The sequence below is a fragment of the Seriola dumerili genome, unplaced genomic scaffold (genome assembly GCF_002260705.1).
Source record: "Seriola dumerili isolate Sdu_G_001 unplaced genomic scaffold, Sdu_1.0 BDQW01000056.1, whole genome shotgun sequence".
Taxonomy (NCBI): Eukaryota; Metazoa; Chordata; class Actinopteri; order Carangiformes; family Carangidae; genus Seriola; species Seriola dumerili.
The window spans coordinates 3,848,617-4,136,974 of NW_019174311.1; the positions used below are offsets into that span (position 1 = coordinate 3,848,617).

Sequence of the window (288,358 nt, forward strand, 5' to 3'; positions counted from 1 at the left end):
GTTGGGAGGGGGAATACAGCAACAACTGTACAATTTAATGTAAGAGTCCTGTGATAAATGTTACCTTAGATGAATTCATAACTGAGTTTTATGAAGTTATCATTTGAACCTATGGTAATTTTGAGGCTTTACTGCTGTGTTTAAAGTGTTAATATTTCCTCACGTCTTATTCAAATATTAAGAATATTATTGAATCAATATATCTCTGGCAGTATCAAGAAATTCACTATAGTAGTATCTGTTGCAGAGCCACGGTATTGTACTTTACATTATGCTGTATGTGTCTTCATGTTAGTGTGTGTGCCACTTCTATCTTCTGTCTTTCCATAACCAAAACAGTGAAAGGTTTGTTGTAGTTTTCAGTTTTCTTCTAATGGATTACTGTTGCTGTGCATTGAGAAACATGTGACAGGGTCTCAGGGCCACCTGCTGGACAGTGTAACAAGTGCAGAGCCAGTGCCCATCTCTGTGTGACCACTAGATAATTATTATTGACAAGGGGCTCATGTATACATTCCTGTTTGATGGTGAGATTTATCAAAAAATATTGTTGATAAATTTCAATTAAATTTTGTGGAAAGTTAGATCAGATTTTTTTTTTTTTTCACCATTTTCTGATGTGCCACTGTACTTACACTCAGTGTGGCCTGTGCAGCCTTAATGGAGGTATGCACTTTATAGCTTGTATTATATCTTCATATCTTAGTGTATATATCCATACCTGACATGTATTGATAGACACTGAGAGGCCAGTGGCTCAAAGTGTCTATCTTCCACCAGGCAGGTTTTTTTAAACTGTTTATATATCAGGCAACTTATGTCACTTGTTGCCACACTCCAATCCTGTTTACAGAAGCCAGAGAGTAAGGACCATACAAGCTAATTATAAAGGGATTGAAATCTTTATTTAGCCTAATACAGTACAGTGCAACGGTTCACCTTAATCCAGTGTTAACACCGTGAACCTTGGGCCCGACATGACTGGTGAACATTAGCCTGATAGCCAGCATGATATCCAGTATTAAGACAGAGTAAACACTTTGTTGCGCCCCCTCTTGTGACTGTGGTAAGAGTCACCACACACACACAAGGAGAATTTACACCACACGCAATCTATGATTCCACTTCCTGATAAATAAAACTGCAAGATCCCTTTTGAAGGAGTAAAAAGATGGATGAAGGACACTGTTGGGGTGTGGTTGTATGGTTAAAAGATGGAATGTGTAACATGTCTTCTCTCACAGCTAACTTCCCCTCATCCTCTGCGTTTCTTCTTATGTGTTTTTGAGTGAGGTGAGGATGATCCTTAAGCATTGTAGGATGAAGAGGAGACGTTTCCACCGTGGCCCGTCCAGTTGGTGTGGATGAAATGACCGGGTTTTGACAGCAGTTCATACGTGTGAGCTCCAAAGTAATCCCTCTGGGCCTGAAGAGAAAAAAACAAAAACATGTAAACATCCTCTGATACCCACAAAGAGACGAGATTTGCTTCCAAATAGCAATAAAACTGACGACTAATTTAATTAGAGTTTAATTAAATAAAATTTAATTTAAAATAAAATTTTAATTTAAAATACAATTGCTTGTTTTGTTCAACAAACAGATATTCAATGCACAATGATATAAACAACATGAAACCAGCAAATCCTCATATTTAAATCAGTTATTTAAACCAGTAATGTTTTGCATTTTCGCTTGATAAATGATCAGAATTGACTAATTCTTTCAGCTCTGTGTTTATATGCTGACAAAGATTCAAAAACTGTGTCCAAGGGCAGAGGAGTAGAGTATTACAAACAAACACAGTCCACTGTCAGGGTCTTTAAGCCCAACACAAATACACACCAGGTGCACGTGGTCTCTTTAATCTGATACACGCCCACACTCGGCCATATGTCCAGTGGACTTGAGCTTCCACTGTGGTCTTACCTGGAGGAGGTTGGCTGGAAGCTTCTCGTGCCTGTAGCCATCATAGAAGGACAGAGCGGTGGTGAAACAGGGCATGGGGATGCCATGCTGGACTCCAGTGCTGACTGTTCTGCGCCATGACACCTAAAGAAAGACATCAAAGAGGTTACCAACTTCATTATGTTTCTGAGCCAGTTTCATTTGGTGGTGGTGTGAATCTGGTCATGAGCAAGAGAACTTAACAACGCCCCTCAGTTCTTAGTAACCAAGAGCCAACTTGAGCCCTTTCCAAATCATCTTCCATCTAAACTGGGCAGAGTCCCATTCTACTGCTGCTGATCTCAGGTGTGTGTGACAGTATGTCTAATACCAGCTGGATCTGAGTGGATCTCTGATCACATGCTACATCTTACATCTTTGTGTTAATACCCCCTGTCACCCACACACACACACACACACACACACACACACACACACACACACACACACACACACAGGCGCAACAAAGACTTCAATCACAAACTGAGTCTCAGAAGACAGTTTGGATGAAAAATTTAAAATATGAATAAATCCATTGTGTCCTTTCCTCAACAATACAACATAAAAGGAAATCACTAGACTTGAAAACTGTATCTCAGACAGCTGACGATTAATTCAACAAGTGGTACTCTTGCCTCACTCCTTTCTTTTCTGAAAAGAGGAAATAACTTGTTTTGCATGTCTTTGTCAATATGGCTATTGCAGGTTGTTTTTTGGCCACTTCCTCCTTCCTCATACCTGACAGTCCTGCACGGCGTTATTGAAGAAGTTGTCAAGCAGCAAATTCTGCAGCTCAGCGTCTCTGTCAAACGCCTCTTTGATTTTAGCCAGGAAGACACTGGTGGGAAGGAGAGAGAGAGAGAAGTGTGAGCAAACAGTGGCAACAGAGAAACAACTGATTAACTCTTAGACTGCATTAAAATATATATCCCCACATAACTGTAATCGAACTTCAAATGCCCTTTGAAAATTCTTTTCCTACAGACTGGCTGGTAGCTACACACTGCAAGTTATACTCAGTGTTATATTTGATTTAGGTTTATGCAATGTCTTTGCAAGATTACACAAAACAAGAGCAAACCAGTGTCACAACTATAATTTCCTCATTTTTTACCCAGTCTGATTTTTAAGGGTCACATTTCTTTTATCTAGATCTCTTACTCCAGCATTACAACACAGGGCAGTGACAGAGTTAATTACTTCCTTTATGATTTTTCCTTTAAGAAATGAGGAAGATTTATCATTTCTCCTCAGCTATGTTTGTCCAGCAATTAATCCAAAGTGAATTACATCAACAAAAACTTTTGACTTTGAGAAGTTCTCTCTTCCCCTGCCTAACCACAGTTTTCACCACTGTGTGAAAGATCCCTGTTGACATTAAGTTGCACAAGGCAGCAGTGAGGCAAACCTGTGATCTGAAGACACAATGAGGTAAAATGTACCTTCGAATGATGCAGCCTCCTCTCCACATCAGAGCAATCCCACCGTAGTTGAGGGACCAGTTGAATTCTTTGGCAGCCTGCCGCAGCAGCATGAAGCCCTGCGCATAGGAAATGATCTTGGAAGCGTAGAGAGCCTGGAGAGAGAAACATGAATCAGTTCATCCTGATGTAATGCCATAATTTGAAATGAGTATAAGTAACAGCTAAAAAAGAAATATTTTATATTCAAGCAGCTAAGACTTGCAGGTCTGCAGAGTGTTTGCAGATGTTTGTGGGACCATCAGCAGAGATCACACAGTCCCCTCTGCACAAACTCTAGTACTTATGTCAGGATAACTACAATTTCAGTGCTGCAGCAAATGTTTAAAACACTCAAAACCTTTGTTTCATAAATGTTGACTTTCAAGACTTTCATCAAATGTGTCTACAGGCCGAAATGCTGTTTGAGTATCACTTCCAAAGGTTGTGTAGATACTAACTAATAGTTTGAAGATGCAATTTGGAAATACAGCTAAACATTTTCTTCCACTAGAAGTATTGAACCGCTTTGCACCCAACTTGGTGGAACAGATTATTATCTGGATCAGCACTGAAATTGTACAAAGTCGTAGATGTCAACACATTCATATGGCTGATCTTTTACATCAAGATCCAAACATTATTTCCTGAGAAACTGATGAAAAGGCAGAAAAATGCCCTATCTCGCAATGTTCAGGAAGGTAATAAAAAAAATTCCTGGATCCGCCCCTTTAATTGGAACAGCACCAAAATTGAATGGGTTCTTCACTGGCCTGTTCCCCATCCATCCACCAGGTTTGGTACAAAGTGGTTGAATACTTTTTGTGTAATCCTGCTGCGAACAAACAAATTCTCCCGAATGTCTAAATACGAGTTACTCAGAAAAGCCTCTCAGTGACTGTGACACTGGACGACAGTTTTCCTGAGGAGACCTGGAATTTCAGTAGTAATACATTTTACATTGCATGTCTGCCGTTGTAATGATACCAGTGTAATCATATTTCAATCCATTAGCCTTTCTCTCACCAGATTCTATGCTTTAAACTGTTCCATATACTGTGTGTCCTACCTTTCTGATGTCCTCCAGGAAGGCCACCTTGTCACCGCTGAATTTGACCCCCTGTGGCCCTGAAAGACTGCGGCTGGCCTCCACTCTCTCATCCTTTAGAGAGGACAGGCATCTGGCAAAGACAGCTTCCCCTGAGACACAAAAGGGAGGGAGGGAGGCAGGGAGGTGGGGGGGCAGAGAGGGAAGATTAGCTTTCTGCATACAAAAACAGAAAGCAATCTAAACACTAGGACTTTTTAAACACTCTTTTCAATTTTCTAAAACCTCTCACAACTAATTATTACATAGATTCTGCTACATGATGCCAGTCTCCAGCCACACTGCAGAAACTCTATGCTTAGCAGTAATAATAACAGTAATAACACTGTGGTAATAGCAAGGTTTGCCAGTTGCCACTACATTGAAAAATAAATTAGGGCCTGTCAGTTGCAACATTAAAATATGAGAATTAGCTTACCAACTGTATCAAGATGAGAGGACAGAAAACTGTTGAGTAACCATGACTTGCTAAAACTGCACAGCTAGGTGAAGCAACCCACAGGCAGAGAGAGAGAGAGTGACTGAGAGAAAATGTGCCCAGTGAACTATCCTGGTGAGGAATGTCATCCCTGCTGGGAACAGAAATCCACCGTGCAAACTGTACTGGCCTGTCAGCCTGCTCTGCACCGACTGGTTCAGCTCTCATACAATGAGGCCTTTTGTATTCTATCACAAGAGGATCTCCAGCACTAACAGGGAACGAGCAAACAGATCATTTTAAAACATCTAATCTGAACAGCAGTGGGATTTAATGACAGGATACATTATTGGACTTTTACAGAAAGTCTGTCATAAATATTCTTTCATTTACAATTTGCACTCTTAACAGGTGTCTGTTCAGAGGAACTCCGCAGAGCTGATCTGATGATTGTGAGGGATTATTGATCCTGCATCCTGACCTCCATGGCTGTTTATGAAACAGACTGTCATACAGTCAGAGCAAGGACCAAAGCCAAATCCCCTTTATGTCACCTGAGATGAAGAAGTCACTAGAAAAGCCGTCAATCTTCTTAGGGGCAGCTGCATAATGACCCCACTCACTAGCCTTGCTGTGTGTTAGCTAACTGATAAAACTAAATGTTAGCCCAACACCTCTGATGATCTTCCCTGCTGCCCTTTAATATGTTGACACCATGTTGAAACCTTAACTTAACAGTGACGTAATAGCTTTTGCCATGTCATCATGACAAACACAATTTACTGAAAGCAGCAGAAGGAAGCCAGATACTTCCTTGTCTCCCTTTTTCCCCCTCTTACCGATCAAAGTAACAGGCGTGCCGTACTCCAGGGCTGAAATGGCCGTCCACTTCCCTGTGCCTTTCTGTCCGGCACTGTCACGGATCTTGGGCAGCAGATGTGAACCATCAGATTCCCTGTATTTAAGGATGTTGGCTGTGATCTCGATCAGGAAGGAGTCTAACTCCGTCTTGTTCCAGCTGTCGAAAGCCTGAGTGTTTCAGCCACAGTGTGATAAGATGATATGATGAAATAAATTCAGACCCTTTTTTTTTTTTTTTTTTTTAAAAACAATTGATTTTACAGAACTGGAATGGCACAACAAATACATGTCAAGATTACATCATACAGGTATAACAAGCTCACCTTTGCCATCTCATCATGGTCCATACCCAGAACATCCTTCATCAGGTGATAGGCTTCACAGATCAGCTGCATGTCACCGTACTCAATGCCATTATGGACCATTTTCACAAAATGTCCTGCACCCTCATCTCCAACCTGCAGAAGCAAACCAGACAGAGTATTTGTGAGATGACGTCATGTACCAATAGCTTCTACATCCTTGCTAATCAAGTTAGTAGTAAGTATTATGTGCACTGAAAAAATCCTCCACTCACCCAGTCACAACAAGGTTCTCCTGTTCCAACCTTGGCAGCGATGCCCTGGAAGATGTCTTTTATGTGTGGCCTTAAAATGGAAGCAACAGCTAGTGTTTCAAATTTACAGACGTGGATAAATAAACCCTCTAAAGAGTCGAGTAGAGTTTGTGATGACTCACCAGGCCTCTTTATGTCCTCCGGGCATGAGTGAGGGTCCATAACGTGCCCCTTCCTCTCCACCACTGACTCCACTTCCGACAAACAGCAAGCCCTTCTCTTTCAGACTATTACACCGCCGCTGTACAGCAGAAACACACAAGAACTATGAGCATATACTCAGTTAAGTTTAAAAATTTTCTGCTAAGCAGTGATTAACATCTACTTACTGTTGTGTCTCTGTATTCAGAGTTGCCTCCGTCGATGATGATATCCCCGGCCTCAAGAAGAGGCGCCTAAAAGCAGAACAAACAATCCATTTAACTTGGCACGACTCAATTTCACAAAACTGATTTCAATGCAATCCAGCACAAACTACCGACCAGCTTGTCGATGAAGTCATCCACAGCCTGTCCAGCCTTGACCAGCAGGACGATCCTCCTGGGCTTCTTCAGCTTGGACACCATGTCCTCCAGAGACTCGGCTCCAATCACCTTGGAGCCTTTGGCCTCGTTCTTCAGGAAGTCATGCACCTTGGACACAGTTCGGTTGTAGGCGCAGACCTGTAGGAGAGGTTTGGTGAGCACTGACTGACATAAAAGTGGATAGTGGAACAAGCTTGACTGGCAACCGTTGTGGTGGAAGATCCTTTATTAAAGTAAAAGTACCAAAGCAACAATGTAAAAATACTCCATTACAAGTAAAAGTTCTGCAGCAAACTTGAAGTTATCAAAGTAAAAGTACTCGTTCTTCAGAAAAATGGTCCCTCTGACTGATTTTTATAAAATTGTTGATACTAATGTACTAATATCTAAGTACCATTTCACTGTTGTAGCTGCACAAGGTGGAGCTAGTTTTCCGTACTTTATTTACATAGTTTTATCCACTAGCTCCCAACATAAGGGTTGACCCCCTCCAAAGGGTCACCAGATGAATCTGAGGGGTTGTGAGGTTATTAATGGGCAAGGAAAGAAGAAAAAAACTGTTCTGACTCACTGATCTGTTTTCTTGGATTTTGTGCTTAAACCTTACTTTTTAGTGAACTTTTTGGACAATTTGACCTTTTTGGGCCTCAAATAGTTACTGAAATGAGAGCATGTGAAAATCTTAATCTGCAAAGTAACTGTTTACTACAAGTGTCAAATACATGCAGTAGAGTAGAGAGTACAATATTTCCTTCTGAAATGTATGGAGCATAAGTATGAAGTTGCATGGAATCGAAAAGTCCGGCAAAGTACAGGCACACAATTATTAAAAAGAACTACAAATACAATTATTACAATAAACACTTCAGTCATTATCTTACCACAAAGCCGTGATCATTCATGTTCATGATGAGGTTCTGGCCCATGACAGCCAAACCAATCAGTGCAATGTCTGCTCTGTGAAAACAAGAGTATTAATCATATTTACTGTGAGGCTCTGGTGGGCATCTGGTCCACCAACATGAAAAACAACACTCCGCACTTTATAAATCCCCTAATATCTTCTTTACAGAGCAGGTTTATGTTTAGTGTATGTTTTGCAGCGAGGAAATGAATACATGGGCTAAAAGTCACAAACACTATGTCGGCTTTCCCGTTCAAATTTCACGTTAAATGCCATGGCACACATATTTCTACTAAACATTCAAGCTGGTTGGCTAGCTAACAAGCTAACAGCTCCATTTACAAGATTACTCTCAGGAAATAAAAAAAAAGGCGACTACATAGCGCACAATTATTTAACCCCGAGTATCAGCTGCAGCCTCTCCACTTTCCCTAATCTAAAGAAGTAAAAGATCCTTACTTAGCCATTGTGCTCTGCGGTTAAAGTCACCGTGAAGTTAAAAGTGTCCAAATGACAGTCGAGCTCACACGGTGATACACTTCACTTCAGGTTTCCACTTCCTCGTTCTTATTTCAGCATGACGGGGGCGAGGAGACGGTCACATACGCCCACCGAGTATATCCGCCAATCAGAGGACGTCCGACAAACTGAAGTGATGTTTGTAGCGATTTTGATTGGTCCAGAAGACTGAGCAGAGATATCGGTTCTTCTATTGGTCCTTTCGGCTGTCACTCATTATACGTCTGCGCACACCCACAACAGAACGATTGCCATTAATTTCAGGACACGTTTTATATGTTTAATAAATTTAATAGAGGCGTTATCAGTAAAGTGACTAGACTATATTTAGCCTAGTATATTTGAGTATAATGAGTATTGAGTATGATTATTTTCATTGCCGATTAATCTGATTATTTTTGTGATTATTCCCTTTTTTTCAGGAAACAGTTTACAATGCTATATGACAGAGAGCAGCAGCAAATAATTTCATGAAAAAGGCTGGAATCAGAATATTTGGCATTGTTCACTATTTTTGCCTGAAAAAATACTGATAATATCAAATATTAAAATAGTTGCAGGTTATTTTTCCATTAATCAACAAATCAATGAATCATCTAACTATTCTGGCTCTAGTTTTAAATACATACATGTATTGCTCAATTTTAAACCATCTTTTTGCCTTTTGAGAAAACTCTCAAAAAATCAATATAAATGCACAAAAAATATTTTTTCCCAACAATGTCTTTAGAGAAACAACCCAGCACTCTTTTTTTTTAGTGTATACAAAATATATAATATAGAAAGAAATGCACTATCCATTACAATTGTCAATGCTGGATTACACAAGCTAGTCAAAGTAGGCACACTGCCCCACTGTGCTTTTGTTTATGAAATTGAAAATGTTACAATAATTAAAAGTACAATATCAGCTGGCATGATGAAAGCCTAGGGGCAGTCCTGCTTTACTTCCTGATATTAAGGTCCTGTGATGAACAGGGTTCCTAAATTTAGTTTTAAGACTTGGGTTCAATTTTGTGCTGCGTTTATTCCAGTTACCACAGGGCAGACCCGGGGCCAGTAGTGGAAGAAACAGGAGGGACTCAGCAGCTCATTTTATCCCCTCTAACAGGTGAATCCAGTCATGGCTATAAGATGTTTTATCAACTTCCAGAAGTAGTTCTTCAGTGCTTATTTCTGCCTTATAATGTATTTTTATTTCACTGAATGCATAGAAAGCACAATGCCTTGATCTCTCCTCCTCAGCAGTGATATTAAATTCCCAGACGTTTTTCCACCAGTTTGGAATTTCACAGTTAATAAACCATGTCTCATGTAGTTAATGAAAATCTGTGGCAGATCACAGGAAATATAACTCTGCACTAAACCAGTTTAGTGTGAGAACGTTTACATGCATGAAAGGCGTGGAGGAGCAGTGTCTGTCAAGGTAAAGAAAACAGATTAATAATACTGTATGAGAGTTTCAATGAAAAGTCAATGTCAACATTTTATAGGTCAGAAGATACACTTGCATATAGACTGAACCCAGTGTTTCACCGTGGAAGCCAGTTTCTGCCAGGAAAAATAGGTCAGGACTTTGTCTCTCTAAAGCAAAAGTTTGAGAATTTAAGTCATATTTATGAGATAAATAAAAACATCACTTTTTGTGACTTTCTGCAAGCAATAATAAGTTAGACTTTTAAATGAAGTAAGTTTAAGTTAAAATTACTAAGTTAAAAAAAAGTCAAAACTATGATAGTAAATCAAAATTATGACTTACTATCTTATAATTTGACTTACTTTATAGCTAAGTTTCATTAATGGTTTTATTTTTCTCATTCCTAACATCTATTTTTTTTTTTAGAAATGAGCTTTCATTACAGCACACAGATACAGGATCAGGAAGGTGTAACAGGTAAAAACAGGTGAAGATGGGAGTGAAACTGTGCACAAAGAAGAAGACAAACAGGCAGCACTTGTTCTGCTAATGCACAATTTGCACTTTTATTGTTGCCTCATTCACTAAACAGTTCAATGGTGCAAGATTACCATACACAGAATTAGGATATCTGCATGACACATCTATGCTATACAGCGAATGGATTATAATTATTACAAATACAGTAAACATATTTACATTTTAATTCAAGCTCCATACAACACAGATATTTACAAAATAAGTATGAAAATGAAACCAGTCTGACAAATAATGTACAGTGTTAATGTCATGGTTAGTCTGTCTTTTTCCTGGTGGTGAGCAAATCCAAAGGGAATGCAGTTAACTGATATTAATTGTCAGAGGGGAAGATGGAAAATATCATGGCTAGTTTTGTTTGAAAGGCATCAATGGAAAAAAAAGTGAGGTGAATAAAGACACCAGCACAAACAATAAGTATACTGTCATTTTAGATGTCACTAGCTACTTTGTATTATATTCCCTGATATTAGAAAAAATAAAATGAGTTAAAAACCACCTTCATTTTGCTAGAATTCAGATGGCTGTCTAGCGTGAGTAGTGAGTATATTCTTCAAATGAAAAGCAGACTTTCACTCAAACCACTTCCTAATAAAGAGGAAGCACTAATGTAACTCACCTCCCCTGAACAGATGCAGCAGGTTACATTTTAGTTCTCTCTTTTTTTTTGATGATGGAAAAACACACATCCTCATAGTACATTCAACTCTCTACCAGTTCAGACTGGGAGAGGCTGCCACACCATCATTTGGTTCATTCTGAGTAGAACAACTAAACCGCACAGACTTTATTTGATCAGTTAGTTGAACCTTTTATTAATATGTGCAAAGAGCTGCAAACTAATATATACATTGCAAACAATAAATACACAATCCCAAAATAATATACCTCTGCAAATTAGTCACTGAAGTGAAAATGTTTGCTCTGACATGTATTGAGTGCACTGAGGTTAACGTGAGGTACATTGCACTAGAGCCTTGATCAGTGCATAGATGGTTTTTATATGTGAGTTCCTTGACAGACAAATGATTTTCTTTGAAACAATTCACCAGGTTTTTTTTTTTTCTCTGACCAGCAGGCTGGCTGACCTGAGGGCAGCGACATTGTTCATCCATTTAAACTTCTGAGGGGACTGTTTTCTGCTTTTTTGTCATTAATAATTTCACTAAAACTTCTAACAGGCAATGGGTACCTCTGCTTCAACACATTTAACCTTAATTGTTCCTTTCATATGACACAGAAGGCATACTACTGGTTGGTTGGCCAGAGTTTATTAGTGCCCATCTGTACCTATCACTGCTCTACCATTTCCACAGACAGAGGCACCACAAATGTCAAATGTAATATACCGTGCGCTTTATGATGTACAGAGCAAATATTTTCATAAACAATATCAGAAATAAAACATTTAAGTATATTTCGTCCCTTTAACATCGCTTTCTTTCTTTCTAGTAAACCCTTTGGAGAACAGCTATCCAGTGTAACCTTGATATGTGCTCTTATCAGTGTTCCTGATACTCAGAAATAACCCTGGACTCAACATGTGTGACCTGCCCTCGTCTTGCTATAGATATGTGTTAATGTGCAAAATAAGGTAAAACACCAGTACAGTTGGTTACAAATCAAGAAATAAATGCCCTCAGTTACATTTTATATAAAACGCCACTGTGGAATGATTAAAAGCATAATAGAAAAAAACAATCAACAATGCTAATTAATAAAAAAAAAAAAAAAAAAAAAAAAAAACAGTGGAAAGTTAGATGAGTTAAGAGGTTTCAATTCAAAAACACAAATAGAAAATGAACACATGGTAAACTGTGGTGCTTCTGAAGAGTAAGTACTTCATTTTACAGAAGTTTCACCCGACACTGGAGTGACAGTGAGGGGAGTCATGGGGTAGACTGTATCAGTATCTGTCCTGCAGGCTATGTGCTAGCAGCTTCATCAATTAACTACTGGCGTCAAGGCTAAAGCGCTGCAACTTCAGTCTCCGTCTCACTTCTTCCTCCCGTTTCACTGAGTTTTGTCTTCAGTATCACACGTCTGTGATGGTTAAATAAAAATATTAGCAAATGTTGAGTCTCTCTTGAGGTCCGAGGCTCAACATTTTAAGTGTAAGAAAAACTGCGAGGAGCTCGAAGAGCTGAGAGGAATGTCTTAAATGAGAGTTAACTACCACACTGATCCCAGAACAGACTGTATGTACAAATGATATTCTCTCTTTAGAGTATCTTCCTCTGTCTCTTAATCCTCCTCATCTCTGTAACACCCTGTTTTTTTTTTTTCTTGAGATGAAATAGCAAAAGAACAGGGACAAATATCTACTCCTGCTTGAACAATCCATAGTCATGAGATATGAACTGATCATTTATTTTTGCACGTTTCTTCATTTAGCGTGTATTTTTGATGTTGACACAAATGCATGATTGTAAGTAATTACTCACTGACTGACAGCACTATCGAGGGGAGTTGGTTTTGGTGTATGTACACGGACTGAGAAGTGGGATCTAAATATCACATGGATGATGGTGGAAATCCGGTGCTGCCCTGGTGTCTCGCTGAGTCGGGAACTTGACAAATTTTTCACATTTTGATTCTAAAGGCTTTTTGGGAGGCAGCACAGGGGAGCTAGAGTCTACTTTAGGAAGAGGCCTGATGCAGATCTCATAAAGAGAAGAAAAAACCTATGAATTCATTAGCAGCAATAGTTGTTGAAGTAGCTCTGCTTTCTCTAGCAGAGCGTAAACTGATATGTCACTTGGACATATTTGTATATTTTCCCTTCATGGTTGTAAGTGTAGTTGTCTGATTAATTTTTTTTTTTTTTGAGTAAGCAAACCTGGTCTTCTCCTGAGGACTGCTGCAGTTATCATGCGGGCATATTTATAAAAAACAACAAAATAAAACTCTTCTCGGGAGACAAATAACACTGATAGAGACAATTTTTACAGATGATTGGCAAACTGAAAATTAGTGGCCAGAAAGAACAGTTTCTGAAGAATCGTGCACACACAAGTAGACTACTACAACATGCTACTAGTTAGGGAGTTAGGGAATGACAACAAAGCAGAACAAAATAAGACCCAAACATTGTCATATAAACAAAAACACAAAAAGCTGAGGAGGAGGTGGGGGCGAGATAGAGAGGACAAAAGCTAAGTTGGCAGAGGGTTGTTGGAGGGAGAGGGGAGGCAAATTTCTCTGGAACTGAAAGTTTTAGTCGCATGAAAGGAGACTTAAGCCACAAGTCTACTTACAAGAGAAAACCGTCAAGAATCACAATGATTAATAATTGTTAACACTTGGTATGTTCAAAGGCTTTGCAGAAAGAATGGAAGCCGTGGTTTCCTGTGCGCCGGTCCACTCACTCAGTTCTTCATTAGGCCACTGCGCCTCCTAGCCAGCTTCGATCTGTGGGAACGACAGGAGTTTATGTCGTGATGGGATCAGAATGTAATTCTGCGTCTGATGAAGTGCAGCCCGAGAGAAGTGTGCACTTACCTTATCGTTCCTGCTAGCAGGGGATTAAAAGCGTAGAGCCAGTCGTTCATGTCTTTCTCGTTGTTGGCCTGCAGCAGGATTCCTCGATGTTTTGTGCACACAGCAAACGTGTTGGGAGTCTGAAAAGAAACAGTAAACATTTGCCATTCTGCACGTCTTTGTGCATGAAGAAGGTTTTAGGAAAATAGCCAGTTATTGAAAGTTGTTGTTGATGTTAGTTAAACTGTTATCAAGGTTATGTGTCAGGAATACACCTGATTTCTTCAAACTGTACCTTGAGCATGGCCTGCTGGTCTTCACTGTATTCCACCTGTGCTGTTGAGAGGTTGAGGACGCCCCGCTCCACCGGGTCCTTGTCGCTGTTGTAGATGAAGACGTAGGGCCGGCGCACCACCACAAAGTGTTTCACCCACGAGTTAGAACGAGGCTCCATGAAGCTTAGGAAACCCTTCTTGGACACAACAGATCTGACAAGGAGCAAAAAAAGAGAAAGAAGAAAAGTGTTGTTTTTGTGAGGAAGAATCAGATCGGTCTGGTTCAGCAGTTCAAATCTACTCACATGCCTCGATTAGAAAACCGGATTATCTATTTTTGTTTGGGCTGCTCTTATCAACATTTTAAAATGACATCACTGCGCACAGCGGTGACAGGAGGAGAAGACCAAAGGTGGCATCACTCACCCTGGCCTCATTTCTTCAATATCAGGCACCAAGTTGAGGAACTCGTTCTTCCCGGCCCGTGCTAGGTAAGAGGTCTCCAGAGTGGGAACCATCGGGAAGTTTTCATAGTCTGAGCAGGAGGGACTGGAGGCACGGGAGCTGTTCTCTGGGGTCCTTAGGAACAAAGTGCACCAAGTTAACATCATGCTCAACCTGTCAATAACCTCAACCTATAGTCACTGTAACATTTTACACAGACACTGGTAGATGTTTAGAAAAAAAAGAAGAAAAAAAATTAAATAAAAGTTGTACTTCTGGTCCATGGAGCTACAGCGGGAGTCGGATAGAGAAGGACAGGTGGAGGAGGGGGTGAGGGTGGCGCTGCTGAAGCTGGTCACCGATGGATCCCGTCCGATGGGTGAGATGTCAGACAGCTGGAGGAAAAACAGCAAGAAATATAAGTTGAACAAACAGTTTTTAGTTTCCAAAGGCACACTGTGGAAGAGAAGAACTACTGACTATTATTTGGATAGTGCACATCTGATATTCAAGTAGCCATTAGGTACAGAACAGAAGATGTTAACGTGAGGCTCACTTGCTCATTTGCAACATCTCTAAAGAGACACTATCTAATCCACACTACTTTAAAACTGCTTTTAAAGCTACTGTGAGTCTTCCTAGTGAGACATTATAATGTAGTCACGTGTCACCAGTGTAACAGGATTGAGCTACACAAAGAAAAGGGACCGATGTAAAATGTGTTTACAGTAAGTTTATAGGATTTAAAATTTCTTTCTCACCTTGCAGTCACTGATACTGTTGACCACCTGGTTGTATTCGCTGTTGAAGGTGTGTGTCATGAGGCGCAGGCACTGCAACACGACAGAGATGAGGCAGGTCAGTTCATAGCAGTGGAGAGTTCCGTTGATCACTATGCAGCAAAGAGTAAATCATTGTATCTCACGGTACAGAATTTGTTCTTACCTTAGTGGCCAGCTCCTTCTCACGATCCACCAGGCTCTCGATGTCTGTGGAGTCGTAGCCGCTGCTTTCGCTGGGCGTGATGGCGCTTTCAAAGGTGGTGCTGGAGATCTGTGAGGAGATGGAGGTGGAGGTGGACAGGGTGCCAGAGCTCATGCTCGGGGACAGCGACTCGCTCAGGGACTTAGTGGTGGGAGCTGTTCCCACTGGTGCCGCCTCTCCCAGCTTCTCCCTCAGCAGGAGCAGGTGTCGGGTCTTCTCCACCTGAGCAAATGACAGGGGCAGGGGTTAGGTAAGTTAAAAGTCCATTGTATGAAGAATTGTTTTAAAAGAACAGTGGCTGTTTGACTTAGCATGGAGCTTGTTTACTTTTTTCTTTCAGTAGAATATTAGACCGGTTGATAGAGTAGGGAGACAAAGAAAAGATGGCTCTGGCAGGACAAATCCAGCACTAAGGTAAATTCCTTTCTTAGGGACCCACCTCATGCAGCTGCTCCATTTTCTCCAGCTCCCATTGGTGCTCCAGGATGAGACTGTCTCCTCTGGGTCTCCAGCCGGCCAGGTTCTCCTCTCCACGCACATAAGCCACTGATGTGTCCAGGACCTTCCTCCTCCTCCGTTGCATCCCTGCTCAGGACAAAAGGCCTCATGAGGATGAAGTTCTCTGAGGAATCATAATAATCCAGCAGCCTGTCTTAAAACATTTCTTTAAATGAGTATTAGTCTGCTCACCTGGGCTTCCAGTGTCAGACATCTTGCACAAGCTCAGCTCGTAGATGCCAGTGACTCGGTTGCTGTGATGAAGCAGAGGAGGTTCTGGATGAAACATGGCAGAACTGTTTATATTTTGGGTAGAAATGGCCACAGTATGGCTGCGTGCAGTCTTACCAGTCAGGAGTTTTGGAGTAACCACTCCCAAAGAGGTTCCTGAGGGAACGGGGAGGGGAGATCTTTGCATCTCGGGAGTAGAAGACCATGCAGATGTCTTTGGTAATAATAGCAGGCTGAATGCAGTGGTCAAGCTGTGTAGAAGAGACACAGTGAGTATGTTTGCTATGCTGACATCCAGAGTGGTCAACTATAGAGCTCAAAGCAAAGAGATACAATACAGTAGGAGCAGTGACTGACCTCCAGATACGCAGACAGGGTCATGTAGATCTTCTCTCCATAAGGAGTGACTCGGTTGAGCAGGAGGGAGTTGTGCAGGGAGCTGTCCCACACTGCCTCGAAGCGGTAGAAAGTCCTGATGAAAAACCAAAAAACTATTCAGTTATCAGCAAAATTACAGAGAAATGAATTTACATAGTGTTTATCTTCTGTGACTTCAGTGTCAGTGCTTTTACACAGTTTGTAGGATCTGTGTGGATATAGCAGCAGCCATTAAACTACAAGGAGACAAAAAGCCGAGCCTTATTTTGCCAATAACCAGGAAGTGAGTCAGATATTCTGCTATTGATGACGTGAGTGCAACCCTGACAGATTAAGGCAGTGAACACTGTGCAGTGACTGAAGTGTCCCTCACACTTATCCTTCGTCATGACAAGACGAGAGGAAACACACTGAGGTGAGACCTCGACAACAGACACAACGTGAGCACGAGTGCCAGTAGTTAACAGAGTGTCGGGAATGTGCCAAGAGAGCAGCAACAGAATGGCTGCATGCAGGAGATAAGTCATGTTTAAGTTATGATACGAGTAATACACTTTATAGCATCAATGTGAAGACTATCAGAAGTCTTTTACAGAAATATAAGTGAAAAAAAATACAACAGTTTATGGCAAACGGCACATTTTTTTAAAAGATATTTTAACATAATAATATTTAGTAGATGACTGCTTGTGAGGCTGTTTCACGGGGGTACACTGTTCCTGTCTGTGGCAGTAGGGGGCACTCTAACCCACAGACTGAGAGCCAGAACTGCCCTGTTGGTGCCTCATTGGCCTTTTTGTTGTTGTTATTGAGTTAAGACTCATGCAGTGAATAACAGCTGAGAGAAAAACATTCATTTAGAGTCTGGGTGCCACAGAAGATCAACATACCACTGTGGTTTCAACTGAAGTGAGAGTCACGACATCACAGTACAGAATAGGGGTTGCAGTTGCATTTAGGACTGCCTTTATTCATCCATGAAACATTTGGGATGGGATTTATTTTTTCAGACACTAAATATTGATGGAAATAAAGACAGACTTAATGCAACGTGCCAACAAAAAACACAAACTGTGGAGAACTTATTTCTATCAATCTAAAGGACTAAAGAGAAGCATAAAGTTCTTTCAGAGAAAGAGCCCTATGTTCTCCGCTCACTGGTACCTATCAATATCCTTATCAATAGAAAGCCTGAGCACAATCATGAGTCCAGCCGCAGCAAGAGGAAAAAGAGAGTGCATAGAAAAAAAAAAGAAAGAGAGAAGCACAAACAGTCAGGCAACAGACAATGGAGAAAATTAACAAGAAAATTAACAGCAGTGAAAATGGAAATGGTCATGCAATGATCCCAATGCGCCTTCAGCAAATATAAAGACAAGGACACATACACAAGTCTAGAAGGATATTCACAAATACTGTTTCTAAACTGCAGCTGTTTTGAAGAATATATCAGCCACAGCATGTGGCTACATAACTACATCACAGGAATGTGTCACTTTCTAGTTGCCACATTGCTTTAAAAAATTGTTTTTCCTCAATCATCGCGGAAGACCGGTGCTGAGAATCAAGCAGCAGCCAACCTTCACTGAGTACCAATACATCCACAGACTTGCACCATGAATATATGCTATTTATTCAGTACAGTTGACCTTCGATAAGAAATGTGTGAGTGTGTTCAGCTACCTGTTGGAGTTGTGGGATGACTTGATGTTCTTGGCAGAAATGATGTTGAGGGACAGGACAGCATCAGCAGCACTGTCGTCCACTTCAGCTTTGTTCCTGATACGACCTGGTGGGACACAGAGCAGCAAAGCACGTCAACAACTCGTCATCACGAGAGCTCAGACGACTTCGGCGGAGAACTTTAAAAGCCACTTTGTCCATTAACAGCCATACTGTCACAGTGTCCAACAGCGAGACTCCGAACACATGGCTTGAGCCTCTCTAGATAAGAATGTCAGCAGCTGAAAGTCGAAAATGTGAAATGTAATTATTTGGTCCATCAGCTACAGCTCCAGTATAAACTGTTTAAAGGCAGAGGAGGCTTCAGGCGAAACAGATGCAACTCCTCTCACTGAAATCATGAGGAAACTGTGCAAAGTATTTTCAGTGCTGCACTCATGAAGTGATATTCCAATTAATAAAAGTGTTGTATTATACTGTCGGAGTTTCAAGTTTTTTTTACAATTCAAAAATACACAGAAAATGACAAAGAATACAAATAGCATACAGTGCAGGGAGAGGCAAAAAACCCAATGGGCTTATTTAAAGCCTCCACCTTAGTATGTTGAAATATCACAGAATGATAAAAAATACAAAATAAACAAGAAAATAATGTGACTACATAAAAATATTGAGAAAGTAAACGACTCAAAAATATATATATAATAAAATTAACAGCAATACTAACAATAATATCAAAGTATGAGCAGAAAATGTGAGAATGTGATGTGTGTGCAATATGAAAAAAACAAATAAGACATTAATGCATGGGTAGTGTATTGGAAGTAAAAATAGTGATAAAAGCATAGTTTGTAACATTTTATAGAGGAATAGTTCTTTGCCAAATAGAGAAAGCCATTCCATAATTTGATGGAATATAATTGAAAATTGAACTTTGCAAGTGAGAAATGTGTGAGGATGAAGATCAGAAGATTGACGAGTTGAATAAGAATGGCCCTATGAGTTTGTTTTAAAGTAAGTTTAGAAATGCTCAGGAATATTCCCTTCGATTGAATATATCTTCTAAATAAATTTTATGCCTTTATTTGATAGTGCAACTGGAGAGAGAGAGAGGGAATGTGGGGAAAGAGAGTAGAGGAATGACATGCAGCAATGGTCCGGCCGGCTGGGAATCGAACTGGGGACTTGCTGCTCAGGGCATTCTTTTGTGTCTCTGGTGAAAGGTAGAACTAGTAATCCCTGTGGGAAGACTGCTCACCCACGACCAGCTCGCGGACGTCCTTCCAGTGGAGCTCGCTACCCTTCTCATGGATGAGAGTCACCGTGATCCTTCGCTGGATTCCCTGCAGCGAAGATGACAGGAGCTTGGGATTAGAGTAGACACAGCTAGAAAAAATGTAAGCTTCTAAATATGTCTTATAAAGAAGAAATATCATTCACTGGTATAGAAGAAAGACACATGAAGTTCCCTTTGATTTTGTAAGTTCACAGGAGAATGATCAAATCAGAATCTGTGCACAATTCTGTGTACAATGCAAAACTGACTTTATAGAATTAGAGACCAGTGGGTTATGGTGTTGGTCTCCTGTACCTGGTGCAGTAGGTAGGTGCCATGGCAGGGCAGTCCTCCACTGTGATCCACTACAGCTGGAATGTACCTGTGGAGGGAGGAAGGTCACACTGAGCCTGGACACTTCAACCAACACATCTCATAGGATTCTTTATGATCTTTTGATTTTTATTTTATCATTTTATCTTTATGACTCTGTTGTTATCTTTGCTTTTCTTCACTGTTTCCTCAGTGCAAATGTATGAGATTCATAATAGTGTTTCCTCAGTTCCTGTTATTACTGTCTCATTTCTATTGTTTTTATTTATTATTTGGTCATTGAGTTGCATTTTCTGTATGAAAAGTGCTATACAAATAAAGTCTGACTGATTGATTGATTGATTGATTGATTGATTGATTGATTGTGAGGATTTGATAAATTGCATCCACAGTTCTTCTACACTGACTGTCTCTGTACTGCTAAAATATGTCTCAGGTAGAAACCTCATGTCTGTTTTCTACTCAGCCTTACAAAACCCACAACAACTTCCTTTTTTATTAACCTGTTAGGTTTCTACTGTGTTCACACCATGTTTGCAGCAGCTAAGTACTAAAAGACATCTGGGGACATATTTTACAGAGGTGTTATTTCAGTAGATATGACTCTCGTGACACATGGAGGTTCTGCGTACATCTTTGATGTCTTGATCAATATATATTTCTTCATCTTTTTATTCTCCTTTCATTTTTTCATATTTTGCTTACATATTGTAATGTATTATATACTTTTTTGAAGCACATCAGTTTCCTTTGCTGAAACAGTACTTCTTTCTTCTTTGTATTAGTAAGAGTACTCTTAAATTAATATGAGGTCTCACATTGTGTATCTTTTCAAAATGACATATAAAGAACATGACGCATTTAACTCTTATATTTATTACTAAATGTGGATATAACATGCGTGTGTAGACACTCACTCTCCAGTGGGCTCAAGCTCGCTGATCTCAAACCACACGAGCAGGTCGTACTTGCTGACGCACTGACCCAGGTTGGACTTGGTGATGGTGTTCAACTTGGTGGCTGGAACTGACACACAGACACACATAAGCTCAACATGACAAACCGGAATTTGCCTACATTTCAGAGGGGATGGATCAAAATAATATAGTTAAAAATGTATTAATAAATAATGCTAAATGGAGGCTGGATGTGTGGAGTGAACACACTGTTGACCCTGGATACTGAGCCATTAGTATACACACACGCAATGCCAATATTCATTTATCAAAGGAGATGTTACTTATAAAATGCATTATTACTGAAATAAACTGAACAAAGAAAACAGGAACAATACTACATTATATTCAACACCAACAGTTGAACATACCAAAATGGTACGAGGAGCTAAATCACAGATTACACCACCACTGACAGAAGCCTGCTGTCTAGCACATCAGGATTACGTTCCTGTTACAACAGGCTAATCTCTGAGGCACACAGCTACATTCATTTATGTTCAATATGGCTGAAATGAACATTATTCCACATGAAAACTACCGTAATTGGACTATAGCTGAACTTATAAAGGCTTAAGCCCCTGGAGTCTGATTTATGCTGTGAAGGCTATGTCAGTGATCTCCTATGATTATGATAAATACTCACTTTGCTATTTGGCTTAAGATTCAGCACATGCAGCAGATTTACCTCAAGGTGTCAGCTCAGGCCAGTGTGTAAGCGGCAGGGGAGGGTTGGACTGAGCTGACTGGACCTAAATAGACCTGCAGCAAGGTGCAGCACACATAACCACTGCAGAGCTTTATCGTGCTACTGCCTGCAGACACAGAGCACCACAAGGGCAAAGCACAGCACTAGTCTAATCACTACAACCCGGGTGCATCTAATGCCTGGTCAATAAGCTACTACACTGTCTGCTGTACCAACCATGGTGCCTAGGCACAATTAGCACAGGGTCGTTGGGTACTGGGAGGAAGGGGAAGTGAGAGAGCTGTTCAGCCTCATCCTCCAGGCTGGCCACAGCAGAGGAGGCTAGGGCGTTGGCGTGCTCGGACAGCGTGTCCAGCACCTTGCCGTTCACATAGCCGCTCATCAAGTATCGGACCAACTCTATCTTACGGGTATGGTCTGGGTTTGCAATGTATGACATCGTACGAATGGTGAGAAAGATTGGAAGGGATGTGTGAAAAAGGATATGTGGAAGAGGGAGGACAGAGTTGGGTAAGAGGATTATGAATGGTGGGAGAATGATCAAATATGAGACAAAAAAAAAATCCAAAGGAAGCGAGAAATGAAAGAAAAGTGGAAGCAAATATGAGGCATGCTTATATAACCATAACAAACACAAGAAATATGCTGAAATGATGGAGACAGGTGCAGAAGATATTGCTGTTTGCGCATATGGTGTGATGACATTAAAAGTCTTACCTGGTTTAGATAGAGGCATGGGAATAGGATAGTACTTCCTTGACGGTGTTGGAGGACTGGTAAAACAAAAAACAAAATATTTCTTACCAATAGAATCTCTTATAGTAAAAAGAATATTTCATGAAATAGAATAGTTCATGAAACATTCCTCAAAGCAATACAGCATCTCCATACAAGAACTGCTTCTTTTTTTTTTTTTTTAACTCCACCCACCTGATCAGATCCTGACCATGAAGATGCAGCGGGTGCTGCTGGTAATGGCCAAACACTTCGAACACAATGGGCTTGGTCTTGATGTATTCAATAAAGGACTCTGTGACCTCAACTGAAATCTGCTCCGACAAAAACAAAAACAGGGTGTTGTCAAAATGAATTCACATAAAGTTGTTAAGGTATATCTTGTGCGTGTATGTGTGTGCTTGTGTGTGTGTGTGTGTACTCACATTCTGGACATGGTAAAAGCCCAGAGGAGCTCCTTTGCCGGTGTTCTTCAGAGGCTCAGTGGAAAAAGCCTCATCATGACGATGCAGGAAACTGAGGAGATAAACATAAATGTGTGTCAGCATGGGACATTAATTTGTCAACAAGATAATGGTGTTAATCAGGAAATTCATTTACAAGGCAAAACAATGCAAAACATTTCATGCAAATCTCTTCTGATGTACTAATGTTATTGCTATATACTGATATCTTGAATTTGTCCCTTGGTTTATAGCAGTTTGTTGTTGGCACTGTTTGATAACTTTTTTCACAGCTAGATTAACTGTTTTAATCCTAATAAATGCAAAAATGACTATATTTACAATATTACTACTCCAGATAAAAGATACCACATACAAATGTAAAGAATTGATATTAAGATTCATGTGGCCACAAACTTTATTTTGAGGATTGTGAACTCACTTGAATTGGCAGAAGATGTCGGCGTACTCAGGCAGGATGCCGCTGGCCTGGAGCACGGTAACACGGAAGGTAAAGATGCTGCCCACCTCCAGCTGGTCTGCCAGACCGTCACCAAGACTCAGCTTGGTCTCCGCGATGTTACCCAGCTTGAGGTCTGAGAAAAAGCCACAGGGGAAGGTGAGGAGGAGTTGTGCTGTGATTTATTGAAAATGACCTGCATCTGCACCTGGGGACTGTGCTTTTTAATCTGCATATGAATTCTAGGCTCTGCACAGTACAATCAGACTGGATTCTACACACGATCAAGCTTGTGATTTGTAGAGATGATTCTGCTCAAACAGCCTTTGTACACATTCCTTCACAAAGCAAGAAAAACTGCATCAGTCTCATTTCCATAACTAAACATTCAACAGGACCATCTGCCAAGTGTGTTTCCCCTTTGGGGCTGAGAAGTTGAAATTTATGAGCAGAGAGGTGAGGGTCTGGCAGCCATACCCATGTCATTGATTCTGTTGAGCTCCTCTGAGGGTGTGATGACCTCTGAACTCTGACCCTGACCCTCCACAATGCGCAGCTCTTCCAGGGACAAGCCGGAGCGGGTCATAACCGTGGAGGGAAAGTCGTTCTGATTGGACGAAAAAGGAGTAAAAGGAGGAAGATTTTTAGCATATAGCTGGTAGAGAGAAACTTCCACCTGCATTTCTGTATTATTTGTGCAATACTCACTCCATCCAAAACTATATTCACTATTCCTTAAATTTGCTTTTAGAAAATGAATAAGAAATTAAGAAAACACAACTTCCTCTGCTGACTTCATGTTTTAACCCAAATATTATACACCCACTGTCTCACACACACACACACACACACACACAGCAATGGTGTTCTCTTAAGTTTGAAACTCCTTTCATCTGACTCAGGGCTTACCTTTTTGAAGTACTCATCATCAAAGGAAATCTTGGCGGTTCCTGACTGTCTAACTCCTGACCCGTAGTCTGGAGCCTCCTCGTCAGCTACAAAGAGACAAACCATCCTCTTATCAGCATCTATCACAGACACAGCTGATGAAAACCATCAAAGCACATCAAAGGGAATACACCAAGAATCTGAAGGAATTCTCTCTTTGCCACCAGATCGGTTGCTTGAAGGGCCCTTCAAAATGTTTTCACACTGATATCAATTTAGAAGTTAGGGCCATATATTTATCTCATTATTTGGTTTGAGTAGAACATATTTTGGTATCAAAATTTCAAAAAGACTGATAGAAATGAAATGTGATTTTATATGGCACAAATACATGGAACTGATACACAGTAAGTGGCAATAAGTACGCTTTTTAACTGCTCCACTACACATAAGAACCATAATATTTCCCTGAGAGTTTGACAAATCACAAAGATAAACGGTCTCCTTCACAAGAATTTTCCATCTAAAACTCAATAACACACTCTGCAAATATCATCCAAGCATAATAACACATGAGTCAGTGATTGGCAGGATAATGTGCATTAAAGATCCTGACGCTTTTGCTCATTAGAGAATCTCATTAGTTACTCACCAGCTATAGCCTGGACCCCCACGCGCAGGAAACCACGCACCGCGCCCTTCTCTGTTACTATAGCAACACGGTGAACCAGTGGTACAGGGTACAGCAGGTTGCTCAGGTACACGAAAGCTCTGAGAGGAAAAACGAGGACAGAAACGTGAAAACCTGATTCTGGTGCAGTGTGGATCAACGGCTGCAGTCAAACATTAACTTTGTATTTATGACAGTTCAGGTTTTTTGTTATATAACTGCCATGTTATCTGTTGCATTTAATTAATTAAAAGCAAATGAGATATCCACTTATTAAAAAACAACTGTGGCCACACAGAGACAGTTTCCTGAAAAATACGCATTCCCGATACACATCTTATAAAGTGCACAAACATTTCCACAGTTTAGCATATATTAATGACTACAATAGCATAGAGTAAAATATTAGTGACAATTATGTTAAAGGACAAGCAAAAACAAAATGAAGACAGAAAATTGAACATAAAACCATATATGCTTCAGGGCAATGAAATCAGCAGCAGCTTAAACCATCCACTTTATTTTTGAACTGTGTGTCAGGGGTGATGACAGATCGCCTGGGATGCAGCAGTAAAGGCAGTAAAAGAGTGTTTTATTGTGTCGTGTTATGGTGATGTTAGTCTCTCACTCACACACTCGCTGACATTTTGTTTTGTGGGACTTGATTTGTCTTGCTGCACCCCTGGTGACCTACTCATTCTCTGCCACCCCTCCCTCCCCCTCTCTCTCCCTCCCTCCCTGTGCTGGGAGACTCAAGGCCAAGGCGGGGGAGAGATATCAATCTGTAAAATCTCTGAAGTCATGGTGACGCAGGTTTCTGAGCTACGACTGTTGCAGAGTCTGGCTGGCTTGAAGCCTGCATTGATCTGTCGTCTTATTTTGAGATTAGCACACTGTGTTTATTTCTAAGCTATGATTTTTACAACACTGAGGCTCTAGCCTCGATACAGCATATGCTGTGATTTCAAATGCTGCTGCAGCACATTATTTCATCCTGACATCAATTTAAAACGAATACATGTAAGTGTGATTATGCTAACTACTGCTGAGTTAATGTTATCTACAATATATTCCAAGAGCAATGTTAAAACAAACAAGGTTATAAAACAAATGTTTTAACCACAATGTAATAATGAAACAAAAAACAAACAAAAAGAATCAAACAAAAGGATAAAAAAAAACATAAAATGACAGACGGCTAATCAACTTAGACACAGCAAATACATGTAACTTCACACACAGATGGGAGTTAATACAGTCAGCGCTGTGATGGTGGCGGGGGATGAGACATCACGCTGGGAGGAGGTGGAGAAATGGATGGTGGCTTTTCATTTTTTTTGGGGGGGGGGGGGACTGAGTCTAAATGAAAAGTAACTCATAAAAAGCAGGCGGAGAAGTTTGACTAATCACATTAAATTCAAAACTGGTCCAGTTTATCTCTGCAAAGCTGCTATGAATAAATGATCTGATTCTGAAATCATCCCTTCTCCAGGGATGGCTTTACTGATAACTATAAGACATATACGCAGAGTATATTTAGGATTCTGATTTACCAGCTGCTAAAATAATATGTAAAATAATTGTCTTGTATCCTATATACTGCTACTTTAACATCTCCTTACTGATCACTGTTGTTGGGTGAAGCATCAGTCTGTCTATCCATCTATTTGTCTATCCATCTAGTTTTATACAATATTAAATATCCTTTGTTTGCAGGATATGTTTTAACGCCTAAACTCATTAATATTTACTTCTTTGACCTTTTTTTCCTGTTGCTCTACACCTGAGTATTAAAATAAACTACACTAAACCAATCCAACATCCACCCAGACTCCTGTCCCAGCTTGTGTATGGAGGATGTGGGAATGCCACTGCCAGTCACCAACCTTCCCACCAGGATGAACCAGGGGGAGCGGTCGTAGAAGGGGTCCTGGCCATCGCTGAAGATGTCTGAGCCCTCCTCGGTGCCGGCATCCGAGCTGGTGTCGTCCACAAATGCCTCATCATCAATTAAGTCAGACATCTCGCTCTGGCGCTCATCGGCCAGCTCGGTGATCTCCGAGTCAGTGGTGGAGAAGGTGGGCGAGGGCGTGCGGTCGGCCAGGCGCTCATTAACGCAACCATGGAAGATGGGGGAGCTGAGAAGATTGGTAGTTTGGGAGCAGTGGCAAGAACCAAGGAGAGGTAACAATGCAGTAACAGAAGAGTTAAACAGGCCACCGCAGCTCGTGCAGTACAGCTTAGACATGATATTTCACTTCAGCATAAAAATCATTGTTTTCTTACAAACGGCATTATGTCTCATGTGTTCTTACCACAAATTATGTAAAATCATGTATGAATATAAAAAAGACGTGTCATTTGAATTGCAAAGTAATCAACCACCAACAGCAGAGGTACATGCTTACTTTGTTATACTTATGCTAATATGATTATTAGCTAAACCAAGTCAATTAAGTTTTTTCTTTTCTTTCTTATAATACTTTATATTATAAGAGTAACAGAAGGATTCATTTCAGAGCAGGTATTACTAGAAGCTGCTAGGTGTCACAGCAGTTTATAGAGACATGACTATTTTATACCCAAATGAAATGTCACTTTAAAAGGATTAACGTATAAGTCTTCTAATGTATGCTTGCTGGAAGAGGAGTGAATACAAAATGCTACAAATTTCCACATTATCCAAATACACTATGTTGTTAACAAGCTTTTGTGTGAACCGAAGGGTATCAACATGAGAATGGCAACAGAGACAGCAAAAATTATATAAAAGGATGAATGAAATCATCATTTATGATTAAAACAAAAAAAAAAAAGACAACTTAAAATGTGATGTCAAATAAAATGAATGAATACAATATAAGTGATATGAAAACAAAAACCACCAAAATAAAATCACAAATGTAATATCAAATTATAAACATGATAAAAAAAAAAAATACATGAGCAATAACACACATATATGATAAAACATGATATATGACCCTAATGAATCCTTGGAACAGAATTTGACCATGAAAATGAAAAATGAAATGAAAGTAAATGTGTGGATCCATTTTAATTAAATGGATCCCAAAAGCTGCGCGAGTAAAGCCATATCAAATCAGTTAGCCACAAAACAGCATTCAAACAGGATATTTAGTGATCAAGTAAACTGTAACATGTGTAGTCACCACTGAATATGTACGTCCTTTTGTTGCGTTACGTACCTCCCAACAAGTTTAAACCAGTGGAAACGGTCATAGAAGGGGTCGCTTCCTGTCAGAGTGCCCTCGCCGTCCTCTTGATGAGTGGAGGCCATTTCACCAGCGCGATCATACATCTCTCTCATCTGGTCCAGCCTCTGCCTGTAAATGATGACAGTGTGTGTTCGGTATTAATGAGAAGTGGAGAGAGAATCTAACGGCTACTGCTTGATGTACAGATTACAATCTCATAATTCTTTGTATTTTTTCTAGTATATTTCTGGGACTGAAGTCGTGAGAAATGATTGGACAACAGGCAGATTGAGCAAAGGACTGTGGTGACTGATGATTTCTAAAATATGAAATGATGCACTTGTATAAATAAGTATACAGAACAAATCTAGCTAAATTCAAGACTAGTTTAATGTAGGATAAGATGTTTACTTGAGTTTATCAAGGGACCAGTAGTGCGTGGCTCCATTCTTTAGGTCCTGAACCTCTACAGCCACCACAGTGCGGGGGAAAGGCCTGGAGTCACGCTCCTTCTCTGGCTCTGGGGGCAGGAGCTCAGGGGGCAGCGGAGAGTACAGCGTGTCTGTCAGCAAGACAAACTGGAACTGGACCTGAAGAATGCAGAAGGGAACAGGAAAAGGGCATTTTGAAAAACATTATGTCAAATCAAAGCAAGAACAAAAAAACAAGCATGAGGATCTATCCCGACTTAAAGGATCCTGGCTTAAACCCCAGACACAGCGCACCTTCTAAAAAAGCCTTATTCATAACTGTGATCAAGATGTATGGTATTGTACTATTTTACTGCAGATATATCAAGGTTGAAAGGTCAAACAAATCCATTTTACCCCTCATGTCGTGGCCTCTCTGCCCAGCACCCTCTGGGGGCAAAATGCTAAACCACTTGACAACATTGGACATAAATTACAGATACATGAAACATAAAGATAAATAAAAATAGTCTGAAAATGTCTCTGACAGATGACCCATCTCCAGCATCAATCATGTAGCTCCTCGAAATAAACAAGGATATAAATCACACTGGTCTCCTGATGGGGAAGACGGACCTCAGTAGAAGAGCTTCTGATTTGTAACAAATTCAGTTTCAGTATGTGACAATGAGTCTACATCCTGCTGTCAATGACATAAGGATTGACTTGTGCGTGTGCAACATACATCATGTTTTAAATTGAGTTATTTAAATCGCTCGCATCACATTGGACTGAATAGTGAGTGTGGAATGGTGCAACTGAACTGTGGTGTCTCTCATAACATCACCGTGTGGGTTTGTAATTAGGAATGTAGTCAGCAGATCACTTATCAGCGTCATCTCGCGTCATAGTCCGACATCCCAGAACCTGACGTACAATGGCTATGAGGCTGATTCACATCAGCAGACTGTAGATGGCTGCCAGGCAAGTACATTATTGAAAGACAGTGTGGCTTTTTACTACATTCAGGGTTGAAAACTCCCCTGCTTCCTGCTAAAAAAACATTAAGTGTTTTTTTTCTTTACTCTCAAAGCTGGTGATCCTTACTCTAACCAATGAGAAACAATGACATGTCACAAAGAAAACTGACCAGCCATTTTACTTACTTTCTTCTTTAGCTCTACACTAATGGCATTAGCCTCCTTTAGGTAGACAGCGTTTCCCCACAGCTGGTCACGGAGGGAGGTGAACTGATGGTACCTCCACTTCCTGAAGGCCCACTGTGCCAGCTCAAACTCATGCTGAGTCCACGGCACTGCAGGGAGACAGGAGAGTTTACATTAACATGATGCATATACACATAAAACACACACAATGTAAATGCACCTAAAGCCAAAAAGGACCATACCAGTGGTTTTGCTTGTTTTAGCCCAACCACAAAAACACTGTACTCTACAATACTGCCTGCAATTCTAATGAATCCACCGATGTAGAACATTTTATCATCTTTATTTTAAGTGCATATTTCTTGAAAGCAGTGCCCTTGTGGAAAAGCATTCCTTTGTGATGTGTTCACAGACCTCTAACATCAGAGTTTACAGTCAGCTGCAGAAAAGCATCTCATTTGCAAACAGTGACAAAATGCAGATACTATGCTGTTTCCTCTTAAAAGCCTCTGTCCGTCATCCAAATACAAAGATAAATTTAGGTCCATTACACAAATTCAAAACATAGGACTAGAGGCTGCTATTACTCGACAACTACTGTATATTGCAGGGAATAGTTTTATTTCGACTAAACATTGTGCTACCTGGATGGGACCGGGTGATTATGAGTATACTTTCAATCAGGTCTGAAAGAAAAAAAGTTAATTTGACCTCCTTTAACAACAAGTAATCACAAAAGGAGACCAAATGTTCACTGTGGTGGAAATTGGTGAATTAGCTTTCAAACTGCTACTCAACACAATGGAAATCAGTGGCAGCTCTGAAAGTAAGGAAATACATTTATTTTGGAAAAACTGCTTGCTCTGAAACATAGCTGCCAATACTTTATAGGCAATTTGTAAGTGATGAGCTAAAACATGGAAAACTAAAGTATGGTCCCTTAGACTTCAAGTAGAGAAGTAGAATGGTTTAAATTACATTAGTGGCATGTTTTCTTTCAAAGGGATTAGAGCACGTGTTACTTATGATCTAGTTTGACTGAATACCTTGAATGGGTAATTAGTATGGCAATATTAACACATTTTCATTAATCTGAATGAGGTTGATATTACATTCTTTTGATTATGAAACAGAAAGTACTATACGCACATCCCAGTAGTTTAGGCTCTGGACAGAAAATGTGGAGGAAAACAGAGTGCATTTTTATATATGTCTGGGGCTTATATACAGTATATAGAAGAAATATATACAGGACTGCAGATTTACAGTACACACCTTCTTCTTCCTCCTCTTCCTCCAGCTCTTCTTCATCGGGTGTCTCAGCTACCAGTGAACGAGTCTCCACCTGTTTCTGAAGTTCTTGCAATTTGCTCTCGTAAACCTGGACACCAACACACAGGGAAGAGGAAAGAGAACATGGACAACTGTCCATCAACCGCAACAACAGGAGAGCTCATCTGGCCATCACAGTAACAGTTCAGCCCAAAATACACATTGTGCCTTATTCTCCATTTTGAAAACCTACAATAATATCAGACTTTCATGTCTAGCACTTAAGTGCTAATGACTGTTAGTGGTCCGAATGACACATGGACACATGCAGCTAAATTATGCAATATGACATGAAAGTGGCCGTTTTCCCCTTACTGTACAGTTTCAGACCTGTACTGAAAGCCTGCATGTTGGGGGCCTTGTTATATCAGAATATATATTATTGGGCTAGGCAATATTCAAAATTTAATATCTCCATACAGTCCAGTCCAAATTTCACGATACACAATGTTATTGTGGGGTGAGGTTTTTTTTTGTTTTTGTTTTTACAAATATAATGATATTGTTGTATTTCATGTTTCAAATGTTCAATTCATAATGTATGATTATTATTGTATTTTGTTTAAAGTGTGTTAATAATACATTATTGTATCATAATTATTTTATGTTTCATGCTGCCACTAAACAGCAGTTCAAGGTTTTATTTGTCACATGCCAATGTACAATGTACAGTAAGAAAAGGCAGGGAGATGAGGGTCAGACTGGGCAGCAGGGCAGACTGTGCAAAACTGTTAAAAATAAATAAATAAATAAAATAAACAAATAAATTCTCAATGTTATGAAAAATATTGTATATTCGATATTATTGAATATCAGCCCAAGCCCAATTGTTATCTTGTTACATGTGTCAACCTAAAACAATCTGTGAGGATAAAATATTTTACACAATCAAGAATCACATGTCTACCGTTCATAATAAGCCGTGTTCAAAAAAAAAAAAAAAAGCAAAAAAGTAAGAGAAATTATTATTACCTCTACTTTCTATATACCAAAGAATAGAGGGTAACTCAAGTCCTATGCTGGTGCAATGAATGAAAAACTTTCACCCTTTGCCATTTTTTTTCTGCAGTGAGTAAAAAATGTACTGGAAATTAAACTTCATGATACAGTGAAACAATATCTTATATTCTGAGAGAAATGGCTAGAGTGGAAAAAGAGAGGTGCTGCTAGAAGCTTAGTCAACTGTAATCCAATGAGGGGCGCCATCCTCATCAGAGCAGGACAGGCTGTGGTCCCGATGACCTCATCCTATTTGTTCAGTGTCTTCTGGGAAGACAATGCAGCCTTTTCATCCGTCATTACCCTCCTCTCTGCTGAAATCCTACCAACCAACTAAAAGCTGAAATCTCTCAATTCAAACAACCTTTGGAAATCCACCAAGTAAGTTTCACTGACTGTATTCATCTGCTTGAAGCTGCTATTGTAAAACAGTGTGTACCATAATGAAGCATGTGAGGATAGTTTTTTCAAAAAATTTACATCTAAATTCTAAATTTAGTTTAATGATGGCAAGGCCAAAATTTAATGCCTTAAACCATATTCGTGGAATGGGGTAAATGTCAACAAATCTAGCTTTCATACCCACCCATGTTGCTAGTATATGTGCGACATTGCCATAATGTAGTATTAAATGATTACAGTGATGATAAATGGCTAATAATAAGGCTTTTATAACTTCTTGGGATGGAATTGTTATGTATATAGTTAATAGTATATATGTTTTATCAAAATAATTAAACTGTATTAATTTAAATATTTCCAGTACCTTTAACCTGACCTAAGGTGTTGTACAGTGTCTCAAATGGTCACTGCTGTGTAGTACACACATTTAGCGATCTGTTTCTGTGAAAACCAAATACCACCCATACATAACCAATAACTGCACTTGGAGCATGTCATTTTTATTTCAGTCATACTTTGAAAATAAATCTCCAGAAACACGGGGATTCAGTATATCCTTTTTTAAACCAGTGAACAATACTGTTCCAATGTATACTGTATGTTTGCACAAAGTGCTCGATTAAGGAAGCAACACAACTTGGTACACAGCCACAATGAGGCACTTGATATTGCAGATTCAAAACACAGACATACAACACTCACTCTTTGAACTGAGACCTAACACAGACATGTATGTATATTTCAAAAGAACAGTATAAGGTACATTGTCCATTTAATGTTGTATCCTTTCCAGCTTACCTGGTCATTGTCAGCACCAGTGCATACGTTAAATAACATTCTTTAATGGAGCATTTATTAGAGCTGAAGAAATGTAAGCTACTGCATGCAAAGATAGTCAAAAAGACATGAGGCGTAGGGTGAAGAGACTAGACTTGCATATGCCATGATATCATTTGGTTTTTGTTACAGCATAGTAAGGCAGAATATATACTGTCAAAACTTAAAATATAAAACAGAAAATAATTTCATCATTCTGAACCCAAGTTTAAAATTTTGATAGTCCATCAAAATTCTCTCCCATGCTGCTGAGTGTGACTGTTTCTCTAAAATGATTTGAAGGCCATCTGATATTGAAATGTGATAATAAATGGGTTCTTTTAAAGCTACAAATGCAGAAAGGAATCGACAGATTGACAGGCAGACTTGCTGCTAATTCAAATAAGCATCAGCTAAAGTACAGAGACAAAAAACTGACGTGGACACTGGTTTCATACACCATCACAATGATAGATCCACCTAGGCAGCGTGAATATGTAGCATTTGATGCAGTTAAAACAAGGCAATCCTCAAAATTTCATTTGACATAGATATTTGTCCTTAATAACATTATGCAAGCACTTCAAGTCTTTGTCCTCCCTCCAACATTTTTAAGGCGAGTCTTTGGGAACCATGACAACACTCAGGACATCCATTCAAAACAGTGAACTCTGTGCTTATTCAGTGAACCACAAACCCAAATTGTAATATTTAGACTTGAAAGATAAATCGGCACTCAGTTTAGGATGTGTGGTTTATACTGGAGAAGGGAAATTATTCTGAACATTCTGGACCAGATACAGTGAAATTGTGTGTTCCTTGTCTTACAGTTAGGTCCATCTCCAGCATTTCAGCATAGTGGGTCTTACATTTGATCGGGTCTTTAGTAAACTCCAGGATCTAAGAGAATTATTAATGAAAACATCCTGGAGAGAAATATAGAATTATATAAAATGTGGGTACTTTGTCAGGATTGTTTAAATTTTTTGTTAGAATACAGTACTACTTATTGCTTAACATTAAAATTAGTGTATTCACTAACTAATTATACAGCTTATCCATGACTTGAGGAAGTGCAAAGTACTGTAATACAAGTAAGTGGCAGTTACATATTTGAAGTAAATCTAAAAAGAAAAAAGAAAAAAGTCAAGCAACCAAGGGGCTTACTTAGAATTTGAACAAACCAGTATGTTATTACTAAAAAGTTAGTTTTTCATAGGTAAGTTGTAAGGGGTAAGTTTCCTTTACCAAATTTCGCTGAAGCCTTGTGCATGAGCACTGAAATAAAACAAAGGGAAAGAAAATACTAAATTGCAGATGCACAGCAGATTAATTTAGTTAGTGCATAAAAAGGCACTTTCTGAAAACCACTTTCTTTGACCACTACTTCACTCTGTTTAAAAGGCAGTCACGCAATTGATTAATGCATCAAGTTATTCAGTAATCAATTTTAAAATGTCCAACATACTGGTCTTTTGATTCCAGATCAAGGCCAATGAAGATTTATGACAGTAACTGTTTTATGAGGTACAAAACAAAAGTTAAAACTAGGAAAACAACCAGTTTGTCCATCCTAACATTCAATTACATGGTACACAGAAACAAATAAATATAGGGTGCTTTTTGATTCCTAATTTGCGCTGTCTTGATGAAAATTAAACACTTCAATGTGTTCATACTGTAGTGGCTAAAAACATTCTTGATAAATCAATACTAAAATGGCAAAAATGTAAACTCAGAAATTCAACCATGAAGATAATTTTGGCAAATCAAAGCGTGATTGCTGAACTGTCACATGTTGAAAAATGAAAAGAGTAGGCATGGCATGGCAAAAACAGTCCCCTTCTCATTTGTTGGCTTCAATTCCTTATGACAGCTCTCCTAACGCTAATGATGATAGCGCACACAATGCAGCAAAAACTGATAAAACAGCATATATTATGATGATGATAAAATGTCTTTTTATAATACATACAATACTTTTGGATCAACCAATAACACGCTGATCAAGTGCAAAGGTCACAGTCAGTTTTAGCTGTTTGATTCACACAATTCTGAGCTGTTGTGATCTGTAATGTGTTTGCCTACTAAAAGTATTTGAAACTAGTCCACGAGTCCCACTCAGACTGTCGTCTCTCTGCTGGCTTTTAGATTAGGGGCAGACATTTGCCTGCGCATTCGCGGAGGTGCCTGAAAGTTGATTGGATGGTTAGCGTGGTCAGTGTGATGGTACTGCTGGTAGCCACTGCAGCTGCCATCTGTATACATCATGCTATTATAGTGGCATGGCTGTTGTTGGTGGTGCAACTGGGGATGTGCTGGCTGGTTCTGATGGTGGCGGGGCTGGTAGAAAGCCTGGCTATGCCTCCTGTTGCTTTCAGGCTGCTGCAGTGACTCCATGGAGCCAGAGGGCCGCTGGCGGTGATTAAAAGAGTTGCTGCGGCCTCGTTCATGGGGCTGCTGATGTTGGTTGTTCCTATAGTTATGTCTGTGACCCTGGCTCAAACCTTGCTCCAAGTCTTTGCTTCTTTGCTGGACTGATGAGCTTGGCAATGGTGGAGTGACTTGGATAACTGAAGCAGCCATCTTTTCTCTAGACTGTACTCCTTCTCCACCCTGGCTTTCTACCTCTTCTTCCTCTACAGCTTCTTTGGGCACCTTTAGCTCAATGACCTGCTCATCTGTAATTATGATATGAGTACCGGGGCTCCATGAGTTGCGGTGCTTAGGGTTACTTTTGAAGGGGAAGCGTAGCTTGCGGTCCTCTGGGGGTATAAAGCGATGTGGTCCGGTATGCCGGCGAAGCTGCTTGGAGATCTCTTGTTGCTGAAGGTTCTTGAGGCGCAACTGCTCTTGACGCATCCAGCGCATGTGGCCTCGCTTTAGGGTTGAATCATCTCCTGCACTTTGGCCTGTTTGTGATTCTACTTCCTCTACCTCAGGCTTTTCTGGCACAGGAGGTTTTCCATCTCGAGGACTTGGAGTTCTGGCTGCGGAAGTAGAAGTGCCTCCGCTGGGTGGCTTTTCTTGGCCCTCTGGGGTGATGAGTGGAAGGACCTTTTCCATCTTGACCATCTTGTTTCTGAGAGCACGGATCTCCTCATCCTTCATGTTATTCTGTTTCTTCACCTCCTGCAAGATGTCCTCAAGTTTGTCAATGTGCACTTTTAGTTCATCCATAACAACCCCTCCTGCTCGAGACCCATTGGTGATGACGTCCTCAATGCGCTCATCGCCAACTCCTACAGTGTCCCAAACATCCCGAGCCACTGCCCTCCACGAGTCCCGCTCGTTGGGGTCCTTCTTGCTGTAGCTAGCACAAAGCTCCTTCATCTTTACAATAGCTAGTGCCTCAATTTCCTGCCGTGTGTGGCGAAAATCATTGAGCGCTACTTCATAACAGATTTCTTTGACAGCCTGGATCTTCAGGTCTGAGATGGTCACCCACTTGGAGTCCTTGGTGATGCGGCGCCGCTGAGGGATCTGGTACATTTTGACCGGCTCTCTTCTCTTCCCGCTGCTGGGTAATCCACACTTTTTCACTATAGTTTGTAGCTTGCTGGGAGGCAGCTTTTCCCTCAAGGAAGTGATCAGTCTCCAGCTCTCTTCACAAGACCTCTTATCTGAGTCATCCCCACTATCAGAGTCTCCATCCTTGAGAAAACAACACAGGACAAAAACCAAATGGTTCCCAAAAAAAAAGCAGAAATTACAATGGGAAATCAAAGATAGGATGAAAGGATGTTTTTTTTTTTTTAAAGAATGATTAAAAGGTATAAATATGCAACATGGGAACTTCAACCATGAGTTAAGTCCAAGTTAAATAAGAATATAATGCTTGGGCTTAGACAGATGTTCAGAATTTTGAGGTTTAGGATTTTTACCAAAGAGGACTATTACACTGTAATAATATTATCTTAATATTTTGCATACATCATTGCTATACAAGATGTATGGCAGCATGCAGTGTAATGTCCAGGGCTATGTTCAAAATAAAGATAGCAAAACAAATGTACATACAAACAGTGGCTTCCATTGACTTTCTTGTCAGTTTGCCTTTCTCATATTGTCTTCAGTGAAATGGTAATATGGATATAAATGAATGAAGACTTTTCACATCTCAGAAATGGGGATGTCACCTTTAACAATTTTGTTCCCAATGTTGCATATTGATATTAAAAGTAAAGGTAAAGCATGTCTATCATGATTAGAAAGGAAATATCAATAGAGGATAGTAGCTGATTGGAGCACTTCTGTATTGTTTTGTGATATTCCTCTTCTTAATTGAAAATTTTGAGATTTGAAAGCTGGATCCCAAACATGCTACAGTGGCATGCATGTAGATGGATTTTGGAGCTTTCCCCCTTTAGTCCAGAAGGTTTGAGTGGCTTTAGTATTAGCGGTGAGTTAGAAGACAGAGTGTTCTTGCAGTTGATCAGAAAGCCAGTAGAGAGAGGAGAGGCAGAAGTGAGGGTAAGTGTTAATCCACTACAAGAAAGATGTTAGTTGGAAAAAAATGCAGTTTCTCATTTTTTGTAGACAAAGTACATTACAGATCACAACCAGTAGGTACAGATAATTCAGGTCTTGTGTATGATATTGTATCTATGGCTTGAATTGAGTGTTGCTGGGAGTCTGAACCCTATGCCTGTAGCTCTGCACATAAAACCACCAGAGTATGGAAGAGGTCTGTGATTCACTGATTCAACTGTGAGCAGTTGATAATTCTGTTGTTGAGCCATGCCTTCGGTGTGCTACGAGATGCCAGGTAAGGCTAGCAAAGAGAGGTAGCCAAAGAAGTCAATGAGAAACCACATTGTCACTATCCGTCAAAAAACTACAGCAGGAATTTTTTTGTTATCACAATGCATTGTACATGTCAGCAACTGCATTGAAGAGATGAAACTCAGGACAAAACAAGAGCAAGAAAACTAGAGTAGAAATCTAATCCAAGCAAATCAACAGCCACTTCAGATTTGACCAGCTCAACAGCAAACACTGCAACTTAGTCCAGAACCAGTACTGAGTGAGTTAAGAAAACATGCTATTAACATGAACCATGCAAAATCAGCATCACTTAATAAAAACAATGGTATGTGTTTCAATACTGTCCAATATTCAATCAGTTATAAATTAATTTTGATCTTAATATCAAATCAACTTTAGCTGTAAATTGCTGTTTTGCAAGATTCAGATCCACTATAGAAGACGCAGGAAAAGGGAAAACAGGGATTTGGAAAGGGGAAAGCTTTACAATCTAATCCTCGCTCAATCAAATTGCTACAGAAAAATCAGTTCAACTCAAGAAGAAGGCAAGTAAAAGCTCATCTGTCTCAAACCAGAAAAACTTCCATGCAAGAAGAACAGACATGCGCTAAGAGTAGAGGTGATTCATACACACGCACACACACATACACACACACACACACACACACACACATCTCAAAAGTGTCAGAGCTCAGAGTGAGAATTAGTACTAGTCGGATTTAAATGGACCAAGTGAAACTGTCTTACAAAAACCAAAAACTAGCTTTCCAATTTTAATTGACCAAAGCAAACCATGCTTTAACTTTAAATTCCACAGATATCCTGCAGTACATTTCACTCAAAATAACACACAAAATATCACAAGCTAGCTGGATCCTTCAAGAATCTGCCTGCTTGATTGTGATATAATCATCATCTAAGTGATGGCCTGACATCTACTTAACCCACTGTGTAGTTACAACTAACTTGTCTGCAATCTCTAACATGAAGATTACAGGGAAGAGAATGAATCCATAAGTGGGTTTGGCTAAATACCAGCTTATTTGAACTCACCAGTCGCTGTTGCTCCAGAAGTTGGTCTGCCTCTTCCTTCTCTTTTTTGTACAAGATTTCCATCTCAGTGAGCCTACATAAACAAGTAAAATGTATTGTCAAATTCATCACAAAACTCATGATATACTTTATCTATATCTTTATTTGAAACCACATAAATCATATTACTGGCCCCATTAGAAATGAACTGAAATAAAGCACGTAGGATAGATTTTATACCTTTTCTCCATTTCCTGCTTCATGTCGATGCCCTGCTTCTCTAGAAGCTCTCTCTGAGCAAAGGTCCAATCCACCGGCTCCACCGGGGTTTCGGCAGATGGCGTTTTCTCCCTTTCTGCTCTGGCCTGTTCTGGGTGGTTGAACCGGAACACATGGTTCTTTCCCATAATGATACGGTTACCTGAAAGAAGGTGGGGCACATGTATGGCAGGAATAAACACGGAGAGCATAAAATTAAAAAAGACATGGCTCCATCAGTGCTGTAAAAAAAAAAGTAAATGCAACCAACAGCTCCAACCTTTGTTTTGATCATGTTTTTTTAGATTTAAAGTAAAACATGCGTGTTATGAACTGTGCTTCATAACTATGATTTGTGAAGAAAAAAACCCCACTCTATGAGTCATCTATGGTATGGAAACCAGTCAGCTCATTTACCCCAGTCCGCAGAGATAATACAAGTATCACATTTACAGATTATTTACAACTTTGTTTTCAAAAATGAGGTATGTACCTGAACGAAGCTGGATCGCATCTTCAACACGCTTGCCATTGACGTAGGTTTCTGATCCCTCACAGGGCACCAGCATGACGATAACTTCAGCAGAAACACACCAATCAATTAACAGTGACTCATTCTGTGTGACTCATGCATTGTTCACTTTCAAATGGTAAAGGGCAAATACTGTATGTTATTTATTGTGTGTAGTGATTACTGTCATTTAGGCTATAAAGTTTCCTTTAGCAACAGAAAATGCACAAATTTTATCCACTGACTGCATAGGTTGTTTTTGCAGGTATTTATCGACTATAGATATCTGTCATGAAATTAAACCAGAAAAATTATCTCTTTTTTTGTTATCAACTCAGATATTCAATCCATACACGTGCCAAAGAAAACACATGTAAGCAAATTCATAATAAAGAGCCTCACCATCTCCATTGGCATTCCTCTCGCTGCGGAAGATACAGTGCTCTTCCTTGATATGAGCACCACTCAGAACAATGTCTTGTCGCCGTTCAGCGTCAGCTTGACCCACCCTGAAACAATCATAGAGGCCATTTTGAGAGAGTGAACTCTGCTCTCTCATTCTGTTGGCAGCCATTTCGGCAAAAAGTCAGTACCAGAAGTTAAATGGAACCTTTAAACCATTACTTATGAGAAGGCAGTACTCCTAAACTATAGGCTCACTACAGGCACTTCATCCGTGATTCTGCCATCTATTATTGTCCCCCTGGAGTGAGATTGTAACAAAATACTCAACAGGAATAGTCTACAGAGGGGGCCAAACGGACAAAGAGGGGAGGAAAGTAACTTTAGACCATAAAAAAAATTGTATCAGTGGCAGGTTTTAAGCCAGTTCTCTCTGGCTCTGAGTGTTCCTCTTATTTAACATCAAAAGAGGGAAAATGAAATACAGAGTCGTTTTTTTTTAGAAACCCTGCCTGAGAGAAATTCAAAACTTTTCCACATCCTCTGCAGCATTTCAGTGTCATCATTCAAGTTGGTTACCTTGTAATTCCATCTTTGATGTAGTAGAGTAGACACTCTGACATGAGAGGATCCTCATTCAGGTTCACCAGATGTGGAGTCTACAGATGAAATGTAAGAGGTAGAAAGTTCACTACAAATACAATTCCAGGATTTCACTATTTATCAATATTCAACATGACAGATATTATAACAGTATTAGAAATGCTAATCAAGTGAAAATAATTTCATAACAAGCGCAGCTGATGGCCTGTGAGTGATACACCATCTCCTACATGAACGTGGACAGAAATGGTCACTTTGACACCGTGCTGACAGCTCTAGAGTCTGATACTTCACAGAACTAACAAACGATGCTAGGAGCTACTCCTCCAAACAACCAACCTTTTTAGGGGAAAACACCCCATTAAAGTCTGCATAGAGATCGCAAGGCTTCTCAGCGAAATGCTAACCCATGGAGCAGCAATGAGTGAAAGGAGAGGAGAAAAAATGAATGGATGACAAATGGATGTGAACTAAAAAAAAACAAAAAACCTAACACACAACAATTAGCAGTGGGGGGTTGGGTGGTCAAAACATGCCTAAAGAAGGATTATTTCAAAGAGGGGAACCTAAAGCTGATCTAGTGACATCTGGCGCTGAACAGTCACTGATTAAAAGATAACAGATATCAAGCACAATCTAACATGTCTACTGGTCTTTATGTTGCTGCCACACAGTGCTGCGTCTACTGGACATAAGGAGAGTGAGGAGAATATACTACTGACTGTAATTTAAGCAGCATCATGGCGGCAATAATAGATCTAAGCAGTCAAAGGAAAAGTCTGACTAATTTACTCAGATTCAAGTATTATATTCAAGGATAAACAGTAGTTGTCAATGTAAAATTTAACTTCAAATGAGCTTAAATGAAAAATCGCTTATCAAATCTTAATGTGACTCCATCATGTCAAAGCTGATCAGGAAAAGGGAACTGTAGATGTCCCACACACTAATTAAACATAATAAACAGAGACCAGAAGTAAAAAAGAAAGTGAAGATCTGGGAAATGGAAATAAACACACTTTTGATTTTAAATCACTGGTAAAGACTCACTAAAGTCTGTGATCTATGGGGCTACGTCTAATGCAGGAAAGGCGCTTCATCTGCTGATTCAATTAAACAAACCTTCTTGGTGGGAAAACAATCAAACTGCTCATCAAATGGCCTTTCATCACTAAGCTGAGTGTGTGAAGGAAGCAAATGACAAAGAGTGGAAAGACAGACGGACAATGATAAAGTGAACAGATGAGAAAAACCAGCGACTGCAGAGGGAGGGTTCTCATGGAAAAAGATAACATGAAAAACAGAAGTCAGGAAGTGATGGTGGAAGGGTGTGCATGACCACTCATGGGAAATTTGACATAATCCCCCGACATCAATGTCTGTGTCTCATGTCTGTTCTACCTTTTTAGGAGAGAATACGCCCAAAGTGCCCCCATCTTCACGGATTGCCACACCCATCTCTGCAAGCAAGGCCTCCCTGTAGTGAAGGCAAAACATCTGTTATCCCAAGAATATCAGTTCAAATTGACCTACGTTGGAAAACATTGCCAGTTCATTCACACAGCATGTTGCATACATTCTCTTTCAAAGATTTCTGCAGCAGTGAAATATATACTGTAATTCTGTCCATTTATTTCCAGCAAAGACCTTTGTGTTGATAAGAGAAAGAGGATGAGAAGTGATGGTGTGTAACATTACAGCAAGTGATTTGTGGTATGACAACAGGCAGAGAATGGCACCAGTGAGACTCAGTGGATGGACAGTAACATGGTTGATGTCTGCAGCTACAGATGAGTGGATAAAGGGGGAGAAAGGATGTGAGAGGGGTGATTGTGCAGCAGAGTGTGACGACAGAGAAATGAAAGGAAATGGACAGAATGAGTGCAGAGGAAATGAGACAGATAGGTGAAGAAAGTGAGACAGACAGCACCGTGGGGTGAAAAGACAGAGACAGAGCTATTGGGGGTTGTCTAACACTGACAGAATATATTGAGGGAGGGGTGGAGGCACACGTAGAACACACGTCACCCCCCTTGAGAGATGGAGATGAATATGGACAGACATTGTCGGTCAACACTGACCTCTCCATGCGGATCGCCTCAGTCTTTCGCAGTTTCTCTTCCCAGGTTTCATTGAGCTCGGCAATGATCTTTTCTGATTCCTGAACACAAGAGGCAAAGTGTGAGGAAACACAACAAAGGTTAGGTAATCAGACCTGGAGGTAATATGTTTAACTCAGTAACAACAGGCCCACCCAGTCTGGATTCATCAGGTTCATATTTTTCACAGTAGAAGGTGAAGAAAACAAACAGAGTTCAAATCTAAAGAAAGAGGAGCAGCATAACATACTGATGTATATTATGGAAATTATACAATAAAAAAGTGTTACCCCACTGATAATGTTGATTAAAGCTCTATTAATCATACAGTACAGCCACTACACCTGTTCTTCATCTTTTAAAGGCAGTGAGGAATTTAATCATCTGTTGCTCTGCATATTGATATATTCTGTGACATTTTTATTGTAAATGTTTAATATTGCAGTATATACTTATCTTGGCTTAACATTGCATTGAATTGTTATGAAGTTAACCTTCACTGTAATCTTTGTATCTAGATCACTAAAATAGCTGCAGCGCCTTTAGAATGTGGATATTATGCGCCTCACTATTAAAGCCAATAAGACTGGATCTATTTTAGTCCAGTTTCCTCCGTATCTGCGTTGGTGCTTGACGTCATTGGATGACGGACAGACTGGGCACCATGGTTGCCATGGAAACTGCAGCTCCTCATGGTTGGTTGTTACAATCCTATGTGCTCCCTTATCAGAAGAGTGAGAGGTCTACTGCGAGCCTTAGAGACATGAAGTTGAGAGGCCACATGAGGACTGACAGGCAAAATGTGTTTTGATTAAAGGCTATGTGTGGGCTAAAACTAAATCACAGCCATGTACTTCTAATTTACTGAACAAATACTACAGTGCACGTACTGGTAAGGCTTTTATTGTAAGTTGGTATGAATTTCTTGACTTTTAATCAGCCATAAATCTATTCACTGATATTTTATGTTGTTTTATTATTATTTCTATTTTATGTTTATTATTTATCATTAACTATTATCATCACTACTAATGAGCTACTGGATACCTGAATTTCTCCTAGAGGATAAATAAAGTATACATACATAAACACACACACACATAAATATATATATATATATACTTACTGTATGTGTGAGTGTGAGTGTGAGTGTGAGTGTGTGTGTGTGTGTGTGTGTGTGTGTGTGTGTGTGTTGTGTGTGTGTGTGTGTGTGTGTGTGGTGGTGTGTATTGTAAAGATCCACCTGCTTTAGTTACAGCCCTTATCTACTGAGAAATCTTCCAAAGGCACATTTTTTTTTAACACTGTTCAAATTGAACATTGGACATTGATAGAAGTATTTTGATTAACAATAATAGAATGCCAATATTATATTATTGCAATATTGAACAACAAGCACTGAGGGAGATCTCTTCTATGTCACACACTTGTAAATATACATTTCTCCCAGCAGAAGGTGGAGAAAACACACCGTTACAGAAGAGGACCCAGTTGAAGAAATTAAATATCAATAAATAATTAAGAATTTGATTTCAAGCAAAAAAGATGTTCTTGGTCATTTAAGTATGTTTCCATAGTGTTTGAGGATTATCTCTTTTGATTGATGTATGTATTATGAAAATTTTCATTTAAGCAAATGCTTCGCATGAACATTTATAAGCCAGCCTATTACACAAGTCAGCTATACTGAGGGTACGGTTGAATGAACTGGCTGAATGAAAACTAAGAGCTTTAGTTCTTTTCAAATCTATAGTAAGAAACAGAAGAACTTAAAAGTTTTGCTAGTGGCAGATAATTTAACTAGAGACAGGAGTGTGATTTGGAGAGTGCTGAAACCTACACAGGCCTAGTTTACCTTGAGTCTTTCAATGGCCTCCTCTCCTCCAGGTGTGGACATGATGCGCTCCTGGATGCTGGTGACCGACTGCAGGCCCCCCTGGCTGCACAGTGAGCCAGAGGATGGAGAGGCTGTCAGGGAACCAATAGGGGCTGTGGAGAAATGGCCAGGGCGTTGGTTCTCTGAGGCTACCAAGTATCTATTCTTATTGTTCTGAATGTCTTTGAGGTCTGAGCCAACAGCAAGAGAGAGAGAGAGAGAGAGAGGGAGAGAGGAGAACAACACAAAAAGAGGTGGGGTAGGCCAGGACAAGGATAGAGGGAATAAACCACATAAAATGGAGGAACCAAATACCAAATAGGAAGAGAGAGAGAGAGAGAGGAAAGAAGGAGATGGGAAAATAGAAAAAGACAAAGGGGAGGGAAGACCAATGTAAGGCACACATTGTATGTCAAAAGGTTAAGACAAACTCCCAGCATAATGGTCAGCTACAGACAGCAGCAGTTTTCACTCCAGGTAGTTTTCAAGTCTGCTTACCCCAACTCTTCAACTTCCAGAAAAAATGCATTACATTTCAGCTTGCACTCTATTAGAGAGTTTTCAGAGCGCTGTTTTTATGTGGGTCAAAATTACTGTGCAGAACAATTAACTCTGAGCAATACATTTCTAGTGTGTGCAATTCTAAGGAATTAGGATGATGTCATTTTGTTGCTTTTGCTTTGAACTCTAACGTGGATGAAAACACACTGTGTGAAAACCGCTATCAGTGTACCAACTACAGGATGGGAGGGAGATGGAAACTGCAAGAGTATCCAGAGGGAGGACAGATGAGAGTCGTTGACACATGCTGCCAAAGTTCAGCCCGCAGTCGAGCAGTTTGCTTCACCGCACACACACATGTATGTGTGCTCTCACACACACGCACTAAAACAGAGCCATGGCAGCCTCACTAAAGGTCATGCACCTCATATCAATATAAGCCCCTCAAGGACCTCAGAGGTAACACAGACCATCCCCGCTAACAACCAAATTTTTAAAAAAGACCAATAAATGCAGAGTTTAGTTGATTTGGAAGGTGCAGCCATTTTGGAGAGGAAAATGTATACAGTTGACACTTTTTATATTCCAGAACTAGAATTACCGACTTGCAGTTGTATTGCTTCTGTCAAGTTGCAAGAAATATGGTCACAATCTCCCCTTCGGTTCCTGAGTTGTAGCACTGAATATGATGTAACATTATGATGTCACAGTGAATCGTCACTTCATCATTTTATCTTGTTGGACATATAATTAGCATATGAATTAAAAGTGTGTTTTCTGTGGTCACACTGACCTTGAACTTTGATCACCAAATGATCTAATCAGTTCATCCAGTTCATCAGTCCAAGTGGACTTGTGTGCCAGATATAATGAAATTCCCTCTGGGCGATCCTGATATATCACGTTCACAAGAACTTAAGGTTACCATGACCTTGACTTTTGACCAAACCTAATCAGTTCATCAATGTTTGCACCAAATCTTAAGAAATTCCCTCAAGACATTACTGAGATACAGAGTTCACAAGAATGGGACGACAACCTGACAACATAATGCTCCCAGTCTTGGCTGTCACTGTAGGTGAGGCATGAAAACAGAGAACTCATCAAGACCCAAGTACTGAGCTTTTCAACTTAACTAGTACACAGTGGGATACCAGCAGAATAATGTGTGCTCTTGCCGTGCAGATTAAGTAGAGCAGGTGAACACTGACTTTTGGGTAGGTAAAGAGCATTTTCAAAGATTAGAGCTAAGGGGCAAGAGGGAGGATGCGTCAGGGATATTTGAGAATATAGCAGAGGGTACACTAGCAAACTAACTATTCAATACAAACTATTATAACACATCAAGTTAGTCAACTCTGTATACATACACCTCTGGTGTAGCTACTTAGAAATTCAAAATCATGCACCTTTCTGTCTGTAGCTTTGAGCCTCAGTTTGAGAACTGAGAAGTGGCATTCTAAAGCTTTGAGCACTGTCACCTGCAGCAAACGATTAGTAAAAGAAAACAAAATAAAAAGCAGAAAGACAACTGGCAAGAGAAGAAGCTTGAGAAAGTGAGTCAAAGGCCGGCATGGTGAGAAAATGATGCGGGTATATTGGGGGTGGGGAAGACAGACAAGCTAGTCTAGAGTAATGTTTCTAAAAAGGTATATTCCAAAAGTAACTTGTGATACAGTTGGATCTGAGCCTGCAAATAGCTGCCTCACCCCCATCATTCTGAAAAGTAACAGAAACACAAGCGCAAAGCATGCTAACCTACTGGCATGCTAACCCTCGCCAGATCAACACACCTACGGAAGCCTTGCATTTCTGAGATTCCTTCTATTGAGCTTTTGCTTTTTAGGCATTTACATGCAAAGCTGGTAGCAGATTAATATACAGGTAATGGGGGGGGGGGGTCGTAAGCAATGTTAGCTATTATTAATAGGGCAAATAGTGATAGACAATGCATGACTACCACACATATACACACATTTGATTCCACTTCCTGGGCAATCATCCCCCATAGGATCAACTGAGGGGAAGCAGGAAAAGATGAGAAGGGTCAGAGGTCAGCACCAGTAGAATGGGAGGAAAAGGTTACAGACATTTCTTAGAGAGCTGGATGAGAACAATAACGAGGATGATAAGAAATGACATGGAATGACTTGTTGAGTGCCATGTCATTAGGCATGATCTAAGCAGGCATTAGCTAATAGGCAGGTTATTAATCACTTCAGATATTAGAAGTTATTAATGGGCATATTATGTCTCTAATTGACTAGGCTATGAGCCATTACTCTTGTGTACAGCAAATGAAGTGTGATATTTTAATGTAGCTTTAAACTACCATTTGTGTTGTCAGTCATGATAAGCCAAATGTGACTTAATCAATTTTCATTAAATGACTTTGGAGTGCTTTTGTACAGTTTACAGCCTTTAATATTCTATAAATTAGTGTTCTATAGTAATTATCCTATATAGTGCATTGTCATATAGTCTGTAAGGAAGCATAATAAACCAGTATGGTGGTGAATAAGTTTCTAAAAGCTGTATAAGTCGTTTTAGTTTTGTACTAGGCACAGCTACAAGCACTGCAATGGAAACAAAGCTGAATGACTGAAAGCAATGAGACAGTGATGAAGACAGAAAATGTTGCCAACTAGTGGGAGGCCCTGAGAGAGAAGGCAGATGCCGAGTGGCTGCAGATATGACTGGCTGTGACAGCAGATAACTCACTGTCCAGGATGTCTCCCAAGCCCTGGGCGCGGAGCAGTTCCTTCAGTCGAGCCACTTCATCCTTCAGGTCACGCACCAGCTTATTGTTGGGATCTTCATTGATAACAGCATTGCATTTGATGTTCTTGGCTCGGTCGGCATAGCTAAAATTCATAATAAACTTTATTTGGAAAGGCTTGAAAATCGAAATAAATTGGAATGTGAACAATTATCTTATTTGATTATTTTGTATGTTATCATCTATATCCTGAATGGAAACTTTACCGGAGAGTGCTGAGAGTTTCATCATAGTTGATATCTGCAGGACTGAGGGCAGCTACCATAGCTGTTCTGGAGTTTCCACCTGATAACAAAAGATCAGTAGAGATTTCAATTATGTGTCAATGTGTGTGCAAGGCCATTTTTCTGACATACTGTATGCAGACCTGAAGAAGATTAGTATTAGATTTGTTTTGCATAATACAAGAGGATTTCCATAGCAATGTAAAGTAAAAAAATGCTGAGCTCGGAATAAAACACTACTAAAGCTAAAATCAATGCTGATTACTAATTCCACTAATGTAAGACTTCACTCTCATTAAACATTAGACTGCTATGTGCCAGCTAAGATTGAAGATACCCTGTACACCTCTCCTATGCAGGTCTGAACCAATGACATGGGTGTGCTTGTCTAGTTTGGTTGAAATACAGTCTGCTGACAGTGTTCTTCTTAAATTGGCAGAGAGTAATGTACACTAGCTGCAGCCATCTTTTTTTACCCCTACTTCACATTACAGGATACAGATGGTTCCATTTTTCTTGCCACCCAGAAATAAGGATTTCGCTTAATCGTTCACATACATAAATGTCCCGACTTTCCATTAGTAAAGCATGTTTATCAGGTTATATTAATGTTCATACCGAGGTTCTCCCTCAGCAGCCATGTCAGAACAGAGTCTCTGTATGGGATGAAGTCAGTCTTCTTCTTCTTCTTGCTCTGCAGTAAACAAATCATTCAATTGGCTGGCAGAAAAGAAAACTGACAACTACTGTAAGTCTTTTGTTTTTAATATTGAGTATTAGGAATGGCGGTAAAGAGTGAACAATATTAGGATGCAGCATGACAAATCCCTATGTAATGGACAAGTGGTGAAGTAAAATGAGTACAGGCCTGATCTGATGCACTTTTGCTACTGTGCAAGGATTTTAATGTGCATGGTGAATAAAAGCACAGCATTTGGGTGATAAAATGGTAGTGGCAGAACTTTGTGAAGCAACTTCAACGTTGCACATGGCAAAAGTTTGTCAAATCTGCCTTGTGGGAGGAATCAAAGGTTAGTGGTTGAGCTGTCAAAGGGTTTACCTTGCTGGTACAGTTATCCTGTGTAAGCAAGCATTACAAGGACAAGAGGAGAGAAAATAGAGAGGCAGACATTACAGCATGCCAGGCTACAAACATTAATTCCTTGAGAAGACAGGGTAAAGTTGTATAGGGTAAGAGAGGGGCTGAAAGGGAGGAGGAGGAGGAGGAGGAGGAGGAGGAAAGGAAAGAAAAGAAATAGAAACAAACATACAACGCTCACCACTTCAGCCAAGGCGGAGATAACCTTTCCTAACGTGGTGAGAGATTTGTTGATGTTCGCTCCCTCCTGTAATCACAGATAAAAATTTTTTGTTCAAGATCAATCAAGTTGATACTAGTGAACTGATTGTTAATGCAGCTGCTGGGTGATATAAGAAACTTACCTTTAGCCTGGTGCCTTTAGCTCCAGTGGAATCTGCTCGTTCACTCCCTGCCAAGTCTACCAGACTAATTTTACTGACCTGAAAGGAGGGAGTAAATGTATTTTAGTTGCATCAAGCTTATAAATAATGTACATTTGAAAGATAACAAACTGAGAGAGGATGAGGATATTACTGAAACAAATGACAGGGACAAAGTACCAAAAACAAAGTTAATGAAATAGTTAACAAACCAAACCGTCAAAAATATCTGAAAGGAAGTGTAAACCATCCTAAACATTTGAACGTTATTGTCAAGTGAGATGCAGCTAGGCACTAAAATCTGATAGAGTGGCTAAACACAATAGGCATTGTGCTTACAATAACACTGTGGTCTTTGTCTCTCTGTAGTAAGAGGAAATGCTAAAAGTCAAATCTAAATAGGCTCTCTTTATTTTTCCTTCCCCAATCACCACCAACTTAGAGGACCATGGGAGAAATCTTAGACAAAATCAAAGATGCAAACTTAAAAAATGAGCCATGAGAAAAAACAGCATTAAGGTATTAACATGATTAAGTGTGAATCGTTCACAATATAATTTAAGAAACAGAAGGTGACTGTTTTTCTTGTCTCCTCTGACCTTTTCTGTGGAGAGGTCTGTCTCGCTGTCGTGTTTCCTCTGTGTGAAGACGATGGTGAAAACAGCATGGGACCTGCTGCTGGTCTCGTTCATGTTGGTGGCGGCCACAGTTCTGCAGGTGAGCACATACCGCCATAGTTAGGGAAATACAGAACTGTATGGATATAACACATTTTTCTGAGCACTTTAATCGTTTTTTCCTTTTAAATTATTCAGTATTATTAACGCTAAATTCTTGGTCTTGGCTATTACTGGAGTTATCATCACTGGGCTTTACGGCTATTAGAGTGAATTGAGTCAAAAGGATTACTTTCTGTGGCGGAGGTGGATAATACTGTGAGGACACCAAACACAAATACACAAGGCGCACTCAGGGGGATAGTCACAGGGGAGATACGGGCTTTACACGCCATGTTCTAGAAATAAGCCTTCTGAGTCAGCACAGGAAGATTAAGGCAGAGTTCACTCCTCCCACAGGAGCTCCCATGACACAGACACACACACACCACACAGTAAAACATACACACACATATAACATGACATTAACTTGAGTATATATAGATATTTCATTGAGAAATACTCACTACCTGCAATAAAGAATCTCAGTTATCCAGAACAAGCTTGACATCCGTGTTTTATTAAAATTTAGGGAAGGTTCTGGTGTCCTGAATAAAACCAGCCATTCCTCGATCAACACCAAATCATTCTTATCTTGTCATCATTTTTCAGTCTAAATAATCTCATTCTTCTTAGGATGTGGGTTATCACATCATCACAGCTACCTCTGCTGCTACTACTCCCCTTCTTTCCCATGATCTCATCGTGATCCCAGGGCTCAGCTTACCTGGCCTTGTTGCCTGCATCCATTAGGTCAGCGATGTCTGTATAGGAGGTGACAGCTAGCTTGGACAGGTCCTCCACGTAGGGACCTAGAAGCGGGTGTTCTCGCACTCTAAGGTTCCCTTTGTTCTTAGGATTGAGCAAATCTCGCACCCGCTCACAGTAGATCTCCATGTAACTGACCTAGAAACATTTGCAAAAGTAACATAATATCTGTTCAGGTGCCTAAGGGCAACATAACAGAAACTTGAGGCTGAATGATATAAAATAATATAATGCAGGTCTGAAAAATGTAGGTATTTTACTATATAGCAGGATATTTGGCCTTTTCACTATATGTTCTTTTTTATACAGCATGTCTACAACAGAATCACTCGGTCATTTATTTTCCAGTTTCAGAAAAAGTGTATACTTGAACAAAATAATCAGAAGGAATGTGTCGAGGAAACCCAGCATCTTTGAAACTTCAGCCAAAATGTGATTGATTGACATTAGTCACACAATGGTGATAGATACAGAGAGACATGGGTTAACAACAGGGGACTGCAGATGCCAAAGCAGTCTGAGACTCACCTCTACTGAGTAGGAGAGCTCCTCTTTGTTGCAGTCCTCATTGATTTTCTCAAATAGATCTTCACAGAGCTGAGAGGCAGAAAAAGAAGACATTTTAGTGCAAATTAAGAGCACGTGGAGAGGTGAATAGCAGGGTGGTCTATGGATAATAAACAAAAACGGGATACAGAGTTTTGTACAAATGATCAACACATTTCTGCAGGGGACGTGTCGCTTGAACTGTGAGCCAGAATAGGGACATTACATTTGGATGCATTCAAGCCCTAAACATTGTACAACTTTAAAGCTGATGTTGAGTATGTTTTCATCCAAAATGTAATTTCCAGAAGTCAAATGGTAAGGGCAGAATGAGTGGCTGAATTGGTGTTAGTGTTTGGTGTCATAAGAATAGAGGTTAAGGCAAAGATATTGAAATATAAGAATAAGAATTATATTAGATGATCTGATCAAAACAAAACATGTAAGGGATGAAAGGGAGGTGGTCAACTACCAAACCTTGGGATGACATGTTTAGAACCAAGTCACGGTCACACCCTGCTTAATAATGCCATTATAATGTCTATCAGACCAATAAGGCCTAAATTAGAGTTGGGTCACAAAAAATTCAATAGTCATTGTTACAGAAAATCATTGTTTTTATCATATTTTTTGCAGGGCCCGGAGTCTAAGGCATGTACCATGTTAATACCGGATCCTGAGTTTTAATCTGGCCCATGTCCCTGTCTCTATCCCAGTTTTCCTCAATCAAGCAGTGGCTAGAACAATAAGCAAGCCAGGCTACAAAACAGCTGAACTGAGAAAAATGAGTATAAAGATATTATGCAGGAAACAATGTGTAAAGACTAAGAGCTAAAAAAATAAATAAATAAATCTCTCCGGTGAAGATGAAATCTCAACATTTCAGAGGTGGGTCAATTTTGTTTAGAATTATGACAGGAGGGTATGACTAAAGGACTAGTGGACTGACACCCATGTATTACTGAAAGTGACCCAAGACTATGACTCAGGGTATGTATTGTGAACATTCAATGATCTAAGTGAACAGGACAAGTAAACATTACAGACCACAAGACAAGAGGCTGCATTATATAGTACTTAAAATACAGTGGGAAAAGTCAGTGTCTTAATCTCTGCTATGCAATTCAGTAAACTGAGAATATGTTGTAAAACAAACCATGGGAATGATTCCCTCCTGCCCCTCCTCCTGCTTGCCCATCATGGTGTAGGATTTGCCAGCTCCTGTCTGGCCATAAGCGAAGATGCAGACATTGTAGCCCTCAAAAGCGTGCTGCAACATTTCTTTGCCGATGTCATTGTACACAAGGTTCTGTGATGCAAAAGAGGGGTCTTCCGGCTGTGGGAAAGACAGAGAAATGACTTAAAATGTATAGAGTTTCGATGAACACATGGTATTTAAAGCTGACAACATAATTCAAAATTACACCGGACACTGAAAAAGAGAAAATCTTCAAACTCACCGTAGTGTGCGACCAGTAGGAGTAATCAAAACTGAAAGTCTTTGCTGGTTCCTTTGGGGCTTTCGGGTTGAGAATAGCTGTGGGGGAGGAACAAAATTAGTAATGTAGTTGATAACATCTGGTTTTAATGTGAATATGAACAACTACACTGACATTCTTGTAGCTTGGTTTAAATGTTTCCTCAAGTAATTTCATTTATGATATTTCATCTATTGAATTTAATGTATTAAATTTTGTGTTGTCGCTTGAAAATTTTGTATATGTCCCTTCTACCACAATTAAGCATTTACCAAAACAAGCTTCTGTGCAGTCAGTTCAGATTATGGCAGGGAATCTTCAACAAACTAGTCACTGACACAGACATTTCTATCCTGGCCTTGTTGTTTCTTTGCAAGCCTACCGCTGTCTTTTTTGCACATTCACTTTCTCTTGCTTGCCAATTTGCTTTATCTCAATCTTAGATAACTTAGTCCTTTAAAAGTAAGTAACAAATAACAAAACTCCCATTCATGCATTTCTTCTAGTCCTTAAAATAACAAAGTATTGTATCTTAGTTTCACAAACAACACTTTGAATGGAGTGTCTAAATGCACCCAATTAATAATCATTTTTATCGCAGTTGGCAAATAGTGAGTGTTTTAAGATCCTGTTCCTCAATCAGAGCACTAACAGTGATATATTTGGAACAGAAAGTCACATGAACCAGCAGCAGATCATGAGCCATTGGCTTTTTTTGAGAACTGCAACTGTAGTGTCAACTTTTCCCAACACGCCATCTTTTAATTCATGCAGCACTGATAACACAGCTGAATGACAAACAATACAGAGTTTGAGTAATAACACATGTAGCCTACTCCTATTGCCCCACCTTCCCCAGTTTTATCTGCAAAAGGCATGAGGACATAATATTTCCGCAGTACGCAGTCATTCTCTGTGGCTGCACAGACATTTCTTAATGAACAAGAATCTGCAGCCATGCCTGGCATGTCACCCCTCTCAATCATGCTTACTGGCACCCCTGGGACTAGTGTTCAAGCTTTCCACACTGTGCACTGCATATGTGAAGGAGAGACAGGAAGAGACTAAGAATTTATTGTACGATATTTGTAGATATCCGTACCCCAGTTGTTCTTCAGATCCCCATCTTAAGCAAACTTTCATTGTCTAAAGCTGCCTTATGTCAGGGCAAATGCAGTTCACTCAGGCTAGATGATCAAATGCATACCTCCACCTTTAGAACTGGGGGGGGAGGTGGAGAGGAAGGACTGAGAATGAGGCTAGTGAAAAAAAACAGTTTGAGGGACTAAAAGTAACGGGTGCGCTCAAGGGCCTAGCAACAATCCAAACAGTGCAACAATAGTAACAGTGCAACAATAGAGACCAAATACAGGGTGAGAGGAAAACTGTGCAATCTGCATCTTAGCAAGAACAATATAATCTGTATTTAGAGCATTTACACTCTTTCCAAGCAAATCTCCAGTGAGCTACAAAGCAGTAATTAGTTTTGTTTCATGCAAATTCTGTCTGCTAATGGGCAAATTAAAGCCAGGTCTGCCTCCTCGACATGAGAGTGCTTGAGAGGCTTTTGCATCAATATGTCCCAGGCAGAGTGGAGAGCCTTCTGTGTTCAGACGATTTCAACACACTTATCAATAATGCAGGAGGTGTGGAGAGACAGGGATTGCATATCGCCCTCCACGGGTCACATGCTGACAGAAAAGCACAGCGTGTCCTCAGACACTAGAACGCCAACTGCTTAATGCTAAATATGTGATGATTACAGCAACTGTCATTGTACTGGAACGCAGGTAGCTACAACCTAGCACAGGTAAAACCAATGTATTTCTTTGGACCCCCTACTACCTTCAAACAGGTTAAGGTGCACAGGCAGAGAAGTAGCTTCCATACTGGGCACTGGAAGAGGATACAGCAGAACAGGTGGCTAAATAAAGCCCAATTTCACCTTTGACCTGCCTCCAAAGGGAAATTGGAGCCAGGGCATTTAGAAACGAAGGGGGATTTAGGTTACCAATGCCCCTATTCCCCTTTCCTGGAACAATCTACAGTGGCTATTAATGAAGGGGCAGCCTAAGCAATAAAAACAGAAAGATGATGAGACAGTGCCACGTGTGAGGCATTTGGACAGTGGGATGCTCATGACAGGCCACCAGACTGACTGTGACAAACTGGCCTTACTGGGAATCACAGCTGTGTTCGAGCAAGAAAAGACATGATGTGTGCTTTCTAATTTCTGAGTGTGTTCATTTCCTGTTTGGTCCTGGGCTCTCGTCAAAGACAGGGGTGGATGTTACAGTGTAAAAATGTATCTAGGCACAGCACAACTACATGGTGGCAGTTAGTGGGAGACTGTTCAACTCCTAAAGGTGAATCATGCTCACGACGTGGCATGATTGTCTCATTCAACTGCCCACTCCGTTGCTTTCAGAGCAGATAGCTGATTCACCCATGACATCCTTTCAATGCATAATAAGAGAATAAAAGTGAACTGAAAGCAAAGATCCTGAAACTACGATACAAAGTTGGAACCATTGTTACATCTCCTCCCAGTAAGGGTGTGAAGCCTAATTTATTATTACTTGTACTTTGTATGAAAGAATGACACATGGCCTCTCAAGGTGTATCCAACTCGTGTGTCATCACACACAGACATCTGCCTAAATGTTGCTGCTTCTACATATTAACGGCTGAGGCAGAATGAGGTGAATTTGACCCCTGCTTTCTGAGATTATGTCAATCAGACAGGACTGCCACATATATTCCAGCATGACTCACCTACTTTAACTCACTGAGTTCACCTTCTACACCTGTAGATGACACATACAAACTGAATCTATGTGAACACTGATGCACACAGAGTAATAGTCACAAGGCCAGATGTTAATGAGGAATTCCTCTGCTTTTCATTTATAGTAAATATTCCCACCAGAGGCACATCTTTGACTTAAAATGGCAGACACATTCTGCAGCCTAATAAACAACGTCATCACTCTGTCTTTCTCAACCATGGCAACAGGTACAGGACCAGATTCTGGTTGCCATAACAACCTCAACTTGGCACGGGAGGGGAGGATGCGGCACACTGCGTTCTGTTTTCTCTCGCCTCAAGCATTCCCTATCACTGCTCTGTAGAAATTGTATATATACATACATACGTGTGTATGTGTGTGTGTGTGTGTGTGTGTGTGTGTGTGTGCGTGATATTTATTAAACAGTGATTTCAGAATTTTAATCCTTTAAAAACCCTGAAACATACAAAAAGGCACAGTGTGAAAAGCTTTAGGATTTGTAACTAAGACATTAAGCTACTTATCATGTCAGACTCCATAAGCAATACCAGAAACTTTTACTGCACAAAAACCTTTTAAATGCGTTGTAAATGGAAAATGTAATAATTAGGATGTTGTGATGAAGCAAAAAAGACAAATAGTTTATCATTTCAGGAACCTTTTGAGAATGAAGGTAGTGTTACACATTGACTGGCTGCATATCAGGAAACACTAAGCTGAAGTTTGACAGGATATTTAACATTGTAAGCAGGGGTACCCTGAAAGCGGAATGGTTACAACCAATGCCAAATAACCACAATGTCTACAATTTGATTCTGGCCGAGGACCTTTGTTGTAAATTATAACCACTCTCTCTAACGTTGTTTCCCTTTCTGTATCTTCTCCAAGAACTGTCCAATAAAGTGCCAAAAAATCAATTTAAAAAAACATTATGAGTAACAGAACAACATTAAGGAGTATTTTATCATTACTGTGTTGCCATCTGGGTATCAAACACTGAACTTCCCTTATTAGAAAAACGGAAGACATGCAAAAGATGACATGTGGGGGACTACGTAGGGGAAACAATTCTCTCAAGACAGAGATATTTAGTCAGAACCCCATGCTCAGTGAAAAGATACAAACTACTGAGTGACATATGAGGGCAAGTCAAATGTTTATTTTTCCAAAATGCCACAGTTCTGCATTTTCAGTTCCTGCTTGTAAGAATATAGGGCTGATAGGATGTTGGCACTCCACAGGAGCTTTCCATTTCAAGGCAGAGTGAATACCAGTTAACTAACCACATCCTTCTATCTAAAGAACATCACTCAGCTGGTTGTAGCCGGCAGACATTTTGTACTCCAGTGTTCACCATGGGGCCTATAATCTGGCCAGGAAAGCAAAGACACCCCTCAGTAATTAGGTTGTTAGGAGGTCTCTGAGCACCAGATGGGAACTGAAAGCTAGCCCCCATTCACCTGAGACTAGAAGATAAGCAGGGTCTAAAATGGCTGAACATATCAGCGTGTCTCTTCCAGTAACCTACAAGCTGTTAGTTCAAACTGATCGATGCCTGCCAGGCATCACAGGAAGAGGATAAGGCCATAAAATAGATGCATATGTAAAATATAAAAGAAAACATGTGCATGAACTGCTGAGGGAACCCAGGCATTCGGAGAAATAATATCTGGGCAGAATTGTAATTACCATGTGTGCTTCTTTCAGCGAGACTGAGGAATTTTAATAGCTTCCCCGGGGTCTGTATATATACGGGCAGCAGTGTGATGTAACAGCTGACTTCTGAAGAATACTATTTCAATTAATTCACTCACAGGACTGCCATTTTCTACTAAATGTTGCTTCCACCAGCAACAAACAGCCCCAACCATGTGCACTCATTGCATATGTAATAATGGAAACATATGACAATTTAGCCACAACTTAACTGTAGAGAGATGATATAAAAAAGTAATATAAAGTCATTGCCAAATTCCATTTCTAGAGGCAGTTGACAGAGACAGGCAAGTAGTTTCAAAAAAAGTTGTGCACAATTTAAATGTGACTCAGCTTCTTTATATTCTGCTATTAATAGATGCTGTTTGATATAGTAATATGAAATGAACAGATTATAATTTACCTCATTATTAAAAAAACAATTATATTTTAAAAAAGTGTGTTGTATCATACAGGTATGGGAGTATATACAGGATTTAAATGTCCTGTCCTATCACAATGTCAGGTAGAAACTGATGCTATTACAGCGCTAATGCTGTGTACCACAATGCAAAATTGCAACTGCACACCTGTGTCACAGTTTGTGCATGAGTGGTGAGGCAAAGTAGCTGCTGACATTGGTTTTGGTTTCAGCATTGCCACATTAATGCTAATATAATTGCTCTTGAATAGGGAGCATAAAGAGTGGATGGGGCGGATGCTGAGGTGGCCACAGAAATGCTCTGAATGCTGTATCCAGTGTCTTTAGAAGAGAGTCTGTGATGGCTTGGTTGCCAGGGTTGCGGCACAGGTGACAGAGTTGTCACTGGATGCAGCTCAAAGCTGCAGGCTAAAAGTAGTGTCTGAGCACTGCTGTGCACATTTGACAAACAGCTGAGCTTGTCGCAGCCACAACACAGGACATACAACATATCCAAACAGAAACTAACATGTGGTATCTTGATTACACTCTTGGATACAGTGCACTTTCCCATCTGGTCAGGGAGATGCCTTGTGGCCTTTAATTAAAAAAAAATATCCACACAGCAATTCAATACTCCTCTGCTGAGTACTCCTGTCAGAAAACCCTGGTTTATCTTAGATTATGTTAGAGGAGTTTGTGTAGCCAGGACACATAACCCTTCAAACCACAGTCCATATCACCGTCATCGACTCAGACAAACTACACCCAACTTTCTGTAAATGACAACAGCACACATTTTCATTTCATCAGATGAGCCTCTACATCAGAGTAATAACTCTTATCTAAAAGGAATGCATTAAGCTCGTACCAACAAATCCTCAGTTTCTACTCAGAAGGCTGATCACGTAATTTTTCTCTTCCTACTGGGAAAGAGGAGAGGAGAAAAAAGCAGGAAGACACCAGAACAATGCACTGAATACAGGGTATTGCAGTTGACAACGGAGCCTGCAAAACGCATTAGGTAATCTGTTATGACAAGGCTTTATGTCCCCAGTCCCCTCTATCACAATGACCCTTTTCACACTGCCTCACCCCCCTCTCTTTTTAGAAAAAGTGGCTGCCACATTTATGAAAAAAGAAACTTTAAATGTTTGTGTTAGAAAGTGACTGGAGTCAGATAAATGTAAAGTGTGCATTAAAAACAATTAGACTACATTAAAAAATATGTTAATTTTACTATTGTTGTGAAAAGAAAATGTGGTACCTTAGATTTATTTGAAATTAATACAGTGACTGTCTTTACCTGCACCCATGAAACCAGGTTATTTGAAGAAATCTGGTTTGGGCAGGAAGTCACGATATATGTTACATGCACTGCAATGAAAAGCATGTTTACTTGCAGAAATCTGATTTAATTCCTAGTTCGTAGAGTGTGGGGAGAAATAGTACGGTGAAAAGACAAACATGCTCTTTTTCCTTATTATTCATATACATTTGGTAACAGGATTTCTCTTATTTCCTTGTCTCAGTTATGGAAACTGGGTTTCTTGTTAACATGACATTTAAGAAATAAAAATCATCAGGAAGCTGAAATTAATTGTGCACATAAACACACAAATTGTTAAAAGCTTTGTCTTATAACCAGAAAATCAAATCACATGTTTGTTCATAATTTCTCTATGAAGTGTTTTTTACTTTTTACCAACTTCGTGCCAAAAAATAAAATAAAAGAAGTCATACATTAAAAAGACTATTGGTTTCATTGCCTGTCTCGCCAGAAAGTAGTGGGAAAGGGCGCAGTCCTGGCCTATGTGCCAGCTGTTCCAGCTCTGACTACTGTCTATTTATACAGCAGCAGATGGTGGCTAGTGCTTCACATGCCGACAGACTGTCAGTGACAGGAAGGAATGGACAGATTTCAACCACCCAACCTTTCTGCCAAACTCATAGCTAAACCATACATTGCTCCCAGCCCACAGACACTGATAGCTAGTGTGGGCTGCAAGTGCCTTTTGATATTAGCAGCTCACGCAGACTCACTGAGTCCATTATAACAGAGAGGCTTCTAGAAGCCACCAGACACCGAAAACATGCTAAGCCAGCAGGACTCCATTCAGAAGCTAAACAAACACAGAACTGCAACAAAGAGAGAGGGATATTAGGCAGCCTCTCAGGTGATGGCATGGGGGGTTAAACCCACAAGGCACATAGAACTGGCATGAAGTCAGAGCTGAGATAACAATAAATATCCAAATTACATGCCAATGGTATGCAAGTGTAATGCCCCATGTGTCTAATCAAATTCAGAACACACCAACTTGTCAAACAATGTTAACATTAACAAAATGATCCTTAGAGTTTTCAGCTGTTTTCACAGCTTGAAGAGACGATTTGCTTCTCATGCACCAGTTCCAAGGAGGTTCTCCTCTTTGCAGGTGCTGCCTCAAAAGGTCAGAGGCCTGTCCCAACACATCCTGTGCCATGGAAAGCTATAGTAATACCTCCACCGTTTTAGACCAGTGTTTTCCAGTTAAAAATAGCACTCAATGTATTAACAATTCAAATTTGCCTGTGTCAACCTTTTCACAATGAACTTTGGGGAAGTGCGTCTGCATGTGATTCAGAACAAAAACTGAAAAGGATTGAAGATCAGGTGCTTCCTTCACAGTTTATATCTTGGAGATGTCTAAACATTTGGTACCACAACATGGTATTAATTTTTCTTCTCAGCTCAACTTCGGTAATCAACATCATGGGTAACAGTAATAATACATTAATAGTATTCACACGAATAAGATGCCATGTATCAATATCCGCAAACTGAGCAGTAGTAACAGTTCTGTCAACTCGAACAATCTACGACTTTTCTATAGTCTATGACAAAAACTTTCCAAATATTAGTCATTGCTGGCTATCATTAAATCTATAGAGAAGTGAAAGTCATGATGAGAACTATAACACTGCATTTGCATTATGATATTAATCTGTTCTTTCAAAACAGTTCCAAATTTGTTTTAAACCTTGAATTAAAATAAAACACTGTCTCAGATTTGTCTCAAAAACAGCATACAGATCATCACATGATCCAGGCAGAATGGCTGAGTGTTGACAACAGTGTAGACCAAGCTGCACAGACAAGGGAAATACAGAGCCCCTTACATTCACTGCTCACAAAAGGCACCCATTTTACAGAGCAGTGACCTGGATTTCCTCAACTAGCCTCTGCTCAGAGACTGAAGTCTCATTTTAAATGCTTTCCTGTTTTATGTAAGCATTGTGACATCATGAGCTCAACTCTGGCACACAGATCTGTGAAAACTCACATCTTTTTGTTCAACCCCAAAAAAAAAAAAAAAAAAGGTAGCAACAAGCTGCATCACTTGTTTGACACAGCCAGAAAACATTAATGATAAGCAATGATTGATGCTTCAAGCTAATGTCAGATGACTAACACCTTTTATCCAGCGTTTTCTCTGGAGGACATGAATGACGCGTGACACTGTGTATGTGTATGTGTGTTGTATACTTCTGATCTCAGTTTGCAGCACAGTGTTCAAACAACAGCATGACACAACTCCATTTTGGAGAGGCAGAGGACTCCAGTTGCCAACCAGATCAAGAGTCAGCTCAGCCGTCTTATTAATCAAGGTTTCAAAAATAATATACTGCCAACCCCCCCCTCACTTCTTACTCATGAATAATACAAAGTGAGCATCATGCCTACCACCAAGCTACCCGTGCCTGGACTGCAAAGCTCTCCAGTTTGCCTCTGAATTCAGCCCTCAGACTGTGAGAGGAAACCAAACAATACAGTCTGGAAAGAGAGCTGTGTCAGTGAGGGCACAAAAACTGAAGAAAGAAAAAACCCAAAACACATTCACTCTCTTGAATGTGGGAAAGTCCAGCCATTTCACCCAACTCAGGCAATGAACCAAAGAGAAGGTAAGAGGAGCAAGCCAGGAGCGCCATAACTTTAAAACAAAACACACCATTAGCTTTTTAGTCCGTGCTTTCATCATCAAGTCAGAGATGAATGGTGATGGATGTGAGCAGAGTCAAGTGAAAAATCCACTGGTTGTGTGGAGAGGATGGTGCACTGGTAATGCACTGACAGTAAAAGAGCATTAGGTTCTACTGTAAATTTATTAGTACACAAATCTATATTCAGCCACTCAAGTGAAGCAGACTCAAGAATCAGCCATTATACTACTCCCACCCTGTATGTGCCATATCAATAACACTTTTCAATTGGGTTTACTTTGATAACATTTGTTAGCATTTTCTTATTACCCTGTCTGCATACACCGAAGTGAATGCATGGTCACACACAGACACACACACTTCTTCATTCTATGACTCTCCTGTAAAGCTAGGAAACATTTCAGCATTCGTCCGAACTGCATTTCACCAGACTCATTTAGCATTGTGTTGTTCCACCTTGTTATGCGTGGGAGGGCGGGGGGTTGGCCTTTTATCTCTGGTTATATTATGGACATTAATGGATTTGTTTGGTCCGCAGACAATCGAAGCAGAGGCCTCTAGGAAAAGCTCCCTAAGAGCATCAATATCTTGTTGTTTTTTCTGAAGGGATCCATGCTGCAAAAAAGAAAATCACCTGAACAAGATATTTAATCTAGGATTAAGTCCTGAATTATTTTACCAATAACTCATTTGCCCTATTCTCGTGACTTTTACCTCTAGAAAATTCCTAAAACAAGAGAAACTGCATTCAAATTAACAAAATTATCTCATGCCATTGGTGGGTGTTTTTATGTTTTGCTGTTTTTTTTTAATGAGAAGAAAAGACCAGTGGAGGCACAAAATCTGAGAGATAATGACTACCGATTAAAAGATACAGATCTTACAGCTTTTCCTTTTCTTTTAGCTTAACTGAATATACCACATTTATCAGCCTCCAACATTATGACTGGAATCCCATCATCCCTAGCAGAAGCGAGTGTGTGTGGTGCCACCTCACGCTGTCCTACACGTGAATAGTGCTCGTGCACGACTTTCACTGTCTCTGCTGCTGTGGCTGCGTTTACATGCCCCCTCCCCCTCTCGAGTCAGCTCCGCTCCCATCCTCTCCTCTAATATCCCATATTTTCTGCAAAGGGCTCAAACAGTTTCCACTCAGCCCCATCACAAGCTGGAACAAAAAGTGAGCCAAAAAGAATGAGGTGAACGAAATTTAACAAAGCTGATGTATGGAAAAAATTCAATGACATAAGGTGAGTACTGAAAGACTACTGCATGCTCATCACTGAGGCTAGTATGCTATGTAAGATCCTTTGCAAAGAAACCGATTGGGCCACAGGTTTCCTGGAAGGTCATTTTATTCTACATGAATGATGATGTATATAATGTGACTAATGTAATCTCATGAGATTCACTTGTTTTATGCTTTTCATCACTGATTACACCAGACATCTGCAGCTGATCCTCAGGCCCTCTGATGTTGATAGGAGCCAATAAATTCACCAGATATACAACCTGATGCTGATATCATCACTGTTAACTGTTAACTTTTATTAAATGTTTGATGTTTGATAACTTCAAAATGTGGGTTTCTATAGACTTTAAGTCCCAAACCACATGCTAAAAGAAAAGTGTTTGCAGTTTAACAAGTTATTGCTCAAGTGAATTGACAAAGCACTAAACCAAAGAGGCATCAAGACGAAGGTTTAAATGTGGGAACACCCTGAAAAAAGTAAGTGGTGAATGACGAAGAGTCAACATAAGTTGTGAAGTGAAAGTGGAAGCCATGAGTGGCTTGATCAGCTTCAAAGCTGAAACCTCAGTTTAGTAAGAGAAGGCATTTATTGCTTTCCTCTTCTGACCTCTACCACTTCTAGTACATTCCAGCCTTCAGCCCATCCCTGATGTGCAATGCCATGTTGTGGTTTCTTATTCATTGCAAAACATTTATTAATGACAAAGGATTCAGCGCTAACAGGAAAGGCCCCATGGCTTTGTGTCCCTTTTTAGTTTGCAATGTAAACTTGGAATTTAACGCTGATTGCATGAACAGAATTTCACCTAAACAGATTTTATGCCCGTCTCATTCAGAGAAGATTTCAATAATCAAGAATCTAGCCATCATAAAAACCTGATATTGAGACTCATGATTCAAATTAAATATTGGTTCAATTGGGTCAACATCCATCCAGACATACACCTTAACCCAATCTGCATTAACAATCCCGAAACTAACCACTGTGTTATTATTCAGTTTAATAACTACCTCAGCATCACACAACAACTTGCATCATTGAGATCAAAACTTTATAAAGAGGATATAAGGGCAAAAATGCAACATCATGAGCCAAAGAAAACTAGAGAACATGATATGAAAAGGAAAAGATGTGAGAAGCTTTTATTCATTCATTCAAGATGTTTTTGCAGCAGCAGAAAACTGATTTTGTTGATTTGAATACTCAGTATAGAAGATGACCACATATAGATTTATGACAGCGATAGGTGCATGATTACATTTCCTCTCACCCGGACTCACATGATTATTGTCTCTTCCTGGTTATTATTATGAAAAGTTTTTTTTAATTTTATTTCAATATAGCACAATAATTCAAACTTTCCGTCACTTCCTCTTATACAGCTGTTACAGGTGGGTGTATTGAAAACTGGCTGAGCTGCATGACATGATTTTGTGCCTCTGGCCTTTAAGTCTCATGACACAGCACGAGCTGATAACAGACACAGACATCTGCCTGTCCTCCCTCTTCATTAGGAGGTCAGTCTGGAATGTGTGAGTCTGCTCTGTAAGTAGCGCGTGTGGGCAAATGTGTGTCGCTCCAAAACAATCCCAGCATGAGGCGATGAGGAATGTAACACCCTCTGCGGTTGTATGTGGCTATGCGTACACCTACAAGGGTCACAGAGATTACGGCAGCAGGGCGTGGCGACCTGAGGAAAGACAGCGGATTACTGGTCCTAATCAGGTCAATCAGCCCTGTCTGCATAGGGTTCAGCAGTACGATGACCATCCCTCATCCAAACCCAAGTTTCCCATCTTACTTCCCCACTTGTCTCCCCCTCTTATGTGTAACCGACACTGGAGCTCAGCTAATTCCTCCCTGTAGCTTTTTTGTAAGGTCACCATCCACTTAGCCTGTACGGAGAGAAGACTCAGCAGAATTGTATCTGAAAGGTAAAGGTTTGATTGATATGGTGACCTTCTGTTTGTTCTAGCAATTTGTCAATTAGTTTACTCTTTGCATAGGGGGTGATATTGTGTAATAGCCAGCACTTGTAAACGTGGATAGTGACCGTGCATTACAAATGCCATTTCTAGCACTGGACATCTCCACTAATGGAAAAAATTGATCATGTGGGAAATAATCTGTCTGCATGCAGGTTTGTTCCACCAAAGTTAGCGTAATGCTCTAAGATAACAGAGGATATGCTTCTCTTTATCCACAGTGCGAGATCTATCAACCATCTTTGGCCATACATACATGACCGGCTGCTCACTGGCTGAGCGGGGAACATAACACATGGGTTACATAACTAGAGACCGATGTGGAGAACACATCAGGGCTCTAATGAAGGCAGGGTTTGGGTGTTCTGGAGTTATTCAACATTTGGAGCACCAACACTAACTAATGTAACAGCCCATCGCACACCCCTTTATAATTACATTAGCTCTGGTATGTTTAAGAGCTTCCATTGAAAGAGGCCTTTACTTGTCTCCAGCCTGCCTGCAGAGGCCTTGGACACATTTCCTGCACACTGGATAATCAATTTGCTGCCCCTTCTGCCTGTGCCCTATCCTTGACAACCCTCCATGCATGGTGAAAAGGAGCAAGAGAGAAAGGGAGACAGCATATCCTGCCCTTGCCCCCAAGCCCTCTCTTGCTCTGTGTTGTTGACACATGCACACAGACAGACACATACGCCCTTGAGCGAGTCACAACAATAAGGGGAGTGCCACGGCTTCATCCACACATCTGCCAAACACCTACAAGCTGACCAAGCAATTCCATAAAACAGCCCATTTCTGTCAGGCAGCTTTCAGTGCCATTTAAATGTTAGCCATCACTAAAGATCTCCTAATACATGGCAAAAGTATGACATGTTGATCACAGAGATCCTAAAAAATTTTGCTGCAGTGGTGGTTTGAGAAGTTCGTATGGATGTCGCAATACTTTTTTCTGTTGTGAAAAATTGTAACATTTGGAATTCTTTGTTACAAATATGAATTTGAGCGACTATAAGGAAGAGGATTTAACCAAAAAAATATCATAATCAAAATTTAGAACCTCTCACCGATTTCATCTTGCTCATGTTGGTTAATTCAGTTAATACTTTCCCCAATGCGTGCGTTCGTGAACTGTGTTTAGGCACATGCCTCCGCCCTGTCCAACGAATGTAAGTGCACGATCACTCAAAGAGGAGGTCGGCGATATGGATGACATGAGTGCAAACACTGAGCCTTAGGCTACGTCTACACTAATACGTTTCAAATTTAAAACGCATCACTTTTGCTATGTTTACACTTGGAGTCCACAATACTCCAGAGTTTTCTCAGACACTTGCAAACGTGCCTCGCCTTCTGATTTGGTCTTACCAGTCAAGACTACCAGACAGCGGTGAATGCAACATGGATAACGATCAGAGGTAACATCAGCAATTTGTTTAATCACTTTGAACACAATCACATTGCCAAATATGAAGAGTACATAGCTCAAAAAAAGAGAGAGACCGATAAGCGCCAAAGTAATCATTCATTAATTATAATCAAGGTAAAAGTTTGAAATAATCATGATATTGATTTTCAAGTCATATCGATCAGCCCTAATTTGAGATGAATAAACACCAAGCAAGTTACATATATCTCATAACCACTTCACATATCACGTGATTGAGATGGGTTATAAATAACAGAATTAGGGAATTATATGTATATGTTAGTCATGAAAAACAATCCTACAGTATCGCTGTGTGAAATCCATTAAAACATTGTGCACACTACCACTGGGCCTCCCAAACAAACCACTGTTGAATTGTTTAGACTAAAAAATTATACAAAAATGCATATGTAATAAGTTCTATGTGACTTTGGTAAACAGTGATGGACACAAAGTGTGAGGAAATCCAGTGAACACAACTACAGAAATGTTAGATTTTCACACAGCATGCCAGATAACCTCAACTGCATGTCATGTATGAACCTGTGTACGTTTGAGACACTACCTACCATTCAACCTCTCAGCATCCTAATAAGATAGCATTCTCAGCATACCATCTGCAATGAAGTCCTGATGAAGGGAGAGAGTATGGCTGCCTGCCAGCCTCCCTTTCTGCTCTGCAATCTGCCCATGTGATAGGAGGTAGAGTAGGCAGTACTGCAGCCTCCTCCTCTCCCTCGCTCACACACTCACTTACTAACCCCCCAAAAACACTGCATATTCCACTGCAGTTCTTCTACAAACCACGAGTCACCCTCCAGCACCTCCGGGTGACATTGGCATAATGAAAACCCAGGGATATGGAGTAAAAGTACTGGGGATTTGACACAAAGCTTCTCTTTGGTAGAGTATGAGAGATAAAGGACAAGTGAGCCATAACTGGAAGGGACACTTGATCTTATGGAAGATTCATATAGGCTTAGTCTAACGAGCCTAAGACTGACAGACAAAAGGCAAATAAGAGAATCTGCTGGCAGAACAGGTTTCTGTGGTCACATGCTGTCATGTTACTGGGCCATTAAATGTTTCCATGCTAATATCATGGAGAGTGTTCATCTGCCAGCTGAAATGGGACATACAGCACAGGCATGAGCAAGAGGAGGTAGCTAGCACTTCACAGTATCTGATGACTCACAGTCACAAGTAAGCAGGTTGAATCACAAGACTACAAACCACATTCAGGTTTTCTTCTCTTTCTCCGCTGTTGTCCATCCTTTCACAGACTCCCCAAGAACAGCACCGAAGCAGGGTATCATCACAGATTTACACCATCAAGTTTAATATATTCGTGGAAACCTATCTAACCTACCTACCTTTGCTAGTGCACATCAGATTTTATTATCTAGTTTATTTGAATACATCCGTCTTTCCATTATCAATTTTAATTTCCACGAATATTGCAGCCATGTTTTCATACACCCTGCACATGTGTAAAAACCAAGAGCGACTTAAGCATGAGGATGAATCATATTAACTACATGTATACAACATCATCCTAATAATATGTTATTAAAGGCGATACGTATCTGATGACGCTGCAACATCTGAGAAATTGCGTTCATTTTTATCCAATGTCAGTGGGCCTTTGTAAATTTAACCCAATCACTTTTTTTTTCTTTGTGAAATTGCAGCAAAATAAAAATCTGTACATTTGGTAAAAGATTAACTTCTGACCATAACACTTTATATGCCTCTACAAGCTCTTCACAAACTGTTTGTGTAGACTAAAAGATAACATAGTCATAAACTACAAAGCAACATTCATATCCATTCTTAAAAACACCAACTGTGTGATAAAGCCTTGATGAATTGGGGGTGTTTGCAGGCCAGGCTTTGTAGCGACCCCTGGGTCTCCCAGTATGAACCAACTCAGCGTTTCTCACACAGAGAGACTCCTCAGGCATGCAGGCCCCTTCAGAGGAGGAGGAATTTCACTCTGTAAGCCTTTTATTCTCTTTTGAGCTGTTTGTCCCCAACCGTCCACTATTCAGTTTGCTCATTCTACTGTTCTCTGCTAAGACCCCTGAAGGAAGACCACGCGGGTGCATGTGTGGTATACTGAACTTCCCTGAGCAGAAAGCCCTGTATAAATTTGATAAATCATGTTGTGTGAATGCCAATGGACTACTTACTTGTAGTGTTGCCTTGCATCTGAATTATACATTTTGAATCCTTGCTCATCTCCCTGGAGTTGAAGGGCCGAACTCGAACGGCGACTTTAACAGACGCCCCAGACATGTTTGTGGTTTAGGACTGTCTCCAAGTAAGATTCTTTGTATATCCCTCCTAAAGGAAACACAGAAATAGAGATATTTGCATCTGCTTTGTAAAAAAATAAAAAAATAAAAAACTATGTGGTGTTAAGTAAATGAGGCAAGACTGTGTTTGTTTCCTCGTTTAAAATATATAAACTGCCAGAATACAATTCTGACAAAATGTAAATCAAACACAATGACAATCCATTGCCTCCCAGTTTCCAGTAATAACAGCCTACAACAAATATGGCCGACCAAAGCCACTGAAGCGCTTTAATATTTTGTAAACAGCAGCCGATCAAAGATTTAACAGTCAAATAAAGGCTGCAAAGGGATGCATTTAATTTATAAATAAACAGTAAGTGTGAAATACTCGTTTGGCAAATAAAAATATTAATATCACATATAACAACTGAGCTGCATAAAGAGTATAATTTATTGTTTTATAATAACACAACTTTGCGATATGTTTACCGTGAATTTAAGCTATACCTCACGCGCCCCGTGACTACATAGGCCAAATATCTCATGTTTTTCCATGTCCTTGCAGTCAGCCATACTTGCTAAAGCATACGCCCATGAAATTCTATCTGCCCTATTTGGTTTGGGCTACAGTGGGACAGTGAGCTCGGCCTGTCTGCTGCATCCAGCGGTGCTCATTCTGTGCAGACAAAGAGCTTAAATCTTCGTTTTAAAAAATTAAATTCGCCGATGTTAGGAAGTAGGCTAATCCTCCGATGCTGTATGTTGTGGAACAGTGCAGGGAGGAGTTGCATGCTTATTTTAGCAGCACAGACTCGACATTGTTCCTGGTGTAACCTGCATGGGAGGGTATGAGAAATTTAACATTAAATGCTAATGGGTGCAATGTTTCATACAGTATCTGCTATATTTTTCACTATGAGCTAGCGTTAAGCTATGAAACACTGACTGCAGTTACTTCAGTATCTAGCGTTACGAGACGGAACTAACTAACCTCCGGTGTCTGACGGATTTGACGATGCACCCAAAGACAGACACTTTGCTCGTAAACGAATAATATTATACAGTTTGTAAATTAAATTTAATGAATTCAATAAACTGTCACCGTAACCGGGTCCAAACACATTGCCAGACACTTTAACGTTGCTAACAGATAGTCGTTCATCAGCCACTAACAACTACCTTAAATGAATCTGTAATAACAACCTCGTGCGCTACATACATTAAAGACGTAAATAAAGAAATTAATTCAACATTTTTTACTCACGTTTTAAGACTCTCACCAGGATAACACCAACACCACCGGACAGTGGCGAGAACTAACGTTAGCTAGCGGGCGTCAAAATGTGTTGTTTTTATCAGAATCTGCGAGCACGAAAACTGTTACAAAGTCCAATTTCGTAAAAAACACCCATTATAGCGGTATCCTCCGCCGGATGGAGCTGTGTTGCAACCGGTGAATTTCTGACGAGTTTATTTTCCCGTGGAGATAAAAGGCGGACGTCTATCTGCACACAAGCGAAAAGAAGAATTGATAGATTGCCTTGATTTACCGAAGAGATTACGTCAACTCCTTCTCGGCCACGCTGACTGGCAGCCTTACGGGCCAATCAACGAAGAGATATTGGTGACAAATGCGTCGCAGAGCCTATAATAATCCTCGGTATCGGAAGGGAGAGAGAGAGTGGGCGGGGTTTATTTCCCTTTTTTTCACGACCGTGACGCCACACTGCAGGATTTCTAACCACCGCTCCCCGCACCGCTATCACCGCAACACCCAGGGTCACCGCAAAGAGCGCCCCCTAGCGAGTAATGGAGCACGTCACATCTCAGTGCTTAAAAAACGCTGAAGTACATTTCATTAACTTCACAATGTTTACAATCCTTTTCTACATTTAAAACCACATACGTACCATAAGGCCTATTTTATATTTATTTTGAACAGTATAAATTAAAACCTCATCAGAAACGACATTTTCTGCTCAATTTTTGTGTTTGACAAAATTAAATTCCATTTAGCTAATGTTCGTTTTTTGAACGTAGGCTTGTCATGGTTTGTAACAAAGGTGATCACCTTCAAGAGTGACTAAGGGGTAATTTCTGGTTTTTCGAGATAAACCGCTCAGGTTTAACCTTTATTATACACGGTTTAAATCTTGCCAATAAAATTGGGACAGTTGCCCAAGTCAATCCATTAGTTAATAACAGTTACAGTAGAAGAATGACTAAGCTTGTGCATTTGGGAAACCACATTCCAAAAAAAAAAAAGATTGTGTTGTCAGGAACTGGAATAAGTTACCCTTAAAAAAAAAAAAAAAAACGCCACTAATTTTTGCCAAAGTTTTAATTTGTATGAAATTTTTATGTTTGACTTTTGAGTGATTTTATTGATAATTTTGGTATTTTATTGTGTTATTTAATCTCACCTAGTCACCTGGGTAGCTCAATGTTTACTCTCTTTACATCAGTATCTATTAGTGATATAAATTTTAGATTTTGTATAACCTGACATTTTGTTTTATGCAGCATCTGTCTTTTCATGTCAAATACACTTTAAAAAATGGGGCCAAACCAAACCACTAAGGCATCCATCTGAGGAAAAACCAGTGACGAGTTGTGAAATAATGTGCATCATCATTTATTTCAGTTCAAAATCCTAGCTTCCAAAACAGGTATGTGGTTAAAGGAAATCATTTCCTGTACAGTTAAGGTCAGCAAGGTCAAGTTAGGTACAGTGCCATTTGAAAGAGACCATGTTGAGGTGAGATGTCAGTGGCTCTGACGAACAGACTTTAATGGTGTGCTCCTACTATGGTGTTTCTGGTGGTCATGCTACATTCTCTCATTGTCCTTTCACTTCGCCTAAAAGAGGGTTATTTGTCCATGAGGCGCTTAGGAGGTTCTGAACTTGAGGCCATGCACACACAAGAAGTAAATTCAGTTTATCGAAGTGAGCAGGAAGAATGTGACTAAAAGGAACAACTGAATATACTGTATTTTGGTAAACCACTGCTTATCTTCCTACTGTACTCGAAAGGAAGCTAACTTTAGGATTAGTTTACGTTAAGCTACATCCTTAATGATTATTCCCAGTTCTGAACTTCGTCTACAAGCACAAACTGTGCATGTGTTAGGACACCAGCATACATTATGTGGACTCAAGTTCATCATTGTCACAGTCTTCATAATGAAAACTCAGGGCTAGCAATTTTATCAGCACCCACCCAGACTCCCCCAAATGTATTGCCCTCCCACCTGCCTCAAATAATTATAAGTCTTCAATGAAGCCAACATACACAGTATTACAAAACAAAATGAGAACAGTAAAGGAAGATGATCAGTGAAGTGAGTGTTTGCACCTCGCTGGTAAACCTGTTGGTGGAAACTTAATCTTGCAGCATTATAATGCATTAACTAACTCTTGTTAAATATATGTATATATTTTGATATATATATACACAAACTCATGAGAAAAAACTTAAAAGTTTTAACTTTATTATGTTTTGTTTTTAGAACCATGATAATGGTTTGAGACAAAAAGGGTAAATGCGAATAAAAAAAAAAAAAAAAAGAAAAAAAAAATCAAATCAGGTCTCCTTTTTTTTCCATTTAAAATGTTTTTTGTTGTCATTGGTAGTTGTGACACTGAATTCAGGCGATTTGGACAGATCCCTTAATGATGGTTAGCAGGCCGGACGTTGGTGACATGTGGTCCTTAGACAGGCCGCCCACCCTGTTTCTCTCTCATCCAGGCATGGATCCTCTCCTTCAGTTCAGGGACTGTAGAATTAACAAGAGATTATGAGGAACATCTGAGAAAATGACGCTCACAATCTAATACTTGCTTTGCTTTCTAATAAGACAGACTTTTGCACTTTGCCCTCGCACACCTTGAACAGAATTGTTTTACATGTAATTACTGGTGAAAAGGCAACGTGGTGGGGTTACCTGACTCCAGCATGCTCTCTGTGAGTGGCTGCCTATTGAAGGGATCAGTGGGGGAGTTGAGCAGGTGGCGTAGGATGATAGATCGGTCCATGATGTTCCCCGAAGGCAGCATCACTGGGTCAGTCATCAGTGTGTCCATCAGAGGGTCTGTTACAACACAGTTACATGTACATTTTACAGAAGACTGAGATGCAAAAATTCCCAAAACAAAAACCAACAACCTGTAACTGCCTATCCTGGTTTTATGCTTCTGTGCAGAAATTGTGTTTCATCAACAGCAGAACTGGCATCTTCCTTTCATCACAGTGAATGCTATTGTCATTATATCCTGTTATCCTTTTTCTTTCTTTAAAGAGAAAAATCAAACATCAGACCCTGCTCAACAGGCTGCTCCTTGTGTTTGGAGAAGGATCAGTATTCAAATGTTGTGCATGGATCTGAAAAGAGGTATTCTACTATCTTATCTATCCTCTGGTTTTAGAGTTATTGAATAAAACAAAAAATAAACAAACAAACAAAAAAGACTAAATTAAAATACTTTTGAAGGAAAAATGAAAAACAACTAAATTCAATGAATAACATGTAAGATATGTCTTCATCAGACCCATAATTCAATGGGTCAGTGAAATGCACAACCCCAACTGCTGAAAAAATGATGCGTTTTATATGACAGCAATATTATTGCACCTGTAAAAACACCAGTAAAGAAAATATCCAATAAATATTCAATAAGAGCGTTCAATAAAGTGTGCCCTATATTGAAATGTCACAAGGTTGTTACAGTAAGACTGTGCGATACAAAAATAAAACCCGGCATGGGAGATTTTAACCACATAGAAAACTGATACTGAAGCCTCCTGTATGGCACACTTCCATCAACTGTGGTGGGTTGGCTGGCATATGTGGGAATCAAAGGAGGTATGTGGGCCACGTTCTCTTACTAGATTATATTAAGTCTGTGGATACATGATAGCCCTGCTCTAAGCTGTCTATATGACCTCTATGAGCTACAAAATCCCCTGCAAATGTCTGGAATTTAACAGCAACAGAGGCACTTGAAGATTCTGTCCATCTGCACCGACTGACCTGAGTTCACATCAGATTTCTAAGCAAATTACTTGATCTACTTTTCTTTTCTTTTTTTAACAGAGATTCAGTGACTTGCTAGATGTGGCTAGTCACCACAAAAATCTTTTTTTTTTAACATTTGTAAGTTCATTTAAAAACTGTATTTAAAGATGTTAATACGATGCTGGTGGAAACAGAGCAATAAGACAGATAGGCCCTCGCAGTTTCTTCATTGTGGATATTCAACTAATACATCATGAGAAATGATTGTGAATATCAACAAGACATCACTATGATTATTTTGTCTTTTTATAATTCAGAGACGATCAAACTAATTTTCCAAATAGGTTTGGGACTCTGTAATATTGGGGACTGTACAGAAATATGAGAAAATGAGATATGTAAACACAGTATGTATGGTCAGGCTTATGGCTTCTTCAGCCAATTTACCTTTACCTCTCTTTTGGATAAACAGATTTAAACACTGCAGGTGTAATGCTTAAAAACATGGTGGACAAACACACATACAGACCTTTGAACTCATCAGGTGCATCACTGTAGTCCATTTCAGACTGGGAGTTCTTGGCGACTATTTCTTCCACCTTCTCCGACAGCAGCTTGAATTTTTCAATGGCAATGGAGGACTTAATTCCAGCCTTCCTCATCTTTGAGATCACCTCCTCAAAGAGCTCACGGCTGTACGACCGCTGCATAGCAACAAATAACAGGAAGAGAATCATTAGGGAGCTGCGAGAGAAGAGCACCTTTGAAATGATCAGTACCTTAACTGTGTGTTACTATCACATTTAAGTTGTAAAACACAGTTATGTCTGCACACATTTTTATGGTTGTCACACTGTGCAACAAGCAAGAGGGGCAAATTAGAAAACTGAATGTTACGACACTGGAACTGTTTCAAATTAAAGGATTCCCAAGGAACAAATCACTCATTGTCAACTGCGAAAAATCAATATTTAAATGTTACTTTGCTCTTTCAAGTTCAAACCGAAATATCCAATCACGTGGATGTCTGTGGTGCTTTAACAAGACACAGTACCACATAAACACATCATGTGAATGTAGCAAACTGTTCACTTAACACATAAAAACTAGTCGACAGTATTTGGTACCTCGCTTCCTCCGGCTTGCATTATTTGGGGAGAAGTGGGTGAAACACTATTATGTTCACTGAGTACAAGAGAGCTTTCATAGTGATGTCTTAAAGGCAATACGACCGTAACTGTGCTAACCTCAATTGCCTACAGCCTTATCTCATGACCAGTATTCATCATAACAACCTCCCAAGTACTCTAAATGCTGCATTTGTGATAAAGTGTACACTTCAACTCCTTTTGCGCCTACCTGGTCGTCTGCAATTGCTTTAGCAAAGCGGGCACAGTCTAGTTGCAGGTAGATGTCAGTCAGCTGGTCTAAGAGCTTCTTGGGCTCAAAGCCATACTTCTCGGGGTTCTCCACCTTAAGGTCCCGACACTTAGGCCCACAGAGCTGCTGGAGGTTAAAGTTCAGCATGGCAGCTAAACGAGGCCCCAGCTCCTGTGTGAAGAAGAAGTCACTGTTTAGAATTAGCTCGTCTGAGCCTAGAATTCATCAAGCACGAGTGCCCATTTTACAAAATGTCCAGTGGGGGCAGCGACACTCACAGGCCTGAGGAAAGGCTTCTGGACCTGCTTGGTTAGGATGTGGAACATTTCAACCGTCTCTGTGGCCAGGGCCAGATAGGAGCGGGACACCCGCTCATCCTGAGTCAGCTGGGACTGGCGGCTCTGCTGCTGCTCCTGAAAAGTTGGCAGGATAACACTTAGTAAACACCATTTCTTCAACAGCTGTCCACTAGCCTCATATCTCAGCAGAAATATCAATGTGGTGAGTTTAGGTGACAATATGCTCCAGCTCAAAATATCCCCTGTAACCTTTGTCATCGTTTAGTTTTTACTGTTTTAATTTTTATCTTGTCCTTTTAGAGGTTAATAATGCAATCAGGTCATATCAGACTTATCCTGATTACAAGTTTCCGACTTGTTAACAGTGGTCACGTCAATATCCAAGTTGTAATTACGATTGGGGAACTCAGAATTTTTTTTAACTTGGCACTTAATAATACTGAGGTGCCAGAAAACCAAACAAATATGAATGCTTCTCACGAGCCAAAGTCTGTCATTCAATGTAATTAAAGCCAGTTTTAATGGATATGGTTTTATACTGTCAATGCACAATGTTTTAATCCTCACATGACCAACTCTAATCATAAGGCTGAGCACCGACCCTAGGGAGCTGCTCCCACTGCTCCTTATTCTTCATCTCTTCCTGAACTTCGTGAATACGCTTCAGGGACTCAAGGCTCTCGTCTAACAAGAAGGTGGTGTCGTTAATCAGCATGTTGATGTAGCGCACAAACTGCTTGCCAGAGCTAGAGAGGAGTAAAAACAGAGGAAGATGAAAGAGACGGTGAGGATGGATTTCAATTCACATGAGACAGGCACTTGCCCGAAACTAAATTGCGTAATTTTTGCAAAAGCACACTCACTTGAACTCCTCCATGAAGGTGCCATGGTGGGCAATGTTCTGCCAGAGACTCTTGAAGATAGTGCTGATATGGTACCGTATAGTGAACTTATCATAGAACTCGCTGGTGGCGCCAGTATGCTCAACATCTGACCAGAGGAGACAGTCGAGAAAAAGAAATATGTATATGTCAGCTACATAAGGACTAAAAACTACTTCATTATTCTTTCTTGCAGATAGGATTACAGTATACATGGTACACACCAGTGTAGAACTTCATGAGTGCAGGGACCAGCTGTTTGACAGACAACGGGTGGTTCTCCATCATTTCAGAAAATCGCTGAGTACGAGGCTGTACAGCGGGGTTGGTGACAAACAGCACCTCCACTAACTTGGCGATAAGGTAGGGGTTCCTGATGTAATTCTGGCTGCAGATGAACACCACCAAGAAGGTGACAATGTCCTGGACACATGGCTCATATAAAACCTGGGGAGAATACCTGGAACAAAGGAGGAAGACAAGGTGGGGGAAGTGATTAAAGCCTATTAATCACTCCTGTCTTTGGCTTCTGTATGGATGCAGATACTATTTTTGTAACCAATACATCACATACTGTGGATTGACAAATCTATCACTTTTATTACTGCGATCCACAATTCACTGTTAACACACAGTTAACCAATGTGTGAAAGACTGAACTATGAACTTACTGCACAACAAAAAGCAGAAACTCGGCCACATCTTCAATGTAGAACTCGGGGAGAGCAGCAAAGCTTTTGGGAATCTCAGGATTCAGTGGCAGAGTAATGCTGCAAAAGGGATGAAGAAATAAATGTTACGGTTACATACTGATTTAAAGTTTACTCTGAATTGAAACACAGAATGACAGTCAGCATAGAACGAGAAAAAAAAAAAAAAAAAAAAAAAAAACCCTTTGGGTGTTTCCATATCTGGTCCTTTTACATCAGTATCACAACAATGGCAAACATGGCCTGTCAGTGGCAGGGAAACTCACTTGGGGTAGGCAGGGTCCACTATGCGGAGAATGAGCTGAATTACTGTGCTGTAGAACTGCAGACATCGGCGGAGCAGGTTCTCATCCAGAAGGCCCACGTCAGCACAAGCTTTGGCTCGCACCAGTTTCTGACAGGACGAAGTCACACATGATAAAGATCAAATCTCTGTAAATATGCTCTGTTGCAGAATCCTGCATGTTTCAGCATTTAATGATAGTGAACTGAGAAATGAGTGTTTGCAGGTCTCTACCTTTAAATCTGTGTTTAATCAGTAAATGAAGGGAAGACAGCAGGTGCATCTCAAGGATGTTAAACTGACCTTGAGCTGGGTTTTGCATCGCTTGAGCATCTCTCTGTGTCGACTGGCCAGAGGAGAATCTTTCCATTGGCTTTCACTGTTCTTCAGCTCCTCTACAGTCCTAACAGGGTAAGCACAGCAATAGGGTTAGGGTTAACCCACATAGACTAAGCATGCTTTGAATACCTGTGTGTGTGTGTGTGTGTGTGTGTGTGTGTGTGTGTATACCTGTTCAGTTCACGGATGGCTCGCAACCTGCGGATGTAGCGCCTGCAGCCAGGCAGGATGGACAAATGGTGGGTGTGCAGCGTCAAGAAGAAGCACTCGGTGGGGAACTTGGGTTCTGAGAACTTGGTGGGGTCTTCGTCTGTCCGTGTGAACAAATAAAATTCATAATTCCCATTATAAAATAATAATTATAATAATATTTCAATCATAACATACAATATGTACTGTATATGGTACAGCATGTGTAGGTGCTGTTGTTTTGTAGATGACTCAAAATAAAGCAGAGTCAAAAGGAAGACAGAGACAGTAAGACAAGGATGATTCATCCGAGATTAATTGGATTACTTAGGGGGGAAAAAAGAAAATCATAAATCTGGCATGTTGATGAATCACTGAGAACTGATAAATATGCAAAATGGCTTCTCTACAAGCAATTAACAGATTTCTAAAAATGGCAGCAGTTTATGAACCATGTAGCCGAAGTGCATTATTGAAATACCAAAGCATAATACCACCTAATTACTTTAAACTTCAAGAACAAAACATTCTTAAAAACATTACCTAGAATCCTCACAATCATGTATCTATGTATTTTCATAATATAATAATAAACTTTATTTATATAGCAATTTTCTTAAAGTGCTTTGCAGAAGGAAAATGGGGAAAAAAAAACAGCAATTAAAAACAGGAAAAAAAAAAACATCATAAAACAAAGGTAAGTTACATAAAAATATTAATTGTCTGTGTAGTGGGAAAATAAAACACAACAAAATATCAAACATTCAGACATTCATAAAAGCTTTCTGATTCATTAATGTCAACTTACGCAGTTCAGTCAGCCAGCTCTTCAGCTCCTCCATGGTGGCCTTTAGACGCGTTTCCTCTAGGCTGACAGCAAGGCGACAGCGTGGATGGAAAATGTAATAAGGGTCCACTGTCTCCAGCTTGATCTTCATGCTCAGCTGTTGCAGCACCCATAAAAAGTTGAGCATGAAGCCGTCTGTAGACACCAGCTTGTCATCGGTCTGGGAGAAAGGAGAAATTAATGTTCAAAAGCTGTGTATACAACCTGAATGAGAACAGGTCAGCAAAAAAGTGAAATTTGCCTCCTACATTTTTCACTAACACAAGTCCAGATGACACAATGTGTGTAGATATGTATGTATGCATCCTAATGTGTCAAGAACTGTACAAATCTGCATGTACAGTATTTTAGATTTTTAAATCATAATAAGAACATAGGTTAGGTTAACAGTGCCAAACCTTTGCATAGCACTGTGTATCACAGAGCAGGGGTACACATTTCTTAAACCTTGAATTCAGGAATGTCAAAGCTTCAGGTTGCTGAAATGTATTGGAAAAACCCTCTAGTCTTCCGTTTCTTTATGGGAAATTTTTAACATTTTTATAATAAGGGGCATGGTATAAAAGTGAATCTATGTTTAACACTACTGTTTCTCTTAATGTGGAAGTTTGGTAACCGTAAACAACTTTGGTTTTACTGAATAACTTCTGCGACTCACCTGCATCTGGGCTTTCTTCACATTGTAGTTGACTAAAGCTGCCATGTAATTAAGAGCTAACTCGCGTGTCTCTCCATTTAGTAGGATGTTGTGGAGAACTTTGAACAGGTCACCCTGGAAAAGATGACATGCAACTTTAACAAATTACTCTACACTGATACAAACAGCTATTAAATAAAAACCTTAAAGTGGAAACTCACCCTTGCTGACTCCAGGTAGTGCTGCAATGATTGGCTGACAACTCGCGTGTTCTCCATGGTGATAGCAGGGCCCGAGAAATACTTGTCTCCCACTTTGGTCTAAAGGAAAAAGATCAACGATGACACATTAAAAACATGCACATCAAACAAACTTTGTTTTCTGAAGTATTAAGTCTACTCTCCATTCTCAGAGCAGACTTCTGCAGCTGGCAGGAACTTAAAAGAATTAGTATAAATTCAATAGCACCAGATTGTAGCCAATTGGCATTTACTTGTTTAACTGAATCATCAACTCACATCGTCCTCAGCAAACACAGAGAGGCTGAAGAAGGCTCCCAGGTAGGACAGTCTCTGGATCTCTCTGCCACAACCAGGGCTCAGTGGTTTGGGACACCACAGAGGCAGCGATGTTGCCTGTACAGAGGAGCCATGACGGAGACACATATTACACACAGGGGTGCACAGGTTTTCTGTGGTTTCAAGTCACAAACAATTGACACCTTTTATTGAACTAGGGGTGCTAGAATCGGAACTGAACCATTTATTCCTACCTGCTTATGCAGTTTAGCTCATTAAGAGAAGCTAAATGTCATGAATAAAACAAGCAGGACAAATTTAATTTGATGATGTCAGCTGGGCATCTTGGTATGAGGAAAGTATAAACAACAAAGACAACCGCAAAACTCAAGGAAATATTTGGAAAGGAACTGTTTGGTGACAAAATTAGAGAAGTACATGGCCTGAATAATTTGAGCCTCGGGGACATAATGATGAACACTTAATCAGATAATTTAGATTTAGGTATCGAACTGTACACTCACCAAACTGCACACTGGGTGAGTCTTTCCAAACTTGATTTCACAAAGTTCAGCTAATGCCTGTAAAAACAAAACACAACTGATGCAAATCTTCCATGACCACAATACAATATATATGGTTTTTGCACAACTTTGAGATTAGTTGATGATTCAAGATATTACTTACCATTTTTAATTTAATAAGAAAAATTACAACCGCAACACTTTTCATACAATGTTCAAATGACAACAATGTTTTAGAAAATGTATTATTTATATGCACCAAAATTACAGTTGTCCCAAATCAGATTATAGTACTTTATTATTGTGTATGCTAGCATGAATGGTGAATATAAGATGCAGCTTCACTCTGAATTTCTAGGTAAGAACGTCAAGAACATCACTGTACTATCTATCCAAGAGGAGAAGCAGCACAGTGGGAACAGCATTATATGTATATTTAAGGATGTTGGCACACATCCAGTTCATATACTATACATCTTGAGCTGTCTATCAGGCTGCCAGAACCTCATTAAGCCCTGCTGTACTGTACATCCCCTGTAACTGTAACTACAGTCTCATCTCCTGTCTGGTACTAGAGTATAGATCAGGCAGGGACGACATCTGCTTACCATGAGGGGGAATTTAAAGTTGTCACTGTCAAAAGAACATTCTTTCACTGCAAGAGCCAGCCCATGAAGGATGGGAATGAAGATCTGAAAAATAAAAAGATACAGGAGCGATAGTAAACAAGTCATGCATCAGTGCTACGTCAACTTATGGAAATTAATTTCCAGCAAACTATCAAGTTGTGGATAACTGCACGTTTGCCTCAATTATTGCAAATTCTCCATCACTGTGTGAAGGTGCTTTAGAGTGACCGACCAAAACAAGGTATCACCCCAATTACATTCATGTAAGTAGTCACAGTGAACGGTGATCTCATATTTGGTTTATTCTTGCCTCTTGAGACAGGTTTTGCTTTTTAATCAGAATGTATGTGTCATTTCCTTGGTCTATAGCACTAAATACGAGTGTGTTTGGGGTGTGTATGCTGCGATGGGTTTCAGCTTACAAAAGTGACCCTGATTTAGTATAAACGCATCAGAAATGGATGGGCGTGCATCCCACCTGTCTGAACACTTCCTCCTCCTGGTGGGTAATGCGCGCCAGCTCCTGAATAAAGCCGTATGGAAGGTTCCGACACAGCATATAAGGTACCAGCAGAGACTGCTGGAGAGGGTTTCTACATGTAGAAAACAGACAGAAGCACCGTGGTGAAAATAAATAAATAAATAAATAAATGAATGAATGAATATGTTTGAAGGCAAGGTGAAAGAGTGGTTGCTATGGAGACTGAGGAAGGAAAAGGCACAGAATGTACAAAAATATAATGATATAAGAAAATAGTCCAAAGATTGTCACAGTGTGCTGCTGGCTTGCTTACCGAGGCTGTGTCAAGGTGCCTTGGAGGACCAGGGCAACGTGAGAAATACACTGAGAGCGAATGTTGCTGAGAAGCTGGCTGACATTTGGTTGGCTGCACATCTGAGTGAGAAACAAGGAAGAGAGGAGAAGAGAGAAAACGGTCAGAGCAGACCTGTGAAAAAAAATGTATGCTGACAATTCCACAGAAACTCTCTGCAGACTCTGCTGAATCAGTTTTTTTTGATGAGAAAAACCTCCACTCATTTCCAGACCAACTGGGCTGCAGCTAGTCTCTGAAGTACAGACTGTTCTCCTGTCCTCGGGACATTTTGTAACCAATTTAGACATGGTGAATAAGCTTAAAAGAACATGAAATATCAGTCATTGTTATCACAAGGGTTACTCAGCTAAAAGTGATCTCAAAATCTTAATGTTTCCACAGAATCGCTTAATATTTTTTTTAGCATAATTTTTCTAAACAAAACCTGGTTGAGACATTTCTTTATCTTGCAGACAGCGAGCTACCTTGGGAGCTTTCCTCTCCTCCATGCCAACACTGTCAAAACGCTCAATGAGGTAGTTCAGCATCTCTGTCTCTTTGCATGCCTCAATGGTGAAGCGGTCGCTGGCTGAATCGCAGGACATCCCCCCTCCACATGCACCAAGACTATAAACAGGAATGTAAACACAGAAACAAGGACAGAGGGTCGCTCTTTAAGTAAAAGAACCACCACAGCACAGAGAGATGTACAGTTAGCATTAAACATTTTCATGTCTGCATGGTTAACAAGCACAAACCCATTCTCAAGGGTCCTGAAAGAAACAAACTATAAGGCATTAGTGACAGCGTTTCAGAATCTCAGCGCTGGGCTCTTGAAAAAGGAAAAAAAGAGTTTATATAGAATCAAATTAAGACTTCAAAGCCAATATTATGATTCAGCTTGTCGCATTTAACTGACAAATGTTGTGGCATAAGTTGAAATTGCTGTTAGTGGTCAGCTGTAACCGCAAAACCTGTATGTGAGCTGCTTCAAAGCACGATAAACCTTAGGAGGTAATAAAATGAACCTTGTTATTTGTCCGTTGGACGCAGGCAACGCAAGAATAATTGCTGCTGCCCAGGGTTACAATTGTTCCTGAAGCTAAAACTCAAATCAACACAACAGGTTATACTGACAAGTAACTTCAATAACAATGTAACTGTACGCATGCCAGTGTTTCCTGAAGAGAAATGAGATGCTACTTAAACTAAAACTCATTTGGCCAATGAGCATTTGTTTTGGGAAGACAATATGACTTCACCTAAACACTTTACTAAGTAGCAGTAGAAATGCCCAAAGAGCAAGAAATAAGACTACCTGTTGTAACTTAATGATATGCCATGCAGAAAATTTATAAACACAAGTCTCATGCTGTACTAAATGGGGAAATCTTCTCTTTAAATTGACATGCTCTCTCAAGGTTGGGGATCATTTTATCTGGGTTGAGGACCATTAGAGTGTACTGCAGATATTCATGTAGATTAAAAATGAAATTCAATTGACTTTACCCAATAAATATGAAATAAATAGGCAGAGAAATGTATTATGAAATACAGGATAATTTCTCAGACAATTTCTCTATCCTGCAGCTCTTTATGGAACATTGATTACTTTAATCGTCTTCTACTGAGACGGTATTTATTACTTACCATCACATGATGCACCAAAAGTTATAGTTAGTGGATCTCATGTCTAAACCTCTGATGACCAAAACAAATGAAGCTCCCTCTAAGATGGCTATGTCAGTTCTTTCACCACTTCTCCCTGGTGTGTTTGTGCACTGTTAGTCGAAAGCCTCCTGGGCCCATTGGAACATGCAGCGGGTCCATCATTGAGCAAGCATACACACATTAACACACACCGTGCAGCGGTGTACCTGGACCCAAACTGAACCCGTGCAAAATCCTCCTCCTCCTCAGAATCTTCATCACTGCTGTCCTGTGACATGTCAGACAGGGCAAAGAACAGGAAGGACAAGGGGCTAACATGACGAGGAAAAGACAGGAGGAGTGAGGGAAAGAATGGAAGAAAAGACGGTGTTGTGAAAGCATGAAGAGACAGAAAGGAAGTGAAAAAACATGAAGACAAATGTGGAATGGTAACAAGTCACAAGAAAAGAGGACAGAGGAGGGGAGCACTACGGAGAGGATGCTGGAGGGTTGCATGCTTGCGTGAAAACTGCTTCCTGTGCTGTTTTTTTTAAAATATTCATTAATGCCATTTTGTCTGCAGCTTTAATATACTGTCAGAACATTTTTTCAGCTCATAACTGAACTGAGTGTCACTGTCTCTCGTACAACTTGTGTTGAGCAAGCCGTTGCAAAGAGGCATGAAGCCCATATCATTTGCTTGAGAGTCTTGTAGCAATGCAGGATGTTTTAAACATGCTTGTCAAACTATATCTAAGATTAGTTATATGCAAACGGGTTAGATGTTTTCATATTATACATGTTAGCAATAAGCAGTCTTAGTGCTGCAAAATAAAGAAACCAGAATGCCTGTTAAGTGTCTGAACACCCCATATATTAGCATTTTTGTTAAATTTCAAGTAATGTAAAGTAATGTTTGATTAAATATATTTTTAATTCCCCAGATTTGAATCACCATTTGGGCATTTGTAACAGACAACATACTTTATTTATTTATTTATTTTTACGATTGCTGCTTGAATTATCCATTTTTCTTAACTTATAATTTTATACATGGAAATGCTAAAATATCAGGTTGTTCAGGCTGACTTTTAGATGAGCAGTCTAAATCTTATGCAGCTGAGATTATTATGAGCTTGTGTTGATGACATCTGACTACATGAAACATAATATCAGAAGCAATATATACAACAAAGGGGATCTGGGCAAAGACTTAGTTGAAAGACTCTCCGGTGCGTCACAAAAAGTTAAGGTTTTAGTACGTTTACTTGCATGTGCACCACACACTGACACGCAAATGGCAGATAAGATACCTAGACGGTGGGATCCTGGAACCAAAGGCGGTCTGCTGGGTATTTGATCTGGGAGAAGGGGGCACCATGGCTGGGGGTGTGGAGGAGGGTAGGTTGCGAGCCCAAGGTGAGCTCAAGGAGAGGGACTGGGGGCTGGGTGGTGGCACAGGGACTGGGGTGTTGGGAGGAACAGAGGGCCCTGCAGGGTTAGGAGAGGGTCCAATGAAACTAAATCCTCTTTGACCAGAGCTAGATGGGGAAGGAACCCCCCAGGGAGAGTTGACAGAGTAAGGCCGATAGCGTTGGGAGATGGGCATGGGGGCAGATGGAGGGTTGAGGGAGTGTCTTGGCGTGGTAGTAACGGATGGGCTGGGTGGAACAATGAATTGTGGGGTAGAGGGTGTGGAAGGTACAGAGGATGTAGTAGGAGTGGGAAGAGATGGAGAAGTCCTCTTGGCTGCATCCAAAGCCATTGGGTGAGGACTACCACACCCATACAGACTGTGGACAACATTGATAAGACGATCATTGGCAAGATTAATCAGGCAACAATGTCTTAAACAAAAATGATCAAATCAAAATCAGAGAGACAAGGAAAACACACATGGCAGCTTCCAACTTATAGACACTTTCGAGGACAAGTGTAGATGACAACCAATCCAGAGCCCTGACACTTCTCTGGGAAACTTCAGAGCTCATAATACTGAGTCAGTGTACTTGCCTGGACAGAGAGCTGGCTCCAAAGGACCCTGCACTGGGGCCCATGGGACTGCCACCTAGGCTGGAGGGCTGCACCAGCGTCAGACGGTGGTCGGGAGATTTGGCTGCTGCAATTGGCTGAGAGGTGGCGGTCAAACTGGCGAAGGGGTTGTGGACACGTGACTGGGTGGACATCATTAAAACTTCCATCAGGATCTGGCCGATCAGGTCTTTGAAGTCGGAGTATGCTACCAGGAAAAAAAGATCATTAAGTCAAGTTACCAAATGGAGGAATCTGTCAAGTTTTACACAAAACTTGACCTTTTCACTGAGGGCACGGTCATTCGGGTTGCTATGGGGACAGTGATTCAGTCACATACCATCTTTAGAGTTCTGGTGGAACTCTGCAGCCAGTGAAGGGAGAAAGATGACATCTCTATCCTGCTCCTTCCACGATACGCGGAGGATCTTACAAATGAGCTGCAAAGCCTGTTCTTCAGAGACGTCTGAGTTTGCAGAGGTTTCCTGGGGTGCAGAAACAACAGCGAAGGTTTGATCACACTCTGCAGACATTCACAGCGTCAATGTCAAAAGGACTTGCATTACTGTGGTTCTCATGATACTCATTATCTCATGATCTCTGTGGTCTATAAAGAGACAGGTATGCATCAATGAACTGAAATAAAAGAAAATGAAACGAACAGCATCTATGGAAAGTCCCCAGTTAAGTTCCTGTAAATACCCAACATACTTTTTATGTTTACTCATTTAAAAACTCACTTGATCTCAAGATGGACATGATCAAAGTCAAGTGGGCCAAGTAATTAAAGATAAAAGACTGTCGTTTCGGTAACATTCTCTGTGCTGTTTACCTTTTCAGTTAAGTTCCTCTTCTCCCTGCGATCGCTGTCCTCCACCTCCATGTTCTCTATCCCTGAGTCCACATCCACCTGGGACATGCTGGAATAAAACAGGGGCACAGTGCTTATTAAGTCTCTTCATCCCTAAGAAGACCATGCCAACACTGAAACCTCAGTGGTCCATGTGAAGTGTCATATTATCTCTTTTACAACAAACTTAATTACGGTACTATATTTCGTAAAACGTGGCGCCTTGAATTTAAATAATTTTTATTCATTTTTGTCACAAATAATCAGAAGAACAATAAAACTGAAGCAACTTCAAAAAAGGAACAAGTCTATATTGTTACAGCTTTATAATTGAAAACAACCTGTGATACTCATTGCATTTCTGTGGTCATTTTGTGAATAAGTGTTCCATTTTTTGGTGTGAAACGTGAAAATCTGTTTCTATTGGAATCTGTTGTAACTGATATAATTAAAGAACAGATTTTCTGTTCTTCATTATAGAGATGACATTCTTACAGCAACCTTCAAAGCCCAAACTGTCATTTCATGGAGCTAAAAGCCTTTGAATTGGGCCATACAATATGCCATTAGAAAAACTCTTACCTCTTTTCACAGGAGGCAGTGTCAATGTCCATGCTCTGTGATCGGGACAAACTCTGGGACTGAGTCTCAAGGCTGTTGGAGGGGGAGCTGGAGAGGGAGCTGACACCCTCACTGCTCTGACTACCATATGCCACCCCTGCAAAAGTAAAACACCACAACTGAGCACCTTTGAAGCACAAAAATAAAATGACACGATTGTATAATATTTTGAATTAAGTTTAAACAATAAGTTTCCTTGTTTCTGGAATAGGAGTTATATTGTGGCCCTGGCTTCAAGTTAGATTTCAAGTTTAAATTTGTAGTTTACTTGTTTTCCTGGGTTTTTCTAGTCTAAACCTAAGCTGCTCGAAAAGGAGAGAAGGTTCCGTAAAGACAGTGTCATATTTTAGATCTCCTCTAAAAATGTAATGGTTCATATATATTTTTGTGTTTTCTTATGCTGTGTTGGTTTTTAGTCTGCCATATCTCTCCTGGTTCTTACTTTATGTTCATCGTACTGAGATGCCTCTGATTTAGTGTTTGTCAAATATACATGTAGTTTAGCATTTTTTAATAAAATTTCTTAACTGTAATTTTAATTATTGTTTTTGATACAGCAAACTCACTCCTTACTAGAACTTAGATATAGATCAGACACGAATAAGCAGCTAATTAAAGTTTTATATTTTATGTCAGAGTTGATGTTTATGGAAGACACTGGGCAACTAGCGGCTTTTAAAACCAGCAGAGTGTGCCACAACATTATAAGCCCTGATTAGTGAAAACACTGGGAGAGAAAGCTGATTAACACCAAGGATTGTACTGTGGATGAAGAGCTGGAATTAACAGCCCTCTCCTGGATCCACAACAATCATTATCATTAACAACTGCTAAGTCAAATAAAAACAGTGTACCACTGTTGTGTCAATTAAAATATTCATAACAAACACACTGACATGCAGTGAAGACTTATGTAACAGCAAAGAAGAAAATCACACATTTTAACCAGTTATGAAAAAGTAGCAGTGGCCCTGAAAAGATTCTTTTGTATAACACCACCACCACCACCACATCTACGCATACCAACAAACAATGCCAGGAAAATGTCACTGCATCCATACATGGCTAGTGCAGTTTCTAGAGCAATGCACGGGTGAAAAGATCAATTCTCACTTTGTACAGCAGGGCCTATACCTAGTATCAGACAGGGACACTGTATTCACAACAATCTGCTGCTGTTCGTATTGATGTCATTCAGGATGTACCAACTGGTTCCTGCTGTTAAAATATCAACATCAAAAATATAAAAAGGTCCCTTTCAATGTTGTGCTCAAACAACCATGGTTGTTTATCTTCCAAGTTTCAGAGACAACATGTTACAGGATAATTTGAGTAGGATGATAGGGTTAGACTTAAGACCACACAAGAGGTTAACAACAATAAGTCTGTGGTAACAGCCAGGCAAAGCTAACTGAATCCTGATACGCTGTTAATTGCTTATGTTTTGTCTACAATAACAATAAGATAGACAGATACATGGAAACTGTAACAGATACAACTGAAACTGGACAGCCACATCCCAAAACCTGTATATCTTATTCAGTTCTTACCAGAGTTGCCCATAGGGGATGTGGCAGGGGTACCACTGTGGACAATGAGCCCCAATGATTGGGAGGCAGCTGGTGGCAGGGGCTGGGGTGTGGCACCTGAGTGTCCATGGAGGGGTCCAGGTGGAGTCTCTCTCTGTGGGGATGTCAGGGGTGTGCTGAGAGGGGTGCTGGGCTGTGATGTCTGTCCCCCTGCCAGTCGAACCAATCGCCTTCTGCGAATCTTGAATGAAGAAACCAGCAGATGAACATATTCACTCAAAGTACTATGTACAGACTGACATATATCAAGACTGCATACATATATATACTTTAATGACTGGCCTTTCTTAAGTTCCAGGACAAATTATTGACAGGGGTTAACCAAAAAAAGAAATGCAAGGTGATAAGTTCATTTTCATTATTTGATCATTAGTCCCACACAAAAGACACATTATTATAACACTGATCGGTTTTCATTCATTCCTTTAGGGGTAGTATGGTCTTAAATTTAAGACATGTCTAATCGAACAACTACAACACAACCTACAAAAAAGAAAAAAGTCCGATGTGAGCACTGATCGTCACAACTCAGCTGACGAGCCTAACAACTACTGTAAATCAATTGAAAACTCGGTTGCGAGTTGATCGAGTAGCAGTAGTAGTAAATACGCCTACAAGGTTGCAAAGAGAGTATACCCACACAAAATATTGTGCGTGGTTCAAGGGGAACAGCTCAGTGACCGCACAGTCGGCCCACAGTTCATTGCACAATGGTGGCCCGGTGTGTGTTTTTTTTTTATGCTGAGTCGTCTCACAGGCTAATTTTTGACTGTTAGCAAAACAACGTTAGCAACTGTCAGCTAGCTTACCGCAAGAAAATATGCCCAATCAACCCGACATGCAAAATGTAACCTAATCTGTCAAAACATAACACGAAGAAAACATCTACCAGAACAAAACTATTCAATCTAATAATCATTATGTTATTGTTTTTAATGAAAACAATGTTATTCACGGGTCAGCTTGTGCACAGCGTCTAGTATCACGTTAGCTAGTTAGCATTGAGCTCCGCCGGCTAAATTATATTAGCGTACTAGCAACGATGACACAAACATCCACATCCAGCTTCGAGTTCGCTCACTCCGTTATATGAGCTGTCTTTCGTAAATAAACACCTTGCGGATTGCCTTGGCTGACACGCACTTGTGAGTGCTGGTATTGAGATAAATGTGGCATTTTTGTCGCGGATGCATTTCTTCAATTTAGAATGTGCTAGCCTCTGAGCTAGCTCTTATAGCATGTGAGCTAGCAGCAACTCCATTTGACTTTAAGTCCGAAGGAGAGACTTTGTAAACCTAAATGTAAATTGTTACGCAAGTAAAATAGAGCTACGCTTCTAACTTAGACCCATTTTCATTGTCACCTTACCTCATCTGCGCTCAATTCCTCCATCGCAGCCAAGTTAGCCAGCTATTTCACTTTCAACTGCTTTACTGTGTGCCAGCCAGAGCCAGCTAGCTAGCCTGTATTAGAACTAAATATGCATAGTCTAACTCGTTCAACGAATATGTGTCAGTGTTGATTGTCTTCAAGATAAAAACTATGACACCAGTATACGGAGGGTGACAAGATACAGTTCCTCCGAAAAGTCACTCGTTTGCTGGTTTTCTACCAAGAATGAAACAAAAAGAAAAGTAGCTAGCTATTATACGTCAAAATACAACAGCGGCCATTTTGGTTCTAGATAACGTCACGTGACTTATGAGCCCACAAGAGGAGGTGTAAGGCTCCACTATTGTTGCACATATACATTTAATATTTCACCTGTTATATATGCATATTTTTATTGAGCCAGTCTAATAGTTTACAGTGCTAATGGCCTGACTACCAGCTAGCTAGTTTAACAGTTTTAAGCTGGTGCTTCTTATTCTCCTTTAAAACAATAAACAACACATCCTGCAATTATTTATTAAACTTAGTGTGCATGAACAGTCAGTGGGGAACAAGGTCAGAACAAGAGGTTTTATTGGACTCCGTTAGGTTAGTACCAGGTAAGGTACAAGCAGCAATATGGCAGATTAGCTACTGTACAATTTTTATATTTATTATACTGCAAAATTATTCATTACAATCCCTACCTCATCATCATCACATGTAGAATAAATGGTGACACAGGGCAGATCTTTGAGTCAGAGAACCCAATAGCATACAATCAGAAAAAATAACTTTTATTTTTCTAAAGATAGGATGACAAAAAAGAATGACAGAATAAGAAAAAGATGCTGCTTCAGACTTCTTTCAAAACCCATTTTATTATACAGTCACATAAAATCAAATTGCATTCCGAACATCTTGCACCTCACTTTTTGTTGTACATTGGGTGTAGATGCATCTACATGAATGTGAGATTTTAATTTTACAAATAGCTCAACCAAATGCCAGGTGGATAGCACAAGCCAGTGAAAAGAAACATTTCCTCAAATTTGTGTTATCAGACAAAAGAGATTTTATGGAAACAAAAACTTATCACTTAACAGAGCCTGAATGGACAAGCTTTTTTCAGCCCATTGAAACAAGCAATAAAGATGCATGATGCTGAAGCCAACACCAGCAAACTACACAACAGTGTAGACCAGTATCTGACAAAAGTAATGCAGTGATGCCATCTACTGGTGTAAATCCATACCCTGAAAGGACGGATATTTTCTCCTGAACTGAGTACAGAGAAAACACCACAGACTGAACTTTTACTGTGGTTTTGTTGTTCAGGGCTTAGAGCGGTGGATTTAACACGATGCTGTTCATCACAGAGTAACATCTCCTGGAATACAACTTTCATTCTTCTTCACTCAGCCACATTTTTCTTAAAGACCTGCTTGCATATTTCTCCTTCGCAGTGCAACTCCTGAGGGTAATGGGTCACAGAAATATAAAATAAATACAATGTCATTAAATAGCACAAGAAATACAAACGTTCTGTGCATTATGTGGAACAAATATGATTAAATTAGCCGTTCATGTTCTTACCAGATGTAGCTTGTCGTCTTCAACCCAGTGAGTCCAACCCCGGTTCTTCTTCTCTCCAATCTGTTCACACACCAGTTTATTCCCCTCCCATGTCACCAGTGACTGCACAGAAGGTAGAGGAGACAAAACTATTTTAGCAGCCCAAATAAAAAGGAAAAACACATCACATGATCTACAAAACACTTGTTATCATTATATTTATTACCATCCTCACCTTGACATGTCTGTTGTCCAGTCCCTGGGTATATTCCACAAACTCCTGGCCCACTCTGAAGGAGATGGTGTAGTTTCGGAAGGCGCTGACCGTTTTGATGATGTACTGGTCGCCGCGCTGCTCAATCACCTTCCTCAGCTTCAGCCTCAGAGCAATCTTTCGTAAGTAAGGACTGATACCTGGAATGGCAGAAAAGTGTTTTACGTGAATGTACAGAGAGAATACAGATCTGGGGGACACATTCTCTTTCTCACATAGTCCCATGCATACCATAAACAGCACTGATGCGACAGCGCAGGCGAATGATGGTTCCCACAGTGGCTTTGTTCAATGTTGTACACTGTCATGTCTGCATGCATTTTACTGTACAATTAAAAGTTTGACAAATAGAAAAGCAAACATCTGGAGTCTTTCACTACAGATGTAACATCAGAAGAGAATTGTTTGACTAAAACAAAATGCTTTAAGGACTTACCCAGTGCAATCATGTAGCCCTCAAAGTTGACATTGCTGATCATGTCCCATGTTCCACAGAGGCTGACAGGCATTTTGAGGAATACTTTTTTTCCTCCTTCTGAGATGTGTGTGTGAATGAAATGTGATCCTCAAACTGCTGAGCTGATGAGGAGCTCTGAAGAGAGGCTGAGACAATGCTGCTTTGTAAAGTAAAGGGTTAGGTGTGCTCTTAATCTCCTTCACTATCGCCTGAGGACCTTGTGAGGATGAGGGCGGGACTCGTGTCAGTGCCAGAGCGTAGAGGGGGAAGCCCAACATGTCAGACTGGTCCGATCATGCACTGCACTGAAAACAAAATTGTGACACAATTGTGTCACAGATTTATTGCACGTGCATGCACACAAATGGAAAGAAAAAAATGTTGACCTTAATGTTTGGAAGAAGTATTTTCTGCAATGGTTAATTATAATCCATTCCTGTTTAGCATTTTCATTCCTTATCCCATGACATTACAAAAAACAGTTGATAGATTTGCATACACAATGTAAATATAGTAGTAACTGAAAGACTTTCTGCATATGAAAATGAATTCTTAAATATGTTTTTATGTTGGGGCTAGTCCTCACTATTTTCAATTGTGCAAATTGTAACTGTGGAATAAATATCTTCTAGCTTTAACGCAAACCAGGGTCAAACACCTGTTGTTTTTATGAAGAGGACCTGTGTGAAAGTGGTGCACCTTTCCCTACAATGTGAAAACTAATGTTGACATTGGTCGTTTCTCTGGCATGCAGCTTGGAAGGCATTGACCCAAGTCCAATTTAAAAGAAAAGAAAACACATGGAGCTTGTCCAAACATTATGGTAGTTTTTCTTCCTCATGACTTTAAGCAGGAAGCAGGAAGCAGGTCAAGGTCTGGGTTGTCGGTCTAGATGTTTATCTGTCATGAGCACCTGACACATTAATTAACTGTTTAATAGGATAAACATGACTTCTGTTATGTCCTGAGAATCAACCAATCTTAACCCAGTTACTTTGCATTGGACCCTTTAAATGTGAATGACATATTCAGGTTTTTGATGTAATCTAACAATAAAAGTAAATTAAATAGGCACCAACTATGATTCTAATGTGATGTAATCAGTTATGCTTTCATGTCAACACACTGCGATTACAGTGATGCTTTAGTTGGTTGAAATTTGTAATTTCAGTTGTTATCTTCTGTTAATGATGATTACCTGAAAGGTAAGTTAACCCCCTCCCTGACAAGCAGCATTTTAATCAAATAGCCAAGGTGTCAATTTGGCACTTCCCTAACTGAAGATGTTAGGAATTTCTTATCTGTGTGACAATAGCATTGTAACAGGAATGAAAAGCTTGCAAGCTGGAAACCAAAGAGGGGTGTTTATTTCATTTCAAATCTGCAGCACAAGATACAATTTTAAAGCCCATAGCCTACTCTTCATTTTTAAAATATCCTGCTCTAGGTACAAAACACGTGATGAGTCGAGAGGAGTGTACTGAAGCACCTGGGGGCAAACGTGGTACAGCAAGTAAAAAGATTAAAATGTATTTGTTCCTGATCTTATTTCATGTAACTCCAAATATAATGAATGTAAAATGTTTCATTCAAAATTGTCAATCCCTGGTTCATTAACCACACACCAGATTTATATGACATTAAGATGACTTCCAAGCCAGTTAAACTGCTACTAAATTATTTAGTTCTTAACTTTTGTATTTTTCCACACACACAAGCTACTTTATTGCAGTAACTAAATCACTTCACTCAGGAAAATGAATGAACGCTTCTCCTCACACACACCATTAGAAGAGACTTCTGTGTAGAGTAGGCACTGGTGGAAGCATAAATAAACTGTCACATTTGTTTTAAACTCACAGTAAACGTCCAGCACTTAGTGTAGACAGCTCACACTTCTGTTTTGCAGCTGCAGCAGTAAAGCCCTTAGCTCGAGGAGGCATCAGTGTATCTCTGAAGGGGTGCTAGAACCACATCAGCATTTTTCTGCTCGCTCTCAGCACTGTAGAGGTCGCACTCTTGAATGTAGTGAACCACAGGGTCTGGCAGGAGATACCTGACGCTCTGACCTCGGCGAAGCGCCCGGCGCACGTGAGTGGCTGAGACATCATTGGCCACCCACTCATGGACCATGTGGATGTTTTTGCGATACTTCCACAGCATGTCTGATTGGTGGATGAACTTGTTGGGCTCACTGCCACTGCGGGTGATGCAAACCAAACCGTAGCGGCCCACAATCTCAGCGATATCCTCCTGCTTCCACATATTGGGTTTCCCGAAAGACTCAAGGACATCAGCCCCACACAGTAACATCAGCTGAGGGCCGTCTGAGCGTAGACAAAACAGCTTATCAAGAAACCCTATTTGTGTGTAACTTTTCTTAACAAAGGGAAAAGGGAAAAGAAAGGGGGAAATCGAGTTTAAAGGGAAAAGACAGTAGAAAATGATAAAAACAGACAGGGAGATCATCAAACATTAGGAGATTTACAATTGAAATTAGGAGATGAAAATATAAAATCATAAGAAACATTAAGTATTTATAAAAGCTTCTTTTTCTTTCTTATAAAAGAATTATTTAAAAGGAGTCTTTACAGATGTAGCCTGTCTGATCTCAATGTGTAACTAAGTTAAGAAGTCAGTGCTCTCTGTCAGCGGGCGCTTCAGTAGATTCAAGTCGTTTACAGTTATGTAAAAAATCAGTGCTATGCAGACTCTGAAAAAACCTATTGTAATAAAGTGTCAATAACAGTTATGACATATTGATCTTATTTCCTCATGAGTCTTTGTCTAATGTCACATGAATAGCACACACATGCGCTATTCCCATGCAGTGCAGCTACTGTACATGCTGGAGATTCACAGTCACAGACAATTCTTGTCACCGGTGTGAAGAATGTCGGAAAACAAACAGGTAAACTTGGACGTCACATTGAGTTTGTGTCACTGATGCGTGCATTGTTTTTTTTTTTTCTTTCACCCCTGGAGGTTCATCTCTCACCGTCTGTACTGGCTGCCATCTGACTGTCTTTACTGTAAATGGTGTGATTGGGTGTCACCCACCACACAACAACACACCCCGAGTATCCACACCTTTAAACCATTGTCTCCTGTTATTATGCTGAATACAGTGAACCATGAATACAGTGGAAGCAGGATGAGACTTGTGGGAGGGAGGAGAATAAAAGAGAACAGAGAGAACAATATTTAAGTTACATAACACTGCACATCGCCACACATGACCTACCTCTCCTTTTCTGATGAGATGAAACTCCAAGATAATTCTCATCTATGCGTCTCTTTTTGGTGTGCTTGACTGTGTCCACATCATCATTGTTCCGTGCTGCTGAAAGCAGTTCCTCATGGTGATGCCTACATGAATACAGACAAAATTTATGTAGCATCAAAATATCAGATTTTTTATCCATCAAAAATTAAAGGGGCAGGGTGGGGGTGAGGACTAACTGCACTGCAATATATCAGTCATTACCCAGCCAGCACACTATTGTATTAGGCTTTAAGCAAATAAATCTCCTTTAACCCTGGAATAAAAGGTCATTTTTGTGATTGTGCTTTGAACGAAATATCCATTATTTATCAACTTAAATTGATTTTATAATTTGTGCAAAGTCCATTTTTAATCAAAATTCAACTTTAAGTTTTTCTTAATGTTTGTTTAACTTATGGTGAATTTATAAAATAGCAATGTGTCACTCAAGGGACCATTTTTAAATTAACAGCATAATTAATATTTAAAAACAAGCTCTGTCTTTGCCAGCGATGCTTTAAGTCTGTTAGTCTGGCTTCAATATTTTATTATTACTTTAACTAAGCCTAAATGTCTTGTTTGGATTGCAAGGTTCTGGGCAGTATTCAATGATTCATACTCATAATCATCTTGCCCAGCCCCTGACAGCCATGTCATCCAGTTGTGTGTCAGATGTCAGATGAATGTTTATTCTTTCTGGCAGCAAGTCAAAACCTGTGATGAAATGCAACTGGAAGCACGGGTTTGGGTTTGAAACGTATTTATGCAATCATGTTTTCACCAACTGCAAATTGTCCAATTCTTTTACTGCATGTAGTGCATCCCTTTTTAAACCTGAAGCTCTCTTGCCACATTGTGGTAGAAAACTGTCAAGGGCCCCCTTTTCTTCACCGCAGGCATATCAATTATATATACTTACATTATTTCTCATTAATAAATAAATGATACATTATATATATGAGATTCTCATTTATTTATAAATGAGTATCTCATGATCAATAATGTAACATCAGGTCATTTGATTTAATGCCTTGACATGCCTAAAATGTTTGATAATGGATTTAGGGCCAGATTATTCCTTTTCTGTTCCTTCAGAATACAAAGGTTTTCTCTGTTAAAATGTTTGAAAGCTGTGTGCTGTAACTGCAAGGATTTTGCACTGTATGTATGAACAGCACAGATGACATGATACAAGATCAGGTAATATAACTAGGACATTATAGTTTGTTTACATTTGTGCCAACATAATGGCATCATTAGTCCTTTGCACTTAAGAATCACATCAGATCTTAAACTTGAGGATCTGCTTGTAAGGGTCTGCTTGTAAATCATTTGTTTAGCTGTCATTACTATCTACGCATGTTGTGTTAAGAGTGAATGTGTTGTTGTTGAATGTGTGGTTCAAGGTGTCTTCACTGACAAAGAAGAATTACAGGAAAGAAGGAATTCTGAAAGGTCTGACAGAAAGTGCCTTATGTGGCATGTCTCTACAAAAACACCAAAAACAGGGAAAAAAGCCTAATTTGCAGGAAGCACAGGTACTGTCAGTGACAAGACATAACAATTAGCAACTCGTGGGTGCCCAGTGGCTCACCTGGTACCGTGCAAACTATTTAGGCTGTGGCCCTTTGCTGCATGTCATTGTCAAGTTCTCTCTCTCTCTCTCTCTCTCTCTCTCTCATTCCTGTCTCTCTCTCACTGTGACTATAACAAAGGCAAAAACCCCAAAAAATAATAACTAAAAGAATTAGCAACTTACCGAACAACTTTAGCTGTCTCCACCCACTCAGGCTGCAAGCACTCCCAGGAATCTACTGTGATCCAGTCTGAGTTCTCTGTTGCCAATCTGGCCATCTCCAGACGGTGGCTGGCCTCAATCAAACCCTTCTTTTTATAGCCATCACTCACTGGAGAGATGATGCCTTTCACCACCCTGTACTGACCTTAGACACAAGGGAAGGAGTGTGATTAAACAGGTGATTAAAAGCAACAGCACAGTAGATGGGACTGGGAATTTTACCCACACAGTATGCACATTATTCCTTTTACGTCAGTAGATGGGTTCATTTGATGAATTAAAGGAACCAAAGGGTTGGTTCATTCATATGTGTAATTTAACAGACTTTCTCTGGTGGAAGCTAGCAGAGGTGGAATATAACTATGTATACTCAAGGAAGTACTATATTGAAATACTTCATCTAAATTTTCTATTACCTTATACCTCTACTGCACAAGTTTCAAGGGAATTATTGTATGTTTTACTCCATTTTATTTCCTTGACAGCTTTAGTTACAAGTAACTTTTCAGATTAAATCTTTGTACAGCTTTTATTCATCAGTAATAATAATCTACTAAAATAAAATACTGTATATAATAAATGACTGACAAAGTCCATTCTGTACTTTTGCTTAGGTAAAATAACGAATGCAGAACTTTTATTTTGAAGTATTTGGTATTTAGACTGCATTTATATAGCGCTTTTATCCAAAACACATTTGCCTCTCCTTCACCCATTTACACATACACTCACAGACCCATGGCAGCAAGCCAAGCAAAGTACCCAAGGACACTTTGGCTCAGGTATCGAACAACCAACAACTTGCTCTACCTCTTGAGCCACAGCTGCTATTTTAACTCTTACACTTGTATTGCTACTGAATCTGATCTGAATATCTGAATGTTTCTTAAACCTTTGTTACCTAAACATGCTGGTAGTTTTGCCTCAGCTTAGAAATATTAGCCTCTGTAATTTCTCCCTCCTGTCCAAGACTATGGAAGTGAACTGAATTTCATTTGTGGTGCGCACAGCATTGATAAATGGTTGTTGATTTTCTTTCAGTGCTATGAGCACCACAAACACAATTCAGTTCAGAATATCTGCAAACCTGGGCAATTAAAATGCACACTACCTGCACAGCTAGATATCCTTAGAGGTGAGTGAGAGAGTGTTTTTTTGTGTAATTTGGTTGAACCCAAGACAAGATCAAATTTTCATTTCACTCAACCTGTGTCTTCCAGATGATCTCGAGCCAGTTCAAACATCCTCAGGTGCATGTTGGTGATGGGGTTGAATGAGCCGCAAGCCAGCAGGACCAATGAGGTTATATTGTGAGCTTCCATGCCTCCCAGTGGAGCTGGGAATACACTACAACAGATGTGGTGAGGAAAGCAAACACTGTAGTTAGTTAACCGTCTTCGATGGGTCACATGTCAATAGCCCCCTGGTTCCCTGACCTTTGAGAGGGAAAGGGGGCTCTGTAACGTCTACACCAGAGTGAATTACAAAAAGTTAAGAAAAGAAATAATATATATATCATTGCGTGTTAGCTTCATTTATCTTTAGGACTGTCATTTAATTAGAAACCGCAGCGAACGTTAGCTTCGTCTGTAATTAGGCAACGCGAGTTTAACGGTTGCCACCAAGATGAACGTACAGGACGCTCCAACGATCGAAAGGTGAACAGAGCTAAGTCTGGACAACGAAGAAAGCGTCAGAATAATGCAAATAACTCACTGGACTACCGTAAGAATTAGCGGCGGTCAGCTGCTCTGTAATGTGTCTTTTGCTTCCCGTAGTATGGACGGTAAGGACTACGTTAAAACTGATTGGTCGGGATCGAGCAGGAAGCCGACAGCCGCACCCACGCTCCTGAGCTACGTTCACAATCACAAACGCCTCGATAAACATCTTATTAGCGCATTTAAAATAAGCTGTTGTTTGCGGAGATCCAGTTGAATGATTTAGTTAGCTTTGTGGTACACTCGCCAAGCTGATGCAAACATTTAAATTATCGCAAGGCTGATTTACAACTGTTCTCAAAGAGAGTACGGTGAGATGTTTTCTTTTAGCATGCTAGCTAGCCATTCAGCTAACTAAACAACTTTCCTTGTTAAGACAGCAGGGTCTGAGCTTCTGGGAAATACATTCACCAACAGTTTGTCAATAAAGTTAATGTCTAGCTAAATTTTAAACAGTTTTTTTGTAATGCTAGCTCCAAGGTTAGTCATTGCTTTTGAAGACAGTCTACAGATAGCATGCTAGGTTGACGTTAAAGTTGCCTGGTGGCACATTGGAGCGATAATTCCCATCACAACCGGAGTATGGTTCCTGTCTCATTCTCTGTTTGCGTTCTCTTTAGGTCGGGACACAGTTTAACCAAGAAGGATGGCTTCTCGGGGGAAATCAGAAACTGGAAAACTGAGGCAAAATATGGAAGAGCAGCTTGATAGATTGATGCAGCAGCTTCAGGATCTGGAAGAATGCAGGTGTTTTAAAGCAAGATTCATTAAATTCATAGAGGCGTTGAGTCTCTTTACTGAATGAAAACATTTGACATTTTATAGCTGGCAAGTGATGATCTACTCTTTGCCAGAAAACACCATACAGGCATGTTAATATTTTCTCGTGTGCCTTTAGGTTTCTCATCCTTTCTTTGTTTGTTCCAGAGAAGAACTGGATGAGGAAGAGTATGAGGAGACAAAGAAGGAAACCTTGGAACAGCTGAGTGAATTCAATGACTCTCTGAAGAAGATCATGACAGGAGACATGACACTTGTGGATGAACTCAGTGGGATGCAGTTGGTATGGACCATCAATGGAGAGAGTGCAATTACTGTGTATTAAGGATGACTTTAAGAGGTTATAGAAGAAGTAACTTCATATAATGTGGTATAAACAATGATTTTTTTTTTCTGATATCTCCATCTTCATCAGGCAATCCAGGCTGCTATCAGTCAAGCATTCAAAACTCCAGAGGTGATCCGACTTTTTGCAAAGAAGCAGCCAGGGCAGCTGAGAACCAGACTAGCAGAGGTTTGCACGACAATATCTAGAATATGATTTTTATTTCCATTTAATGCACAGCTGTAGAATTAGCTCAACTGCTCAATCATCCCTCAGTGTTTATCTGTGCATTGCTTGGTCTGAAAATTGTCTAACTGCTTTGTGACATTCTGTGCAGATGGACCGAGATGTCATGGTGGGGAAACTGTCGCGGGACGTGTACACACAGCAGAAGATGGAAATCCTCACAGCCTTGAGAAAACTGGGAGAGAAGGTGTGGAACACTTGTGATGTTTTTTTCCATGGGTTGATGGGTGATTCACTGGCTTGTGCTCCTCAGTCCACTTGAACTCTTAAAGCTGCACTGACTCATTTTAGTCATTTAGGTGACACTAGGCTGACAGACCGGCTGATCAGAAGAAGTTGCAGTTTAAGCAGCAGTTTTAGCAGTTTAAACACGTTATTGTCAAATGATTGAGGCTTGGATTAACGACATATATTTTTTGTTTCTGTCTGGTCTGACAGCTTACTGCAGAGGATGAGACTTTTCTCATTGAAAATGCCACAGCTACCCTGAGCCAGTTTGAAAAAGTGACTGCAAACCTAGGTGAGAATAAATGTGATTTCACACAAATGTCTATTCCACAAATTCTTGGATGAATGTTCACATTTATCTTGTTTTGCTTTCTTTTTCAGGGTCTGAAGACAAAATTATGGCTTTAGCTAGCTCTGGCGTGAAAACCAAAGCATAGTAACTCTACAAAATATTAATTTTAACTCCGTCTTTGGTATTACCAAGAAACAAATGTGCCAATTGATTGTTGATTTTGTAAATAATCAGTGCACTTCTAGGTGTTGCTGTGGATGCTAACACTTTTTAATAGTATTATTTTATACCCCACAACTTTTGTAAATGTCTTTTATTTGTCCAAATAAGTGTAAAATTGTATTATAGGTACGAGTATATGATTTGTTTAATATGAAGACATGTACATGAATGTAGAGGATCGTCCAGGCAGTTCATGAGAACTACTTTGTTGTGATTTGTGCTGTGTTTCTTGTTGGGTTTCTGTGTCTGTCTTAAAACCTGAAAATTCAAGTTCAAATTTTGAAGATGTTGATTTGCTGTGTGAGTGCTGCATTGTTGCTTTTACTAAACTGTGGTGTGTGCAGGGCTTTGGACAAAATAACAGAAATACCGCATGAAACAAAAGTTTTAAATACAGGAATGAAGTTAAATGCTGTATACATATAGTTCAACTTGACAGTATTCAGCTGTTTGTAAACTTGGATATTCTCATAATCACATCTTTCACTATATTTTCATAACAATCGAGCAGTAAACTCATCCAAGTAATGGGAACCTAAAATCACAGGCACGTGTCACAATAGGTTTCAAATTGTTGAAAGTACATGCAAAATACGATATTGACAAAATGGGACAGTGGTAGTAACAAGTCACGGCTCTGACAGTAATAAATGGGAGCATGGCAAAGTAGTTAGTAAAAAAAATTATGGCCTCTACTCCAGATTTTCTGATCAGTCTGTCTCAACAAAATATTGACTTTATAAGCCTCCTAAATTGGCTTGCCATTTGAAAATGCATTTTCAAATTTAGTATTAAGATGCATAAAAATATGATCAGATGAGCTTATAATCAGCCTGGCTGCAATGTGACAAAAAATCCACTTGACGGATTTGTTGCCATCTGTTCAACATTGTGCAGGTCTTGTGATGGTTTCAGCAGCCAACTCATGAGAGCCATTCAGTCTGATGAATAGAGCTTGTGGTTGTTTAAAAGGCTCGGAACGAGGTCACTTTAAAGTGTGTTCATGGTGTCCTCGCACTGCAAGATGTTGATGGTGCCTGGGTTACAAAAGTAAAATAAAAACCCTTCCACCATGTCTTCAATCACCAGTTATAAGCACGATTGAGCCGTTTTAAAGAAGTCTCTGGAGGAAAGAGTAAGACGTAGATTTTCACCTTCTTTGTCTCGAGGAAAATGCGAAATTAGAGAACAGAATATGTCATTACACAGAATTCAACACATTTAGGAATACATTGATACATTATCAGGTGTTACTGTTATTTTGTCCATCTTCTGTATATTCATTGATTATCAGGCATTTCAAACTGTGCTTCATTTGACAGCTGTAGCATTAAATGGACAGTAATCACATACAGTGCTTCATTATATTTCATCTGGTTGAAACTATGTACAACTTAATATCATAATGTTTAAAGCATCAGTCTTAATTGATATTCAGCTTTGAAACCATGTAACTTTGAATGTAAGTAAAAACAATATCACTTGCACCTTTTATTTTTGGGCTACAAAGAATTTCATTTTCACCAGCAGAGGGTGCTAATGTTCAAGATTTAAAACACTCAGAAGCACCACTCAGGGCGTGTACCACCAGCATTACGTTTACACTCATGATATGAGCAATGATTGAGGGAAAACAAGAACAGACGAAAGTTATACCCCATCTTATCATCCTTTATTTTGTTTGCGAGCAAGCATCAACTTCACTACAATTTGCCATTTAATTGGTAGAAAAGTGAGAGCAGCTCCAACAAGCACAAAGGACGCATCCAAACGTTCAAAAAACACTGTCACCTTCCATTTTGAGCAAATTTTTAAAAGAAAAAGAAACAAAAAAATATATATCTGGAGTGTTGTGGACGTGTGAAACAGACGGTATGAGAATCAGTAGTGTATCACGTCTCCTTTCTCACTCCAGTCTCACAACCCCACATGGAACGTACACAAACTTGTGGTTCATGCAAAGTAAATTCCCCTTACATCTTAGTGTTATTACAGTATGGCTGCATTTCAGTTTGTTAGGCAGTGACATTCAATTCAACCAACTGACACTTAGCTCAGGGGCTGACCAGAAAGAATATAACCCAGAAAACTGGAGATGGTGGAGTCACTGCGGAGACTTGACTTCAGAGTCGGTGTGCACATTATCAGTGACCCATGGTATTGTACTTTGAACTGTAGATGAAACGTGGACATTTAGTGTTTGACATAATGAAACTGAGAATTTCGGAGTCGACAGGCTTAAACTCTTGTGAATTTCATGCTGCCCTCAAAATCATTTCTCGACAATTCAGGCGATAGGACACTGTTCAAAATTACCTTCCACTATACACAAATAGCTCAATTAACAGTATACCCATGTATGCTGCCAAAGCAATTTCATTATGTACTGTGCATCTTTTTAAAGGTGGATTCCGTCAATATGATTTAGTACAATATGATTTAGAACAATATCTATAGAAGATACAATATGGATCTACTTCCTCTACACATCAACATGGACACATGACATCTATGTGAAAATGTTTGTCACTTTTAATAAAACTAGCGGTGGACTATTGTTACAACAAACTGAAAGAAAAATGTAATCCCCAGCTCTGTAAGAAATCTAGCATTAAACAAATACAAATAAAAAAAAAAAACCCACAAATATAAGAGCATGGATTTTTGTTAGACCTGCTAATTTCGCTATGATCGAAAAAGGCAAAAGGCACTCCCATCTCAGCCGGCTCAGACCTGGCCTCCTTTTCACAAGTCCGAGTCATCATGGAGGGGAGACTGTTCACTACATTTCCACCACAGACCTCTAAAAATCATAAATTAATTGGACTTAAAAGTAAAATACAACTGTGCGACAAAAATCCCCATCAGTAGCCTGGAAACCGTCTCCAAGGAGAGCCTGTTATGTGTTTCTGAACTGAAGTTTGGCCTCTGAAAATATATTTGCATGCAAAATATAAGACTTGCAACGCCAACATTTCTAATCTTGATAATGCCACATTCTGCTCACTGCAATGCCCCAAATCTGATCTGATTTAATTAATGCAGGTTTGGGAAATTTAGACATTTTGCTTGGTACCCAAAAAACATGAGACAAACACTAGTTACAACAATGTCTGAGAGGAGATAGAGGTTGGACACATTTTCCCAATCAATTGTATAAGCTTTATACTAATACCAGAAGGAAAATAAGTTTACCAAATGTAAACAAATATCTTAGAACAACTCTACAGTACAGTTCCATGTACAATAAAATCTAGTGGTCTACTGCAAAAAAATATCTCATTTTAGATTCAAACGAGAAGAAGATGGTTCATTTTTAATGCATTTTCCTATTGTAAACTATGCAGTCATGCCCTCAATTGTAATCCCATAAACTACAATAAAGACAATGCTTATTTTGCAATAAGAAACCATTTTAAAAATGCATCTAATATATGTATTATTATTATTATTATTATTATTTCAGGTTAAATAGCCGTGCCATAGAAAATAAAGTTGCAACAGAGCAATCCTGAAAAGTACTTTCATTTAATTTTTCTCCCCAAAAACAATGCCAGCTACTTCATTATTGAACCAGACTCCACTAAAGCTCTGTCATAAATCTGCTCCTTCAGTAGTTTGAAAGGTTTTATTCCCTCGCCTTACCTCCTCTTGTCAGCACAGAGGACTGGGATACGAGGGCCGAAAGACTTTCTTTTTTTTTTTCTTTTTTTTTTTTTAAAGCTGCTGAGGAAATCTCTCTACTTGTCCAAATACACTGGCAGAAATGTTACTACTCATATTTCAAGATTAACAGCACTACAGAACCTGCTGGTCTGGTGTTTGTACCGCTCCACACAAAATGAAATGTCGATTTGTACATTAGCATTTCTCTGAGCATGATTACTCTGAACAAAAAGAAAATCCCATCTGTACAACAGTGAGATCTACTGGGAATGAAATACACGTGACGCCTGGAGCAGAGCATTGCCACCTGTGCAAGCAAAGCAAAGCATGTATGAAGCTGAAACTGTCAACCAGTCCTGCCTACGAGAAAGAAAAAGACATGATTTTTCTCTGCAAAAAAAAAAAAAAAAAAAAGACAAAACAGACACCACTTTGTCATGGAAACCTCCGCTGAACAGTCCTGGGTTTCTCATCGTGAAGCAGACATTTTTGTACAAGCATGATGGAACAGCTTTTTGCGGAAATTTTGCAACATGCTACAGCCTCTGTGACACAAATATTCTACATTACGTACTGCGTCGTTTTAGATTGAGTAGGCCTTCACTAACACATAGACTAATTACATGGTTTCTTTATATTTACAAAATCTTTAAAAAGCAATTTATTTCTCTACACATAGGACTTGTTAAATATCCTCATGCACTAAAAGAAAAAAAAATGCAGTCTACTTGTTAAAAGCATCATTTTGTTTCACTGTGGACTACAAGTCAAGAAAACTCAAGTCAAAGCTATATGTGAGTTTAGCGGCAAACAAATCTAAAAGCATTAAGCAAGAATATACATCAGGGAAAAAAAAATTATTCTCCATTTGAACTTCTTACGTCTGAGAGGAAACAAAAAGTGCAGGGTTGGCTTCCTCACACAGTTCAAAACAAATGTAGGCCAAGTTTTCCTGGGAATTAAAATATAATAAATAAAAAAATAAACAGTAAAAATCAGCAATCCGGTGATGACTACACTACACTGAGTACCACCACTAAGGTAACAACAGGAAAACCTTGACCATATATATGCTGAAGGGAATTCTTGTTTTTATTTTTTGTAGTTTTTTTTTTCTTTTCTTTTTTTTAACATCATGGCTCCTTAGACATGAACCTGTGGGAGGAGGGGGTGTGAAAAGTGACTATGAGGATCTGAGTAAGCGTGAGTTGGTGGTGTGTGCGTGTGTGTGTGTTTGTGTGTGTGAGAGAGCTTGTGTTGAGTGTAATGTGGGTTTCTGATGTGTGTCTGTGTGTGTGTGTTGTTTTAGTAGGTGAGGGTGGAGTCGTCCCACTCCAGCTGCTGCTGTCTGCTGGCCCCCTGCTGGTCCTCCGGCTCCCCGCCCTCCTCGTCTTCGCTGCTCTCTGACTCAGCGCTCGTGATGTCATCTTCCTCCTCTCCATCCTCGCTCTCCTCCTCCTCTTCCTCCTCCTCCTCACTGCTGTGCTGGTCCTCGTATGTCTGCATTAGAGACGGAGGGGGAGACGAGTTGTTTGTGGAGAGTCACTTTCAGAGACAAGTATTTATATTTGTAGTGATTTAAACTGCTCTTGTTTGAGTGTCTTGGCTTTTTCTCCATGTCATGATGGTATGATCTTGTCATGTTAATTATTCTACAAATGTCTGCTAAGTTAACGTGTCTGAACGAGTTGTAACTTGTGCCAAACATCGGGCCCAACCCATATTTTACAAAACATACGTCTTGTGGAAACACATTTACAAAACAAAAGAACAAAAAAACCATCAGTTACAACATTACTGCTTCAATAGGCTTTAAGTACTTGTTTAAGCTTTAAAATAACATCAACATAAATCCAGATGGACTATATAAAAGAACTGCTACAAGCCTGCAGTTTATCCTGATGAAATGTTTTTTCACTGGCCAATCTAATCTAAATGTGCCGTATGGGAACAGCCAACACATTTTTCTGCATTATCCATATTTACAAAATAAATAAATACATTTTTAATCTTACTAAACAAAGGATTGTGCAGTTCCCAGTAAAAATAGAATAGAATACAAAGCAGAATTCACTTCCTCCATCATCCAGACAGCACAATGAACAAATCTGATTTTCTTCTTTCAGCCTGACACATGATCCAGTTTCAACAGTAACTGGTAAAGTACTGGATCTCAGCTGGGCACATAAAGACCTTTGCTCTAGATAAATTATATATGAAATAATCCTCAGTACTATAATCCTCCCAATTTATCATCCCAATAAAGCGCGACTGTTTACAAAATTCAGCTTCAATACCTGGACATCATGTACCAACATGTCAGTCAACGGCACAGAACACACTCACCAAACTGGTTCGGATGATCGCAAAAGGACAAGAGAAACAAAAGATCTAACTCTGAATACAGCTTCAATGGATGCTCACGGATGTTCAAGAAAAAAAATATTGTATTTCACTACCGTTCATCATTTAATGTGGTTGAACAAACAAATCTACTCCTCACTCAGGGATGTGATGCGCTTTTCAAACTTGATTTGTGGTATGCCAGACATTAGCAGTTGTAAATACTGCAACAGTGTGACTCAAAGTAGTTCTTGTAATTTAAAAGATGTTAGTTAAGTAAAGAAGCTAGGTGCTGGGTCACTGTGATTCAAATTATAAATATTTATTTAATTATAAATCAGTTTCAAATGCACACAATTCAAAAAAAATAATTTCCATGAGACTAACTGGCTAAACAAAAATAATCCAAATATGATTCTTTTACTTCAATTGGCGAGGTGAAACTCCACAAATATCCACAACAATATCCCTCGCCCCATCCCCACAGAGCTGTCAATCACGGGAGCTCAGATAGAACTAGGGCACAGTCGCAACATCACCCAGAGAGCATTAGCAGGTGAAAAGCTGTCTGAGCTGCAACACCACCACATTTTGATGAGCAGTGAAATTCCGTCAGACAGCTTTCCACTGGTTAAAACACGCAGGTGTGTTTTTACCTCCATGGGGTTGACGGTGATGGTGAGAGCCGAGTCGTCCCAGTCCATTTCGTTCTCCTTGCCGTTCTCCTGGTCTCTCATGGTCCGCTGGTGTGCAGCTCGGATGCGGAACACGCCCAGGATGATCATGAACACCAGGAAGCTAACACACACCACAATGACAATGGTGGCAGCGCTGGGAACCACTGTGAGGAAAACAAACACAAAAGGACAGGTTAGATGTAAACTGGGCAAACATTCACACATAAAAACACTGTTACATCTTTATGTGGGGAGATGCAGCTTCCATGTCTGTCTGAGGGCATTTCCAGGGCTTCAGTGTCATGATGTGCCAGCGCCGATGTTATTGAGCTCTTAGTAAACTGAAGATAAATGCTTTCTGCAACTCTAGGTGTGTATGTCTTTCTTTAGATAGCTTTGCTCGTCTCCTGCCAACCTGCTCCACTTTGCCCCATATTAGCAGGAAAGAGCCGCTCCTGTGCGGCGGCAGGCTTACTGAGTCTGACAACCTAGAAGATTACTGAAGCCAGGAAATAAAAGGTCGTGCTCAGAGCACCACCCATACAGATGTCACACGCAGCACTAAAGTGTGGTCCCTAAACTTGTGTGAAAGAGCCAGTGTTTAATACGTGCCCTACTTCTGATTAATAGACTGTAATCCTTCTGCAGTAATGCTTGCCATATCAGAGGCCAAATATTTTTTCTACAGCACAATTAAGCAGATTACTGGTTTGATTATGTTTGGTATTACCTTTAACAGATACAGAAAATACTGCAAGTGGGGGAAGTTTTAAGTGGGCTGCTGTGAATTTAAACAGGATCAAACGATTCATGAAGTGATTGTTAAATATATTTCATGGTGCCAGAAATTGTAGTTTTTTTCGAACAATCTCTTCATGTGTAAGAACCAGTGTTACACCAGTTTGGTGGAACTGAAAGTCTTTGTTTTTGAGTCATTTCACATGATGACCAGATTAACAAAATTACCAGTTGTTGCTATTTTATCGTCTTGGTTTTTTTGATAAAAGAGACACAGAAAAAGAAACATTCTGTATTGTATTCGAAGCCTGACATTTCACGCCAGGCTTCTATTCTGCAGTACCTGAGGCCTGATGAGCGTTGACCAGGTTGTGACCGGACAGGTCCACAGAGGCATGATGGACGGGGTTAATGAAATTGGGCTGCACCATGGCATTGTTAGCATGCTCCACAGGACTGGCTGTGTGGATTACATTCACCTAAAGAGAATAAGAAACAAACACACATGTAAACTGTTTCAAACAAAGTTGAAGCTGAAGTCCTGTGAGGACGCTTTAGTAACATGAGGACGCGACTCGTAACGTCACTCACAAATGGTCGGTCATACCTCGACCTTGAAGTCATTGCTGATGTAGCGACCGTTGAGCTCAGAGCAGACCAACTTGAACTTCCTGTCAAAGAGAGCCTCGGTGTGCCAGTTCTTGTAACGGATCAGGTGCAGGACCTGCTCATAGTTGGCCATGGTGTTCACACCTAGAGCACAGAGAGAGGGGCTCGTGTCAATAAGATATTTCATCTGCAATCACCAGAAAATGTCTCCATGTGAGAGGAAAGCATAGTAATGTTGTGGAATACAACTGTGGGATTTTAGAAATGCATCCGTAAAATGGACTTCTACACTGACAGACAGACGTTTTGATTTGAGTGACCAACCTAAAATCACTGTGATTGACAGTTTGAATGCCCAAAATTTAAATGCCTAAATACACACATGCAGTATAGATGACTCATTTTTTTTGTGTGTGTGTCAGCATTCTTGAGATTACAAAGGATGTCCTTTCTATGTAAAGCTGCTCTGTGCTCTGTACCGGTGATGACGAGGCCCAGGTTAGAGGAGCTCATTTCCAGGCCACGCTGCTGCAGCTGGGACATGTCCACCTCCAGGCTCTCATGCTCGCCGTCCAGCTCGTCTCCCACCACGGTCACTTCACATGTGTCCAGGTTGTGCATGATCTCCTCTGACACCACTGTCTCTTGGACTGGATAAACAATTGAGAAAAATAATTACGATGATGATGATGAGTTGTAGGGCTCTACACGAATGTATGACTGTCCACTGTCGTGTGCAAGTTTGCGGTTAGCGTTCATGTAGCTCATGTTGTAAGTGTTAACAAACCAACCCAGAAAATTTATAAAAAGATGACAAAGTTCACACAGTTCTGTCTCAAGACTCAAAACTTTTCCTGTTCTTGTGAAATCACCAGTTGGCTGCACTTTACAAGTTACCAAGTTGTTCAATTATTAGTTAGAGCAGAGGGGGGGGGGGTAAGTCCTCTTATTTTAGAGATCAGTCAAGGAACACACTCTAAAAAAAAGGTTTGAGGGTTAGCAGTGGAGGATGAGGAATGGAAAAGAGACAGCATGAGTGAGCATGAGTGAGCATCCTGATCATGATCATTAGAGGCGCAGGACAAATGTTACAATCCAATCTGAGCTGCTCTAACTTCCATTCTCCATACTTCAAATACAAACAGGCTAAAAAACAAACAGCATAATAGTAGAGTGGCTCATTAACTGGACAAATTTAATTATTATTATTATCATTATCCCTAATGAGATGCTTGACACCTGAATTTTCCCTAGGGGATAAAAAAGTATATATCTATCTATATCTATCTAATACCTCATACACACTGACATATCTGTCCTTCATCATGAAATCCTTCAAGTTGACCACAGTGCTGTTAACAGCAAATATGTTCCATGTTTAGTGTTAAAAAGCAGCATCGTGTTACTGTGTCATCAGAAGTTTATCTTCTGTAAATCATCTCTTACTTTTAAGAACAGAGGTGTAAGACATCAGAAATACATAAACAAATGAAAGGTATTTTAATACTTCATTTTAATTTGACTATATTTTAATAGCCCAGCTGAGGCAGCCCGTCTTCTTCACTTTGCTTACGAAACAAATGAATATTTCATGCACATACACTTTGCACCTTTTGACTTCTATTAAGTGATTCTTAATCTACTGTGACATCTCATTTGCTGGTTGCATAAGTTGGAGCAGGTAATAGCAACAGATCTCTGTAAGCCCTTTTGTCCCATATGGCCTGCTGTTCACCACAGGACATCGTATCTCCCTGTATCTGTGTCAACCTCAGTGCACGTTTATTGTCTCTGCCTCTTCATATACAGGCCTAACAGATGGCGCGGCTGGTCAACTGACCCCTCCCATAAAGTAGTAAACAACTTATCTCTTTTCTCGCTCCCTCCCATTTGCTCTGTCTGTCCAATCCCTTCGTCCTCCAGACATAATCCCCTGCAGCTACTCTATGACCCACAGCTATCAACTCTACATTCACTGTGTTCAAAAGTAAGATCAAATATATGGCAGTGTTAAAGTGGAAAGTCAGCATGTATAATTCAGGGGATGAGCAGGTTATCAAGTGAACAATACAAACAATCCGCATTGCCTTTAACATTGCCAAGGGTTACTCAGGCATCCAGTGTGCCTTTCGCCTACCCGTGGGATCATCATCAGCTCCCTCTGCAGCTTCAGACTCGGCGTCAGCCTCCACTTCGCGGGTGATGGTGCTCACGATGCGGAGCTCGGGGAAGAGCGTCACGCCTTCCTGGCTCTCAAATTCGGCAGCGCTGCGGGCAAAGTGGTCGATGCCGCTCAGGCTGATCTTGGGTTCTTCAGGCTGCAGCACCATCACATAACCCTCAGCATCTGGCACCGTTACGCAGGACTCCTCATTGAAGCATCTGGGGGAAGATTTAAGTTTGAATACCTGGGCACCTCACTCTTTTATCCTTTTTCTTTTTTTCGATGAAGTTGCTGGTTCCTGCTTCCATAATCTCGTTACACATGTCCTGTTCAGGCAGGGCGATCAGCACCACCATCAGGAAAAGTTGACCTCACAGGTAGAAATTGTAGGTTGGAGAAAAGTTAGTCATTTGGTCTAGTTGCTCAGTCCACCCACTAACACTCAGTGATGATTCAGAACAAATATTAAACTGCAACACTCACTGGAGCTGATATTGGATTAGGCTCAACAAAAACCAGAGAGTCAGAATACAATTACATACATGTCATCTGTAAATGTGCTACTGTTTTGTTACTCACACCCACACTCTCTGAATACATCCAAGAGATTAAGAAAACAAAATACAGAATCATACAGCTCTTCTGTCTGTCATTCTTCAAAACCAAAACATCTCGTTTACTCTCTTTGTTATGGAAATCAGATAAAACTCTTGACCTCTATTTTACTTCAACAAACCATCCTTGGATTTGAAGGAAAAAGACGAACCCTCTCTGAATGTCTATTAGGCAGAAAGAAGCTGCCTCATGAAGGTTGGGCTGCTGCTGACTGACAGGTGAGGTGACACGACAGAGAAGATCATAACACGTGGTGAAGTATTTTCGGCTTCTGCTGCTTACTTGACGGTGGTGGAGATGCGAAGATGCCTGATGCCGGGAGTAGGGAATTGGCGGGAGTTCAAGTAGGAGATGTGCTGCATGACCTTGTCAAAGGCATCGATGTCGTCACCCTCCACAGTCAGAGAGGACTGGTTCGGGTTGAACTCCACCTGAGAGAAGGAAACAAGGTGACGGACTGTGTCATTTGAGGCAATATTGTCTCCTTAAGCTGGCAGGCTTTCATTTACACCCAAAAATGTATTAGTGTGTCGTCACGGTGATAGTAAATCATCAAGTCATGAATCCGAAGTGTGAAAACTTAATGTAAAAATACTATTTCGCTCAGAGCAGTGGATATGAACTCTGGGGTCAGGGTCCTCCAAATGATTCATTATTTTTGATTTTCTATTTGTGAAAGGAGTTGAGAGTAAACTTTGCTTCCCCTTGAAGGTCACGAGCCTAAAAGTTAGACCGTCTTCTTGAAAATACACTCAGACCCAGAGTGTTTCTAAAGCTATTTGCCTTTCTTACCTTGACAGCTGAGGCCACCTCCTCAGGCAGCTGCACGTCCAGGCCCTCCTTGCAGGTGTACAGACAGTCGATCACCTTCTTGTTCTCCAGTTTGCCGGAGCGGATCATCAGCCCCGCCAGGTTCCCCCGGAAAAACTGAGCCATTCGAGCGTTTCCTCCTGGATACGTCAGGATCGAGATGCGGAGAAGAAAACAGTAACAACACACATAAAAAGCAGTTACTGAAGTGTACATTCCACAGACGTCACCTTTTCTGGGCTGGCGATTCAAGCATGCCCTCTCAATGTGCAAAGCTGGTGTGAATGGCGTTCATGCAAGTTAGTATGTGTGCCCTTACATGGCCCGGGGCCAAGAGAGCGAGACAGAAGAATCATGGATGAGCTCATACAAGCCGTAGACACATGCAACATCTGCATTAACAGGGTGAGCTGCTGCCTTACTGTGGAAAAAATGGTATCAACAGAAAAAAAAGGAAACTCAAAGAAGGGATTATCTTAGATAGTGATGGAATTAATCCTCTTTAGTCACCTTGTGTTATAGTGGAACCATTCCTGAGGTATGCAAAATACACAAAAATGATCTGAAATTTGGAGCCTTGAAATTTCATTATAACCGAGTGTTTGAATATTCTTGTGAGGTGCATGCCCTGTTGAATCAGAGGTGAAACAATTGCATCGTGTCTTCCTGCTAAACCATAATGAGCATAAATCTGCACCACTGCAGAGTCAGAAACAAACCTGGTCTTCCACATCTCAAGGTCACACAGAGTGTGTGTGTGTGTGTGTGTGTGTGTGTGTGTGTGTGCGTGCGTATATATATATATATATATATATATATGTGTGTGTGTGTGTGTGTGTGTGTGTGTGTGTGTGTGTGTGTGTGCTGCTGTAGCTGTGTTATCTGATACAGAGAAGCTACTGCTTCTGACCCCAAGGTCATGCTCTGAAAGAAGAGCCTTTACATCCAAAATGCTGCAGCCAGGTCAGAGTTTTGTGTTCATTATATTATCTATTTCTGTTCTGCTTCTGTATCAGGTTGTTGTGAAAAACAGCTTCCTGGCCGCTGCAGTGAGCAGAGCGTATAAATGGAGGATGAAGAAAATGCAAAAAAACAAATAAACAAAAAATAAAAACATGATCAGGCAGCATAAAAATCACACCTGTGTCATTCATTCTGTATCATGCCGCAGTTATGAAAAAAGAAATCTTTCTGCATCTAGAATGTATAAGAATCATTCTAGTCTTAATGGTATGAGGATGCAGTTAGCGTGGTGGGACATTGTGGACACATGGACATATCTGAGGAGTAAGGGAAAGACTTGAGCAACCTGAGGTGGGCTCAGAGACTGTCTCAGTGTCATTGTCATGTCCTGAGTTGTCTGTAAAGGACAGAAACAAGAGAGCAGGGAGAGACAGGGAGGAAGATTGAGGATCTGCAGGAGAGATTCAAATGCTACATACAAGGTCATGGTGCATTATTTGAGAATCTAAGAGAGTTAATACTGTCTGACAATAAAATAACATGCACGCTATATTTTACACAAGCTCTGATCAAAGGGAATAATAGATCACCAGGCAGCATTACAGTACCTTTTACTAGTTAACAAAAAAGTCAAATGTTACAGAGGGGTTCACGTTTTTCCTTACGATGTATCGCGCTTCTGACTTATTCGGAAATTAATACTTTCTGTCAAACAAGAGAATTATGACTCATTTCATTTCGCAGCATTCCCCAGAAAACATTTCTTTAAGAGTTTACCTTGCCAGCAAGCACCAATAGTGAGCTGAGCTTCAATCTTGGAGGGGTGGAGTGGGTAGTCCTCTGTAACCAGGAAGGGCTCAAAGGTCGTCCCGTCCACAAACAAAGACACGGTGGGGAACTCCACATTCAGCACATAGTGATGCCATTCTTTGTCGCACACCTAAGGACGACACAACAGAGGGAATGAAAAGCTGAAATCCAGACTGTGAAAGTTACACAGTACACTGTAACTCGCTGTTATCTTAAATATCATGTTGTTAGTTTGGTAGCAGAAGAGGCTGACCTGGTCGAGTTTCCAATGAAACTCGGCTGGTTTGTAGTTCTCGGCCTCTGACGGATCCTGACGGAGGAGAAGGATCAGTCTGCAGTTGTGGACGTAGAGCGAGTAGTGGTGTCTGTTCATCTCTGCAGAGGAGAGGATGAGAGAGGAGATCAGGATGTGAAAAATTATTTGGTGGATAGGTTGGGAAAATGTATAATCAAGGGCGCCAACACAAGAATGAAAAGAAACTTATTAGCATTTTTAACAGTCAGCTGCTGAATTTTTAGAGTCTGTAAGAAGCAAAAAAAGAAACTACCACACAGTAAGATAACAGGGAAAATTCTTAAATCTTATTTGAGCTATGGTATTCATTTTTTCATATTTACTACTAATCTCTTCCCAAAAGAGCTCAGTAAATTACATGTAAGCTCTGTAAGTTGCAATTTCATCACTATGTATTTGATGATTAAAAAACAATAATCCCATTTTAAATGTGTAACTACTGGGATTTGTCAACAGCTAATGACAATTATGCCAATTCTTGCTCTTATGATTTACAGCATGCCTTAACAGGCTCTCAAAGGCAGAGAAGATGAAACCAGTTCCACAACCAACTCCTTTTACCATATGTATTGCTCTCTAACCTGGAAATGCAACTGTAACTTGTTTTCTTGGAGGAAGTCATCAAAAACAACACCGTTCAAAATATAAACTTTGTACCAAACAGGACTAGTCTATTACAAACATTTTCTGACAAAAACTGTCATCAACATCAGGTTGTAGGTCTAGATAATTTAAATTGACTGTGAAGCTCATTCCTTATCAGACCTCAGAGGCTGCGTCTTAAAAAACATCTACGCACTGAGTGAAAGTAAAAACATTGCTAAAGCATAATTAACCAAGTCTAGTATGAGACGTTTAATCAATTACTGAACTAACATGTCAATACAATTTATCATTTTGAAAAATGTATTAATAGTTTTCATTCATTTTCATTAAAAACAAACCACTTGCTGCTTCACAAATATTAAGATTTGTCTGTTTGCTTTTTTCATAACGGCGGTCTCATAGTTGGATAGTGGCGGTCAGACTAATTAAGAAGCATCCTGGTGAATTGTGATGTGCATTTCACTGAACTAACAGATTCATTTGAGTGAAGATGATTTTTTCTCCCCAAAATGTTGAGCCAAGCTTCACAGTTTTAGTGTTTAAAATGTATTTTCATTATTAAGAACCAAATACTAAAATGTAGAAGAAATGAACAGAACGTGACACGTTCATGGTTCTGTGAAGCATACGCTGTGTTGAATGGAGGTCATGAATGGTGCTGAGATCATGGGTATGGGAGCTTCCTGTCCTGGACGCAGCCATTCTGATGTAATCCTTCTTATATAAGCAGGCGGACAGAAGCTGATGAACTGCGCCTCCCCCCTCACTGGCCACGGCACCGACTTTACAGTCAATAAGATGAAGGAGCTTGTGACCACACGCAAAATTTACAACGAGTGACAAAAAAGGAAAGGTCAACCAGCGCTCGGCAGAGGTGATATATTAAAAGTGTGTTTGAAGCGTGTTAGCCAGCCAGCTGAGCACTAACACTGATTATAGCCTGGAGTTACAATGTTTTTTTATTAGATATAGAGAGAGCATATTTTCAGACACCATATGTGCAGCGATCATGAGAATTAAATAAACCCCTCACTAGACACTAGAAACCAGATGCATAAAACTCAGTGTAGATTCATGACTAAAACTACAATACATATGTATTGTTTTCATCAGAATTATAAAGCCGTTCCACTTTATAAATCTCACTTACTGAGAAATTGGACACATGTGCACGAGCCTCATTTCCCCTCCCACAATTATCCATAAATTGATGAAGCCACTCCCTTAAGCAATCAGTTTGCATGAGAAAAAAAACCAAGTCTGCACCGCAAGTGATCAGAAATGGTACAGAAAGAAAGCCCAGAAAGAAGCGCAATTTCGCCAATTGTGAAACCGAGGCTCTTACAACGGGAGTCAAAGTTTACTTTAGTACAATCACGCTAATGTAAAGTCCTGTTTTTGTCTGAACTTCATTTATTGAGATGAGAGAATCTTAATGTGTGTGTGCACACATCATTAATGCATACTGCTGAAATCTTCAGATAATAGATTGCCTGTCTGGTCCATACAATACTTGGTATTGCATGGTAGGTGTTTTATGTATTTTTTCGGAAGTCTGACTGTTGAAACAAAATGTAGATTCACAAAGACGTGAACTGTCCATCCCTTTTATTTAGTAGTCTTTACAAATATTACTGATGTAAACAAACTTTATTCGCAATAGTCTTAGTATTAGAATGGAGTTAGTTAGTTACAGTTGACTACCTGTAAACTAAACTGAACTTAGACGACAATCAAACAAAGTCAAACTGGACCTCTGACACAGTCCAGTTGTTGCTTAAATGTTACCTGTTTTGTCAGAGTTGCAGAGGATGGTCTCCTTCTCATGGGCCCCAGGGCCATGTCTCATCCAGACAGAGATGGTGAAGGGCTCCTTCAGGCTGGTGCTCACCATGCCGTCAGGGACTTTGATGGCCTGGGTGCCATTGAACTCAAACACCTGGTCACTGTCGTGTCCGTTGTCAGTGGGCAGCCCGACCGTCCAGTTGGCGGAGCTGCTGGGTGCAGGAAGGAGCTCCACAGTGCCGGAACTGGCTCCTAAAAAAAAAATAAAATCCAAGAAGACAGAGCAGACAGGACTTAGAAGAATTCTGATTCTACTGCTGACAATAACTATGTCCAGTGGAGCAGTTCCTTACCGCAAAGCTTGTGCAGCGACTTCTCAGAGTAAGTATCACGGTCACAGCCCTTCCCAATATGGTTGGTCTCCAATTCAATACTGGCTCGGATGGAGGTGATTGGCTCATCACAGGTCTCCAAGTGCATGCTGGGGAAAAGGGCCAGGCTACCTGTGCCAGGCTCGTATTCAATCCTCTTACTGAAGCCTGAAGGAGGAAGAGAGAAGGGAGAGAGTGAAAAGATGTCCTTCAGCCCAGACAACAGATGAGCAGTCAGTACAGGGGCTGTTAATGGTAATTACTCATTAAGAAGTACTTCAGTTCTTTCAAACCATAGAAAAGGCCCTCTGGCTTAAAGGAGTTAAATAACCTTTGTGACAATGGCAGCCTGTGTGGACTCTTCGTCGGTGGATTTCTTTTGTTCAAAACAGAGACACACCTCACCAGTGATGGTTGGGGAGCTACAGTGAGTGGAGGAGGGCTTTGATACCTTGCCAGCTGGGTTTGCAGGTGGGTTTAACGCTGATCTTGACCAGCACGTCCTCAGAGGCACGGTTCTTTCCACAGTCGTAGGCGGTCACAGTCAGCTTATACATGCGTTCTTTGCCATAGCTCAGTTTCTCTGTGTTCTTGATGAAGCCTGAGCGAGGCAGGAACAAAATGAGAGTTTAAGTGACTGGGCCGCTCGTTGTATTACTTCAAAGCTGCAGATGTGCAAGAAACTTTAGTGAAACAAAAACGAGTCAGACAACTGGTAGAAAAACCAAAAGAGACTGTGTTTTACATGAAACAGCCAAATAGAAATCTTCACACAAAAAGCCCAAAAGTGATTCACCATCACTGAACTAAAAGCATAATATTCTGACTTGCATCTCTTTCATTGACATGCTATACTGAGAGTTCATTACCAAGCGAACGCGTTTACAGAATCTGATTAGTATTCAAGTTATTAAAAGAAAATTATCTGCAGAATCTGCTTCACTAAGATCAGATACCGTCTCAGGTTTTTTTTTTTTTTATTTCCACCTCAAACACTTATTATCTGTCACAGTTGAACACTGTCACCAACATTATGTATCTTCACACTGATTGTTCTCCTCACATTATCACATGTTCCTATTTCCTTTTTGTAAGAGCCAGCGTCATATCAGCTCAGCCTGGATATCTAATGTCTTTCTTCACTGGATCTTTAATTTTGTTGACTGACAAACCTGGGTGACATTTGAAGGAGACTGTCGCTGTCTCACAAGCCAACAAGCTGCAGTGAATTTTAAATGACAGTCTGGTGGCATCATTGTTTACACAGATCAATAGACAATCTGATGTGTGTCAATAAAATCATGGTTCTTAAAGACACGCGCTGCAGCTTTTTCCAACAAGGCTGCTGCGCGAACGTCCTTACCATCTTTGTCGATGGTGAAGGGCACATCAGGGGTGACGATCTCATAGTTGCAGATTTGGCTAAACTGGAACGAGCAGTCGGCGTCCACGGCCTCGACCTTCAGGATGCTGTCGTACTTCTTTCCCTCAATGACGGTGGCTTTGTAGGACTTCTCCTTGAACACTGGTGAATACTCGTTGATGTCGTTCACTTGGATGTGGACAGTGGCCCTGAGAGGGACAAATTCAAGTTAGGACACAGTCAACTGGGGATGTTCAAAGACATACAACCAAAGCAAAATATTCTATTGTCACACTCCATGATGATTTAGAGATGATACAGTGGGGAAAAAAAAATCGATTAACAAGATCGTTTCTATGATGATCCCTGTTGGATGGATGAGTACAGCGGCTTTCATACCTGTAGACTGTTTCAGTTGGTCCATTTCATGTTCAACGTAAGAGTAAAATCATATGGACTGACGGGAAACTTACTGATCTGGTTGCAAGTCATGCTGCTCACAAAGAAATAATTGATTTCGAGCATTCATAGTGCAGACCACAACTGGACCTTATATGTCATAAATAATGATAGACACGTAGAAACAGGATGAAAAAGAAGTGCGTCGTACTGTGAAATCAAGGGGAATAGCTGTTTGATGTCGGTCTTTAATTGTAATGTCTTTTGTTGTTATTGTATTTATCTGATATTAGCAACAGATACAAAGGGAATTTCCAAAAAGATAATAAATAAAACTAGCTCCTTTCATTCATGTTACCATGGTTACCAATTGATTTTGGATAATTATACGGTTCGCTCTGAACAGTTCCCACAATCAGCAGATCAATTTAATAGTAATAGAGGCTGAGTTTATAGTAAAAAAAAAGAAAAGAAATCACATCACACATCTGCATATATTCACACAATTTGGTTTCACATCACAAACCAAACAGGCAAATGCACCAGATTTCATATGAACCGTACCAAATGAATTAGGTGTGAAAGTTCCTTGAATTATTGAAAAGGCAAGTTTTTGTTTTATGTTTCCAATCAATATTTATTCCATTGTCATTTGCTTTGAAGCAAGACTTTTTAAAGATTGTTTCAACTACAGTGAACTAAAAGAATCTGGTTAAGACAGAGGGAAACTCAGGGTTCAGATCAGGTACAGGGACTTAGTATACAGACCCAAATTTTTTCATATCGTATGGTAAAATTAAAAACATTTAAAATTTTCCTGCTCAATCTACACTCAACACAGAATTTTAGAAATGGAAAGGAAAAACTGAAATATCACATTGACATAAGTGTTCAGACACTTTGCTATGGCACTTGAAATTTAGCTCAGGTGCCTCCCATTTCTCTTGATCATCTTTGAGATGTTTCTACACCTTGTTTGGAGTCCACCTGTGGTAAAGTCATTGATTGGACACCATTTGGAAAATAAATTTTGGGAAAAAAACCAAGCAATAACGTGATGCTAAGAATTGGCTGTCATTTTCAAACTTTCTCCCAGCTCCAGGTAGAGTCCTGGTTGTTCCAAACTTCTTTATGGAGGCCACTGTGCTCTTGGGAACCTTCAGTGCAGCAAAAATGTTTTTTGCGGCCTTCCTCAGACCTGTGCCTTGACACAAACCTGTCTCTGAGCTCTGCAGGCAGTTCCTTCACCTTGTGGCTTGGTTATTGCTCTGATATGCATTATCATCTGTGAGACCTTATACAGACAGGAGTGTCCCTTTCCAAATGATGTCAAATCAATGACTTTACAACAGGTGGACTCAAATCAAGGTGAAGAAACATCTCAAAGATGATCAACAGAAATGGGACGAACCTGAGCTAAATATCAACTGACAAGCAAAGTGTCTGAATACTTATGTCAATGTGATATTTCAGTTTTTCTTTTTTAATAAATTAGCAACTCATACACAAATGTAATATATGACAATATATGTCCCGATATCAAGAGTCATGTTGCCATATATGTCACTTTTTATCGCATATGTAAATCCTCTGGATAGATGAAGATATGCATTAATGATATTTATTTCATTTATTAAAACATCCATTATCTATACTGCTTATCCTTATAGGGTCGGGGGGCTGGAGCCGATGCCAGCTGACATTGGGCAAGGGCGGGGTACACACAGGTCTATCACAGGGCCGACATACAGAGACGCACAACCACTCACACTCACACCTATGGGCACTTTAGAGTCGCCAATTAACCTAATGTGCATGTCTTTGGACTACTGAAGGAAGCCGAAGTACCCGGAGAGAACACACGCAGACACAGGGACACCATGCAAACTCCACATTGAAAGGGGCATGTGCTAAACACTGAAACACCATGCCGCCCCTTATTAAAACATACATAAAAAAAAAAAAATATATATATATATGTGTGTGTGTGTGTATGTTTTTCTAATTAAATTTAAACATGTCTATCTTCACATTCTCAGACTTTTGGACCCTTCCGTTTAGAATATCAAAATATATTGACAGGCTTTAGGATAAATGTGTTTATGTAACATATGTGTACAATATAGTGATATATAAACATACACATTTGTATGGGCAAGATATATGTCAATATATGACAACTGTCCCAACTTCTAGCAGGTTTCATATATAATTATGTGCTTTTATTTTATATGTACATATATGTCATATACAGAAATGTAATATATGTATATATATTACATTTGTGTATGGGAACAGAGGTTGACTCACTTGTGGGATTTCTTCATGTTGGCGCCATCAGGACCCTCGCCACAGTCATAAGCTTGGATGGTGAAGGTGTGCTCCTTCTGTAACTCACAGTCCAGCTTGTCCTTGGCCCGGATGACCCCCTCGCCAGTGGACTTGTCCAGGACCACTGCCTCGAAGGGGACATTCTGCCCATGGATCCTGAAGCCGCAAATCTCACCTGAACACGTCAAGAGTCAATAGAGAGTTTGCTCAGAATAACTGAGGACAGGTGTGAAACTTTATTGTTCAAAAGGAACAATTATGTACAAGCAAAGAAACCATGAATTCACGCAAAAGAAAGAAAAAAAAAAGATCAGCCACAGTTTTTGGGAGCCAGGGAGTTGTAGATTGGGGTGGGTGGTGTCTGTGGAGGAAGCCCAAAAGCACTGTCATATGGGTGAGTAGTTTGGGGGAGGGGGGTTGGGAGAGGGTGTGGGACATTTAATATCAGTAGACGAGTGTCTTTTCCAAGCCACTTGAAAACATTGCATCCAGTCATGCAGGCAGAAACCGAAAAGATGTGGACAGGCATTTCACAGGAGTACTTAAGATACTATAAATCAAAGTCATGAAACCAAGACCAAAACATAAGTACACAGAGAACAATATCTGAAGTGAAGATCATTTATCTCTGTAATGAATAATACAACTTATCTTACGAGAGAAAAAAATGATCAAATAAAAGAAATAAAAGCAAAATTTAAATTCTTTGCAATAGAGAGCACTGTGATAACGGGATCCAGCACCAATACAGCAAAACCCCAAAAGGTCTGTGAAAGAAAAAAAAATCTCAGACAACACCTAAAATATGATAAGTATATTTTTTTTTCATAATTAAAGGAAGTCTTCCTGTGTAATTTTGCCTCTCACCCAAAGCTACTGCAAAATGAATCCAAATAAAATCATAAAATCATAGAAAACTAAACTGGTACAATAACAGTATTCAAACAAAAAGTACTGGATGAGAACTGGGGTTAGAAATATCAACTTGCTTGACATCCACATCAAATGACAACTGCAGCCATGCTAATGGTAGAGATTAGTGGTGGAGAATTAACTCAAGAGATCCACTGAGGCAAAGATGCAACAACAGAAACTTTGCAGCAGAGAGAGTTTGCATTAGTTAACAATCTCAGCAGCTTTCATTTGAAGATTTAAATGTCAGAAAAATCCACAGGAGTCACTCTACCTGCACAGATCCGATGGGTCACAGAGAGGCACAACGAACATGGTTGGTGCCTTTGAGAAGATCACAGTTTCAGAACTAATAATTTCATTGTCAATTTCTGCTCCAATTGCCAAGAGTGTTGAGAGGTTATGCAATCGTCTTATGCGTCCTTTTAGATTTTACATTTTTATGAAATTATCTTAAATTTGGATTTTCCTTCCATCGTCTTTAACTGAAAGGATTGGATGGACAAAATGGCGACAAAGTGACTGAGAGCTCCTGTTTTAAGCAGCTTTCTGTCTCCTGGTGACAGCTGAAAAACTGTTAGGGTCTGCAAACTGCAATGGATGTCTCATGCACAGATATTTCTAAGTACAGTCAGCCCCACATCACACTTTTCATCCAGCTGTTGGAACTCCAAAAATATTCAGGGTGAGAAAAACGTAAAGTTGAGAAAACCAAATGGGGAGATTACAGAGCATGGCGGGAGTTTCTGTGTAAACGTGTGGATGCTGTTTTTTGCGTTAGTGGGTTAATAGTAACAACTAAGCACAAGGCAGAAGAAAGAGCCCAAGATCACCTTCTTCAGTGAGGGTCACCTCAAAACTCTCTACAAGGAAGGGAGAGAAGATAAATCCAGATCAGTTAAAAGAAGAGTTAGAAGATCAGAGAAAACACAGGGAGGACAGGAAGGAAACATACTCTTGCTATAAGCTTACAGAACCTTTCACCTTCTGCCATTTGAAAGAAAGGAAGGATTAAAACATGTATGAAAAGATGGCTGTCTCAGAGTCTTTGAAGTTTTATTAACCAAATCCTTTTAGAGGAAATGACTAGTGAAAAAGTCAAAGAACATCCAATTACAACAAATAGAAATTTCCCTTTTTAATACCTTTAACAAGTTCATCTTACATCTGAAAATATCACACTTCTGCTTTCTGGAAACTACTTGATATGTGGATAAAATCACTCTGTTTGATAAGAATTTAAAATACATACTTCAAGATGAGAAAAAGAAATCTTGGGAGCACAAGTGAATAAAATGGTGAATGAAATCCTTTTCTGCTTGGTTGTTTGTTTTAAAGCCCTGTCAGGGCCTCCAGTGGGACGGACCTGGTCATTTTGTTTTCACCTACTAAACAATTAGAAATGGATTTCACATTAGGGGCTGCTCTCGAGGGCCAGTAATGCTGTGGGAGTTGTGGGCCTCCGAGTTCACTATGACCAGCTCTAATGACCAGCTCACACCAGGGCTTTAGGAATTCCTCAGCTTTTCACTGGTCACACAGGCGTCTCAGCTCAGGCTATGTCCACACTACTACTACATTTCCGTTTAAAAACGCATCTGTTTTGCTTTGTTTTCGCCTCTTGGAAACCATGACGTAGACACCCACGGTCACTCCGTGATTGGGTCTCATCAGCCTCGACCAACAGTGATGAATTCTACATGATAATGAAATACAGGTGTTACTGACCTTGTTAAATTCTGCATTTTAACACTGCAGCTGTCTTTGCTGTTCCTCGTTCTTAGTATTTTTTGCAACTAATCAACAATCTACTTCCTGTTTACTCTGTCAACCATGTACGTGATTGCTAAGGTATGTATGTGTTTTCAGGTGTGGTAGTCTGGAGGGAGATCGTTTCTGATACAGAGCTCGTCTGGACAGCGATCCTTTTCAAATGATAACACAGTAGTGTGGACGTACCCTCAGATCGAGTCGGCCAACACCGTACATATTGGTTTTACAGTCTTGACCTGTAGTGGACCTGCAGAATATTCACACCCAATGCTGCACATTCAGTGGCATCTTATGCTATTTGCAGGAAAGGTGTTCCAGGAACAAGGGTATCTCTTTCTCTCACCTGGTCTATTATTCATCTATGAATCAAATAACCCAGATCTGCTGTGTAAATCCTTCTGCTTTGTGCTCGTCTCCTGGTTTAGAGCAGTCATCTATGAACACTGAGCTCATTTTCAAGTTTGCAAGGGCTTTGGGTTTCAACTATTTTAGCTCCAATTACCCTGACTGAACTCACATGCACAAAACACACAGAAAGACACACTTAAAGCCACTCTCACAGTATATCACCCTTATATTCACAGGCAAATACAGTGGCTCCTAGTTTATGCTAAGCATTCACCTACTCACACTGATCTGACTTAAGAGCTCATGATTGGGCTTTTGGATGGCCTGTGGGTCAGCTTTACAGTGAACCCTGCTTGTTAGCACAGATGGACCAACTAGAAGGAGGCTGGCACGGCAGGACTGGTCACCCCTGCTGCCACGTGAGGCCAGATTGCTTGCTCTGTCTCCTGAGAGCTAGTTCGCAGGGACACATAGTCCATTCGCTCATCAAAAAGGGAGCCCCCATTGAAAGAAGAGGGAGAACCAAGCTCTGCATTCAATGCTAATTTACTATGAAAGGACACAAACATCATGCAGAGAATGGGGATCTTATTGAAGTCCCTGCCCTTCAGAAACGATGGGCCTCTTGCTGAAGTTGTCCAGCTTAAAAGACTGTGTGCTGCTCAGGCTGAACTACCACATTTCGCACAACTTTGTGAAGAATATTACATTTGGCATCCCCTCTCACAGGCACGTGGATGTTTAAAGCCTCATTTGCTAAATCAGGAGAAGTAATCTGAGATAAAAATGGTCATATCAAGTGGAGTGAGTGTGAAGAGAGTTGCAGACAACAGATCACACTACTCGTGTGACATGAAATGGAGGGAAATCATTTCCAATTCTGTGGTGCTTTGAATCCTGGCCAAAGTCAATCCTGATGTGATTAGAAAGCCCCAGAGCTAATACTGCCTTGGTACATAAGCACACTAATTGTGCCTCTCCACTGAGAGCAAAAGAACATGAAAGAGTATTTTGATCTGAATATCAAAAGGGCCAGTCTGGTGGATATGGAAGCCAGCTGTATGTCAGTGTGACGGGCCTGTCATAAAGAATGAAATGTGCAGAATGCCATTGAGTCACACATGTCAGCTACCAAATAATGTATTAAATATTGAGCAAAGTGATTTCCTCCAGAACTACTGAGCCAGTGATGATTTAATCACACATATAATGTCAAATATAACCTATATCACAGAAATAATGAGAGTTATAGATAATAAAACACCCTGAAGAGGGACCTATCAACATACTCATGATTTCAAAGCATTACGCTGAGACTAGATATACAGTTGTATTCCATGTTAAGAAAAGCTTTTTCAAGAATATTTAGTTCAGTTTATAAATAATCCACCAGCAAACAGCTTGCATGTCTTTAAATGTACACATCAATGACCTCGAAATGTCTGTGAAACTCACATTATTTATACATGAGCAGATTTTCTCTATGCATCACGTTACATGATCTCAAAGCTTTAATGGTACCGAGGAATTAGGGTGTTTTCTCTTTATTTAGTGTGAAAGGAGAGAAGAGTAATTGCGAGTTAAGTGAAGCTGAGGTACTAAAAGAACGGCAGCAGCAGCGTTAAACTTCCTCTCTCACCTGCATAGCGTAGAGGAGCATCCTTGTCCAGTGCAATTAGAGGGGGGTCCAGAAGTACTTTGTCATCGTTTTCCGTTACAATCCCGTGGTACGTCGTCTCAATCCATGGTTTGTGCTTATTGACTGTGAGACACAGAGAGAGAAAGGGTGAGTCTCTACTATAGAGAAAAAAAAATATATATAAATATAGTCAATACTAATCATTTCTGTCCTGAGACAGTTCTGTCCTGTCTTGTTTTTCTCTCACTAGCGCTAATTAGCAATTTATATCTTTTTTTCCTGTGCTTTTAATAATCAGATTTCATCTGTGTTTTCTCAAATTGCTAGTTTGGCTTTTATCTTTCCTCCCAATGCAGCTTAAATAAATTTTTAATGAGGATTTGGATGCTTTTAATATCACTTCTAGAGGCGCCACACATAATGAAGGAACCCTAAATGCTGTAAAAGCATCACTTGCATCCATGAACCATGGATGACCAAGAATGTCCAGGGTTAGAGGGAGCTAAATCTGCTGAAAAGCCTGTATTACACTGTACATCATTCTCCATTATAAATCTCAATGTTCTGATATCATATTGTTCAGGTTATCCAAAATGAAAACAAATTCTCTCAAGATGATTTTTGAAAATGCTGCATTCATTTAACAGGAGCCAGAATCCATATCAGTTAATGAGTTCTGACAGCGGTATCACAGGGATGATAAAGGCCCTGGCTATGACTTTCAGGATGGTTTGTGGTGCAAGAGTTGGGCCGTTTACAGCTTTGTGTGCTAGCCGGCCTGGGAGGCGTCCCAGCTGCAGACAGCACTCGGTTGTAGCTGGCGGCTGCAGAAAAAGCTGCAGTGAGTGACATATTTGGGCTGGCTTAGAAAACAGCATTGACGCAGGGGAGATGCAGCTCTCTTACAGCCAATATGTGCTCACTCCAGAGCGAGAGGAGAGGATGGCATTCCTGTGCTACTGATCTGCAAAGGTGATGCTAACTCTGGCTGACAGCACAGTGTGAGGGACAGACACTGAGGGAGAGGTAACCAGATAGCACATATCCTGAGGACAAGACAGTTACACAAAAACCAAGTATGTCCAAATAATTTATACATTTCTTTGCCCATATTTGGGAATAATGTTTTATTTCACTTCAATTAGGGCTGCAGACTGCAACCATTACGTTTTTGTTCTTTTTTGTGCAAGACCTATTTACAAGCAGCGCTACATTTTTTTACTGTTTGATCACACTGACTGAGTCAAGTCTTTGAAATGTTATCACTGTTTTTTAAGGGAAATAGGCAATATTTTCTGCTGTTTGAAGTTACTTAACAATGCAGGAAATCCAGGTGCTGAAATCATCTGCTTTGTTCAGACATGCTGCCTCTCTGCCCTCACCTCAACCCCACTGTCCTTATTCAGAAGGCCAATTTCACTGGAAACAGTCTGATAAATTCAATGTAGCCAGGTCTTGAATTCAAGCTAATCCATGCTAACTATGAACTGCTGCCTAAGCCTAAACAATCACCAGCGGGGAATCATCGACCACAGCACAATAAGCATGTGGCCCAAATGTAATGTAGCAAACTGTTCTCGTTATATAATAATCCAATCGGGGGTTAACAATAATGTCTTCACGCATCATAATTGGCCAATGGTTATATGGGAGCTTTCTTTTGGATTTGTGGAGGAATATTTCTTGATATGAACCCTACACATAAGTAATGAGAAGAATCAAAGCACACATGAATTGACCTCAGGCAGCAGGAATTAAAAGCTGTTAGTGGGCTTTTTCTATGACGCCGAGGTTCTGAGAGATGAGATTTATAAAAGCAATAAAGTCGTAAGAGTAAGTGGTCGCTAAAGTCTTGATGAATGTTGGAACTCTGTGTGAATCAGTCAGAAACAAATATATGACTTTTAGCTAATTAGTTAAACATCAATTAAGCACCTAATGAGCATTTCCTCCTCTTATTTATGCCACAGCAGGACGAGGTTGCACTGTGGAGCTTCGTAAATAAAAGACTTGTTGGTTTGGAGTGATGGAGCCCATTTTCTCTGATCATCTGACCAAAAGCACTCATGAGCAAAACCAACTAATGCTACATGTATTTCAGTAGGAACTTACACAGAGCACTTGAGTAAATACACAAAGATACTGACATGGTTTATATGATACAAAAATTAAACTGTAATCATTGTCAAATTTTAGTTTTGTCAGACAGGGCACTGAGTTCATCAGTAATGGCAACCAGGCAGTCACTGAAATATGTACTTGCTTTCAATTATCATTAGTAGCACTATGTAATTATCATTTAATGTGGTGAACTCTCATTCCATTGTCTGACATAGAAACTACAGTTAAAATTAAACAAGACAGATTTTTTTGGACATTTTTCATTACTCATTTCATTACACACTGAAGCACATCCTCCAGCCCACGTTTATCCAATTAATGGTGCACAATGACATATTCTGAGCACAACATTCATCTCAACAGGCAACATTATTTCAATAAACAGTGGACTAATTACTGTGTCTCTGTTGCAAAATGCTGGTGCCATTCAAGTATCTGCTGAGGCTGCCAAACAAACACTTTTGGAACCTGTGGGCTTGAAATACTTCCACAAGTGTGTATGTGACCTGCAATTTTGTGCATTTTTTAAGTCTGGAAATTAAAGTAATATGCTTACCATTTAATACTTGAAAGAAAAAAAACTTACTCACACAGCACATCCAGAATTAATGTCAGTAAAACTATTTATCCTCCATCTTTACTATTAATTCTTAATATATTTTATATTATAGTGAAATTAAATCCACAGTTGTGACATGCTGTAAAAAGCCTCAACATCACACATACATCATCTGACTAATAGGAAGATGCCTGATGTTCAGTAATACAATCTGTTCTACAGTTATATCAAACAGTAACCAGATATAAAGAAAATCTACAAAAGTATAAATCAATGATGGTGAGGTTTTCAGACAGCATTAAACGTCAATCTGCTAAATCCAATTTTAGCGAAGCAAATGAGTTGCGTTGTGTGTCATTACATAATTTAGTGTAATTCTCAGTGATTACACAATCAATGACAATTAATTAAAAGCTACTTGCACAGGATTGGTTTGATTTGGGGCATCACAACGAATGAGAATTACCCATGAAACCATTTTTTTGCTTCGAGAAAAGTTTCTTCAGACTGAAGTTGACATGCTTTTAAAATTTGTCAATGCACAAAGTCATAACAACATCAAACATGGCTGAAATATATTTGCTTGTCTTAGCACTAAATTAGTACATTATTACCTATGTTTTCACCCATGTCTGTTTATTTTTCAGCAGGATTACGCCAAAAGTACGGAACCAATTTGCACCAAACTTGGTGGAGTGATGGGACATGGACCAGGGAAGAACCAGAAGCAAGTCATGATCATTTATTATGAATAAGATTTTTTTTCTTTGAAGTCTGGTGTATGTTGTTTGACATTGGCCTTGGCAGAGGTCTGTTTTCTCTGAGTACTACTCCGGTTACATTAAATACTTTTGGAGCATTTTCATGCCTTTCTTATAGATTAGACAGTAGAGAGATGACAGGTGCAACAAAGGTTCCCAGCCAGACCCGAACTAGGGACTTTGTGATTTTTGGTTGGGGCCTTAAATCACCAAAAAGGTGTGTTGTTATGGTAAATGACACATATACTGTATGGATAGAGTACAGTATGTGCAAATCAAGTTGATGTTGATGTTGTCATTCAGCACTACAAAAGAACATGACAGCAATATTGACTCAAACTTTGTTTTAAGAGGGGGCTTTGCCAAAATAAAGACCTTTTCACTTATAGACTGAATATAGATTTCATATGACTTTACATCTGTAGTTAAAGCTTGTCCTCCACATGCAGTGCTTAATGGGAGCAAGATGCTGTGTATGCCAGTAATTTGGAATTGATCAAGCCCAATAAATCTTCTTTGCTGAGCATCTCGTGACCTGAAGTGAAGTGGATGTCTTTAGACAGATTGCCAGGCCAGACTACTACAATAATCTGCTTTAGCTTCCACAGAGTCACAGTTATTGTTAGCCAGGTCACATGTGGGCTTCACATTTGTCCATGAGTCGTTGAAGGCTCTAAGCACTGACGTGCTCTGTACCAAGACCAGCACTGAATGGTACAACATCAAGCAGCCTTTTTAAAGCTCCTGGAGGTTAACGCAAAAACATTTTAGTCCAATCCTGACCAATACAAACAGATCAATTAACAAAGACGGCTGTCTGCTTGTGCCCTTTTTGGCTATTCTAATGTCATTTCCAATAATCTAGCATGTCCACCACTTTTGACCAATAGACAAGTTTTAAAAAGAAATCTGAAAACTTAACTTTGAAGAGTGCATTTCATCCACTTTAACAAAAAAAAAAAAAAGAAGAAAAAAGCACACTAACGAAAAGTCTGATGACACCAATAACACTAAATGTGTTATTTTGGTAGTCAGACATGTTGAACAGAAGAGACCGATTTCAAACATTGGTCTGAGATTCACACATATCAGATGAAACGAGATAACACAGATATGCTCACAGATTTAACTGTGGAGCAGAAAAATGTGACACAGGTCAAGTCTAAGTATGAGGGCATAAGATGCAGATGTGGGAGGCCTTTGACACATTCAAAAGCAAACTGCACTACTGCTGTGCATCAGCATTCAAATCAAATCCCTTTTCACTCACACACACCTCACATGAAAAGAAATCTAAAGCACGACTTTAGTTAAAGCGTGAAATTCTCACGTACATTGTGTGAAATTGCCAACAAGGCCCTTTTGACAAGATAGCTTCATCATCCCCCTGCAAGCCCGCAGTGAATGGGAAGAACATTTGTTGTTCTGTGACTTGTTTGTTTGGCAGAAAACATTTGACACGGAGCAACAAAAAACATGACTTGCACAAATGCAGACACCATTATTCCTGGAAAATGGATGATTGATTATATTCTATATGTACTACCTATAAGATGATTTCTACATTTATACAACAAAAGACTTTGTATTGTAAGGGAGGGACTAGTTTGTTTCTTTCAGGGGGGGTGGGGGGTGGCTTTAGGATTTAGGATGGAATGGGATTAGAAAGGGGCTTTGAAATGATGCAGTCTGAGAAGGACCTGCTGCTGCAGCACTGAGGATGTTTCGCATGCAAGACTGACATTTTCTTAATTCAACTAAATAAGGAAACCAGTTCACCTAATGCAATACATACTCACTACTGCCCCAATTATAACCTGCAGACTCAATTCAAGAGGAAGCTGTGATTCAAATGAATAACCAACATTAAACTGACCAAGACGCCTCTGACATACAGCAGAAGATGCTTGAGAAACAGGTGTGTTTGTGTGTTGTATCAACTGTAAATTGACATAACCTTCTAATAATAATATCGTAAAATAGTAAGCCTGAAACAGATGTGTGACATGTTGCTTAATCCCAGGAAAAAAATCATAGTCCTCAATCCTGATATGTTAAGCTAAGGGGATCACAACAATGTGCGTAAACTTTACCAACCAAGTAAAAAATGCAAGTTCATTGTCTAGAAAACACTACATTCTCAGCATACTTTAAATGTAATGGTAGGATGAGAAAAATAATTATGTAAGAATCCACCTCTGTTACAGTTACAACTGCCATTGAATATGTCTGTATATTAAATATAACCACCAAAAGAGAAAAGAAACAGCTGAGACTCTTTTAAGTCACTCTGCCATTACTGGATGCCTTTAGGTGTAAACAGTGAGGATGGTGGCTCATTAATCTCATTTAATGAGTCTTTTTGGGGTTGGGTGCAGACAGATTGGAGAAAGGTGAACAAAAAGATGTAGAAAAGTAAAAGAAAATCATTGCACACACACACGCACGCACACACGCACGCACGCACACATTGTGGGGTGACCCTCAATTGTATTTCTGGCCACAGAAATCACTGGCCTCAATATAAATATTAAATGGGAAGTTAGGATATAAATACACAGATATACTGGGCTGATATTGGCCGCTTGCTAAATAATAGATATTAACCCTGCACTGTCATCCTCTGCTGACATTAAAGATAAAAAAAAAAAGAGGAGAAAAAGGAGTTTAAAAATACAACAGCAAATGAACCCTACTATAAATACTGTATCCAGTGCCAAACAAATTAAGCCCTAATCTGGCAGACACAGGCAAATTAAAAATCCCTTAAGAGGCCTTTGAGAAATGAATGATGTGTCTTACAGCCAGACAACACAGTGCCTTGTATGCAATTCTGTTATGCAGCAAATAAAGCCCATAACATTTAATGTTATTATGAGATGCATCTATTTCATTCACTGACAAGGTCAAGTGATGTGCAAGACATCAAGCAAAGCAACAAAGACTAAAAACAAATCACTGCCAAGTTTTAATTGTGTGCATCTAACAATGACTATGATACCATGAAGACATGAGTAATGATGTTCGGCCGACATCTGGAATCTACTTTTAAGGTTTCAAATGATACACAGAGGGGGAAGCAGGAACAGTTTGGAGAGAGGGAGGGGGGTTGAAACACAGCTGACTTCAGGATACAGGTGGACAAGGATAAAATACGTGGTGTGGCTGTATGAGCCAAGCTGTGCTGTGCCAAGCCATCACTGATCAGCTCTGTCTCTGCCACCTGTACTGTCCACTCTTTGAACTACAGAGGGTATTTCAAGACAAATAAACTGGTTCTTAAACAATGTAGGCTTCGTCACGTATAGAATTTTCCTGTTGCCGTTTTTTCATTGCTTTCCTTTGTTCCGTTTTTTCTTTTTTGAATAGGCACCTTGTTTGTACCTGTCAAGTATAGAGAGAAATATATATATATATATATAAATCAATATGTTGATAAATGATAAATGTACGTAAGTATACTCAGGTTAATCAGGTTAATACAACCTGCAATAACTGCTTCCTTCATGAAGGCTATATTGTTCAGTTTAATCATAGAGTTGATTCATCTTTATTATAATTTTGGAGAATGTAGTTTGTGGCGATATTGGATTATACAATACAATTTAGCTAGGTGTACCCAAGAGTGTATGTGGATTTATTTTTGGTATTTTCATTTCGCTTGGAGAGGTCTATGTATATTGTACGTTAATCGTTTAGATATGGGATGAAAAAAATCATGCAGGATTTGAATTACAGAAGCAAATCAATTGTTTAGTTGATCGACCACAGAAATCTACAACTAAATAATCTTTTGGTCTTTTTTTTTTTATGTAAAAGTGTCAATCATTTGCTGGTTTGATCCTCTAAATATGAGAATTTGATGCCCCACAACAATAAACAGTCTCTCAGGCTTCTGAACCCCTGGTCGGACAAAACAAGACCTGTACAGACAAGTCAACTTGGGTTCTGAGAAATTATAGCAGCCATTTTCACCATTTTTGACATTTTATAAAAGAGTAATCAAGAAGTCAAGGTCATTATTGCATTAATAACATTGTAATATTAATGGTGAGACAATACACACAGCAGCTATTCCCACTTGAATTAATCAGAGACATGTGCCTGGTTTTTAAGGTGTGTAGGACTATTTTTGCTATATTTTTTCAGGCACCATTTTTAACAAGAAGACGAGTGCTCTGTGATATAAAGCCATTTGTTGTTTGTTGTGATACCACTGCAACTTTTGTGTTTCCCTTACAAATGATTAACCCACAGGACAATGAATGTTCTTGTAGAGTAAAGGCTTAAGCTCAAACAGTCTTTGCATAGCATCGCTGGTTTTGATTTCAAATGGAACAATGGTGCATCAACAACACCAACAATCAACCATATAAAACTTTAAGGGAATCTTTGGGAATTCACATATAGTGTGATGCCATGACTGACTTCTTTCATGACTCCCAAAGAACGAGGGTAACATATTGACCATTCTCTTGAACACAAAGACAAAGCCCCTTTATGGTTGCCTAGCTCTTTTATTGGAGCCTAACCTATAAAGTTTGACCTATTAACTGTGATGAAATGCTTCCTGTGAGAAAGTTGGACTACAATAGGCCGTGGTAATCCTGAGATTGAATAGGACACCTGTACACGCTCTCTCCCTCCATGCAACTGCTGTGACGTGGGGGAATAAAAACATTCTACCTCCCGAACACTTCTCGAAAGCTTTCAACATGTCCAGCTAACCCATGCAACTGCTACAGGAGAAACCAAACATGATGATACCCAAGTGTTAACAGGCTTCTGGTCTCCAGGGATGGGAATTGGTAAGATTTTATTGATACCAATGCCATTATCAATTCTGCTTATCGATGCGATTCTTTATCGATTCCTGTGGATTTTCTGTGTGGAAAAAAGTAGGCCTATACAGGTTTTCAGTGTCAACAACGCAAATTTTATGAGTCTGAACACTGAACAAGATAGATAATTGCTCTGTAGTTGTTCAATCCCTCGAGGAGGGGGTGCTGTCTGCCTCTTTAGGTCTGCCTTGTATTAATTTACAAAAAAAGAAAAAGAAAAAAAAAAAAAAAAAAAAAAAAAAACGGCTCTTGGACGGGAGACGTTCGCGACCGACACGTCACTTGTACGTGCCTTCCCCGCTCTGCTGAGACTGGGAAGCACTTGTTGACCGGTGGCGTAGAGCGTCAAACACATGACACTCCTGATATTTAACGCCCTGCCGCGTCTACAGATGTTTCATGTTTGTTTTGAAATAAAGCCACACTTCCTAAACTCCTTCGTTGTCGTTCGCACTGACTGCCTCTTGTGAAAGCGTGACGTCATTGTTTTGCAAGGCACGCGGGACTAAGTGGAAGGCATCTACAAGGGAATCGTTAAGCATAAAGGCAAATGATGTCGATGGATGGAACCAGATGGAACCGGTTCTCAACTGGAATCGGTTCTCGATTCCCATCCTTACTGGTCTCCCTGAGAGAAACGGCGAAACATACCACAGCTGTCCAGGTTGTAGCAGCATCACTGCAGCAGATGATCAGTCTGTACAGTCTGTAATCATCAGATGAAGCCTGATAATGCCTGGGAACCTCTGTGGACTTGTTGTGTAATGGTGATGTTGCAGCCAAGTCTCAGGCCCGTGATGCGATGTGAAGCTTCTGCTTCATCGATTTAACTCATATTTTACATATGATGGCCTGCAAGCCTTCATCTTCTTTGATTATATGCAAATGTGAAGCTCTACTACGCAGCATTATAAGGCTGGTTCACCACTGAGCAAAACTCAACTCTTCTGCGCAATGATCATTCAAGTATCCTTTTGTACCCATTACCCAGTGACTGAAATCCTTATTTATCCAGAGATTTCAGATTACATAGCAAAAAAACGTAACAACTACTAAACTACCATAGTGACTGCAAGCACAGTGAACTGCATGTCTGCAAAAGCCAGGTATAAAATGTAGACATGTTTAGATATTTCAAATTATATACTACACTGCGAGTCAATGTGGTTGGATTCTGATTAAAAATACAAAATAACTAGGCTTTGTTCTGGTGAAAATGTTTGATTAATTTACCAGCCAAATATGCCAAGGACAGGCAACATAAGTGGCAGCATGGTCTACAAGCACAGTGTGCAGGCTGTCTTATTATTGTTCAAGACTAAATAAAGCCTCTCTGTGGCATGGTTGTTATTCATATTTGTCCCATTAGCTGCTGCAGTACACTGAAGAAAAGAGAAGGGAGTGAGTGAGCTCTGGTGATAGTCAGACCTTGAGGTTTCCAGGGAAACGGCAAAAAAAAAAAAGTTAGGAAAATTTGAACACCTAAAATGTGATAACCATAAATACAGAAGAATATGTAAAATGTAATACTTGTACAAACTAACTCAGAGTATGAGAGCAGTAGGCAAATCTGTACTTCCCAGAAACAGTGTTTTCCAGGCAGACAGGTATGCTTTCAACAACATACGCAAGGTGCATTCATGTTTAGACGGCAGATTCAGGATTTGTTGAAGTTAGACAGAAATACTTCAGCAGTGACAAACAGAAACTGCAGGTGAAGGTATTTAATGCATGCAGATCTGAGACTTAAATTAAGCTGGTGACTCTCTCTGAATTTCATGGATCAGGAAAAACCAATGGACAATCTGCTCATAGTCTGAAACAGTGGGCACACTTCTCTGTTTGTCTTGCCTTACAAGCTCCTGAACTTGTTTACGCAAGCCACCCCCATCACAGACTGGGGACTGTTCTAGGAAGCCTTGAAGACGCTAAAAGGAAGCCCAGACCTCAAGGGCCCCTCACTCCCCAAACACCCCGCTCACACAGGAGAGCCTCTCAGTTTCCCTGCCAGGCAACAACATTTGTTTGTCTTCTACGCAATCACAACCGCCTGACAGAACGAACACACCCTGGATGACCGTAGTGCTGCCATGTAGAGGAGGTTGGAGTTGCAGAGCCTTGAATGCAACTCAATCACCACTCTGTGCGAGCGACACAAAAGGGCCAGTGAGACTGAAGTGAGAGTGAAAACAGCTGGAGTGCTGCACAGGCACTCGGGTGTAGCTGACCTGCGGCAGGTAATGTGCTCTCTGGTTACCTGTTTCCCATGGAGCCTGAATCTTAATGTGAACACGCCCAAATGTGAATAGCTCTGCAGTGCCATTTTTTCTCCTGGAGGCAATGGGACTCAAGGGAGGAGTTAACACATAAGCTGCAGAAATGGGCTGAATTAAAACCTGTATGCTCTAGTTTTTATTACCTTATTCTTTTAGTAAAAAAACAACAGGTTACTGCACCATTGGCTATTACTTTCAGAGGTAAGGCATTCAATTTCAATACTGACATTATAATGAAGTAAAAAGTTGTTGTTTTTTTTGTTTGTTTTTTTTAATATTAGCCTTGGATAGTTTATTGCAATATTATCTTCATAAAATGCTGCTTTTGTAAAATCATGTAATTAACAGCTTTTTACCATTTTTTTTAACTAATTCATATAATTCTACAATATGAGATAAGTTGATTAAAAACATGGATATTTACTTTCTCATGTTGGTGTTTTGTTGTCTGAATATTACTTTTTGCTCTGCACTGGCAATGTAAAGCATCAAGACCAGGGGCTCATGTGAATGTAAACCCCCTTCTTGGTGGCCAACACAACTTCCCAGTCATCTGGCACAATTTAATATTCACAACTGAATGACCCATTCTTGACAGTTCACTGACTCCATTCAGCCTGTGAAGTCACCAATGAGAGGGAAGTCACCAGCGAACCAAATTAAGTCCAGAATTCTCATGGCCTGTCTTTCCAGCACTAAGTGGCAAATTACCAAATTGAAATACTTCAACAATTTAGCACTTTCTGAGGATTATCTCACACACACATTCTTGAGGGGCCTGAGACGCGATCCTTCAACAGTGACCACATTGTGACATACTTAGTCAAGATCCCAACCCTGAAGTCTGGGTCTAAAAGCCCTTTGTTCCTCTGCAGAATCTCTGAATAAATACTGAAAAATATAAGAGCTAACTTGTAGGAACAGGGCCTCTGTCTGGGGCAAGTAAACTGTTGTTCTTTGCAATACAGGGTAAAATGTTTCATAATGGTTCTTATACTCCACAGAAGCAGTAATCAATTTTAAATCCCACTTTAATAACAATGAAAAGTTCCTTCATTACCTCAGTCCACATCGTGTGTTTGTTAGCAGGATCTCTCAACAAATATAAATCAGATTTTAGTGAAATTTTGGTGTAAATTTAGGCCACGACACACACAAGCAAGTAATTAGATTTGACTGTGTAGAGCTGTAGAGGCATATTCTTTCCCCAATTTCCCTGCATTCAGACAAATCTGAGTATTGGTCTCACCCATTTTGTGCCTTGTGCTTGACATATTTTCCACCATTTTACAATTTTCTGTAAAATCTTTTTAACCATTCTTCCTACAAATTTCATCCAATCATCTAAAAATATACTGCATATTATGTAGAGGCTGATAAAATTGTATTAATTTGTTCTTTGTTATTCCATTCTGTTTTCCTATAATTGACTACCAATATCTTGTTGGCATGGCCTATTTGACACTGACTGCCATAACTACTGAACTCTCAACATTCCTGCAAAATCTCATGACGTTTGCCAATAGTTTGTACTTTAGTAACATAATAAATGTTCATGACTCAGTGGCTCAGTCAGTGCGACCAATTAGAAATTTTGTAAAATTCATCCTCACACAAAGCCCTAATATTCTCATGCAGGATTTAGGTATTCTTGGTTGCCGTCAACCAATCAGAATTAAAATGGCATATTTTTTGGACGATGAAGTTTCAGCAAAGGCTTGTGTTCAATGACTTGATGGAGTTAGACACTGTGGAATACGAGGAACATCTCACTAACTTCAAATGAAATGGATTGTATCAATCAAAACCACCTACAGTGACGCACTGACAACAGCTGACATTTTATTTTGTGTTTTACCAGCTGATAAAGACCTGACATGCTCAAAATGAAACTGAACTGATTCACTTCTTTCCCAGTATTATCACATTGTTGGCCATTAGCCATCCCCCTGTTGACAGTTAATGATGTAATTTCTGAGTAAAAACAAGTCTGTAAACTGACTGAATGATGGCATACACCAGTGTTACTAGAGCTGCATGGGAGAGGAGAACAATGTAGTCATTGTCAGCTGTGTGCATCCACATAGTTTCTGTTTGCCATGACATAGCAGGATGACATATGTCACACAGATTGTTGGTAGTCTGAGGGCTTAAAATGGGCTTAAATCAACAGAAAAAACAAACTGTGAGCATATATATTTCCCCAGAGTGGACCAGGTCAATGATGGCAGTCATCCTATATTTTAGTTTCTTGGATCCTTTAATCAATAGATCTATTTGGGATGAATTTCTTAAGTCAGGCAAAAGGTTTCAACCAATATTGGTTTTTGAAGGACAATATCAATATTGTTTTTAAAGTGAAGTTGCTGATGACCACTTGTAAGGGCGTGAAAGCCGGTGAAGACTATGGCTGAAATTATTAGTCAATTAATGAATTAGTTAATACAAAAAATATCACCTGATGCTATTTTGAAACTTCATGATTTAAATCCTTTTTTTCCCAGTAAAGACATAAGAAAATTATATAGAACATTTGTATGAACAAAGAAAATGTGTAAATACTTTCCTGGATATCTTAACTCAGGCTATAAAAACATCAAATAAACAGAATATAAACAGAATAATATGATTTAATGTAGTTGAAATCGAGGAGGAACCTCAGGGGTGCACCGCATGACAGGCCAATAAATTATGTTCTAAAAAGAAAAATATTGATCTGATATATTAACTGACGTGCAATTTTCAGTGATCAATTGCAGGCATCGCCAATGAATGCAGGAAGGAGGCCTGGGAGGAAACACTTTCACCTGATCTGTAACACGTACTTTATCCCAGCCATGTGAGGAGGGCGCATATGTTAACTCAGCAGCACACAAAGCAGGGCATCCAATTTGTTCAACTAGAATTACTTAATTCCATGATGAATGAGCCAAGAAACTTCCCATCAGCCAGCTTCTCCTTTGTCTGGCTGTGTGTGCACAGGAGAGGCTCATGCGTCTCGGCAGACCGAACGTTTGAGTCTAGAACATGGGGACACGCAGCAGCTGCTCATGGTAACAGAATAAGAAACAGATCACATGGGGCGAGACTTTGAAAACAAGTGACAAACACCATGATGTGAAACTCCAGAAGTGTCTATTAAAAACAGCATTTACAGCAGTGGGCAGCAACACCAAAGAGTTAAAAGCCTAAAATGTGTTGAAGCTTCAACAGGCCTGCCACGGACGATCCATGTTTGCCCCAGTTTCACACGCACTGACATTTCCTTGCTGGCAGTGTAATGAATCATATAGTGTAGGTAATGTGTTGATACACCTCAAACCTCTATTTTTATCAGATTGTTCAAGGCTTGTTGTAGCCATGTCATCAGTCATGACAATGTTTGTGTAGGCAAATGGGTGAGGACCACAACATCCCTTCCTCATGCTCAATCTGTTTCTGTAGTGATAACATCTAATCATCTGCAGACATCTAAACCAGAGGATTCAGGAAAAACCTGAGGAGTATTTGCTTCCTCGTGCACTGCAAGGTGGCTGTTATTGAAGAAGAATCAACAACAGGCAAATCTGGACTGCAGGTGACAGGAGGTGGCTCAAATAAGCAAGTGACCTTTGGTTAATAAAAGATAAGCCCTCATGGTGATTTCACAGCCTTGCTTTGCTGATAAGAGCAGGAAAGTCAGCAGGTGCACTTTACAAACACACACTTGGCTACGACACAAAAAGCCACATTCACACACTACCCAGGACTATCTGCTACGGGCCTTTTCCTTTTGATTGATGTAAAAAGAAATTAAGTTACTGCTTTACAAATGGTAGTCCTCTGGTGCTGTGCATTCTCAGCTGTTTGACATGGCAACAGGAAAAAATATGGCTGTATTAGAAGCTGGTGTGCAGACTTTTATGGGACCCAGTGTCCCTTTCATATTCTTTGTTTTGTTCATGGAGCATAAAATGGGTGTAACATTAAGAGAAAAACAACACACACTGGTCTCCAGCGGTGGAGACATGCTGATATGGCTACTGACTAATATGCACCTGCCCTTACACACCCTGAAACAGGAAGCTCACACTGCGGAGTCAGTAGATTGAATTTAACGTTAAAACACAGTGTGTAAATTCATGCAATGAGGGAGTCCATGTCTGATCAGTGAGCTGCTGTAAGGAGGGAGGTGGACCGCCCTGCAGCAAATAAAGACATGTTTCTCCTCAGTGTCCATCCGTGACATTGTAAATGAAGAGCCAGTTGCACTTTCAGTTCTTATATATAGTCTCTGGTCTTAAGTAGGTCCAGACCTACCGAAGGGCTTTTTACTTCAGCCTGTGATCACAGCACATGAATTTTTAAATCCACCGACAAAACAGGAGCATGTGAAGAGGATCTGCAATGCGTAGCCAACCAAGCTCCATCCTGGTGCGACCACAACGTTGCCAAACCAAGCATTAGGCCTACTAATGGGGGAATAAACCTGCGAGGTTTAATAACACTGGATCTTTAAAAAAAAAAAAAAAAAGGGGGTAAATAAACATATCATCAGTCGCCTTATTTCAAATATACTCAAGTATATTTAAAAATTGAGATGAGTACAGAGAGTACCGAACATAGGCAAGTTAAATAAAAATAAAAAAATCTCAAAAACTCTGCATAGGGTGAAAAATATTTTTCATCTTTAAAAAACGAGTTAAGAAGCGACAAGAAGAGACCAGCACCTAAAAATAGACTGAATGCAGATGACAGAAGGGGGTCGTTTCGTGGCCTTGATATTATCTCCAAAGTCTCTACTCTACAGCAGGTATTAGAATAACATCTTACACATAGGCAATTACGGTAGTATATAATATAATGTGTGGTTTGGGGTTGTGTGAGGTTAAAATGGACACACTAATCGTAGGATGCACTTGCTGCCGGCGGGATACTTCGCGTCATCCCTCCGCTGCGGCTCCAGAGCTGACCATCCCTGAACAGGTTACTGAACACGCATCCCTCTGGACCGCACAGCCTGGTTAACGTTTGTTTGAACCTTCAACGTCTGGAAACAACCTGAAAGCTCCGAGGAACCGTTAACTTTCAGCAGCAATGTTTCCAAGCCACGAAGAAACCTGTCTGACACGCACAGACAGACAAAACACAACGGGATATAAATCCCAGCTTAGTTACCTTTAGCTGCCTCCACCGCACATAATAGTCCGAGGACCAGTCCGACAGCGGATGCAAATCGTTTATTCCCTCGGAACCGCATCCCGACTTCGAGTTCAACCGCGACGAAGTAAAAGACAACCTTCTTCTTCCCTCGTCAGTCAGGTGGAGTGTTGCTCTAACAAGAAAAATAAAATCCAGAAGATGAGTGTCGGTTACCACGGTAGCTCTAAGATGGCCGTCGTCGCCGCCGCCGCTCTACTCTCCCCTTCAATCACCGCTCCTCTCGCAGTTTTGCAGCTTGCTGCGTTCAAGCGCTGTCGGACCGTTTTAAAACACGTTCCAAACGCACTGAAACATAGAGGTCCTTTCTCAGCATGCAGTCTTGCGTCCCATATGACAGGTGTTTATGCAATATCTAACCACCAAATCACAACATAAACACAAAAGAAGGCGACCGTAAATGTTTACTTAGCTAGCAACTAGAATGTGTCAGATGCTGATTAAACCTACAAAGCTCTAATGAAAGAGTCAGAACTCGAGATTTTTGTTATTTCAAACCAACAAATGATTCTCAACACAATCGCATTATAAGTAAAAGTTCCTGCATGGGAGCAAAACTGTGAAAACTGGACAAACCTGGCAACTGCCCTGGGGCACCAGAATACTAAAAAGCTACTGGTTCTAATGTTAATTTTGAGGGAAATGTGCACACTAAAATAACTGATATGATAAAAGCAGCTTTGCTACCAGTCTGTGTCCAATGTCAAAATGTGAGTTCAGAGACCTTCATTATTTTCAGTCTAATTACCACACATCTCACACACACCTGTGGCTATGTGGTACAACAGCAAAGAAAAACTGTAGCGTACATATTACACAAAGACAAGGAGACATGGTTGGCTAATCAGGGCTCAGCAGCTCATTTTTCCCCCTTGTATGTTAATCTGACTGAATGGGAGGTTAGATTTGTTTGCTCCAATTCTTGTTCCCAGTGTGATTTCAAATGAACACTGCTGCTGCAAGCAAGCAAAATATCACTATTACAAGATTTTAAAACACTAGCACGTGAACATATAATACGCATACTGATAAATTAGTCAATTGAGCAATCAAACAAGACTTGTGTTCCATTTCTCTCCTCAGACTATAAACAAATCCGGGTTAGACAACATGTCTGACATTTTCTGTCTGCAGTATTGTGTTTTAAAGGCTTGCTCCACTGACATGAAACAACTGGGGAAGAAAAGTCTACCTACTCTGACACATATTACACTACAATGCCTGCTGAATTTTGTATATGACAGGTGCATACAATGAAAAAGCATTCACATTTACAAAAATATAATTCAATATCCTTTTTACTCTTCCAATTGGTGGATTGTGAAAACACCAGGGACAATTATGTAAATAAGTCCAGGACATAACCATTACAAATCCCTGACAAAGTCTGATAATTAACCCAAACCAAAAACTCTGTATTTATTAAGAACCCGGTTTTCCGGGGCATTTAAAGTGTTGAAGTTACTTTTGTTCTCTAAAGCTTCTCTTTTTCATTCTACTGAAAAAAAGGTCCATCTCTCCTGATCTCTATAACTCTCAACCAAAAATATCTACTCTGTTTCTGTCCTGTTTCTTTCCAGTCATAGGCAGTTCCAGTCGGATAAACGACGTAAAGTGCTCAGAAATCAGATCTTAGGAGGAGAACCTGAAGGCAGCGTGTGTCCAATGATGGCCAGTGACGTCACTACTGTTATTGTGGGAGCATGCAGCTAGTTTAGCACAGAGGGCTAAAACTAAGACTGAGGGCGGGGGCCAAATGCCTTCTGGTGCTACGAGGGGGGTTTGTGATGATGGTAGTGATCACCATAATGTGAAGTGCAATTAAACACAACACTGAAGCTTAGGGGCTGACAAGGACCCTCAAAGATTTCTGTGTGCATGCAATTTAATTGTAAATTTGTTTTTCCCCTGGTCATGTTGGCTGTCATCAATATTTGTAGGCCAGAAATGAGATGTTTAGGTGCCAGTCCCCTCAGTTATTTCAAATGTCTGTACAGAGGCTCACAGTGGAGGGTATCGCTGCAGAGACGGGACCCATAGAGCGTGCTGCCCCGAGGTCCTGGCTACATAATCCAGGCATGGTAAAAATGGATATTTCAAAAACATGACTCAACCAGAATGTGACAAACTAAAATGTGTGAAACTGCTTATGTTGCTCTGAAGCCAAAAAGTTGTTTAATCCTTTAGCCCAGACAGCTGAGGTGGGAATTTTAAATCTGAAGTACAGCTATGCTTTAATTGTGCCCCGAGTGTATTCCACAGTGCGACTTTCAGAAATATCTCTCACACTGAACAAGTTGTACAACATTCAATGAAAATGAGCATCATGTTGATCATTTATTAGTTAACCACTATCCTCACCCAGCAGAACAACCAGACAACAAGTGCCTGGCAATGTGAGAATAGTAAGGCCTTGAATTGCAAAAGGGGGGGGGGGGGGCGCTGTCTAATCAACACCCTCAGATATAGATAGCACCCCTGACGAGAAGAGGATGCAATGCAATCAGAAAAGTACTTATGAGCATCTACATCGCTGAGGAACCTTTATATGGCTGCTGCTCATGCAAATTCAGACACATGTGATTTTAATCTGTTTTCTTACAAATCAGAGAGGCTTTCATGAAAAGGTTAACAGTCCATAATGGGAAGTCTTGTTGTGAGTTTGTTGATAGAAACTGAACATGAGGCCTTACACAAGCTTTATTTTGCGTGCCATGCTAGAACAACAGCAGTGTTGTGAATTTGACAATTTGCTTTCTCCCAAACAAATAAATAAATAAAAAGTGTAAATGAGAAAAAACATATAAAAAAAAAAAAACTTTAAAACCTTCTAAATATTTCAAGAATAAAACCCTCAGTGCTGTCTCAATAGCTGCAATTATCAGGGAGAAACAGCAGAGAAAGGACATAGTTGTGTGAGGCCACAATTAAGTGATGGGTCTATAAACAGGGACAGTCTATGGGCATCAGGGCAGCAGCAGATCTGAAGCACAGTGCCTGTTTGTTTCCAGTTTGGCAACACATGAAGTGGCCCTAGAGAAAGTGGAAGCTCCCCCTCCCTCCCTCCCTCCCTCCCTCCCTCCATCCCTCTGTCCCTCCTTCCCTCACAGATGTCCAGCGCTCTGAGGAAGAGACATAATGACCATTATCATTCCTCTGGGGGACAATGGCAGGCAATAGGAGGGCTCAGTGGATAGGTGTGAAACATCAACGAATGATCAGAAAGGTGTTACTTCCTCCAGGACATTTCACCCACTGCTGTGAGTGACTGCTACTCTTTAGGGATTTCCATGGTTTAGTGTCAGTTGTGAACGCAGGTTTATTGGCGTTCACTTCATAGGTACTTTATAGTTTGTAAACTGTAGTGAGGTTTTTCTAAACAGCCGCAGAAGTTCATGAGAGCTATACATTGTTACAACACTCTGAATAGCACATAATAAAGAGTTGGTCCACCCCAAAAATACAAAGATATATTCTTTGACTTATCCCCCCGAGTATTTAGCAATGGAATAACTTTCCTTTTTTTTGTCCCCCTGATTCTGAATCATCTGTCTCTGAGATCTTTGCCTCCACCTCTATACAACAGAACAGAATCATAATTCATTCATAGATAGAAAGACAGAAGCAGAGTTAGGTTAACAGGCAATGGATTATCTATATTAACAGCACTGTTGTCCTCCGTTTCATGGCTGCTCAGCATGAAAAAGAACCTGCCATCCATCTCAGAGAGTGAGCTCGAGCCCCCCCAGACATGGATTTGGGGATTAGATACACCACATTATTAGGATGGTCAAAGGTCACGAATGCCTCATGGCTGCTCACATTATTCAAAATCCTTCCACCTCAGTTTCCATCCTTCTGCCTCAGTTATAACACTCTGCCAGTGTGGACAGAGGGCGGATACTCTGGGGGTTGAACATATTCAGTCACGTTGTTGGAGACATTACTGCAGGCTGCAGTCATGGTGGGTGGTTGGCAGTAGACGGTGCAAGAAAAAGACTTTGCTATCATGGGAATCAAAGTGGTTGTGACCATTAAACGCCACTGCTTCTCAGTATTCTCTTTCCTGTCTCATGTCTAGACTGCAGCTTGTGTCATTAGCCCCTGCAGGGTTTTGGTTTTCCTTTTCCAAAAGAGGGAAAAAGTGGGAATTCCATTATCTATTCCTCTTTTCTATGATCGGCACAGATTTTACTAGAGATAATTGTGCAGAAGGTGATTGTTTGGAGAACCCAAAGCTTTTCATAATGACTTTCTTACATGTAATTTTACATTAATGATGTGTACAGACCAAATAATTTGTTTATTGATATCTTTTTCACAAAGGAGCTGCATATGTTTGAGGAAGGGTCCCAGTATTTAATTAGCCTAAGGGATGAGCACAGAAAAGTTATTTCAGTGGATTATAACTCTGCATGCCGATTTGCCTTCATTTTTTATTCACACTCTTTCTTTATCTGATGATCAAAAATATATCCTTTGAAACCTGAATATGTGTGTCGCTTCATAAATTTATAAGCCTCAATTTTCAGTGAGCATTTCTCTTGAAAGATTAATTTTATATATGGCGAGACTTCAATCTTTTTTCTGCTTCAGTACGGGTGTCTCCTTGACTTTGCTCATGAATACATTTTTTTTTTTTTTAAATCCGTGGCTGGGGGAAATTAAATCTCACATTAGAAGTTCTGGATGTTATCAAGTTCTTTCACGGGAATATCTTAAAGCCAATGGGTCTGTATGTGCAGCAGTCTGGCCAACATATCACACAGGGAACTGACGCTACGCACCTTTAAAAGCTGCCTTTGCTTTCTAATTCATACATTCTCCACAGGAAACATTTACAACTTATCCTATGTTGCTCTCATTTATCTTACAACCTTTCGTTTGTCCTCCATTTGCACACACTCTAACTATGAATGTCCAGAAATCACCCTGTCTGTTGTCTTTTCTTAAACTAATCCCACTCTCATTCATCAGATCCTATATTATAATTCCTGTTGGTGTAATAGGCAAGTTTTTGCAGCTCACCTCAGGAGACAAGAAATCTATTTATTTTCCCTGTTTGTTTCATTTTTATATTGATGCTATGTAGAATTCTTGGTTGTCTATTTTGGTTTATGAACAAAGAAGCTGTTGGAAGAAATGTTTTCTGATGTAGACAGCTGTGATCTATATCTCATACCTCCTCCATGCACTCTAAATCACAAACTCCTCATCAAACCCCCCTTCTAAGAAAGAAATATACATTTTCACCCAAAGCTTTACTTTTATGTTGTGGCACTCAATGGCTTGTGAAGTAGCCTGAGGGTATTCTACGGCCCCTTGGTTGTCAACAGCCATGCAGCAATTTCAGCTGTCTCTCAAGCCCCATTGTTACTGATGTAAGGCCAGGATACTAAAAACACATGGCAAGAGTGGGAATCTGACAGATGGAGGCTTGATAACCTCACAGAATACTTCGGTCCTCTCTATAGGGCTCAACAGCCCTGCAGATTAAGCTTTCAGGCAGCACCTTCATCAGCATCCATATTCATCACAGTCATATTTTAATTTTATCACTGATATTTGATGTCAGACATGTTTGATTTCATTTGCATTCATTATGTGCGTCTGAAACAGAATATGAAATCAGAATTCATGAATCAAAACATCTGTATTTGCCACTCATGTGTGGTGGATTCCTCCAGATGGGCATCAGGAGTGTGGGTGCCATGATTTTGATGTTCTTGTTTTAAGACCTTGACCCCTGACCCCCACAGAAGGTCACCTCTGACATGCTGTGCGGAGGGTTCATACTGTGGGTCAAACTGGTGTCAAACTCTCACCTCCTCAGCTTTATTGCCTCAGAAAGCTTAGGGAGGGGACACTGACATGGCTGTCGCAGCGAGTCCCATCATTCATCTGTGATAGGGTCTCTTGGCTCCTTGGACACTCCCAATTTGAAAACTAAAAATTAGGGCCTTGGGAATAGCAGCTGATGATATAGACATGTTGGATATTGTAAAGTTGTTGCGTTCAAATGTAAATGAAATAGTAGCAACAAAATTATACAAACATCAGTGATTGCCAAGTAGGTAGGCTACTTATATCCCAGGGGGATACTTCAGCTCGCTATTTGATAAAAAAAAATAGAATAAAAAAATGTACCCATTTATTGAGATAAATTGTTAAGTCAACTAAAAGGATAAAATGGATAAAAGTTAGTAAGCTAAAAGTGATATATAGGGAAAAGTATGGTTAGCTAAATGTAATGGATATGGTTAGTTAGCTTAAAGTATGAATAAATGGTAGCTAATTGAATGGATATGGTTAGTTAGCTATAGGTAATGGATAAATGTTAGTTGGCTGAAAAGAATGGATAAATGGTTGAATTAGCTAAAAAATAGTGGGTGGGCAAAAAAATAAAGAATGGCCCACATCTCTCTGCAAATCTCTGTCTTGTTTTCATTGAACAAACTTGACACACCAAAAAAGTTGTGAACACCCACACACCGGATAAAGCTAATAACACAGACACAGACCCAAGACACATTGCCCACCCATTGTAACAACCCCCAAGTCGATGTCTGTGATTAAAATCATGTTTGTGTATGGGAAAACCTGCTGTCCAGACTGCGGATGTGAGCAGTCTGCTCCCTCATTATCCTTGAAGGAGGCTCATATGGTGAGTGGGTGATATTAAAGTGGAGGAGGTTAAAAATGGCCTTGAGCCGGTGTGTGGCTCCGTCGTCTCTGACTGAGTGTGCGGTGCATCTGGGAGCACGCTGACCCAGACCCACACTGAACCGGCCTAGACAACAAAAATCTGGTAAATTATGTGATAACAAAATGAATATCTGAGCTAAATCAAATACAGGTCAAACCAGTTCAGAAATATCCCCTTTCTGTCTTTCAAATGTCTTTCAAATGTTTAAGTAAGAGTTAAATACACTTTTGCCCAGATTTCCTACTTTCCTCAAATGCCCTCACAATGGGCAGAGGGATCTTGTGATGGTTATTTGTTCTCTTCCTCCTCGAAATAGCAGCAGATCCCCTCCTGTGATATTAAGCTGGAGGTTAGTGCAAACTGACCTCTGGCCTGTTGGAGAGTTCAGACTCATAAACACACTTGAACCTGGTGTTGAGACATTAAAGGAGTAAATCACACAGACATATCAGAGTCTCTGCAGTCAGCTTGTTGTGGCTCAGGTCCCATTATAGCGTTAGTATCGTGCTCCCTAGCTGCTCATAATTATGTTGTTAGCCTGCTTTTAACCGAGATCAGTGATTATTAACAGGTCCAGGTCAGCGCTGCAGACGGGGGAACAATTGTAATACCCCTGGTCACACTTGGTATCTGTTTATGATCTCCCTCACCCACTTTAAGCTAGAGAAACCGGAAATGATTTTGATCTTTGGTAAAAACACGACACATGATCTTCTGGCTTGTCATGTGGGATTATTTTTAGAGGTCTTTTAGCCCCTTTATAAAAAAAGACTCTGGCTCAGCTTATCAGAATCAACACATCAGCGCTGTGTGATGCTCAGGAAGGTGAAAAGCTGCTCCTAATGCATCCATTTGAGTAATTACGTTCATTCATTAGAGATTTTGTTGAGCTGTGTTTTCCTTACAAAAGTCTGACTCTTGTCCAAGTTAGACAGCTGGTGATGCACTTACTGATTACACTGGGAGATTCAATGCTCCATGGGATATTTGATAGGCTGATTGAATTTATCCTTTGATTAAAAAAGTGCAGAATGTACATACACCAAACAACAGAGACAGTAACACTAGACAGAGACATAGACATCCAAGCTCTTGTCATGATATAAATCAGGCTACGTATGACTGAGGAACCATCTTTTCAAGGCCAATTTGAAGATGTGATGTGAAGGCTAATCATTCTTACGACTATCTTCATTTTGCTGAATAAAGAAATGTGTTTTACATTTCGTTAGACTCTTAAAAACAAAACAGACAAAACACAAAAACTATTCCAACTCAAAGTCTTTTAGGACTCTTAATCTGTGTTCACTGACAGTAAAGCATAACATTTCCTCTGATGAAAACTGTGTCAATCTACTATTTCCAAGGCAAAGAAAAATTCAACACTTTTTCTTGTGGAACTGCTGTGATTGGCGTATAAGTCTGATGTTATTTAATATTTTTCTCATTGTCAACAAATCCTCTGGAAAGACCAAAACCAACAGTGTAAACTTTCCCTGTTAATGCACCAGATGTGTATTAATCTGTGGCTGAAAATAGTCCCCATCAAACTCACTATTTAATCCTGCTTTAGTATTGTTTACTAAAAAAGACCCACAATTCCCTGCTGTTTTAGAAAAATTACTGAAGTCCCAAAAGTACATATTTGCGACCTGTTTTTAAATGTATGTCTTTAGTGGAACAAATGTGCTTGGGGCTGAGAACCACAGACAGGCTGAGGGAGTCTGAAAGAACTGAGGACAGATTCATTGTTAGTTTTCATGGGGTTTACATCCTGTATGTCCTTTAATCAGTAAAAAAGTAGTTCCATAAATACACTGGAAGACATGATCAAGTTCAGCATGGATGAAACATGTTGAATGACACAAATCCTGCTTTACAGATACCTATAATTAAATACACATATCAACTGACAGAGGCACACTCCAGTATGTATTACACAGCAGTTATAGTACATTACTGGCACAGGTCAACTCAGAACTAATTCAGCATATACAGTATGTGTGTATTCATGGAGCAGGATAGAAGTTTTGCCTGAATAAATCCCATGGTGCATTAGTGCCGGCATCTCCTGTGACCTCACGTGATGAGGAAGCAGGAGATTTTGGCTGCTGCATGTTAATGGAGGATTAAGGTATTATTTAGTTGAAACACCCTCTCCCTCTCCTTCTCCCTCTCCCTCTCTCTCTCCCCCACTCACTCACTCTCTCTCTCTCTCTTTCCACATGACCTTTTAATTATTGATTTTTAACTCGCTCGGCCTGATCTCTCCTCTCCTCTCTCTCCTTCTTCCCCTTTATCACACTTATCTTCTTCCTCCAACACAAAAGCCCTCACAACAGCAGCATGCGTGCACAAACAGACACATTTATGATCACGTACACACACACTTACTCTCATCTTTCCTCTCCCACTCGTTTCTCCCTCCTCTGTTTCTCCCTGACTTGTCTCCATATTAAAATGCGTGGCTGCTGGCCGCTAGCTGCAGTGTCAGCAGGGGGGGAACGGGGAAGGTAATTCATACCCGGCTGTCACCCAGGCTGGAGGTGAGTGAGCGCGCCTCTTCCCCAAGGAGACAGCCAGAAATGAGCCCAGCAGAGGAGCTCAGAGGCATCAATAATCCAGCACCTCTCCCTACACTAACGACAGCCTCATGCAGTCTCATTAAACACTGCGTGGTCCTCGTGCTGCCATATTTGTACAGTTGGAACTCAGATTGAGATGAATGAGATATCTCTTTTCCCCTTAAGAGCACACCCCTGCAGTTATAGGTGTGAATGAAGAATGTAATTTGGTCAAAAACACATATTTCACTGTGGAGACAATGCAAAAGCCCTCTTGATTAGATGCGATTCCTGCTCAGGGATGTCAGTTTGTGGAAAGCCCTCTGTGTGTTTTCACCCACGACAGGTTTGGGTATATTTTCCATGAAGCACCAGCCCAGCCCTGTGGGACGCTACTGTAAATAGGCTGTCACAGCTCTCATTGGAGCTTTGTTAAGAAACCTAGGAGGACACACACACACAGAAAAATACAGCTACACTCCCAGTGGCATGAATACGAATGCACAGATTATGCAGGGACGAAGAAAAACAGACTTGATTTTGGGTTGCTGATTAAAATTTCATTACACAGTGCTCACATGTTGACACACAAAAGGAAATACATAACCACGCACACCTTTACTGACAACATCCATTCCCTAACCTTTAACCTCTGACCCAGATTTGACCCTAATTCTAACCTCGGGGGTACACTGCCCCCAGTTTGGCAGATCCATACAGGAAACTAACAAGCGTTCATGCCTGTCCACTGCCAGGATACTGGCGCAGTTCAAAATAGGCATTTACAAACACCCACCCCCAAAAATGGCTCCCAGCTCCATTCCTCCTGTCTGTATCACCCTCAGGATAATTCTGTCCTGGGTATTCTAGGAATCTGTCTCAGGATAAGATAATCCAGGGACAGCTGCTCTCTAATTTTAAGTGGAGGGCCGGAGGATACGGTTGTCACAGAGCGAACCGAGAGCCTGTAGATGTTAAAAAGCTGCATGGTGCATGTGCAGGGCAGAATCTCATTCCCTTGACACATTATTCTCGAGGCCCCCATGGAGGTCAGGACCTGATCTCAGGGCAGAGAGTGAGCTGAGAGTCAACTCATGATTCACTCATTTCACTCACAATTTCATCTATTGTTGCCATGGCAACAGCACCTGCAGACAGATGAAAGCATACGCAGTGACACCTCAGACCCACCTCCTCTGTGTCGTGATCGAAGGGCGTGTGTATCGTCAAATCGTGAAGATACACAGTTTATACAGCACCTCAGTAAAGAAATGACAGTTTTTGTGTGTTTGCTTTTGGGTGTGGGGGTTTACGCTGACCCTGCAGATAATCAGCTGGGAAAATATTCATCAGTCACTAAAGTCTGCATCAACGTCTGGCGATAACAGGTGCTGCTGGTTGGAGCTGCTGCTGTGTCAGTCATCAATTACACCTCTTGCATAAGATCCAGTTGGTTCATTATTGTGCATCAGCATCAGCCTATTGATGCACTGAAATGCTTTGGCAGTGTCGGTTCTCTTCCATTCATGCCAATAAAGCTTTCGGGAATTAGTATTGACAAATGCATTTGCAAATTCTTACGTGGAGGTCATACAGGGCGTCGTTATGAGCAGCTCGAGAGGCTGTCCTTTAACCAGAGGGCTGGTGTGCAGGTTGTGTGTCTGCAAACAGCCATCATGCTTCAGGGGCTTCAAACAAGAAACTGTAGGGCGCTGCTCTGTAGATGACCCTGAACTGTGGGGCAAACAGAGGGATAATGATATCTGCAAGAGCTCAAAAGGAATACTGTGTATATGTGGAGAGTGGAGGCAGAGATAACAGTGTGTTTTTTAAATCAGTGATATCATGTAACACACCAACAGGAGGTTGATACAACATCTGTAAAACACAATTACATGTGTCCAATTAATACAAGCTTTGTGATGCAGTAATATCGGAGGCTGTAGTTTGTATGTGGTCATTTTTATTGCTGTTATTGTTTTGTACATGTGCTTCTGTTATTTTTGTCCATCGTCTGCATGTGTAGTTGGATAGAAAGAACGCAGTAGCCATAGCTACAGTCAGTGGCAGTGAAGGTAGAGTTTTTAATTTGAAGCTATTGTCAGTGGAGTGTAAAATGATGAGTCTGGAAATGCTTGTTTGTGGTTTTATGATGACTTTTTTTTAAACAATTGAACAAACAAACAAACGACAGCAACAACCACAACAAAGAAAGAAAACTGACATTGTGCAGCTGCAACATCTTAAAGCAATTAATGTAATATATGTATTTGCTCCGTTTTGTTTTGTTTTGTTTTGTTTTGTTTTGTTTTGTTTTGTTTTGTTTTGTTTTGTTTTGTTTTGTTTTGTTTTGTTTTGTTTTGTTTTGTTTTGTTTTGTTTTGTTTTGTTTTGTTTTGTTTTGTTTTGTTTTGTTTTGTTTTGTTTTGTTTTGTTTTGTTTTGTTTTGTTTTGTTTTGGATGGATTTTTCCTTGTTGTGCTAACATGATGTTCACAACATGCTCACAATTCCACAACCCAACTGTTATGATGCTGGATTACAATGTGTGAAATGAGTGTAACTCCCCCGGGAACACACAGACACCAGGATCACTGTCTGGCTTTTAGTTTGTGACAATTTGAGTATTTGCAAATGTGTTTGGAGATAAGAACCACTAAAGCACGACTAAAATTATTCAGCTCCTGATTTGAGTCAAAAACAACTGTTAAAGGATAGGCTCACATTTTATAAAGTCTGCTTTAAAACAACACTGACATACCCACATGTATGTTGAAAATGTTATTGGTGTCTGTAATTGCTCCTGTTGTCCTTACTGGCCACAAAGAGATCATTTCCTAAACTGATTTTAATTTAAGTGTTGGAGGACAAAATCCAGAGTCCTTTTTTTGTGTAGAAATGTATTGTTCAGTTCAGCCAAGGCTTCAGACGTTTTAATTGTCAAATCAAGTGGATTCTCTCTTTGTGCTTCCACAGACAGTGTTTCCTTATGAGCCACAGCCAAGGGATAGTAACACAAAGCAGGAATTTGGTTCTAAAAAGACTGAATCTTTTGAAGATATCTGCTTGATTTGTCTAACTCAGTGTGCTGAAGCCTCATAATTAGCATTTAGCATAGCACAAGTCATTTAACACAGAACGAACTCTGAGGACTTTGTCCCACATCTCTTACACTGAAAGGAAGGCATTATGGACAGGAGGAACAACGACAGCGAGCAGTAACCCCTCAGTGTACGTGGGCATGTCAGGATTATTATAAGTCTAATTTAAAAAATAATATGAACCTATGCTTTAATACCTTTATTATTTTAGTTAGCATTGTGCTTAGAGCTTGCATATTTCTAAATATATCTTTGTTTAAGCAGATTATCCCAAAACAGCTGACACAGCAAACCTGGGGCAAGGAAGTATTCAAGCACAGGTGGAGTGGTTAGCCTCTTCTTTTTTTTCTTTTGGGGTGGGGATGGGGGGTGGGGGGGTGTTTCGGTTCAAGGGTTCAAGCAGAGTGGGATCTGTACAGATTGTGATTCAAGATATTGATCAAAATGTAATGCAGCTCGCCACGCAGCTCATTTTTGCTGTTGGTAGCAGGTGAATCGGGATCAGGTTATGAGGCTGGAGTAAGTTTTTTTTCCAATTCCACTAATTACTTCTGCCCCCTCAGCTCACCTCAGCTTGGTTTGACCCGTGGGCAGGAAAAGGTCAGTGATATTCCCTTGGCAGTCAGCGGTGTCTGCTCTGCCTGCACAGCCAGCCAACAGTTAACAATGTAAGAGCAGGCGTCAGGTTCCTATAGGCTACCGACACACTGTTGTAGTGGTGTGATGGATGTCCGCACTGCCAACTCCTGCTGAGTCATTCTACGCATTCCCAGCATTCAGCAGGACACTGCACCAGCTTCACTGCTCCAATTATTTATCTGGGGTCAAAGTCCACGCATAGCTCGGCCCCTCTGCGGGTCACAATATTCTTCACCCTGCTTTTTTAATGGTCAGGTTTGGTGAAGCACTTGACCCAACAGTTCATCCCTTCCATAACCACGAGTCACACAAATACACTAAGATTAGTCTGTCTCATATTGAAATTGAAATATTCAAACATATCGAAGGGTTTATGTTTTTGGTTTACAAACAGAGGAATAGTAATAGATACAGCTCAGAGTCTGTTTCATTAATCAATGCCAGAGCTGCTGCTGGCTGTGCATCTTTCGTTTCCCCCCACAACCCCCTCAGGGAGGAACTTTATCACTTTTAGGTTTCAGCTTTTTGAAGTCCTCCAGCATTGGGTGAATTAAATTGAGGAAGTTTTTTCTCTCTAGAAGAAAAAAAAGAACCTTTCATTGTCAAAAAGGACAAAACTTTACCATAATGACATCAGACAAAGAAATACATTTGTATTATGAACTCCTATTCCTATTGAGCTTTCATGTCTGAGACACCATGGCAGTTGGCTGCAGCACTTGTGTTATGGCTGTAGTTGGAGCTTCTCTAAACAGTGTCTAACTATATGCTGTTCCTGCAGCAACAGCAGTCACTCATGCTTATTTCAGTCCACATGATGCATACTTGAGGCCTGATGGCACAGCCAGAATCTGTTTATTATGACAGCCAGCAACAGGCCTTGCTTGATATTTTGAGGATGGAGCGGAAACTCGTGCGAATGATTCATGAATAGTAATTACATTTCTAACATTTGGTCTGTTTATATTTGCACACAGCATAGATTTAAGACATTTCCAGAGCACCCGGATTTGTCTCTTCAGCACCTGTCAAATTTTACTGTATCACAACAAATTGTTACACAGACTTTAAGATGGGAAACATCATAAATATTAACTTGATTTTATTTTTCAATAATAATCAGTTTTCTGGGTGAATGTGCATCATTACCATAACTATTAGACTATTTTTCAAATGTCAGTGTAAGTTTTAGATTTACTGTGTAGCAGGAGTCAAAAGTTGGACACAATGATATACAGGATGTTTCTGAAATTCTTCCCACAGTATCCATATAATTTGCCTACGTACTGTATCATATATAAGAAATAAATCTCACTCTGCGGGAACACTGGAGTGGGAATCCTGGAGGTGGACAGTTATGTTGATCCTGAGTGTATTGTGGAAATAAGCTTCTGTCAAAGTGATATCACAGCTAGAAAGAGCTCGAGCAGATGGCTGGAGTCAACACGCCCTCAGAGGAGCAGTGTGCCATGACACTCAGGTGGGAAACAGGGTGGAAGCTGCAGATCTTTGTTTCAACAAACACAGTATCTTATGGCCCTTGGCTGATGGCTTTAAAAAGGGATGTGTGTTTTTTTAATCACAAAATGAGATGAGTGTAACACAGGTGGTCCAAACTCATGACCTCACAGCAGCTAAACCAACATATCGCCCAGATTCAGAGCCACCAGGTGCAGCATTGGAAAAGCGTTCACTTCAATGAAATGTGGACCAAAACTTGGTTGGCAAATTAAAATGCATAAAATACTTAAAATACTTAAAATATTCTGCCTTGTCAGGGAAAAAAAACAAACATACTTTGGCTAAATCCCATTCTGCCATTGAACAGAATAGAATAGGAAACAGGTAAGTGCAACAGGTGTGTGTGTGTTTAAGACAGATATAAATATAAGCTACTGTCACCTTTGAGCAGAGGGTCACCTGCGCTCGAAACCCTCTAAAAATACAGTGAGAATGTCATTTCTTCTTGTTGACCTCTTAAACTCCACTGACCTGCTAGGTCCAATCATTTCAAACTCATGCTCTGCAGTGAAACATTGTTCACAATCACAGAACCTTATTCTGAATCCTAGTGGGAATCCCAAAATCTCTAAAGACACGGAGTATGTCAGGAAAAAAGACTGCAGCTACACTAGCTGTTCTGTGACTATATCTGCCCATACAGAAATGTAATATATGACATATATGTCCCTATGTCAAGAGTGATGTTACCACAATAAACCTATAAAACATAGGCTATGTCTAAAATATAAACATACATACATACATAAACATACATATTTGTTATGGGCTAGACATATCTGCCAATATGTGGAATTGTTCCAGTTTTTAATAGGTTTCATATATAAAATATAAAATATGTGTTTGTACATATATTTCATATATGGAAATTCAGTATATGTTCATATATTACATTTGTGTATGGGTCAGGCTGATTGGAATCTCATTAGTTTTGATATTTGGTCATAAACCAAAGTATAGACCATATTCACACGGTGGTCATTTTCCTCTGATCTCACACTGAGGGTGGGAAGCCTCGGACACTTTAATGTCTCTGAATAAATCCTGCGTGAGAAAGCCGAGATGGTTGAAAAACCTGACTTGTTTACCTTCACCTTCCTTTGACTACATTGATAAATGGGCAGATGAATTTGCCAGATGTTGAAGGTAAGACCGGCCCACGTGGGAAACATTGTAAGCTAATGCTAGGCTAGCAAATGAAGTTTGCAATTGACATAAATGTCAATTTTAGCTCTACTAAAGCTGTCACATGTAAAATTAATCCACTGGCTTGTGCAAACGTTAAACATTAACTAATGTTATATAGTTTCATTATCAACCTACATCAATGATACAATAATATGACAGTGGAGCACTGCTAATTTAACCAGGTAGAAAGATAGCAGGGCAGCTAATGCTACATTGCAAGCTTGATTACATCCAGTGTGTTTTACTTCCAGGCTTAATAACCATGTCTGATATATGCGATGATATTTCAGAATTAATTTATTTTTTTCCTAATGTATCAGGAAACACTATCAAACAGTAACGTTTGCTAAGAAGTGGTTTAATGCTAACGTTAGCTGTTTTCTAACAGTAACTAATGGGTTATCAAATATATTGTTTTACTTTGAAACATGGGTCGATGTCTCTTCGGATTTTCAATACCCATTGTCTTTTCTGTTACTCATCGATTGGGAAACGGTCAAATAGAAACGATTTGTCAGAATCTCTATGTTTATGTGACTTGCAACCTGGAACACAGCAGTACAACATTATTCTTTCAGTGACAGTATTTGAGCTTCCCACCCTCAGCGTGACATCAGAGGAAAATGGCCACTGTGTGAATATGGTCTATTGGACAAAATAAAAGTCTGACCTAATAGTACAGCTAGATTAGAGTTAAGGCATCATCAAGTGTTTCATGGCAACTCATCTAATAGTTGGACATTTTAAATGTCAATTTCACGCTGGTGCTAAACGAAAAGCTTCATCCTCTGTACAAAATTTCATGGCAGTTCATTTAATTGATGTTAAGCTAATTCATTTTGGACCAAACTAAGTGATGGATGACTGTTCATCCCTAGAGCAATCCTGTTAGCATGGCAGGTACTCTAAAATTATATATTCACATTTGAAGTGCTAACAGCCAAGCTCTATCCTTTATTGATGTGAGGTATGGATAATGAAAAGTGCTGCCATGAGGAGGTCTAGGACATTATCCCTCATCTGTCAGTAGACTGCTGTATTTTCTTTATAAAGACAGAAATTCCTGTATATGAGAGTCAGGAGCAAAACACTGATCAAAGTTGTTTCAGTGAGATTCCAGATGCAGTTAAGAGCTTTGTGAGGGAACTCAGAGCAAATCTCATCTATTAGTAATGAGGTTTAGGGTGGACCAGAGTGTATCTGCAGAGCTTTGTGCAGGGCTCCGAGTGACTGTGCACTGCTGCATTACTCCACAGCATGCACGCCACTCCCTCCTCCTCTCTGGATTCCTTCTGGCTTTGCTTAATAATGTTGAGTTATAAGGTGGGAGGGAGAGACACCTCCCTTGCTCCTGGAGCTCTTGGCGCTCACGCTTACAGCTCGTTTTTTTTTTTTTTTTTGCTTTGAAGATGAAAGGTGGAGCTGATCACATCCACTCGGGCTGTAAAGTTATATCCTTCCTCTCAAATTTATGGGGTGGAGTTATTTTAGTGCCGGGTCAGCAGAGGCATGTAGTTTGAAACTTTCTTATAAAATAAGGCCTCTCATCCAATTATGTTGATTTTAAACTCTGACAATTATAAATACTGACATCAGGCATATTCTGCTCAGATTATGACTGTTTGATAAATACTGAGCATAGGAGTTGATAGAGAAGTACAATTTGTAGTTTTAAAGTTTCTGTGGATATTTTGACTTTTATTTTCTGCCATGAAAACTTTTGTCAGACTCCACTGTTACTGAGATGAATTCAGTCTAACCCCAGGCGCTGTCCTCTGTGAAGGAGCTGAGTTTGGGTGGAGAACCACTTTGTCATGTTCACAGACACTAATTAGAAGTATGTAACATCCAGTTTCACCTTCTTCTTCCCTAAACAGCTGTCCTCAGTGTGTGGACAGAGCGCACACACACACACACACACACACACACACACACACACAAACACACTCATGGTTGCATAACGTGATGTGTGATAGTGCTGGTGGCAGTTATCGGCTGGCTGGTGCTGCTGTGCGCGGAGCTCTGGGTCTGATCTGTCTGACATCAGATAAACACGACGTCAAGGCTCACGTGTACAGTGGGAGAGGGAGCTCATGTTGTTGGAAGCAGAGATGTGCTGCTCTCACATGCTGCACTTAGTCTACATTTCTGCCAGCGGCAGACACCGGCTTGGCACCATTGTTCCTCTGTTTATCTGAGAGCCTGTGTTTAAATAATATCATAATGGATGTCACCAAACTCTGCGTCTTTTTAAAAAAATAGAGTTTTGTATTAAGGAAGGACATTTTAACTTGAATCCACACAACTGTAGTGTAAATAAATGATCTTTCCACACCTACTCTGGTGGTTTTAAAGAGTCAGCAGCAACCACAACAAGTGTTCGACTTGTTCCAGTGAGAAACATAAGTTTTAATGTCAGTAAATGATAGCTACCGTCCAAAGAAAAAACTGTCCAGCAGCTGGTGTGTTATTCCCAGGGCTCGCTGCCTCTGAATTGCAGGATTCTTATGCATCTGTGAACGAAGGCATGGGAACAGTGAACAGATGTTCATCATTAGCACAGGGAGAACATGAAGCCTCTGTCCCCTCATTTCTGGTGACTAGATAGCAGCAAATTCAAACATCTACCTCAATTAAGGCCTGACAGGAAAATGTACGAGGCTGTGGCTGGTTATCGTGGGTAACAAGGTAAGTGGTTGTGTTTTTAAACGACAACATTTTACAGTGGATGTCATTAACCCTGCGACAAAGACAGATGCTGAGCGTTAACTGCTGGAAAGCACGAGAACATGTAAGTGACAGTAAAATGCCAACACCTCTTTTACTGCAAAATACTGACAAAAAAATCTCCCATCAAGGCCCACTTACTCACTTGTTCTGGAGCTTTTAACCAGATCATGTTGTCTTCATCAGCAGATGAAATTTGCTCAGTTGTCATTGAAAAATTCAAAAAACATTTTTCAGACCTCTGGAGAAACTGTCAGTCCTCGTAAAAACTGAGCAGCTTCATCTGCTGATGAAGACCCTGTCATGAATCGCGACACTTCAGAAGAAGCGAGTAAGTGGACCTTGAGTAAAGTTGCTTGGATGTTTTCACTTAATTTTTATTTGGAACAAAAGATACAGTTGTACACATTATACAGCATAATTAGTTTTTTACTATGTTCCTCTTTTTAACATTCAAAGCCAAGAAAATGAAAATAATAATAAAAAACATATTCTTGCATACAAGTCACACATACAGTAGATGTGTTTACATTTACACTCACTAAAACCCATCTACATGTGTAAATAAATACATTTAAGGCTAAAGGAACTAAGGAGAGGCATAAGTAAAATAAATAAATAAAAAGGTGGAGGGATCTTGCTGCAGACATTTAATTGTGCCACTTTTTACCTCATTTATGGAGAAAAAAAATCTGAATAACAGATGATAGCTTAAGGACCAAAAGGGAATTCATATAGTCTTATTAGTTTAGTTAAAATCAGAAACAGTGATACATTCTCAACCCAGGATTCACAGCAGCATTGAAATGTATTGACTTCAGAGAATTTTACAAATTCCATCTACTGATGAAAACCATAGAATACATAATGTCTGGGAGCTCCTGAACAAGCAAGTAAGTGGACCTTGAGTGAAGTTGCTCATGATGTTATGAAGACTAAGAATTTCTCTAGATGTCCAAACAAGTTGTTAATATAATGGAAGTTTAATAACAACTGAGCAAATGAGAGACATGCTGCATGTTAAAAGCCCCAGAATAAGAAAGTAAGTGTACTTTGAGAAGATTTTTTTTTGTTGCTGTGTTGAAGGTCAAGAATGAACTATTGAGAGCTCAAATTCATAATTATTTAGCTGTACAGTAGCCCTGCAGTTTTCAGACCAATCTGGAAGTTTAGCACGTCTTTGTACACAAGCTGCATTTTTCACTTATCAGACTGAACACGACTCATTTTCTTCCGTCTATGCAGACGATAAGAGGAACAAAGAAAGCGTGATTTTACCATTATTATGACTTTGCTGAACACTTTTCTCCTGGACGCCGAGCATGAGGCCTTATCTGAAGACAAGCAGCCATTATGGGCTTTAAGAACAAGTTTCTAATCTCTGGGCTGCATGTTTGAAGACACTAAACTTTATCATGGAGAAAAGAAGAAAAAGCAACTTTTCACTGTTTAAAATTTCTTTAATGGTTCAGTTGGTATAGGATTTGGAAGCATTAAGTCAAGACATGGTCAGCAGCCATACAAAACAAAACCAACTAATCAATGAGAGGAAAATAAAGTACAAAGGAAAAAAAAAAAAAAACCCTAAAAGAAAAAAGAAAAAAAAGAAAAAGAAAAGGACAATTAGGCAACGTCAGGTCATCACAGTAAAAAGATACATCAACCCTAGTCAAACTCAACAGCATGCTGACAATCAAAACTGGTAGCAAGTTCAGTGATGGTCACACACACTTCAACACACACACATTCTCTCACACACACATTCTCTCTCTCTCTCTCACACACACACACACACACACGCACACACACGCACACACACGCACACACACACACACACAACTTGAATGAAGGCTGTAGAACAACCCTGATAGGTAAAATGTACAGTAAGACACCTTTTAGAGAAAAACAAAACAAACAAAAAAAACAAAACAATGCATAGACAAATAAAGAATGCTTTAAAATAAAAGTAAACATAAAAAGACAAATTTCTTTGTCATAGGCGGACAGCATGACGGGTCTGTTGGCCGTTTACATTGCGATGATTGTTGAGGACATTCAAATAAAAATTATTGCCAACAAGACATAATGGATAACACCCATACAAAAAATGATTTTTTTTTTTCTGAAACATTTTAAAAGAGCTAGTAGCTTCCACAAATGTCAAGAATGTACAAACAATGGTCATTGTGGCAAGGCTTCAAAGATCCTCAGCTCCACTTGAATGAACATTATAAACCACGAGGCAGACATGCTTGGCTTTTAAACGTTTAAACAATTATTTTAAGTTATACAAGTTAACAAACTGTATTTAAAACACATTAAATATTGAGCATGTCACTAGAAAAACATGTTGGCTGTTAACAAATATCCATTTGAGTTATTCCAGTTGAGTCAATAAACACAGAAGATATTTTTTTTGAAATCACCAAAGGAATAAAAACATGGTGACAAAGTTGTCTTTTCTCCATTGAACCAAACATAGAATCTCTGCGCTAAATATCAAAAGGATTTTTTTGCAAATATCCAATTGATAATAGTGCAAGAGATACAGTACAGTCAGAGATAGCACACAGCTCTTATGTTTGGCTTCACATGTTTAGTTCCAGGTAGTTAGAAATTAGAGTTTGTATGATTTTAGTGTGAACAAAGAGCCACTGCTGAGCTGATGATACTGAAGAGTGACTCATGTTAGGCTTTAACTATCTACTGGTTCTCCATCTTTAATGATGCGTTGGAGGAACAGGGAGTCAATTCAGTAAACAATAAATTACAACTACAACTTGTCTCTTATCAATTTTCTTAATCAATATGTTAATTTTATCTTACAGATAAAAAAAAAACAACAAAAATACAATTGACACAATCAAATCATTATTGTATTTTCCCCAACTATCTGTACAATAAAAAAAAAAAAAAAAAAAGGTTTTACATGTCACAATAACCCAAAACAAAAGTGGTATTTGTTTGGGGAGAATGTGTACACCTGTGTTTCATGTGAGTATGTCTGCTAGTGTCTTTAATTCTTAACACTTTCCTCATGGGGAAAGCATTGCTGCACTCTCAACAGCCTATGGTTCAAAATAAAGCAGCAGAGGAAACGAGTGGGGCCTCATTTGTAACAATTGAGTACGCTCAAAAAAATACCCTCACCTTAACGCAGAAATCCCATCGAGCATGTCACAAGCCTCATTATCCTGCCCTGTTAACTCCCATAATTAAACATGAATGATTAATGACAGGCCTGTTGTGAGTGCTAATACACACATCAGTCAGTTTGTCATTCAAGTCAGACTACAAATTTCAACGAGAAATATTACACCGTGTAAAATGTTGCAGATCTTGAGCCGCATCGCCTAAGTGTTTTGTTTTTGTCACAGCTGCAGTGAGCCGTGCAGGATCTGAAAGCCAAATTATTCTGAAAGGAAGATATCAGTTGGTTAAGCAAAAACAGGCAGAGGTGAGAGGTCGGAGTTCACCGGAGCTCACTTCACTTCACCTCATAAGTGTGTCTGGGTTGTACAACTGATGCAAGTGGAAAAACAGGCTTTAATTAGATGTTAAGTGAAATGCATCGTCTGGGAGGATTTTATTGTACATTTTACTTTGACGTTCCCCTATTAGAGATTTATCGGTAGAAAACATTTAACATGATTTATAAAACACTATAATGGAGTTGTAGGCCGCTATAAGGACATTTTTAAGTTTTTATTAATGTACAGTGTTTGTTAACAATTACAACCTCCTATAAGGTCAGCTGCGGTTTACTATATTGTCATTCATTATCTGTTTATACGGAAGCCAATTATCATCCATTTATCCATCCATCAGGAGGAGTTAAAGTGGTGACAAACGCATTAACAAACCTCAGCGCTGCTTACAAATACATTATAGTGTGTTATAAACCATTTATTAAATGTTTGTTAATTCTAAATCAAGGGACATAAAGTAAAGTGTTTATGAATTTATTTTACAGACTTGCCTTCAGCATGCAGGTTTCCAGCAAACGTGTGGCCACTCTCCAGAAACACCTGTATCTCTAAATCCCAACATCTGCGTGGGAGATGGTGAACGCATCTTTCACACTTGTTCTTTATGCACACAAACTGTTTAGAAATGAGGCCCCTGGTGTGACAGAATACAGAAGCCTTTATAACACGACAGCTAAATCAAAAACAATTTCAGCCCCGTTAGGGGAAGCAGAAATAATTAAAATCTCTCCCCTAACACGATCAGTCATCACACTCACTGCTTGACCACAACTATATTTCTCTTTGCTTCAATCAGCTGCTGACTGGTCGATTCCTCCAGTGACCACAGCAGATAAAACACGTAACACTGCCTAAAGTCTCAACACAGACAAGATAATACAAAACAAAACCAACCCTCCCCCATCAAAAAAACAAAAACAAAACTACATTTGATATTCATCCACACAATCTGTGAGTGTTTTCACTGACTGCCTTGTTGCCAAGGCTTCAACCCACAGTGACCCACTTGAGTGCATCTCAGGTAATGGTGTGCCAGCTTGTGTGAGGAGGAGTCGGGGTGGAAAAGGCTGGGGGAGAGTGAGGCGGCCACCTCCTGGTGTCTCTTCCCCACCTCTTCTGTCCCATCCTGGTGCCCCCTCCTCTCCTGAGCTCATCAGTGTCGTGTTTGTGGAGTTTGGGATGCTGTGGATCACGTGCAGGGCGGTATGGGGGTGGGGTGGGATGCAGTGGGGTGGGATGGGGCCCAGGGTCACTGTCGCCGATCCTCCGTCTCTGACCGTGAGAACGCCATCACCACGTCCTCAGCACCTGAGAACCCACAGCAGATTGTCAGATAAACCTCCTGAATCAATTACAATTAAAAACGCAGATCACGACTACACTGATGTTTGTATGACATGCTCTTCTGCCGCAGCTGAAAACATCATAAATTATTGAACACCGAGGAGAATCTGTAATTCACTGTATCTGTTGCAGCTGTTGGGAATGAAGGTTTTTTAAGGACAAGTAAAAGTTACTTTCAGGTTCTTCTAAAGGACAAACTGTTTCAAAACATAAACCAACATCCAGTAAATGTATCACCTCTTACTGACAGACTATTTAAAGTGTCAAAAAGGAAAAAAAATCCAGACATAAAGTAGAAATCAACTGACAACTTGACTTAAATTCCAGTTGATTTACTGGATCTGGAAGTATGACGTGTAAATGTCGAGCTCAGAGAAGTGATTTTTACTTTTCTGACTAAGTGGAAATGTGTCATCTGTTTGCTTCATGTCGATACTGGGTGTGAGCTGCAGTGGGCAGTTTTGTGTCCACACTGATTAAAGTCTAAATGTAAGAGCACCTGCTGACCAATACACTTACAGAAACACGCAAAAGACATTATATACATCAAGATATATCCACGTGTACAATTCCCTCCTGTACTGAAATGTAGGAGCAATCAACTGCGATCGGACACACACACACACACACACATTTGGTCTCGATCGTGTGGCTTCAGAAGAGGACTCTGTCTTGACGCATTGTGTGAGTGGAGTCATGTTTTCTACAGGTCCTTGGATCCTGTCGGTATCCTGTAAATCCTGTCAGCCGTGACTGTAAAGCTGAGAGGGAATATGCAGCCATGAAAATCCTTTTGGTGCATGCAGGTAATTTCAAATATTGCCATGTTCACCTGCTGCAAAGCCACTGCCTAACATCCCCGCACCCTGACAGCAGATACTGTGGCACATTGAGCGGCCCCGGTGACAGCAGCATCTACTCTGCCATGACAACAACACCCATTCGATCTCCTCTGCTGCTGCAGCTCTGGCCGTCTGTGAGTAAACCATACTGGATTTCAGCTTTTCATATTGACCTCACTAAAATGTGGGAAAGAATCAATAGGCACAAAGAAGAGAGGCTGAAATGATTTAAAGTACACACAGTCTGATTTCTTTCCATTCTTTTTATGCCTCTTTCTCTTTTACCCAGTTAACAAGGACCAAATGATAATTACAGCCTCATCTCGGTTGAGTCAACTAAATGATCCTGCCAGCTACACAATAGGACTTAGTCAGCTGGCTTTTGTTTAATAAGCAATCATTCATTAGTCTGTTGCCAACTGTGTTTAATCAGATCGTTTGGGCCTGCCCACACCTGCTGGGACAGTCTCTCTCTGATAAATGAATATACACTTTCAACTTCTATTAGAGTAAGGGCAAATAAAATTACACAATGTTCTTTCAGCGACTCATATATCCAACTGTTCTTTCACATAGGCCTAATGTTTTTGGCAAGAACTCGTTTTAATTTGAGCAATTCACCCTCCATAAGAGAGAGAGAGAGAGAGAGGGGGAGGGATAAAACGTCTTCAGCCAGATGAAGTAGGAAAGTATTAAAATCCCTCTTGCACTGTCATGCTCGGCAGCCTGGTGAAATGCATTTGCTGCTTGGTAATGGAAGCAAATTGACTGTGAAATATATAAGAACATAAAGTACATACAGCAACATTTCTAGTCTCCTCTAACCCTTAATTAAAAAAAAAAGCGTCTCTTAAAGTTGAGCAGGCCAAATGAAAAGTGGGTGCTGACACCAACAGTGAGCTTGATCACATAGTGAGATAAAAACATCTGACAAGCTACAATCACATAAATATCATTAACACCAAGTTCCACACCTTTGCAGACGGTCGAGAAGAATTCCTGTCGGCACCTCGTGCCTGTCTGCTATAAAAAGACTTTTTTTCTGTGCAGCCCCAAGTGCTTGTTAGATTTAATTATTGTGGAGATATGAAAGTAGGCCAGGGACTGTGAGCTTCCACATGTATTTGGCACAAGGGGCGGACCCTCCTCATCAGACAGCACAGACCCTCGAAACTGAATTTTTTTTGTCTTTATCTCTAGTGTGAAGATAATTAGCATGTTTCTATGCTGCATTCAGGTCATCGTGAGTTTGGTAAAATCAAGACTTTTGGGGGAGGTCTCTTTTAAAATGAACTTTCAAGTTCCCCTTCCCGTGGGAGCTCGCTGGCCGACCAAATAAGGTTTTGGCAAAGACAAAGCCAGTCGGCAAAAGCAGCACCAGGAGAGGAAACTACAGACAGAGTGATGAAGGAAAATATTGTCAGACACATGCTGTTAGGCTTCAGTTCATAACATAAACCTCATCTGCATGGTGACAGTATGTTGGGATAATCATGCTTGAACAAGAGACAATTACGTAATAGCACACAATAGGAAACTTGACCTGATTTACACTACTGCTGAATAGCACTGCTGTTCGAGAAGATGTTTTGGCACAAGACCTTGTAAAAACAGCCATTTGTCTGTATAAATGTCAGTCTGAATGATTTTGTGGCTGTGTGAAGGAGTTCACCCTTGTGTAACGGGCAGTTCAGAGGACGGACATGTCAGACATTGCGCAACTTGAGCCCAATGACCAGCAGAATCACTCTCAAAATACACCCACAGAGCCGAGAGAATGGCTGGGCTATATCTGTTTTACTTGAGTGTGTTGCCTGAGAGTCATGTTCGGACCTCGCCCTGCCACAAACACACACATGGTTATACAATACACACACACACAAATACACACATACACACATGTAAGATCTAGCCAACACGATGGAAACATGAGGTCCCTCAAAGCTGTTGCCTAGCGACAGATAAAAATCAGACTGCATCAGTGGATGGCAGGCTGCTGCTCCTGCTGCTGCCTATGAGCAAACAGCTTCTGGTTTGTTTCAATGCAGCTCAGCGTCTGGCTGCTCCCTGGCCCCTCCCTCCACTGTGCACTGATCCCTCACCTCACCCTGCACGGTGGAGCTAAACAGAGCAGCTCCGGACGGTGGATTACATAAATAACAGCAACAACAGCTATGTCATCCAATTTGTCCTCCATAAATACTTTGAACGAAAGAAAAGCCCCCTCATTCATAACAGAAATAGTCTTTCCAGAAAAAGAACATGGAGGAAAGAGGGTAAGTATTTCAACACAGAGTAAAAGTCAAGAAATCAGGGAGAAACATGACAGTCTCAGACTGAAATACTAGAACTATTTGAACTATTTGAGTGACAGACAATCTTGGTCATTGAAAAATTCATGAAAAAGTCATTTATCAAGCAAAAATTCCTGGTTCCTGCTTCTCAAATGTGAGAATTTGCTGCTTTTATCTGTTTTATTTAATTGTAAATTGAATATTGTTGGTTGTGTTCTCTTAGTCAGAAAAGCTTTACCTTGGGATCTGGTACTTTACCTGATGCTTTTCTGACATTTTATGTACAAAGCAATGAATCAATTAACCAAAAAACCAATCAAAAGCAGACAGAAGTCTCTCTTCACACACTGAGAGACTATAGATCAATATGTGGTTGAGAAAAGGTAGAAAAAAAACCCACACATAGTTCCACTGAAACCTCTCAGGATGTGAAAGCTGTGAAATGAACCCAAAGGCAGCTTGTTTGAAGTTAAAGTCCCTCCGCACTGAATGAGCAGAAAAGCAGCCATGATGACTCCAGTGTTGCAGTGATCAAGCTCTGAGTTATTAGTCAGAGCAGCAACAGCATGTGAGGTCACAATCTGTCCAGGGTCAGCTGAGAGGATAAAGACATAGGACCACCCCCCAAACAATCTCTCTCTCTCTCTCTCTATCACTCACACACACACACACACACACACACACGCACACACACACACACACACACACGCACACACACACACACACACACACGCACACACACACACACACACACACGCACACACACACACACACACACACGCACACACACACACACACACACACGCACACACACACACACACACACACGCACACACACACACACACACACACGCACACACACACACACACACACACGCACACACACACACACACACACACGCACACACACACACACACACACACGCACACACACACACACACACACACGCACACACACACACACACACACACGCACACACAGAGAGAAAACGACAGCAGGGGCGGGTTTAAGAAGCCCGATACACAACAGGGGTGTGTGTGGTCCAGCTCAATATGTTGACATCAACAAACACAGCGGGTCTACTTTAACACAGCAAGTGCCATTAATGAATGATTGGCTATTTCAGGGTAACATAACTGCACTCTACGAGCAAATTATTCAAGTATAAAGTCCTTTCTCTTATCTTATTCTTCAGTTAAGTCAGTTAAAAGAAAATGAAATGAATTAAATTTATGGTTACTATTACTTCTTTTCCTTCTTTCTTTCCAATTATCCTGGGCTCACATGAATATTATACAGGGATTTAAGTTCAGACTTGTGCACCGCTTACTAATGCTTGATTATTGTTGTGATGACATTTTACATTACACTACCATTAGAACCAGGCTCATTAAAAGTTTAGAAAATAGAGACTGAGAATTGGAGTGTGTTTGTCTTTTCCACTGGATGCAGAAAGGCAGTCAGCCACATGTCTATCATAGCATTACAAAATATGAGAAAAGTTGATAAAAACAAAACAAATTGTAATGAACTATACAGGATATGAGATGCAAATTAGGTAATAATGCAGCAGATTTTTAGGGAGCAGGTTCAGAATGCAAAATGAGTTTGGTTAAACTTTTAGTTTCTGTTTCCAATTGAGCAGAGAATAGCAGAAAGAGAAAATGGCTGATCCAGCAAATCTGAGTTGGAAGCAATTGTTGTACAACTACCGTATAACATCTGTCTACACAACCTCAAACCTACTGACACATTTGAAACAGAGAGGAGAAAATCAGACCTCTGTCTTTCAGCAAGTTGAGTCAGGTAGACGTGGTGGTTCATAAATCTGAGTGTCTGGCTCTGATTCATGCTGCAGTGAAGAGCAGGATAAAGTAAGAATCAATACCACTCTGCCCCAGCTGAGCCGCCAAACAAAGGCGGGTCCGTGCGCTGTGTCACTGTGCTTTCCCTTGAAAAGGCAGGTTTAAGGATTGCATGATACCGGGACCGTATCACAGACAAGAAACAAGATTGTATATTGATTGCTCAGGGCTGTTGTAATATCTGAAATGAGAAAGGCCATATTTTTGTAAGCATGGATGGGACTGACAGAGAGAGATTGGAATATCACACTCTGACTGTGTAATTAGCACTCCAGCTTGCCTCCAGGCCCCCTAATGACACCTGCTCCGATCTACCGAAGCAGCACGTCGCAACAACACCAAAGCCCACAGGGAAGCTCCGCTTTCCTGGGACAACTGGGGTTGCTATGGCAACCCTTCCTCGTCTCTCCTCTTTTGTTGAGGCCTCAGACGTCCTTCTGGGAGGAGTAAACTTTCTCCGTCAAATCAGACAAGATAACAAGTTCTGAGGCGATTGGCTTTATGCGAAGCTCTGACAAACTCTATTGTTTTAAGTGACATGATGTCAGTTAGAGAAAGCCGTGAATGGAAGAGTTAAAGGAAGGAGAATAACAGCCTGCTTGTTAAGACAAAACCAATATATTCCCCATAGTATGCTGTAACTACTGTGCTGCAGAAAACTCTCTGCACCAGAGTGACACAGTTATTATTCAGTATACCCCAAAAAGGAGCAATTTACACTGAAACAAAGCCATCCAAAAACCCAGGCCTCACTTAATGAGTTCACACTTCATTTCCAATCATAATAACAGCGTTTAAACATAGCATGTTTAGTCCTGCTCGCCCACAAACCTCTGCTTCTCTGTGCCGCCAAAATTCAGCTACATGAAGGTATTCACAAAGCTGAGTGGAGGAAAAGAAAAGAAAAAGAAAAACATTCACAGCTCCACCGCCTTTGGCAGAGAATTCCTCTTTGGCCTGATTAAAATTGCAAAACTAAATTCTGTATTTGCATGTATGGTAATCAGCCAATTAAAACTATCTGAAATGCAAATTCAGTGACCCATAGACTTAAAAGAAATATGAGTGGCAACCCCCGAGTTGGTTTTCACTTGTTCCTTACAAGGAAGAAAACAAGAGAACATTTGACAGCTAAGGAGAGTTTGAGAGAAAGATTCAAGGTCTGATCAGATGTGAGGATGGATGACAATGTTTCTGGACAGATTAGACTGCAACACCTACAAATTTGTTTTCTTATCAGAATATGTTAAGCTGCAACAACAGCAATGATGTAATCCATTTGTAACATCAGCTTCTCGCACCTACACTCCTATTTAACATTTCCTGAATGCAGTCTGGCCTTGACTGAGAATAATCAATATCTGAGTGTGTCTCCACTACGCCATTGTGCCCTCAACGCCCTCTAAGTAGCCACCATTCGATCGATGACGCCATGTCTGACACACGATACTATCGCTCCACGCAGAGACCCCTTGAGGACACTGGTATCAAGGCATCCTGCATCAGCATGTTCAAACTATGTTCAGCTTCACATCGCAGGGGGTGGATATTGTGGCTGAATCGGTTTAGTTTCTTACTCCCAGCCGGAGAGATAACTCTCTCTAAGACAATGATAGGAACTTTTATGCTGTTGCTGGCTGGACCACATCATATACTTGTTTGCTATCTCAGTCTGAATGTGTGCTGAAGGTTACATCCGTGGCAAAAACTGGAGCATCAAAATGTGCTTTGCAGCTTTGGAAAAAAAAAAGCTTCAAAAAAAGTATATAAGTCAGCTGTGCAGCCATGTCTGCTGCAGATACTGACCCAATCGGTATGAGTTCTGAAGGTAGAGCTGCTGGGAACAGGTATACCAATGATACAAGATCAGACACAGACAAACAACTCTGCCTGGAAAACTGCTGACCAGTCACAGAAGGTGTCCGCGTGGCTACTGGGACAGGCCGTGGTCCTACTGCATATAGCAGGATGCGGGAAAAGGTCTGCTGTCATTGTAATGAAGTGAGCACAGGGTGAAGCACAGAGAGTGCAACCTGATTTATCTCCACACCCGTCTGGCACAGACATGCAAGATTTAACCAGTACAATTAACAGATTGAACTTCAATTCAATTGTGTGAATGTCCCCCCCCCCCATCTTCATGAATAGATTTCCCACAGTATCATTTATTCTATTCTATTCTTTTATATTCGATTCGTAAAACAAAATTACCTTGTATTATGTCACACTGGTAATTTGTTGTTTGAAGTCTGTGCCTCTGTAAAATGACACTTTTAAGAGGCACAATGACTATGCACGTTGCCAGGCAATAAAACGTTTCCTTTCATCTATCTTTTTTACCATATTACCAAGTCTAAATGAGATCAAATAGTGGGCTTCCCTCCTCATGTAACTGAACCTCTTCACACCACCTCAAAGGATCCCAAATGTGCTGATACTTACAAACTGCTGTCCTTCAGTGCAGTGTTGAATATTTAAAAGTGATTAACTCTCAGCTATCTCCACAATGCCTAATCACAGTACTTTAGACAAGATGCAGACCACAAATAATTTATTGCCACACCGAAGAGGTGGCAGGCTGCCGGATGACACTAAATGTGTCTGTTTCTGTGATGTATAATGTATACTCGGAGCACCTTTAACTAGTCATATTCCTCCATAATTAATGAGGCTCTTCGTAGCTGTATTGACGCAGCAAAGACGTGGAGTACTGTATCTACTAAAGGGCATGAAGAAAAAGAACGAGGCCAGGCAGCACAAACTGACAGCCAGTCTGCAGTCGTTCAGAAAATATCCTTCCTAAATTAATGATTTAAGAAAATCAGTACTGATCTCACATTTGGGCACAGTATTTTTTAAGATGTGACGCTGTCCGTCCTGTCCGATGCAATGCTTTATATTCTGCCTCTCTCTGAAGAAACACATTTTAATAATGAAATCTGTCTCTGATGCAATGATCCACATTCAAATTTTGATGATGCACCCCATACTGCAGAATGGGCCTGAATTTAACAAAATACAACAATGTAGTTTAATAGCCTGCAGGCTAAAAAAGAAAACACCAGAGAAGGACAAAAAGACAAAGTCACTGCGCCTGTTACTTGCCTCCTTAATACCTTATATAATCATGAACCTAATCCTTCTTCATCACAGAAAATCACATATTTATCTTTTTTTCAAACACTGATTGTTTTCTTGTAGCGAAAGGACACAGATATGGAGACATAACACTTCACTAAAGGTAAAGTGTCGCAGCCAATCTTCCAGACTTAAAGCTCCCTTGAGGGGCCAATATCATATAGGACAAAGCAAAACCTGAGCCCCAGCAGGTTTTACCACAGTAGGACAGCAGGGCTCCTACATGACCGCTGTGTTTGGACTGCAACTGGAAAGCAGCTGCTAGTCTACTTACAAAAAGAAATAAACAAAATAATTACAATTTGCTGCTACTCCATCAGGTAACTGCAGTGCCTCTCCACATGTACTACTTTTTAAAAAAAAATCTAGCACCCTCTTGTGGTTTAAACGTACGGAAACTGTTCAGGAGCTAAACAAAGCTCAACAGCGCTCTCCAGTGCCCTGAAAAAGCACGAGCAGCATATGCAAGGTCATATTATTAAGCAAACCCCAAGTCTCACAACAACACGCACGGGTTAAAGTTACGGTTAGTGATATGCTTTCACAAATAAACACCACAATTTTTAAACGTGGTTCTCTATTTAGGCCACTTGTGAGAAGCAGTAGTGAAACCAGCAATGCACTCATGCTGGAGATGAGTCACTTGGTTCCAGTCAGCCACACTGTTTGCTGTGTGAGTAATCTCACAGTGCTGGTGGGCCGCTGAGTCGGCCTCAGAGCTCAGTCAGGGAATCTGTTAGGCCGGCTGGGGTACAGACTCTAGAGGAGCGATGTGTGCGGAGGGATTTTCCCTTGTTTTCAGTCTTGGCACAGTAGCACCTCTGCAACGTGTGAGCACGGTGTTTGTTTTAAACGTGTTTCGTGTCAACCGCCTGTCATAAACAGCGACTGTTCATACTTGTTAAAACCAAAACATAAAAATTAGAACTACAGATATATTGAAACTAATAGTGCAACTATTGACCTGCATTGAAAATGTAACTTCATCACATTTGACAGTGAAACAAAATTCAGAAAATTCCAAACTAATGAATAATTAGAAATAATTAAAGCTATAACAACACTAGCTGGATGACTGAATGTGTGTGTGTGTGTGTGTGTGTGTGACTGGCCTTTGAATGTGTCAGTGAGTGTGTGTCACAGCCTTACCCTGGTCTATGTTGTGCTGTGGTAGCTGGCTCATCTGACTGTGGACCACACCTGCGTAATTTCGGAGAAAAGCCTCTTCACTCGGCGTAAGCTGAAGGGGAGTACACAAAATGAAATTCCAAATTATAACACAAGCTCATCTAAAAGGAGAAGTCAAGCATGCTTTTCTAATGCCAATAATTCTAATAAAACTATAATCATTCTCCAGGAAGCAGGGATGTAACATTGTGGAGTTTTTACATGAATTCATTTGAAGAAATCATGTATTTCTTTTTCATCGGTAGTGTTAACAACCCCAAATCCAAATTATACATACTGACTGTGCCCTAGAGTGTCCATATAATGATAGTTATCATTTACAAATATAAATCGAAGCACGCTGTACATAGATATGTACACATGGATACAACCACTGTATATACACTGTATATAACCACCCAATTCATGTATATAAAGTAACCACTTCCATTATTCATTCATTATTCCCCTAACTAATTGCACCCTGCACCCTTGCACTATTGTATTCTTGTTTACAATGTACACTAAACTTTAATTTCATATAGACATTGAATGTTGTTGTTCATTGTTGAATATATTTATAGAGGAATCTCTTTTTTCCACCTACTTGGACGTACACAATAGTTAAATGTTAAATGTTTTCCTGTTTTTATCCGGCTCTGCTGTTCTTGTTTTTGGCTGTATACTTGGCCAGTAAAGCTGATTCTGATCACAAAGTTGGTCTTTCACTCGCTGAAAATCTTTTAATGTTGTCTCTTGGTGACTAGTGTTTCAATTCTGTGGTTAATAACTCTGTGAAGCACTTGTTTGTTGTTGATAGGAAACTCTACAAAAATGCAATTTAGAGCAACAAACCTAAGAGAATAACACTTGGGGTTATGAGTTGATAGTTGATAATGATGTCAGCTTTCAGCCATGTAATGGGAATTTGTAATCATGGTATCAGAAGATATATTAATTAAGAGATTTGGCCTATAATTTATCATATAACTAAATTAATGCACACCCTCGAGCTTATGTCCACACAGACTGAGCATTTACAGTATCAAAGTTAAACATATGATCCGTGAATGACGGCTCCATTTCAGGGTTTTCATTTCAGCCAGCGACGGAGGATTTTTCTGCCTGAAATGAGTTAGCCATGGTCATTAAACTATTCCTGAGAGTTGCCCAAGTCACAAAATCAAGCTCTTATCTGTTTGTCTGGTTAGTGTGCTGTCATACCACTCCCACAGGCTGAGCGTAAAGGGGAGGGGACTGTTTGAAAGATGAAGACCTTGCATGAACAAGTCTTTGCCTTTAAATCTGCTTGATACTGTATCTTCTGCAGCCTCATGATAACCATTCAGAATGCCGTCAGGTTTTTGTCCTCCAGAGTGCTGCCTCTGGAGACTTCCTCCAATTTGTCAAAAGTGGCATCTAGACAAGAATCACTACCTGAATTCCTGTCACTACCTGAGCTGAGCAGAAAACATATCTGTGGATCTGCTCTATGTGCTGCCTGATGTAGACGCACTGAATCTGATGGAAATACTTGCTGAGTGATGATAGTTTTGATAAGTGTTTATCCTCTCCAGAAATTATGAAAACATCAGTTTTCACACCACCAGGAGACAAAGTTTGATTTTTGGCATAGCTTCAGTTTGTCCTCTGTCATCATCTCTTCAACAGAAGAGATGTGCTACTCATAATTTACTGTGAATCTATGCTGAAGTTCTTGACATGAAATAATTTGCTTTAAGACCCATAATTTGCACATTTTTCATGACCAGTCTATAAAGTTTCTTTCTCAGCTACTGCAAGCACCTATCTTAACGATGACACATTTTGACATGGTGATGATGGTTTCTGGTGTCGATGGCCAAGGTGGAAAGGCTGATTAGGGGCAGATTTAATAAGATGAAGATGACGACTTGTGACTTTGCTCATCAAACAAAACACATTGTGTGCAGTAGCTGGACAATAAGAGTTTTTTTGAATTTTGAATTTTATTTTTGATCTGTAAAATGTGAATACCCAACTACAAAATGCCACACGACACTGTACTTACATTTGATCCCATTTTCTTAAGCATGAGCAGGACCCGCACTTTCTGTTGGATGTACATGTCTTCAGGAGACTTCCCCGGGGCCTCCTCGCGGTTCATCCCCCCTGCTCCTGTGGCTCTGAACACACAAACAAATCCAGATTACACAAGACCTGTGAAAAATCACAGCTACGCAAACACTCACTCACAGAGTTATTAGAGGTTAAAAATACTCAGTCACACAATCTGACTAGTCATAAGATGACGGAATGAAATTTTTCTATTGTGAACACTAACCCCTGCAGCCTTGAACATTGGTAGTTAAGACTGTTTCAACCAGGTAGCTACAACGTGACTTATCTTGTTTTGTTTTTTTTTCCTTTTTATTTTCTGTGTTTTGTATTACATGACTTCTGTACTGAATACAGCGCCGACAGAACCTTACATATTGTTCTCGGCAGTGCTCTTTAGCAGATATGAGGTTTAGGCTCTTACAGTCAGCAGCATTGAGCTGACACCCCCTGGAGTATTACTATTACAACAACATAAAAGACAGACTGCATTTCAATTATCAAATGTTTTCTAATCTGACTTCTCAGACGTAGAGCACCAGGCTGGATGTTTTACCATTAGGGTAAATAATACAGATGGTCTGTGTGTGATAAGCACTTCATTCATATAATCCAAACAGTGATGATATTGGAAGTCAGTGGCCTTGTCTCAGTGCAGTCACAGTGCAGTTTTGGCACTTCGCAGCGTGAATGGCTGTCATTAATATTGCATGGCAGTTTTCACACAGATCTCGCCACTGCCTGCTCCTTCCATCTCTTATTCTCCGTCTAACTAATGACCTATTTTCACTGTCAGTCTGCAGAGATGCGAAATATAGGCAAAGGGGGAGAAAAAGGGGGAGGGAAAAGAAGGCGATAAAAGGAGCTGCCAAAGCTAATGCGGATGACGGAAAAGGGATAGGTTCCGCTGTGATAGCACACACACATCAAGGTCGGCTGCTGTCGCATTAGATCTCTGTTATAACACACCAACAAGATGAGGCGTACAGCACAGCTTGCTATATACAGCCTAAATTTTCTAATTGAAAAAGCTAAAACAAACAGCAAAACAAAAACTTAAAGGATAAATCTGGTTTATAGAGAGAATATCAGTATGCAAGTCAGGATTTGTTCTGCCCTAAGAATCTTTCATAAAAAGCCTACGGGAGCCACAGTGACTATGATAGTTCTGGCAATTTATTTTGGCCTCTTATCTATACAAAGGACCACTAATGCATGTTGACAGGCGGTTTGATGTGGGGTTATATTTAATTGAGAAGCTGGCTCGCTGTCCCCCCCTTCACCAGAGCCCAGGGGTGGAGGATGAATGGGGCACCATTGGCCATTGGCTGGCGTTTGGGTGCCACTGTGAGCGTGTGGATTCATCCAGATCAGAGCAGCTGGAGAGCATGCTTCTGGCTACAGGCCTTATAATTATAGCAACCTTTGGTGGCCGTTTACTGTAAGCAACTAACACTTGACTTTGTCTTCTTGTCTGTTTTCAGTCACACACAGTGATAGCGGGACACCGAATAAAGGGCAGATGAATACATTAGTTATTCACTTCAACCTCCCGAGCGTCAGACATAGTTTAATTGGAGAGCCGCTGAAGACTCAAAGCAAGACAGACATGAAAAGATTGAGAGCGCTTGCTGGTGTCAGTTCAGTAGCTCAGTGCACCTTCAGGGTAGTGGTGGCGGTGTGTGAATGCGTTTGGGTGGGGGGTTGTGAAAGGGTGATGGTGAAGGGGGTTCAGGGTGGGTGGGTGGGGGGTGGGGGTGGGGGCAGTAGCTTCAGAACAGCAGCAGTGACACGTTTGATCAAGTATCCGAGCTCCTCGCCAGAGAGCTGCGACTCCAGGCACAGAGACCTACCAGCGAGACGACACACAGTATGAAGAATGACAGAAACTCAGGAGCGCAAATCTGCCAGTCTCAGAAACACGCTGGGAATAAAACGGTCACTGTGTACGAGTGGATAAAGAGTAGAGGATGAAAAGGAGAACTGAAAAACATGATTCTCTAATTGCCAAAAGGTGTCGTCTCGTCTTTGGATTTGTAAAGCCACAAATGATTATAGAACAAACATCCATTAATATTCAGGAATATTTTGAGACTTGACAACTTAAACATTTTCATGTCTGCTACTGCCCATTAATCATCTGTATAAATAGGCCTACTGCTTTCACGACTGATGCATTTCTGATCCTCTGATGTTTTGCTTTTGAAGTTTGAAAAATGGCCATATTTAGTACCATCTATGCTCAGGCTCCTGACTGTTTTGAGGGTTGCAATTGGTATTTTTACCAGCCTGAAAGTTTTATTTTATCTTATCCCACTTTCACAGTGATATCTGCTAAAAGAACAACAAACGCAGTACATGAAATCCCATAGGGAGAGTCTCTGTAGGAAGAAGAAACAATGTGGAATTGTAAATGAGGGTGATCAGGGATGTTCTTTTGTTGTTGTGACATGTTTGTGAAGCCACTAAAAAAAGAGTAAAGGGGAAGCAGTCAGATCCCATCTTTTTGTGGAGTTCACCTAGTCTTCTTCAGGCTAGAGGGGGCAGAAACACTAATTTGTAGATGACTATTTTGGGCTGCACATTAGCTACAGAACTGGAATCATTACAGTTCTCGTACTCAGTGAACTGGATGACAACATGTATACAACAGTGATTAACACTGTGCATATTATTATGTAATGGGTAGTTTCATCCATGCACTCCTACTGAACCAACTAGGTTTCCAGCCATGTTTATAATTCCAGCAATGCTCCAGATGGTGCCTGCCTCACTGCCACAGACTTAACCTCTAAATAATGCCTTTCAGGGTATCAGTGGTACAACATTTGAAACACACTGGCTGGGTCCAGCTCAAGATGAATTTAAAACCAAGAATCACACGTTTTCAGAGTCAGACGCACTATTATGGGCCTGCATTTGAAAATGATTAAAAATATGACTGCTGCAACTAATTATTTTCTCTATCTTTTTTTTATTTCATTTTTTTTTTATGAATTTGCTTCTTGAAGAGTTAAACAATAGTGAAAAAAATCTAAAATTTCCCCGGCTGTTGAGTGAGGCTCAGTTTTCTTGTTTTATCTTAGACATAGACAAAACCTGAATATTTCCTTTGCCATCTTAAACAAACTCTATAAAGTCTAAAACTCAAAAGTTTAAAATGATGCATTACATTTGAGAAGCAGAAACCAGCTCGGGATTTCTGCTTAATAAAATGACAGATGATTAATCAAATCATAATTAATTTTCTATTATCCCCATACTTAATTAACTGACAAATCGTTTGCACCATAGCTGCAATGATTTGTCCATAAATCAATTAGTGCAATGCAAATTAATTTCATTTCTTCAAACTCTGTTCTGATTTAACCCTTAGAAACCCTTAAGACATAAAACATAAACTAGGGCTGCCGATTAATCGACGTATAATAGAGATGGCAATATGGCCAAGTGCAATATCCAAATTGCAGGAGCTGCAATGTTTTGATAAAGGTAAAATGTGTCACAACATTGTTGGGCATTGTTAGCACCATAAGCCTTGTGGTGCTACATAGACGCCTCGGCCTATAAATCATATTCTCTAGACGTACAGGGACATGTTGGTTTGGTACAAGACCCGACAAAAATCATATCATTATCGTTTTAAATTATTACGCAATACGATTTCTTCTTTAAACCTTGCAGTCTTAACACAAACTCCTCTATTTATTTGAGGCCAGTGTCTGAATTACATGTTTGCCACTTCAGCAATGAGCCAAGTCCATCTAGACCACTCACTGAACTACCTTCTGTCCAATAAAATTAAGGCAGACATGAAAGACTTGTCAAGAAGCAGTGTCAAACAAGAAAATTACAAATGACAAAACTGCTAAAAAATTTTTTTAAAAAAATCTGTAAATAGCATCTTAGGAAGAAACTTTGCTATGTGTAGCTTACTAGGGTCATTCTGGCATTATTTTGATGTACATGGTCTTCTGTGTAACATTTCTTAAATAATTTCAAGGACAAGAAACAAGGATCCCGTTAGACTCCTTTGTGTGTGCCTGATGTTTGGTTCTAGAGGTGGGCTGGCTCAACACTAATCCCCCGAGGGATGCTCAGCCTCAGACACATGCGGCTAATGTTCCAGACGTAATCAAAGGCTTTCTTTAATGCTGATCTAGGCCTAATTCCCCCCCACCCCCCTCTGCCTATGTTGCGCTCTTGTCAATGTTGTGATGTTGGGCTGAGCTGAGGCCCTCTAGGCAGCCCAGTGAAATCACAACATCACTGACACTGAACTGAGAAAACTTAAAGGAATGACAACAACATGGGGGAAAGATTCAAATTTCCAATCTGCTCACATGGCAGTGGTGTGAGAAATAAGAGATATATTGCATTAGGACTGCAACCTCATTATCTATCAATCAATCAATCAATCAATCAATCAATCAATCAATCAATCAATCATTTTTTTTAGATTAATCATGAGTAAAATGGCAATTACAAATTCCCGGAGCCCAAGATGGCATCTTAAAATGTCTTATTTTCTTATAGATATTCAATTTACAATGATATACAACAAAGAACAGCAGCAAATCATCTCATTTAAGACGTTGGAATAAGAGAATGTTTGGCTCCTTTTCGCCATTTTTTCTTAAGAAATTATTGAAACACTTAATCAAATGCAAAAATTGTCGGTCGACTAATCTATCAAAGGTGGTTCATCTTTTATGGTATTTTCATATTTAAATCATGGTCATCAAAAATGTCAGTTGCTCTGTGTAAGTGCTAACAAAAATCTTAAAAATGTGTATATAGGCATATATGAATATGTAATATATGTACTTTAATATATGAATTTAGATTTCAGTTTCTCTGTTGTGTAAAAATCCCAGGATATATATAATTCTTAACAGACAAAACATTTATTTCGAACTTTTGTACAGTTATTTTGTGTTTTGTTTGTCATTACATCATTAAACTACACCAACATGAAAACAAAACATGGAGGAGTTGCTGCTACATTATTTCTTTCACTTAAAAAGGTTTCAACACAAATAAAGAGACAGGTCTCTCTTTGATAACTTCTGTGCTGATGAATAAAATATAACCATCAAAATATGCCCTGTTTCAAAAGGAGAGAAGGTGTAAAATCATATTGTGATTTAGAATCACTGTTGTGATTATTTTCAGCGTTTACAACAAGTACTGCAAAATGTCACACAGCTCCTGCGTATGGGATTAGGTTCACATTTGCTGCATGACAGAGGCTCTGTGCAACATTTCTACAGGACATGTACACGTTCAGTAATGCCACTTTACAACAGAGAGAAGCCCATTCATTGCATGGCCACTGCATTCCAGATCTCTAATGTACATTTGTCTGTATGTGTCTGTTAGTGCCTCTGAAAAACAAAAACACGGCCTCTAAAGACGGTTTCAACACTGTGACCAGGCCACACAGTGCAGTGAGGGTCTGCTGCCAGGGATTACAGTATGCAATGTGATAGGCCCTCACATTTGCTGAGGGTCATGAAGAGCAGAGGCTGCCACAGTGCACCACCGGCCCAGTCCCACATGGCCCAGTCCACTTGTTGAGCTTGTTACTGGCTCTGGCTGCTCACATGATGCAGGACGTCTGATTGTTTTACAAATCAGATTCCTCCAGCAAGCAGAAACAGAGGAAACAGGCCTCTTGAGTTGACTGACTGTCTTTGAGTGGGCTTTAGCTTTATACAAATGCTGCTAAAAGCCTAAACTTCAGTGGACCTAAGAGGTCGACAGCTTCCACAGAGAGGAAAAACTGAGAAGGAAAAATAGCTTGAATTCAGTCATGAGCTGCTCTAGCATCCCGAGCAAATGTGTGAGAAACTTAAGTAGGGCTACAACCCTGGTGTGGCTGCCAGCCGAGCTGCCAACAACCTGGCCTGGTTCTGTGGAGCAGCTGTGTCACTGCAGGTACACGTGTACGTGTACACACACACACACACACACACACACACACACACACACACACACACACACACACAACACACACTCTCTTCTACTGATGGATAACCATGTCAAGAAACCTGTTAAAGCAACTAGAGATCATACTGAAATTAGGACAAACATTATTGTCATTTATTGTCATATTGCAGTAAAGATTCTGTTCTCTGATTTTATCAAAAATACAGATATCAACTAAATGAGTTAAGAGACTTTAATTGACAATTGTTTCTTTTTGGCAGCACACCCAACACTGCAGTTCAGCAAAATAAACAGCAGTTTCATTGGTTATTTTTAGAGCTGCAATGATTAGCCCATCGAGAAAAAATTTACTGGCAACTATTTTAACCATTTTTTAATGTAAAAATGTCACATATTCTCTGGTTCCAGCTTCTAAAATGTCAGGATCCAATTCTTTCATTTGTCACATATGATAACTAAGTTTGGGTTTTGGACATCATTGATTGTTTCACTTCATAACATGTTTAAAAGTGTGAACAACCCCTTGCAGATTCTCAGAGGAGAAGGTGAGGTCCTCTAACTATATTTTGCAATTTTTGCTTGTTTTTCTGACAATTAACCCATCGCCTTCAACCCTTACCATAATTTTGACAGTGATTTCAGAACTGCTGCCAACACAACATAACTTACACACATTCAAATGAAAACTATTTGACCAGCCATGACCAGACTGACTCTCTCAGGGTCGAGCCAGCGTGGGGTCTTGAAACAGCATGAGCCAGACGAGCAGACACTGCAGGGCAGAAAGGCTCTGGCTTGGACTTACTGGATGTCTGCATGCTGCCTTTGTGTGGAGCCATCTCCTCACATGTACAGTGCCCACAACAATGGCTACAGTATTTGGGGACAATGGTGATGAACTGGATTGTGAAAACATGATTGATAAGTAGGTCATGTCTTGTTGTCACCACGTGAGGCATGAACTCAAACAATCCTGCTCAACTGTACAGGCTTAGTTCATAGCTGGGTTTCTGGGTGTGCTTAACTGTTCTTTGACTATTTCTGTTTCCACAATAAATTGATGCTAGGACCTAGAGATACTGAATTACAACAGGCTGGACATGACATTTCCAAAATATATAGCTAACGCCATTGGGAAATTTTTCATCAACAGTTTAAAAAAAAAAAGATTTCCCCATTATTTAAGCTTCTAAATTGGCCTGCAAGAAATATATTGTACATCTGCAATACTGCTACAGTTCAATTAAGAACTGGTATGAAAATAAACAGTTTTTCAGCAAAAACACTTAACAGTAAGATTTAGACAACCTGATTTTCTAAATGGTTCCACAACATGCAATTTGATACAACCGAGTTTTTCACAGACCATGCTATGTAACATAATTAAATATGGTCTATGATCTCAGAACATCTTTTCTCGCTCCTCTGGGTCTCTCAATGGAATTGAAACAGAAGCTGCTGCCTTAAGCTGGTCCCTTGGGGGTGCGGCTGTAAGATTTCAAAAGCGCCAACGTCAAGGCAGGGCATAAAATTCTGATTTGCGAACAGTTATATGATCTCTCTGCTTGGAATGATACAATGCTATGCAAATGCACAGGGTACCATGCACAACAGACAAAGAACTGCACACAGAAAAGATGGCTATGATTTCAAGTTTGATTCTAAAGTTGGAGGCCTCTGTCATTTTGACTAAGGGTGTAAACGACGAATAGATGCAAGCAGCTCTTGTATCATAGTGTCAGGCCACGAGAGGCTACTACATGGCCTGGTTAATGCTGACAAGCTGAAAGGTGCTTGTGCCAAACGCAGAGCAAGAGGTTATGAGATGAACCAGCCCTTCCTCCCAAACACTGCTCACAGGCAGCTGATGAGGTCCCCCCAGGGCTCGAGGGAGTTGAGCAGCCGCTGAAGAGCACCTGCCCTGAATGTGAGGAGGCGAGGAGGGGAGAGAGGCGAGGCCAGCGGTCTTAATCTCTCTCCAAAATCCAGCCAGCTAGGGGAATGTGCAAACTAAGGCAGGCTTGACATACTGTGGGTCCATGACCAACTCTGCTATTTGCCAGGAGGATTCAGTGTGCTCGCCTGTGGCCAAGCCCTGACACCCACTGGCTGCAGCACTCATCAATGCCCTGCTGCCGGCAGGATGCCAGCTTCACCACTCAAAGGGCTGTCAGCTATCTGACATGTGGGGGAAAGCAGACACTGTAAAAGGCAGGGTGGCACAATGCATCTATGGGTGGCATGATCCAAAAATAGAGATTCAATGATGGAGTTATGGGAAAAGCAAACGTGAACATGAAAACTAATTTGAAAGAAAGTGATCAGATGTACACCAGCTTGTGTGGTTGGAGCAGCATTGTAAATGTTCTCTTAGCATTGCCTTGGCTGACTGGTGGGTGTTTGGTGAGTGGGACAAATAGGTCTGTAATTAGTATTTTCATGCAGGCTTGAATCAAGTACGTGTGGTCTGCTGGATCTCTTGTCAGCAGGAAACAGAAAACTGTTCTGAGGTCGTTATTTCAGACACGTTACGTACAGTAACATCATGATGGTGGGTACAAGTAAAACAAACTGTTAAGGTTAACGCTGGCGACAATCTGCCTAACGCTCACTAACGTTAGCTGAGTAAGTGATCGATTTTATTAGTTTTCTTCAAAGACAAACTCTGAATGAAAAATACATATAACACAGCAAACAAAAAACCCGAACCCTAAACACAGCAGACTGAAAGTAGAAAAAGCAGATGGACACACATGACTGTGAATGGTTCTTGTTATCATGTTGCGGGACGCAGACTGTTCAAACTGTAGCAGCGCTCTTGCTAGCAAGCAACGAGCCTTCAGCGCAATCTCGATATGGATCTGAAATAATATCCGCCATGGAAAAATGCGTAGACACTACTCTTAATGACTAACAAATCGTCTTCATTTTAACCTGGACAAACATTTCATTTAGTGTGTACTAAACCCACGCGACCCTTGGCAAAGCGGTCAGTGCTAAATAGCCAAGCTAGCTCGCTAGCATGCCCGAGACAAAAGCCTGAATGAAGTTCCTATGGGTGCAAACACCATCCAGGTACCGCCGCTGTGCCAGAAGTGTAAACGCTGGGATTCAAACACACCTATCGTTTCTAAAAAACCCTGACAATATGCACCACGTCAAGAAAACGAGACGTGTGAGCTTACCCCTCCTGGTCCAGCTTTTCTTTCTTCTGTGCTCTGTTTGAATGGTGTGTTGTTGTAGGAGGGCGTCCTGTTCCGGGGTCACATCCCTCCAGTCGGCACAGCTACGGCGGACTGACTCAACGCAGCGAGGGTCCTGCTGGTTGATCAGTACTGCTGCCGGCCACCGGGGGCGCCATCGGCACAGCCAACGCTGCACATATCAGGGATCAAGGGTCAGCAACTAGGCTTAACCAGGGGCCTGTTTTTCCAGCCTGGGTCGATGTCAATGTACAGGAAATGTATGATTTCTTGTTTTATTTGTTAAAGTATTTTATTTTATTCATGAATAGAACAGATTTATACAACTTGCTGTTCTAATGGAAGAGCAGTATGACAGAATGGAACTTCAAGGAGCCCCAGGGCAGAAAATGGCTGTTGGGCTCCTATTAACCACCAGTGTACATGGTTGTTTCATTATTTCTCTAGGGAACCACTTGGCCATCAGTTGTAGAGGTGGTTTTTTTGAATAGATGATTCACAGAAAATTGACTGGCAACAATTTTTTTTAATTTGATCAGTCATTTTATAAGCAGAAAAGGCTAAAATAAATTAATTGGCACCAGCTTCTCAAATGTGAATATTTGCACGTTTTCCCTGTTTTCTATTATAGTAAATTCAACATATATGGGTTTTAGGCTATTGGTCAAACAAAAGTTAATATGTTGTTTTCATAATTGTCTAACATTTTATACAATGAACAATCAATTGATTAATAAAAAAAAGAGATACTGATGAAGAAAATAATTGTTGGTTTCACTACCTTGCTTATTTACCTTGTTTTCTGTGTGTCAATTACTTGACACACAGAAAATATGGAAGCAATTTGATAAAACACAATGTTACAACAAATGAGTAAAATATAAACTAGATTTTGACACAGCCCCCCCCCCACACACACACACACCAACAGAGTACAAGATAGAGGATGATCTGTCAGAGTTGATACTGTACCTCAGGGGTACGAATTTCTAACAAAATTATTTAGACCCAAATAATATAGAGCAAACCTGGGGTTTTTGGGCCCCTGAAGGTTTGGGCCCCCTGGGTATGTGTTTGCTTTGGTTATCCAGCCTTGAAGTGAAGATGTCATTGTGTGAGGACTGACAGAGTTACAACAGCTTATGTTTCCACCTGTTGACCAAAAATGACTCATATATGTATGCTTTGTGTTGCTTGAAATGTAATTGATAAGTAATCAATACTTGATACTGCCTACTTGATTTGTGGTTGAATTTACATAGTGTTGTTGTTGTTGACGCCATTTTGAATATGTACAGAATCACTTTTTTCATAGTTTTTGAACCTTCTTAACATAAAAAACAAAAAACAGCAGTCACAGCTTTGTAAACCAAACACAACAAAAACCACAAACAAAACAAGCATACACACACACACACGCACGCGCACGCACACGCACACGCACACACACACACACACACACACACACACACACAGACACACACACACACACACACACACACACACACACACACACACACACCGCCACCAGGCTGACATAATTACTTTCAAATTACTAGGGTATGCTGTAGTCAGTTCCAATGCTGTTAATTAGGTAGAATGAAGTCCAGTCCAGATGGGTCCACTGTGTCCAAGACTGGCATATCTTAATGAATACTTCGACATTGTCATAAAGGGTGTGGGTCAGTTTTTCCAGAGGGATTATTTTCTGCACCTCCTCACACCAATTGTTCAGTGCAGGGATGTCCTTGGAAATCCTGAATTTGAGAATAGTCTTTCTTACCCACCTCATCGATCACGTGTATCTTTGCACATTTCCTAATGAATTGCATTTAATACACTTAGAGTCTTACTTCTCAATAATGGTGTACTATGAAGCCTGTGTCATATTTCAAATTGTGTCTCTTTATCAGTATTATAGCTCAGAATAGAAAGTGTATTTGATATTACTGATGCCCAGATATTTTCTTCTATCTGACATTCTATATCATTTTGCCATTGCTTTCAGATGTGATGAGAAATAAATCTTTTTGGCATGGGTTGTTTAAGAATGTCTTCCAAGAAATACACATTTGGAGCATGTATTTTATTTTTGGTATATAATGTCTTAAATGTAAATAGCACACCATTTCTGTTCTGTTGTTCTGTGTCACCTATTTGTACTTGAAAGATTATATTTATTGGCATTGCATTTACAGTGCTATCTAGGCTACAGCAGATTTATGAAGAATTATGAAAAAGTTTTGATGTAACTATAAAATTTAAAAGACCAGCTTCTGTTGTGGGGCCAAATATTTTGTTCTGCCTTTTCAAGGTCTCTAGGATCTATCGTAAAACTGTAAGTATCGAAACACAAATCTCAGATAATACAATACAAAATGACTGATGTTTTCAGGGGGGGACATATTACTTGTTGGGGTATTAATGTTATAATGTATAGTACACACTGTTGCTATTTCTTGTCCCCATATAAGGAAAAGCCATAAGAAATCTACATAACATAGAGTTCTGGATGTAAATAATGTGGTTTATGTTGTCAATAAAGACATTTCTCGCATTGAAGTATATCTTTGAATTTTGTTCCATCATTGCCTAAACAACAAACCACTGTGGACCCACTAGATGGACTTAATCACATTTGCCAGAACAATTCCGCCTAATCAGAAATCAATCAATTGCTCCAGCCCCAAATAATGGAAGCTTGTTTGAGTATATTCATTAAAAATAAGAGATTCATAAAAAGAAACATTTATTTACCTTTTCTCTGTTCAGTTGTATAGAAATTGCACAAAAATGGAAAAGAGTGGTGACTTTAGTGGCTCTGGCCTTCATTCATGATCAGCCTTTTATAAGCAAAAAAAAAAAAAAAAAGGAGAAAACGAAAGCTAACATGACTTATAGCTTAGAAAGACTCAGTGAGATCTGCTGTTGCAAACTGTTTATTGAGTGTATGTTTCCCTCCCATCAGCAAGTGAAGTAAAGGTGAAAACAGGATGCAGACAGATAAAGGACAGGTCTACATGAGACCTTTGCTAACAGGACAATTTGTCTGCTTTAGCTGCACATATGTAAATAAGGCCTGAGCCTTAAAGGATTTGTGCCATTTGACACAATTCATAAATTACAATCAGTTCAAAAGGCAACAGCAGTATATTTTATAATCTGCAAAAAATAGCCCATAAACTGAGTAGACTCACTTCTCCTGGCTTAAAGCAGCAGTGATTAGCTGAGCCCATTCTGAGGGACACTGATGACTCATGTTTAAGGTCTATTCCACAGTGAATATTTAACATTTCAGTAGTTTAAGGTATTTATGCTGTATAATCTACAGCTACACTTGCTCTTCTGTAAAAGTCGTCATTGTACAGAGACTCATACAAACGGTAGAGATCATTTACGCAAAACAAAAAGGCTATGAAAAGCACATCATCTTCTTTCACTGACTCTTCCTTACAGGACTGACAGCAGGATATACAGCATGTAAAGTAATATGAACATACCATAAAATTAAACCCTCACACAGCCAACACACCATTCTGCGCAGCATTCGATATGCCAAAATATAGAGGTGTTTGACACTGTAAGCATGAAATCTCTTTCATGGAACCTCGCACATCAGTTCAAAAAAATGCAATGGAAATCACAAAGCATAACTTAAATATCAGAAAACAACACATACTCGTAAACACACGCACACACACACACTCACAGACACGCGTACTGCATCATCTGAGATAGGACACATATTTCAGATTTACACTTTCAAAAGGGCGTGTGAACAGTAGCACATTTTCAGAAACTCAACTGTGTCTATGGCTTACACCAGTCCATAGATTGTCTTATTTGCATCGTACTGAAGCTTGTATTCAATATTTTGGTATTTTCACCAAACATCAATAACATCTTTGCCTCGCGCCTGAGATCATTTCTTTGTCCTTTTGCTACTGGCAGTCATGTCATTTTAGTTAGATATTTTGGGAATAACTCTCTAGACAACAGTTTGATGAGAAAATCTATACTCATCTCATATCCTTCTGTTAAAGGGATAGTTCGGTTTATTTGATGAAGGGTTGTGTGAGGTAGTCAAGCATAGTCAGTGTGTTACCTGCAGTAGATTAAGATCCGCACGCTGCCAGTTATGAGAGGCAGCAGGGAACACGGTACACCAGCAGAGCGATGTGCTGCTGGGCCAGAAAATCGTGTTTTAGACACTTTTAAAAGACGCCCACCGAAACAATCAAATATAAATTTAAATGTACGCTTCATGCAGAATATTTGAACGGATATCGGATTGTTTCGGCGGGCATTTTTTACAAGTGTCTAAAACACATTTTTTCTGCTGGCCCCATGCACAGTAACACATCCCTCTGCTATTGAGCCGGTGCTTTCAGGCTCCTCTCGTAACTGGCAGGGCTCTGATCCAAATGTACTGCAGGTAACACACTGGCTATGCATGACTACCTCACACAACCCCACATCAAATAACCTGAACTATCCCTTTAAATATGAAGCTGGGGCCAGGAGACAGTAAGCTTAGCTTAGCATAAATACTGAAAACAGGGGGTAACAGCTAGCCTGGCTCTGCACAAAGGTAAAACCAAATCTGCCTGGCAGCACCACTAAAGCTTACAAATGAACAATGTGTCATTTTTAGAAGCGCTGCTGGGCAGATTCTGTTGCCTTCGGACAGAATCTAGTTGTTTCCATCTGTTTCTATCTGGCTCCAGCTTCACATATAACAGACAGACATGAGAGTGGTATTGAACCTCTCATCTAACTCTCGGCAAGAAAGCAAACCAGAATATTAACCAACATGTCAAACTATTCCTTAAATGTGTAGTTGCTGTTTAGTGAGGGTCTGCTGGGTATCACAGTCTGGTACACTGGGACGTTTCAAAATAAAGATCCCATTCAAAGTTATTTTCTCATTTTACAATAAACTGTAAATGTTACAACATTTCCTGTCTAGTGGCACGCCAAAGGCAACATACTGTACTTCAAGGCAATATTACACATCAGTAAGTGATACAGCAGTAAAACACATATTTAACATATTTTTTTTTAAAATATCCTTCATGGCTTTGTACAAGTACTTCAGTTACCACATTAAATAAAATACAATAACATAAAAAAAATAAGACACAATTGCAAAGAGGCAGTTGAAATGAGAGGAAACGATACAGCCATTAAACTGTATTGAAAGACTTGAGGTGAAACTGCCACCCTGTTATTTTACTGTGACTGGAAGATATCATCTAAAGTCATCATAAATCATCATCACTGTCTGCCGTTTGCTCCCTGCTGAGTAATGCAGTCGGTGAGATGATCTTTCAGTCAGTGATTCACACCTTCGCATGAGCAGGTTTTCAAGTAGCGATTTCAACAAATCAAAAACACATGTGTATTGTCTGTCTTGATATGTCTCCAAGGCAAAGGCATCCCATTGTTTGACGGGGTAAAGATGACTGTGATGGATTTCTCTCATTGTGAAAATATCTGTGTGCTGAAATGACGCTCATTGTCTTTGGATGCCTCCACTTAGTCGTACTTTTCCACAGACAAGCCAGTCGTATGTAAACATTTGCTGAGTGTCTTTGAATGCCGTCAAATAAAGTAAAAACAGTTTATTGTATTTTCTTCCCTTTTATCTCCATAAGTTAAAATCCATCATTTTCTGGCTGGTCCTCAGGTGTTCAGCGTTCTTCAGGGTCTGTTATCTTTGGCCAAGGAGTGCATCATCCAGTTGACCTTGGTCTTCCAGCTCTCTCGCAGGGCTTCGTTAAACTTGACTTTGAAATTCTTCAGCGCCTCCTCCTCTGATTTGCCCAAAGCCAGAGAATCCTTTTGGAAACAAGAAAAACCAAAACATTGTCAGCATCATTATCAGCCTCATTACCAGCAGCAGCATCAACAATAGAACTGTTGCTACCTTTAGGTACTGGATGTCTTTGAAGGAGGTGAGCTCTGGCAGTCCTGCTGCCTTCATCATGGCAAAGAGGTTGACGAACAGCATCCCGTTCCGACACAGGATCTTATAGGCCCGCTCACAGTACTCCCTGAACCTGACAACATGGATGCAACAATCAGTTATCAAGTATAAAACATGTAAAAAAAAACAGAATCCCAGATCAATACACAAACTAATACAAAAATATTGTACCTCTTTTTTTTTAACTGGTGGAAAAAACAGAATGACATGAAAGTCACAAAACATAGACAAAAGTAAAAAGGGGTTCCCAGCCCAACCACCCAGCGCCACAACTGGGGGCCCACGCAGCAGACAGCCGGGGCAGCCTGGCAAGGGCCCATCTCCCACTTTCCCCCTCCTCCTTCCTCCAATCGAGGGTTTTTTAAATTGGGCACATAGGTTCAAATTTAGGACAGTTTATTATATAGTTTAAAAATATTGTACCTCTCAAACTTCTCACTGTTGTTTGTCCTTCCTTGCTGGATCACATGGACAAAGTCATAAGTCAAGATGAAAGGCACACGCTCCCTGTTGATCCCTAGTTTCCGCTTGAAGTTGCCCAGGAAATGCCCAAAGTCAATGTGGAACAGCTGAGGGACAAAGGTTAAAATGATGTTAAGTAGGTTCTGAGTCACTGACCACACTCACATTTCTTAAAGACTCACTAACTGTTGAGTGACTTCAGTGATTTCACTCCAAAATGACACTTTAATCTAAGACTAAATAATCACTGGAATCAAATGAGAAGTTATAATCAAGTAGCCTACTATTAAAGCTGTTGGCTAATTGGAAACTCTATCGCAAACCTTGACATACCAGTCAGTATTTTTTTAGTGACAATTTCTATACTATTGATTTTGGCAGCTGTAGTATGTGTTCTGCCACATACTACATTATGAAGCAGAGCACAAGTAATGTCAGGTTGAGTATTATGTTAAAAGTACAATCTATTTCCCTCTTTGCAGCCTCTTGTAGACTTAGTGTCATAATTATTTCTTGTGATGTAAAACATCAGAGGTAAAAGCTCACCTGTCCAGTTTCCCTGATCATGATATTGTCATTGTGACGATCTCCAATGCCCAAGACGTAAGTAGCTACACAGTAGCCAGCACAGGACAGCGTGAACTCTTCTATTGCTTGATCAAGTTTTTCCCTGGTGACAAAAACAAAAACAAGGATATCGTACATCACTACTACATAAACACACATGTATCGTCCAGTCATGAGGCAGGGTTTTTTTTATTTATTGCAGCCATATAAAATATTCACAAATTCCTGTGGCCGATTAATGATTGACTGACACGTCCTTCCACGGTCTAGACGTGCATGGGGTTCACTGTGTTAAGCTTTAACTAATTCTCTCCGCTCCATCTCAGGCGCTGCAGCATTTCAGCCTAATAACCGCTCTGTTCTGTCGCGCAGTCAGCTGGGCCTGTGTCGCCAACGTGACGTACGTAAGGCTTATTCATTACATCGAACGGTTCTCCTTCTTCAAGGAGCTTTTAGAGGACACGAGACCTTCAGACTTTCTGGCACCGAATGAACATCTACTCTCATTTAATGTGGCTAAAGCTGCAGTTGCCTACGCACTTTGTCTTGGTCTGTCACAGTCTCACAGTGCTGCACACAGTTAATATTTTGATGCGAACAATTCAGACCACACACACACACACACACACACACACACACACACACACACACACACACACACACACACACACACACACACACACACACACACACACACCCACACCCACACACACACACAACTGCTGCAAGTTTCAGTTACTGCATTCAGTTACATGAAAAAAATTGTACCATGGGGTCTTGACATGAAGTGAATGCCACTTCCTATAATTTTTATTAACTCAAATATCATAAACATATCTGGAAACAATTTGTTTTTAACCCCTCCATTTAGCATTCATAACAGCTGTATAAATTAATAGTTCATAACAGACTATAATGTAGTAGTAAATAAATATAAGGACCTTTAAGTGTTAAATAATGTTCAGTATATGTTATAACTTCTCAGATCTGGATCTTTGACCTTCAACAGATCCAGTCTATCTCTCTCTCTCTCTCTCTCTCTCTGCATGTTGTCCTAGTCTCTCTCTCCCTCTGTGCGTTTGTCCTCCTTTCTCCTATATGTGTGCGGTGTGCTTCAGTTTGTGTATTCTGTCCTCTCTTCATGGAGGAGAGGGGGTCGTATGGCTTGGATCCAATCTGTTTGGCGGTACCTGGATGTTGCTCCTCCTGGATAAGTTTTTTCCTATACGTTTACAATCTATAACTTTGTCATCCTGGTCGTCTATACTGTAAATCTACTTTGTGGTTAAGTCTCTATTCTGCACACGCGACATCTATTGCATGTCTGTCTGTCCTGGAGGAGGCAGCCCTCCTGCGGTGGTCTCCCTGAGGTTTCTTCCATTTTTTTTCTTGTTTCTTTTTAAAATTCTGACTTGAGGGTCTCCGAACAGAGGGTGTCGTATGCTGTTCAGATTGTTAAGCCCTTGAGGCAAATTTGTGAAATGTGATATTGGGCTATATTAATACAATTTGACCTGACATGACTATGAAGAACTGTGTTTTGCGATAATATTGTTCATTAACTGTCATACATCAGCCTCACATATGGTCATAGTGCTTAACAAATACATAAATAAACAATTAAAATGTCCTTTTATCGGCTTATGACTACACTATAGTGTGTTATATAAGATTCATCAACTGTTTATGTCAAACTGTTATGTTACCACATATCATACACACGTGTATCTTCTCTGTACTGATCAGGTTGTCGAGTCATTCCTATCTTAGTCGACACAACAGAGCTAGTGCAATGACGCGTTTAACACCTCCACTGTGTTTCAGTTCCCAAAGATATCGAAATAGTTGTAGTGCTAGTGATAGCGCACATCTTGTCACATATCTTGCAATGTACTCGGACATGTTATCTGCGATGTCGAGAAGAAATCAATACAATGTACCATTTCGTACTAACAGTAAATGACACTGTTTGAGCACAGAGGGAAGTCAAGTTTGACTTTGGAGCGAAACCCCTTCACATAGAGCAAGCACACATTTTTTTCCACAAATTTAAAGTTATAATATGTAACTTTTCCGCATTAAAATGTCTAAAAATGACCTGACCTATGTTATACCTTTTTTTGAGTTGTGTTCTTACACTATCCCAAATGTTTCCAGAAATTCTCAAACCGGAGAAAAACACGATTCTAATATGGTAACGCTCCGTGTCATGTGGTCACCTGTTAATGACATCATATTCCCTATGCGCATGGGTCGCATTGCAGTTTCCTGCCAGAAGCTCAAAATGGACTTTTATCTATTTCTAAGCCACATACACTTTTTTACACCTTGGTGGTTTCAAACTATATTTTTAAACCAGATGAAGGATTTTAGTCGTCAGACGTCTGCATCTGAAGTTATCAGAGAAACAAGCTGAGGAAATGTTAGACAGCTCAGTTCCCAGCTGCTGCAGACGTCCTGTCCTGTGTCACTGAACTGTGTTGGTGAATCACTGATTCTTAAAGTGAAACTGCTTTATTCAGTGTTTTTTAATGGTTACAATCTGTTACAAATAATGGTGGTGAAGACAACATCTCCCATGATCCCTCCCTATTTCATGATGTCACCCAACATCGTCTTTTATTATTGTTTTGACTGAGAGACTCCTAGCAGCAGAAGTTACATACCGTGCGTTTAATACTTTTCTTTTGTTTTTCGGGGATCTCGACACACACCACCAATTTGTTTTTATACGTTTTTTCACATTTTGACTATCAAAAGCAGGTAGTAGGGGTGCTGCAGGAGATGTAAAGTGTCAGAGAGGAGGAATGGCATGGAATAAGGTCTGTCTGGACCCTTAGGCCGTCAGGGTGCGATCTAGCTCCGCCATTTCTGTTGTACATTACATTGTGTCCCTTAAAACTCAATAACATTGTGCATGGTGGCCTTCTTAAACAGAGCTGGGGTAAATCACTCATCACTTCTACAGAGATCAGTACAGTATCTGAACAGTAGGAGATGACACTGTGAGGCTTAGTAACTGTGTCAGAGTAGTTCATCACACTCACTCAGGATTCTTAGATTTGAGCCAGTTGAGCAGAGCGTCCTTGTTGAAGGCAGCAGTGGCAGCACTGTTACTGTTGTTGCGCTGGATGTTGGCGATGGTGTCAGAGTTCTTCACTACCTCGATGAGCCCCATCTTGTTCCCAGTGGACAGGCAGCCATATGGGATCATCCTGTGGATGTGGGGTGAAATTGACAGTATGAGGTTGGTGCAGAAGATCTCTTTGTGCGAGAAACATCAACAGCTGCTGCAAACAACTGCTCCCACTGTACCTGAGATCAAGGCCTTCTTTCTTCCATAAGGTCTCCATGAGCTGGATCATCTGCAGGGTCAGCATGTCTTGTCGAAGATCTTTAAAAAAGAGAAAATCTTAATTTCATTGTGACAAGTGATGTATCAAATTTAAATTTCCTGCTAACTTTCACCCTTACGCTGCTTGACTTCTAACGTCCGACATCCCTTTCCCAAACCCACTGGGTATGTTTATCTTTCCGGTGCACTGTAATGTACAACCAGGTATTTCAACCCTTCACTGTACCTTCACCCTTTTGTGCTAAACTAAAGCAAACTACGGCTTCAAACCTGACACTGTGTGGTCATGAATTCAGATGTTCTTGTATCTCACCATCTCCATTCTTGAAGATGATGCCCACCATGTCTCCTTGAGTCCAGTGGTTCTTATACATCAGCCAGAGCGGCTTCATCTTGGAGTCCATAAATCTGCACTTATCTGCACTGCAGGAGTAAACACACTCATTATGAATACGTGATCATCTTAATAAAGTTACTAATGTTAATAACAGTGTTTCAGGTTACTAGACTGAGGACAAAATTACTTAATACAATGCTGTTTTTTGTTTGTTTGTTTGTTTGTTTTTTTTTACAAAATATGGTGCCACTTTTAGTTTGTTGGAGACATTTCAAACACCAAGAACAAGGCAATTTTGTTCACAGCAAACAAGCTAAAGCCTTTATTAAAATAAAAATCAAAAAATGGCACCATCCTCACCTGTAAAGTTTCCAACAGTCAGAAATGAGTGTAAAATTGTGTATACTTTGATTTAAAATAAAAATGTAGCGGTACTGTCCCAATTAAATATCAATTTGCCAATATGGTCCCTAAATTTATTATTTTGTAATTCAGCAATATAATCCCCATAAAGGGATCAGAAATGCCCCATATAATTAAATTATGGTGGAAAAATTTGCAACTGGCAAAAACGATTATCCTGCGGCTTTTGCGTGTGTGTCTACTGTGTGTCTGGCACTAACCAGATCTCAGAGAGGATGATGCTGGGGTTGAGTGGTGACATCAGGTCTGACAGGGCCTCCACATACGAGTCCTGTTTGATACATATTTTCAGGTCCTCTGCTGTCATCCTCTGGGAGCCCGACTTAACAAAGTCACTCAGGGCCTTCATTTTGCCCAGAGCCTCGTTCTGTGCGGCAGAGGCTGAGATTTAGTACAAAACAAATACACACATCTGAGACCACTGACTTGATCAGTGTGTATGAGTGAGTGCGATTACCTGTTTGGATAAGAGCTTGATGTGGTGGATGTTTCCCCTGCAGTATGCTTCCAGAATCAGGCCAAAACGCAAACTCACAGACGCCACGTGAATCTCTGACCTGCGATGAACACACATTCTCCCATAAAACAAAAGGCTGCAAAATGCAAGTGAGCTTGTGTTTTCTGTTGGGCTGCGTCTCACCTGAGATGCCAAAACAGAAAGTGTCCTATCCTCCTGTTGGACAGGGCCCTCTCTAGCAGGAAAGTGGTGAGGTCACAGTCTAGGTAGGACTCGTACTTTAGGACCTGGACCAGCTGGATTAAATACTGTAGCAGTTCATCATCACTGTGTGCAGGGAAAATGGTCCATTAATGATTGTGCTATTAAAACTTCAAATACAAAATGTCTTATCGACATAAAAACAAATATCCTTCTACCTGAGCTTCCTGAGGCATCTGATAGTGAAAGAACGGACAGTCGGGTCGGGAAAACTGTAGTCTAACAGCTCCAAGGCATGGATGGCAGGGAGGTCCGGCCAGTTCTTCAGTAGACTCACCATCTGAGGAAAATCAGTGATCCTTTTTTTTAACCTTGATGAGAACAGTTAAATCTCTGATGTGTGAGATGACAGATTATTTTTAATGTACTGGATTTTTACTTTTAAGCATTTCACTGGTTGGTAGTGCTGAAATGATTAACAAGCAGCTACTTTGATTATCGATTTGTCACACTGTTGAAGTCACTTATCAAGCAAAAATGTATTGCTGGTTTCTCCAGGGTGATGAGATGCTGCTTTTCTCTGCTATACATCATTCTTGATTAAATATCTGAATTAAATATCTTTGGACAAAATAAGCAATTTGAAAATCACCATTGTGAATTCTAAGAAATGTGATGATTATTTTTTGTTTTTAGCCATGCTAGCAAAGTCACCCTGGTGCTGGTCCAGACTGAAATATCGAAACACTTTGTTTTGTGACCAAACACCAGAAAACAAATGAGATTCCCATCAGAATTAGCTGAATTTTGTGTTTAGTGCTAATTAGCAAATGTTGTAGCATGCTAACATGCTAAACAAAGACAGTGAACATAATAAACATTACAGTGTATACTAAACATTAAGCATGTTAGCATTGTCACAGTGAGTATGCTAATGTTAGTATGCTAATGTCTTGTTCTAACATTTTAAAAACTAAATTAATCGATTAATCAGCTCATTAATTGTATCATTAATTGTAACAATAAATAAATATATATTGTTAGCTAAAGTCCTGCTGGTTGGATTGTTAAACATGACATTGATATTGGCAAGTCAGTAAAATAATTAAAAAGTAAAAGTTTTATGAAATATGTGAAATTACTGAGCAAACGAACAGGTCGTATTTAGCAACAAAATCTTAAATCTATTTTGGACATTTTCTAGGTGTTCTGTGTTTTGATCACAGTGGGGAAATTCTTTTCTCCATTCATACCTGAACTACGTCCTCTCGCTTATTCCACTTGGTGATGAGGAGCAGCTTGGACAGACTTTCAGGATAATGGTCGCGGACATCGGTGCGGAGCTTCCATAGGAGTTCCTTCTCATCCTCAAAAAACTCAGTGTAGTTTTTGTTGTCCATGATTTCTTTTAGTTTCAAGTACTAAAGAGAATGACCCGACAACAAATTCATATAAAAGCAACAAACAGCTGCTGTATTTTTTTTCTGTAAAATGAGAGATGTAGAAAGTCTTACCTCTTCTTTAGTGCCACTAAAGAAACTGATAGATGCATCGCCATTCTTCTCTGTGTCGCTGATCTGAAAACAAGACGATTTTTTTTTGACTGACAGAATTCCAAATCCAAAATTTTAGGATGTACTCAATATAGTCTTTTGGGCAGAAGTACCTTGTCAAGCGGAGGATAATAAAGAGGATGTGGTCGGATGTTGGGGAAACGGATCAGAAGCCCCGCAGCACTGTCCACATTGGGGTTCTTCTCGACTGTTCCCATCGGGTTCAACAGGTCACTTTTGTCATCTGTGATAAAAATGTCACATATGAATCCTGTCATCATTTTATCCACTTAGTGTACTGTACTCCCTCTACATTTTCACAGTCAAACCACTTTCTAAAAGTGAGTGTGCATGTTAAACTATACTGCTCTTTCAAACCGCATAGACAGATAAAATCATTTTACACTGCAGTGGATAAACATGCTCTATTTGACAGCCCAGCCTCTGACGCCAACAAACAACAGCCATTTCCACATCTTAAAATCGCTATCTTGTGCATCAGCAAACACATAATGTCTGAATATGTGGGGTTTTGATGGCGCCACATGTCACTTTGGGTATTTCAGCCCTCACTGTGTGTTCTCAGACACTGTGTGGGAGGCTGTGAGCATGCAAGGTGTTTTTGAAGAGGAGGAAATGTAAGAGGAGGCAAGGCTGAGAGTACCAGGAACAGATGGCCATGTGGACAAGAGGAACTCCCCGGTCTTTAGCTGGTCCTTGTAGTCGAACACCATGGTGTTCACCCAGGCTATGGGACAATCCTGAAAGGAAAGAGATAGCGGGACGGGGAAGATTAGGTTTGTTGATCCACTTTATCTGCAAGCAGTACAATCAGGGAAATGTCGGTGTCTTTGAGACTGAATTTAAAAAAGAAAAAGAAAGAAAAAGAGGGACAGAGGGAGAGTACTCCAAGTCTCTTAACTAACCTCCACTGTTTTCAGTCAAAGTTAAATTAAGGTTTACTCAGTTACAACAAAATCAGGTCAATTAGTGGAATCTATCTCTATCAAACTACATATAGTAGTTGAGATATAAAATCATATTAATCATCTCTAGTGTCATTCTGCTCTTTTCAAGCTCTTTTCGTTTCTAAAAGTAAAAATATAACCAACTCCTATTCCAAACATCAACATCCAAAAGACACACTGAAGAGTCTTTAAAGATAAAGCATTTTCATCAATCAATCAAAAACAATTTGAATAATTAACTGTCTCTTGTACAACATATGCTTTATTTTGGAGGTTTTTTAAAATATTTTAATGACATACTGTATAAAAGTTTAAAGCGTGTCCGTGGCTTCTTTTATTTGATCATTTATCACATCAAATAATAAACTGTAAAGCAAAGAACTTCTGCTGCTTCTGGTAAAAGATTTACATGAGTAGGATTCTGTATTTAGTCTTATTTCAGTCTTGTGTGTCGTGGCTAAAGCCAGCACGTAAAGCAGCAAAAAATAGAAACAAGTTCCAGGCAATGATCTGAACAAAAATAGCTTTACTGTTCAATGTGTTGAAAATGAAAAAAAAAAAACACACATACACAAAAAGCGGAGATACACATAAACAAGACTTGGCTTAAATAGCTCAACTTCCGTCTATCTCTCTGCTGTCTGGCTGCAGGGACTTCTCTTCCGGACAGAAGAAGAGAGAAGTGGCTCGGAAAGCAGAAGCAGCCTCGATACCAATAGAACACACCTGGCTGCCATGTTTGGGCAGAAGTCCCACAGCCGCTGCAGCGCATCAAAACAAAAGATGCCCAGACCACAGCCGCGCAAAAAAAAGGGAAATTAGTTGCTGCTCACTGTACCTACAGCCAGTGGGTGTGTGGAGGCTCCTTCCAGTGTAGCCTCACAGTGTCGTACTACAGATGTAAAGGATTAAAAAAAAAAAAAAAAACTCCCTACTGACTTTTAATTAATGTGACATCAATGTTGTAATAGGGAAGTGAAAGAACATATTAATTTTTTTCATGTTACATGTAATCAGGGCTACATCTTAATATATTTTGTATTATTCATTAATCTTCCAATTATTTTCTCAATTAATAAATGAAATGTCAAAGGAACTGTTGAAAAAATGGCCACCATAATTTCCCACATGTTCAAATTGCTTCTTTTGTCAAACGAACAGACCAAAAAGAAAAGACAGTCAATTTACAATGATATGAAACTGAGAAAAGAAGCAATTCCTCACATTTGAGAATCTGGAACCATCCAATTAATTCAATTTTCTGTCAATCTACTTATCAGTTCTGTATTGGTTCTAAATGTAGGCAGTTGTTATATTGTTGTAATGTATTACTGTCACATTAGACATCATTAACGTTAGCGTCCACAGCTGGCTCTCCACGGCCTTGAACAAAGCAGTTCACAGCAGGTCCAGTTTCATGGTCTCATGCATATTTGTCTTTTAAATCTCATTTACCTTCTTTTTGTTCTATGCTTTGCCAGTCATGTATAATAATATGTAAATGATGTACAGCTGCACAACGACTCGCTGTCCAGAACATCCAATATGTTTGTGTCATGGATGTCAGGGCGCCCGGCGATGACGTTTGCTGTTCTCCTGTCGTACTGTCTCTGACATGTGTCAGATGGTGACTAGTGTCAAAAAAGTTTTTTATAAATAGTAATTTAAAAAAGTTCTGCAGCTGTGTCACAGCTGGACAGATGTTATTGGTTAAGAAAAATAACTACACACACTTTGATAACTAAATTTGAGGTCTCCTTGCAAAGGATTGTACTTGTTATATGTTGTTACTCTGCAATAACCAGTACTTGCCACAAAAAGTAAAATATAGTAGTGCTCCCCTGTGTCCCCTTGAGAAAAGTAACAGTAGTAGAAAATTGCTTTGCAGTGTTTTGGGCGCCCACTTTAAGTTGAGGTAAAATGCTTTGTGGGCTGGAGTAGAGTGTTATAACTACGAATGAGTGTGAAGATTAATTTAGAATTCCTTGAAAATGTTTGCCAATTCCTTCCTTCCTTGGAGTGATGTATAGATAAAAGGGCTGAAGCGGATGAAAAGTTAACCACAGCCTTGCCACTGAACACACTTGCACAACCAGACGCAGCAGCAAAACACACCCACACAGCACCCAACGTCTACACACACTCCATACTAGAGAGGAAACAGATCTGTTTGTGCTTGCTAACAAGTTCACACTCACTGGCCCAAAACGGTCGCCTACTCAATCACAAGTTGTGCACTAAGGCCCAAGTACGTTTCTGCCCGACTCACCGCTTTCTTATTCTTCTTTTTGGTGCCACGGGGTTTCTTGGTTTTCTCAATGACAGCATAGAGAGCAAAGCACAGGCGGCTCATGCGAGGCAGGTCGGCCACGTTTATGTCAAACTCCAGCCTTTGATCCCACAGCGGCTCAGAGCACACTGTCACCTCGGAGCTTGTCACCACCTTACAGAGCAGTTCGCTGCCATGGAACAGACCAGCCTGCACCACGAGCTGGAGGGGAAACACACAACACGACAGCGATTAGATGGAGGCATGACGTGTGGTTTGGAAGCTGAAGAGTTTAGCACATCTGTGAGGGAGATTGTTTGTGGAAGATGTAGAGACTTCACTAGATGATTCAGTTTCCTGTGTCACTCAGACTATGAGTCAAAGGGTCTACACATTCATAACGTGAGCAGGTTACGATGCCTTTCAATGCTATGCAGAGTCAAAAATGATAAACAACCAGGACAGTCAAAATTCAATACTATACGACCATTAAGCTCCTGGCTTTTGCCAAATCAAGATAGTCTGAATCTATATTTACAAAATATATGAGTGGCTATTCTCCCCCAGGGTGTGTTTTCAAAGCAGTGCCTGCCAACTGCAGAAATGACTGATAATTATGTGACAGGACAAATTTGTCATGAGTCATGATGTGCTCCAAGGCAGCAGACGGAAGTGCACTTACACTTAATAACCCAACTAAAGAATAACATAGTTAGTTATGAAACCGAATCACAAACACAGACACACATTAACAGGGTTCCCTACTTGTCCTCTCACTCTTTTTCTTTTTTGTCAAATTGGGTTGTAAAAAGAAAAGAAAAGTGACATAGCAAAAAAAAAAAAAAAAAAAAAAAAAAAAGAAAAGGAAAAAAAGGAGAATGAGTATGTAGTGTGACTGGATATTTCTTTGTGTTCCAAGTTATTTACAGGGGGACACTTATCAAATTTGAACATAGGTCAGAACCTATCTGCAACAGTAACAGAACGCATGTATCGCCTTCAAAAAAAGAAGTGCGTTGACAGTGAGAGAGGGAGAGACAGCACAATGTCTCTCTTTTTTCTTAGAATCTAGGCCTCAGAATGAGACGTAAAAACCAGATAGGCCCTCCCCACTTCCTGTTTTGAAGTTTTAACCAACCGCCTTGATGAATTATGGGAAACGTGTGGTCTGGACCATGTGACCCACCCCCCTATCATTTACATGTGAAGCCTGCTGTTCCTACAACTGAAATTAAGATATTGGTAAACAAGTGAATGCCACATTTCATTGAGCAGCAAAGTCAGAGAAACCCACGCAAAACCACACCAACCTTCATTCCTTCGTCTGCATTGACACGGTTGCCCTGCAGCAGGTGAATGTAGAAAGGCTCATTGATGGACCACAGAGAAGAGGTGTTCTGCTACAGATGGGAGAGGAAAATTAGTTTTTCCCTGTAATTCTTTACAGTAAACTTTCATTAATAGCATTCACTCTAAACTCATAAAACTGCTGCTACAATTTCCTGTTTGGCAACATGTCAAAATATACAAGCAAGACAAGGCAATAATCAACACTTTCAAAATAAAGTAAAAAAAAGGGAACAAGCTTTGAAACTGGAAAAAAACTGACAGAAAGTTCTCCAAGGTTCAAATATGTGTTCTTATCACATTTCTTTGTGTGAATCGCTTTTCGATAAAAGCTTAAAAACATACAATAGCTTTAATTTTGCCACTGCAGTTATAAAGTAGGGTCCAAAAGCCTGACACCACTTTCCCATACACTTATAGGAAAATAAGTACATATATATATATATATATATATATAGTATATTATATATATATGTATATATATATCTATACATATATATATATATGTTCAACTACAGATAATGCAAGCAAAGGTGTCATGTGTAAATCATCTACATTATGTTGCACAGCATGTTTCCAGTGTGACAAAGTCCACGTAGGGACAACTGTGGTTAGGACTGAGAAAAGGAGAGCGAGGGAGAAAGAGAGAGAGAGAGCACCGCTCTGTTAATGAAAGCCACCAGCCGTCTGCTGCCCTCTTACCTTCTTCAGGGGCAGTGGAGGAGGTCTGGACAAGGAGCGACTCTTGTACACCTGGCTACACATTCTGCCCTGGTCCTCCTGATACTTGCTGACGGTGGAGTGGTGCACCATGGTCAGATGAGGGTTTTGGCCATTCCTCAAACATGAGAAAATGTACTGATGGAGAGAGACAACAGGAGGGGACAGAAGCAGATATTTTTTTGTTTACTGGTACAGCCATCAGTCAGTTCACCCACAGATATTTCCCAGTGTTCTGATAGCACTGGTTAACTCCTGGAGGCTGTTCATTTGCTGTAGGTTAATGCAGTTGAAATCTCATTATGTGTGGATGGATGCAGTTCCTCTCTGCAGGGCTGCTAGACAGATATGAGTCACCCCTGCAGGTAGCTGGAGTTTCAAAATCAGCAGTGGAGTCTCCTGCCACCAAAACCTTGACTCACCCCGCTCCTCAAAGAAACTCAAAGATAAACAGCATCAAATAGAAAATCATCCGCATCCACTAAGAAAATATCTGCTCTAGTGCCGACAAAAAGTGTTCAGGATTGTTGGGTTTTTTTCATCTTTTATCATTTTACAACACTGAGACACAAATAGAAAGAAAAAGACTTTTTAATGTCAGTTATTTATCCTAATAAAAGTAATTGATTGTATAAGTTTTAACAGTTTGATTTCAGAATAGACTGAAGTATTGAGTGTTTGCCCGGCTTACAATGATGCATGAGTTACGAGTGGTTAAAAAATGTCACAGTTATAAATATCCTCCAAACCCGAGCGTCCACATCAGAAGACCAAAAGTGAGGGAGGCCCCCCATCGCATCTTCTCCGCAAAAGAAGGAGCCTAAAGGGTAAAAAAATTACATGACACTAATGGAGGCACGTGGGAGCCTCTGAAACAAAGTGGAGGAATGATTTTAGCTTTATGCTAATCGCTGTTTGGCACAATCAAAACACCACGCATCAGCAAAAAAAAAAAAAAACACCAGCACAGCCATGAAGCATTGTAGTGGTGGCATCAGACTCTGGGGATGTTTCTCTGCAGCAGATCCTGCGAGGCTCGTGTGGGTAGAGAGTAAAATGAACGCAGGAAAACATGAAAATATCATGGAGGGAAAACTGGCTTCAGTCTGAAAGAGAGCTGAGACACAGGAATCGCTTCCAAACAATGTCTAAAAGTCCAAATCCAGAATTTCCGGTAGCTCTTGAACATACCTCCTCTATCAACTCTCTCACGTAACTAGACTGTGCCTGAGCAGTTTGGCAAAGATGATCAATGCCAAAAGTGTCAGAATGTGCAAAGCTTCAAATCCTTATAGACTCAGGGTGCCTCTCTAGTTCATGCTAAGGGGGGTGAACACTTACACAACCAGCATGCTTGTGTTTTATATGTGTTGTAAAGTCGGATTCTTTTGTAAAGGTTGGACACTGAATTTTCTGGGCGTTTTTGCGGTCACTCACTTTGAACTGGCACAAGGGATGATTCCCATAGATGAACTCCCAACTCCCATTGACCTGTAAGGTGTAGTCCTCCGGCTCCTGTCGCAATGAGCGAAAGACGGTGGCCTTCTTCTTCAGGGCGCTCCTCATCAGAGCCCCTGGGTGGTCCTGAGGATCCTGCTGCAGCATGAAGCTTTCCTGTAAGAGCAACAAACAATACGATTCAAGTAAAGTGGCCAGCTTTACAGAAAACCCTACAAAATGTAGCTTTCATGTCTGTGGATCTTGTTCCTGAGAGACGTTTTTGAAGGTGGTGTTTGTGGTGTGGGAGGGGGATTTCCACAGGTGCTCACATTTACTTAACATCATCCTCCACAAGCTGGAACCAGTTTTTCCAATCCAAGCTGTTGTGCTCTTTGTGGGGTTCCCTTCTGCTGCCCCATCATACCATTACATTTGATTTGATTTTTCTCAGCGCACAAATATGACTCATAAAAACTACAACAGCAGGTCAACTCACATCACAAGCCTCAAACTTGACGTTAATGAAAATCTTCTTGGTGTTTTTTGACTTTGCGCTCCCACACGGGGAGCAGCATGGCTCCAGGTCACATGGGAAGCTGTACTCCATCCACTGCTGCCATGGCAACAGCTGCCGCTCCTGAGCCTTCTCTTCGCAAAACGTGCGCATCTTAGTCCGAAACTCATTCACCTCGTGGTTCTTCTGGGCCTCAAACTCATGCAGACCTGAAAAATCATTATCAGCGCATCAAAAAGGAAGGAAGACTTCACTTGATGTGGAAGATTTTGTTGATACAAACATTCACTCAGAGGTGGATCTACAAGAGAGCCGGCCATGATTTTATTAACTGAAACTGACTGAAGTGAATCCTAGTGAAAAAGGCAAAAGGGGATATGTGATGACGACTTTGGCAACTTAATGTCATGATTGAAAACAAAGAAAGAAGAAACAGCTTCTTTTTTTTTTCTTTTTTTTTTTTTTATCAAAGTTGATTCATGTGTTAGTTTACTAACTGTGCCAATGGCTCAGAAAAACGGCTGTAATTTGATTCCCGCCACAGGCTTTAACTTTGCCAACCTCTGAGTCACTGTCTCTTTTCTCTTTTTCTTTCTTTGCTTGTTGTTGTGGCTCTTTTCCTGATTGGAACCCCCCCCCCCCCCCCCCAACCAAAAATGATGATGGTTGTTATTAGTCGACTTAAAACAACCTCCTCCTTCAATCTACGTGAAAGCAGCTCCTAGCCACAGCTTCTTTGTTACCTAAAACTGATGATGGATATTTCAGTAACTACTGGCTGGACCACGACATCAGACTGAATCATGAAAAGAAAGGAAATGGCGACTAAGTGACAGAACTCTCATCTGACTGAAGGCTGCTTCTTATCTTATACTTAGTAACTGCACAGCAATACCACCAACTGCCAAAACCAGTGTCACTCTACCAGCAGATGAGCTCCACCAGAGAAGTGTGCTGCTTACCTTTGCCAATCAGCAGGCTGATTTGGGTGTTGGTGAGTTTTTCCACTCGGTCGCCTTCCCTCGCCACCAGCCTCAGAACACACATGAAAGGCCGCACGTCGCTTATACGCCTCGATTCTTCCTCCAGTTCCTCCCTCTCTGCTGTCTGGTTGATGCAGGTGAAGACGTATGCGTCGGGATCACCCAGTGCACTGAAAAGAGCCTCGCTTCTGGCATTTTTCCAAACCATCTGAAACAAGAGACGACAGCCGAGCGTGAGGTCGAGAGCAGAGTGTTTATGGCCTGGAGTGTGCGGTGTGTTGTCTGTGCAGGTAAAATTGATGCCTGAGGGGTCGTGTAAACATTCAGAACACCTCAACCAGTGTTACTATTACTGTTTTCAATAGCAAGACTAAAAATAAGAATAGCACATTTGCCACCACGCTGATTTCCTTAATTAACGTTATGAGCTAGGACGATAACCGACTGTACAAGAAATGACCCTGGCTGTTTTTGAACATTTTATAAAATTCCTTGTGAATTACCCAGACTGGAGAGACATTTCATCTCTTAATCATCTTAACAGCTTCCAAGAGTATCATTACTTAACACAGCTAAATCAAACAGCCTGAAGTGGCAGAACTGTTGGCATAGAAACTGGCACATTCACATTTAACAGCAGATCTGCTTCAGCAGAGAGCTGGCCGTGTATACCAAGGAGGAGAGCTGCAGCTCCTTCTCTAAAGGATGGATCAAAAATGGATCAAAAGCACAAGTGAGCATTGTTCAGACTGTGCGGTGTTTTAATTAGTTTAATGCTCAAAGGAAATATTAAGTCAAGCAATTTGTTTAAAAGCATATTGAGTAAATATTGTAAATAACAACTGCATTTTGAAAGTGTGGTCATCGGAGCTGCAGTGCTGGGCTGCAGTCAATCAATTACAATCTGTTAGAAATACAGTGCTGGATTATAATAAAAGTGTCTGAGTGGGAAATCAAAGTTACACTATGAATACATGGGGATGTGAGCGGACATACTTTTTTGATATTTTTGATGGTGTCATTTGGAGACACAGGGAATTTGAGGAAGATCCCAGTAGGCAGCAGGAAGTCCATCATGATCTCCCGGACACCCTCCTTCGCCCATTCCTCCTGCATCCCATACTTCCCCGGGGGCATGGTGACTGCCTCTCATTTACCGTCAGCTCCTCTGCTGCTCACCGGAACACAAACAAGAGGAAACACAGCTGGGGTTAATATGTCCTCTATTAACATGTGTTACCGTGGATGCACGTGTGCAGTAGGTTAGGCGGTGTGATACTGTGTTTCTTGTTTGTTCCTTAAATCCTGAATGATATATCTTAGTGTGAATGGCATGAATGAAAAACACATGAAGGCTGATCCCTTCTCCATCTCCTCAGTTCTCTCCCCGAGGTGGCCTCTTCAATGCATATATAAGAATATGTCATAAATAAGATATTGAATTGTAAACTGAGACAATAGTCTTGGGAGTTTGTGTGTTTTTGTAGTTTAGTGCTGCTATCAGTTTATTATAATGTGCAGGTTAGTACACAGACTTAGTTCATTCAGCTCCACCTTCAGAGACTGAATGTTCTGTCAGAAGGAAGAAACCATTTCTCAGGGGTCAAATAAGGTGAAGGTACACTGCAAGAAACAATTAAACGCCACAAAAAATATATCTCAAAAATATATCTCATATAAATATATTTCATATCGACAGTTTAATTTCCTGCTCTTCAAGTGAGTGTGCAGACAGACAACAGTAAGTTTCGCGTGTTATTCTCAGTATTTGTCTTAAAGTAATTCTAGACTATTGATTTTGGTAAGAGGAAACTTGTGCTGTGTGAGCTGCATTGTGTGTAGCGTCAGTGTGGACTGACTTACACCTCTATATAATCATATAATAATCACATATAATCTTTTAACACGTTAAAAAAAATAAAAAATAAACACCTTTGAAATCAGCCCCGCGAAATGAAAACAGAAGGTACAGACGCAACAACAGTCCGATATAAAACGTGAGGTGGTTCTGTGTGAGGAAAAACTTGTTCAAATGTCGTGGCGAAAGCCTTGCCAACCTGTTAGCGCAGACACTTGCCTGTCAGCTCTACAAGGCGGTCATCTCCTCATGGTTTTATCACAGCGACGATGGAGGCTGTAACATCACGGGGACCTGTGAGGTTCCGGCGGCTGCAGGCTGCGGATCGATCCGTCAAGAGAAGAGAGGTGAGGGGAGGTGAGGTGATGTAAATCCAGCTCGAGCGGACGAAGTCTTTCCCTGCGTCGGTCAAGTGCGCTGTCATTCATACGGTGATGTTGTTGCACTGACTGACCCAGAGTAAGCGGCTGCGCTGTGCCTCTCCAGCCCCCAGTGGGCCAAGGGACCGTCCAACAAAAGTTTACTTCGCGGGAAGTGAAAGTAAATTTCTCTCTCTTTAACCCCCGCCCTCCATCCCTCCTTAATACTTGTGCTTTATGATCATTTTTAAATGTACTATCATTATCTTTATTGTTATTATTATTATCATACCTAAAATATAATTATCTCGTGTAGAGTTGAAATCCTTAGTGGTAAGTCTTTACTTGAATTTGTTCCACTATTTATTTTTTCATTTATATGCATATAGTTGTGGTTGTAATTCAATCTAGTTGTAAACAGAAATAAATATATTCTAAGGGTTTAATCATGTGCAGGATGTTCTTCAACAGTTCTAGCTTCTCCGTTGAAAACACGGTTCACATTATTACAACTGTGTTTTACACTGTTATCATTATCTGTTTTATCTGTTTATACACCAGCCATCTTATGAGTGCCCACAGAAATTAATCAACACTTACATCTGATTGCAACTACTTATTACTTTATTATTACTTACTTAACACAACTAATGTGTTTTCAACCATTTAATAAAAGTTAATATCCCTCTTGTAAGGGTTGAAGTATCAGTGTTAGTCGACTATCTGATAAGCTGATGGAGAGAGAATTAAGCGTTAAATATATTTATAACTGATGAGTCATTTTTCATCAAGAAATGTCAAGAATTTAGTTCCAGGATTGGCTGCTTTACTAAATAGGCCCATCATTGCGTTTTGGATGGTGGTGGAGGAAATATTCAGATCCTGTAAGTAAAAGTAGCAACACCTTAATGTAAAAGTAAACATAAGTAAGAGAAGTATAATGTGAAAAAATTAGCCTGAAGTATCAAAAGTAAAAGAATTCAATGCACAAAATGGCCCCTGTGATGATATTACATTCTTGACTATTGTTACTGGAGCTTTCATTATTATTGCTAGTGGGATCAGCATTATACTGTTGTATTTAGTCAGATGAAGCTAATTCGTAACCATTTTATAGCAAACAAATCTGAAATAATTCTCGATGTTTTAGAAACTCGTCAGATGTTTTGAATATAAACTTTATATGTAAGTAAAAAATAGCTGACGAATGAATGTAGTGCAGTAAAAAGTGCAATAATTCCCTCTGAAATGTAGCCTAGTGAAATGGAAGTGTAAAGTGCCATCAAACAGAAAAGTACAAGCACTTCATATTTTAAGAACAGTGGCCTGCTTCATTAAAATGGTCACATAAAACAAACAATTGAAATATGTCACCTTGGGCTCGGGGAAATTAGAATGGGTTAGAATTTTACAGACAAGTTGATTAATCAATTCAGCAAGAAAAAATCAGCTGATTATCAATAATAAAAATAATTGTTTGCCACTTTAATCTCTGCTTAAGGGCATCATGTATCTTAAATCAAGAAAGCTTAATCAGTTTGTCTGTCAATGACAGTAAGAAAATATTGAAAATTAAAATAATCACTAACAATATATGATATATGCAAACATAACAGTACAGTAACTACTTTCTCCTTCTGTTTTCCTTCCACCTGACTGCAGAGTTTCACAAGTCTAATGCGCTGTGACCCAAAATAGACCAGAAGTGTCAACTTGTTTGTGAAATTCTTGTAATTCAGACGGAGGTGCGGTACTATAGTGTCATGTAAGAAAGTCGAGACCCCTGTAATGTGACTTTGTGTTTTTATATATATATTATATATTCAATAAAAGGAAATTGAACTTTACAAATGAAGCTCTTGTTTATGTGCATGCAAGAATATGCAACCAGTCATAAAACACAGAAAAGAGCATTTAGAAAAGAAAAAGTTCCAGAATGTACATATAAATGTAAATAAATAAACATGCCAAAAACAAATAAATGCACAAACTGAGATTGTTTCCTAAATATTAGCCAATTAGACATTCTAAACTCTCCAGACGACTCCTAACGTTTGTTAACCACAGCGAACTTGACTTGATTTATTTGACAGTTTTCAAGAAGTGGTTGTCTTTAATCACACTCTTAGGGATGGGAAACTTTCCTTCCTTCTTCATATTTCCATATAGTAACCAGAGGATCATTGACAATTTTAGTATTGCAGCAACTAGTGAACAATGACACCACTCTCATGGAAGTGGAGCTCAAACCGCAGTAGTAGAAAGGGGAAATGATGGGGCCACCATCAACAGCATGACATTACAGCTATTCACTCTTGGCTCCACTGTGTGTTTTTGTGCATCAATATACAAACTACAGGTAAATATATAATATAAATACATGTGAAATATTTGTTGTCTCAGTTGTATTTATGTGTTTGGTTTGCAGGTGTTAATCCTTCACGGTGGTCTAGTACCTCTGAAAACTCTGGTTTCCTGTTTGTATAATGTAGGATACTGCAGTGAGCGCATAAGATCAGGCAGACTCAGTTCTTGTATTCTGAAAAACACAACATGTGTTTGTGAGTGCACTTCAGACCAGCTGGTGAAAACAGGAAGTGATTGTGCAGAAGAGAAACTTTTGGCCAGAGCTGCAGACTGAAAGTATGAACCTGCTTCCCACCCGCCACCCCTGATCAGTTACTGAACTATTTTCATGTGTGAGCCAAAAAAAAAAAAAAAAAGCCCCGCGTGTCAACAAGGTACAAAGTTGTGTCTGACAAAACACAGTGAAACTGTTTTTGACAGGAACTCAAACTTGAACCCCAATACTGCACTTCATACATAAGGGTTACAGTTTCGATTATTTCTGCTGGGATTTGAATGAAACTGCTGCAGTAATGAAGTCCCCTTTAGTTCAAAACTTGAACTTGAACTGCAAAGTGCTGTGTTGATAAAAATCACAAAAAGTTGTTTCTGTGGTGTGGGGGTGGGTGGGTCTTGCTTTACTGGATGATGACTGGATATTTTTTCTGGCCCTAGCAGGGTTTTGACAAAAATTCTCAAGAAGAAGAGATATTGATCTCAAGAGACCATCTGGAATGAAAAGGTCAAGTTAAAAATAATAATAAACAACAGCAAAAGAAATGCTGGGAAATGAAGAATGCAACAACGACAGCAAAACACTCACAAAGATAAATGATAAAACTGCAAATTATAATTTTAACGTGGATTAAACAAACCAGATACAATGTGTTACTTAGTGAATGTTAGAGGCTAGCTGTTCCCTCCTGTTTCCAGTCTTTATGCTAAGATAAGCTAACTGATTTCAGCTTCATATTGAAGAGACTGATATGTGACTGGAATTGATCTTCTCATCCGTCTCTTCACAAGAAACTATTTTCCAAAATGTCCTTTAAACTGTTAATGATTTTCTTCAGATCATGATATAAAAGACTGAGAAACTGAGTTTGGTTTTAGAGGGAGATGTACCGGAGTGAAAGCAGCGTTAACAGTCCAAAGAAATTCATGCAGTAATGAATAATTTGAAAAAGAGAAAGTGTCCTGTAAAGAGAGGGAAGGAGGGGACCTGAGTTGGATCCTTGAATGACTCACCATCACCATGGATCACCATCCATCATGTCAAAGAGAGAAGTGAGGTCTGAGAGGAGAAAGCATAGCAGTATGAAGGGTTAAAATCAGATCATTTGAGATTCTCACACAGGCTGATTCACATGTCTTCACTGAAGTGCTCCAAAAAATTACTGTGACTTAAATAGGGGAACAACTGCGATTGAACAGTCTTCTAAAGGACTTTCTCCTAAAATGAGACGCGGGACATTGGATAAAAATGTATTTAAAGGTCCCACATTTTACAATTTTTGGTGTTTCATTTGAAATTTAGATATCCACAAGAATCTGTAGTTTTAAATACCAAAAACTATCTCAATGTAGTTTTGCATCCCCGCTCTCATACTTCTCTCACCAGCTCTAGCACAAACAGGGTGATTTGTGTAGGTCTCAGAGCCTCTCCTCTAATTGGCTGACTGTTTTCTGAGTGACGTGCGGCCAGTCCAACCAGAGCGTGCGGACCGTAGCTTACTCTGTAGCTTAGTTAAACTCACTGGTAAATGGTCGGCGCTGAAATGAGCTGAACAGACGGTCAAAGTCGGACTAAAATGCTCTAGAACTTTATCTACTGGTTTCTAATCTTTCTGTCCTTGGGAGGCCTGTGCAATGATATATAATGATATATATTGGCTTCCTCAACATTTCTCTGTCTTGAAGCTGCTAGCTCAGTGACATTTTATTTAGTGCCATGATCAAAATGAGCGAATTCCTGCAAAACGAATGAGGCCTCAGCCTCAGCTGAACTTTGTGTTTAGTGCCAGTTAGCAAGCGCTAACATGCTAACATGCTAACAAATTATCAGCCAATCAGACCATGTCAAATTTGACCATCTGTCAAATGAATTTTACTGTGAAGCCCCTTGTGGAGAATAAGTCCTTCATTCCTTCTGCTATCAGGCTGCTAAATGCAGACAGTTCTCATTTTAAATGATATGTTTACATTTAAATTTTTTAAATTCAGTCATTTATGTATTTATATTATTTGTTTACTATTGAAACCATAACATAATGTGTTTATTTAAATCTATCTTACTTGTTTTATTCTTATTTATTTTACTTATCACTGCTTGTTGTTCCTTGTATTGATCAACATATGCTGATCTGTAAGCATGTCAGCATTTAGGTCCAACCACCTCCGTGCCAGAGCACAGTCTCACAGAGCCACCTTGTTTAAGGATCGGTGACGCCGTCATGTTTTAAACTGAGTAAGAGTAGAGTAAGACAACACCTGTTGACAAGACAGAGAATACTGGAGGCTACAGCGTCCAAAGACTCAATAATGTTCAGGGCAAAATATTCAGAAAGCAGGTTTTCCATTTCACAGAGACCGGTTGTACAGAAGGAGACACTGGTTTAAAATGTTAGCTTTACAAAAAGTGTTTTTTCCCTCTCAGCTTTCAGACATGAGTCAAGGACAGAGCTGTTAGAAAAACAACCAAAATGATTATGCCAAAAAGGGATTGTTGGTGTATGGCAGTTATATGAGACAACATAAAAGAGAAATTATTTAGTCTTACATTTTTCCAATATATATCAAGTTTTATCATAAAAAATTTGTAATTTATTCTTTTTTTTACAGATTCACTCAGCTTTCCCACGTTCTCTTTAGAGTGGTAGCATTCAGCCAATGTTGGGTGTGAGGTTTCGTTGTCCTTTTGAGAGGAGCAGTGTGGTAAAGACTGGTGACACAAGTCGTGGACAGAGAAAAGGTGGTGGCAGAGAAGTGGGAGGTCAAAATCGAACAAACAAAAGGGGAAGCAGCAAAAGCAACCGACAAACGACTCAAGTAAACAAAATGAGTTTGTAAAGACCAGAGGGGTTAAGAAAAGGAAACAGTGAAACACAACTGACCTGTAATGATATGAAGGCGACGGCTTGAAGTTCAGAATTTGACCTTTTTCATGTATGGGACCATAACTGTGATTGATTTGGCAGAAGATATGAAAGTTAAAATTAAAATTCAGTCAGATCTAGATATAACAACACAAGAAAAAACAGGAAGCTCTTAATCTTTTAGTTCGATCAGAAGGAAACCATGGTATTTAGTTGACCGTTTGGGATTATTTTGTGTTAATTCACACACGGCACATCCTACTGCGGGGATGTAAAATAACTCGACTTCAGGATTCACTTCTGATAAGTGAAACATTTTACAAAATTGAGAAACAGGTTAAATGGCTGACCACTTTCAGAACCTGTACAAGGAAATGTGTTAATCAGTAAGAAAGAAATCAAATTTATATACATTTATATAGTGCATTCAGAAAGTATTCAGACCTGTTCTGTTTTATTCACATTGTCCTGCTAAAATCATTTAAATTGACACATTTAATCTACATTCAACATTTGTGGATGCAAATCTATGAGCAGCTCTTTCCTTTTCTTTTAAAAGAGAATAATTGTTTTATTTATCTAGATCCATAGAAGCGTCTTTTCTTTGTCCTTGGTAAGTAATGCACTTAGTTCTTCCCTCATCAACTGAGTCAAATGCAGCCTGTCATTGCTATGGCAACATTTTAGATATCTGACTCGCCCTCAAGGCTTCTGCATAAATTCAGTGATGAAAACTTTCCATTTTTTAAAAAGAAAACCATCATCAGATTAAATACAAATGTGAAGAGGGAAAGATGCTGCAGATTGAAGGTTAGTCCCTTAGTACTGCTATCAACCAAACTACTGAACAGTAAGAGATAAAGAGTGTGTGTGTGTGTGTGTGATGGCTTTTACAGAGGGGGATAAGCAGCATCTGTGTTACTGAATGTTGCATGTGAACTGTAGCTTGATCATGCTGCTGTACCTGTGTTGTTCTTGAATGCCTGAGCCAAATTTCTCAATAAAGTCTAATCCTAATCCTACAATGTGCTGTTAGTGCCAGAAGGGGGCGAGTTAAGCAAAGCTTGCAGAGCACCCATCCATCTCACACGTCACCTAGAAATAGATTTTTGTAGCTGGACAGGAAGTAGATGCATTACACTAAAATAATTAGAAAAAAAACACTTTATTCAAAAGTATTGGTCCAGATGAAACAAGCCAATGTTGTTCCTTACAATCACACAGACCAAACAGCTCTGCACACAAACATTTGCGTTGCTGAACATAACAACCACCCTTCAAACCATTAGTGAAAATAGTGATAGAGAACATAAATTCATACTTCTACTTTCATTTGAACATAATGGTGATGTCAAATAAAAACACAATACTTTAATTACACTTTAAATACAAATTCAAAAATACATTTATTTTATCTTGAACTGAACAGTGATGAGGTTTGTCTCATTCGGGAAAGTTCAGCATGGCTGAAAGAACATTTACATTTCAACATGTACATGATCTTTCAATTAATGAGCCTTCTTCAGAGAAGAAATAAACATACGCCAGGTTACACATCACGTACAAATGCACAATTTTGTATCCAGTATGTTGAAAGGTTATGATAGCTTTCAATAACTATTATTCATTGTTCTAGACGATTCCCACAGATGTCTTTCAGTAGCAAGTTTTAGTTTTCTCAGAAGTTTTACATTTAAGTAATTATTACTTTTACTCTAATATCGGGTGCATGTGAAAATAAACAGCCAAAAGCCTAACAACATGTTTTACAGTAGAAACAAGCCAACTGCAACCTGTTCACACACATCTCACAGATGTCCAAATGCACAACTTTTTGTAAATCATATGTTCAACATTGACAAACAATAAATCAAACATCTGTGCTCTAAATCTCTAATAGAACAATTTCAAATAATATAAATGGTTATCACATATTCAAACACAACACAGCCAAGCACAAAAAAAATTGGAAAAACATTTCAGAAAAACAAGTGCAAAAATCTTTCCAAGTTAACATGTAGAGTTTGAAGTTATAAGAAAAGCCTGTATATATTTTACAGCTCAGTTAACTTCTTTCTCTCTCTCTCTCACACACAATCGCTGCCATTTTTTATGCAAACGTCATTTTTAAAGATTAGAAATAACATTTTTTATTGCACTTGACCTTAGGAGTTTAGCCCCTTTGAAAGCCTGTAACAGGATATCGATAAGAGACATCAGAAAATCAAATGGTTTGGTGAAGAACTTTTTCTGTAGTAATTGTGACATGTCACTTTGGTATGAGATATATAAACAAATGGCCATCATAATAAACGTGTATAACAAAACGCACCACTCTTTCCCAGCTGAATATACAGATGGGTGAAAATTTAAAAGGAAAAACCTGAATAAATGAGTGTAGAAACGCACTGAGTGTCGATGCTTCCACACAAGTACACTGCATGGTACAGTGAAACATGCTCTGTGGCACTGTACTAAACACTTTGTTGGTTTTTCCTTTGATTTGTCACCCGTCTTTAGAAAGACATTGGCAAACACCAGTGCTGTGAAATTATGACATTATATAGAGTGAAAATCTGTAGAAATTTCAAAAATGCAAAACCAATTACACACCATAAATATTACGTGCTGCTTAATGCTTTCTGATTTTGGCTACCGTAGAGTGGAAATATAACACTCATCACAATCAGTATACCATAAATTCTCAAAATAGTGGCCAAGGCCTTCATTTACCCATTTCTGGGACAGGCTCACATGAGAGACAGACCGTTATTCTGATTTCCCCATATTCCCAAATTAATGCAAGCTAAACTTTTGCAACATTTACCTGTTGTCTTGATTAAAATCAGTACAAGGTCTGTCTATTTCCACATCACTTATTCCATCATTACAGCAGGACTCAAGTCAGGCGTTCCACTTTGGCTTTTAATGTGAAAAAACATCAAGAAGTGTTGAGTTTTGTTGACAATGATCAGGAGTACGCCAAAGAAGAAATGGCTGGAATTAGTATGGTATTAGGAGTATGAAAACATTATTTTTTTTCAAAAGAAAAAAAAGAAAAAAGAAAAAAAAAAAAAGAAATGACATGACATGACTCTTGTACTGAAATTATGCTGCTCTTAACATTTCAGCTGTTTGTAGCAGGCTACAGACAATTCACCCAATTAATTTTTTCTATCCAGCGTATTTGTGACTTGGCCATTATTTGAATATCAGATTTTATATATGAGAATTTACAGTAAGTAGCTAAGACATGACCCTCTGTGTCTGAGCAGCATCAATTGAACAGTACAGGTTTATTGCACATTTCACAGCATGGTTTTTAAAAAGCTATCAAGCATCAGTGCAAGAAATGAGCCTTTTAAAATGAATTACACATGCATCTGTGTTCATTTAAGAGGAGCGGTGACAAACCAAAAGACGAAGCAAGGCCAGATCAGAAAAGCCAAAATATTCTTGAGCAGTCATGAACCAAAGTCAAAAGTGTAATATTTGATTTCACCTTACATTTTTCTTCTAATCAAAAGGGAGGTATTGCTGTTGAAAATCCATCAGCTGACATCTGTATTTTTACTAAGCACCAACATACAATAACTGCCAGATGTTTTCTGGCATTGCTGAATGACCTCAAGGTCTACGGACATGACAGGGTTGTCAAGGGCCAGAGGCCGATTCACTCTGTGCAGGTCACAAAAAAGAGCAGCAGACCTTATTAACAGTTCATCTCCAGTAGTGGTACATACAGAGACAGGCGAAGAACAGGTTGGCAGTCAGGCTCCCTATTAAAAGTCCTGGGAAGAGAAGACGCTTCACAAAACCTGGAGATGTCACAGAGAAAGCAAATTCATTTCATGAGAATCATCATGATTATGCATCAATGTGGCATGAAGGTTTTTCCATTTTCTGCACATGTTTTACAGTTATGTTACTGTCAGCCAATATATTTTTCCTAGTTATAGTTTAGGTACAGGAGCGGACCATGATGAGTATTTTGAGACCAGTGTATTTTCTGAATATACAGATTGCATAAAACCCTGCCTTCACAAACAGGGAAGCATCGATCTGATACCAACCTAAATAAGTCAGATCGGGTATCAACCAAATGTCACAGGTCCAGATCAAATACACTCACCATGCATTTATAACACCTATACTTCTGTGGCAGCAGTGCTATGCAAATACAGGACAGGAGCTTTAGTTACTGTTCACATCAAACATCAGAACGGGGAAAAACTGTGATCTCAATGACTCAGTGGCATGATTGTTGGTGCCAGACGGGCTGGTTTGAGTGTTTCTGCAACTGCTCATCCCCTGGGATTTTCACACACAAGAGACTCTAGAGTTTACTCAGAGTGGTGTGAAAAATAAAACAACCAAAGAGTGTCAGTCCTGCGAACAGACATGCCTTTTCACGCGGGGCTGGAAGAAGGACTCTGAATTTAGAAATGCTCACTGAGCCTTTCAGATTAAGGGAGTCTTTGTTAATAAATATATATATACTGTATATTTGCCAGAGTGAAAAAAAACGTATACTCTTGGATACTGTATTTTCATATACGCTCCTTTGACCCTACCAACAAATCCAAATGCTCATTTCTATTTTTATGATTGTTGTAGTACTCTCCTTATAGTTTCATGTAAAAACATGCATAAATTAACTGTCTATAAACCTCTTTTTCATATAGTCTCTGGTTGTATGTAGAACATTACCTGCATTTGTTTAAGGACAACAATAATGTTACTTTTGTGCCTCATTCCTGAGCACGCAGTGGGACATTTCTGAGCACAGACAAATAATTTTTACAAATTATATTTTGAAGAGAAAACATTTTTGAGTAAATAACTTAACCTGAGCAAAAAAATCTATTCTGTGCTCAATAAATGTATTTCTCTGTTTGCTATTATCCACATAGTCGCACAACACTAATGTCTGTCATTCAGTTTTAGTCAGTTGTTCTCTCACAGATCTCTTCTGTTTGCACCTGCAAGCTTGCTCAGTCTCTGCCTTGCGCTCTCAACATGTCTTCTCTGGCTGCGCTCAACTCTGCCTCCACCCTTGCTCAATATTACACAGCGTTACAATGTGCCACAATCAGACTTGGAGAAAGTACCGCTGATTGGCTGTTTCATCACCAATTAGGTCACTAGTGCAGTATTCCGGAAGCACTGTTAAAAACCCAGTAGAGAGCGAACCCTGGATGTATGGCCAAGTGGCAACCTCTGAGGCTGAAAAAAATGAAGCCAACACAGAAGCACCAAAAACTGTTCTTCAAATGTCCACTTGAGTCTGGCTCCAACAGTGAGTCAGTCTCCATGGACTCCATAGTTAAAATGTCCAACACACAGCAGAAATAAACATGTTTACAGCCTGGTACAAAAAAAAAAAAGAAAAAGAAAAAAAGAAAGATTTGTTCTCTACGGTTAATTTCCTCCTTCATGACAACTGTACAGGGGGTGAATTTTTATATACTGTAATTCACCTGTTTAAATTATATTAATGCTTAAAGTTCTGCATAATTGAGGGCGTGGCTGCTTTAAGTGACAGGTGGGTGAGCGTATCCTTGCGAGATGGGGACGATGGAGCAGCTCACTCTGAGCTTCAAGACCGCTCTTCAAAAACTGGAGGCTACGTCCATCTTCATTTGCAGTCTATGTGTATGGCACGTACCACAAAGGCTTAGTCTGAACTGCAGCAGCCACAGGTTTGAGTCCGACCCGTGGCCCTTTGCATGTCTCCCCTCTCTCACTAACTTTCCTGTCTCTCTCACTGTAGCCACCTGAATAAAGGCAAAAAATGCCCCAAAAATAACAACAATAAGGAAATAAAAAGGAAACTAAATCAAGTGGAGCTGACAGATTTGAATTGGATTACAACACATATTTGGTGAGTATTTTTATTATTGATTTATGTGATAGAAATGCCTGTTTTATTTAGTGTATTATAGTGCAGATTGGCTTCATACTTCATATTTTGTCCATACATCCAGGGTATGTGCTCTACCGGGTTTTAAACAGTGCTTCTGAAATATGATAGTAGCGAACTGATTGGTGACGAAACCGCCAATCAGGGTTAATGTCTTAAAGTGTGATTGACAGGTTTCGTGGCACATTGTAACGCTGCGAAATGTTGAGCGATCGTGGAGGCAGAGTTGAGTACAGCCAGAGAAGACATGTTGAGAACTAAAACTGAGTGACAGACATTAGTATTGTGCGACTATGTGGATAATAGCAATTGGAGAAATACATATATTGAGCACAGAATCGATTTTTCTTGCTCATGTTAAGTTATTCTTTGCTCAAAAATGTTTCCTCTTCAAAATATAATTTATGTGTTTGCAAAAATTATTTGTCTGCGCTGCGTCCCACTGTGTGCTCAGGAATGAGGCACAAAAATAACGCCATACACAACAGAGTAATCATTGGACAGAGCACTGAAGGCCTCTCTTCTCCGTTTAGAAAAATGTTATACTTTTATCTTTTTTGTCTACCACCTCGTCCACTTAACTAATAGAAAGACTGTAAATACGAGTTCCTAGGTTTAGCAGGGATAAAATAAGATTTTCTTTTTAAAGTATTCTGTTGCAAGTTGCTCTAATCAGGTCAATTTATTTGGATATTACAGTCCACAAGGCTGTACAGTAGATATGAGCAAGCCTATCCTTTAAATGCTCTATATCAGACCAGGATTACAATTTTGTTTAAGAAGGACTGGGACCAAGATGTGGTTATGACAACCAGTTAGACAACATGAAATCAAAACTGAATGATTTCTGACAGTTCATGGACATAAATTCCATCTCCCTGCCATGTTTAAAATCAGTCTGCTTACCTTTAGGAGGAGGCGCGGTGCTTTCCAACCCCTGTGTGGTTGTGCCAACCAGGCATGCGGAGGACCCAGAGGAGCTGCCTGTGTCGCTCTTCTCTTCCTTATCAATCACACTGCCGTCTCTCATACTCAAATCTGCAACCAGATAAATCATGAAGTCATGGAATCAGGTAAATGATGAAGCCATATATAAAACCATCCAAACATGAAGTTAAGGAATATATTTCATGGTTGCGAAATCTTTTCTCTCTTTAAAGCCACTATATGTAGGATTTGGGATGGTTTATTTTCCCATCTGGTGTCAGTATCATGAATGACACTCACTGCAGGGAGACAGCAGTGCACAGTGCCACAACCCACTACAACAAACATTTTACTATAAACAGTTTAACCTCAGGTGTACTTACCATGTTGGCTTTGAAAGGGTGATATGTCAGGTGAAAAGCAGCCATTGTAAATGGGAGAGGCCGGCCTTCCAGTGGAATATAATGGCGACACAGGTGGGGGTGAGAGCTTGGGTTCTGGCTCTGTTGAGAAAAGCCACAGTTTCTGGCTACAAATGTTGAGGCGAGCAGGGCTGATGAGCGGGCGGCGTTGTCTGGCAGAACCTGAACTGGATGTACATGACCCAGCTATTGAAGGAGGTGGAGAGGGGCTTGGTGATGATGGGCGGCTCCCAGACTTCAGTGAAAAGTAGTCTGTGCCAGAGAAGCAATGAAGAATGTAAATCAAGCGCTCTAAAAGGCTTAGGAATTGTTTAAAATACAGGGCTCAGTAGAGATAACAAAATTACCAGGCGTTTTAATACCTGACGGCGGGGAGTCTTTGTATTGTGAGGCTGGTCTGCTTCCGCTAAACAGGTAACCAGAATCTGAAAATAAATAAAAAATATACATATCGCATCATTCACTACAACCATGTACCAGGGCTTTCCTTAAACCTACATTCACCAGTCAGTGTCAGTTGGTCAGAAAAACACAACCCCAAATTAAAAGTTTCTGTGTCTGATAAACCTAAAAATAGGCAACTTTATGACAACATATTAGGCCATAACAATATTACAACTGAATGGTATTTAATAGTGGTTTATCAGTTAGGGTATTAAGATGATTTTCTGCCCCCTGGTGCCAAAACAATTATTATTAATTTGTCTGCCAATGATTTCATTGGCTAATCATTTGATCTAAACAATCTAAGAATAAAAATATGATGAAAAATGCTGATTGCAATTTCTTCAATTGTAAGGTGAAGTCTTCCAATAGCTGGTTTGGTCCAAAATTGTTGCATAAGAAACAAAGCCTGGCAAATCCTCAAAACTGAGAAGATGGAACTCAGTAATATTAAGAAACGATAATACAGCAACAGGACCCTTTATTGTTCTTCCATAATATACGTTAAATGCAAAGTCTTTTGCAATTTCATCATGAAATATACAAAATAAAATTTAAGTAATTAATTAGCCAAGCCGAATTATTGGCCAATATTAGCTGTATGTGGCATTATGCTGGCCAACAGGTAAAGAAGTTACAGTACAGAAATGCCAAAGACATGTGGCACCACCTTCACTACAAAGTTTATCCTCCAGATGTCAGATAAGTTTGTTTTATTTAAACTGTAAAATGATATGATTAAGATATATATATATATATATACACACACACACACACACACACATATACATAGAAAGCAAAGCGTCTTTCCCACATTTGCAAACAGTGGCATGACCCAATTAAATGCCAAGTAGCAGAAACTGAAAGTACAGCTGATGAATTTTATCAATTATAGATCTTGTCTGTATGCAAGGCAGCACAATGCAAGAAGCAACTCAAGATCAAACATGTCTGAGCAGCTATGGGAAGCTAATGCAACAAAAACTGTAGACAGAAGTGGGCTGAATATTCCTATTTACCCTGACATTTACCAGCTACTTGAAAAAGAATTTGCACTACTGTGTCAATTATCTGTAGTTTTTTAATCTGCCAGTATTAGATTAATGTTTTTGTCTGTCAACTAAGAAAGATAATTTTGATGTTACCTGTCCTTTTGAAGGAGGGTATGGTGCCAAGGGAGAGGGCTCTACTAAGGCGCCCAGGCAGAGAGGAGGGGGAATCGTTGCACTTGTGACGACTCTGTTGGCAGCTGATGAGCTTGGAGAGGTTCGGGGGTGGGGTGGGGATGAAGGACTCTGCCAGGTCAGGAGAGAGCAAAGGAGGCTGGCTGCTGAAGGGGGGGACTGCAGAGCTGCCTGCAAGGTATCTGCAACACAAGAGCAACGCAACGGTCTACTACCAGAAATCAAAATTGTATAACAAAACTGTCCAATGGTTTCTATATCACAGAATTAGCTAAACAAAATACTTTTGTGCTAAAACAGTGCAGTTACATTAGATGACTCCACCAAGAGCATTACAAATAGTGCTGTAAGTGCACTGAATTTTCAGTTTGGGGTTGTATGTGTAAAGAAAAGTCCTCAAATGTGATTTAGGTTCCACACCAATGTCAATATACAACATTCTTGACATTAATATATATTCTGGAATATATAACAGGTACAAGAAGTGTCTGAAATCAAATCAATGCTCAATCTTTGTTCCACTAGAGCACTTTATTGATGGCAGCAGTCTATGGCACGGCTGTCACTAAAATGTTGCTGCAGCTGTTGGACAACACAAAACAGCTGAAAGTGCCTAGAGAACCAAGCTGCATGAGAAATGCTGCCCAGCAGTACTGCTCAACACACTCACATTTTCACAACACACAATCTGTGGCCTGAAGATTTTATGTGTCAATCTAGTTTCTTTTTCGGTTGCAATCAAGTTTAGGCTTAGAAAAACCAGAACTACATCTGGCAGTTGTATGTCTCAGCCATTGCAGAACATTATGATGCGACAGTGAGGGTGACCTTCAATCGTTTGGATATAAATAGTGAAACCTTTCAATTTAATCCATTTAGACATTTGCGTTAAATTGTGTCAATAAGCGTATGAATTCATGAATTATGGTCAAAATTGTCTTTCTTGAGATCAGTGACCTTTGACCACCAAATTGTAATCAGTTTACAGTTTTGGACTCGAGTCCAAGTGAATGTTTGTCCCAAATTTAAATTCCCTCAAAGTGTTACTGAGAAACCGCGCTCACGAGAATGGGACAGACGGACGTACGGATGTACAAACCGAAAAACACCATGTTTCTGGCCCTGACTGTTGACAGCGCATAACAGTCACAGCAGTCAGGGCTAACATGAAGCTGACATTTTCCTTAAACATCAATGCTGTGTAATAAAGTTACTATTTCAAACCAGACAAACATACAAGGAGACAAGACAGTGTGTTTGTATTGACGAAAAACAAACAGAAGGCATATCCTTTCACCAGTTGTTTATTACATTGAATGTACAGCAAGCATTCCTACAAAGTCTTCAAACTGGAGCCTGACATTAAAAGCAAGACACCCAACTTCAGCAATTCAGCACCCAAAAGACAATACGTTTCATTGGGTATGTTGCAGGAAGCATTTCAGCATTGGTTGAGCTCCATTTCTGAGGCTGCTACATAATGTATAAATATCATGATCTGATCAAATTGAGATTTGATTTCATTAGCTTATTTGTACTATTGACTGGAACTGAAAATTATTGCTTAACTGTGTTAAAAAGTAACCTCTCTCTTTTAGTATTGGGTCTTTTAGTGTTTCTGCAACACACACACACACACACACACACACATACACACACATACATACATACACTAAAACATTTAGGTATAACATTATCACATTTCAGCTACATATTGGATCCGTAGAATAACACAGTGCATTAAAAATATTAACATTCCCGGTTCCATTAGTAAAAAGGTAGTTCTATAGCTATCACTGTTAAAACACTACAAAATATGTTTGTGGCAATGGTATAATGTTGAAGTTGCATATGGCAACTTAAACTTGTGATTAAAATACAAGTGTAGTACTTCAAGAGCTAAATGCTTGACACAAATGAAGGTTAACAGTCATAGTTCAAGTAGATAAAGGAACTCTCTAAAAAACACAAATATAGCCATATACTTGACTATATATCATGAATATATCATAGCATAAACATGCACACTACAGATTTATAGTGAACACAAACAATTTAGCAGAGCATGTAAAACATTGGCAAAGATGATACATTTTAAGTTGTATCTTACATACACAAACAAAAAAAGGTAAATAATATTATTATGTTGTACTAGCGTTAGAATATCTTACTTTGAGAACGCTGCCAGGTGCAGACCATTGAGCTTCCACTGTCAATGTAAATCCATCAAAATTAAAACACATCACATTGCTTTATTAAAACATATGTGGCTCTCTTGCCTCCTTCAGGGTGGATATACATGTGTTTTAATTTTGATCATTTTGATTCGTCTTAGTCAAGAGTTTAAGATGCAGTCATTCACGTGATGTATTTTATGAAAGGTAGGGAGCTACTCTAGGTCATTACTGATAGACGCTATATTACAGAGACTATATAGCATTGCAAACTTTGCATTTGATGATTTTTTTCCAAAGGCAAAAGTCAAATTAAGCTTCAAAACTTGAAAATTATTCTATATGAATAGTAAAAATTATACAGAGTCAATACCTTGCTCATAACCTACAAGTGCATCTGTAGTGTCTTAGATTTGGCAGCAAAAATTCACAATTTAAAGCTTTGAGATTACTGCACCGGAGGTGCTGGTTTGAAAACATAAATCCATCTACATGACAGCACAACATGCAATTTAAACTGTACTCTACCCACCAAATACAATTTATAAGTACTCTCTACAGCTATTAGTTTGCAATACCTAATGACATTGCTGTCAAATAAATAGGCCCATTCACTCAATACATTCCAACAAGTAAAAGAAAAATGGGTTAATGGCAATACATTGGCCAGGTGAATGTTAGTGCATACAACTCAGTCAGTTTCGTCCATCGGTTTTGAATACATCAACATGTTAGACTGTTGGTAAAGGAAAGTCCAGTGTTACTGGAAGTGTTCAAGTGAAGCAATAAGTGATAGAAAAATCCAATATATTTTGCTGCATGTGATAATGCAGCGTTTTCAGATTTATATTCTATTTAAATAAAAATTTGCAAGAGATGACAGTCCAACATCTCACTGAAGAAAGGTAACCCTTTCTGGACAAGCATTAACCGTGTACGTCAAATATTTCTAATACTGCTGAGTTTTTTAGTGGCTTATCTTGCATGAGCACGACATGTGAGGCAAAACCTTACGTCACGCATCAAGCTTCATAACTAACATTTTTACAAGACACAAGATACAAGAGTTCCTCTCAATGACCACAAACAGTTGAGCACTTTGTAACATTTACAAGTTCAAGCACTGATACAACAAGGCCGCCTGAAACTACTACTCTGGCATGATTACCCCAAGAAATGCCAAGACAAAGCAAGTACCTGCCAGGAAGTCATCTAGAGGCATTATTTTACGCAACAGCTTTTGGCACAGCAAAATACAAAAATAACCACATATCATGCATGGGAAAATGTTCCAGCTCTGCCTTGAGAACTGATAAGTTGCTTCAGCACTGATGTTGTATTCCAAGGAAATTCCTTGCAGATGTCAGTCATGAATAGCGACGGTCAAAGGCGTCACGGTGAATACGTTTTAGAAATGTCCAAGGCCATTCTTTGTTCAGAAATTGTAGATGTGAAACAATACAGGAGGGGACGTGATTACTCAAAAATCATATCTTGAGTATGGCCTGCAGTGAGTATTTCGTGCAATGAGCTGTAGGCTACATCCACACCAATACGTTTGAGTTTTAAAATGCATAACTTTTGCTATATTTACACCTGGTGTCCACACTACTATGAGTTTGAGCCCCTAAAACGGAGACTTTTGAAAATGCTGCTGGCCCCGTTTAGTTTGTAAACTCCGGAGTTGCCTTTTCGTCTGGAAAAACTGAGATGTTTCGAAATGAAGACGCAGGTGACCCTTTTTCGGAGGAAAACAAATAGCATCAGCCTCAACTCATAGTGGTCAAGGTATGTCTTTGCTAGGAGCTGTTATGCAGTTAAATTCTGCATTTTATAGTGCTAAGAAAGAAGTCTCTTTTCACCATCTTTGTTTTTTGTTTGTAGTAGTAGACAATCTGGGCATGCACATATCAGTGTAAATATGAAGCAGTCTATGTCAATGGTCATGTGATATGCATTTTCAGGTATGTTCGTATGGGCGGAGATGATTTCTGATACTGAGCTCAAAACACTTGTCTGGACGGAGATCATTTTTGTTTTATAACAGTGTTTTAAACTAGAAACCTTTTAGTGTGGATATAGCTGTAGTTAGTGAACAATTTTCTACACAGTCACATCGGATTGTTAACAAGTAGGGACATTCAAAATGCTTTTCCACATTACAGTACAGTTTAGAATATATAGGATTAGTGCTAGTTGGGTACTTGAATTCTTCGTAAGGAATTTGCAAAGCAAATAATCACAGCTTCAAAAACAGGATGAACCAGAAAGAAAACTGTGGGACAATTTCCCACAGAGTGTACTTTTTAAGTCTTGAGAGATGGTTACTAATAATATTTCATTAGTGTTTGCATGTATCAAAACGGCAAAATTATTTTAACCTCCACAGATCAAGCACACATGTACTTGGTGTCAAATTGCTTAGTTTCGTTAGGGTTGATGAAGCAAGTAGCACTAGACTCTTGTTCTTGTCATAAGCCACACACACAATCCTACGCCTGACGTTTGTCATTCACATGTCATAACTTCAGTCATTCACACACAGCAGTAAAACAGGGGAGTTATGGGTAAAAAGTGAATTTAAACCGGTGTGACCTTTGTTCTGTTAAGAAACAAAAAATGAAATAAAATAAAGGGAAATTGAAAAGCTTAAGCTTAATGTATTCTGATCTGGCTCTAATGAACACAGACCTCTCATGGAAAGAGGAAACTTTACACAATCCCATGTTTCAAATACAATTTGAATATTACTGCTCAGATTCTGACCTTCGATATTTGCCTCTTCGTAGATCCAGTGGTTTGCGAGTTGCCACAGCAGCAGCAAAGCTGACTAGGCAACAGAGAGAGATGCTGCTATGCTTGGCTGTGTCCATCCAACCCGAGGCACCAGCCAAGTAGCTCTCAGCCAGGTACAGGCACAGGATGAAGAACCACAGGACAGAGGCCACAGCATCAATTCTCCTCAGCCTAAAAATGCAGACACACATTAACTTGCAGAGTTGTTGTGAAGACTGTGATAAACTTGTCTGACGCCAAGAGATGCCGACTGCTTACCTTGCAGGCCCTGCTAAGAAGATAGCAGTGAGGCAAGTCAACAGGCCAACCGAGACTACAGCCAACTGGTTGTCCCTTCCATGTTGATACACCAGCTTGGCATTTTCTATGGCCTTGTTTGGGATCAGCTCCAGCAGACCCTGCCATACAGGCACATCTCCACTGCTTTCATTTTTAGGGGTGGATTCATTGAAGAGTTTAGGAGGAGTGACCCCACCACTTAATGTCTGTGGGCCACTAGGTGAAAGACTCTGGGCCGGCAATTCACAGAAAGATGTAACAACCAGGAAAGCAGATAGCAGGAAGGCAAGTGCCCATAACAGTGTGACCCCGATGGGAGAAGACAGAGAATAGGAGCTCTGTAGGGGAGAAAACATGTTTTCATTTTAAATCCTGACAGCTGTACAACAAATGGAAAAATTAAATTAATTACTACTGTTACTAATTGTACATGTTATAAGAACAAGCCAACGATATACAATGGAGGAGCTGATTCATGGTTTTCACTTCTACCAAATATTACAGCCAATTAAGACTGTTAAGCCAATTAAATAAAACTAACTGAAAAGGCACCGCCTTTTGCACTACAACTCAGACATACTGATGACTTGAATTGTCTAAATGTATCAAAAATACTGGACTGTTACTGTTTGTGTGGGGGAAGAAAATCACAGCCTTCTACAATCCATACACAACTTAATTCTTGAATCAAGGCATGCACTAACCTCCCCTTAAGAAATAAAATCCCATCTGAATGGAGTTTAAGTTCTTTATAAGTTAGAGTTTCGTTAAGCTTGTGGTTGTGTGTAACTGTGTGTTTCCCTTATATGGCTGTTGCTGAATTACAGTCAGTGATCTTGAAATTTCACATAGTTAATTTGCTAAAAGCAACCACCACAACTTGCGCTTTCTACACCGCATATAGCTGACTGCAGGTTATACAAAACTAAGGGGACCCTACCATACACCCACAAACAAACACACGCACGCAGTGACGTCACCATTTAGGCTATTCATTAATGTTTGTGCAGCAGCTGGCCAATTCACTCCGGACAAGCGGCATACATCTGTAAAGAATGTATGCTGTAAATTGTTTTGATTGCACAAATAATGTGCAAATATACGACTCCCTACTTTGGAGTTATGTGGAAGTTAATGGGCTGCTAAGGTCTATGATTAAGAATGAATTGTTTAATTTCTCAAAAATGGTGGAAGCAGAAGTTTTTATTTTGCTTGCATGAACAAATATCCTGATCATTTGGTGTGCCAACTTCAAAGAGGACCACTCTTAGACTAAACTGGTGTCACTTTTTTCTGTACACTTCTGTACACTATTGATCAAATTTTATTTGAATTTTCAAATGAGTCTGGAAGACTGGCCCATTTAAGTTTATATCATTTCTATTAATGTTGTATAAAAATAATTTAAGTAATTTCTGGTGTTGAGGCAATTAATTTGTCGACATTTATTACTACAGCTACACGACCGGTCAGAATGTTTTAGAACACCATAATTTTTTCTGCTGATTAAATTTACATAATTCAATGTCTCAGCAGCAGAACAGAGAACAAAAACAATTGGGAGATTTAAAAGAAAAATCTAACATTTAGTACAAATCTGTGATGCATCCAGCAGCTGAACACACTTATGACATTCTTTCTACAATGGAAATTAAACATTGTATGGAAAGTATGTACTAACATTGTTGCAGAAGTTCCCACAAATGTGTTGCACTTTTAGGTTTCTTTACTTTCACCTTCTGTCCTGTTCATCCTAAACCACCCCCATGGGGATTAAGTCTAGAGGCTGTGCTGCTCTTCCTTCATGTTGAGTCTCTGCCTAGCTCTTTTATTCTCATGTATTGGGTCATTAGTTTGCTGTAGAATAAATCCCTGCGCAGTCAGTCTATCTTCCTTTGCTAGCTGCCTTTTTCTCACCATTCTGATAGAAATATACAGTACAGTGTTGTCCTAATCATACATCAAAGGGTGTAGTAACACGGTTCGTTCCAACACTGCCTTTGTAAAGACAGGGGGTTTTGTAAGTCATCAACTTAAGTTGGGGCACCTGTAGGAATTGTTTGCATTAACTTGCAAGAACTTATTAACTTCCATTGATGCAGGAAAGCTGCAAGTTAACCAGTTTCCAAGTCCCTGAAAAAGGCCCGTTTTCCATGAATTTTACACGGTTTTTGGTGAAATTACATTAGTTTTTGGTGAACTTAACTCTCCTTTTACCTCGGGGCAATTAACCACTTGTCTTTGTACAATTTAAGGTTATTCACTGGAAAAATGGATGTGTTATAAACATTTTTTCCGATAGCGTCTCTAGACCTCAAGAGCCCTTCAAGGCAAACATGAATAACCCCATCTATAACAATTCTAAAGGATTCTATAGTTGTTTCAAGCCATTTCTCCACTAACACATGTAAATACATGGACAGCGTTGCACACTCGTCAGCATGTGCACATAAAAGAGGTGAATAATTACAAACCTAATAATGCACCATAATAATAATAATTATTATTATTATTATTATAATTATTGTGGTAGCATAAAGATTCAGTAAGGTAATACCATACAGTATAGACACAAAGCTAAATTAGTACGAGAATAAAATCTTATAATGACCAAATACTGACAAGACTAGGTCAAAACCTAGTATGTAGCTGGACTGTGTATGGTGAATGTGTGAAATTGGGGACATAGTTGAAAACTATAGTGGAACAGCTATAAAAAAAACTGACCTCAATGTGTCGAATTTGCATTCTGCCTAGTGTCAGCTGGTTTCAGCCCTTTATCCATTTGCTTCTCTCCTACTGTCTATGCTCACATATACATCATTTTAATACATCCAAATTCCCAATGAAGCTGTCCTCAAAATTGTGACTGAAACACGGCCCATTTAGACGACATGTTAGCTTCCACGACTGTTAAAAACTTTATTTAATAACCGCTAAGTCATCTGACAAAATCACCAAACGCATAGATTAAAAACAAAGACTGTGCTTTCAGCTATATTTACGTGTAAAATGATCACTCAGAGAGAAAGTTAGGTGACAAAATATTCTTATTTTGCACACAGCCTCCCTCTGGGAACCACAACACTTTTCAAATGCTGCATTTGATTGGTCCCTTTATTTACCTCAAATGCAGTAGGTACTAGGCCTTCATTTAAGGCAGTCTTGTATTAGAAGAATTATTTCTAATTCCCTCTGATATGTATAATTGGTCATACCAGTATTTTAGTACAAAGCCTAATTTATAGTAGCTCCTATTTGTCATGTTAAAGTTACTGCATTATGTCTTAATACAAACTGAACACTTTCTGTAAGCGTATCAAATTAGGAGCCCTCTAATGTTTCAGTGGAGAGAAACCCTTTATTTCTTAACAGGGCTTTTATTACTATGCTGACATGCTACAGTAAGCATATTGTAAGTAAGCAATTTCCAGTTGCTGATGTGTCTGTTGTTTACATGCTATTCAGATCTTCTCTCTAAATCTTGCTAGAAACTGTTTAACGCCAATTTATTTCGAGAGAGCAACAGCCAATGGGGAAACACCAGCTCAGTCACGTGGCATTCGGCTGACCAATGGTGGAATTATGTTGACTAAATCAGTCAGTCAGACATTGACATTTGCGATTATAGGGCTGGCCCCACTGTTGTGGTCCAGCCAAGACTAACTGCTTGTGAAGTTGTGGTTTTGGATTTGGGTTGTGCTGACCTTAACAAAGCCCTGGATTGAGTCTCGGGTACGTCGAAGTTGGTGGCTGAAGAGCACTGTACGTAGCTGGCGGTTTTGATATTTGATGTAGTATTCCACGGCTGTCTGACACGGCCTGCATAACTTATAAGTCTGCTCCAGGTGGTGCTTGTAGGCTTCAATTTCCTCATCATAGTTTTCCTACAATAGAAACAAACAATAATAAATTAGGCATTAATCATTGTAACTGTATATGATGGGTTACAGTGAATGGAAAAAGTAAAGTACACATACATCATCCCTAGGGATAAATGAGGCCAACTTCTTGATCTTTGTAGACTGATTGTTATTGCACTTCTTGCACAGCAGCATCTGACAGTTCACCCACTGCTGTGTCTTGGGTGTCTCAGATGCGGGAAGACTTCCAGATACTCCATGGTTGAGATGTGCCTTATGCTGAGCTGGGATGGTTTTGTTGTAATCCCCATTCTGACACAGGACAGATCAACACAATGAAGAACATAAAAAAACACACATCTCACAATATTGGTAAAAATTAAAAACAAATTCACTGCAGTTTACCAAGATGCCAAGAAAATAATTCACATGTGTCATACTTTTCTAACTCACCTCCTGGAAGCCATTGTATTGGTCACAGTTAGGACAGTCCCAGCAGTTCCTGTTCCCATAAGGCACCACTGTGTTCTCATTACAGAACCAGCAGTTGACATTTATATGGGTAGGCTTTTTTCTGAAAGGAAAAAGTGGAGTTCTTACATGATGCGACGTGACACAAATGACAACCTGTCTGAGTTTCAAATGTATCCCATAGTGTAATCCAGAGACCACATGGGTCCTTGAAGTGCTCCCAGAGGCTCACGAGAGTACCACTACTATATAAATGATGAATATGTATGAGTAATTGGAGTACACAGTCAAAAATCACGTCAATCCGTATGGAGGACCTTGGCGTGCAAAAGTTTGCTAAGTTGATAATACAGAGTCAGGGCGAATACATATTTTATAAAGTTTTGCAGTCAATAGTTTTCAAACACCAAAAACTAGTATATCCGCGCATTCAAATAGTGAAAATTTACCTTTATGTTAGTGTCACAAAACTAGGTTAAGTTAGTTAGCACCACGGCTAGCTAAGTTAGCCCATGGGCTAGCATAGATAAATAAACCTCTCTCGGGAAACGGTTGTATCGTATACAGCACAATTTTGAACATCCAATGCACATTTTAGGCACGTTTGGTGACTCGATCTAACGTTAACGTGAACCTAGCTAAAAACAAACGCGGTGGTGCAAAATCTTGAAGTTAACTTACCTGGTGGCAATTTTGTATATCAGCGCTCCGCCGGCAACAAACGCCGTAACTCCTACTCCTCCGTACATCAATTCAGGGTATTCCAGTAGAAGCTGGTTAAAGGCTTCCATTTTCCACGGAAATGAGCAGTAAACAAGCAAAGAAAAACATAGGAATTTAGTGTTTAATGGTTTGGCAAAACACGGCGCCTCGGCGCACGCGGCAAACGATCCCCTTTTGTACACACCCCTATAACGGAAACGGAACGTGCGTAACCGCCGGGACGCGTCCAAATATTTTTATTCAATCTTTCCTTATTGACTGTACCATTCATTAAATCCACCCGATTAAATTATCACGTAAAAATAAATGTTTTAAGCCATAATTTTGTATTTTGGAATGGTATTATTTATTAAAAGAGAGATCAATCACACCTTTGTTTGACTCTAAGCGGTGCGTAGTGTTGTAGACAGGGAGTATGATAGTGTTGGAATGAGGGAGGGAGCTCTGTCTTCCTGAAGATCCTGGTCTTCATTTCCCTCGCTGGATCCCTGCTGCATTCAGGAGATGTCGATAGAATGGGAAAATATATGCGTTAATATTCCAACTTGGGAGTGTTCACGCATTATCCCAAGATGTTAGTTCTAGTGCTAACCTTGTAGTACAACCAGATAAACAGTTTAAATTAGCTACTTTTGTTGTGTAACGTATCAAGTAAAACCAGATGCAAACAAACACTGTATAGCACACTGAATGAGTTATATAAATTGAATAGATTCTATTAAGAGATAATATTGGATTTTATTTTGATGTAACTAACATTTCAGCCATTCTGACAACAGTTTGTTGACATGAGTGTAGGTTTTTCACCAAGTGGAGGACATCGTCATTGTCAGAATCTGGCAAAAATGAAAAGCGGCTGGCGTCATCAGGTTTTCGTCCTCTGCTCTGTATTACGTGAACGCGCCAAACCCTGCTATGGCACTGTACGGTTATTTTAGGATAATTACATTGATCGAGGAGAAACAATGGTTTCTTTTGAAATATTGCATTTATAAGCCTTCACACTCGTATACTGTCAAGAAAAAATAATGTCTAAACCATCAGCTACTGATTTAGGCTAGCTGCATTCTATAAAATACATAAGTAGTATCATCAAAATTGTTAAAGTACCAAAAGTAAAAGAGGATATGCTGGATTCTTGGTTTATAATCAAGCTACTAATGCATTAATGTGCAAGCATCACTAATAATACAGCTGATATGGTGGAGCTAATTTTACTTATTCTGTATATTTATATATACAGCAGCTTAATCTTTATGTAAAGTATACAATACAGATGAGTATAGCCTACCCCCAGCCTCTAAAATGTTAAATTATTCAAAATTGTACCAGTTTATAATGATTGTATTATTTTAATATTTTATTTTTTATTTGAAGTGTAGGGTATTGGATCTTGTCTATAATTAAAAACAAAAAGGTTATATATATATATATATATATTACATTGAAAGGCCCCAAAGTAAAACCTCAATGCAAGAAAAATGAGTACACTTGTGACCACTGCAACAATGTCAACAAAGAAAGCTCCTCCAGCAAGGAGCAGCTGAAAATAATTATCTGTGAAGAATGGCAGAACATCTCTCCACAGATTATATTATTATATTATCTTATTATTAATTGTATTCATTCTTCTTCTTTTTTGCCTAAAACAAATAGGCTAAAATTGCATCACATGGACAGGATATGTTATTACCTAATAATTTAGTGATATTGACCAGGGGTCTACTCATATTTGTTGTATATTTTATTAGTTTATTATCCTTAATATTATTAATATGAATATGTAAAGTATAGCAACTAAGGCTATCAAATAGGCTAAATGTGGGGTGATAAGTAGGCTCCAATGCCTCTGAAATGCAGCTATTAGACTAGAGTAGAAGAATAAAGTGGCAGAAAATAGAAATATTAAAGTAAAAGTACAGGTACCTCAAATTGTTAGTACAGTAGCCTACTTGAACAAATGTATTTTTCATTTCACTTTACATTTCACCACTGCACCTATGCTCTTGTTTAATGCTGCCAATATTGCAATTAGTAGTAGTAGTGGTAATAATAATGATAATGTCAATGATAATAATAAAAATGACAATAAAACGAGACAATAAAGACAATAAAATGCAAAAATAACGTTTTATTATAACAAACATGACGTAGTATTTAACATCAAGTGAACATTCTTCAATCGAATAAGAAAACTGATCAGTGCTTCAGTGTCACCAACAGCTGTATAGCAGCTCTGACAATTGATAACAGCAGAGAAAAGAAATAAATAACAGTTAGGCCTACACATGAATATGCCTATTCAAAATGATAAAAAAAAAATAAAAATAAAAATGGAGGTACAAAAAAGTTGGTTTGTCTGGTTGTTTATTTGGTTACAAAATAAGACATAAACTGAGCCTCAGACTTAAATCAACTGTCAAATCAACTGCAGCAGTTCACACTTGACCGGTGCCAATTTTTGACAGAGCTTTGACAGTGGGCTAATACCGGAAAGTGTAGCCTGCCAAAAAAAAAATTAACCAAAAACGTAGGCTATTAAGCAGTTTCACATAGTCAATACATTTACACCTCGTCAAACAATTAAGCCTACCTGAACCTGACAAACGAACTGACAGCCAAACTGAAATGGTGAAGCATGAACTTTTAGTCTGTGAACCAGCTGCCAGTGGTTAGAATAACTCAAAATTCTACTGGTCAAATGAATAAGCAAGCTGCGCCTGCGACTCCCTCGCATAAGAGGTAAACTGCTGGTAGTTGCATGCCACAGAAACTGTGCCTCCGTCGGGGCTCATCGGCTGGGTCACTCCGCCGTAGGGACACCCGTTGTGAGGGACCAGGACGGACAGGTGGCGGTGGTAAGCGCCGTAGGAAGGGTGGTGGAAGTGGGCGGGTGGGCAGTATGAGTTCATCGGGCCGCTGGGGGACAAGCTGCGGGTGTGTCCAGTGATGACCTGGGGTGATGGGTATCCAGTCTGCTGGGACGAGCTGGGCTGAGACTGGCACAGACCCCAGGAGCTGCTCACGTAAGGCTGCAGGTAGAGCGGCTCGGGATACTCAGGGTTACCGCTCAGGTAAGGCACGCTCGGTGGTCTGTAGGGTCTCCTCACCCTCCTCCGCCGCCGGTAGTTCCCCCGCTCAAACATGTCCTCAAAAGCGGGGTCCAGCATCCAATAGTTGCCCTTCCTGTCCCCTCCGCTCTCCCTGCGCACCTTGACGAAACACTCATTGAGAGAAAGATTGTGTCTTATACTATTTTGCCATCCTTTCTTATTCTTCTCATAGTAGGGGAAGTTGGAGATTATGTAGTCATAAATCCCACTCAGCGTCTGTCTCTTGTCATGGCTGTCCTTAATGGCCATGGCGATAAGAGCCACGTAGGAATACGGCGGCTTCTCCAGCTGCCCGGGCTCTTCCGTACCTTTGGGTTCAGGTGGGGGCAAGTTGGAGCTGATGTCGAGGAGCTGCGCTCCCTGGTCGGCGGGGGATTTCTCCTCTGCATCCATGGCTCAGGTATCCGCTTGTGCGTCCAGTTGGGGCAAAAAGCTGCAATCGCAATGATTGTGTCTGCAGGTGCACACACTCCTCCCACAGGTACAGCTGTTATCGCCTTCTTTCATCTCGCCGAGTTTCTCACACGGTTTATGCTTGTGTGGGACAAGTGTGCAGCTGCTGAGGTTGAAACAGGGGTCACACCACTGTGTTTTCAGAGTAATCAAAAATTTAGACTTCGCAGCGAGACGATCAAAGACCTTACATGCCCCCTGTCCTTACATAAACCGACATGATGGTTACTACGTATCATTTTTATAAATTGTCACATATACACACCGCGGTCTTTTGACCAATTTAAATCATTTTTACACGATGTTTAATTCAATATATATTTTTTGATAGTTTTTTAATCCTCTCTTGCATTGACAACACTGAAATTAAAAATCAGGAAATTTATAAACCCTGTCTATGTTAGGTTATGTATGCATGCAGATGTAAGATATTGTTTGATCACTTTTTAATGAGATGTTTTTCCTGAACTGTGAAAGAAACAACATGAATGCGCCCTCACATACATACACCAAAACCTCATGCATTGATTGGTAACCTACACACAGGTGCTTTTTTTTGTTGTTGTTTTTTACAGCTTCATACACTGTATCAACTCAGAGGCACATGATAGTTGGGTATTTCCAGCACTTGCAGGCATCAGAGCTCAGCATACCTCCCACATACAGTGGGGCATGAACAGCAGGCCTGTCTGTCCGCTGAGGATGGCAGATAATGATCACCTGCTCTCACCAGACAGTCTGTCTCCCCTGAACTGATAGGGAAACACAGATCTCAGAAAGTGAGCAACCAAAGCAACTACATGTTTGGCAAGGACTAGAGGGCATTTTGGATTGGCCATTGTTACCAGTGGAAGGGTATCTTATTAATTGAAGTTAGCGCAGGCAGTTATTCAGATCCGAGGGGAATGTCTTTATCATTACTTGCCTGAATAAAGTTTAGTACAATACAGAATTCAGGAGACCACTACTCTGTCTCCAAGTAGTTCATCAACTACATTTTTATGAAGAACCATTTCTCACACCCTGAGATACATATTTAAACTCAATGATCACATAATCCAGTAACATGAAACTTATCTTGCAAACCATCATATGGTTCTGTGTTTACTGCAACAACATGCGTCATGCTGTCAAACAGGGTGGAAACAAATCTCCTAATTTCGATGGAAAATATATTGATACTTAATTGTTGGACATGAAGGATCAGGTGGTGAATATCTTATCAACCGATTAAAGTCAATATAAAAACTAAAGGGAAGGAATATTTCAGGCCACCCTGTGAATACAGTCATTTGGCAGTGGAGAGTTTGTCTCATGCATGTGATCAAGCAATCGATCAATAACAGGATGTTCTTCTTTGTGTAAAGAACGTTGTTTTTAGAAAAATCCAGGCTGACTCTGGAGAAAATAATGTTCACACAGTGGACAGAAATGACTCCTGATAGACTCATATGTCTCATCAAACTTCCCTCTCTGATTTCTCAGTTTTTAAATAACTAATAAAATGAGGAAAGCTAGATTTACCTCCTGATGCCATGTGAGTGAAGTGAGGCGCCAGGCTACACAATCTGTGTAGTTTAAGATATCTGAGACGAAAGAAGAATGCAGCAAAACTGCCAAAAACAAAGCGCATGAATGCTGGATTTAGACAGTTAAATTAAGAGTTACAGCTCTCCAATTTCCTCAAATGGCCCTTGAGATAGGATATAACATTCAATATTCCTGTTAATCTGTTATTAATCTGCTATTGTTATTATTACAATAACTGGGAAGTTGAGAGGTTTTTGGAGATGTCTAACTATGATCATAAGATTGGTAACAATATGTGTTGAGAATTGAGAATTAGCTGAATATGTCTGAAGATCTTGTTCAGCATAAACCACTTTGTTAATGCCCTGAAACCCAATGACATAAAAATGAGAATCTAACAGGGATAATGTTAATATGAAGATAATCTGTAATTTTTTTAATTAAATGAATGGAGAATGTACTTCATCTTTATTATTACACAGTTAAATGCCTATTGTTACTGAAATAGTTTATCAAGATAATGGGAGGTACACAGTAACACTTTCTGCCCCATTAACTTTCATAAAGAAATACTTTACTTCTCTCTCTACATTTATCTGACAGCTTGACTTGGAAAACACATGGTATGTGTAAATGTTGTGCATAAAGCATCTAACAGCACCACAAACCAGAATTGTCATTGTAATATCACTTATACATTAATGCAGCACTAATTTAACAATCTAACAGGGGCCATTTTTTTAGCAACTACTTTCAAGGTGTATTGTACGGCGTATGGAGTATGGAGTATTTTTCCACTTTAGTATCACTACTTTTCAGAATACTTCTGCCTGCACAGGCTCTTGGCACGTTAGCAGCAGTCAGTATTTGCACTTGGAAGAAAAAACAACTTTTCAACTTGCTACAAGGAACTGCCCTGCAGTCATACCGTGAATACCTTTTATGCACAGATGGTGACTACAGAGCTGAACTAGTCCAGAACACCAACTCCTGTCAACAGATCAGGTGACTCAACACCTTCACTTCTCTTCTTCCTGCGTGCTGACATGAGTGGAAAGGTTGAAGGGTGCGTGTGCAGTACGAGGCTGAAAATGGTCCGATCCTGTTGAAGCAAGGATACTCTGATGTTTGGAAGTGTGATGAGTGATGCCCAGCTGCATTTAAAAAGAATCTACACAGATCACATGGATTGATTACTGTCCTCAATGCTTAACAATTAAGTTGTTTGTTACTTGTGGTGACTGCTTCAACTCTACAAATCAATTTTCTGTCAGCACAATATCTCTTGAGAGAGTTAGTTTGCTTTTGACCAATATTACATATTATTTCCTGTGTAGATCTTTTGCACAGCACACACTTCAACTCATCAAAACAGGAAAAGTATTTACAACACCTGCAACATCAGGTGGCTTTGCTGTATTCAGTTGTCCCTGACAGTAAGCCAGCATGCACAATACCACACATTAAAAAAATCTGTAATTTACTGTTTATTTTGCAGATTTTTTGCTCTATTTTTTAAAATACATGAAAATATCCATACAATTTCAATTTTTAAAAGAAAATTCATTTTTTTTCACATAAAAATACTGCTAAAAATGCATTGTAATTTCACAAGTATTTCTTTGAGATAAAAGTACTGACAACGGTAAAAGAAGTATTTGTTCTGTAATTTTACTGAGATTTGTTTGTTCATTTACAAATATCTTGTGTAATTATGAAAGTTTTCACAACAAAAATGTTGAATAAATGTGTTTTTGTCAAAGTATAACATGTATAAGCACTCGTCAAAATACAGTTTTTATCATTGAAAACAGCCATAATTACTGTAATTTCACAGATGGTGACTTGAAGCAACTAAACTGAATTCAGTCTTTTATTATTTACATATGAAATTTTTCTACTGTGATATTGTGTCAAAATCTCTCCAATAACCCTCAATCTCTCAGAAAAGACACAGAATACAGATACAATTAGATCAATTATATGGAGGGTTATTTGCGATGAGTGATTTCATTGTGATGATATCATGTTTAATTGTGAGGAAAGCAAATAGGAGTATGAAGTAATTTTCATCAGTGACTGTAATATCACAGTTTGCAATATGTGCAGGAAATAAACATGTTGTTCGACTGCAGCGGTGTGAGCGTGTATGAAATTTGAGTCTCCACTAGGACACCTGCAAAGCTGTGATCAGTGATAAAAGGAAATGACAGTATGTGTTGTGGCTTCTGTCTGAACACAAGCGCATGTAGCAGACCACAGCCGACTCCTCCACTTACAGTAGTCATTTCAGGCACCACTCCTAGACCTGCCTAATCCATGGATTACAATAAACCTGGCTTCCTTCTCTTAGTCACAGACCAGACAACATGCTTTATCTGGGCACTCACACAGACAAGAAATCAAAACAAGAAAGGCTGAGTAAAGAATTTTGAGGCACAAAAGGTTGCTTGCCACATGTCCCCCAACCATCCTAAACATGATAACATGATACTCAGTTTAGACAATGAGTGCAGGTAAGCACAGTTCACATGATAAACATGACACTTTTCTTTCACTTCTACTGACATTGCTTGTTGGTTGAATTCCCTTGATAGGTGTGGCTCTCTTTCGGGTTATAAGATATTCGAGTTCCCTGTTTAGTTCACTATGCCATTGACCCATGCCACCTCCCACAATGCATCCCTTTGTTGCGTTCTACATGACGGCCTGTCAACAAACCCTGTGCCAGTCTGGCCATGCAGCCCGCATCTCCGGTACACCGCTCCCAATTCCAACCTCCACATCTCTATTGTTTGCATAGTCTGCCAAAACTGAGGTTATCACACTCCCAATTCATAGAAGACGATAAATGTTAGTGTAGTGTGATTGCCATTTTCTCTAAGAAATAGCTATTCTCAATCATGGACAGATACTTGCTTTCATGGTGACGTGTTTAAAGTAAAAATAATATTGTTGCACCCAGCTATCAATTACCAAAACAAGTCCTGTGCCAAGATAAAGTCAACAGGGATTCCTCAGTGACAGATTGCATGCTGACAGCTTCTTTGTTACTGGAATGATCATCATCATCCACACAGAGGAGTTTTTAAGTTTAGTTTTTCAAATACTTAGTTCTCATCTAAAAAGACTTTTCAGCATCTTATCAAATAATTACTGGACAGAATCAAACTGTCGAGCTTCCTGTTTGACTTGTTTCCTCACTCCAGATAAACCTGCTGCCACATGTGTCCTTCATTTGAAGCTGTTATGCAAAGTTTTGCTACAATGCGCTCGCACTGATCTTTCCACAGAGCAGCTGGGAGAACTGAAGCTGATCTCAGATAGCAGTGAAGTTTGTGACATCTCACTGACAAATGATGTATATCTTACTCAAGTTAGCCTCTCCCAGTTGGCAAAAGAGCTGGTTATGTGACTGAGGTCAGATCACATTTGTATGATAAGGACACTGCCAAATACCAAGCTTGGCTGAATAATGACAGTTTCATGTTCCCACATGAAAATATTTTTATTTTCACTTTGTATAGCTTTGTATTATCTTTTCAGCACCCTGACACACTTTTATTGCCGTATTAAAAACAAAATGCTTTTCACGGTAATATGGCATTCTCACAAAAAGCATATGTAATCATATGTTTTGATCCCAACACATGCACACACACACACACACACACACACACACACACACACACACACACACACACACACACACACAAACACAATTGGTGCTGTACTTACTTTTTGTGTAATCCTTTTGACAGACAGACACAGGTGAAAGCAGAACTCCTTGGCAGAGATAATAATATCTATTTTCTCCAAAACTGACCAAACACATAATGTCCCGAATATAGGAGTGTAGATCATACAGGACATGTGATATCCGTTTTTCTTATATCATGTTCACATTTTTCTTGTTTTCTTGTTTCTTGTTGTTCATTTTTTTAAAAAGAGAAAAATGGCATACACTTATTTGTGTATCCAGTTGGGGTTAGATACCATCCACCATCTTTGTTTTGAAAACCTCTGGTACTGTACTTTTAGCTTGCAGTCAGTAATTATCCATTCGTTACTCTCCTATGCCATCTTGTGGAGGTGAATGAAAAAGACAGTTATCATTCAATTGAGGTACATTGTCTCTGTACCATGGATGAATGGCTGAGGTGGCCACAATCTAAACATCTGCTAACACCAGTCATGATGTTTCTATGTTCGATGAGTGATACATCAAATTAGGATCTTTGAATAAAATAAAAATCCACCATAAAAATCAAGATAAGATAAGATAAGATAAGATAAGATAAGAAAAAAGTAAAATAAATGTATAAAAATAATGATGAAACACAAGAAATAAAAATATAAACTATACAAGAGCAATTCAAGTCAAAATTATAAAGCAAACAACATACACGAGACCCATGAACAGCACTGCACCTTCAATTAGAAAAAATAGACACCATACTATGTATGAATATGCGATATCTTATTACGTCTATTACACACTCTGATGTAAAAAGAAATCCCTGCAAAATTGAATGCAAAAATATGTTAACTTTCTACACTAAAAGTTCATTTAAATTGACTTCATGTTAAATTCAAAGTTCTGCTTCCGTTGTATTTCTAAATTATGGCAACAGAGGGCAGCAGACTGACACGCTTCAAGGCTGATGAATGAATGCATGAATTTTCTCTTTTAGCTTAGAACCTGCAGACATTGAATGTGGAAATGTTTTGACGATACAATGCTCATATATTTGAAATATAAAGTGAAATGCCTTTTGTACTGTAGTGCACTAACTTTGTTCCTTACCACAGTCTACACTATCTCCAAAAATGAATATAAAGAATATAAAGAAAAATCAAAAAGATGATCATAAACAGCAAACTAACAGATTCGGGAGCCTGGTATTAACGCTCATCATAATGCATTTTATTTCATTTTAACACAGCACAGCAGACATACTGTTCACAGGGCAGATTTTAATGTGTTTCAAAAGTAACTTCTAAACAGAAAAGCAGATTTATGCCAATGTTGTTTGTTTGTGCCATGACCTCAGATATCACAAGGACTTGAGATGTAAGTAGGATGAACTTTTATTAGATTACACTGTGGGGTGCAACCATTTAATTAAAAGATCATCAAAACAAAGGGGCCCTCTTTTAACTCAAGCAAAAGTAGAAAGAATGTTTTGCACATTACATGGATTCAGGCCTGAAAACACCTCAATGCCTGAGAAATGTTTTGTGTTATGCCCCATGCTGACTCCATAGTTTTAATGCTCCTTGACTTGGTGAGGAGGTTGGTAAACAACATCCAGCGTTGGACCTGGTGACCCCTCAGTTTCTCTTCATTCCAACACGTCCCGTTCCAGATAACTTTGAAGTCAAAGACAAAAAAAAAAAGGAAAATGTATCCCTGGGGTCTTTGGAATTCATGTGAGGAACCACAAAAACAACACTTCATCAGGGGCACCATTCAGAATGCTGATCAGCAATATATGGAGGAATTCAAATGAGAAGCATTGTGTGAGCGGAAAAGCCAAAGAGATTTGTCTCGTCCCTGGCCCCTTCCTCCTTTTTACCATCCTCTCATGAGTGACTTTGATGTGGACAAGATGATTGAAAAACAAAGCGGCGTGGCCCGATTTAATTCCAGCGGAGAATAGATTAGTGGGACGAGTGGGTGGGGAGGGGAGGCGAGGGGCAGAATGAAGTTTCATAAGAGAGACTCAAGAAAATCACATTTCAGCCAGTGTATCAATCTGCCAAGGAAAGGAGGGGAGGGTAGAGGAGAGGGGAGGGGAGGGAAGGGGAGGGGGGGGTGGGGGGTGGGCGACGACGAGGAGATACAGAGTGGGGTAAAGTGAGCGGGGTGTGAGAAAAGGAGCTCCTGTTGATCGCTCTTTAGAAAAGGCCCCCCACTCTCCTGCTGGGTTCTGCTCAGCTCTTGTCCTCCTGGTACAATGCTGGTGGAGCGGCTGACCCCCCGCCCCTCCCTCCTCCACCACAACCACCACCACCACCACCACCATCCCAGAACCCACCCCATGTGCCCCCCAACTGCCCTCCATGTGCTGGGGCTACACTCACAGCCTGGACCCCAGACCCCAGCATATGGAGGCCAGACCAAGGGGCCTGCTCTCCAATGTGCTCCACAGCTGGGGCTCTGCTGGAGTGGGCAGCACAGCCTCATGCTACCACATGCTCTCGGCTGACTGTCTTTACCCACACTGTTCAACGTTTTAACTGGTGTAGACAAGCTGAAAATTGGAGGACTTATAAGGTCAGTTCACACAAATTATGAGAAGAAAACCACATCCTCTCACTTACTTGTAGGGATATGAGGCCATGCAAATACTGTTGGTTTCACTTAAATAGGTTTTGAGATTTCTGTCACCTCAAAAATAAAAAAGATCAAATACAATAGAAATTTCGGCTTATAGTAGCCGGTCAGGAATTCATTATTATTATTATTTTTATATTTTTATATTTATACCTGTGCTTTACTGTTCTAAAACGTCTTGCAGACCGAGAGGTGAATGGAATTTTATTTGTGGTGCTCAAAGCATTGAAATTTAAAAATTCAACAGCAGCATCTCTTTCATGTCACTGTCCACAGAGCACAACCAAAAGTTTACATTCTTTGATTACCCCAGTTCTAGAGTACACTGACCTCTGAATAGAGGTTCATTGTTGATAGCACGGTATCATTTGAACCACTTTAATTCCACTGACCCAGCAGCAGGTGCTGTGTGTACGAGGCCGTGGTCAAATCTGGTCTTTTGGGGCAAGTCAGCGGCTACTTTCAATACGATCAACGCAGTGCAGAGGAAAATTCTACAGGACAACACGGATACAGACATACAGCTACACAAATATAACAAGCTGAATATAATTATTATATACAACATGAGCTGGACAGCTATATACTTTATGACCTGGGTCATACAAGTAAAGCAAGAGTGTCAGGAATTTTTCCAGGTCAGAACTTGAGACTTAAACATTCTTGCTTTCAAGTCTAATATTCTCTTTTTTTTTTTCTTACTTAAATCTGACTTGGATTCAAGTCTCAAAGTCTGCAGCTCCTTTTAACAGAAGTGATAAAGTAATATTTGTTTTCACAAAGTTAAACATGAACAGTCACATACAGATTCATATCTGCTCAAAGGGTCAATAGCTTACATGTCATCTTCACTGATCCAACCACTGAAAGGCCACAGGATCAACCCCTACACTGAGCTCCAGTGACCGTCTTATTTACACTCAGCATGTTTACACATCATCTAGACCCCAAGAATCAAACTATGAACCAAGTCCACTTGTCAGCTGCAGTAAGAGCTTCAGTTTTGGGCCCGTCCTCAACCCCTCGATTCTGACACAAACTAATGTTGACTCACGGCAGGAATATGCGGCCATTCTGATGCTAATGGCAGCTTTAACCACCTACTTAACCACATAGCCCTCGCTCTCTATACAGCACTCAGCCTGTTCACAGTGTGTGTGTGTGTGTGTGTGTGTAAGAGAGAGAGAGAGAGAGAAGAGGAGAGGGAGATGGATAGAGAGAGTAAAGGGCAGGGACAAAAAAAAAGGAAACATGACAGGATGAGTATGTTGGGAGGAAGCACTTGTTAACTTTTACTCTGGGTCACAATTCAAAATGATTGTGCAGTGCAGTAATACAGTGTTTATGTAAACAAGCATGTTGATTCTGGAGAGCTGAAGCCACGTTTTTTCTCATTGTCCTGCGTTTTTCTCACACACGGGATTTGGGACAGGTTGGAGGTGAGCAATGATTAGAGTGATTGTGCTTGTTACCTGTCTGGGTGGCTTTGGCTGTCAGGCTTGTGTTGGTGGAGACAAGGGTCACCAGTTAGCGCTATGACCCTTTAATACCAGGGGGATGCGTGCTGCTTGGCCTGGCATGGCACAATACAGTGCTGGAGCAAGGACAGGTGGTCATTAAAACTGCTGTAATCCCCTCCATGAATAGCTCATGGGCAGGAAGACAGAGAGAGAAAGGGAATGAGAGAGAGATGGGGAGAGAAAGACAAAGAGAAAGAGACAGACAGGGCAACAGGGAAAGAGAGAGAGAGAGAGAGAGAGAGAGAGAGAGAGAGAGAGAGGGAGAGGGAGAGAGAGAGGTGAGGGTGGGGAGCGTTTGATGCTTGGACCGTGGGGCTCTTTAGCACAGTCTGCGGGCCGTGCTTCAGAGCGGATGTGTTAACAGTTTCAGGCTCAATGGAGGGAGAAATCCCCACAAAGGGAGGTGTACAAATATTGTGGGAAATCCGTCCTCTCTTTAATATTTCATGAAGGCCCACAATCTATTCATGGGACTCCATTCCTTTGGAGGGGCCCGCATTCAGGCTCACTCCGCAGGCTCAATGGGCAGCCCTTAATTGAGTGCCCGCTCATTCTTCGTCTCCCTGGCAGATTGTTCCCCATGAAAGCCCCTGCCTCTTCATCCTCCTCTTCTTCTCCCTGAGAGTGGCCAAAGAAAAGGGGGCATGCCTTGCTGGTGGTGCATGTGGGAGGGTGAAATAAGTAAGGGGGGTGGGGGTCGGGGGGGTGGGGGGGGGTGGTTGTGGATCAAATATGATAATAGGGCAAGAGGGGATGGTATTGCGCGGAGAGGTGGGGGTAGGGGGCTAATCCTCGGGGTGGGTGATGGAGAGAGGGTGAGATGAGGGGGGCCTACATTCCCTTGGATGGCAGGAGAGCGCGTGGTAGCATGTCTCTGGTGTGTGTCTATAGGGAACGGCTGAGTGTGTGTTGGGCAGGGCCTGGTTAATGCTGCCCGGCACGGAGGGGGCATGTTTGTGTGAATCTTCTGGTCATTTTTGCCTCCATTAGACAGAAAGATTGTAACGAAGAGAGAAAGGTAAAACACAAAACACAAAACCAGAATGTGCAGGTAAAGTACAATTTAGATAAACAAGGTTTCTTAACCAGGGCCAACAAGTCAGCAGCAAAGATCCATGGAATTCACAAATAAGTAGGTAACACTATATTTTCAACCTGCCTTTTTCTTTTATTAGATTAATAGCACATAGGTGTCTGGGGTTCTACTTCCACAGTATGAGGCAGAACATTTTTGTGTTTAAAGGGCCACTGTTTAATATTCACTAAAGCTCTGGAGGGAAATTTTCTGTGCTTTAAAAATAACCCAAGTGATGTCAACCACTTGGGATGAGACTCCAAATTTAGAGCAAAAAGCTGGCAGTATAAACTGGAGGTGTAGTGGGCATTTAGGACACAGGGAAGTCTAATGAAAGATGTTATTGAGCTGTATTACAGGAAATGTTTTTTTTTTTCTTTTGCTTTAAAAGTCAGGAAATCCTGTCCCTGCTGCATGACTTTTCCCCCAGTATCCTTATGAGTGGATTGCTACTTTGATTAAGAAGAATGCAACAACAAAATGTGTCAGTGCTCAGCCCAAGTGTTTGTGAATTCAGTGCTGATTTATCTGTCAAATACTTTGACCCCCAGATGATGAATTTTTAGCAACTCATGTCTTTCATTTTAATATCTAATCAATCCAAAGCATCCAACTGGTTTGGCACTAGCATACATCATGACAAAAAAGAAAACAAGTTCATCCAAAAGTTTTTCATCAAATCACGGCCAGAATGTTTGATTTATTGCTTTTGATCTTCCATCCTCCACATACAAAGTGAAAGTTGATATTGAGGAGTAGAAAACCTAATAAAACCCTCATGTGAAAAAGAGCAGTTTGGGTGAACACAGAGAATCAGATCTTTGGTAGATCAAAACTCATGTCTGTGGATGTTACTCAGACTGTGTGGATGAAGACCTTACAGATGAATCTTAAGACTCCATCATAAATGTACACCTCATGCCTGCACTGAGCGCTTCATCCAGCCTAAGGCTGCCTCAGTGTCCTGGCTCAAGGTGGACAGCCAGCTGGGAGGTTGACCTGGGGGCTCGGGCATAATCAGGGCCTGTGGACCTCCAGCTGCAGCCCGGGCTTCTGATCCCTGATTAAAGGTCATCCTGTTCCTTCTAAGGGCCTGTAAGACCCTGGGAGCCTGGCTCACACCCAGTGACTCCCCTTCACCGCTCCGATGTGTGTCCAACAGGCTTATGCTGGCTCATGAGGAACGGAGATGACCCGCAGAGAGGAGTCCCAGAGAGAGGAAAATCCTCTACATCCACAACACAGACTCACAGTTACACACACACAGAAAACACAAGCAAGGATATACACACACAAACACCAGATGCATAATTTAACCCTCTGGTAAGATGCCTGGTATCCAGCTCATGCAACCCCTGGCGGAGTGTGGCAGAGCCATGCTAAGGGGATTCTGCAGAGGAAAAGATTTAAAGCTTTCATAGCTCTCAGTGTGTTCCGGGCGGCCGCACCTCGGGGCTTTGATGGATTGTCCTCAGGTTAATTTCTAGATTTTGAGAGAGAGAGATTTTGTAGTGGTGACCTGGCTAAGACTGAGTGCTGCCAGGGTTTACTGGGATTTGTGTGAGCATGGGATTCATGAATGTCCTCCATGTATTTATTTAAGGGTCAAAACTCCAGCTACACTTGTAGTTGTAGAGTGTTGAGGAGTTTTGTCCTTTAAGACTGCTTTCCCTTCTCCATGAACCTTGCAGGAGGTGTATGGGGAAGTGTGAGGTGCAGTTGCCGCTGCACTCCATGTATTTTTTTTAATCAAAATGGCACATGGTAAAATGAATGGTAGGCGGTTGATATTGTCTGTAAAACATACAATTAATCACGGCTGTGAGAAGTTCAGCTCTAATATGGGTCTCTTGCAAGTCAACCTTCCAAATATAGGGAAAAACATTTATTGTTTGCTGGTGATTCTGAACCGAAAGTATAATACTGTGAATCCGGTGCTAAATTGGAAAATCACTATGATGCAAAACACTGGAAAAGAAAGAAAGGACTTTGTTTGAATCTTGTAATATGATTGTACTTTGCTTGTTAACCTAACAAGTGCAGATGATTAAATTCACAGACTTAATCCCTGGCGGCACATGGGCTCAGGAGGAAGTGGTTCAGGAACAGTCTAATCCAGATCTCCGGATATGGGACACTCTCACCATGCCGCTCCACTGGGCCTTTGTATCAGCAGGTATTAACAACACAAGTGCCGCCTGAGACTGAGATGGCCACATGATTAGAAGAACTACTGACTGACTCGATACCCTAAGAAGGGGTAGTTGACGCTGGGTTTCATTCATCAACGAATAACTTTGCACAACTTCGGTCTTCCATGCCTGCATCGCTAAATATATTACAACTGATTAAAGTTTGGAGATGTTCCTATTGAACAATTTTACTCATTTGCCTTTGAAAGATGAAAGCTCAGCCTTTTCATGAATTGCTCCGGTACGTAGCCAAGTGTTGCATTTAAAAGTTTGACCTGCTGCGTCCCTGGTCTATAAATTAATTCCTCTAAGTGGCAGCAGAATTATTTATACTTCTGCTATTGGTCAGGGTGTCACTTACATAAACACAGCGGAGGTTCATCTCATCTGGTCCACAAAAAGCCAGAGTGTGCCGTTACCAATGGCTCTGCTGAACTTTGACCCTGATGGGTCACAGAGAGCATTTGTCCCTCGGTAATTGGACAGAAGGGCCCTTTCGCTCTTCATTTAACCTTTGGGGTCCAAATCTTTCTTCCCCGACTACCATAAAGCCCCTGGTCCTGACCCAGTGTTTTCAGGCCTATCTTTCCACCCCCATCATGGGCCTTTGAAAGCCGGAGAAAAGCTGGAGTGTGCTTGCCCTGTCAGAGACAATGGCAGAGTTAGTGACCCCTGACCCTGCAGGCTGACGCCTTTCTTCCTGGATCAGGCACTGCCTTTCGCTATGGTGGGTTATTACTCCACAGCTTGGCAACAGAGAGAGGGTAAACACTTGTTAAGATTCTTCTTCTCCAGGCTCTCCCCCAACTTCTTTTCACTCTTGGTCGCTCTGCTTATATTTTTTTCTCTTTTGGGGGGTTTGTGGGTCTGTTTAAGGATGGACAGGAGTTAAGGCAGGTCCTTTGTTTGAAATTCAGGCAGCAGCTTCATAATCCATCATTCTGGCAGCTCTTTGTCACTGTTCCAAAGGGGACGGGAGTCAGAATAGTTCTGAGCATGGAGGAAAATACACTAGGTTAAGTAATGTAAATGGTTTAGACGTGCATCTGTTTGTGTTTAGAAACATTTTGATGTTTCTTGATAAAAGCAGATTTTTGGACAAAAGCTTTTAGAAAAGTATTTGTGTTGCAGATTTTCCACTTTTGACATGTATGCAAAAATGTGTAAAACATATGCAAGAGCTCCATGAAAAGAAATGTGGAATGATGCAAAAACTAATACTAGTGAGTTTGGAACTTGTCTTTAATTATCAAATATTACAGGGTTATTCTCTGTACAAAGGTTTTAGTGGAAGTAGCGTCTTCTGACTAACCCGACCTTGTTATCAGCATGAGACTTATTCTAGTTTTGGTTCTTCTTGCTCCCAGTTTTTCAGCCCTGCTGGGGCATTTGTTGTCTGATTTCTGTGACTCTAAATCCAACAAAATTGGGGTTTCATTCCATCCAGAAGTACTTCCTTTTCTTAATCTCTTGAGTGCTGCTCTGAATCCTTGTGTGTCACTACAGTGTTACCAGGGAGACCTCCCCGGTGCCCTCCCCACCGCTGCAGTGGTCACTGAGGAGAGACGGTGGACCTCGTGTGTCCAGATGCTGAGCATGCGGCCACGGTGAGAGGAGCATCCTGTGAGGCGGCCACAACCATATGGGCTGAAAAGGAGGACTCCTCTGGAGCTGCTGGCCTTCTCCTTGGGGACAGAAGCCCATTGTCCTGGCCCTGCCCTCCATGCCACTTAATGGTGCAGAACAGCATTGTACAGTATTGTAAACTGCTCTCTGCTCCTTTTGCCCTGTCGGGCCCTCAATAGCAGATCCCTCTCCCTCTTTCCCTCTCACTCCCTCTAACTCAGTGGGTGTTTTAGTGCCCTCTTCTTTCATCCCTTTCCTCAGCCGCCTCCTCCCTTTGCTACTTTTGCTGGGTTGTTCAATGTTCTCTTGAGTGATGGTCTAATTGTCAAGGAACAATTAAGCCATCTGATTTGTCCCCTCTCCTCTTGTCATGTCCGCTTTGTTTTAGAATGGGGCCGCCGGAGTACAGGAAAGGGCTGGAGGTCACTTCAATATCTGTCTGAGCTTTAATGTAAAGCCCCCACTTCTTAAATAAGACAAAACCTCCCAGATAGAGGTCCATTTAAAACATGAGACATTACTTCTTAAAATTTCTTCTTGCTATTAACAATTTACTGATGAATCAGCTGCAATTGTGATGAGCTTACAACTCGTATTCATATCTCTTTTGGCCTATCACCAGGCTTGTGGAGAGTTAAACCTCCTAAAATAAGAGGACGAGTGATTTATTGCTCCCTCTCTAATAATCAATCGACTTTCAGGCCTCCTCCTTGTAGGCCCAATAAAGCTGTCTCTCCCTCTGTAGAGATCCAAGAAATATGTTCCCTTTTAATAGACAGGTGAACCAAACAGCTGGGAGACAGATTTGCCCAAGATGGGATGTCTGCACACTTTTACCCCCGCCGCTCCTATTGTTAGTGTAATGTCACATCTGTGACCCTGTCTGCTCCCTTCTCCTGTTTTGTCTTTCATCCTCTTCTGTGCTCATACCTTCCGCTCCATTTCATACTGTCTGGGTTCCTCCCTACGTGTGGGGGCAAGGCTCGACACCGTAGTGCTGCAATAAGATGACCAGACCCTCATGTCTGATCCTGTTTTAACTTGACCCTCCTCCGCAGATGTGCAGCTATTTTCCACAGTGAAATACAGGGAATGTAAACTACGTTCTCAGACATTTGATTTGAGATTGCATATGTGCAATCTGAATAACATTTTCTTACCAAGTTTTGACCCTTCAGCTTCACAGACACACACACTCAAGGTCGTTGATTATGCCACCACTGTCTCAGGTTGATATGGATTTCTGCAGTGGATATGTTGTCTTGGGGTAGAGAGCAGGACTAAGGCCTAGACTGAACTGGGCACAGAAAACACTCTCTCCCAACTTTGCTACTTGACTTCCACACCTGCCATTTTGTCTCATGTCTTCAGAGTAGCCACTGATAAAAGAGAAAAATGGGAATACGGTTGCTGCCAGACAGGACATAAGGAGTGACTGAATCGTTTCATCAGTATGAAAATTGTTTGGATCATATGCTGTGACCTTTGAGGCCCTTAACTTAATTTATCTATTCATTTAGCCACTTATTTATTGCAGAGTTTGGTGCTCTCAGCCACCATCATCAAAACCCCAAAAAGAGAGGATCATTTTTGTTCATCCCTCAGGCAGAGCTGGAGTTGTTATGGAAGCTCAGATATTTTAAAAATGTAGCATTAGGAGTTTGGTCCTTGGTATTCGTGTAATAGTTTAATATTGGATCAGATTTTTACATTTTCTGTTCTACAATCACGTCTTTCAGCTGTGTTAATGTGGTATCTGACTTTTGGTTTGATCTCTTGTGGTAGAAGAGGGGACTCTTTCCTTATCCACAATATGCTTTAACACATAGCCTACTGTAGAAAACGGTATTTATTTGGGACCTTGAAGCTGGGATCAGGAGGGGAATGTATTTAACTTGTCTTTTGGTTCAAACCTGTCAGGAACCAGCAGGTTAATGACTCTATACTTTCACCGAAAAGCAACTGGTGGTTAAAATATCAGTGAATCTGTACCTGCTCACTCTTAAAAAAGTTCTCAAGGGTCCAATTATCCCATGCCTCCTTTGTGTATTTAGTCTCTGTGCTCCCAGTTGTCTTTATCAGTTCATCTGCTGTGTTTCCCTGGTGTCTCCTCGTGCCTCTGTTCTGTTCCCCTCGTGCTTCCTTGTGATTCAGTTGGTCAAAAGTGTTAGTTATAATCAGAGAATTCTGATATAAAATCTGTATCTGTCTAGATTAGGACACAATTTTCACCGTCTGTGATAGCTCCCGAATGAACAAGGACAATATTGTGCTGTTGTAAAAAAGAAGTGAACTTCACTGTCAATGCAGCTGAAGTGTGTCTCTTATATTTTTTGTTATGTTATGTCTCTTCATTTAAACATCTACATGCATTTCTTCAGGCGCGGTGCAGCACCCCCTGGGAGGTCAGCGCCTTGCTCAGGGGCATTTGGGAGAGATGGTGGCTGATGTAAATATAATATTGGTCAGCCTGCTAAAGCAAATTCTGTTTCCTTTTCTCTTGGATTCATCATTTATCACAGAGGAATACCAAAGGAACATATACACAGTTTATCATGATTGAGAAGAAGTCGATCCCAACGCTACATCATGTACGTTGTTTCTGAACAGTAAACGCACCTCTGATCACACTAAAGCCTGAACATAGTAAAAGTAACTTCAGTAACTTAAAACCTTCAGGTGCCTGATAGCTGGTAATACCCTTTTTTTATTTCATCAGGCTGAGTATTTTTCACATCCCAGCTAGTGGTTAATGATCTGCTTGTGAGGGCTCGCTGTGTGACAGCAGTGCAGGGCACTGTGGTGCTAATGAGAGAAGAGGACGGCCAGGCCTCCCCTCCCACACATACAGCCTTTTGTCTCTCCCTCTGCCCCCCATCATTAGCTTAATGTGGCCCTCTCCCTCAGCTAAAAAGGCCACTGCCAGTTTGGCAATGGGTTCACAGATGCAAATCCCTGCCCAGTGCTAATGGAGGTAAATGAAAATTAATTGATTCTCATTCAAAGGCCTTTTCAGTCGCCTGTGCTCTCTCCGTGTTTTCTTAATATGCAGACCTTGCCTCTTCAACAATACTCGCTGGCCCCTCCACCTCGACAGTTCAAACATATTGCAATGTACTTGCCATTGCTATGCAGAGTGGATGACACAAAAGCGAGCAAGAGAGCGCATCGTCCTGACACCTAGGTATGTATGAGATGTGTACCTTTGCTCTCTGACCCAAACCATTAGCCTGGGGTGTGGCCTACTTGTTAAACAGTTAAAGGCATCCATTACTCGGCCTTCGTGGTACCTGGCACCAGAGCTCGAACTTAACTGGTTCTCTTGCTTGTTAAGGGATAGTGAACCCCCCCCCAAAAAAAGAAAATACTGTATATAATGCACTGTATGTAATCCTGCCAATTTCAGAGCCACCGGCCAATGCAAGTATTGCACTGTCTGAGATTAAACTCTCAGACTCTCGAACAGGTTCAACAGAGCATCACATCAGAGTTGGCTGCAGTCACAGACTTACCTGGATGACTTGAAAAACCTGCTACCATCTAACCAAGGAAGAGACGCTGCAGGGCTCTTGAGCAACACATCAAAGGGACAGTCCACCAATTATACACATGATGTTCAGCCAGTGAAAACCAGTTTCAAAATAAACCCTGAATATCTCCCTGAGAGTTATCTTGGCTTAGACTTAAGACTTAACATTTTAACATAAAGCCTGCATTGCAAAAGGATGGTCTGATTAAAGATGTTATCCAGTTGCATTATGTGAAATTTTTGGATGATGAAATGAGGAGTGACAGTCAGAATGAATTGGCTTATGCTGCTTTTGCATTCTTTTTTTAAAATCTCTTGTGAGTCCCCCAACTTTATAGAAGTGCAATACTAAATCGCAGGACTACCCCTTTTAACTGCAAAACAAGAAACATACTCTTTTTGTTCGGCGGGCCACCATTATGACAGGCTAAAAACTTCCTCCCTGTTTTGTAACTTCTTGAGATTTGATAGCAGGCAGGTAATCAGCCCCATCAACACCTCTTGATACAGCCCAGATAATGAGGCATGATGGATGAAGATGTCACATGTGGAAGATAAGGAGCCTCAGCTGCTCTGGGTCCCTTCTGCTCTGCCGCCGCCTGTCCAGCCTGTTTGTTTACCAATCAATTGATCACCCTCTATTTTTCTTTTGTCATTAACCACCCCACCCCCCACCCCCACCTTTCAGAATGAGGAGCAAAAAATAGATGACTAGTGAAACATTAACCAGACAGAGGAGAAGTGACAGTGATGAAATGAGCCTGGAGGGATGATGCCGTTGTTATCTACCAATGGGACGATTGTTCCGGGGCCTGTAAACTGCTACCCAGGGTCAGATAAGGGGTCACAGTAGACTTTCAACCAGGCTTTATCCTCTGGATGAGACAGAGGCTCATTATGCTAATATATGAGACTGTATTAGACAAATATACGACTTTAGAACTAAAAAAGCAACAGTAAATGTGTGGATTTTATGCCTTTTCTGAACAAACAGGGTGTTATTTGCAGCAGTGAAACAGTTTAAGGAATTCTCAAGGAGAATCTGAGTTGACAAGAATGGATGTATCGCCTTTATTACTGCGTGAAAGTCCCATTGCTGTGTATCTGGTTGAATTTATGGAAAGCTGTGAAAATTGCACATATGGTGTTTATCTCACCGAGTGAACCAAGTGAAAAACATCACGACCTCCCAGGAAGTACCATTCACATAAAACTGAATCACATTCACCAGCTTTGGCCAATGACAGATAGCTTTACATCATTCTAGAGACCATACCGTGAGACCACAGCGCCCATCAATTTAACAAGCAAGCAAAAATGTACAAAAATAACCCCCCCCCCACACACACACACACACACACACACACACACACATCTCCCCACCAAACACCACCAACACCCACACACTACCCTGCCCTATTCCAAAGTTCACACATACAAAATCACACAAAAACCAACACGTTTCAGAATCTCAAACCAATCAAACCCAATAAAACCAACAAAGCTGTGCAAGTTTTTTTGAGTAGGGTATGAAAGAAAACGAGAGATGGCCCTACAATGAAAGCCAGTGAAAGGAGGGCCATTTGCTAAGCTATCATTCATGAGGTATGGGTCCCATGCCTGTACAAGCTTGCTCCCAGCTCTACACACTTGTTGCCATTGTGACACACTGGCAGAGAGAAGCCTCTGTAGTCCCGGGGATCAATTCAAACCCTGACAACACCACACTAAACCAGGGTGCCATTTGTTCAGAGGAACCCCCCGAAACCCCTCTCCCCATCTGTCAGGGGGCCTCCGAGGCACTTTGTGCCTATGTGTATGTGTGAATGTGAGTGGGTGGGAAAGGGGGTGTGAGAGAGGAGGTTAATCAAGATTTTGGTGTGGATGGGAGTGGGAGGAGGGCCTGTATGGAGAAGGAGTGTGTGTATGTGTGCGCGAGAGAGTGAATGTGTGGTAGGGGAGCACGTCATTATGCTGATTTTCCTTTTTCTTTCAAGACATTAGAAGAATACTTTCTTTTGCGTTCCCTTTCCCCTCAGGCAGGCAGTCTTCTGCCACCTATGCTGCCCACTTTTATGCTACGGCAGGGGTGGTCAGAGGAACAGAAATCTGGGAATCAGGTCAATTATGGATGGTGGCTTGCTGATAAGAGTGAAAGAAAGCGAGCAAGAGAAAGAAGGAGTACCAGGGGAAGGGAGCGAGACTGCTGTTTTTTGATCATTTGGTTGAATACTGCTGGGTCACTGCAGCAAGGCTGGCCTGACCTGACCGCCTGTTTTGTCAGATCTGTTGTGACGCTCCTAACTAGATCTGTTCTCATACAGACCTCCCCCTTGAGTGCCACATAAACTTTTTTTTTTTTTTTGCATGGTGGTGCTTCCTGCAGTAGCTTCACACGCATCCATGCACACCTGCAAATTCTCAAACCGCAGCTTTGTTTTCCATTTGTGTCCGTGCCATTGATGATGCAGAAAAGACGCGACAAAGCAGGACAACTATTTGTTCTTTACTTAATTAAGGAACCTGAAGAGTCCCTTTCAAATGCTTCCGTGCGGTAAGCCGCCTCAAAGCACAACTCCTGTTCGGTTAACACATCCGTGGCCTTAAAAACCAACTGGGCAGTGTTTCCCGCTGACCGCAGTGTTCGATTGGGGTTCATGTTGGTTCTAGCTTACAATGGGACAAGTGCTGACCTCTGACCTTGGCACTGACCCCCTCTCTTCCAGGGGTTAGGTGCTGAGACAGATGTGGGTAAACTTCCCCATGTGAACAAGAGAATGGGGCCCACTTGTTAAAGGACTCTGTTTTCTCCCTCGTTTTGGGCCAAGTAAACCTTAAAGTGGAAGGTGGGTCTAATTGGGAAAGGTCTGGATACGGGGTTCAAATAGCAGCAGACCAACTGAAGAGTACAATAGATATCAGTGAGGAAATGGGAGGCTCATGAAAAGGTTTTGGTACATCTATGCTCCTAATTGGCGGTATGAATGTGTAAAGAGGTGTTTACTAATTGGAGCAACTAATTACACACCTTTCTGTTGAGCAGAAAAGAAGCTACTGAAAATAGTATTTATGGAATTATATAATGTATAATATGGGGCATTTAAAGCAGTATTTAAATATCATTCCCAGAAGCCAAAGAATAAAACTTCCAAAATTAAACTGATAGCCTAGAATTAAATGCATCTCTTGGATCACCCCAGATTCCACAGTTTTCCCTGCTTTTCTGATGTGACACCAGTAGGTGGCACTCCAGGTCTGAAGGCTGTGAGATGACACACAGTTTGTCTCACCACAGAGCTGCAGGATGAATGAGCCCACTCAAATGATCACTCTGAGGTTAGAGGCTTAGCCACTGTCAGAACGGAAAATATAAAGTACTAAATATAGTTTATTTCTTGTGTGTATACAGTGTCAGATTCTAACAGTCCCTACTCTTCCAAACGTGTTTTCATCTTCATTGTAAGTCAGTCTGGTGCCTGATTAATACCTCTCAATATATACAATATATATTGATCTTAATTTAGCTGTAGACTCAGTTTGAGAGTGAACAAAGCAATACGTTAATCCATCCTAAGACTGAGGGAAAAGCCCCCCCCCGTCTCTGTTTTATTTGACACAGCTAAAATTCAGATGACAAATTTGTACATTCATTTGATTTACTTATCTCCTTTCGTTATTAGCGTTTTTTGTATGAGAAAAATTCAGTAAGTTAATGGAATATGATGATTTCTGGAGTTTAAATAAGCCAAAAATATAGATCAATAATATGCATCTGACCACATATGATGGACTATTAATTCTTCATTCTTTATTCCTCATTTTGGTTGCCTGGGTTATGACAAAAAAATGTTTTACATGCCAATGAAATACCAAGCCAGAATTCTGCTGGCTCCTGTCTGGTGAGGGCTGGTGAAACTAATAATTAAAAGCATCATAAGACTGGGATACCAGTAGAGGGACAATGGCTAAGAAAGGTAATAACAGGCCGTTTAAATCATTCCGAATGGGACAGCCTGGTTGGATTCAGGGGAGACCTTTTCCTCAGCCTTTCAGACACAGCCCAAAAATGTGAGGGGTGACAGCCCACAGCAGCATCTCACCCAGAGTGTCAGTGGGAGTACGAGAGCCCTGAGTGTCCTGAGTGTGAACCTCTCATTTTTTTCCGTGGCCGAAGAGTCATAAATGTCTTGTTCCTATTGTGTGGGAACTCATCTTGGACATTGTCCCCGTGGCTCTGCCCACCAGTAGCCAATAAGTGGAACATGGTCTCCTATTGAGCAGCAGTCTAGCATTCCTGGCATTTCCAGTCGGCTGTCTGGCATAAGGTCGGAAGAGACACCGTCAAGCCGAGAAACCTTGTTTTGGTCCCTTTTCCTGGTGAGGAAGCTTTGGTTGTCTCCAAACTGGAATGCCATTGTCTTCAGCATGTTTTTCAGAACTAAAACAGCTTCGTTTGATCTGATGCAGAGGCCAAACCTATGACACAACCAATATCTGAAGAACTAGCACAAAGGCTAGTTTGGTTAGTCTGCTGCTTTGTGACTCTTTTTATTGTATAATAATAATATTCTCTTAAAATTAGTAACAAAAATTGAAGTGGAGTTGAATTTGTGGTGTTTGTGTAGATGCTTCTAACTACTGTATGTGTTGTATGTGAGGCATAATTCACATGATTTATTAAAAGAGTTCAACAAATTTGGGGGAAATACGCTTAGAGTTAAATGAGGAGATCAATACCACTCTCATGTCTATGAGCTAGATATGAAGCTAAAGCCAGGAGACAGGTTAGCTTAGCATAAAGATCAGGAAATGGGGAAAAAGCAAGCTGGAAATATGCCCGCAGCACCTGTAAAGTTTGTTTAGGCTCTTTTTGCCTCTGGCAAGTGTCCAGCTTGCTGTTTCTCCCTGCTCCCAGTATTACGATCAGCGAAAGTAACAGCTTCTTGGCTGTAGCTCCATATTCTAATTTGATGATAACCATGACATGGCATCGATCTTCTCATCTAACTTTCTGCCAGAAAGCTACTGAGAACTCCCCGAATTGTTGTTCTTCTCCTTTAAGAACAAGTGTGAAAGTTAAATCCTTCTATGTGTTTCTCAATCTGAGGATGGGGACCCCACAAAGAGGTTGCAAAATAAATCTGAGGGGAGGGGGATGATTTCTTTTATTTAAAACTGTTTATATCTTTTGGGCTTAGTTAGTAATTCCCTTTCTGTATGAAGACCTGGAGCCTTTCAAGACTCTAAAAATGATTCAAACGAAATGATTTGAGTGGGTCACTCAGTTCAGCTCACAAACATATTAAACCTGTGACAAGGGATCATACCAAGACCTTGCTTTGTCTTAAGGGGACATAACAAGGTTGAGAAGCAGTACTCTAAGTCCAAATGTGCGAGTTCTGTTTTCAGGGTGGATTTCCTATTCAAGGCCGCCCCTCACAATCTAATATCTTCCATCGCTGGGGTTCCTTCCTGCCTCCACTGCTTCTCCTCCAAATTAAATGAGTAGAGAGGAGAGAGGGTGCAGCATCCCGGGCTGTGTCGGGGTCGGACATGAATTACAGTGAATGAATGAATTGAGTCCCTGGAGGGCAGGAGACGGGCCTGACGCTCGGCCCTGTAGCTCAGTGAAGGCATCTGCCTAATCAACACTCCAGTGGGAGTCCTTGCTTCATTGTGAACTCAACAGTAATTCCCAAGAAAGGTATCCAGGGGCATTCTTGTCCTTGTGTCAGTATGAGTTGGGGATTGATAACTTTCACAATGGTGCCATTTCGCCTTCCACTTTTTAATGAAAAAAGCTCACCATAATAAGATATTTGTTTTGTCCTTTGCAGCACTGTTTGTCATTGGATATAAAAGTTCAAAAACTATATAAGTAAAATGAAAATTCCTTTTTTGGAGCTCATTATTTTTTTTATTTTTTTTTAATCAGTTTACAGACTAAAGTAGAATTTGCCTGTTTAGGAAGGGACGGTGATAAAATTGTACTGAGATTTATTGTAGATTCTTACTTTTGAAGGGGAGCTGAAGAGTCTAACTTTGAGATATCTCATTCACACTTTATTGTAGTTGATGAGGGACTTTCCGTTACAGTTTGCATATAGTCACGAGCAATGCAAAGACACATTGCAAATTGCACATTCTCAGCTGTGGTGCTGAGGGTAAAGTAACCTCTTAGCTGGATTATATGAAAAAATAAGAATGACTTCAGTTTATTACAACTTGAGACATATTCATAGTCAATCCTGTAGTTAAAAACGAGTCTACAGCCATGCTTGCAGCTCTGTGAGGCTGAACGTAGGTGCACTGTCGCATTGAGCTAAGTTAGCATGCTAGCATTCTCATAGTGACAATGTTAACGTGCTGATGTTTTGCAGGTATAATATTTACCAGGTTCACCGTCTTACTCCAGCTTGGCAAGCTAACATTTGGTAATTAAACTGAACAAGAAGAACAACTGACATGATTAGGTTATAAATCAAAGTGATGGATGAATAAAACGTTTGACTTGATGATGGCACGACATGAAAAGTTGAGTGATCATCAAAGCTATTCATCCTGTGAGGAACATTAATATCTGTACCAAATTTCACCGCAATCCATCCAATAGTTGTCAAGATATTTCACCCGAAACCAAAAGTGTCAGCCTGTCCAACCACTGCCACTCGCTCAGTGACAGTGTTAAAGACAAGTCAGTTTACTTACACAGCAGTTTTCCTGTTCAACCAGGGATTATTACTGGCTGATTTCATTTATTCTTTCAAAAAAAAAGCGATTTACTGTTAGCTGGTTACAACACTCATTTCTTGCCACGTCATGTTTTGTTGTAGTGATGTTCCCAAGTCTCAGCAAGTGAGTACAGTCACATATCTTTAGGACTGATGGGTAAAACTACAAAAATAAATTAGATAAAGAAATGATGTTCGTTGATTTCCTGATACAGTGCTCAGGATATGGAGCTGTGTGCGCTGCCGCTGTTTTCTACAAAAATAAATTGCAACATCCAAGAATTTTCCTTTAAACTTTAAACTTTAAACTTTAAACTAGACTCTTTTTATTCGGTTGTCAGTGTTTTGTCACCCCAACACCAACATTCACATGAGCGTTCTTGGGATGCCACAGATTCTAGTTACCACAAGGCAATCCAATAAACTTGCGTTTGGGGAACCTCAACAAATCTTCGTCCTTGCTCACAGATGAGGGGAAAGTTGATGAGGGACATTAACTCTTACTTGCAGTCATAAAATAAAGTGTTAAAGTGAAAACAGCATGCGCAGTGTGTTAGTGAACCCCGGGGCCCAATGTTTTACCGCTCTGGATTTAAAGTCTCGTTACTGGGAGATTATTAGACTTAATCTAGTAAAGAGGAGCATGAAGTTCCGATCACCCTGAAGGCTTCTGAGCGCCTTTTAAAACAGTAGGGGAATTCATCCGGGCTGGCCATATGCTACCTCCTTCATGCCTCCTCTCTGGAGGGGGAGAGGTGTGTCTAATTCTCAAGTGAAGCCCATTCAAATGTCACCTGAGGCACTTAGCTGGCAGGTAGCGCCTCAGCCAGCGGTCAGAGCAGTTCCATGTGTTGTGAATTGGCCCGGGAGGTTGTTGATGGAGCACTGGGTCACCCGCGGTGGGGGAGGAAGGGTGAGCTTTGCCTCGGGGTAGCTGGTGGCTGGATAGCAGTGGAGCAGCGAGGTGCAGATTGTGACCATCCAGGGAGCCCTTTGAACTGCAGGCTGCAGGTGGAATGTGCTTAGTCAGCAGGTCACTTTTTTCATCCTGCTTAAGGGGTGAGCCTGGAGAGTCAAGCTAATGCTAATTGTCCTTGATGTGGTGGTCCGTGACTGAGATTTACCAGTCATTATGACCAATCCATTGTCCATATTCACCATCAGCAACCCAGACTCTTCCTCTTTGATCTGACTAAACCTGAGTCTCACTATAACCCAGCATTCATCAGAAAAAAATGGAGGAAACATTTAAAGGTGGATAAAGGTCAAACTCTGCAGCCAGGATGACCTGGCTCTGTGTATCTCTACTCGAGTATTGGATATAATGTATAAGTCCCAGTGAGCCACCTCTGGGGTTTCATTACCTGACACTGTGTGCGCTCAAGACCAGCGGTCTGTAGGAGGAGAGAACCACAGCTGCTGTTTTTACTGGCTGAATAAAGCCATGATGCCCTCCCCACTGTTTCATTCAACACAAAATTCAGGGCATGTGATGCTCAAGTTCTGCAAAGCAAATGGATGATAAATTAGTGAAAAAACCACCTTGATTTCAGGCATATTTACTTTACAGAGCCATATGTTATAGACTATTAAAAAGAAAAAAGGGAAAGCTTTTGAGGCATTTGAGGTAGATGCAAAGGTGTTCAGTTTGTTTTCTGTGATCTTGGCACTGTTGAGGACAAAACTCATCGGTCAAAAAAAGGCAACTAAAGAATCCAAGTTTGTTTTGGTCGTTCAAAATGAGCATGGCAGTTAAGAAAGAATATCCTGAATAGAAACAAAGGACATTTTCTTATGTAAACTGGATCTTTTCGTTTTGTGGCCATCTTGGTGGTTGTTCAGTGTCCTGTAAGCCCATACAAACTGGGTAATCAAAAAATAAAGGACAGCTGAGCATATGTTATATGATGTTTGGTAATTTACCCGACATCAAAAATGGTCTAATGTGGAGAAAAATACCCTCACAAGTAGCTGCTGGTGGCCGTCAGAGAGTGGCTGTGCAGAGCAAGACTGAAAGATCATTTCTTCTGGATGTCTCCTGTAAACATCATTAAGATAGTTTCCTGATTAACATGATTTAAAAAATAACACCAATATCTTTGTGAAAAAAATTGGTGGGTTTTCAAGGTTCCTTCTTACATTTTCGCAGAAGTTTTCTTCTCACTTAATCGATAGTGTCAGTTACACTTTAACAGCCTTATGTGAAACTACATGCAAAAAAAATCACTGTGCATATACTCCAAAGCCAACTTCCACTGAAAAGGATCTTGTTTAGATACTATGATGTCAAACAGCGACTTGAATTTGTGGCTGTAGTCTGCATGACTGGAGCCACATGACTCAGAGGACTTGCTATTCCTTCAGTGGAATCCCTTTGTGTCTGCCTAGACCCAGGGCATCTGACCACAGGGGCTCCAGACCAACCTGGTATTATACACATACGCACCAGCACAACTCAGCATCACGCCCATACCCATGAGTAAAGAGTAAATACTGATTCACAGCAAACAACTCAGCTGCCCCCCCCCCAAAACAAGGGTGACATTTGTCAAAATGAAGATCAGCATCTGATGAGATGCTGGATTTGCATAAGGCGGCTAGACTTCAAAGAAAGCGTACACAGAAGTTAGGCTCCTCGTTTCCATAATTGTTTTAGGGACTGTTTCTATCGTGGTGATACCATCAACACAAAGAGTTATAAACTCTGTGTCTGACTTTTATGAGAGGGAACCGGTGAAACGGTTCCTGGTGGGTTAACAGAGAGGGGAGTGCCTGTGGTAAGGGAACAATTAAACAGATTAAGCTTGATCAACTCAGGGCTGCTGGAGCATATAGTGTGTATCTGATGGCGCTCTGTACTGTATATTATGCTGCAGCAGGCCCGACCCCGCTGTGTGTCACACTGCTGCTAGAGATAAAGGCCTCGGTCCCCGTGGTCCCCTGTTAGACCCCAGCCAGCCTCCAGGTGGGCACTGCTAATGAGCCCCCAGTCGTAACTCCGGCGTGGGCCTCTTCTTCCCAGGGTTGAAGGGGGCCACAGGGGGGGCGGAGGGGGTCTGCTGGCTAGGTCAGCACCAGGCAGGGGGCTGGGGATGGGACAAGAAAAAGAAACACAAGAGGGAAAGCTGAAAATCACACTTTTCAGACCTTATTAATGGTGAGTTTGTATATGAGTGTGGGAAGATGGAGTGTGAGAGCCTTGTAAGGAAAAAGGTTGTGCCACATGGTGCATCAAGAAACAGAAGTCCACTTTGTGCTCTTTGATCTGTGTTTATTGTAATTGACTACACAGTAGTCCACTTGTTTCTGTGCCCGCTGAATGGGCCAGGCGGTAGGTTCTCTCTGCCTTTACAGTGTGAGATATTCCAGAGTAAACAGCCCCTCCTATCACGATGTGATAGACGTGAAAAGAGACTGCAGTGACTAATGGGAGCTTTTGTTTCCTGGGCTTTTGATGTGATTGATACATAGTGTTTTCAAAGACGCAAATCGTCTCCTCTGCAATGTTTGGCCCAAAATAAAAGTTAGAGGGAGGGTACGTGCTGTGAAGTGTGTGAATCTCCACATCAGAGGGAAAAGGAAGGGCGGCGGTGTTTGGGGTTTAGAGATGACTTTGATGATGGGATGATGTTCGAGGTGACCACAGACATGGAAACGCTGTAAACCCTCGACCATTGTGTATGCTGGTCATGGCTCTAATCAGGCGACTTTAGCCATGACCAGTATTAACAGTGGTTTTCTTTGCCATTTTACTCTGGATATGAAAGAATCCCAGCAACTTGTCCTGCTAGTCCGTGTCCTCTGTTTTACCTCTGGCCTTGTGCAGGAATGTGCTGAGCTCAGCCTCAGCAAGAAAACTATGACATAAAGGATCGAGTCAAGTATTACTCCACCAGCGTCTTGCAAAGTCAGCATCTCTTTCTCTCAGAGTGGTGGAAAGTGATTTGTCTGGTAGTCAGGCTTCTGTTTGCCATGGCGAAGTCTGTTAATGAGCGAAACTATATTACTGGTTGAGAAAGCTGTAAAAAGTAAAAGTGGGTTTAAAATGATCTGATGCTGTGCGGAGGGCTGCTCCAGAGCACGGGAGCCAGTAGAGTCAAAGCCTCAGACGACAGTGTGTTTCAATCATTCAAAGTCTTTACTCATCAAATACACGACCGTTACAGCCATGGCAGTCACTGCTGACCTCCTCCTCTTCTGCCGTCACCTCGTCCCTGAGAATATGCACTCAAGAAAGAGAAAAGATTATGGCTTTTTTTTTTGGTTCTCTAACCTCCTTCACGGCAGTAAAAAAAGAGTTGGTTTCACTGGGGCACCATTTCTGCACGTCGTGGATCTCCTGCGGTGCTGGTCAGTCAGGGTGGAATACCCCTGCTTCATGGGTTCACATCAATGCCATAAAGGAGTCTTTGTCACCCATGAGCGGGGTCATCTCTCTCTTCCACTGGCCAATAAATGTTCACATTCTCCACCTTTTCTTATGATTTCGTTTAGCTCACGGACCCCAAACAAAAGTGCAAAGACTGAGTGAATGAATAAAAGATTAATTTGCATTGATTTTGCTCCTCCACAAAAGGAGTCATTTTTTTGTCCAGAAGAACTAGAAAGCAAAGCATTTTTTTTTTTTTTTTTGAACAAAAAGATCAACAGAACCTTTTAATATGGTTATCAAGAAGGGAAATCTCAAAATTGGTGCTTTGTGTTATATTAGTTTGAGCGATTTTCCACTTGGTCTGCAGGCGTAGATTGACTGTGACTTTTGTGTGGAATTTACGCTTTTGGTCACAAATTGAGAAAAACATCAGTCTGAATTTGAATAATTTGGCCTGTGAGGGTTTGGAGCGGTTCTTTACAAATCAAAACTGATTGAGGAGCCGGTATGTTAATTCAGCGACAAATGTGCCTTTTTCTGCTCTGTGTTTGCCTGTTTGACTTATTCAGCAGCATTCACCACAGCCTGTGAAAAATCCTGTTCTCCTTTTACATGTGTTTGGTTTGGCCGGAATGGATTAGACACAATCTCAGTTTAAAGCAAAAGGGGAAAAAAAGCTGATTTTCTGCCTGATTTTTCTGTGTGTATATTGGTTATTTGCAGCCACGCTGACATTTGGTAAAAAGAAAAAACTTGAATAAAGCAATAAACCTTATTTCAAAATACTTTCACGTGTGGTTTTGACAGTTACAGGTCGTTTGACTAAATAACAAAAAAAAAAGTTGATTTCAGAAAAGTAAAAACCAAACCATAAAAGATGGACACAGCATTACTGTTTATATTACATTTATTACTTATACTACTTGAGCTTGACTGAAGGAAAAACCCTCTCTTGTTCCCTATGTTAGCTAACACTGCTCCTAAGACTACTGTATAACATAAACTGTAAAATCTGTCGTATGTCATGTAAAACATGGCAGTGAGAAAAATGAGCGGGACAAATCAAGGTTAACAGGAAAATATGTTTATTGTCGCTCAAGCAGTATTTCTTTGACACTAAGTCGATTTTTAGATTTTCTTTGCCGTCCACGTTTGATCCTTTGTCTTTGCAGTGCCCACCCTCTGTTTTAAATCCAAGAACTTCTATGCAGAGGGATGAGGGGGCTGCCAGTCCCATGGAGCGCAACCTTGTTCAATAGTGCCCAAGAGGGCCATATCTGTCATAGCACATTCCACTGTGGAGCTATGATATGAATGAAGTGCTGTGGTGTGCCCAAGCTGCAAGTGTGGAGCTCAAAGGGCTGCTGAAATGCTGTAATGTAATTATGTGGACAGTCTCTCAGATCCATTAGCTTGAAATGGTTCTACAGCCCCCATTCAGTCAGTGTGCTGCCATGTCTTTTCTCAGGGGGGGGGCTCTGAAGTCATCTGAAAAGACCTCCTCTGTACTCATTGTGCTCATTGTCTTTGTAAGCCTGTTATTAGTGGGGGAATCAAGTTACGACACACCACTGATGAGAACTTCAGAGATTTTACAGTTACAGGTGGGGGGTATTCTCTTAACTGGGCATCTGTGCCTATTAATCAAATCAAATTTGAAGAAAAAGAATTGATTTCACTGTGGGATCAAGAACTTTCCAAACTTTTGCCTCCTTTCATGACTCCCTCCAATGACTCATTTTGAGTTCTTTATCAAGAATAACAGACGTTATAATTGATTGTGTGATTATACTTTTGTGTGTTACCACATTATTTTTGATGATGCATGATTATTTTCATTAGGGATACTTACTACTACATCGTTCTCTCAGAAAGCAAATGCACTCATATATTATAAAATATTATGGACATTAGTTTCTTCACATGTGACAAAAATGCATTTTTCTATTTTGATGCCACAGATTCTAGAGACTCTTACTAAAATGAGATAAAATATGCTCACCATAAAGCCTTTTCATCTGATAGCAGAGATTCTTTGATTGTTTTTTTCGAGAAAACAATGACAATGGACATGAAGATTTATATAGATAGTTTTTTTTTTTTTTTTTTTTTTTTTTAACCACTTCGTATCATATGCCTATCTTGTGAAATCTAAACAATAAAATCGTATTCATTTCACTTAAAGACTATTTAACAAGTTGGCCGTGAAAACGCTTCTCTCTTCCAAGTGTCTAGATAAAAGTACAGATTGCATTAGGCTTGTAGTTTACAAAACATCCCTTAAATATTTATTTAGAAATCAAATTAAAGGTTCCAGCAATTTCCAAAATTTGATTTAGTGCTTTGTGTTTACCTAATCTCTGGCATTCACAGAGACACCAGTGGAAATGTCCAAATGCGTCACTGCACAACTTTAAAGGCCTTTCCCATGTATTGCAGTCTAGTGACCCATTCTAAATAACCTATATCATTGGGGAACTGTGGTTTATAAAGGAGTCCATTGGGACCTCTGCTGAAAGGGTTTTTTTTGGGTGGAAGCCTGGATGAAAAGTGCAAAGAGGAGGATAAAGAAAAAGTATAGGAGATGTCAGGACGCCTTTGGAAGGAAAACAAACTGCAGAGACCAATGTGAGTTGACTTAATCTGATTAGACTAACCTCATCAACAGCCCACTTAAAAGGGAGAAGAAAGCCCTGAATTGGGGCGAGAAGCAAGAGAAAAGGGTCTCTCTCTGTTCAGAAAGCCAAAGAGGCTCTGTGAATACACCACATTGTACTGGACATGCTGGTCTGCAGATGGCAAAATGACAACAAGCCGCTTGAAAAGTGAGGCAAATATAATTGATCTCAGGGTTTTTTTTTTTTGCAGGTATGAAAACAGCCAAGGGAGTAATGAGATTAAGCAAGAATAAAGTGAAAGTCCATGAAAAATACCACTTTCTCTCACGTTTGTGGTGCAAACATGCAGCTTTGAAGCCTTTGACTGAATGCACCCACCCTTGTAATGCCATGAGAAATATTCCCAAATTCATATTAATTTATTCAAATACTGACCTCTTATAAAGCACCCTGCAGTCCTGGTAATACATCAAACACGGAACAGTTGAACAGGAAAATAGCTGTTTTAATACCAGCACAATTGATGGGTGTAAAAGAAATTTTAATATATCTGGCCACTCCCAAATTTAAGAAATCCCTGACAACAATGCGCATGAAATATCTTGTGCCGGCAGGGGAAAATCCTTTCAGATCTTTTGCCAGTGTCTGTGAGGAAAAGAGCACATATTTTTTAACCTTAATTCTTCAATATTTTGTTTAATTAGATTCCATAATGAAGCATCAGCCCTGTGTTTTTGGTATTCTGCAAATCCCTCTACTTAAAGTGGGAGGTGAATGCAGCAGCCACAGGTGTCCTTTCTCTCACGAGCTTAGATCTGCTGGTGATGGGATTCTGGCTTTACTTGTTCCAGAAACCTCACAGCACTAACTGGTACTAACGGGACCTTTGAAGTCCTGTTGTCATCTCTGATGTGGAAACACAGCATCAAATGATTGTGTCCTGATCGTCATCATGTATCTGAGTTCACTTTGTCACCGGTGGTGGAGGAGGAAGTAGTCAGATCCTTTACTTTATTAAAAGTTTTAACACCATGCTGTAAAAACGCTCCATTATGAGTAAAAGTCCTGCACTGAACATGTAACTTAAGTAAAAGTACAAATGCATTATCACAACGAAAAATACTAAAGTTATACTATTGTCATGGCAACCTGAGGTTAGTTTACATTCTACAATTTAAAGTGTATACATGGAGGGTATTTCATAAGCTTATTCCAGTATTTTTAGACTCAGTACATCTAAATTGAACTAGTTTTAGGACAATGAATACATTTTTAAATAGATCAGTGTTTCCCCTTTACAATTTTAGGCTTTGAAACAGCATTTACATTTTAATGTTGGAAAATAAAAGTTTAGCAAAATATTGATCACAAAATAATGATTCAACTTAATAGATAAAAATGCAAAAATAAAGAAAAGAAAAAGATGTAATGAAAAGCATTTACAGATTTACACATTGTGCAAAGGTTCTCTGATTTGTAATCTCAGTTCTGTCCTTGACCACAGCCATGACTATCATATGTTGTATGATTATAACATATGATATGTTTTTCTTTTTTTTTTTTATTGATATTTTTGACAGACTTATTCATCTACCATACAGATTGGTTACAAACTGTCATTTTGTCTGTTTTTGTTTTTGTTTTTTTTAAACAAGCAGAACACTAAGAGAGAAGAGAAAACCAAAACAAACAAACACACAAAACAAACAAACACACAAAACAAACAAACAAACAAACAAACAAACAAACAAACAAACAAACAAACAAGACAGTCTGGTAACAACCTCACAAACCAGTTGCACTCGCAACATCAGTCATAATTATGCTGAATATAAGTCAGGGGACCAAAGCCACTTTCACAATTTGTACATAAAAAAACAAAACAAAAAATAAAACAAAAAATAGCCCTGAACAGTCCTTGATACAGTCAGAAGACCTAGATATATCCATCAGTTATTATAACTAACTCACACTGTGAAATGAATCGTTCACATTGTCCATCAGGCAGGATACAGAGATCCATCATCACTGTGTTCGAGTACAGGTGGTCTAGATGAGTCCATCAGCTCCATTGACCCAAGTAAATATTATCAAAAGATGATATATACATAATCAGAATTATAAATGATGCATTTATATATATTAAGTTGGTTGAGGTGGACTTAATTTAACTATTTTGTAGCTACAATCTTAATCTGTAAAGTAACAACTAATATTTCACTCTGAATACAGTCAAGCAAAATGGAAATGCTGATGTAAAATACAAGAACCTCACATTTTTACTTGAATATGTGCTTGTCCCAAAAAAAAAAAAGATCAAATACAATCTTGCAAACTCTTAAATTTTACAGCTTTTCGATGAGATTTATGCACCAAAGTGAAGTTCCCACAAGTTTATCAGTGTCCTGTTTTGTCACTTTTCTGCTGTTTCTTAATAAAAATGGGCACAACATCTGAAATCAAGCAAAAGCCACCCAAACTGCCAACACTGTGACTGCTCAGTGTTGGGGATTCATCATGGTAAACACATCTACTAGCACTTGATTAGGGAGTGTGTATAAAGGGATTGCCCAGCCGACACCACCTAATACAGATATAATTGACTCTCCTTCTGCATTCTGCACATGGATTTGGAGAAGTGCACAGGCTCATTGTACAACAACAAATTAAGCAGGCGGCAGTCAAAAGGAGCTGCTGAGCATTCACCGGATCTGGACAACAGACTACTGAACTCTGCTAAATCTGCAAACACAGCTTCTCCCTCCTCTTGGCTCCTTTCATCTCCCCCGACATCTCCTCCTGCAGACCTCTACCTCATAAAGCTAAGTCAAAAAGCAAGTACTTTTGGCTCTTGTCTGGTGAATGTTGATCATCTCTTAAAAACAGCAGTGATTTCTGTTCCCCACATTCCTCAGGTCAGCCATGTCGGCAACAGCTTCAATGATGCTTTAATGATGGAGTCACTCAAAAAGTTTCTTTCAGTTGAAGGGGAATTCTTGTTCTCTTTGTTGTCTGAGCCCAGATCTTTGAAATGCAGGAATGATGAGGGGGAATTATTGGTGGATAGAATTTGAAATACCAAGAATTGTCAGACTTTGTTGTTCTGACTTTAGATCAGGTTCAACAGGTGCTGCTCCACCTACATGGAATTATTGAACCAAAATCCCATTAACAGCACTGCAGCCGGGAGCAGTTGTGTTAGAATTAGATCTGCATCATTTGGGCCAATCCGAACGCAAATAAAAGCGATGTGAGCCCAAGCACACACAGCTGGCTCTTGAGACTCGGGATCCTGGGTAAACAAGTGTCCAGCATGCCTCAGCACAGCTCACCCATTGGGTGGGGGGGGGTGGGACATGAGCCACTGAACAATGACTGATACTCCACAAGAGACTGGACTGAAGCAGGGCTTAGCAAAATTTTATTACATTTGGTCTGTTTCAATAGACTGCCAGCCAAAAGAGGATCACAGACTTTGTCATCAGTTTTACGATTACTATGACATCTACGCCTCCTTAGACTTTGTAATGCTCCTATTGTTGGAGTACACCCACTGATTTAACATGGAAATCTGCTGTTCACTCACAGAAAGTTTTAATTTGTGTCTCAGTGGCAGATTTGTGAGGACTGACCAGCAACTGTCGCACAGTCTCTGTGGTTTCAGAAACTTCAATATATTACTCTTCATTCTTTTCTTTTTTTAATAGTCTATGTTTTAGTGTATATATTAGTGTCTGTAAAGTGTAAAGTTTGGATTGGATTGGATTTCTTTTTGTTTTTCTGCTTTACATGAAGTCACTTGTTTTAAATAATGGAATTACTTTATGAGTCATCTTGCAGAGACTTGACATGGACTTAGGTTAGATAATGAATCACAGTAAACATCACGTCTGCTTTTATTTTTGTCACAGTTACATTGTTACAGTGTGGTAACGCAGTAATAATTAATTGAAGTCTTTGCTGCATTATGAACATTATTTTAACATAATTATAGTGTGCACATATTTTCTAAGATACACACATACACATCTTCATAAATTGCATGTGTACAGGTAGTTGCAATGCATGCACATACAAATCCTATACTGTGTATGTATAGTGTATGCATGTTTGTACTTGCAGGCCTAAATCTTAGAATTAATAATGATAATAGTATATAGGCTAATAAATAATAATAAATGTTTATATAAAAACATGCTTCATGTACATCTTTTGTAACTGTTATTTTTTTTTTTTACTTCTTTTACTGTTTTTTACTTCCTTTTTATCACCTGCTTCATTTCCACCTGTTTCATTTCCTTTTCTATAAACTTTATATTTGGGATAATGTAAGAAATGTGACAGGTCTTTTATTTGTGTCTGACTTAATAACCATTAGTTAGATATGAGTAGAAAAATAAGTTCACAAGATAAATAATATTCTCATTAGGAGTGAAATGTATTTGACAAAATAGCGTTTGCAATTTGCCTGATTTTATTCTTGCTTCATTACTAGTTTTCTCCATTAATTTGAACACGGATATGCCACCTTGTGGTCATTTAAATAAAAAATTAAAAAGTGTTCTGCCTGTAAGGATTAATGTAGGTCTCCCTGTGTCTCGTTTATAGACCACATCAAAAAAGATTGGAGTCACAGGAAATACTTGAGAAATCTTCTGAATCTTAGGAAAATGAAATGCAGTGTATACAGAAAGTGACTGCAGAGCAAAGATGGCCACAGGAGAATCACGATATCTCATGTGACATTAAAAAAAGCATAACTGATACTGACATTACGTTGGACACGTAGGCTTCATTCATATTTAAGACTTAAAGGCTTAAGACAGTATGTAGATGCGATGATTTACTTTGTTAAATGACTAGAGATCCATCATGTTAAGTTGGTTAACTTTTGCATATGAGTCGCTAGATGGCGCTCTTCTCCTTCAAACACTGCCACACCTCGTCTCAAACTGCGCACCCAAACCTGAGGAGAATGACCTGTCGACCATCAAATGTTAGGGGGAATATGTTTGTGTGTATCGATGGTTACACATAAATCTAATGCCTCCCTATCTTTTCTCAATAGATCCAATGAGACGCGTTGACACAAAAGCCTAATCAATGCACACATTATTGTGTTGACTTTGTTGTAGCCTGTTCTACTGTTCTTATCTACAACGATAATAATACTGATTTTTTTTTCCATTGTAAAACTTAGACAGTGATTTTATGTAATTGGGATATAGTATTATTACAGGATTACACTGCTGTTCCCTTTTTTCCATAAGAAAATGAGATATACTGCATCTTAAGTATTATATTTTTAATGTAGCCAAACGGGCATGCAAGATGTTCCTATTCTATTCTATTCTATTCTATTCTATTCTATTCTATTCTATTCTATTCTATTCTGATCTATTGTCGTTGTTTCCAGATAGTGCAGACTTGACATTATACGCTTCTTGGGCTCCACGCTGTAATCTCCAAGTTTTGGCACGTGCTCCGCGTAGACCGGAGAAGACTGTGCGCGAATGGCACGCGGACAGATGTGCCTCCCTCCTCCTCCTCCTTTCAGCGGCTCCCGCGCCGGGATGATTGACACAGAGCTGTTCACACAGCCAATCAGAGAGCGCTCTGCTTATTTGCATAAAGTGGCCGCATGCCATTGGCCCAATGTGAGCTGCTGCAAACCGCTTCGCGTGCCATTACAGATGTCCTGTCTTTGGAGGCGCAAGAGGAGTCTTAAAAATAGATGAAATGTGTGGGCTATTTGTTTTCATGTTAGGCCAAGAAAATGTTCATGCTTCTAATAAATAAACATTATTGTTATTAGTCGCAGCAGGCGTTTCCAGCTCCGAGGAGTGGGCACACGTCTGGAGAGAAAATATAAACATATTCTGGGCTTATTCTGGGTGACACACCGGAGACACATCAAATAATCACATGACTATCTCTCTTATCAGAGGCTTGAATCCACACGCAGCCAGAAAACGGTGAAATCGTTTATTCTAATAAATACACAGATTCCTAAAGTTCTTCACAGTCAAAAGTAGGTTACTGGCTGCACTGTAAAAAAAAAACTTTACCAGTGCAGACTCTACATTCTTCCCGTAGCTATACACAAACACACCGAGCAGTGTAACATTTTTAACGAGCACGGAGCAAAGTTGGAAACAAACATCGAGAGCCCCCTCCCACCACCACCCCCACCCAATCAACCAACCCTCCCCTTGGTCCCCCGCCTTATCACTTCACAGCCCGGCCCGGCCGCTGCTGCTCGCTCCGCTTTGTTGTTTGTCCCTGCAGGGCTGATTGAGCAGCGCGTGACTGACGGCCCGCGGGGGTGTTGTCCAATCAGCGCTCTGCCCCGCGTCCAATGGGTGAGTCCTCTCTGCTATTGGCTGAGGCGAGTGTGGGAAAGAATGCAGAGAGGGTTTCACACGAACTGGGAGCACGCGAGCCGTCTATAAATACCGGCGCGGCGCGTGTCGGAGGCAGAAGCGGAGATTCGCCCGCGCGGTGCAACGCACGCTCCTGTACTCAGGTGACAGCTCAGTGATAACAAACGCAAACCGATCGGTGGACTCGACTGCCAGGCGTCTCTATAACCGTCTGCAGAGGCTCAAAGTGAATTTCTCAAACTTTTTTTTTTAAGTTTTCATTTCCGCGGCGCTTCCAAAAAAAGGATTTACTTCTTTACGCCTTTCCTCTGGTTTGATCAACGATGCCAGCTGACACTATGGAAAAGCAGACGGCATCTCCTATTGCCGGTGCCCCTGCAAACGGATCACACACACCGGACAAACCGAAAAATGCCAGCGAGCATAGAAAAGTAAGGATTTTAAATTTCACACGTAAATATGTTGGGTCTCCTTAAAAGTGGGAGTTCAGAGTTTGTATTTCAGCTCACAAGTTGGTTTTATTAAAGTGACAGGACGTTCAGTTGGCATGTTGACATTTCTGAGTGGTGAACAAGAATTTTAAGTAGAACTGTTTATTTTTTGCAGTCATCCAAACCGATCATGGAAAAACGCCGGAGAGCGAGAATTAACGAAAGTCTTGGGCAGCTCAAGACTCTCATCTTGGACGCACTTAAAAAAGATGTAAGTTAAGACGCAGTTTGCCGCCTTTAACAATCCTTCTTCACAGATGGTTATTTGGTTTCAATGTGGCCTGAATACAGACTCAACTTTTCTTGTTATCTCCCACAGAGCTCCAGACACTCCAAGTTGGAAAAAGCAGACATCCTGGAAATGACAGTGAAGCACTTGAGGAACCTGCAGCGTGTACAAATGAGCGGTAAGTTTATACACAGTTTATATAAGTGTGTCAGAAAAACATTATGAGCTCAATGCGAAACTGCTGAAAGTCACCAAGCTACAAATGCGTCACTAATATCCGTCCTTTCTCTTCCCCCCCAGCAGCGCTCTCAGCAGATGCCACCGTCCTGAGTAAATACAGAGCCGGATTCAACGAGTGCATGAACGAGGTCACCCGCTTCCTGTCCACCTCAGAGGGGGTTAACACGGAGGTGAGGTCGAGGCTCCTCAACCACCTGTCCAGCTGCATGAGCCAGATGATGTCCATGAACTACCCGCAGCAGGCCCCGTCCCAGCAGGCGCACCTGGCTCAGCCTCTCCACGTGCAGCTCCCATCCACTCTGCCCATCAGCGGCGCTGCCATGGGCTCCAAACTCAGTCCTGCCGAGGCCGTCTCCCCCAAGGTCTTTGGTGGGTTCCAGCTGGTTCCCGCAACCGATGGACAGTTCGCTTTTTTGATCCCTAACCCGGCCTTTGCCTCCGCCACAGCCCCAGTCATCCCCCTTTACACAAACGCAGGAGTGCCTGTTGCAGTCAACGCCAGTCCGGTGCACGGCAGCTCAGCACCGACTGCAGCATCTCCAGTTCACGGGATGACGTCCTTCTCCGGGGGGTCCCAGGCGGTCAGTCCGGTGGGGGTCAGCACCGGCTCGGAGAGCAGCGAGCCCGTGTGGCGGCCTTGGTAGCTTAAGGGACAAGAGACTCATGTGAAACCAGTTTGCATTATTTTTCCAGTTTAGACATTTAACTGACTGCACACACAACTGTTGCTGGGGTCGAACCTGTGACTTTTCCCGCTGTGGAATGGTAACTCTAACCACTTAATACCCCCCCAGCACTTCTCATTGTTTCGTTTTATGGAACAGGGGTTGTCTCATATGGCACATAGTTTTTATAAGTTATTGTCTGATTCCAATATTTGGATGTCGGTGATAACCGCGCTGTACATGCAGAAGAATTATAGGAAACTTTTGTTATGAAGTACTTTTTATGAAAAGCTTTTAGTTTTGTACAGAGTTGTTATGGATTGTTATACCAAAGCTGTGTTTTATATTCTTTGTTGTTTTGTGTTGAAAAGAAAAAGTGAAGTTGGGTGATGGCCCAGTGTTTTAATAAATGACTTTTCAGAAATTAATGTCTTGTCCACAGCCTGTTTCTATCACGTCCGTGTTGCTTTGTTGTGCTTTATTTAGGAGAATAAAGGCTCCTTCTGTAGTTAAAAGTTACTCTTCGTGCTTAAAAGTCACATTAATTAATTGATGTGAAGTGACGGAATGTAGCTTTTAAACAGACTCACACCGCCACCTGAAGCCAAAACGAAGCTACAACCCATTGCTTATGCGCCTGATATGAACTCCAATATCAATTCATCTAGCCTACTAAATTTTAAGTGGCCACCTTGTCACCAGTTTGGCGGGAGCTCTTTACATCTGGCTCACTAGAGAATGGTTCTGGGGACAATGGGGGTGTATTTTTCTATTGCTATAAAGGTAATTAAAAGTTTGAAAAGAGTCTCATCCTGTATGCAGCGGGAGCTTTAAGAAGTCTTAAACCCTATTCATGAGCCTGGGAAATGCGCTCAGGGGTTAATGTCACTAACAGATTGCCTGAGTGAAAGGAGAATATGGAAGGATCCTCGCTTCCTTTTGTGTGTCAATTGTTCAATTCCACTCCCAGTGGGCCTACACCTCAATAAAGGAGAAAACGAGGGAACTTTGATGGCGGGGGAAACCTGATGGAAGTCGAGCAGACGAATAAAACTATTGCAGGTCATAGAACATTGAAGCTTGATTGTGACTCTCTTACACACACTCACTGACGTAATCATTTGATCTAGCCTGCGTCATATACAATCTGTGGCCCACATCTGGCCAGGTGTCTTTTCACACTTTTCTGTGCATTAAAGATCTCCATCTCTTTCTTTTCCGCTGCCTCTGTTTATCTCTGAGTGTAAACTTATCTTCCTCCGGTGTGTGGGGTGCGGAACTGAGGGCAGTGTCTCTGTGTCGGGCGGCGTGGCGCTAGCCATGTGTCAGCCACTTGCAGTCAGTGGGCCCCTTTACTTTGGATTAGGTTACAGCCTGGTGACCGCCGGTCAAAACCCCTCAACATTTAATACTCCACCGGCGCGTCGTGGGCGCGCATGGCTGGCGCAGGCCAAAAGTAAGCTGGCTTTAAAGTGTCTCTTAACCCTGGCCATCAGCACATGCAAGACAAACAATCTGGGTGTTTTCTTCAATTCAAAATATTTAGTTATGTGCGCATCACCTGCGCAAATATAGCCACAGAAAAATATCCATGTTTAGAAGTTTCATATTCATTCCTAAAATCAAAGTCTCTTTTAAACCGTGGAAAATACAATATTAATATTGTGTCAGTTATAAGCAAGAAAATAGTTGTTGCAACATAAAGATAGCCTATATAAAAATTCCACATGATTAAAGAAACATTTTAAACTCGTTTATTTGGCAATTGGTAACATTTGGAATAAATAGAAACATGTCCGAGATTTTCTCTCTTTGAAGAAAAATAAAAAGTAAAGTTGGTGACAGCTTCTATAAAAAGAGCACTTTATTGCTTTTTTTTCTTTCTTTCTTTCTTTTTTTTTTACTGTAACTTGCCCACGTGACGTGTGATGGGTGTTTTTTCAGCGATAACTCGCACAACTCCTGATATTCATCGTTCTTTTACAGTTGGATTGATTTGCTAATTCTTGTAGTTGCGTTCTCACTTTTACCCTGCTGAGAGCCATTGCCCTGCAAATGACACCTTCGGTAAATGGCACACTGAAAACCCACTCCCAGTGACTTCCTTCTGCGAGGAGGCATACTGAAACACCAGTTGGCACCGTGTGTGGGTTCTGTGGTTGTTCCTACTGCCTTACTGTCTGAGTTAATAGTTCAGATGTGCCTTTGTGAAGCTGAGGTCGTGAGAACCAAGCGAACTAGTCTGCCTGTGGCCGGGCACCGCGCCAGTCAGTAAATCCCCGCTGGCTTGCCAGGTCGTGCAGCCGCTCTGCGGAGGTGAGGAGGCAAACACACAAACGCGTGGCCGCCCAGAAGCAGAGCCTGGTCCGGTGTGAACACGAGGGATCGAGGGGGGATTCTGATCCAGCAGTAGGCCTATATGCACTGGCAAAAGAAGTTGACTGAGTCTGTTCTGTTTTTATGGGGCAACATTTAGTCTGTTAACCGGGGTAGAGCTGCTGCATCTGCTTCGTGGTCCACTTGTGTTGGGAAACGTGAAGATAATTCTCAGACCGTCAGCGCAGAGGAAACCAGGCAACCAAGCAACAGCATTATGTTTAACAGAAAATACAATAGAAAGGCAGAGAGATAATAAAGCACGCCATTAGATATAACATGAATATATAATGTGGAGCAGAAGACAAGTATCAGATCATTGTACAGATGTAGTGTATATCTTATCCAGATGTGGGCTATATACATCTTCAGTTCTGCACTGTTGCTCTGAGAGCAGGTCCAACAACATACACGCTACAGTACTGGGGAGATTTGAATTATCGACAGTAGCCTGTATAAAACGAAACAGGCGGGAATTCCTCTCTGGTGATGAAAAGGATTCCTACAGAGGACTGAATGTCCCTCGGGGATCTGCGCCTTCATGTCCCTCGGGAGAAGTCACTATTGAAGGGGGTAGGGGTCATCAGAGGAGCCACAAATTATCATTCTCATTAGCGACTGAATGGAGGAACGCGCGCACAACGTTGCCGCCAAACTTTTAACAACAAATTTCCCTCCAAATTCACAATTGCATCAGGCCTTGTTTCGCCAGTACTGACTTCTTTTTAATGCAATTTCTAACACAACCAGTTCGGCTACAGTGAGTGTCGCATCCTTCATGCAGGATTACAACACTACGCAAATGGGGCGCCTCTCCCTCTCACACATTTAAAGCATAAGGACATCAGCTAAGCACCTTAAATTAATACATGTGATCAAATGAATACATATATGCCCCCCTCCCCCCCCTGTCAATTTGAACTGAACTGAAATAAGGAAGTCAGGCAAGAGTAAACCAAAGGTTTTCTTTAGTCAGTCTCACTTGTCTTATGGTTTATTGGGTTTTTAATGGCTTCTCTGTGGGCTGACACATCTACAGTTATCATGAAAAAAATATTTCACTAAGTTAATTAAAGAAGTAGAAACTTGGAGGTCACAGCCCCCAGTTTGACAATAGAGTGATCTTACTGGCTGAGCCGTACCACAGAGATGTCTTTAATTGATTGACGTTGATTTTTAAACCTGTGGTAGACAGACATGTGCCTTGATGAATGTTTTCACTGCACCCAAAGACATAAGGTGATTTCCCCCTGTCAGCTAATCCTAACTGAGTGAAAGCTGAAAACCCACCACAACTGTCCATTTTACACATTCTTTTTGGCAGGAGGTGTATACAGCCTACATGAAGTTATGATTACTTTCAATATCTCAAGCAGCAGTTCACCTCAAGGAAAAATAGCCCCTTTTGCTTGGAGCTCTGACAGTTGTTTTCTGAATGAATAGGCCACCCTGTTCCCTCTGGTAGTGGATTGTTTGAGGGCTGCACTGCTCTGACTTTCACATGGATGACAGGCTATATTTGCTCCTCAAACTGAAGACGCTGCAAGCTACGAGGACAGAAGGAAATGTTCCGCATGCTTTGGCTGCAGGTTCTGGTAAAGGGAAAGGCGGGGCTGGAGAAGGCATGAGGTATGAAGTGTGTTTATGTGCCAGTCTGTGTGTGCAGTGGACACTCCTTGCACCTGTTTTCTTGAGAATCAGACAGGGAGTGATAGGGAGAGGAGGATAAGGACGAGGAGGCAGATAGACAGGCTGAGAGGGGAGGAGGATAAGGACGAGGAGGCAGAGAGACAGGCTGAGAGGGGAGGAGGATAAGGACGAGGAGGCAGAGAGACAGGCTGAGAGGGGTGGCAGCACGATAAGAAGTAGGTGTTGAAACTCAGGAAAGTACAAAATGGTTCCCTCAAGTGTGTGATCCAGCAGTGACACCTCTGTGGGTGTTTGTTTTGAAGGGTGTTGGGGCAAATGATATAAGCAGCAACACTGGAGATTAAGTTGACAGATTCTGAATTTATTTTTTAGCGTCACCTCACATTTGACTCCTTGACACCTTATTAACAGGTGCTCACTTTTTATATTTTAGCCATACTCGCCTTCCTCCTCCCACTGCCTGCTCTTTTTTGGCTCCCTCCAAGCCTCCATCCTGTGTCGGTATTTATAGCAAGGGACCACTTATCCCCGGGACCGGGTGTGAAGTGCTGGGTGTGTGCAGACGGAGGAGGTGAGGCAGGGTGGGCAGACGCAATGGGATGCGTCAAGCCTGATCAAATATCACAGGGTCCGGGTGCCGCGTTGATCCTCACCGCTTGTCTACAGAACGTATTTCTGAGGCCAGGTTTGGCTTTTCAGCAGCTTCTACAGTTTCAAGACAGAAAGCCTGTGCAGTATAGCCTTTGCAACTGGTGCAGATTCCACCAGGGAAAGTAAAAGGTTCTCATGACAGGGCTAGAGGTCAACCTGCAGAGTCCTAGGTGGCCTTGAGGGAACCTTTCCCTTAAATATGGAGACATTTTATTTATGTTTTATCCACTGAGCGGCCATCTCTGTCTCTCCCCCGCAGCTTTGGCAGCTGTTGCTCTATTTTAACTCTGGTTCAGGGTTCAGTAGCAATAGTCTCAGAGGTAAATACTTCACTAACAGTGTATAATTAAATGTTCTGTTTATTTTTGGATCAAACAAATCACTTAGTGTAAAATGAAATACCATGAGAGATGTTATGTCATGAACGTAGACATATTGTGCTGCACAGAGAGTGTGTGTGTGTGTTTGTGTGTGAGTGTGACTCATCCTGTGTCACCACATGCTCGGACTTGTCCCCAATTTGACACCTGAGAACCCCACACACTGATCTGTCTCATACATACTATGTATTTTCAAGATGCCACCGCCTGAGTCTGTTGTTTGTGTGTGAGTGTATGTCTCCTTTCACTCCTTCTGTGTGTGTGTGTGTGTGTGTGTGTGTGTGTGTGTGTGTGTGTGTGTGTGTGTGTGTGTGTGTGTGTGTGTGTGTGTGTGTGTGTGTGTGTGTGTGTGTGTCTCTCTTCTCTCTTTTTGTGTGTGTTTGTGTGTGTGTGTGTGTGTGTGTGTGTGTGTGTGTGTGTGTGTGTGTGTGTGTGTGTGTGTGTGTATGTGTGTGTGTGTGTGTGTGTGTGTGTGTGTGTATGTGTTTGTGTGTGTGGAAAGAGTGTATTTAAGTGTACACATTTGCATTGTGTGGTTGGGTGGCAGTGTGAGAAAGAGCATTTGACCTGTTTCACTGGTGGACCCTGAAAGATGAATAGAATATATGTTTTACTGCCACCATGCTAGCATTGCTAACTGATAGCCTCCATATCTTTTTAATGAAGAGGCATTTTAAGGTTAGCAGTTTTCAAGTCTGTATGTATCCTCTTTGAATTTGACATTTTGACTGGTGACAGCAGACAAATGTGACTAATAACATTAATAAAGTCATTGTCACTGTCTTGTCTTTCTGTATGATTCAATAAACACTCACTGAAACATGGCTATATATGGTTAGTATACAGCCTCTGTTTGGTACTAGTACCATTAGCTTTTTCTGTTTGTCATTCATGACCAGGGCTGAGGTACAAAGCCATGCTAGCAACAATTAGAAAATGTGTGCTCTGCTACATTTTGGCAAAAAAAAAGAAAAAAGAGTAGCCTAGAAGATTGTGCTGCAGGAGCTGTTTCTATAGGTTTGACAGGGATTTTATTTTTTGAGTTTTAACTGTCTGTTGCAAAGATGCTAGCAACAAACTTTGAAGAACCACCCTTCAAGCATTCAGGTGGTGCGTTTTTGATAAAACAAAAATCATATTTGCAGTGTTTATGTCTGTGTGTACAGGATGTTTTGTTTTTTGCCTAAAGCTTAGCACAAAGACTGGAAACAGGGACACAGTTAGCTTCCACCAACAAAGAAAATTCACATAAAACTTTTATTAACTTCAGAGTTAAAGTGAAACATGTTCTTCAGGTTTACTTTTCATATTCTGAGATAAATTACATTTCAAACAGTAGTAGAGCAAGGTTTCCCATATGTAGTGCACGTTTAACCAAATGTGTAAAAATAAATGTCAGCCGAGGGAAATCTGACTTAATTTGCTCTGCCACCCGCTACTGTTATGCAAATATAAGAAGTTGGGTTCATTATGATAAACAACTTGCTGGAGCTTACTTTCCAGTCAGGTTTCACTCAACCATTGCAGAAGACGAGGACGCAACAAAATGACATCATCAAAAGAGTGCCAGTCAAACCTGAAGCTTTACAAGCAGTTTCACTAGCAGTGTCTCTGTTGCTCTAACTATTGGTCTCTTCCTTGTCCATCATATCCATCCATGCTCTCCTCTAATGTCGTGTTTCAAACTTTTTAGTTGTAATCTCTGCTTTCTAAACAATGCCATTTGACCCTTTGTGTTTTGTTGTTGTCAAGCAATGCCTGGCTAAAATTCACCAGTCCTGTCAACAGGGTTTTGTTCCGGTACATTAATGTCAAAGTGAATTTGAATGACACGTATTCTACAACAGAACCCACAAGTTTCCCTGTGGCACTCTTTTCCGTTGAGTCACTCTGTTACAAAAAACGCAAAGTTAGCATCCTCAACATTTTCCTATCACATTAGTAGAAGCCCAAGGAAACTCTTTGTCCCTGTATTAGTTAGCAAATGAAATGCACACAAGCGTGTTTGACAGAAGGATATTCTACTCTGGGAAGTGTTGAAAAGCTTTCTTTCCTGACCAGCTATCCCAGTGTGCTGAGACCTGTGGTCCCCTCTACACCCTGGCTAAACTAGGTGGTGACAGCCACACTGTTGCAAGAGCATTATCACTTTAGCGCTGTAGAGAGGGGGGCATTGTCCCCTAAACAGGATGTCCTGGTGTCCGGTCTCATCTCATATGGGCTATCCTTTGTGTGTGTCTCTGTCTGTGGACATTGGGGCAAATCCTTAAAGCAGATGTGACCAGGATTTGAAAGGGTGCCATCACTTTTTTAAAATGTTGGCTCTTCCATCATGTCAGTAGATTATCTTGTTTTTTCCTTTCTTTATCATGAATTTTCCCCCACATATTGATTGTGATGGAAAATGCCATGTAGACACTGAAAATGTAGACGATGAGTGAGTGTGTCTTTGCACTGCATGTTGTAGGGAGTTGGAGTTATGAGATGAGCCCTTTTCTTTCTTTTTTTTCTTTTTCTTTCTTCTTCCCTCTCCTTCTCTTTTCATGCCCTGGGAAGGTAAACACTCATCCTCTTTGCTCTTGTTTTCTTATGGTAACTGTTGAACAGTGTGTGCTCCACTTGTGGTTTTATTGCTTGGATTGTCATGCAAGAGGCAGGGGAGACAAGTGTCAATAAGTGGATGGGCTCACTCCAAACAAATGCGCCCACAGAATGGGCAGAGAGAGCCAAGAATGCAGCTGGGTACACACACACACACACACACACACACACACACACACACACACACACACACACACAGAAAAAAAGGTTTCTTAATACTGAACCGCCTGAAGACATTAGTCAAACATCATTCAAACACGATATGTGTAACCGTACAGTTCAAGAGGCTATCATTTCCATCTTTTAAAATCCCTTTGGGACATAACGCTCTAGTAAAATATATTGTCAGAAGTTTTTTTTTTTTTTACATAAACAGAAGCTGGACTTCCTGAAAACTAACATCACAATTATAGAATTCATGTTTTCAAAGTAAAACTTACCTCAATCTGCTTAAGATTTTGTGATGCCCCACAGCCTTGCTGTACGTATCATCAACCGGACAAGCAGACAGAGAAACAAAACAATCTCAAACACAGCACCCACAAAAAGCCTACCCTACAAATAAAGCCCCTTTTCACCAGTCAATTCAAGTGGTAACCTCTGCGGCTGAAAAATGAAGCCAACTCGGAAGTTTCAAAAGCTGCAGTTCCTCTAATGGCCGCTTGAGGCTGGCTCCAAAAGCAAGTCAAACCCCATAGACTCCCATGTTAAAATGCCTAACTTTACAGCAGAAATAAACATATTTACAGCCAAGTGGAAAAACTGTTTCCTCCTTCATTTATACAACTCACCCATTAAAATTTTATTAAGGCCTAAAGTTCTGCATAATTGAGGGTGTGCTGCTTTGAGTGACAGGTGGGTGAGCGTATGATTGCCACAAATCAACATGCACCGAAGACTCTGCTCAACACATGCCCCTCCTCTTTGCCCATTTTTGTATTAGCCGGGAGTGGAGTCAGGTCCTGGCAAGATGGCAACAGGGGAGCAGCTCACTCTGAGCTTCAAAACAGCTCTACATCCATCTTTATTTACAGTTGATGGTCAAAACACCTGCGAAGACCTGCTAACATCTGGCTTTTGTCGGCAATGGAAAAGGGTACAATCGGTATTCACGCCTGGGTGAAATGACTCTTCAGTGGATGCGGCTAGTTATCGGCTCTGGCTACGATCGGCATTGATATAAACACAACACCCCTGTGAACAAACAAATTTTCACCCCTTTTCTGTGCTGTGACGTCTTTCAGAGCACAAACACTGTAAACACACCTGTCACCTGCCCAGCACGGTGCCGTTAGACCAGCAACACCGCGGCTACACTGTGCTCGGGGATGAAAGAGTGAGCTGCAGCCCTGAAATAAGTTTTAAAAACATACAATCACCGATCGAAGTGTCTCATTCAGAGGCTCAGACATATACAGGAGCACCAACCGGGGGATGAGACGCTACGGATCCATTTAACTGCATGTGATGACAATGGTCCCTGCAAATGTGTGTGTCCTCTCGCTAGCTTGGCTGGCAGTGTAAAAAAAAGGAGTCAGTCATCTTTTTTAGCGTGTTTACCTGCGTTCATAAAACCCACTTCTACCTGCTGATTTTGGTGTAAATAGTGTATTTACCTTTGTCTCCCCCTTCTGGCAGTAATTACACAAACAGAGAAGGGACGCGCCCACCGAGCATTGAGTGAACTCCTTTGGCAAGAGCTTGAATGTAACGTTCATTACATGTAAAAGTCCTGCACTAAACATTTAACAAGTGTTAGCGTACTTTTAGCTCTAGCTTTTATTTTGACCAACTTTACAGCAAAGACAAATGACATGTACCTTTCTTACCACTGTTCAGTGCAAATGTTTTGGCTATTTTTATTGATCAGTTAACAGTTTGATATTGACAAAAGACAGATTGAGTTCAGCTGTTGTAGACCACGCATGAGTAGATGATGCAACTTATCCACTATCATGTCCAAATCTGAGAAAAATATTGTTGACAAATGATGTGTTAGCCTAAATAACAAAACATTTTGAGACACATCATCTGTCTATACTTTCAAACTCCCCTGCACACATCAGTCACCCCTCTGTCACACTCTTATCTCTGCTGATATAACAAACAGCTTTTTAGTGGTACTTAACAATGGACTGACAGAAGGTAAACAGTGCCTCTGCAGCCGCCTTCTGGCTCGGCTTGTGTCTCTCTGTCTGCTGGTAGTGATCGCTCCGGGATGGATCACCCATCCAGTGCGACCACTCATCTCCAGCCGTGCTCTCGAGAGCTGAAGAGACTGGGCCTCATGATGAATACATGGACCCATGATAAGATTAGCACGGGGCAAACACACACATGGGGCACTGTCTAGCATGTTATTCTCAGTCTTAGCTCATTCATGAAGGAATCCCTCCCTCTGTGAATGTCTGGCTCTCGCTGACACTCTCCCCTCATGTCTCCCTGTCTCCTGCTTTATTTGCAATGTTTACGAACGATGCTGCATTTGTTCTTCGAGTTCTAACACAACCGACAAAGGCTACATCCACACTGCTACGTTTTCATTTTAAAACAAACAGGAAGCAGATTGTCTCCTCTGCATTTGATTAGTTGCAAAAAGTACTTTGAAGAATTAACACTCGTGATTCATTATCATGTGGTACTCACCACTGGTGGTTGAGGCTGATGAGACCCAATCAGGGAGGGACCGGTGGTGTCTACATCATCATTTCCAAAGGTCTTAATTTTCACCTGTCCAGATGACAATGCAATGCAGGAATTTTCAATCTAAAACTTGGCCAGCAGCGTTTCCAAAAGTCCCCGTTTTTCATGCTCAAAAACTCTAGAGTAATGTGGACAGGAGGTGAAAAGGTAGCAAAGGAAGTGTGTTCTAAAAGGCAAATGTAATAGTGTGGATGTAGCGAAAGCGTTGGCTCACCCAAATGGCAAAAAAAACCAAAACACATTTTTCCACTTATGTGGTATCTAGTCACGTAGACAGATTTGGGTTTTTTTTGTTT

The 288,358-nt window shown here is 40.3% G+C and overlaps 11 protein-coding genes across 35 annotated transcripts; 2 read left to right on the forward strand and 9 right to left on the reverse strand.

Moving 5' to 3' along the window:
• Nucleotides 1-879: 879 nt before the first annotated feature.
• pgd (phosphogluconate dehydrogenase) lies at nucleotides 880-8,393 on the reverse strand. Its single transcript, XM_022741557.1, has 13 exons — nucleotides 8,298-8,393; nucleotides 7,816-7,891; nucleotides 6,893-7,072; nucleotides 6,740-6,805; nucleotides 6,533-6,651; nucleotides 6,372-6,441; nucleotides 6,118-6,252; nucleotides 5,773-5,962; nucleotides 4,477-4,607; nucleotides 3,390-3,523; nucleotides 2,686-2,785; nucleotides 1,930-2,052; nucleotides 880-1,426 (listed from the first exon to the last, which is right to left on the reverse strand). The coding sequence occupies exons 1-13, from the start codon at nucleotides 8,303-8,305 to the stop codon at nucleotides 1,307-1,309; spliced, it is 1,452 nt and encodes a 483-aa protein (XP_022597278.1). The 5' UTR covers nucleotides 8,306-8,393; the 3' UTR covers nucleotides 880-1,306.
• A 1,919-nt stretch (nucleotides 8,394-10,312) lies between these two features.
• Nucleotides 10,313-70,472, reverse strand: kif1b (kinesin family member 1B). 13 transcript variants are annotated; one of them, XM_022741546.1, is made up of 50 exons: nucleotides 70,239-70,472; nucleotides 68,867-69,020; nucleotides 53,101-53,177; nucleotides 52,797-52,976; nucleotides 51,623-51,691; nucleotides 51,054-51,232; nucleotides 50,210-50,321; nucleotides 49,593-49,670; nucleotides 49,430-49,495; nucleotides 49,210-49,227; nucleotides 48,768-48,843; nucleotides 48,132-48,210; nucleotides 47,868-48,010; nucleotides 47,122-47,163; nucleotides 44,625-44,758; nucleotides 42,752-42,831; nucleotides 42,072-42,147; nucleotides 40,647-40,726; nucleotides 40,068-40,174; nucleotides 39,648-39,731; nucleotides 39,137-39,317; nucleotides 38,918-38,990; nucleotides 30,824-30,929; nucleotides 29,549-29,697; nucleotides 28,384-28,562; nucleotides 27,964-28,101; nucleotides 26,641-26,892; nucleotides 24,737-24,855; nucleotides 24,106-24,191; nucleotides 23,674-23,803; nucleotides 23,179-23,332; nucleotides 22,719-22,809; nucleotides 22,489-22,607; nucleotides 22,276-22,331; nucleotides 20,811-20,919; nucleotides 19,876-19,942; nucleotides 19,543-19,627; nucleotides 18,285-18,390; nucleotides 17,766-17,792; nucleotides 16,581-16,695; nucleotides 16,341-16,474; nucleotides 16,185-16,246; nucleotides 15,934-16,079; nucleotides 15,456-15,716; nucleotides 15,272-15,343; nucleotides 14,784-14,905; nucleotides 14,493-14,645; nucleotides 14,087-14,279; nucleotides 13,813-13,931; nucleotides 10,313-13,722 (listed from the first exon to the last, which is right to left on the reverse strand). In XM_022741546.1, exons 2-50 carry the CDS (start codon nucleotides 68,970-68,972, stop codon nucleotides 13,680-13,682), a joined length of 5,433 nt encoding a protein of 1,810 aa, XP_022597267.1. In that variant the 5' UTR covers nucleotides 68,973-69,020; nucleotides 70,239-70,472; the 3' UTR covers nucleotides 10,313-13,679. The 13 variants fall into 13 exon arrangements, with proteins under 13 accessions (XP_022597267.1, XP_022597264.1, XP_022597265.1 ...); XM_022741543.1 differs by having other exon boundaries at nucleotides 44,625-44,836; XM_022741544.1 differs by lacking the exon at nucleotides 49,210-49,227 and having other exon boundaries at nucleotides 44,625-44,836.
• Nucleotides 70,473-71,601: 1,129 nt separating this feature from the next.
• ube4b (ubiquitination factor E4B) lies at nucleotides 71,602-90,445 on the reverse strand. Of its 2 annotated transcripts, XM_022741704.1 has the most exons (30): nucleotides 90,151-90,445; nucleotides 88,744-88,963; nucleotides 87,155-87,290; nucleotides 86,555-86,642; nucleotides 86,063-86,207; nucleotides 85,705-85,930; nucleotides 85,131-85,484; nucleotides 85,005-85,052; nucleotides 83,919-84,023; nucleotides 82,527-82,668; nucleotides 82,021-82,121; nucleotides 81,705-81,819; nucleotides 81,206-81,289; nucleotides 80,598-80,654; nucleotides 80,074-80,190; nucleotides 79,777-79,875; nucleotides 79,577-79,690; nucleotides 78,880-79,078; nucleotides 78,054-78,192; nucleotides 77,847-77,946; nucleotides 77,527-77,654; nucleotides 77,222-77,320; nucleotides 76,775-77,010; nucleotides 76,533-76,659; nucleotides 76,271-76,415; nucleotides 75,649-75,783; nucleotides 75,350-75,541; nucleotides 74,520-74,694; nucleotides 72,920-73,066; nucleotides 71,602-72,751 (listed from the first exon to the last, which is right to left on the reverse strand). In XM_022741704.1, the coding sequence occupies exons 1-30, from the start codon at nucleotides 90,172-90,174 to the stop codon at nucleotides 72,687-72,689; spliced, it is 4,062 nt and encodes a 1,353-aa protein (XP_022597425.1). In that variant the 5' UTR covers nucleotides 90,175-90,445; the 3' UTR covers nucleotides 71,602-72,686. The 2 variants fall into 2 exon arrangements, with proteins under 2 accessions (XP_022597425.1, XP_022597424.1); XM_022741703.1 differs by lacking the exons at nucleotides 83,919-84,023; nucleotides 85,005-85,052; nucleotides 85,131-85,484.
• A 322-nt stretch (nucleotides 90,446-90,767) lies between these two features.
• On the reverse strand, nucleotides 90,768-99,343 carry LOC111219043 (retinoid-binding protein 7-like). Of its 4 annotated transcripts, XM_022741615.1 has the most exons (7): nucleotides 99,239-99,343; nucleotides 98,730-98,869; nucleotides 97,484-97,667; nucleotides 95,704-95,828; nucleotides 91,964-92,142; nucleotides 91,750-91,851; nucleotides 90,776-91,627 (listed from the first exon to the last, which is right to left on the reverse strand). In XM_022741615.1, exons 2-7 carry the CDS (start codon nucleotides 98,842-98,844, stop codon nucleotides 91,568-91,570), a joined length of 765 nt encoding a protein of 254 aa, XP_022597336.1. In that variant the 5' UTR covers nucleotides 98,845-98,869; nucleotides 99,239-99,343; the 3' UTR covers nucleotides 90,776-91,567. The 4 variants fall into 4 exon arrangements, with proteins under 4 accessions (XP_022597335.1, XP_022597336.1, XP_022597333.1 ...); XM_022741612.1 differs by lacking the exons at nucleotides 90,776-91,627; nucleotides 91,750-91,851; nucleotides 91,964-92,142 and adding an exon at nucleotides 93,804-94,786 and having other exon boundaries at nucleotides 99,239-99,341; XM_022741613.1 differs by lacking the exons at nucleotides 90,776-91,627; nucleotides 91,750-91,851; nucleotides 91,964-92,142 and adding an exon at nucleotides 93,804-94,786 and having other exon boundaries at nucleotides 99,247-99,305.
• lzic (leucine zipper and CTNNBIP1 domain containing) lies at nucleotides 98,944-101,603 on the forward strand. 4 transcript variants are annotated; one of them, XM_022741620.1, is made up of 7 exons: nucleotides 98,944-99,012; nucleotides 99,864-99,990; nucleotides 100,171-100,306; nucleotides 100,439-100,537; nucleotides 100,686-100,781; nucleotides 101,033-101,114; nucleotides 101,204-101,603. In XM_022741620.1, the coding sequence occupies exons 2-7, from the start codon at nucleotides 99,890-99,892 to the stop codon at nucleotides 101,257-101,259; spliced, it is 570 nt and encodes a 189-aa protein (XP_022597341.1). In that variant the 5' UTR covers nucleotides 98,944-99,012; nucleotides 99,864-99,889; the 3' UTR covers nucleotides 101,260-101,603. The 4 variants fall into 4 exon arrangements, with proteins under 4 accessions (XP_022597341.1, XP_022597339.1, XP_022597338.1 ...); XM_022741618.1 differs by lacking the exon at nucleotides 98,944-99,012 and adding an exon at nucleotides 99,103-99,247; XM_022741617.1 differs by lacking the exon at nucleotides 98,944-99,012 and adding an exon at nucleotides 99,382-99,549.
• Nucleotides 101,604-105,042: 3,439 nt separating this feature from the next.
• clstn1 (calsyntenin 1) lies at nucleotides 105,043-142,517 on the reverse strand. 4 transcript variants are annotated; one of them, XM_022741621.1, is made up of 19 exons: nucleotides 142,269-142,517; nucleotides 126,554-126,676; nucleotides 123,627-123,656; nucleotides 121,861-122,056; nucleotides 119,152-119,360; nucleotides 118,240-118,389; nucleotides 117,771-117,956; nucleotides 117,421-117,669; nucleotides 114,985-115,106; nucleotides 114,699-114,861; nucleotides 114,268-114,318; nucleotides 112,941-113,098; nucleotides 112,431-112,579; nucleotides 111,507-111,751; nucleotides 109,849-110,019; nucleotides 109,368-109,513; nucleotides 109,104-109,239; nucleotides 108,002-108,186; nucleotides 105,043-106,502 (listed from the first exon to the last, which is right to left on the reverse strand). In XM_022741621.1, exons 1-19 carry the CDS (start codon nucleotides 142,348-142,350, stop codon nucleotides 106,308-106,310), a joined length of 2,946 nt encoding a protein of 981 aa, XP_022597342.1. In that variant the 5' UTR covers nucleotides 142,351-142,517; the 3' UTR covers nucleotides 105,043-106,307. The 4 variants fall into 4 exon arrangements, with proteins under 4 accessions (XP_022597342.1, XP_022597343.1, XP_022597344.1 ...); XM_022741622.1 differs by lacking the exon at nucleotides 123,627-123,656; XM_022741623.1 differs by lacking the exon at nucleotides 114,268-114,318.
• A 19,809-nt stretch (nucleotides 142,518-162,326) lies between these two features.
• Nucleotides 162,327-186,218, reverse strand: ctnnbip1 (catenin beta interacting protein 1). The gene is made up of 4 exons (XM_022741392.1): nucleotides 186,128-186,218; nucleotides 176,944-177,058; nucleotides 174,876-174,966; nucleotides 162,327-165,550 (listed from the first exon to the last, which is right to left on the reverse strand). The coding sequence occupies exons 2-4, from the start codon at nucleotides 177,037-177,039 to the stop codon at nucleotides 165,492-165,494; spliced, it is 246 nt and encodes an 81-aa protein (XP_022597113.1). The 5' UTR covers nucleotides 177,040-177,058; nucleotides 186,128-186,218; the 3' UTR covers nucleotides 162,327-165,491.
• A 4,434-nt stretch (nucleotides 186,219-190,652) lies between these two features.
• pik3cd (phosphatidylinositol-4,5-bisphosphate 3-kinase catalytic subunit delta) lies at nucleotides 190,653-210,038 on the reverse strand. The gene is made up of 23 exons (XM_022741684.1): nucleotides 209,808-210,038; nucleotides 208,727-208,901; nucleotides 207,710-207,938; nucleotides 206,730-206,956; nucleotides 206,231-206,407; nucleotides 204,776-204,931; nucleotides 204,037-204,126; nucleotides 202,727-202,948; nucleotides 200,154-200,250; nucleotides 199,603-199,733; nucleotides 199,451-199,513; nucleotides 199,190-199,357; nucleotides 198,155-198,276; nucleotides 197,919-198,062; nucleotides 197,736-197,835; nucleotides 197,479-197,645; nucleotides 196,832-196,941; nucleotides 196,479-196,557; nucleotides 196,211-196,378; nucleotides 193,143-193,266; nucleotides 192,558-192,703; nucleotides 192,075-192,207; nucleotides 190,653-191,986 (listed from the first exon to the last, which is right to left on the reverse strand). Exons 2-23 carry the CDS (start codon nucleotides 208,865-208,867, stop codon nucleotides 191,849-191,851), a joined length of 3,132 nt encoding a protein of 1,043 aa, XP_022597405.1. The 5' UTR covers nucleotides 208,868-208,901; nucleotides 209,808-210,038; the 3' UTR covers nucleotides 190,653-191,848.
• A 6,520-nt stretch (nucleotides 210,039-216,558) lies between these two features.
• tmem201 (transmembrane protein 201) lies at nucleotides 216,559-234,753 on the reverse strand. 2 transcript variants are annotated; one of them, XM_022741641.1, is made up of 11 exons: nucleotides 234,553-234,753; nucleotides 233,854-233,974; nucleotides 233,518-233,712; nucleotides 233,245-233,424; nucleotides 229,517-229,875; nucleotides 229,229-229,429; nucleotides 224,250-224,470; nucleotides 223,023-223,085; nucleotides 222,622-222,912; nucleotides 222,218-222,349; nucleotides 216,559-219,206 (listed from the first exon to the last, which is right to left on the reverse strand). In XM_022741641.1, exons 1-11 carry the CDS (start codon nucleotides 234,660-234,662, stop codon nucleotides 219,109-219,111), a joined length of 1,971 nt encoding a protein of 656 aa, XP_022597362.1. In that variant the 5' UTR covers nucleotides 234,663-234,753; the 3' UTR covers nucleotides 216,559-219,108. The 2 variants fall into 2 exon arrangements, with proteins under 2 accessions (XP_022597362.1, XP_022597363.1); XM_022741642.1 differs by lacking the exon at nucleotides 234,553-234,753 and having other exon boundaries at nucleotides 233,841-233,905.
• Nucleotides 234,754-236,765: 2,012 nt separating this feature from the next.
• LOC111219159 (forkhead box protein L2-like) lies at nucleotides 236,766-238,133 on the reverse strand. Its single transcript, XM_022741754.1, has one exon. The coding sequence runs from the start codon at nucleotides 238,098-238,100 to the stop codon at nucleotides 237,285-237,287; it is 816 nt and encodes a 271-aa protein (XP_022597475.1). The 5' UTR covers nucleotides 238,101-238,133; the 3' UTR covers nucleotides 236,766-237,284.
• Nucleotides 238,134-276,188: 38,055 nt separating this feature from the next.
• Nucleotides 276,189-278,093, forward strand: hes4 (hes family bHLH transcription factor 4). 2 transcript variants are annotated; one of them, XM_022741705.1, is made up of 4 exons: nucleotides 276,189-276,507; nucleotides 276,683-276,778; nucleotides 276,887-276,974; nucleotides 277,097-278,093. In XM_022741705.1, the coding sequence occupies exons 1-4, from the start codon at nucleotides 276,400-276,402 to the stop codon at nucleotides 277,678-277,680; spliced, it is 876 nt and encodes a 291-aa protein (XP_022597426.1). In that variant the 5' UTR covers nucleotides 276,189-276,399; the 3' UTR covers nucleotides 277,681-278,093. The 2 variants fall into 2 exon arrangements, with proteins under 2 accessions (XP_022597426.1, XP_022597427.1); XM_022741706.1 differs by having other exon boundaries at nucleotides 277,100-278,093.
• The last annotated feature ends 10,265 nt before the right edge of the window (nucleotides 278,094-288,358 follow it).

What these genes read in the sequence shown, in the direction of transcription:
- ube4b (XM_022741704.1), bottom strand. Translation starts at nt 90,174, where the DNA reads ATGGAGGAATTGAGCGCAGATGAG. An exon ending in GGCACCTTGACACAGCCTCG is followed by an intron (nt 81,820 to 82,020) that starts GTAAGCAAGCCA and finishes TTCTACATGTAG; the next exon opens with AAACCCTCTCCAGCAGTCTC. An exon ending in GTGGACCCTGCCTACCCCAA is followed by an intron (nt 77,321 to 77,526) that starts GTGAGTTTCCCT and finishes TCCCTTTTGCAG; the next exon opens with CATTACTCTGCCACTGAATC.
- pik3cd (XM_022741684.1), bottom strand. Translation starts at nt 208,867, where the DNA reads ATGCCCCCGGGGAAGTATGGGATGCAGGAGGAATGGGCGAAGGAGGGT. An exon ending in CATCTTCAAGAATGGAGATG is followed by an intron (nt 196,558 to 196,831) that starts GTGAGATACAAG and finishes TCTTTTTTAAAG; the next exon opens with ATCTTCGACAAGACATGCTG. An exon ending in TGATCAGGGAAACTGGACAG is followed by an intron (nt 192,704 to 193,142) that starts GTGAGCTTTTAC and finishes TTTGTCCCTCAG; the next exon opens with CTGTTCCACATTGACTTTGG.
- ctnnbip1 (XM_022741392.1), bottom strand. Translation starts at nt 177,039, where the DNA reads ATGAACCGCGAGGAGGCCCCGGGGAAGTCTCCTGAAGACATGTACATC. An exon ending in TTAAGAAAATGGGATCAAAT is followed by an intron (nt 174,967 to 176,943) that starts GTAAGTACAGTG and finishes ACTCCCCTTCAG; the next exon opens with CTTACGCCGAGTGAAGAGGC. An exon ending in ACAGCACAACATAGACCAGG is followed by an intron (nt 165,551 to 174,875) that starts GTAAGGCTGTGA and finishes GTGGGTTCTCAG; the next exon opens with GTGCTGAGGACGTGGTGATG.
- hes4 (XM_022741705.1), top strand. Translation starts at nt 276,400, where the DNA reads ATGCCAGCTGACACTATGGAAAAGCAGACGGCATCTCCTATTGCCGGT. An exon ending in TGGACGCACTTAAAAAAGAT is followed by an intron (nt 276,779 to 276,886) that starts GTAAGTTAAGAC and finishes TATCTCCCACAG; the next exon opens with AGCTCCAGACACTCCAAGTT. An exon ending in GCAGCGTGTACAAATGAGCG is followed by an intron (nt 276,975 to 277,096) that starts GTAAGTTTATAC and finishes CTTCCCCCCCAG; the next exon opens with CAGCGCTCTCAGCAGATGCC.
- LOC111219159 (XM_022741754.1), bottom strand. Translation starts at nt 238,100, where the DNA reads ATGGATGCAGAGGAGAAATCCCCCGCCGACCAGGGAGCGCAGCTCCTC.
- pgd (XM_022741557.1), bottom strand. An exon ending in CACGCCTGTTACTTTGATCG is followed by an intron (nt 4,608 to 5,772) that starts GTAAGAGGGGGA and finishes TTTGTGTCTCAG; the next exon opens with GGGAAGCTGTCTTTGCCAGA. An exon ending in ACGCCGTGCAGGACTGTCAG is followed by an intron (nt 2,053 to 2,685) that starts GTATGAGGAAGG and finishes GTCTTTCTTTAG; the next exon opens with GTGTCATGGCGCAGAACAGT.
- kif1b (XM_022741543.1), bottom strand. Translation starts at nt 68,972, where the DNA reads ATGTCTGGGGCGTCTGTTAAAGTCGCCGTTCGAGTTCGGCCCTTCAAC. An exon ending in GATGCAAGGCAACACTACAA is followed by an intron (nt 53,178 to 68,866) that starts GTAAGTAGTCCA and finishes CCTCCCCCACAG; the next exon opens with CTATTCTCAACCCGAAAGCC. An exon ending in AGCTCTCCTACTCAGTAGAG is followed by an intron (nt 51,233 to 51,622) that starts GTGAGTCTCAGA and finishes AAATGTTTCTAG; the next exon opens with GTCAGTTACATGGAGATCTA.
- clstn1 (XM_022741621.1), bottom strand. Translation starts at nt 142,350, where the DNA reads ATGCGGTTCCGAGGGAATAAACGATTTGCATCCGCTGTCGGACTGGTC. An exon ending in TGCTCCTCTACGCTATGCAG is followed by an intron (nt 123,657 to 126,553) that starts GTGAGAGAGGAA and finishes CCTTCCTTGTAG; the next exon opens with AGAGTTTTGAGGTGACCCTC. An exon ending in CTGCAAACCCAGCTGGCAAG is followed by an intron (nt 117,957 to 118,239) that starts GTATCAAAGCCC and finishes TTCCTCCTTCAG; the next exon opens with GCTTCAGTAAGAGGATTGAA.
- tmem201 (XM_022741641.1), bottom strand. Translation starts at nt 234,662, where the DNA reads ATGGAAGCCTTTAACCAGCTTCTACTGGAATACCCTGAATTGATGTAC. An exon ending in CAATCCAGGGCTTTGTTAAG is followed by an intron (nt 229,876 to 233,244) that starts GTCAGCACAACC and finishes TCTCCCCTACAG; the next exon opens with AGCTCCTATTCTCTGTCTTC. An exon ending in CGAAGAGGCAAATATCGAAG is followed by an intron (nt 224,471 to 229,228) that starts GTCAGAATCTGA and finishes CTTGTGTTGCAG; the next exon opens with ATACCTTGCAGGCAGCTCTG.
- lzic (XM_022741620.1), top strand. Translation starts at nt 99,890, where the DNA reads ATGGCTTCTCGGGGGAAATCAGAAACTGGAAAACTGAGGCAAAATATG. An exon ending in TGAGAACCAGACTAGCAGAG is followed by an intron (nt 100,538 to 100,685) that starts GTTTGCACGACA and finishes CATTCTGTGCAG; the next exon opens with ATGGACCGAGATGTCATGGT. An exon ending in TGAGAAAACTGGGAGAGAAG is followed by an intron (nt 100,782 to 101,032) that starts GTGTGGAACACT and finishes CTGGTCTGACAG; the next exon opens with CTTACTGCAGAGGATGAGAC.
- LOC111219043 (XM_022741612.1), bottom strand. Translation starts at nt 98,844, where the DNA reads ATGGAAGCTCACAATATAACCTCATTGGTCCTGCTGGCTTGCGGCTCA. An exon ending in AGATCATCTGGAAGACACAG is followed by an intron (nt 97,668 to 98,729) that starts GTTGAGTGAAAT and finishes CTTGTGTCTAAG; the next exon opens with GTCAGTACAGGGTGGTGAAA. An exon ending in ATCTCATCAGAAAAGGAGAG is followed by an intron (nt 94,787 to 95,703) that starts GTAGGTCATGTG and finishes GTCTACGCTCAG; the next exon opens with ACGGCCCTCAGCTGATGTTA.